Source organism: Rhynchophorus ferrugineus, unplaced genomic scaffold (genome assembly GCF_030347505.1).
Source record: "Rhynchophorus ferrugineus isolate W39M unplaced genomic scaffold, kcgeb_rfMv2 rfM11, whole genome shotgun sequence".
Lineage (NCBI taxonomy): Eukaryota > Metazoa > Arthropoda > Insecta > Coleoptera > Curculionidae > Rhynchophorus > Rhynchophorus ferrugineus.
Window position 1 is genome coordinate 32,808,618 of NW_027472590.1, and position 268,023 is coordinate 33,076,640.

At 33.1% G+C, this 268,023-nt stretch overlaps 24 protein-coding genes and 2 long non-coding RNA genes across 65 annotated transcripts; 15 read left to right on the top strand and 11 right to left on the bottom strand.

Annotated features, from left to right (window-relative positions):
* Positions 1-371: 371 nt before the first annotated feature.
* Positions 372-2,780, bottom strand: Tip60 (Histone acetyltransferase Tip60). Of its 2 annotated transcripts, none has more exons than XM_076417315.1 (8): positions 2,312-2,780; positions 2,188-2,245; positions 2,056-2,124; positions 1,759-1,996; positions 1,495-1,696; positions 1,031-1,439; positions 744-906; positions 372-683 (listed from the first exon to the last, which is right to left on the bottom strand). In XM_076417315.1, the coding sequence occupies exons 1-8, from the start codon at positions 2,360-2,362 to the stop codon at positions 467-469; spliced, it is 1,407 nt and encodes a 468-aa protein (XP_076273430.1). In that variant the 5' UTR covers positions 2,363-2,780; the 3' UTR covers positions 372-466. The 2 variants fall into 2 exon arrangements, with proteins under 2 accessions (XP_076273430.1, XP_076273429.1); XM_076417314.1 differs by having other exon boundaries at positions 1,495-1,714.
* On the top strand, positions 2,521-9,976 carry LOC143204633 (kelch domain-containing protein 3). Of its 5 annotated transcripts, none has more exons than XM_076417320.1 (8): positions 2,521-2,583; positions 3,282-3,392; positions 3,447-3,585; positions 3,636-3,922; positions 3,982-4,206; positions 6,429-6,624; positions 8,752-8,922; positions 8,980-9,976. In XM_076417320.1, the coding sequence occupies exons 2-8, from the start codon at positions 3,305-3,307 to the stop codon at positions 9,047-9,049; spliced, it is 1,176 nt and encodes a 391-aa protein (XP_076273435.1). In that variant the 5' UTR covers positions 2,521-2,583; positions 3,282-3,304; the 3' UTR covers positions 9,050-9,976. The 5 variants fall into 5 exon arrangements, with proteins under 5 accessions (XP_076273435.1, XP_076273434.1, XP_076273433.1 ...); XM_076417319.1 differs by lacking the exon at positions 2,521-2,583 and adding an exon at positions 2,873-2,941; XM_076417318.1 differs by lacking the exon at positions 2,521-2,583 and adding an exon at positions 2,890-2,996.
* Positions 9,977-11,490: 1,514 nt separating this feature from the next.
* LOC143204635 (neutral amino acid uniporter 4) lies at positions 11,491-25,134 on the top strand. Of its 3 annotated transcripts, XM_076417323.1 has the most exons (8): positions 11,491-11,605; positions 11,864-11,901; positions 22,326-22,577; positions 22,634-22,818; positions 22,884-23,006; positions 23,586-23,820; positions 23,881-24,062; positions 24,123-25,134. In XM_076417323.1, the coding sequence occupies exons 2-8, from the start codon at positions 11,875-11,877 to the stop codon at positions 24,541-24,543; spliced, it is 1,425 nt and encodes a 474-aa protein (XP_076273438.1). In that variant the 5' UTR covers positions 11,491-11,605; positions 11,864-11,874; the 3' UTR covers positions 24,544-25,134. The 3 variants fall into 3 exon arrangements, with proteins under 3 accessions (XP_076273438.1, XP_076273439.1, XP_076273437.1); XM_076417324.1 differs by lacking the exons at positions 11,491-11,605; positions 11,864-11,901 and adding an exon at positions 13,316-13,427; XM_076417322.1 differs by lacking the exons at positions 11,491-11,605; positions 11,864-11,901 and adding an exon at positions 13,797-13,951.
* On the top strand, positions 14,436-14,951 carry LOC143204638 (uncharacterized). Its single transcript, XR_013007649.1, has 2 exons — positions 14,436-14,581; positions 14,646-14,951. It is a non-coding gene; the product is annotated as an uncharacterized LOC143204638 (long non-coding RNA).
* LOC143204636 (transposable element P transposase) lies at positions 16,772-19,052 on the bottom strand. 4 transcript variants are annotated; one of them, XM_076417328.1, is made up of 5 exons: positions 18,654-19,052; positions 18,474-18,593; positions 18,356-18,397; positions 17,151-17,237; positions 16,777-17,091 (listed from the first exon to the last, which is right to left on the bottom strand). In XM_076417328.1, the coding sequence occupies exons 1-5, from the start codon at positions 18,913-18,915 to the stop codon at positions 16,886-16,888; spliced, it is 717 nt and encodes a 238-aa protein (XP_076273443.1). In that variant the 5' UTR covers positions 18,916-19,052; the 3' UTR covers positions 16,777-16,885. The 4 variants fall into 4 exon arrangements, with proteins under 4 accessions (XP_076273441.1, XP_076273443.1, XP_076273440.1 ...); XM_076417327.1 differs by lacking the exons at positions 16,777-17,091; positions 17,151-17,237 and adding an exon at positions 17,729-18,303; XM_076417326.1 differs by lacking the exons at positions 18,356-18,397; positions 18,474-18,593; positions 18,654-19,052 and having other exon boundaries at positions 16,772-17,088; positions 17,151-17,860.
* A 3,689-nt stretch (positions 25,135-28,823) lies between the features above and the next one.
* Patsas (palmitoyltransferase Patsas) lies at positions 28,824-39,608 on the top strand. The gene is made up of 7 exons (XM_076417356.1): positions 28,824-29,084; positions 29,140-29,348; positions 29,410-29,544; positions 32,211-32,407; positions 32,473-32,715; positions 33,927-34,418; positions 37,449-39,608. Exons 1-7 carry the CDS (start codon positions 28,972-28,974, stop codon positions 37,632-37,634), a joined length of 1,575 nt encoding a protein of 524 aa, XP_076273471.1. The 5' UTR covers positions 28,824-28,971; the 3' UTR covers positions 37,635-39,608.
* Positions 39,609-43,900: 4,292 nt separating this feature from the next.
* LOC143204502 (juvenile hormone acid O-methyltransferase) lies at positions 43,901-50,197 on the top strand. Its single transcript, XM_076417048.1, has 4 exons — positions 43,901-43,963; positions 48,185-48,652; positions 48,875-49,149; positions 49,225-50,197. The coding sequence occupies exons 2-4, from the start codon at positions 48,282-48,284 to the stop codon at positions 49,413-49,415; spliced, it is 837 nt and encodes a 278-aa protein (XP_076273163.1). The 5' UTR covers positions 43,901-43,963; positions 48,185-48,281; the 3' UTR covers positions 49,416-50,197.
* A 599-nt stretch (positions 50,198-50,796) lies between these two features.
* On the bottom strand, positions 50,797-54,920 carry LOC143204851 (transmembrane protein 62). Its single transcript, XM_076417722.1, has 12 exons — positions 54,551-54,920; positions 54,251-54,500; positions 54,038-54,190; positions 53,892-53,981; positions 53,463-53,835; positions 53,266-53,413; positions 53,088-53,210; positions 52,953-53,034; positions 51,950-52,197; positions 51,823-51,878; positions 51,541-51,768; positions 50,797-51,478 (listed from the first exon to the last, which is right to left on the bottom strand). Exons 1-12 carry the CDS (start codon positions 54,722-54,724, stop codon positions 51,373-51,375), a joined length of 2,031 nt encoding a protein of 676 aa, XP_076273837.1. The 5' UTR covers positions 54,725-54,920; the 3' UTR covers positions 50,797-51,372.
* Positions 54,921-55,069: 149 nt separating this feature from the next.
* On the top strand, positions 55,070-74,097 carry LOC143204850 (uncharacterized). Its single transcript, XM_076417721.1, has 11 exons — positions 55,070-55,201; positions 67,024-67,740; positions 67,790-68,040; positions 68,095-68,535; positions 68,689-68,813; positions 69,350-69,491; positions 69,643-70,394; positions 70,955-71,148; positions 71,208-71,445; positions 72,541-73,127; positions 73,185-74,097. Exons 2-11 carry the CDS (start codon positions 67,368-67,370, stop codon positions 73,505-73,507), a joined length of 3,426 nt encoding a protein of 1,141 aa, XP_076273836.1. The 5' UTR covers positions 55,070-55,201; positions 67,024-67,367; the 3' UTR covers positions 73,508-74,097.
* Positions 55,648-66,478, bottom strand: LOC143204852 (bestrophin-4). Of its 7 annotated transcripts, XM_076417726.1 has the most exons (14): positions 66,337-66,478; positions 66,131-66,241; positions 65,903-66,074; positions 65,648-65,850; positions 60,930-61,098; positions 60,651-60,872; positions 60,407-60,590; positions 59,584-59,607; positions 58,758-58,913; positions 58,371-58,564; positions 58,179-58,318; positions 57,957-58,118; positions 57,822-57,881; positions 55,648-56,514 (listed from the first exon to the last, which is right to left on the bottom strand). In XM_076417726.1, the coding sequence occupies exons 1-13, from the start codon at positions 66,405-66,407 to the stop codon at positions 57,833-57,835; spliced, it is 1,857 nt and encodes a 618-aa protein (XP_076273841.1). In that variant the 5' UTR covers positions 66,408-66,478; the 3' UTR covers positions 55,648-56,514; positions 57,822-57,832. The 7 variants fall into 7 exon arrangements, with proteins under 7 accessions (XP_076273841.1, XP_076273842.1, XP_076273839.1 ...); XM_076417727.1 differs by lacking the exon at positions 59,584-59,607; XM_076417724.1 differs by lacking the exon at positions 57,822-57,881 and having other exon boundaries at positions 59,584-59,604.
* Positions 74,098-74,309: 212 nt separating the features above from the next.
* Positions 74,310-75,233, bottom strand: Trs23 (trafficking protein particle complex subunit 4-like protein Trs23). Its single transcript, XM_076418577.1, has 2 exons — positions 74,909-75,233; positions 74,310-74,856 (listed from the first exon to the last, which is right to left on the bottom strand). Exons 1-2 carry the CDS (start codon positions 75,081-75,083, stop codon positions 74,378-74,380), a joined length of 654 nt encoding a protein of 217 aa, XP_076274692.1. The 5' UTR covers positions 75,084-75,233; the 3' UTR covers positions 74,310-74,377.
* Positions 75,234-75,599: 366 nt separating this feature from the next.
* On the top strand, positions 75,600-77,609 carry tank (EI24 domain-containing protein tank). The gene is made up of 6 exons (XM_076417553.1): positions 75,600-75,778; positions 75,832-75,998; positions 76,056-76,311; positions 76,374-76,717; positions 76,820-76,894; positions 76,952-77,609. The coding sequence occupies exons 1-6, from the start codon at positions 75,767-75,769 to the stop codon at positions 77,094-77,096; spliced, it is 999 nt and encodes a 332-aa protein (XP_076273668.1). The 5' UTR covers positions 75,600-75,766; the 3' UTR covers positions 77,097-77,609.
* Positions 77,610-77,845: 236 nt separating this feature from the next.
* On the bottom strand, positions 77,846-96,123 carry Ufd4 (Ubiquitin fusion-degradation 4-like). Of its 8 annotated transcripts, none has more exons than XM_076417542.1 (24): positions 95,983-96,121; positions 95,618-95,668; positions 93,570-93,785; positions 93,346-93,504; positions 92,595-92,786; positions 92,419-92,542; positions 92,159-92,358; positions 91,819-92,100; positions 90,369-90,965; positions 88,245-88,376; positions 87,697-87,868; positions 87,414-87,644; positions 86,319-86,354; positions 85,680-85,946; positions 85,260-85,591; positions 85,152-85,197; positions 84,263-85,099; positions 83,945-84,211; positions 82,852-83,886; positions 82,123-82,422; positions 81,262-81,874; positions 80,896-81,205; positions 79,472-80,835; positions 77,846-78,677 (listed from the first exon to the last, which is right to left on the bottom strand). In XM_076417542.1, exons 3-24 carry the CDS (start codon positions 93,783-93,785, stop codon positions 78,395-78,397), a joined length of 7,995 nt encoding a protein of 2,664 aa, XP_076273657.1. In that variant the 5' UTR covers positions 95,618-95,668; positions 95,983-96,121; the 3' UTR covers positions 77,846-78,394. The 8 variants fall into 8 exon arrangements, with proteins under 8 accessions (XP_076273657.1, XP_076273655.1, XP_076273656.1 ...); XM_076417540.1 differs by having other exon boundaries at positions 82,123-82,437; XM_076417541.1 differs by lacking the exon at positions 95,618-95,668 and having other exon boundaries at positions 82,123-82,437; positions 95,983-96,123.
* On the top strand, positions 95,332-96,288 carry LOC143204762 (uncharacterized). Of its 2 annotated transcripts, XR_013007670.1 has the most exons (3): positions 95,332-95,424; positions 95,485-95,687; positions 95,921-96,288. It is a non-coding gene; the product is annotated as an uncharacterized LOC143204762 (long non-coding RNA). The 2 variants fall into 2 exon arrangements; XR_013007671.1 differs by lacking the exons at positions 95,332-95,424; positions 95,485-95,687 and adding an exon at positions 95,712-95,851 and having other exon boundaries at positions 95,921-96,060.
* A 1,623-nt stretch (positions 96,289-97,911) lies between these two features.
* On the bottom strand, positions 97,912-99,974 carry RpS2 (Ribosomal protein S2). The gene is made up of 6 exons (XM_076417554.1): positions 99,844-99,974; positions 99,418-99,553; positions 99,201-99,353; positions 98,676-98,909; positions 98,341-98,482; positions 97,912-98,148 (listed from the first exon to the last, which is right to left on the bottom strand). Exons 2-6 carry the CDS (start codon positions 99,550-99,552, stop codon positions 97,970-97,972), a joined length of 843 nt encoding a protein of 280 aa, XP_076273669.1. The 5' UTR covers position 99,553; positions 99,844-99,974; the 3' UTR covers positions 97,912-97,969.
* Positions 99,975-100,308: 334 nt separating this feature from the next.
* Positions 100,309-102,751, top strand: LOC143204758 (coiled-coil domain-containing protein 22 homolog). Of its 3 annotated transcripts, XM_076417550.1 has the most exons (9): positions 100,350-100,368; positions 100,437-100,490; positions 100,546-100,771; positions 100,820-101,075; positions 101,126-101,454; positions 101,506-101,720; positions 101,776-101,934; positions 101,989-102,154; positions 102,473-102,751. In XM_076417550.1, exons 2-9 carry the CDS (start codon positions 100,441-100,443, stop codon positions 102,704-102,706), a joined length of 1,635 nt encoding a protein of 544 aa, XP_076273665.1. In that variant the 5' UTR covers positions 100,350-100,368; positions 100,437-100,440; the 3' UTR covers positions 102,707-102,751. The 3 variants fall into 3 exon arrangements, with proteins under 3 accessions (XP_076273664.1, XP_076273666.1, XP_076273665.1); XM_076417549.1 differs by having other exon boundaries at positions 100,309-100,490; XM_076417551.1 differs by having other exon boundaries at positions 100,310-100,490; positions 101,135-101,454.
* A 279-nt stretch (positions 102,752-103,030) lies between these two features.
* Positions 103,031-104,425, bottom strand: LOC143204759 (uncharacterized). The gene has a single exon (XM_076417552.1). It carries the CDS (start codon positions 104,374-104,376, stop codon positions 103,081-103,083), a length of 1,296 nt encoding a protein of 431 aa, XP_076273667.1. The 5' UTR covers positions 104,377-104,425; the 3' UTR covers positions 103,031-103,080.
* A 1,213-nt stretch (positions 104,426-105,638) lies between these two features.
* LOC143204640 (LIM domain only protein 3) lies at positions 105,639-169,510 on the bottom strand. 3 transcript variants are annotated; one of them, XM_076417332.1, is made up of 8 exons: positions 169,455-169,510; positions 169,359-169,383; positions 165,405-165,438; positions 127,327-127,403; positions 107,627-107,921; positions 107,446-107,571; positions 106,150-106,291; positions 105,639-106,001 (listed from the first exon to the last, which is right to left on the bottom strand). In XM_076417332.1, exons 4-8 carry the CDS (start codon positions 127,349-127,351, stop codon positions 105,786-105,788), a joined length of 804 nt encoding a protein of 267 aa, XP_076273447.1. In that variant the 5' UTR covers positions 127,352-127,403; positions 165,405-165,438; positions 169,359-169,383; positions 169,455-169,510; the 3' UTR covers positions 105,639-105,785. The 3 variants fall into 3 exon arrangements, with proteins under 3 accessions (XP_076273447.1, XP_076273446.1, XP_076273448.1); XM_076417331.1 differs by lacking the exons at positions 165,405-165,438; positions 169,359-169,383; positions 169,455-169,510 and adding an exon at positions 162,753-162,893; XM_076417333.1 differs by lacking the exons at positions 165,405-165,438; positions 169,359-169,383; positions 169,455-169,510 and adding an exon at positions 162,753-162,893 and having other exon boundaries at positions 105,709-105,888.
* LOC143204639 (maltase 1) lies at positions 138,074-141,802 on the top strand. The gene is made up of 6 exons (XM_076417329.1): positions 138,074-138,610; positions 139,051-139,176; positions 139,236-139,477; positions 139,535-139,736; positions 141,042-141,619; positions 141,681-141,802. The coding sequence occupies exons 1-6, from the start codon at positions 138,113-138,115 to the stop codon at positions 141,742-141,744; spliced, it is 1,710 nt and encodes a 569-aa protein (XP_076273444.1). The 5' UTR covers positions 138,074-138,112; the 3' UTR covers positions 141,745-141,802.
* Positions 168,572-174,113, top strand: LOC143204641 (lysoplasmalogenase TMEM86A). The gene is made up of 6 exons (XM_076417334.1): positions 168,572-168,729; positions 170,402-170,565; positions 171,100-171,293; positions 171,351-171,457; positions 171,521-171,631; positions 173,908-174,113. The coding sequence occupies exons 1-6, from the start codon at positions 168,703-168,705 to the stop codon at positions 173,971-173,973; spliced, it is 669 nt and encodes a 222-aa protein (XP_076273449.1). The 5' UTR covers positions 168,572-168,702; the 3' UTR covers positions 173,974-174,113.
* Positions 174,114-175,832: 1,719 nt separating this feature from the next.
* On the top strand, positions 175,833-180,946 carry LOC143204642 (lipase 1). 4 transcript variants are annotated; one of them, XM_076417335.1, is made up of 6 exons: positions 175,833-176,159; positions 177,538-177,854; positions 178,178-178,424; positions 178,823-178,963; positions 179,965-180,192; positions 180,741-180,946. In XM_076417335.1, the coding sequence occupies exons 1-6, from the start codon at positions 176,052-176,054 to the stop codon at positions 180,927-180,929; spliced, it is 1,230 nt and encodes a 409-aa protein (XP_076273450.1). In that variant the 5' UTR covers positions 175,833-176,051; the 3' UTR covers positions 180,930-180,946. The 4 variants fall into 4 exon arrangements, with proteins under 4 accessions (XP_076273450.1, XP_076273452.1, XP_076273451.1 ...); XM_076417338.1 differs by lacking the exon at positions 175,833-176,159 and adding an exon at positions 177,219-177,448; XM_076417337.1 differs by lacking the exon at positions 179,965-180,192.
* An 8,271-nt stretch (positions 180,947-189,217) lies between these two features.
* On the top strand, positions 189,218-215,906 carry LOC143204645 (1-acylglycerol-3-phosphate O-acyltransferase Pnpla3). Of its 6 annotated transcripts, none has more exons than XM_076417344.1 (11): positions 189,221-189,691; positions 209,504-209,686; positions 210,003-210,241; positions 210,310-210,570; positions 211,884-212,059; positions 213,864-214,058; positions 214,368-214,525; positions 214,592-214,664; positions 214,776-214,959; positions 215,022-215,166; positions 215,228-215,906. In XM_076417344.1, exons 1-11 carry the CDS (start codon positions 189,532-189,534, stop codon positions 215,455-215,457), a joined length of 2,004 nt encoding a protein of 667 aa, XP_076273459.1. In that variant the 5' UTR covers positions 189,221-189,531; the 3' UTR covers positions 215,458-215,906. The 6 variants fall into 6 exon arrangements, with proteins under 6 accessions (XP_076273462.1, XP_076273459.1, XP_076273463.1 ...); XM_076417345.1 differs by lacking the exon at positions 189,221-189,691 and adding an exon at positions 192,281-192,478; XM_076417342.1 differs by lacking the exon at positions 189,221-189,691 and adding an exon at positions 199,606-199,921.
* Positions 215,907-216,609: 703 nt separating this feature from the next.
* Pex16 (peroxisomal biogenesis factor 16) lies at positions 216,610-218,263 on the bottom strand. Its single transcript, XM_076417350.1, has 4 exons — positions 218,026-218,263; positions 217,729-217,966; positions 217,257-217,673; positions 216,610-217,203 (listed from the first exon to the last, which is right to left on the bottom strand). Exons 1-4 carry the CDS (start codon positions 218,147-218,149, stop codon positions 216,942-216,944), a joined length of 1,041 nt encoding a protein of 346 aa, XP_076273465.1. The 5' UTR covers positions 218,150-218,263; the 3' UTR covers positions 216,610-216,941.
* A 350-nt stretch (positions 218,264-218,613) lies between these two features.
* On the bottom strand, positions 218,614-220,130 carry AP-1mu (Adaptor Protein complex 1, mu subunit). Its single transcript, XM_076417349.1, has 2 exons — positions 218,964-220,130; positions 218,614-218,905 (listed from the first exon to the last, which is right to left on the bottom strand). Exons 1-2 carry the CDS (start codon positions 220,009-220,011, stop codon positions 218,685-218,687), a joined length of 1,269 nt encoding a protein of 422 aa, XP_076273464.1. The 5' UTR covers positions 220,012-220,130; the 3' UTR covers positions 218,614-218,684.
* A 42-nt stretch (positions 220,131-220,172) lies between these two features.
* Positions 220,173-239,900, top strand: LOC143204644 (integrator complex assembly factor Brat1). 3 transcript variants are annotated; one of them, XM_076417340.1, is made up of 14 exons: positions 224,556-224,680; positions 224,746-224,779; positions 224,846-224,950; positions 229,039-229,423; positions 231,484-231,733; positions 232,898-233,087; positions 233,164-233,424; positions 235,869-236,206; positions 236,263-236,461; positions 236,522-236,691; positions 237,326-237,551; positions 238,155-238,381; positions 239,439-239,594; positions 239,662-239,900. In XM_076417340.1, exons 2-14 carry the CDS (start codon positions 224,758-224,760, stop codon positions 239,860-239,862), a joined length of 2,730 nt encoding a protein of 909 aa, XP_076273455.1. In that variant the 5' UTR covers positions 224,556-224,680; positions 224,746-224,757; the 3' UTR covers positions 239,863-239,900. The 3 variants fall into 3 exon arrangements, with proteins under 3 accessions (XP_076273456.1, XP_076273454.1, XP_076273455.1); XM_076417341.1 differs by lacking the exons at positions 224,556-224,680; positions 224,746-224,779; positions 224,846-224,950 and adding exons at positions 220,173-220,304; positions 221,661-221,868; XM_076417339.1 differs by lacking the exons at positions 224,556-224,680; positions 224,746-224,779; positions 224,846-224,950 and adding an exon at positions 222,751-223,148.
* A 5,809-nt stretch (positions 239,901-245,709) lies between these two features.
* On the top strand, positions 245,710-263,628 carry LOC143204648 (uncharacterized). 2 transcript variants are annotated; one of them, XM_076417351.1, is made up of 13 exons: positions 245,710-246,159; positions 246,201-247,373; positions 252,727-253,111; positions 254,361-254,616; positions 257,730-257,919; positions 257,975-258,235; positions 258,398-258,735; positions 260,953-261,151; positions 261,209-261,378; positions 262,397-262,625; positions 262,684-262,910; positions 262,968-263,120; positions 263,359-263,628. In XM_076417351.1, the coding sequence occupies exons 2-13, from the start codon at positions 247,235-247,237 to the stop codon at positions 263,569-263,571; spliced, it is 2,760 nt and encodes a 919-aa protein (XP_076273466.1). In that variant the 5' UTR covers positions 245,710-246,159; positions 246,201-247,234; the 3' UTR covers positions 263,572-263,628. The 2 variants fall into 2 exon arrangements, with proteins under 2 accessions (XP_076273466.1, XP_076273467.1); XM_076417352.1 differs by lacking the exons at positions 245,710-246,159; positions 246,201-247,373; positions 252,727-253,111 and adding an exon at positions 253,171-253,317.
* Positions 263,629-268,023: the final 4,395 nt, after the last annotated feature.

A 268,023-nucleotide genomic window follows, 5' to 3' on the forward strand; every position in this document is an offset into this window, starting at 1 on the left:
TGAAATAGACACGATTAGGATATTGTTTGATACTGCATTAATTGCTGGAAGAGGGAATTGGTTTCATAATATACTTTATAGGATATATTATTGTCTGAGATGGCTGCTCTCGTATATATGCCTGAGCTTTCCTCGAAAATTATTAATAATATTTTTAAACAGCAAATGACAAATAAAAACAAATGACAATATTTATACACCTAAAGTGTCAATTCGCCTGGCTGCTTCTGTATTTCCAGAATTAGAGTTAGTGCCATTTTTCAGGAACAACATCACGCACTTTTAACAACATTCAAGGTTATTAAACGTTATATTATATCCCCTGTAGGTATCAGTGTGCCATAAAAATGTTTAAGAGAAAAAAACAACTATACAATATAATACATTTATTACTACAACAGTACATTAAAATCACAAAATATTACAAATTTATATTCAGTCATTTTAATTTAAAAAAAAAAACAGGTTACCATTTAGCCCTTTTGCCCCAGTCTTTTGGAGTCCAGTGTAGCGCTTTCGAATCGATACGTATCTGTCTCGTTTCCATTGCCTTGTAGTGTTGCTGTATAATCTCTTTGCTCAAGGTTATTATATACTGACCCTTATAATAGTTGATCAAATTCAGGTTCTGTAACGTTGATATCACATCTTCCTTCTTGATGCTAGTCAATTCGCATATTTCACTAAAAAAAATCAATTTTTAAGTGTTTTTTTTTTAAATTTGTGTTCATTTATTTGTTTACTTGATTGTTATCTGTGCTTTTTCGTTTTCGCCTATTGGTTTTGCAGAAAGTAGAATTTCCAAAATAGTTTGTGCCCAGTAACTCCTATATGATAAAAGACCTAAATCTGATAGAGGCTTTTCGGGAGAACCAGTCTTCCCCTCAAACTTTGATAGTTCATAACCTAAAATTACATTTAACTTTATGTTGTATTTATCAACTGGTTTTTTTTTGATAATCTATATAACGAACACTTCTTTTCATAAAAATGTGAAAAAAATAAGCCATGTTGAAAACTTATTACTTACTAAATTCAATAAGCAATTTTCCATATCCTTTTCTTTGATATGGAGGAAGAGTTAATATACAAGCAACGTTATAGTCCTCTGTTGATTCTTTTTCCTTAGAAAAATAGCCTACTATATGAAAACCTCTGTGATCAAAAACAGTCATTACATAAAAAAGAAAAGGATCCGTGTCATAATACAAAGTTTTATGGTCAAGGAACAGCTTGGCCAACAAACATAAGTTCTGAGCATAGACTTTGTTCTTTCTACCATCAATCTCAAAGAATGATATGTTATCTTTTCTATAAATTTCATTGCCTGGGGGGTGTCTTAAATTGCACTTTATTAAATGTCTTTCAAGGCACTTTCTACTTTTCCTATATTTTAAACAAAATTCACATATGTAGATGCAGGCAAGGTGTACCATTTCCTGCAAAAATATAATTATTTTATTTTCAGAGATAAATTTTTAAATCTAATTTAACCTGGGGGTATGGAGCAAAATACCACGGTCTTACTCGATGGGGGCCTATCTCAATCATCTCAATATTCTTCATTCTAGTCACTATATCATCATGATGTGATACCATACTACCAGATTGTCTAGGACCTCCAGTAGCAGCACTTTGCTGACTTGGAGGCCCATCCTGTGAATCTTCTCCTTCTAAAGATGGTCCTTTTCGTTTCCTATTTAATATTACACTTCTATCAACTTTCTCAAAGCAAAGAAAATGAATTACAAAATGTACCTATTAATTTTCTTTTGCAAAGCAGCAGCAAGCACTGCATTTCCATTTAATAATTCTGAATTGGTGGACACAGGACTGGCAGGTCTGGAAACCTGCCCACTATTGCTAATACCACTACCTATTTGAACTTTCTTTGGTGTAGATACACCTGTACCTGGGGCAGCATCCTTTCTAGGAAAATGGACTTTACGTGTGTCTAATGATTGTTCTGTTACCCATTCATCTAATCTTTTATTAACTGGAACATGAAATACAAGTAAAACTTGCCATTACCCTAAAAATAATGCATTTACTTACAATCTACATAATGTACATAGTAGACTTTTAGTCCATCCAAGTCTTTTATACTAACAATTTCAGCTAATGCTGTAAAGTTATTTAACAAAATTAATTGAGATAAAGAAAGCATTATGCTAAATAATAACTTACGCCAATCAGAGGTCCCTTTCATATGGACTGGCAGGCGACAACCCTCAACTAAGGAGGACTAAAATAAAATATAAAATTTATTTATAAAGATTAAAGTTATTAAAGTATTTTGAAAAAAACTTACAACAGAATCACATAATGTACTATCGTCGACATCTTCCATTTCCACTTTCATTTATAAATATATAAAAAAAATCTTTTCTGTAAAAAAATGAGTTAGTGATACCTTACTTTAAATATCGGTAAAAATCTGAAAACATTGAGGCTAAACACAAATTATATCAGCTGTTTATGACAGATATGACATAATTGACATGCGATATTTTTTATGGGGTGTTCAGATCTGAGCATTCGGTTTGAGAGGATTGCGACGAAATATTGACGAAAAAAGTCAAGGTGTGTATAAATTAGATCTAAAATCTTAATCTGTAAATAAAAATTATGCCAAGTACACGACGCACAAAATCTTTAATTTATATCAGAATTTGAAATTTAATTAGCTCAAAAAATCTGGACTGCAATGATCATCTGATTCAAATTGTTCTAGTGTAAACACCATATTAAAATCGATTCCAAACATCAATTGCCAGCATGGGAGCAATTGCGCATTGGCAGTTTAATTTTTTTGTGAATGGTTGAGTAGAAATACGCATGCGCCCGTCGAAATTATAATATACAGTAAACGAACCTATAAAGTGTAAATGATTTAGAAGATAGAATTTAGAAGAGTGAAATAGAACCACCGGGAGCATGTGTAATAGTTTTCCCTGCTTTAGATTTGCTACCTAAATGTCATTTGTTTAATAATTGTTCGTATTTTTATAAATCTCAAATAACGTTTTGCATATAAATTTTTCGAGCCTTTTGTTTAAAATTTTTTTTATTGGTATCTCATATATGAATATCACACTTTAGATACATTCATTTTATATTCATATTTATTAATGCGTTTAATACGGAAGGTTAAATATCAGTGAAGATTAGTTTTTTCTCAGTGTAAGTCAAGGCCGAAAAGGCATATACTAATTGTAACTTGTAAGCAACAGTGTTCGATGCTGTCGGATTTATTCAGTTTTATATGATTTTCCTGTTAGTGCCTGTTTAGTGGAGTGCCGAAATGAGGTGGATAGCTCACATTGAGGGGTGCCCAAAAAGAGTTAATCATGCTGCAGTCGCAGTTAACCATAAAGTTTATTCTTTTGGTGGTAAGAATACAAAATTCATTATAATTTAGAATTAATTAGTGTTCTTAAACTAAGGCTATTCAACTGGAGAAGATTGTAGAGGATACACCTCCATGGATGTACATGTCTTAAATACTCACACAAATAGATGGGTAAAACATCCTGTTAGTGATTTACCCTATTTTGAAAATGATGATATATTACCCTATAGAAGGTAATAATAACATAACACAATTAAAAAAAAAATCATTATCATAATTATAGATACGGCCACACAGCAGTAGTATACAAAGATAATATTTATATTTGGGGAGGCAGAAATGATAGATCATCATGTTCAATTCTTTTTAAATTTGATACTTTCTGGCATTGTTGGATGGCTCCACCAACAACTGGTTCAGTTCCACTAGCAAGAGATGGTCATACTGCATGTGTATGGAAAAATTACATGTTCATTTTTGGTGGCTATGAAGAGGAAACTGATTTGTTTGCGAAACAAGTCTTCTATTTGGACTTTGAGAAACTGCATTGGAGTTATATCGTATGTGGAGGTGAATATATTGTACCTGGAAGTTATTTATTTATTATAAGTGGTGTATGGAATTTTTAGGATATGAACCAACACTGAGAGATTTCCATACCACTGTTTGTATAAAAGATAGAATATATTTATTTGGAGGTAGAGGAACAATACTAACAACAAATTTACAAGGTGTCCAATCCCCATTAGAAACATACTGTAATAAAGTTTGGTATTTAGACATGAAGACTTTTAATTGGCATTGTTGTAAAGCAACTGGAGATATACCTGTGGGAAGAAGAAGCAATTCAGCATGTAAGTATTAAAATTAAATAAATTTAATATTTAAATGAACAAAAAATAAATATAGAATATATTTAAATAAACATACATTGATAATATTGTTCAAACAATAAGTGTGAATCATAAAAGAAATGGTGAAAGATGTTACTTAATATGTACATTAAGTAACAACTATTATTAATAGATGTAGCTACAGTGAAAGTGATCTCAAAGAAAATGAAAGTGGTTTTGTATAAGGAAATATCAAGTGTAAATTGTATTTATGGATTCCTGAGTAAATACCAAGCATGCAAAAAGGAATTGTGTAATCAATAATGTTGATCTTAAAATAGGCTTAGAAAGTTTTTCCTATAGGATGTTATATAATGGTGAGATAATAGTGAAATGATGTTGCAGTTTGTTTCCTCAATGTAGAATTGTGGTTTTCACCTATACACACAGGCTGGGTGTTCCCTGCACCCTACACTGTTTATGTAATTCAAGGATGACCAGACCACACTTTTTTATGTAAATGTATGCAAATTTAAAAAATATCTTTTGTTTTTTATCAACTGATTTTTTTGATCTTAACTGTTGATTAGTATCATTTTCTTCCATATTTTGGTCAGTGATAAAGGTCAGTAAAGTGTTGATGCATCTACCGTACGGTTTGAATATTGCCCTGACTATGATCTGTTTCATCTCTTAATGGTATAAAGCTGACTTTAAAAGAAGCTTGTGAAAGTTTCTTGGTTCACATTTTCGCCCAGAATTTCTATAGTGACGAATATCATTTTACCAGAAAAATGACAATAAGTCATCAAAAAAAAAACAACAAGAAATCAAGCTTATTTTTTCTTATCTTTAACTAAACGCGGTGGTTTTGACAAAATTGTGTTTTTAGTTTTATATCGATTATTTCAATTATTATTAATTGTTTCATAAATACAAAGTTTACTGGAACGCTAATTACAGTTTTCTTGGAATTGGCGGCTTCAGTCATTGCTTTTATATTAAATATACTCTAATCTTTTAAATATGGGTTTACAATTGCAACTTGCTATTAGTTTAGAGATCAATGTTCTTTGTGGCGTTCATATAACAGTTACAACAGTTCAAAAGTGTACAAAAAGGAAAAAAGGAATCATAGTTTTCTTAACCAGCGGAGTGTTTTCTGTACATAAGCCAGCCACAAAGAATCGTAGAAAAGGTCGGAACTAAAGGTGTACATTACACGCTTACACGAAAAAGAGTACCTGGTCGAAAATGAGACCCGAAGGACGTACTAATCTACAACAAAGTAGGAATATAAGTTTATTGTAATTTTACCAAAACGAGAGGTTTAACTTGATTTTAAATTACCGTCAGGGACAAAATGAAGCACGGATGAAGTGAAAATAACGTGCAGACTTTCCCTCTTATCAAGTAGATACTTAAAATAGGAAAAGTGCAAACTGTAAACTTATATTTTCATTATTTGCTGTTTGTGCCAATTGATTTCTATACTTATGAAATATATATCTTAAGTTGTATGAATTGATTCGTTTCAATCATCTGATTTCCTGCGCATTGTCCTGTAGTTGTATTGATTCCACGTTGCTGTGATTTAGTAACCGTGTTTCATGTTTCAAAATAATTGTGTAGTTTTTCGTTGCTTACGTAGCGATAAGTATTGGTAATTAATCGAAAAACTTTGTTTTGGCATCGTTGGATTGGGTTTGGTGGATTTGATGCTTTAGTGGTATCCCATGAGCTCAAATAGGCATTATAACAGACTAGGGATGTTGACCATTGAGAACAGTGTGGATATGAAAAATACTTTTAAAAAAACATTAATACTTTTTAGCCATATTGACATTTCTGTATAAAGGCGTAGTTTGTACGGTTTCAGCTACCATGAGCTGGTGTTAGATCTAAAATTGATAATGCAATAGTCTATTTTAAAAATATAACGGTATTTTGAAAGTATATCGTATGAGTGAGCAAAAATATCGATATTCTTTCGGCATCTCTATAATGGAATGATAATAAGTGGAATAATTGAAAAATGTTAATAAAAAATGCAGTATTTTTGTCTAGCAGTGTAAATATATTAAACACATGTCGCGGGCCTTGTTCTCGATTCGATTTAAAAGGTCAATGCCAGTAAATAAACGAATTGACCTGCAAAAACGTAAAAGTAATCGCAATTCTCCCGTTCCCCATGCCGGGGCCGTTAATTATTCGCCTTTAATTTACATGATGTCGTTTTGCAGTCGTTCACAACGGAAAAATGTACATATTCGGCGGCTACAATTCTGTCAAATCGAAGCACTACAACGATCTGTACGTTTTCGACCCAGAAACCTGCGTTTGGACCAAATTACATCCGCAGGGCACGAGTCCTTGCGCAAGAAGGCGGCAGGCGTGTGCCAAAGTAGGCGATAAGGTGTTCATTTTCGGCGGTACGAGGTAAGTTTCCGATTGGGTGTTGTTAATTAAGGAATGTTTTTCGATTCGAATTAAAATTTCCCATCAAAAATATTCCATCGTGGATCTAAAAGAACGTTGCTTAACATTGATGGAAAATTTTCTTCGTATGTAATACTATAGGACTTGGCACATTTAATGATTTGTTTTTATGTCTTGTTGCATTGCATTTAAAATAATGCGATTTATGATTAGAAAGTATGGAAAATTATGTTGATATAAAAGGACTATGAAATAATTTTGAGTTTTTTTTTAAATAAGTATGTATAAGGTGTGTTGGTAATTAAGGTTTTTTGGAAAAGAAAACACGTTATTTGGTCCACATTCAACTTCAATTTTTTTGCCAAATGTTTTTGAGTTTGTGGTGGGTCTTCATCCAATATTTTTTGCAATTCCGCATCTTCGAAAATTTTCGCCCTACCTTTTGTTCTTTGTATAAATCACTATATTTGTATTGTCGAAACCACATTTCAGGTATTCTTATTTATGGAACGTGTTCACCGTAAGTCTCTAGCAGCAAACGATGACTTTCGGCGGCTTTTTTCTTTCGTAAATGCGGCACAAGACATTTTAAAAAATTATAAATCTATTACTGCATATAAACCTAATAAAGGGAGTCTGATCCATAACTTGATTAATAAGATTCAAAGTCAGGTGAATAAAGGCTGATCTGTAGTAAGTTACAGAATTAGTTTGCCATTTTTCTATTAGTAAAATATTGTTTCTTTCAGCTTGATTTTTTTAAAATTTTCAAACGTTTTAAGTTATTAAGCTACAGTACAATATCCAGCCATACATTTTAATAGAGAACAGAATAGATATAATTATTTTTTAATATAATGTTTTTTTTAAATTATCCTTGGTGATTCAACAATGTCTCCATTGGGTAATAAGTATTAAGATAACTATTGTATAAGTTTGCCATAGTAACCATTGTTGTCCTTTATGAAATGCTCTAAAGAATCCACACGTGTGAGTTCCCCTATGTATAAGTAAACCTTTCATTGTGCAAGCTATTTTTTGCTTCTGTTTCTGGTTTCCCCAACACTACATAGTATAAAACAAAGTCGCCTTTTCTGTCCCTATATCCCTATGTGCGCTTAAATCTTTAAAACTACGCAACGGATTTTGATGCGGTTTTTTTCAATAGATAGAGTGATTCAAGAGGAAGGTTTATATGTATAATACATGCATAATATACTAAGGCAACATTGCTAATTTTAGAGGTTTCTAACGTGATGTCGTAAATTAACCTATTTTTTTAGGCTTATTTAGCAATTAGCAAAAACGCTGCCTAACCCTACGAGTTAGATCAAATTAATATACTACAGTATTGTATACCATAAAAAGGTCTACAAAAAAGTCCGCGATGGTATATGTTTATCTTTTAGGGATAACCCACATTAACCATTTTTATTGTTTACTTTTTACGTGAGAAAATGGCTTATTTACGAAGCTATTTTACCTTAAATAGTACCTTAAATACAGTGTGCGATTAATATAGATCAATATGGTTCCTTACAGCATGTAAATTAAACAAATATTTTCGGAGATATTACAAATTTAAAATTTGCGTTTAAAAATGTGTAATGTAATAAAAATTGTATGAATTTAGATATTCCAAAGATAGCAGGAAATCTTCATAGTAAGTATAGGGGAAGAGGAATTGTTTTACTCCAAATTTAATGCGTGCAGGCCAAGGGCAGTAATGAATGAACCAAAAATACTGGATCGATTTTAATCATGTTTTCATTGAGTGACATAGGCATATATATTTTATGCCCGTGCAAAGTCGGAGCGGGCCGCTATGTTTTTATATACAACGTTCATATTTTTTCTGTAGTGTATTTAATTTAGTATCAGCATTGCACCCGTGCGAAGCCGGGGCGGGTCGCTAGTAATATAATAAAAAGCAATAACTTTTAACTAGAATAAACAGAATGAAGAAGAATAATGTTTGAATAACTGTTACCTTTTAAACTCTGTATAGTATTGTTTTATTAAATAAGTAGTACTAGATATGCGACTTTAAAGCCTATCTATTAGGAAAAGGCGAAGTTACTTTTTGCACCACCTAATATGATTTTCTTTCTGTTTTGATTTTTATAGTCCTCATGTCGTCAATGATGTAGAGGAATTAAACGATGCTTCTGGATTAGATGGATTGGTAGACCACAGTGATATGTATATTTTAGATCTCAATCCATCACTAAAGACTTTATGCATGCTGACGGTGAGAGAATACAATTTAGACGAGTCCAGTCTACCCCAAAGTCTAAGGTATTGCATTAAGTTGTGTAGATCTAAGTTTAGATATACATTTCCATCGTTTTACAGAACGGAGTTGACAAACATGCATCTTCCGAACAAAATTACTCAGAACAGACCAAACAACGCTTCGGGCTAAGGAGACTCGGAGGATTTGAGGCCGACATACCCTGTACCTTGAGTGTGTTTTAGTCGAATCATTTCAGGTAGTGTTACAATAGCCCGGTCAACAAAAAACTTACTTAAAAATAATAATAAATCTACTGTAACAAATATATTACAATAGTCTCATCATTATCATATTATATTTATTCTTGTGTGAAAAAATATACACGATAAATAGGGAGGCGGAAAATTATATTATTTATTTGTTAAACGCTTTCATTTTGTGATATGATTTGAATAAACCGAGCTAGTCTACGATGTGATTATGTAAACTTGATAAACACATACAATTTTGTAATAGTATTACTTTTCTTTCGATTCTCATATCATTTATCGTGTATGTTTTGTTGGTTTTGCCTTTAAAACAGTAGCTTAAAAAACGAACAAATCTACCCAGCAGTGGAATGACTTACCATACCGAATGAATTCAAAAGCTTTGTAATGTGATTTTAGAATTTAGCTTTAATTTATGTTGAACGAGACGTTTCAGATCGGAAAGTTCGAAGTTTGATTGTTGTACATATGTTTTATCAAGACTATTCTGTATTATGAAATTAAGGAGTCAGATGATTGCAACCATACCTATTGATGTGTTTTTTTACTCATAAAAAGACATAATCGTATACTTACAGGTCTTTTGTAATGGGAACCTAATATAAGCAATCAAAGTAGGCTGCAAACACTGTTAGTATTATAACGATATTAATGCAAAAAGCACGGGTGCTTTTGCTCTATAGAGGCACTTTGTCTCTAATTTAACAGATTGAGATCCGGCTTAGACGCCGAAATAGCTGATTCTTTGTTTCGTACTACATACCTAGATTATGTCCAATATTTTCACCTTTGTTCATGTATATAAAAGCCTATATTTTTAATATATTAGTTATAGTTCCGTTTATAATGTTGTTTGATTCTTTATACCCCTAAAAATTCCTCTACAGTTAATATATAATACTGTGTAATCCATCACAGAATTCTAGCAAATACTTGAACATGATTGAACAATGTGTAATAAGTATTTAGCTTGAAGTAGATTTTTTGTTCCTATTTTATTCTAGTACCCTAAAGAGATACGATGCAACTTGGCTTATCGGTGTTCGAGTTGGTACTGATGGGCCATGTTGCCAAATGGCTGCAAAGTTCTTACAACATTAGTGGTAATCATTAGAGATTATAAACCAGAAGTCAAATAAGATGCAGTAACACTGCGACGTGTCAAGTTTTGATGACGTGCATTGACTGTTTTATTGGACGGTTTCTATTAACTCCTTTAACTATAGTCCTTCCAATAGCAGCGCAAAATATCAAAACACCAGTTTTTCATTGGTCTTTCTTGTTGTCCACGTTTGAATTTGAAATAATCTACTGCTGCTCCGTCAAATTCCAATGGCCAGTTTAGGTTTCAACGATTTAAAAGTTGTGATTTTGACGTCAATGACAAAATACGGCCTGGAAGAACAAAAACGTTGTAAGACAATAAATTGCAAGACTCATACGCTAAAATGTCCGAAGCAAGATATAGTCTATCCAATAAAACAGCCAATGCAGTCATCAAAATTTAAGACGTCGTAAAGCCGGTTTGTAATCTCTAATTATAAGCACTAATGTTTTGAAGAATTTTGTAGACATTTGACAACAGGGTCGACCATTACCTGTTAATTTATTTTTATTTTATGTAGAGAATGTCAAAATAATCAAGTTTAATAGTTATGTTAGGCCGTTTAACTTTAATAATTATCTACATCAATAATTGATACGTTTAATATATTTTTCAACAAATACTGAAATAAAACATTTAACGCATTTTTAGTCACAATAAAAAACAATTAATTTTAGTTAAAATTAAAATAAAGGAAATTTTTTATATTTTTTTTAATTATGTTGAAATAAAATGTTTAAGACATTTAAATTTTTTATAATAAATATTAAACGTTAATGGTGAAACATATCAAACAATTTATTGTATTGACACTATTTTGACTTTTGACAATATATAATAACTCGACTTTGTAATAAGATGTTATGATAAATGCCTTGAAATAAATGAAATCTCAATGAATGTTAATGGATGATTTACTTCCAATAATAAACGACAAGTAAAAGTCAGTTACATCTCAAACCCATCTTGTAAGAATACAAAGCAAACCTGAATTTTCTTCAAAATGATTATATCAGAAAGGTGATATAAAAGGGTAACATTAACATATTAACAAAATAAAAAGCAAAAAAACGTTTGTTCTGTTGATCTGGAAGTTGATAGAACAATCAATGAGTTTCCGTTAACGTCAAACTTTTTTTCTTTTTTTCAACATCATTTTCTATTTCCGCGCAATGTGGGAGACAGGGAGGCAGCCAGCGGGAGAAGGACAAGAGATGGAGATTCCACCTGGGGTTTCGGTTTTGCAATACGCAAACTCTGTATCGAAAACCAAATATCAGTAACATATTAAGTGATATATCGTATTTTATTACGTTTTATATTAAATTGCCATAGAGTATCGCCATTGTATGAGAATTCTCTCTTAAATAGGTAAGTAGGCGCGTGGATATAAAGTAACAAAAAAAAAAACGAACGATGTTTTATCGATTTTTGCTAGTTATTCTAATGAATGGAAGGCAATGTCTATTTTTTTGTATTTGTGAGAATGCATATGCATACGATGCGTTGATATAACATAAAATATTTTGATCGTAAAAAAATTAGATTAATTATACAAAATAAGTTAGTATTTTAGTTTTTTATATAATAAATGCAGTGATATTAGCAATTAAAAAAGTTCTCTTTCAGACGCCCACAAAATGAATACAGACAGCACCAATGATAATGTAAGTATTATTAATTACACTTAATTACGAACGGTCTGTTTAATCCCTTTTGGGAAAATTCCGCTATTTGTTTTGATTAATACCCTCTGTATATATTTAGTTCGGACGCTTCATAACAACACAAACAACGATAAGGGCCATCGGAAAAATTATGTTTTCAATTTAAAGTGTGTTTGTTTGAACGCTTCACTAATAGCAAACCAATCTCGCTGCTGAAAAAAACGATTATAAATTATCGGGCAATTAACGAAGACCTTTTGTTGACGTAGGAAAATTTCTTTCCGGGATCAAAACAATAGCAGATAAATATATAAAATAGTTTTAAACATCAAAATTTTTATTACATATTTTAATATCTAGTTAGCCTCGATATTGACAATTGACAAACGGTTCAGGTCGTGTAATAAATGTCTTATTTTATTGTTATTACATAGCATTCAGCAGCAAAAGTAGTAGTAGTAGTTTTTATTATATTACTTTTGAAAATCAATTTGATATAAAGTTTATTTAAATAATAACAATATTTTTGTTTATGCGAACATTTTACCGTTATCTAAGTTTTTTTGGAATATTGTTTATATTCATTATACTTATTGTTATCTTAAATTTCTTTATGTAAAAATTAATTTGGTGATAGAAGTTATTTATAGAAAGTTTATGTAAGACTTGAGGTGTCATGTCAATCATGTTATTTTGCATTAGGTGCATGTAGTAGAAGCATTGTGTTTACTGTACAATGTTCGATACTCTCGGAAATGACAGAAACTGAAATGGCTGTATTTCAGTTAATATTATTGTAAATATGAAAATATATACGCATAATATTCTACGCAAATACTTTTTTTAATATAATCGGAAATACATATTTGAGAACAAAATATTAAAATTATATTGTAGATAAAATAAATTCTGATTCGCCTCGATATTTTTTACAATTTATTCATCTATATTATTTATGTCATACCATTAATTATAATTTTGACAGCATGCATTTTGACGCTGTCACTTACCAGAAAATTATAGTAAGCACTTTATTACGATTGTCAAATGTTCTTGTATTGTTGGCATAATATATTCTCCAATTTTTTAAAATTAATTTTGTGCCGGATCTAAGGAACTAATATATTAGGTATTCCTTGATACATTAGAATTTAATTATTTTAGAATAAACCTAAATAAAACTGGGCTCCTAAATGAAATTAATTACTGTGTTTTTGTATTGTTGCATTTCATTGTAAGTCTTCAAATTTTAGGAAAAGCTATTTTTTCAATTTATTCGTTCTAATAACATGGAATCTTATATTGGACAATATTTTTTTTAAATTTTAAGCCGCAATATATGATATGGCACACACATAGTGTTAATATTAAATTTGCCATACTTATACCCTAACACTCGTAGTGTCAAAATATTCTGATAAAACAAAATTCTTTAAACTCTGCGATGAATCACTTCTCTGTGTATGGACCTATTAATAAACAATTGTATTTGGTTATTTTTTCCTATATTTGCATTACTCTAAAAGGTACGTACTCTTTCTAATAAACTATCTTATCTTTCTAACATTTTGTAACATACATTTTAATCTTTTCACTAGCAAAAATGTATAAGTAGAATGTGTCAACATCCACAAAACAATTTTAAATAAATAATTATGTCAGCCAACTAGATACCATGCGTTGTTTACTAATAATATTTGTGATTTTTTAAAATTATCAATTAACTAAAAACTCGTAACGTAATTATTTATATGTGGTCGCATTTTATCAGCGGATAATATAAAAACAAAATATTTGCCGAAATTACGTATTAAAATGTGTGTGTAACGATTTTTTTTTCGAAATTCTGCCGGTTAATGAAAAAAGGTGGGGGAATATAATTACCTCTATAGTGCCCTCTATATAGTCGGTAGCGCTTTCGTACGGTCATTAAAAGTACTGAAGTAGCCCGAAGTAACGGAGACTGTATAGTTTTTTGTGTACTACTCAAATAGTGCTTGGAAAGTTTACAAACGAGAGGATGGATTACGGAACTATTGAGTATAAAATAGTAAGTATTGTCATCAATTTAATTTACTATTATCAATGGCATTAGTTCGGATGTCAAAATAATCAATTCCTGTAAAAATCTAGAGTGGAACAAATGAAAAGCGATCGGTAAAATAATAACCGATGCTTTTTTGATTTCATAATAACATTTTCTTGTCATTTTGTTTCATATTATTTAAATAGTTATATTATGTTGAAATTATTGACATAATTAAATTATCTTCTTAATATCTACTACTAGCATACTAATAGGAAGTAGTAGAGAAGAAAGATATCACATTAAGTCAGCTAAGATATATCAGTCAGACCAAAAAAAGTAATTCTTTAAGTTTTGGTGGTCCTATTGAAATCGCGTGTCCACATCCGCAATATCATCGAATTTAAGCAGAAAGAACTTTCTTGCTATGTCGCGATATCAACACCAGTAAAGTGTAATAAATTCTGCAGCCCAAAATCTGACATTAAATAGCAATACCTTGTGAATTTATTGTTTTTGAACACCATTTAGACAATTAAAGAAGCTGTCAGGGTGAATTTGAATCATTTTTTCAATTGTCGTCTTCACAGTTGACAGAGCTACCGTAGATCAAACTGTTTTTCATGGACTGGCAACATGAACTGGCCAATGACGGTAAAAAAACTATATAAAATAATAGTTCTTCATTTTAATTTCATTTTTGTTGCTTGATTGGAAGAAATTTGCTGCTGAAGCTTATGAGACACTCCCAGAAACTTATGATGATATCGGTTTCGGTTTTGACGATTTGAAAGTGATGATTTTGATATCGAATGACAAAGAACGGCCTGGAGGACAAAAGTACTGGACACAAGGAATTGCTAGAGTTATTGTATGAGAATCCAGCTGAAGCTCGTAAAGAATTTTCGGATAGCTTACCAGTTAACTGCTTCAATATGTTTGAATACCGCTGAATTCAATATCGCGATTACATTCCTTGCCAGGCAAAAAAGGAAATGTGGCCTACAGTGATTGGCGATGAAAAGTGGATCTATTGCGACAATCCCCACCACAAAAAGTCACGGTGTAATTAAGCAGAACCGTCCACATGGACACCTAAATGGAATAAGCGGCCATAAAATCTTTCTGGGCATATATTTATCTAACATTTATCTATTCTATGCGAATTTTGGGTCGCCATTTGCGTGCTTCTTTTATTTTACCAATTTGGTCTGAAAAAAATATGTAAATGAAACGTATAAATTGTTTTTAAAAGGAGGAAATTGTATGACAATGCGAAGTTGAAAGATTAAACCAAAGTAATAAATCATTAAGCCAAGCGTTGAGTACAAATGTCGGTAAGGAAGCAAAAAATTGATTGTGTAATTCTGCAATATAAAAATATTTTGTCACAGTTTGCAAAAGTCACGAAAATCTACATGGAAATGGTTAAATGGGAAGCTCTGCCCTACCTGTCGTATTTACCAGACATTGCACCTTCCTAGGGATCTCGGTCTTAGAGAAAAATATCGATACACCGGATAATAAAAAATATCGAACAGCCAGAAAAAATATCGCTCTATTTTTTAAAATATTGGAAAATATGTAATATTTTTTAGACATTTTAAAAAGTATCTAGATTTTTAATAAACATTTTAAAGGATACAAAAAACCAGAAAACTTATTTATATATTATATATATCCTGTATAACAACAACCAAACAATCAAAACTTTCCGCTATACTCAATTCATGTAATTCGTGTTTACTCTCTCTAGTTACACTCGATAAAAATCCACATATTTCCACTGGCTCTTATCAGGGGTGTGCAACTACAATGCTAAGTGGTGGGGCAAAATCTTGTTTAGTCCAATCATTGGTGGCGCTGACAACGTGAATTTGATTGGTTAGTTTAAAAATATTATATAGAATCCTGTAAGGAAAATAATTTGCTTTGATTGGTCAGCCATTTCACGTGACTATTTTATGACGTCACATTTGCTGGCCAATAATATTTGAATGAAAATCGAATTTAATTTAAAAAACTAATTTATTAAAATAAAATCCTATACAAATATACATAAATGTAAATAATATAAATAATAATAAAAAACAACAGAAATATACATAATTGCAAAAAGCAAAAATAAATAAACTACAAAAATGTAAATAAAAAAAATTAAAAGCCCCATACTCCAGACAAAATAATTAAAATACTCTTCTATAATGCCTGCTCCCTTTTTCGTATTTGTTTAGTGCCATCAATTTTATAGGATCTATTAGAGTTCTATCTTGTATTTGTGCTATACTGAAGGTAAACTTTAAGTCCTTCCCTGTTAATATTGAATTAACTTGTTTAACCCAAAAATACAATGAACATTTGACAATAAGATTTAAAATGTGGTCTTCAAAATCGCTATGGACTGGGCAGTTGAAACTTTTAAAATTTATGTGTTTTTTTAAGACATCTCTCAGAATAACAGATATGCTGTTTTTATGACAAAATCTAGGTATCAAATAAAAGAGATAGCTTAAAGATATAACTTAAATATAGACTAACGTGCAACGTTCCACTCTTGTTTTCCTCAGAGCAAAGTTCTCTGGAACTGAAAATATAGACTCAACTGGTGATTCTACAACCTCTGGTGATGCTACATCTCCAGTTAAAAAATAATGTAAGTTATCTAAAGCGCCAACATGTTCATCTTCTTCACAATTTGCTCCGGGCGAATGATGTGAAAAAAATGAAGTGATGATAAGTGCTTTAAAAGATTTCTCAAACATACTAGGCGAAGGATGTATGTTTCTAACTCCATGACTTCTAATAGATCCAAAAAAAATTTCTAAGGAATCTTGGTTAAGATTCCTTAAACAAATGTGATTATTTTTAAATTTAGATAAAACTGATTTCTTTAAGGAAATAAATCCCCTTAAAGTAGCAATTAAGTTTTTGATTGATGGCACAGTAACAAATACTTTCTTAACAGGGCAATAAAATTTGGCACTGTTTAAACACATAAATAGCTCTACTCCAAAATTCCTCATGTGGTGAGCTTAAGGATAAGGCTTCAAGGAGAGGCTTGAATTCAGGCGCTGTTTTGCTGCTGGAATTGCAACTATCGAATAAACCATCCAAAAAGGCTATAACAGCACCTGTTTGTTCAGCATCGTTCGGAAGATTATCTTCTGAAAACAAGACAAAATTATAATTATTATTAATACATGATATATTTCAGCATACTTACTCCACTTTGAGAAAGTCACCAAATGTGAGGCCACTGTATAGCTGAACACTTGTGTACAAATCTTGACTTTCATCTTGTTTATTTTGCCTGGAATTACATGTTGTTCTGTTAATCTTGGGCATATCCTCATAGGCGCATCTCTATCGATGTAGTACAGATCTATAATATGCTCCCATTTTGCAATGTTTAGTTTGTTATCAAGTTTAATGTATAAATTTTTTTTTAACAAATTGTTCCGAATTCCTTTAAATAAATGAGGGATATCGTAAAGTGGAATTATCTTTTCCCCATTTACTTGAAATTCAGAACAACTTCTTGACTGGGACAGCAAACTATTAATGGCAGCCTGATTAGCAGACCCTTGGTCGCAAACTGTGCAAAGGACCTTTAAACCTATCTCCCGACATTTTCCAATAACTTTAACAATCAAATGTTTTAATAATGTCGATTTAATTGGTCCTTTTGAATATGTGAAGGAGATAGGTTGTTTCCATTTTCTAAATAATCCTTTCACCATAAACACATTTACATAGTCTGCTATGGCTGCCCTTTTATAGCTCCCTGTATTCTCCAAGCCATCGATACAGTCTTCTTTAATATTATATTGCAAATTGGGAGCCAGGCTCATCTCGTCAAACATCACAATACAGGATCTATCTGATATGCTCATATTTTGAACTGCGCTTTTCAGTGACAAAAATATTTGCTCATTTAGCATTGGCTTGTTTTAGCTTGTTTAGCATTGGGATTTGCCTAAGCAATGCTAAACAAGTACTCTTTGAGGGAAAAGCAAATATTTTTGACAATAATTTATAGGTCTTGCCGCTTGATTTTAAAAGAGCAATAGCAAAAACTTTTTCCTGAATTGTGAAACGTCTAGATTTAGGTGTCTTCGGTTGATTTGCCAATTGAGAAAAAAAGAAATCTACTGTTGGCTTATTAACATGTTCAAATAAGTTTTTTAGTAATTCTGCACGCAAACTTGAACTAATATTTGCAAATCTGCTTTTGAATGAGGCTACTAATCTCTTATTTCTTGTGATATGTTTATATGACGTTACTACTTTTTTATAAATATCTTTAACTTCATCTGACAAATATGTTTGACGAGAGGAACCAAATTTCCTTATAATGCCACTGTAGCTTTTACGTGCTAAAAAAAAGCCCTAGTATTAACTATACAAATTATGTATCAAAAGTATTACCTTTTCGTGGAGTTTCTTTTATTGAACATTGCGATTGTTGTTCTAAAAAGTTAAAGATATGTATAAGAACTACAAATATTTTAAAGATATTCTAAAATTAAATGGTTTTTATTAGTACCTTCTTGCAAGACTTCTTTATTTGGAGATATCACATTGACAGCACTCGAACAACTTGGAAGATTATTTAAATTAATGTTCTCATTGTTACCATTAACGTCTTTATAAATAAGTTGACTTTCTGTAAACAAACAATAAATAAACAAACATATAATAGATATATAGATAATTTTATATGTACCTGATAAAAACAATGTTGGATATGCATTTGCCCTAATACCTGTTCGTGAAGGAAGGGTTACCCTAAATTCTTCACTAAAATGTCTGTGACACACACGATGCCGGTGGTATATTTGCATTGTGGTTAATCCAGATAGTTTACTACTATTAACTTGATCGATCCATTTTTGGAAAAGAGCGGGATCATTCTTCGGGAACCGATGTCTGATTTCGGTAGTAGATTTACACCCAGGTACACTGCATCTTTTACTACACGGATGCATAGTAATAAATTTTTATATTACTCAATAACAATTAATGTAAAACAGAATATATAAACAACGTGAAACGAAGTTATCTTGACTTTAACAAACACCTAAACTTCAAACAACAATGGATGCCCGAAAATGATGGCCTCGCACAATTTGACCGAACCAATCACATTCCGTTTTAGTGGCGGCACCAGGAATTTAAACTAGCCAATCACAATTTGCGATCGCAGTTCTACCGTTGATTGAACTAAACTAAACATTTCCCCAAGGTCGCCTATACCGTGAAATTTCTATTTTTTCTATGGCTCTTATCATTCTTGATCCATTTAATAGCCGCGTCAGTTCACAGTTCGAACTGGTTTGGTCGACCTTATCTGGAAATATGTGGGTTGATATCGATGAATGTCGGTGCATTTTGATGCGGTTTGAATAAAATGATCCGAAACTATATGCTATCAAAAGTTTTATTTACCCCGTACATCATCAACGCTAGGGTGAATAATATGTTATTTCTGCAGCCCTATCGCGTTTGATTTGACAACTATTTTAACACTGACTACCGCTGTAAAAAGCTGATTTGGTTTATTCGTCGATTACGACGATTATAACGATGAATTTTTTTTCCAAAGTGAATGCTCTTTGGATAATACTCATTCTAAAATTTTCAATTAAACGAAATGGACTATCGCACTTTTCAAAGGCATTTATTGAGAAAAATTAGTACTGTATGTAACTATTAATAAAATATTTTCCATCATTGTAGAAAATTTTTTCCGTCTTTCTGATAATATGGCGATTGATTCGATTCATTCTCGCACTTCTCCAACATTTCCATACTTTGTATCTGCTAAGTCATGGAGTATCGATCCGAATAAGTGGTAATCAGAAGACGCTACGTCTGGTGATAATACTGGATGTGGTAAAACTCTCCATTAGAGTGCCTGTATACACTAAATGACTTAATAATACTAAATAAAAAACGAATCGAACTTAAGAGATAGGTTAGGTTTATGATATTTGGTATTTTTACTAATCGATATCGGTGTTCAAAATACGTGGAAGTACCTAACAATAAAAAGAAACTGATACAAAATAGTAATGGCAATAGAAAGTAATAGAAATTTGAACTAAACTAAAATTATATTGAATTGATGAAAAATCTGATATATTTCTAATGTCTCTAAAGATTTATAGAAGATTGAAAACTTCCAATCAAATAAAAATAATTTTCTATGTTGGTAAATCAATGAAGACCTCAAAACACCACATTAATATTAATTAAACATCATCGACGATAACGGACTCCAAAAAAACAAATATCTCTTGAGAATAATATTTTGAATGACGAAAAACAGTGAATGATTTCATCAGCTGACACGTGGAGTGACAAGGAACCTACAGTTATTCTGTTACTCAACGTTAAGCGGAGATAGCCGTGACTAGTGATTTGTTTTTTATCAGTTAAATGCGACCTTCCAAGTTAGCATGAGTTCCAAAATGTAACTGTCATGTCTTTCATTGATAATTATTAAATTAGTCGCATTAACCGGCCAAGCTCAAGTTCATCACGATTGTCTATTTATACAGGGAATGGATAAAATTATATGAACACCTGGCATATAACAAGTCAATTGAAAAGTCTCCGGCCTACCATAGTAAAATATAACTTTTCGATACCATTTTTGTAGTACGATTTGTCCTTTGCTTCAAAATAGGCCTCAGTTTTCACCTCTTCATTCGACGAAAATTTCTTCCCAGTGAGAACAGGAAATAGTCGCTGGGGGCCAGATTGGGAGAATACGGTGGATGAGGAAGCAATTCGAAGCCCAATTCATGGATTTTCGCCATCGTTTTCACTGACTTGTGACACGGTGCATTGTCTTAGTGAAGTAGCACTTTCTTTTTAGTCAAATGCGGCCGTTTTTCGGCGATTTCGTCCTTCAAACGGTCCAATAACGTTATGTAATAGTCGCTGTTGCTAGTCCTTCCATTTTCAAGGCAATCAATGAAAATTATTCCATGCGCATCCCAAAAATACAGACGCCATAACCTTACCAACCGACTGTTGCGTTTTCCCACGCTTTGGAGCGGGTTCATCGTGTGCAGTCCACTCGGATGACTGTCGATTGGACTTCGTGAATGATATGATGTACACGTTAAGTTGATATATTTAGAGTGAAAGTCTTTTAAATATTTTCGTCGGTAATAACCTCTTTTGGGCGTCCACTGCATTCACCGTCTTCGGTGCTCATTTCACCACGTCTAAACTTACCATACCAATCCTTGATGGTTGATTTTCCTGGGGCAGTGTCCGGAAACTCGACATCAAGCCAAGTTTTTCCTTCATTTAATTCTAGTACTTTTCAATTAACCTGTTGTTAACAAGGCGTTGAGCTACTACTTGCCTTTAAAACAACTACATTTCTTCGCGGAATAGTCGCCGATTTGTTCAGTTATGTTGAAGATGAAAATCTACTCCTCAGTATCTGCTGTAAAACTCCCTATAACACTTCAATTATGTTTTGAGGTCTATCGATTGTGTTGACCAAGGAAGATTTCTGATGCTCCTCAAACCAAAACTGTCTCGACTATGCGTATGGGCCAATCATATTCTTGGTATATGGCAGTGTTTGACAGCAATATGCTAATCATGGTTTACAGTAATCTGACGAAAATCGTAACGGAACCTTCCTCAAGCTTGACGGTAGGAAACAATCAGTCCGGATCATTGTCCTTTGGGTTTCTCCATACATAAACCTGACCGTTTGTACGAAACACTGTAGACGACGATTTATCAGACCATGCTACATTCTTCGAATTATCAAGTGTTCAGGTGTTATGATTGTTGAACCACTTCTTTGGCAGCTTTAACGTCGATTTATCTTATAAAAGGTTTCGCAATTCCAGCCTTTCAATTAATGTTAGCTTTGTGGAACACCCGCTCGACTGTCCTGTTGTTACTATTACAGGTCTACTATTCTTCTTCGCTGATTATGCTTTACCATATTTTGTATATGCTGTTGTTATTGTCTCTCGTGAAATGTTGAACATATGTTTCGTCACGGACGTTTTCACTAACCAACGATTTTTTCTCTTTCGAAATGTGAGAGCTCATACATTTCACAATCGCTGATTTTAACTGTTGCAGGAAAAAGCATATATGTTAATGACTTTCACAAACTGTAATTGGCAAAATATTCGATGTTATCTATGACGTACGTTAGCTGTTTTATTAAATGGATTATATATTGCATGCTGTTCATAATAGTTTGTCTATTCTCTGTATATAGTCGATACTGTTGTAAGTGTAGCTTACCCCATCTATTGTAGTTAAAAATTGAAAAATTGCCATGGCTGACGAACTGATTTTTTATATTGTATAAAATAACAACTCACATCTCATTATATTCTTCAATTTCTAGGGTCGAACAGCTATGAAGCCGCTCAAGGTGGCCACGAAGAACGAGGAGAAGCAGCACCTGTTGGATGCCGATTTTCAGGTGGGTGCTAGCTCCGTCGTCGACATGGAAAACATGCCCGAACCCGACAACCCGCTTTACAGAAGAAACGTCGAACACCCAACTTCGAACTTCGACACTATGGTACATCTGTTGAAGGGCAACATTGGCACTGGCATCCTAGCCATGCCAGATGCTTTTAGAAACGCTGGCTGGGTAAGTATCGAATTTTTCATCTTAAAAGGTCTCCGATTACATCATCGATTCGACAGGTGATAGGTCTGGTTGGTACGATGACCATGGGGATCATCTGCACCCATTGCATGCACATACTGCTACGCTGTTCCCGAGAGCTCAGCAGGAGAACACAAATGCCATCGCTGAACTTCTCAGAGGTAGTCGAGATGGCGTTCCGTACTGGCCCAGAGCCATTACAAAAGTATTCCGGAGTAGCCAAGTAAGTTCCATCTGTTATAATACTGTAAATCGAATTCCTCTTATTAATCATGTTTCTCTTGCCAGGCTACTGGTGAACATTTTCCTATTCATCACACAGATCGGTTTCTGCTGCGTTTATTTTGTCTTTGTCGCTGCCAATCTCCAAGAAGTTGTGAAGCATTATTTCGTGGACATCTCAGTACATTGGTACGTATAGTGTTAGATGTATGAAAAATAAATTCAGAGTTTTCAAAATTACTTTCTTAATTTAACAAAACATTTACTATTGAAAAATCACCGTTTACCAGAGAATGCTGAATGACATGAAATCCATGATAATGATAAAGAAACAAAAATAAAGTTCAATTTTATCAATATTCTTTAAAATTGAACCAAAACATAAAGTTAATGAATTAGATGGAAATAGATTTAATAAGAAAATTGAAATAAAAGTAAAAAGTGGCTGGTCATGTAATGAAAGACAGCCAGTGAAAAAATTCAAATATAATATATGTCAACCAGAAAAAGAAGAAACGAAAGACCAAGGTCGATATGGTTAGGTGACATTAAATATTATTTCCTAGAGACATGAATAGAAAAAGATTAAATAAGAAAGATAATTAAAGGAAAGATGAATAAAATAAAATAAAAATTTCCACTCATCCGTTCTGAAGAATATAGATAGCTTCTTTAGAAGTTCTTCGTTGAGTTTTAAGTTATAAGCTAGTGATTTTTTCTATTATAAAATTACCATAAAGAAACACCCAATCTATTTAAATATTTTAGGTACCTCCTGATGCTCCTGGTACCACTGATTTTACTGAACTGGGTCAAGAGTCTAAAATACCTCACCCCCGCCTCGCTATTTGCCTCGATAGTCACCTGCTCAGGGCTAGTGATAACCTTTTTCTATATGCTCCAAGGCCTTCCCAATGTGTCCACCGTTAATGCTTTTGCTTCTTGGGGCCAACTACCACTCTACTTTGGAACGGCAGTATATGCATTCGAGGGTATCGGCGTGGTAAGTTCACCTAACCAGTTTTTGACGAAGAGATAGTAATTTAATGATGTTTTGGCGAAGGTGCTACCGTTAGAAAATAACATGAAGAATCCCGAGGATTTCGGCGGTTGGAACGGCGTTCTGAACACTGGAATGGTCATTGTAGCATCTTTATACACGTCGGTAGGTTTCTTTGGATACCTGAAGTATGGGGATAAAGCTGTTTTAGGCAGTGTCACCTTGTTATTGCCCCCTAATGAAATGTATGTATATTCGTCTTAAACTGTAGACGTTTTTGATATTTATTTGCATTTATTTTACAGATTAGCTCAGTCAGTACGCTTAATGATGGCCATAGCGATTCTCCTGTCGTACAGCTTACAGTTCTACGTGCCCTTCAACATAATCTGGCCTACTATCAAAAGTTATTTCCCCCAAGAGAAATCTAGGAACTACGCCGAGTACATCACCCGTACTCTCATGGTATTCATCACTTTTGTTTTTGCCATCGCCATCCCTAACCTGGGTGCGGTCATATCGTTGGTAGGAGCATTCAGCAGCAGCGCCTTGGCCCTTATATTCCCCCCTCTGATCGAAATCGTGACTTTCTGGCCAGACAAACTGAATAGAAACTGGTGGATCCTAGGGAAGGACATCGCCATAGTACTTCTGGGATTCGCGGGATTCCTGATCGGTTCTTATGTCAGCATAATGAACATCCTTTATCCGGAAACCACTTCTTAAGAACCAGCGATTGAAGCTAAGCATAGGAATAGTAATTTCATCTTGTTTTTTCTGTGATAGAAGGAATCTATATGTGTATACATATATTATTGAGAGGAAATTGTTGCTATGTATGTGATTTATATTATCTAGTTGATTTTATCATTATTAATGGAGGTCTGAAGAGAAAACTGTTGAGACAATAATAGGTTCTAAATACTAATCGACTGTTCTGAAACATTATATATATGTAAAGCCCGAATAAGTCGAATTAAACATTACAACTGTATGTTTACCGAAAACCTAGGTGTATGTATTATTTTTATATTTATATTTATTATATATCACTAATATACAAGGTAATGATGTAAAACCATATGTTATCTAGTCAATGGAACTATCAATTACTTAATGTTGCGCGTTAGAGAGAATTATGCAATTATTTTATTGTAACCAAACAGAGATTAGGAATTTCTATGAGATGTTATACGTATATGTATATCAGGATATCGAATATCAGCATGTTTTTATCGATTTATAAGCTCTATAACAGTATTTATTAAGTTCTCTATGTATTGTATTTATTTTTATATATAAATATTTCTTATCAAAGTACGATTTCTTTTATTTGTCGTATCACCTAGATCTTTTTAGAGATAGAAAATCGAAAAAACTTTTTTTGCCAGCTGATCAATGTTATGATTAGTAGGTCTATATTTATTATATAAAGATAATTAAAGGATTCATATGGCACAACAGCAGGTGTGGTTAATTAAATTATTTTTATCGAGACATTAATTGTGTGATGTTTTGGTGAAGGTTTCTGTTAAAAAAGTGCTATGAAGAACACCCTGGCTTTTGATGGCAGTTATGTTTTTGAACAAGGGGATTATTAACATTCTTTTATAGGTCGTTTCGTTCTTTGAATGTTTGAAGTATGGGATTAAGAGTACGCAAAATTTATCTTATACTGTTTTACAGAGAAATGGTTAGTAGCAGTAACCGTACTATAATATTCCTCCTTTAACGGAAATAGTAACCTTCTGGCTAAACAAAAGCCGATGGATCCCATAAAGGGACATTAATAAAAAAATAATAATTATAAAGTAAATTAAATTTTGTTATTTCAGACATCACACATTTCATAATTGGCACAGGCGGTAGGATTTTAGAGGTATCCTGCGGGTGGGACATCGACAAGAAGACCTAACATTTCTGTAATATTTAAAGATGATGTTCCAGTATAAAAAAAAGTTAGGTGAGATGTTATAAAATTAAAAAGTGAAAAACCAAAGGGATGCTATTTTGTTGTAAAAACTGTTGAGACAATAATAGGTTCTAAATACTAATCGACTGTTCTGAAACATTATATATATGTAAAGCCCGAATAAGTCGAATTAAACATTACAACTGTATGTTTACCGAAAACCTAGATGTATGTATTATTTTTATATTTATATTTATTATATATCACTAATATACAAGGTAATGATGTAAAACCATATGTTATCTAGTCAATGGAACTATCAATTACTTAATGTTGGGCGTTAGAGAGAATTATGCAATTATTTTATTGTAACCAAACAGAGATTAGGAATTTCTATGAGATGTTATACGTATATGTATATCAGGATATCGAATATCAGCATGTTTTTATCGATTTATAAGCTCTATAACAGTATTTATTAAGTTCTGTAAGTATTGTATTTATTTTTATATATAAATATTTCTTATCAAAGTACGATTGCTTTTATTTGTCGTATCACCAAGATCTTTTTAGAGATAGAAAATCGAAAAAACTTTTTTTGTCAGCTAATCAATGTTATGATTAGTATGTCTATATTTATTATATAAAGATAATTAAAGGATTCATATGGCACAACAGCAGGTGTGGTTAATTAAATTATTTTTATCGAGACATTAATTGCGTGATGTTTTGGTGAAGGTTTTTGATGGTAGTTATGTTTTTGAACAAGGGAATTATTAACATTCTTTTATAGGTCGTTTCGTTTCTTTGAATGTTTGAAGTATGGGATTAAGAGTACGCAAAATTTATCTTATACTGTTTTACAGAGAAATGGTTAGTAGCAGTAACCGTGCTATAATATTCCTCCTTTAACGGAAATAGTAACTTTTTGGTTAAACAAAAACCGATGGATCCCATAAAGAGGACATTAATAAAAAAATAATAATTATAAAGTAAATTAAATTTTGTTATTTCAGACATCACACATTTCATAATTGGTACAGGCGGTAGGATTTTAGAGGTAACCTGCGGGTGGGACATCGACAAGAAGACCTAACATTTCTGTAATATTTAAAGATGAGGTTCCAGTATAAAAAAAGTTAGGTGAGATGTTATAAAATTAAAAAGTGAAAAACCAAAGGGATGCTATTTTAGCGTTTATTAACACTTAAAACGTAAAAATCAACATTTAATTTTTTGAAATTATACTGTAAAGATATACTCTAAATCGCCGGTAATATTCTTCTAACTAAACACTCCATAGAAGGCGTCAGACGCAATGGAAATCGCTACCATTTCAATTCAAACAGAGTTTTTAGATTATTATTCAAGACTCTAGTTGAGATATAAACAATCCATAACTAAAATGAAGAGGAGACGAAAAAGATTACGTAAAGGTGAAATAATTTACTCAAAACCCAATCTCATCCAATTATACAATCTCACCCTGTTGACGGATGTAATATCTTACCTGATTCAAATAAAGGGTATTTTGCCAAAAAAAGTGTTTTACTATAGTAGGCCGGTGACTTTTCAATTGACCTGTTAGTTATAATTGCGTGCTATATTTTTTTAAATAAAAAAAGGGAACCTAAAAGCTCCTATAACATTCGACTGTAAGGTTTCAACAACTAAAAGTGAAATTGGTGATGTACTATATCTTGAACATCTTTGAAAAAAAAAACGATAAAAAATCGTGGTAGTAAAGAGCTTAAAAACAACGAAAATCGATCGTAGTAAATACAATCCGCAAAATAAAGTCCAATGACACTCACTAATTAGCTTGGCGACATATTGACTCGATTAAGCAAATTTTCGAAACTCCCAGTTTCGCGATTTAAATAATTGATATTTTAATGTCACACGCGCGCACAATTAGCATGAATTAACGAAATTAATTGATCGAATATTGATGTGAACTTTAATAAAGTTCAATTAATTACACTACCACGCGTAACGACCTCATAAAAATCGTATTATATATTACTAGCGACCCGCCCCGGCTTCGCACGGGTGCAATGCTGATACTAAATTAAATACACTACAGAAAAAATATGAACGTTGTATATAAAAACATAGCGGCCCGCTCCGACTTTGCACGGGCATAAAATATATATGCCTATGTCACTCAATGAAAACATGATTAAAATCGATCCAGTATTTTTGGTTCATTCATTACTGCCCTTGGCCTGCACGCATTAAATTTGGAGTAAAACAATTCCTCTTCCCCTATACTTACTATGAAGATTTCCTGCTATCTTTGGAATATCTAAATTCATACAATTTTTATTACATTACACATTTTTAAACGCAAATTTTAAATTTGTAATATCTCCGAAAATATTTGTTTAATTTACATGCTGTAAGGAACCATATTGATCTATATTAATTGCACACTGTATTTAAGGTACTTAATTCGATAAGGATTAATGCCGTATTGCTTAAAATAGCTTCGTAAATAAGCCATTTTCTCACGTAAAAAGTAAACAATAAAAATGGTTAATGTGGGTTATCCCTAAAAGATAAACATATACCATCGCGGACTTTTTTGTAGACCTTTTTATAGTGTACAATACTGTAGTACATTAATTTGATCTAACTCGTAGGGTTAGGCAGTGTTTTTGCTAATTGCTAAATAAGCCTAAAAAAATAGGTTAATTTACGACATCACGTTAGAAACCTCTAAAATTAACAATGTTGCCTTAGTATATTATGCATGTATTATACATATAAACCTTCCTCTTGAATCACTCTATCTATTGAAAAAAAACCGCATCAAAATCCGTTGCGTAGTTTTAAAGATTTAAGCGCACATAGGGATATAGGGACAGAAAAGGCGACTTTGTTTTATACTATGTAGTGATTAAGGGCTCCTCCGCCATATCGTTGAAAATATTTATATATAAAAAAATAAATGCCGCAGCTTCGATGTTTTTAAAAGCACGAGCCGTGGTCGCTGATCGGGGACGCGAGGGAGCAAGCGCCCGATCCTGCCACATCTCTCTCAGGAATCAATACCGGACTCCCCGTCAACGGCCATCACAACAAAGAATTTTTGAGGTTAGCTCGGCGGATCGGTGGTCTGATATCGTTTTCCCGTTCGCTAGGCCTACGAAACAACCACTACGCTGCTGTATAAAGTGTATCCCAGTCCAGGCGTAGCTCGTAGCGTCTGGGCACTGCCGCAACAGACCTCTTGCAACATGGTAGCCGACGCGGAACATCCCGCGGCCTCGAGCCAGGATAAGGACGACGCGGATACCGCGGACATAGCGGAGCAGAGCCATCGGAACATATTCGATCTGGTTAAGAGCGGGTAAAACAACGCGGGACCCATCATCAACCGATCGTAATCCGTTCTCGTCTTTTAGGGATCTGACCGAAGTGGAGGAACACGTCGAGAAATTCGGCGTGGAACAGCTGAGGGACAGGGACGAGTGGGGTTACACGCCAGCCCACTGGGCCGCGCTGGACGGCAACGTGGAGATCATGAGGTTCTTCATCGACAAAGGGGCGCCTATCGACATGTCTTGCTTGGGAACGCAAGGTCCTAGGCCGATACACTGGGCTTGTCGGAAAGGTTACTCACGTAAACACCTAATCTAGACGAAAACTGAACCTCCGTATTCCCCGCGATATAGGTCACGCGGCCGTGGTCGAGATCCTCCTCCGTGCAGGTGTAAACGTGAATCGTCCAGATCTGAAGGGACTCACTCCATTGATGACGGCTTGTATGTTCGGGAGGGCCGCTACGGCAGCGTTTCTTTTAGGAATGGGTGAGTGTTAAAACGACAAAAGTAAATAAAGGGTCTCTTTTAGAGGCGTAAAATTCTTAAAATGACATAAAACACAAATAAATTAAATAAATTTGAATACAGTCGACTTGCTAATCAAGAAACCTACAATTTTCTATATTTTTTTCCAACACTTGAGGTTAAATATCGGTAATAACGCACCGAACTTTACAAATTCCAAGAGAAAATAGTCTATATGTGCCAAATCCCACGTTTTCCAAAAAAAATCGATTCATCAGTGCAATATATATTAATGAAAGTATTTTCCATAATGTTCTACAACGCTCTCTTCATCTCTCTGGCAGCATGATGATACAGTATCAAAAGAACGATGTTGGTTTAACAGCGAAGTAATCATCGATCCATTTTCACACTTCTTCAGCATTTCGAAAGCGTGTGCCATCCAAGCCACGCTGCCTCGATGTGAACAAGTGGTAATCAGAAGAAACTATGTCTGGTGAGTACGCTGGATGCGGCAGAACTTTATACTCGAGCTGCGTCAGTGTATCCTTCACAACTCTTGCAATGTGTGGCCTTGCGTCTGTTACTCGTTACTGCTGGTGTTTTTTTTCCAACAATATATCGTTCAGTTTAATGAAGTAATATCTATAGATATCCGTAGTAATAGTTTCATTCAGTTTTAGCAGTTCGTAATACACTAAACTTTTCTGGTTTGAATATTTCGTTTCAACTTTGATGTGAACGGCTTTCCTATATTAACATATCACTTTTTGTGCTTGAGATATTATAGTAAGGACAGCTAATTCATGTGATAGCTAATTTCCCTCTTGTTGATTCATCACATTGAACAGTTGATTCAACAATTGCTGAGCTTTCGGAAAGCCTTTTGGCAAAATCATCATTTTGATATAAATCAATTGATATGAAATGAGTTTCTAAATAACAGGTCAATTGAAAAGTCTCCGGCCTGACACATAGATGGCGCTACTAGAATTAAATACATATGTTTTTTAGTTAGCCCTAACCCTCAAAAGATGAATGTATAAATTTGACAGCTGTCGGATTATTATTTTTTGAATTATAGTGTTTTGAGTGAAGCAACTTTTGTTATTGTGAAAAAATGGATGAAAAGGAATTTCGCGTGTTGGTAAAATGTTGCTTTTTGAAGGGAAAAAATACAGTTGAAGCAAAAACTTGGCTTGATGCCAAGGTTCCGAACACTGCCCCAGGAAAATCAACCATCAATGATTGGTATGCTAAGATTAGACGTGGTGAAATGAGCACCGAAGACGGTTAACGCAGTGGACGCCCAAAAGAGGTTGTTACCGACGAAAACATTTAAAAAATCCACAAAATGATTTTGAATGACCGTAAATTGAAAGTGAATGAAATAGCAGACACTCTAAAGATATTAACTGAACGTGTACATCATATCATTTACGAATATTTGGGTATGAAAAAGCTCTGTGCAAAGTGGGTGCCGCGCGAGCTCACTTTTGATCAAAAACAACGACGAGTTGATGATTCGGAGCAGTGTTTGAAGATGATCAAGAGTATTAAACCCGAGTTTTTGCGTCGATATGTGACAATGGATGAAAAATGGCTCCATCATTTCACTCCGAAGTCCAATCGACAGTCATCCGAGTGGATTGCATACGATGAAACCGCTCCAAAGCGTGGGAAAACGCAACAGTCGGCTGGAAAGGTTATGGCCTGAAATGGTTACGGAATAATTTTCATTGACTACCTTGAAAAAAGAAGGACCATCGACAGCGACTATTACATAGCGTTATTGGACAGTTTGAAGGACACAATCGCCGAAAAACGGCCGCATTTGAAGAAAAAAGTGCTGCTTCACCAAGACACCGTGTCAAAAATCTATGAATTGGGCTTCGATTTGCTTCCTCATCCACCGTATTCTCCAGATCTGCTCCCCAGGGACTATTTCCTGTTCTCAGATCACAAAAGAATTCTCGCTGGGAAGAAATTTTCGTCAAATGAAGACTTGATCGACGAAACTGAGGCCTATTTTGAAGCAAAGGACAACTACGAAGCTGGTATCGAAAAGTTGGAGGGTTGCTATAATTAGTGTATCACCCTTGAAGGGAATTATGTTGAATAAAAAAAACTAATTTTGCCAAAAAAATGTGTTTTACTATGGTAGGCCAGGGACTTTTCAATTGACCTGTTATGTTAGATTAGTTGCGAATAGGTTATACTGTAAACGTGCTAGTGTCTGGATGATGATGGGATGATAATGTAAGGATGTTGGAAATATATTGTGTAGACACCTGTTGAAATTTCTCGCTGTTTGGCGACAGTGTAACAAGAAAATCAGGAATGGTCCTGGAGCGTTCTTTTACTAATGCATTCGCTACCATATATCTCTACGCGCTGAACCTGTCGTTTTTTTTGTATTTAAAAGCAAAAAGCAACATTTCCCGCATATGGCAAACGTAATGATGAGGATCCCGTTCGCCATTTTAATTCCTCGTTTTCCTCGGGCGTCTTGTTTTATGAATGGGCGGGTTTCAATTTGTATCCCTTATAATATAGCTATAGAGAAAGAGAGATACCGCCAACAATGGATAAATTCATTGAAAATGACGATTTACGCTATTTTATATAAGAAAACGATAATATGCATTCTTTATAACTATTAGTTATTTCAAACAACAATGTTACAGGGGCCATTAATCATTTGGCGGACGTAAACGGCGATACAGCGGTGCACTGGGCCGCGTATAAAGGTCATCCCGACCTGCTGAAGCTTCTCATGTACTCCGGCGCCAACTTACAGAATCCCGACCATTTTGGCTCGACACCCCTACATTTAGCTTGCCTATCAGGCAGTCTTAGTTGCGTGAAACTCTTATGCGAAAAAGTAAGACCTCTACAACCAACAATTGACATATTTCTTTATAAACTCGCTTGTTCTTCTTCTTCTAGAACGATATCGACCTCGAACCGAAAGACAAGAACGATAAGACCCCCTTAAATCTGGCTATAGGACATAGGCACATGGACATAATCGACGTGCTACACTCGGCAATCAAACGCAGATCCGGATGGTTTCCTCCAGTTAGCGAGATATGGGGATTACTATTCGGTAGAGCTGGAAATTCTAAGGCGCCTCTGGTTTTCTTCATGTCTTCAGTGTTGCTGTGGGGATATCCGATGTATGTTATACGAGTAAGTTGTTTTTAGCTACGTTATCTTGACTATTCGATATTCAGCACTTACTGAGTTCACAGTATGATTTCTCTCAACGTTTTTTATTAGTCTTACTGGTTAAACAACCTACCCAGTGGGCAATAAGTATTTATTATAATAATATATGGTTGCGATATGGTATCCAAACAAAATTTAAATAATAATCGCGAGTTCGAATTCTGCTGGGGTATGGCCGAAAATGTATGTTTGTGATTGTTTAACAGTTTTGATTTTCCTTAGCAACAGTGCAAAATCCGACAAGGAAAATAATCCCAGTCACGCTAGTAACCAGGCTGGGTAAGACCAGATGTCTTCTGGGATGATTTCTGAGTTGATCACTCGCTAGTCGTTAGGCTTAATGCCTAGAACCGTAGTTCGAAGCCCACGTTAAACTATAGGTCCAGGACAGTTAAAAACTAGTTGGTGAAAAGACTACTAGAAGGTTAAATAAATTTACAAAATATGTCTTACCATAAGCAGACACTACTTATTTAAACTCTAGTTGGTTGTAATTTCATTCATCATCTAATGACCAACTAGGAAAAGTGACTGAAGATGTAACTCCTGGATAGAGCTAACTTTAAGCTGGCTTGAAAAAAGAAAAAAAACAAGTACACTAACAGATACATTGAAAAAAAAAGGCTAATATAAATAGCAGAATAAGAACAACAAAAATCTAAAAAGGACTTGAGACAACTGACTAGTAATGCCACTGAAATAGAAAAAGGTTTTCTTACAGACACTTTTGAAGTTTTTTTAGTAATAGAAATAAGACGACAAGCATCAAGACTATCAAGCGAACGAATTCGTATTCATTCTTTGCGAAAGGTAATTAGGTATGCTGGGACCTAAGAACTTTCCATTCAAACTACTACAACGTATCTTTTACAACTCTTACACTTTGTGAACGAGCATTGTCACGCAAGATTAAAATTTCGTTCGGTTCTAACATCTAATAACGCACGACATCTTGCTGACCCTACCATATTCACAATAATATTTTATGATCATGAGTATCCCGCCTCGGTATCCATGTGAATCGCCCTCCTGCGCTAACTAGTCAATTATTTTTTCGTCAATTCGTTTCAACTTTTTTTACAAATATTTATGACAGAGAAAGATGCTTTTTTCACAGATTGTTAGTCTAATAATTTTACCAACGAAATAATAAATAAAGCCTTATTTTTTAGGTTATACCCATAACCTGGAACATATTGCGAGGTTCCCACTACTGCTTCATTTACTGGAACATTGTCATGTGGATCTGTTGGATAGTGGCGAACCGAAAGAACCCCGGCTACATCCCCATGAACACCGACTCCTACCACCGATGCATCAAACAGATACCGTTCTTCGACAAGTGGAAGAAGCGGAACGCCATGCTGAACCGGCTGTGTCACACCTGCATGACCTTGAAACCCGTTCGCGCCAAACACTGCCGAGTATGCAACCGGTGCGTGTCCTACTTCGACCACCACTGTCCGTTCATTTACAATTGCGTGGGATTGAAAAACAGGACCTGGTTCTTCATTTTCGTGATGAGCGTGGCCATCAACTGCTCCTTCACCATCTACTTCGCGACGTACTGCATTGCTATAGAAGGATTCAACATAATGTACATTCTGGGCTTAGTGGAGGCGTTCGTCTTTTCTGGACTAGGATGGATCCTCACTTGTACATCGGTTAGTATAAAATAATTTACCATACAATGGCGAAGGATCACATTTAAAATATATTGCTTGGAGCCTTCGCCTTTTTTTAAATATTGGATATGAAAGTACTAATCATTGTCGGATAAGCTTCAATTTGTTTTCACAATAATTTAAAACTAATGGCTTTTTACACTTCTCATAATTGATCCACTTTTCTTTGCAAGTTATATAAACCCCAGAATTTTTTTTTGCCTGGCAAGCAATAGACGACAAAAATAATGACTGTCGAAAACGCAATTTTCAGCATTCCATAATGGAGTACACTGAAGTCAATAATAATAAATGGAAAGCTGTTTTTTTATATATAAAAAAATATCTAAATCACCGAACTAAAGGTTAGGTCAGGTGGCTTAGCAGTAGTTTTATGTTGATACTTCGTATTTGCATCAATAACATCGCTGATCAAAATACATGGAAGCACCTAATATCTAGGATAACGTACCCTTACGTGGTATCCACAGTAATAATGTTCATGTATTAACTGACATGGCGAATGTAGCCATGGTGATTTTATCCATTCGTGATGTATCATGTGTGTAATGGTAAGGTAAGTAAAGAATTGGCTCCAACAGACTTTATTGTGGTACACGTGCTTTAATTTATGTTATTTGTATATCAAGCTTCCTCTTGATTGTCTCTAAAGATTTTGGCTGAGATGTAAGAGTTTAAAAGTTCAGCGTGTAACTAAATTGATGTGCTAGTAACAGGTTTTTTTCTTTATAATTCATTTTAGTCCTTGTAGTTTTTTCAGAATTTGGAATAAGTTCATCCATCTTCCAAACATCTGCATTAATCAAGTTCGTGAACTTCTTAATTTTCTCCCTTGGTAGATTTTGCCACACTGTCTTTGATATTGACATCAGTCTTATGTCCATTCAGAAAACAAAGTCAAAACCAGGAATTACAAACATGGTTTCTAGTGGATTTCTGCAGAGTATAGCCTCTTTCCTTGTCATCTGTTAATTATCGTAGATAGTTATTTAGGGATTCTTTTTGAAATTCAATATTCAATGAATTTAGTTAATTTCTTTGAGATATTCTAAAATATAAAGCGACATAGATATAGTGAAAATAACATCATCAATCATTGGCTAGCATCCAGAGAAAGTATCTATATCTTAAACAAAACATTGCCGTTGGTGTCCCAGAACTTTGCTTTTTCCACATATTTCAATTATTTCCCGTACGGGATGGTTAGGGATATTGATGTATTATCCAATTCTTCAATTTTATATCATTAAGTTCATAACTTTGAAATGTTTTTACACAGGGTTTTCCAATAAGAGCGAGTCAACACTGGAATATATTAAAACAAGCTTGTTGTAAGGTATTGTTGCTTTATCTTGATCTAACACTACTTTTTCTTCGTCAAATGCAGTCGATTTTGCAATGAGTATTAAACCTATCTAAAAGCACTGAATAATATTCGCCAGTGATCGTTTCACCCGTCCAAAAAAACGGCAGTCGACCGAGACCACGTCCACCAGGAAACACCCACTACTATGATTGTTCCTTGGTCTCTGGTGTTTTTCTGATGTATCATTGCTCCGAAATGGCGCAAAAACTTGTATGGATCGGTGCTGAACATCATCAAGCTTTCCTTTGAAGAGGACATGCTACTTATATTATGTCACTGTCGTTTCTCGCACGGTCACTTGATGATTTCGAGCCCGTCTGCTCACTGTGAGTTTTGTCACCTTGCCCTTACTTCAGTCTAACACACGACTACGACTCACATAAATTAGAGCTATGTATGGGCTAAAAAACTTTAGGAATTCCGTAACAGGAGAAAATACAGAACGGCTCCTAGGATTTCTACGAGAAATCGATTATCTTTATAGAGTCTAGCTTATTTTTTTTATTCAACATAATTCCCTTCAAGGGTGATACACTGATTATAGCGACCCTCCAACTTTTCGATACCATTTTTCTAGTACGATTTATCCTTTGCTTCAAAACAAGCCTCAGTTTCGGCGGTTCATTCGATGAAAATTTCTTCCCAGCGAGCATTCTTTTGAGATCTAAGAACAGGAAATAGTCACTGAGGGCCAGATCTGGAGTATACGGTAGATGAGAATGCAATTCGAAGTCCAATTCAAGGATTTTTGCCATCATTTTCACTGACTTGTGACACTGTACATTGTCTTGGTGAAGCAGCACTTTATTTTTCTTCAAATTCGGTCGTTCTTCGGCGATTTCGTCCTTCAAACGGTCCAATAATGCTCTGTAATAGTCGCTGTTGATAGTCCTTCCTTTTTCAGGGTAGTCAATGAAAATTATTCCATGCGAATCCCAAAATACAGACGCCATAAACTTTCCAGCCGACTATTCCGTTTTCCCACGCTTTGGAGCGGGTTCATCGTGTGCAGTCCACTCGGATAACTGTCTATTGGACTTCGGAGTGAAATGATAGAGATCAACGTAAAAACTCGGGTTTATTACGCTTGATCATTTTCAAACACTGCTCCGAATCATCAACTCGTTGTTTTTGGTCAAAAGTGAGCTCGCGTGGCACCCACTTTGCACAGAGCTTTCTCATACCCAAGTATCTTCTATTATCCACTAGTATATATCCGCTATTTCATTCAGTTTGAATTTACGGTCATTCAAAATCATTTTGTGGATTTTCGTCGGTAACAATCTCTTTTAGGCGTCCACTGCGTTCACCGTCTTCGGTGCTCATTTTACCACCACGTCTAAACTTAGCATACTAATCCTTGATGGTTGATTTTCCTGGGACAGTGTCCGGAAACTCGGCATCAATCCAACTTTTTGCTTCAACTGTATTTTTTCCCGTCAAAAAGCAATATTTCAGGCCGGGGACTTTTCAATTGATCTGTTATACTTTCAGTCCCTTCTGTTTGTGTTGGTAATTTTATTTTATTTATTATTTTATATATACTTTTTATATCTGCCCCGAACCATTATGGTATCCGTTCATAATGACAAAGAAAATAGATAACTATATAATTGATAATGCTAAATCCGTCTTCCTGTCAGATCCTCCACGCCTGCATGAACCTGACTACCAACGAAATGGTGAACTACAAGCGCTATCCGTACCTGAGGGACAAGCGCGGCCGGTACTACAACCCCTTCTCCAGGGGCCCCGTCCTCAACCTGATCGAGTTCTTCTTCTGCACGCCCGACGACCTCGAGGAGGAACCATTCTACGACTACATCTGATATAGAGGGAACGCGGATAGGAACCTCGGGGGTTGCGTGAGCGTCTGCGAGGTGAACAAACGGCCGTCCGGTGCGGGCGGCGTCAAGCGGCCGGAACCCACGGACCGCAAACGAGAGCTTTCGTGTCGTGCGAGTACACTCCTGCGAGTAAATCCTGCCATATAGATCGCTGCGTACGTTTTTTCGTTTTCGGCACTCGGTGCGAATCAAACTGACACCGACGCCGCGCTGGACTTGGTGGATTGGTCTTATATATGTGATAATGTAATTATTAGTGTTCTAGCTCGGTAATGATGAACGAGGTCAACGAAAGGGTGGGTAAAATACAACTTGGACGACAAATATTTGAGTCCAGGACACGTTACGGCCTCACCAGAAGCTTGGAGATTATTAAACAACAATCCCGTACTAATTAAATAAAAATTATCATAAATACAAGCTATTATAAAATTAAGTTCGATGAAGCCTTACATAAAACATTTGGTATATATCCTCGTAATTTTGCACTGATCGATTCAGTGGCGTAGCATGGGTATCAAGTATTTAGGAACCACTTTTAATTCGGCATGGGGTGAAATTAATAACAGCACTTTTGACTTTGGAACAAGAGAGAAACTTTTGCGAGGGTAGTTTTGCGGGTGACAGAGACCCAGGGTTACGACTGGGACTGTCGTAGTTTGTTTACTACCGGGGTTTGTGGACGGGTAGGGATTTTATGTGTCGTGTTCTAAGGTTGCTAATGCCTCCAAATTTTTGTTCTTCTTCTTTTCTATATACTAGGAATTGGATATTTCTATATATCTTGTATCGACATGAATCATATATTTAAAAAACTATATGTTTAATAATGCCATTTATTACAAAAAATCTTAAATATAGTCCTTCCAGTCTATTTTTTAAGCAAAATCTTTTATTACACTTTTAATTTGTATAGATCACGCACCTCTTACTCAATAGACAAAATAGTCAGATTAGTCAGCCTTGAAATCTTAAGATCTTGATCTTAAGTATCGTTTTGGCCAATTCAAACGACTTTCGTTGTCTGTGCTGTTGTCTGTTACCACAGGCTCAGGAAACAAAGGAAGGAAAATGGCTGCATCAGTGATAGTTACACTTCCTGCATTTGATCTTGTGTTTAATCTTTCACCTGTATCTGTCAGTTTTTCCAAAGTGACGAGAATCTTTCAAACCTCATTCATTCATAAAAAATCTTGTAATAATGCCATGTAATTTTTAAGGTATCGCCTCTTGCACTCTACCGTTTATTTTGTGAACCATTTTTAACCTTTGCCTATATTTATCAGAGCTTCCCAAAAATTTGTGGGCATGACCGAATAATAACATTCTAACCTAAGGAAAAAATTTGATTCACCTCAACAATTCCTAAATAGTTAGAAGGCAACCATAAATAGCAGTTTGATCTCTACAATTGCTTATATCGATGCCATTAGCTTCAAGCTTGTTCAAATTCATCTTCAAGATTCCAAATAAGGGAGATCTCCAGAATTTGGCAAATAACAAGTCCGTGTTGATTTCAATTGGTCCAAAACTTATTCACAATCCAAAAAATATTTATAAGATATTATTTATTGTGAAATTCGCCGCCCCTGTCATCTCCACTACGCTACGCCACTGGATGAATTAACAAACAACACACAAGTAAAGTTCATTAAACAAGAAAAATAATCTAGTCTCCTATGACAGCTTGCGCTTGTTAATTATGATAGGAAATAGAATACGACAAGAAACGATTTAACCTACCCTGTCGTTAAAAACAGTAGCTTTCTATACGATACAACAAGTATTACGACAAAATCTAGTTAACGAATGTTTTAGCTTTTGTTACAGGTTTGAAAATAAAACCTATTAAAACGAGGATGATTACCTGAACAATTGTCTCTTTTGCGATGCAAAATATGTTTGTTATATTAACTGTAAATATTTTTTAATCCGCAATAAAGGTAATTCACTGTATTATGTTTTATTTGTCTCATCAATTTCCCAGTGTAGTAACAAGAAACCCATTATTACTGCGAGAATTTCTAGGCTTTACTTAACAAAATTTCTAGAAAAATCCAATTTGGGTAAAATATGCACCATTTTATTCTTAAGGAACTCCGCGTCGCTCTTAGCTGGGATAACACTCTTCGTTCACATATTTACACACAGCTATCATGTAGTTCAGAAATTAATCGATTTCGTTACGAATCAGCACAGATTGAAACTCAATCCATGATATTTTTTGGTTTAACTCTTGTAAAAACTCATTCCCCAACATTCAATCTTTTCCAAATGGTTTCAAACAGTTTCTGTGCAATTATAAGCCCTTGGCCAATAGAAACAAAATGGTAGACCCCATGCTTTTATTAATATTTTCGACAATTGGCTGCCAGAGCGTGATGCATACTTGACATCGAAATTATTAAAACAAAATCCACGATTCCAAAACTACGTTTGATTTTTTTATGGAAGAAAAATTGAAAATATAATATATAAAAATATAACTATAATCTAAACATAGATTTCAATATATATAGTTGCCTGCCGCAATTTATAAATTCGTTTCAGAATCAGAAAATATTTTCCTTCTCATTTTATTCTAGTTAAAAAGAGATACAATGCTGTCTGATTAGTTTGAACATGTAAACTAATGAGCCTATCAAAGTCATCCGGTTGTCAGGCGTATGCAAAATTCTTGAAAGCAATAGTGATAAGAGGTTATAATTCTAACCTATAAACTATTGTGGCTGTATTATTAACTGTAGTTTTTAAATGTATTGTAATGTAAAAATAAATTATGTTTGATAACAGTTTTGTTCAATTGTTTTATTAAGATTAGAATTTTGTTGTATATCAAAGTCCAGCAGAACTAAAACCCTAAAGAGTTGATGCGGCAACATTGCGACGTTTTGGCGTCACAAATTTAGATGACGTATGTGTAATATAACTTTTTCACTAGACTATATATAAGTTTTCTTTTTGCAAAACTCTCACAAAACTGTCAATAAGTTTTTTTAGTATGAAATGTCAACTTCTTAGTGCCATCTAGTGTTAACCCAAAACACTTTAACAGCACGATATACGATTTATTAGAGCCATCTATTGGTACAATAATAGATTTCTCTTCATTGGAGCTAATATTAACTCAACGCCTTCTCTCAAAACTTTGATCAAGTTCAGGGCTGGCGCGCACCAGAAGGCGTGAATGAATCCAGAATACCAATAAAAATAATTTATATCAAAAAATTATATTTTGTGCATATACGTAAATAATGAATTTCACTTGTTTTATACTTAATAAATTTAAATCATTATAAAAACCAACATCAGATGCAAGACATTTAACCGATACTTAAAGATCCGTAGACAAATATTCATTCACTCCATTCTCCATTTGACTATTTGAAATATACATATGATGTTAAACGACTGAAATAAGAGCAACACTATTTAATATAAGATATCTCTCTAGGCTAGAGTTGGGAGAACAATGTATTCAATTAGAAGCTTCGTAGACCACAATACAACAAAGTTGTAATATTTTTGATACGCATTTTAAATTAAGTACCAATTTTAAAGGTTTATTAAAAATTATATAAAAAATTATATAATATTTCGCATCCTAGGGATTCGAACATATTTTGAGGGCCTTGATAAAACCTATTATTTGGAAGGAATTAAAAAATTGGGAAAACACTATACTAAATTTGTCGAATTAAAAAAAAAACGAGATTATGTTGAGAATTAAAACACTTTTTGGTCGAAAAAATTAATTTCATTGAAAAGAACAACCATCTATCGGAAAAAAAAACTTTTTCCTCGACCTTATTTTCTCGTTATTCCCTATCAAATCGACGGTGGAGCATTAAATACTGGATCCGAACAAGAAAAAAAATTTAAACAGACGGGCCTGACAAAATGCATTTTTAATTTGTAACACATGGGTCATTTTCTCGGTCCTATTACTCTTTCCCGATTCGAATAGGAAACTAAGCGACTATAAACAAACAGGTTCGATAAGGGGTCATCGAACTACAGTTTCAAACATTTGGGCTCCACTGAATATTTTTTAATTATACGTATACATTTTTATTCTTAACGTCGTCAAGACATTAAAGGTTCGAAAAAAAGTTCTAAGAATCAAACATAGATTGAAAATCTCATAATATGAAGTGAGTGGTGCAGAAGAAAGTTGACAAAACCTTGACAGATTAACTTTTTTTAATTCTTCTTCTGAGTGGACTAAAAGTTTAGCTAAAAGTAAAAGGTAAGGTTAAAAGTCGTTTAAAAAATTTAATGTTCGTAAAACAACAATAATGAAAACGACTCTAAAAAACATAACAGCTTATTCCGAATAACTTTATTTGGTGCAAATTGGGTTAGATTTGGTTGTTTCATCATTGTTCAACATTGTGCCATCAATCTTGCAGCTAGCAAGAAATCATTATACAATTGCAACAATTCAAAACCGTCAGAAGATGCGTGTATAAATTTGACAGCTGTCGGATCATTAGTTTGTGAATATAGTATTTTGAGTGAAGCAACTTTTGTTACTGTAAAAAAATGGATAAAAAAGAATTTCGCGTGTTGATAAAATATTGCTTTTTGAAGGGAAGAAATACAGCTGAAGCAAAAACTTGACTTGATGCAGAGTTTCCGCACACTATCCTAGGAAAATCAACCATCAAGGATTGATATGCTAAGTTTAGAGGCAGTAAAATGAGTACTGAAGACGGTGAACTCAGTGGACGTACAAAAGAGGTTGTTACCGACGAAAACATTAAAACAATTGACAATACGATTTTGAATGACCGTAAATTGAAAATGAATGAAATAGTAGACACTCTAAAGATATTAACTGAACGTGTAAACCATATCATTCACGAATATTTGGGTATGAGAAAGCTCTGTGCAAAGTGGGAGACGCGCGAGCTCACTTTTGACCAAAAATAACGACGAGTTGATGATTCGGAGCAGTGTTTGAAAATGATCAAGCATAATAAACTCGAGTTTTGCGTCGATATGTGACAATGGAAGAAACATGGCTCCATCATTTCACTCCGAAGTCTAATCGACAGTCATCCGAGTGGAATGCACGTGATGAACCTGCTCCAAAGCGTAGGAAAACGCAACAGTAGGCTGGCAAGGTTATGACATCTGTATTTTAGGATGCGAATGGAATAATTTTAATTGACTACCTTGAAAAAGGAAGGACCATTAACAGCGACTATTACATAGAGTTATTGGGCTGTTTGAAGAACGAAATCGCCGAAAAACGGCCGCATTTGAAGAAAAAGAAAGTGCTGCGTCACCAAGACAATACACCGTGTCACTAGTCAGTGAAAACGATGGAAAAAAATCCATGAATTGGGCTTCAAATTGATTCCTCATCCACCGTATTCTCCAGATCTGACCCCGAGTGACTATTTCCTGTTCTTAGATCTCAAAAGAATGCTCGCTGGGAAGAAATGTTCGTCGAATGAAGAGGTGATCGTCGAAACTGAGACCTATTTTGAAGCAAAGTACCGTAATCGTACCACAAAAATGTTATCGAAAACTGGGTGGGTCGCTATAATCAGTTTATCACCCTTTGAGGGAATTATGTTGAATAAAAAAAACTAATTTTGATTAAAAAAATTTGTTTTTCTAGGAGAATAAGAGAGACGCTTCACTGTACCAAGGTTAAACGAAGTTCCCATTGTGGTCGTTGAAAGGAATATGGAGTTTCAAAGATTAAAAATATTTTACACTATAAAGCAATGGACTAAATTAAGTACGTACGTATCATAAAATTTTTAGATTTCGTGTTTAATATTTCATAAAATTATAACACTATTAACAGGACAATTTTTATCATAGTTTTCATTAGCAGTACCAAAGTACGCATGGCAAAATAATGATGAATATATAAAATATTAGCCTACAATAAACCAGTCATAATCACCATCACTGACCCACGGCAACTTTTTTGGCTTAAAGGAGTCCTAAGAGTAATGTCAGTTTAAAATACGCCGAGCTGCTAGAGACAGGTGGAGAAAAACCCGAATGATATTCCGTACCGCTGATGACTTGATTGTCGTATTATCACGCTATTTAAATAAAAACAATCGTTGAAGCTTTTATCGCTAGCGTTGCATTGGAAACCCGAATAAATCTGAAGAATAAACGAAGTATAGTAAACGGACTCCATTTATCAAAACTCCGTGGCTTTTTCTTGAGTTTTCCTTCTTTTTTTCGGCAAATTTGGTGGGTCCTTACACTCGTACATATTAAACTGGTCAGTGCAGCCGAGTGCTTGACAATTGAAGATTGTGTACGGAACAAAACAGGTAGGATATGTCTAATATTTATTTCAGAAAAAGGAAAATACTTCTCTTGATCGTCCCGTATAAAAAATGTTATATACCAAATAAAGTATTTCGTTATTTTATATTAAAATTTAACTTTTTCAATAAAGTAATCGGGTAATTTGATCCAGAAAAGCTTAATTTCAAATTTACCTTTTAATAGCCGCAAAATTACATTCTGTTGAAAAAGTATCAGTAATTGGTCAATAAAACGCAACATGATTTAATATTTATCTCAATGTATTGAATAGACTTTAAAATAGGCAAAATAATCAACTAATCCTATTGTCGAAACATTTTTTTAAACATAGCCAACTTTAGTTCTCGTCGTGAGTTCTCATGTGTGCCTTACATCGAATGAAAACGGATAATAAGTTTAGGAAAAAGAAATAAATCGACCTGAGCCATATCGGGTTAATACGGTGGTTCTTTAGATTCTTTAGTTTTTTTTATTCTCCATGCCGTCAATTGGGATAGGATATGCTCGATGTGTTTCGGCAATACTAAAATAAGGCTTCAATTATTTTATATGGGAAACTGTTACTTTATGTAGATAAATGTCAGAACTATCGAACTTAACAGTTAAGTTAGGTTGTTGTTTAAATATATGCAATTCAATTCAGGAGTGTCAACATTATCATCCTTTAAAAAATAAATAACAATTGCTATCAGACTTTATCAGCTTCAAGTTCTTTTCGTATTCCATATAAACGGAGATATTTTAACACTGCCACCACATTTTTATAATTAGAACACACCTGTTTCATTTAAAACTAACGTAAAATGCCTAATCCAGAACCTGAACAAAACTGTCATTGTCATATATGTGAAATGTTTTAGAATTAATCCTGGAAAATTTATTTTTTGACATTCCTCTAAAAGCACCTTGAGATCAGTGCCTCTAGTGGACGGAAATAATAACACAGAGAAATATCGCAACTATATGGTCGTCATACAAATTTATTTCCACAGAATATAATTAAAGGCGAATTACATTTTCTTATTATTAAAATGTATTTATTAAAAATTATATTTAACCTTTGACATACATATAAATATAAATAAATGAATAATGATAATGACATCTGACAGTGACAGCTATTTCAGTATCTCTAAATAAGAAGGCAAAATTATATTCAAATCGTCATAGATCCTAGGATATTATAAATCTTGCGTAATATGCGTCCGCTTAAGTTTTCACGTGCTACAACGTCATCCCATAGGCTACGATGCGTTTCGAAATCGAAATTGATGGTAACATTCCTAACGGTAAAACAGGAACCTTTTTATTCAAGATATCTGATAAAAATTACACAGTAACCGTTTAAAAAATATGTACATAATAATATGCTTTTATATGGTTTGACGTTTAGGATGTACAAATATATTTCGAGGGTTTTTGTTAGGCTTTTAAGTGTTATTGAGAAAAAAAATTAGAAATAGTCCACGAGTTGCCTTTTAAGGTATTTTATAAAGAGAAATAGAGTGTTGACCGGAAGAGGTGGTAGTCAGAAGGGCAATGACTTCTCTAGTTGAAAAATCACTTGATCACATTTTTTTCCGTAACAACAATTTATATTCAGTGTTTCGCTCAAACGTATGAACTGTTTGAACTTTATGTTCTGCATCTTCAAACATGTTAAACCATTAAGTTCTTTTAAAACTCAATCTCATATTTCTGGCAACATGGCAACATAGCATATTGAAAGAACAATGTTAATTTGACAGTTGATTGAATTGATTCATCGATTAATTTTCATAGTTTTTCTATGCTGTATCGATCTGAATAAGTGATAATCAAACAGCGCCATTGCTGGTGTATACGCTGAATTTAACAATTAGGTTAATTTATTCGCACTATTAACAATATTAAATTATGGGGTTTTAAACGCAAGAGAATTATTTCTACATCTAGTACTTCCTAATTTTAATATTGATAAAATTTGGTGTAAAAAATCATCTAATTATATCGGCTATTGGCGCTATCGAATGTTAGTTTATTTAACAATGAAAAGATATTTTATGAATAGATAGCACCGAGAATAAATAAATAATCATTACTTAAAAAATCAAGCGTTTAGTTTAAATCTACAAGTGTTAAAAATACACAACTTCTTTAAAGAAAAAATGTTATGCTCTCTAGTGATAAACCCAAAAATAAACTGTTATGAATTACAAATGTATCCAGCAAGATTATTGTTGTTCTGGCCGATTCATTTTTACCGGTCAGAGGTTACAGTTTCTCGACGACGTCACTTTTTAAGTATCAGGCTAAATACTCTTGTTATATTCAAGTAAAAAAAGAATATCAATGTGGAAATACGTGTGCAGAATTTCAGAATAGCAACGTTATTTAATATTAAACTACGCTAAAAGCGATGAACCAAGTTATAAAGGATAAAATGGGAACTTGAACGATATGGATATAATAAAAACGCATTTTACAAACACCCACGTACCTTGCTACCTCTTCTAAGAACCCGATAACTGATTGGACTACGAATTATTGTCATTAAAAACAAATATTCAAATAAACCATTAATAACCACAAAAAAAGTTTTGTAACAAAAAAGAAACAGATATATAAAAAATAATCTTAAACAATTCAACTCTTTGTCACTGACAGCCATACTAACCTATTTGTCAAAAAATAAGCTTATAAACTTTTTTTATTATTGTTTCAAATTTTACAGAGGTATGAAGAAGAGTTTAACATTTTTTCTAAAATAAATCGAACATATTCAGTATCATCATTCAGAACATCAGATTTTAAAATAAAAAAAATCCGCCAGGTTATACCGCTCCAAAAAACATTAGCCAATACAACAACGAGAACTGCTATGTCTCTGTAATCCTTTGTATTTAAGACGAAAAAAGTGAATCTAGAAAGGTGACATTCTTATGTCCATACCGTTTTGAATTTACTTAAAATTGCTCAATTAATTAGCTTTTCTTTATACGAGAATATCAACAATTCTGTCATTAGTGTGTCACTTTAATGTTTGTATTATAGTATTAATGTGACATTGTCATGTCATTCCGTGTCATTGTCATTTTCAATATGGGCATTATTATAATATTTATGTTAATAGACCATTAAAACATCTTGTTAGGGCACTTTATATATCTTGAAATAGTTTTTTTTACGTTTGTAGGTTTATAACCTCTAATTGTCAAATATTTTGAAAAATTTTGCAGACATTCGGCAACTCATACACCAGTGCCAACTCAAATCGAATTCTAAAGAATAATTCGAATAATCGTTTACACGTTCCGACGCATCAGAGAGCAGTCTATCTCTCTTTTGAACTAGAATAAAAAGGAAATGAGAATTCCCCTCCAGATTTAAAACGAATTTTACAATTTTACAAACTGTAATTAGCAGTATATTCGCCTACACCTATTGCTTCTATTGTTTTGACATTTATTTGCTGTTATATTGGATGGGCTATAAGTTTTATTTTCAGCAATATTCAGTTATATTAGTTATATGTCAGTTAGTAAAAGATTTCATGTCATTATTTTATAGCCATGCCCTTTAATGTAATTGTCATATTAAATTTGGAAATTGTTTATGTGTTATATTATTAAAGGAATTTTATCAGAACTTTTTGCATTAAACTTATTTTTTTGTATCAATTCCTAAAAATATTTTCAGTTCTTATTTTGTACTGATCTAGTGTAAATTAATTAGAGAAACAGCACAATTAAAACAATACATATTTTTGCTTGATAACATATAAAATATATAAATAAGAGTTATTACATTTATATTAATGTATACAATAGTAGAAATTGTGTTTAACTGTTTTAAAAACATTAATTATATAGAGCTCAATTTATTAGTAAGCTTGCTGTATAATGTAGTACTATGAAAAATCGGTAACATAGTTTTTGCTCTGCAAAATAAATTACAATTATTGGTGTAACATTATTAAATACGTCCTTTTTATATAAGAAAATGTTTATAACATCAATTATAGTTATTAACAGCAATTGAATAGTTGAGTATGTTAATTATAAATCAGGATAAATTAAAACAGTTTAACATTATAATAATTTTAGCATATATATAAATATAGATAAATATAGATATATATATATATATATATATATATATATATATATATATATATATATATATATATATGTATAATGAATAAATTATCTGTAAATGTACCGTAGTCCCTTGATGCGTTGTAGTGTCTATATATATGAAGCGATGTCGACCACGAGTACAACCAAACAGCACCGAAACCTCAGTTCGAGATAGGTCGCCCATCAGTGAGAACATATCAAGATGGATCAACCCAAACTCTACTCTAAGAACAAACAAATGCAGACCGTCGATAACGTGTTCGTCATTGAAAAGTACGCGAAGCTGATCCAATGGAAGGCTGACGATGCGATGGTACTGGATATAGGATGTGGCGACGGTTACACCACTTATAACGTCCTGAGACCCGAGTTGCCGAAAAACTTCAAGAAACTGGTCGGCTGGGACCTCAGTGAGAAGATGATCCGTTTCGCCAAGGAGTCCTATCAAGAACAAGAGCCCCGAATCGAATTTGGCCTGATGGATATCAGCAAAGACGGACAGGAGGACGATTTTTGCGCACAATACGACCACGTAGTTTCTTTTTACTGTTTACACTGGGTCCCCGAACAGAGGTGAGTTTTTATGTACGTTTATCTTGTTTCGTATCGGATATTTTCATTGCGCTTCGCCGGTAAATAAATTAAATCAATCCCGTCTTAATCCTTCCGTGATAATAAACAGTTTTATTTCGAATTAATAAACATTTAATGAAAAAACGTCGAGGGCAATCGTTCTTAGTCCGGACCTGTCACGCGTAAACTATACTGCACAGAATCGTCTCTAATTACTTTCAGGCAAGCTTTCAAAAATATCTACAAAACCCTCAAGCCCGGTGGTGATATGCTCATCAGCTTGGTGGTGACAGCGCCCATATTCAGCGTCTACGAGAATATGGCCAAGAATATCCGATGGTCCAGTTATTTTCGTAAAGAAACGGTGTCACCTTACCACAACAGCCAGAATCCTGCGGCGGAATTGCAGAGCATATTAGAAGAAATTGGATTCCAGAACTGCTCCTGTACAGTAGAAAATCGTCATTATACGTTTAGCAGTTGGCAAATTTTACAAAGTACGTACAAAATTTTATAAATTTCGTTATGCAACCGAACATACAACCTGCAATACTATTCTATGTAATTTTCAGGTGGTATAATTGCAGTTAACCCTACTATTCCTACGCTAACTGATACGGACAAAGCCGCCTACATAAGTGATTTTATGGAAGAAGTTCGTAAGATATACGGTTTTAGTAAGGAAATGACTGACAGCGGAGTTTCAGTTCCTGTCGACTACAAATTACTAATTGCCTATGCTCGAAGACCGGAAAATTCATAAATTTTTAATTTCGGATATAATTATTTTTATAATTATTGAAATTGACATTTTACATAGTTATACAATAATTCCATTTTACGTACCTCTATTCAAATTATAAATACTATATATTACAACAAAAAGTTATATAAGTTTTGCTTTTTAATATTTTGTACTATTTTATAATTTTTTTATTGTATAGTAACACAAAAGTATTTTCTGTTTTTCTGAAAAATGATACTCTAAACTACAGATATTTATTATATATAGGTAATTGGAAGAATATTATATACGTGGGAAGCCGGAAATATTTTTGTCAACCTAATAGTAAAGACGTTGGTGGTGTTTTTATATTAATAATACTAGATATTTCAGTAAGCCATCGAATTCATAGAATTATCACCTTTGTTAATATATTTCGGTAGTGCGATATAAAATTATTTCTGCACCTAACCTAAATATAATTATCATAAAATGTCAAAAAATCAGCTAATGACAACTATCTAAATATTGACATATGTAAGACAGAAGTTGACATATAACATTTATTTTAACTTAATTCCTACATATGAGGGTACTATGATTATATTTATTTATTAAGTCAATTTTGCATTGCGGTACAAAATAATCTAGTTGTAATTTTTCAATATTGTTCCTCGTTTTAATTAAGTTACGTTTAATCTTTTGCTTATTTGTTTTCAATGGAAACAGATCTGGTAAACTATTATTTTTTATGACTAATAAGGTAAATTCCTTATACTAAATAGAGAGGTGAATCAAATATATTTTTTATTATATACTTATGTTTTGTATTTTTTCACAATGAAAGGTTTTAGTTGACCTCATCGTTAGAATCGAACGAGTTTTACATCTAAAGGAATTGTTTGATTAATTGTCAAATTGGCGAAAACAGAATGAAAAACCTGTGAACTATTATGCTTCACATTACATATGTTGAATTTAAACATTTGTTATTATAATAGTGATTCAAAATGAACAACTATGTTCATGGTACTTCTCACATCATGTTTGAATTTCTTCTAAAATCTTCTCTCCTATCCTATTTTTGTCTGAGCGCTCAATCAGAAGTATCTTAAAAACACTTATGATCGTTTACGTTACGATAAATTCCGAAGCTTAACGATTTCGAATATTGTGATCAGCTCAGAGAGTTCAGTAACGACCAGTAAAGAGAATTAAAATAGGAATAAGAAACAATAAAGGAGCTAATCGCATAATACAGTGCTAAATCAAGTAACGGTGTGTGAAAACATTTCCTTGTGGCAACCCGGAAACCTTCACGACATGTACGTTAGAAATTATTAAAATGTATTATTACATTCAATCATATTTGACCTTCTTAGGCAAAATTAAGCAACCCTGATTTAAAAAAACAATTGCATTATCTTAGTAGTCATTTATTTTTGTTCTAAACATTATAATTTTCACAAATATATATATATATATATATATATATATATATATATATATATATATATATATATATATATTTATATATGGAACCATTGGTAAATACCATTTACAGTTCAAATTCAACTACTATCTCTAGTTTCAATACACATATCATGTACTTATTCTAGTATTTAATAATTCTTCGAGATCTCTGTGCAAAAAATATAGGTATATCTACAATAAATAGATATAATACTATTTGTTCTATACATTTATAGTCTAGAGTTGTGATGAGAGTACTACGATCTAAAAAGATACCAAAAACGACACATTAAAATGGAAAACATTGATGGAATTGCCGAAATTTGGCACAGCTTCGAAACAGTCACAAACGTTTCAACCGATACATATTCCCTAAATATCACTGGTTATTTGGTTTAATTTTCAACACTCCCCCGATCGATATCCAATCCCTACTACAACAATAACAAAATTGGAACTAAATCATAAATAAAATATCACATTTATCAAGAATATTTAATTAAATCGAGAACATCATCGTGTTTTAGTTAGCTTTGCCCACCTTGCCAGCGGACTTATCTGAGGCCACGCGCGATGAGCTCGAGTCGATGCTTGGTTCCGATTTCGTAAAACAAATATCTTTGGCTTTCCTGAAAAAAAAAACATCAAGCTAGTTGATTGATTATGTTACGCATCGCCGGTGAGTACTTACTTGAAACACTTCTCCGGAAGATTTAGAGCCATGTAATACAACACCGCAGCCAGTACAAACGACCACGTCCTCAATGGTCCAAGTATGAAGGCCAACGTTCCGTAGGCCAACCAGAAAAGGTAGGCCATGATTACCTGTATCGTGAACACTAAACAAAATGGTAAATGGAGAAATAGTTTTTGTTTCAAGCTCAATCTTTTCCTCTCGTGGGCGCTCAACGAGGACAACCTTAAAAACATACCTCAAAATATTTTGGTGTTCGTTTACGGCACGAATTATTACCTATATTTGACGGTGTTGATGAGAATGACGCTTAGTGGTATTTGAAACGTGATGAGCTGAAACATTCACGCAGGTAACATTTCTATGTTTGATTTTTCTAAACCATCGTATCGAAACAAAAACTTACTTGTATGAAACCATAAACATAAGTGAATGCACCTGGTAAGAAGGAACCATTGATTAAAATACCCCAAGAGAAAATTATGCCCACGTAATCCTCGATGATGTAACCGATAGTCCACGGACCAAACACCAGATACATGGGATATAAAACTATAGGCCAAAATATCCTGTCCACTGTAGTCAATATCCAAGTTCTTCTAACAAAATTTTTCAGGAAATTACCTCTTAGTTTTGGTTGATCAGCATAGCCAGCTTAAAAATGTTTTTGTCACTACCTATTGCATCGACGTGGTAGGTGAAAAAGTAATTCACCTTTTTTTTTTAATGTATATCGTTGAATTAAAGGTATTGGGAATTTTTCTCCCATTATAGTCCAGAAAATTTGTTTTGTTATTTTTAAAGTAAGAAAAAATAGCAATCAATAAAAAAATCACTATATTTTGGTGTATTCGGCGAATATATAAACATCCAGCAACTTCAATGAAAACATAAAAAACACTAGGACATCTATTTAGGAAGCTTAGAAGTTGCACCACTCTCCACCAACGTTCAAAGTCATAAATATTAATCCTATTTTATTTTCAAACAATAACGCTACAAAAAAAATGGATGGTACCAATGAGTTTCCCCATCTCCAACGATAGCATTCTACAAATTCTGGGCCTAGACGTGAAAGCAATAAATACAGGAAGTCACGATTCAGCCATATGGCCCAAATACTAAGAGGATACGTTTGTTATATGGACGCATGGAGAATTCACATGGAACATATAAAACAAATAATTTAATAAATATGAAAAAAACATAGAAATAAAATAACTCGCACTCGCACCGCAGTCAGTGGTAAAAGCACTAATTAGGCATTAATATATTAAATCTGACCTTTGACCTTTATAAGCAACACACCTGGCTCTTGAGAAAATAATATCTTGAAATATTTAAGTAATGTTTAATTTTAAATTAAAAATGTGGATTACTTTTTCACCTTCTGTTATAATAATACTAACCTTCAACCATCTTGTGAAAATATTTTAAAACAAACAAAGGAATAAGGTATGCAACCAAGGTGCAGATAAAGACGGACCAGAACTGGAAAAAGTCAATTAAGTTAACTCCAACGAACAATTTCAGGGCAGCCTTACTATGCAACTTAAATTAGACATTAGTAACAATCTCGGTAAAACGCCAAACGACACTTTGGATCCATCCAAAGAAAAAGGTACCCTATCTGTTTTCTCTCTGCCCTCAATGTCTTTTGCATAAACCTACACAGATAACTTGCAACAGTTCAACATTTAAATGTGCATGAATATAATTTACTTCTATATTGTGGAGGCCGTGAAGGTATCTTTGTGGATCCCAATTTACCACATATAGCGGGCCCTTAATATGCTTTAAATCAGTCCATGGTTCATTATTGATCCTTATTCTAACAACCTTAATCCTTGATAGACTAAATGCCAATACTCTGAAAGTAACATATAAAATATTTTGAATATATCGGAATAAATATCTACCTTATATGAGTTGATTCTCTAATATTTATAACATTTTCTTTTAAAGGATTTATAAAAAGGGTATGCTTAGGATTTGTAAGAAGAACCACTGGCCAATCTCTGTGCTTGATATCAATAAAAGAGAACATACCATGGTCAATGGCCATCAACCTATATAATCTATTATCTTTCCAATCTCCTAACTCAAGTTCTAAGTGTCCCTCTTTCTGCATGGTATACATATTTTTTACAGCACCCCCTAATGTGTGTAGATGACCACAAACATACACCAAACTATTCTCATCTTTTTTTATTAAATCCCTCACATTCTCTCCTGCTGATGATAAAATACACGATGTAGGAAAATGACCAAACCATATTGTATAATTGCTCCCTTGAAACAAACTAATAAATAATGAAAATTATTCTAAAAAAACTACTATTATTCACCAGTCTCCTTAATCTTTTTTATTAACTGATTTATTTCTGTGACTTCAGATTCATCGACAATACCAACAAAATTAAATGGCCTTCTTGGACCTGCAGTTATTAAAACCACTATTTTAAAGAAAAAAGAAATATTGTATGATATACACCTGGCTCCAAACAAGCATCGACTCCTAAAAATGAATAAAGACTATTTCCTTTTCTGGTCTGAACTAAATAAGACCTAGGGTGAGCTCTTCCCTGAATTGAATAATTAGTAAAGTAATTATGCTTTGAATTTATACTAATTACATTAAAATTATCTAAAACATAAAAATTGGGGAATTGGTTGATTGCCTATGTAGATAAATAAAACTGTTTACCATGATTCCCCCTAATATCAAGCCAAAGAGTTTTATTTCCAATATCATGTTCCTTTAAAATATCTCTATAATGTCTCCATTCTGATTCATACTGTTGTGATCCAATGGAATCCTTTGTTTTTGCATCAGTTAAATCTCCTGATGCCAATACCACTGACGGCTTTATTCTATCAATGGTATAATCACAAAACTCTTTGAATTCGGTAATACGCGATGGATCTCGAAATATACTTATATGTATATCAGAGATCTACAAAAAATAGTTCAAGTATGGAATTAATGCCAAATTATTTCACTTACCTGTATGAACCAAATCAAGTTATCAAATTTATCGGCAATTTTAAATATTTTTTCTTTGGGATAGTCATCTGGATGAACGGTACTGGTCGTTATAAAACTTATAAAACTGCCTAGAATAACGGATATAAAAATCATGGAGAAAAAAGCACAAGCAGCTACAGTCACGATCTTCATTGTCTGTTAAGTTCTCTTTTTAAAAACCATAGTAAATTAATGGGCCTTTTTTATTAGGTAATCACTTATCAATTTGTTCACGGTTTCAACACAACAAACTCAAATTTCTTTTCTGTTTTCATACTTTTTCGTATAATTGTGACATGTCAAAAATACAGCTGTGTTTAACAAACTTGGTTAACTTTTGACAATTGAGACCAGTGGTGTACGAAACGTACGATTTTTGCGAAAAATAATTATTAATTTTTGTACAGAAAAAATCGCATTAATGTTAGTTGCCATCATTATTAATTCAATAAGAAATATTTATGAACAATTATATTGCAAACACTAAAACTGAGATTCAATCGATATAACTTTTAAAAAGTAAAGATCTGTATGGAATTTTAATGATTTAAAAGTTTATGTATTGAACGTAAAGTGGAATTATTAAGTGAGCTATTTACTTTGCGCGTTTAACCCATCAAAATATTAAAGGTAAGTAAAACAATATTGTTACAAGCTATATTTGTTATGACACTTGATTAAGAAGTAGATAACGGTATTTTAACGTGTTTAATAAAAAATTTAACTGTCCTATTTGTTAAATAAAGTTTCCGCTTCAGTAGCTATTCGTAAACAAATTGGAAACAATTTTTTCTGTTTTATTTACGTATATTAGTTGCCCATTTTATATCATTTTTTTTAAATTCATCTTATCTAAACAATGACGTTTTGTTTACCCTTTTACATTTTGATTAAATTATAAAAGTTCAGAAAATAGTTTAATAATGCGATAAAGTTATACAAGTCATTCGTGATTAGTCATTCACTCTTCGGTTTGAATGTATATCAAAAATAATTTATTTTTATAACTTTTACTGTTTTTGCGCAGATAGTTTTAGATATCACTAAGCTTTCTGGGGACCAATAAAAAACAGATATGATCATAAATAATTTATTAGTCAAAAACAAAATAGTTTAGTAGTGTTTGTACCTTACAGAATACAGATCATTGCAATTAAAAATTATTGACGAAAACGTATATATAATATATAATACCTATGTAAAAAATCTACACCATCACCTTAAATTTTTCTAATACTTACATTATATCACATTTTGAATTATTGTTGAAACGTTATTTACATTGCATTATTATTTTATTCTTATTGATTATTGAATGTCTTAGTATGCGTAATAAAATAAATTGTATGGATTCATAAAATGTTTTCCTGCTGGAAAACATTTGGGTAAATCATTAAATTATTTTTGTATAACAGAACGGTAAACTCTCAACAAATATTAATAAAACAATCAGCAAACAGGTGATGCAGGTAAATAAGTACTATCTGTATATAATAAATTAAAAATTTGAGGATACTAGGTTGAAATCATCTCGATGAACACATGTTCCCATTAAGATGGAAGACGAGTTTCGTAATTATTAAAGATAATGAGATAATTTCCCGTTATCAAATCGGTTATACATCTAAATATAAGTAAAATTAATTTAAAAGTACGAATTTTCAATACTGAGTCACGTATTCGTTTTAAAGCTAAAGCACCTTTGTTTTTTTTTAAGTATTTAGAAGCCTGGCTCTACAAGCTTAAAGAAGACAAGGATATAAAAATATATTATCTAATATTCCATCTAATATCATAGTATGCGTTGTGTGGGAGTGTCCTATTGGGGCGAGCGTGGTGGTGACGACGAGACGACTGCGATTTGACGTTTGAGTAGTAATTCGTTTTCTGGCAGGGTTTCGTCCTTGTTAATGCTCAGCGATCTGGCGATGTTGTGTTTTAGTCTATTTAGGAAAATAGAGATTAAGAGTATTGTTACGTTCAAAACGCTATTATCGTCGATAATGATAGCATCATGAGTCGTTCCATATACTAAACAAATTTCCAATCAGTAAGATATACATTTTTTCACCGTTATATATGGAATGACTCTCGTATAAGCAAAATGATACACTGAAACTACTGGAAAGTATATACAGTACCATAAAACCATCAAAGCATACTAATAATACAAATTATTTTGGAATATATTCAGCACTTCACTAAAATACAAGGTGTCTCAAAAGTTAGTTCATGGTAAGTGGATTGATTTTCAAAATGGCGTCAACCGAATCGGTAAAGGAGCTCATAAGATTCGTTGCATTCGCAAAGCAAGCTAGATAAATACATACTTGTTGGTAAACCCAAGTCTTATCCCATAATAGTGAAACAACGCACACAATAAAAGGCCCATTTCTTATAAAATGTGTTTTGACGTAGAGTGTTATTGTCCGTTTTATGAGTTGGTGACTGTTGTGGCGGAGGAGAAACCACGGGAAAAATGTTAAAGGCAATGTGAATTAAAAAAAGTTCACTTCGAAACGTCTCTTCGCATATTTAGCAATAATGGCAACTTGAACAAACTTACCCGAGAAAAATATTATTCATGAATTCATCTATCATCACCAAAAAATCAGTAAAAGCGGCTACGCTATTTCATGCATTCATTAGTTATTATTTTAGTAAATCTGAGTACAATTAAAACCAAAATCTATATAAATTCATGTTAGTGAAGCATAAGTGTTAGGTGTATGACTTAATTTTTATGAATTAAGTGTTCTGAAAAATCTGTAAAAATTAAGTAATACACCCAATACACTGATATTAGTTATAATTATCTTTCAAGAAATGTACTAGCATAAGCATTAATCAATTACTTAAAACTACATACTTCAATACCAGTCTTCAAATTCATTTAAAATACTTAAACAAAAAAGATCTACTTTATCACAGACAATACTATGTCAAGTGACCAGGGGAAGCCTTTAATTGTTTTGAGCACTTTCAACACTACAGTAACTTGTTGATGATACCTACTCAAAAGCCGCGTCAGTTGGTTTTTGTCGTCCTTAATTTGCATGCTGATTATTTATGTGTAAATAAGTTCCTCATTACCTTAAATTTATGGTATATGCAAATCTGGATATATAAATAATTCATGCGTTAATTAGTACTGTTATTATTTGGCGATAGTGAACCGGAGAACAACAAAATCCAACTTCGACTTACTCAGCTAGAAATAGTTTTAATATATGTTTAATTATAGTTTTACCCAAATTAGAACTATCCTTCATCAAATGCACTAGGAGTAGGAATTATGAGGAGGTTAACTCTTCGAACAGAACAAACACAAAATTAGACCGTAATCACACTACACGTGTACAAATTATCAACGCCGAATGTTTACCTAGTGAATCTTTCTTCGTCTCTCTTCTTCTTCAACAACTCGAAATCGTCTTCTTCCTCGTCGGTTTGCGATCCAATACTAACTTTATCAATGCCGTCACCTCCATCTCCCGCTGGAGCTGACCTTGAAAGTGGTGGGTATGGATCGTATACCTCCGTGTTGCTATTGAACACGTTCGTACATCAAATCCCCTCAATAACTAGACATTATTCAAATACTCACTGGTTTGCGATTGAGTAACTACTAGAATAAGGAACATCGATAGGTTTGGATGGAGCAGGAGGTCCAAAAATCTCCATCACAGTCGGGCGCACCTCCTTATCGTCTGGCCGTTGAGACGTGATAGTATTTTGTTCGTCGACCTGCAGAATACATTTTGATGGAAAAAACATCGAGTGATACCTGAATGATTACCTCCTCAATAACTTCATCCGTAATTTTTTTCGTAGTGGTGCCGAACTTTTTATCGTCCGGTATGAGAGTGTTCATCTCCTGACCCAGCTCGATGTTGCTCTCGCCACGCGAATCGCTCTTGCTCTCGTCGCGACTAAAGAACCGCTTCAGCTTGTTGGTCATCGAAACGACAGATGCGACTCTTTGCATGGAATCTGCAAATAGGATTCAGTAAAAACACTGGGTCTCCACCGACTGATTTTTTTTAACGAAAGAGTCTACAAGCCAACAGAATCGATTATTTTAAAATTGTAACTCTAACTAGAACAATTGTAGATTTCTTTGTATTCATAATGACTTGTAGACCCAGTAAAAAACAACTTGTTAAATGCAATGTAAGTAGCAGACCAGGTACAGACGAGTCCATGGCTAGGCTGGTGGAGGAATTCTTTCTGCTTTTCATGCTTGGCTGCCTAGCTGAAAATATTATAGGACCACTTTGCATGTTTTCGGCCGCCAACGCTTGCATTTGATCCAGTTTCAACGACGAGGCGGTGGTTAACTCTAAAAAAGCACACATATCAGAATATAAATGAACATAACTTGATATTTTAAGGAGAAAAGATAAAAAGGTGCGGTGAGCTCCGATTGAGGATTTTCTATTGCAATCCGATATACCAGGTTGTTTAATAAGATTTGTTGCAGGATAATAACATTATCGTTTGAAGTGGAATTTATTTATTTTTAATTTAATATTCAACAACTTGCATCCATCCAAGTGCTGCAGTACAAAATACAAGTTTCAAGTAAAATATATACATACACTGGTGTACAGACTTTTTTTTTTTATTTTTAACTTCTCCATGTAAGTTGTTTTCTGTAGGGTATCTCTTAACATTTTGTTTCCTGTTCCTTGTATGCGTTGCAATGTCACGTGACCTAGCGCCTCTTAAAATTCCTTTCTATTTTTGGGTTACAAAAGTTCCATCCTTGACCCCTCGTTTTGTTATAACAACGAACATTTTTTATTGGATGACGAAACTTATTAAACAACCTTTTATTTGGTAGATAGATTAACTTAGAAGTTCTGCCATTCATGTATCCGTTAAAACTTCAAAATATTATTCTTGTTAAAGAGCAAAACATCAAAAAAACCACAAATCAAGCCACACATATTAAATTGTTAGAAAATCCACATTAATAACTTTACCGCCGGCGGATCTTATAGGTTTACCTATTTTAATCTGGGGAGTCCCTGCTGATAAAATCAATATTTTAATGTTTTTCGCGGTATATGTATACAAAAGGTCTGTGAATTCATTTTGACGGATTTTTAGAGCGAAATATTATGTAGGGTATTATTTTTCAAAATATTACACATATTCCCTATTTTTTTGACAAACTTTGAATTTCATGTCGCAGAAACGACACGTGTCTCAACAATGAATGAGATCGATATCTAATGAACAGAGCTAAGATATTCCTAATAATGAATGGATAGTGGATATTAATTTTATACCTTTAGTTTTGTTAAAAAACGTTATATATTAATGGAAACCTGTGCTACCTATATAATTAATATGTAGAACAGTGTGAAAAAAGAACTTAACAAGACTAGAAAATCTGATGATTTGACACAGACAGATTTATTTCTCAAGGTCCATAAATAATAATTTTTGTTGAACATCATGATACCAGACATTTTCTAAAGATATGTGCCAACACACTCCGCCAACAAGTTCTATATTCCTGTTACTTTTTGACAACATCTCGTAAATTATTTCATCAATCGTGAAAAAGCATCAATTTGCTTTATGGGTTAGAAAATCAAATGGAAGCAACGGAAGTAACCAATCAAACTTGAAACGGATTTGACGACGTTGGCTCCGTCGACGCCTGGTTTTTCAATCGGATGGCAAAAAGTTGTTCTTTTCTGTGATAATCACTTACTTGAATAAAAACTATTGTGAGGAAATTTACAATGAAGAAATCCTACAAAATTACTTCACAGTCCTATTTTCTTCATAGGTGCTAACAATAGACTAAAAAATAAATACCTTGCTCTTCAGGCCTAACTGCTATGTTGGCAGTTGATGGTAACGGATGGGTATTCCTCATAGATTCTGCAGCTGCTGCAGCAGGAGTGTAGGGCAACCCTTGAGGGAATATCTCATCCCAATACTGATCCCTCACCAGTTCCGGATGTTCGTGATGCATTTCATCAACGATTAAGTACGATATCTGTTGAGCGACAAAGTATCCCGATACTTAATAGGTTTCGAGAACGACAATGATGCTCACCTGAAGATTCCTGTCGACCATCCAGTTCACCTCGAAGTCGTCGTCGTCGTCCCCGAACGGGTTGATCAGACTCTCGGCCACCTTCAGCCAACCGACGTAGAAGAAGAACTGGAGAGTGGTAAACACCGGGAAGTACAGGTCGAACTTGTAGTGGCTGTTCTCGACCCATTGGTGCCCCATGAGCGTGGTCAGAAAGTAGCTGTATACAGCCAAAGTTACCACCTGCGCGCCAAGTGAAACGTTACCGTTAGGTGCTAAAGTTAATATCAACAAACGAACCTGGGTATAAACTAGTGGAACACTAATGGTGTCGTAACTGAGCAGCAACCCGCACTGTCCCCGGAACTTGTTCAGTTCATCGATTAGAGTTTTCACAGCAAAGTCGTCCCTTATTCGCCCCTCCTTCCTTGCTCTGGTTATTATACTAGAAGCCCATACTATCGGTAGCCTAAAATCAACAATAATCCTTCAAAATTTATAGAAACTCTAATGTTTTCATCCCTTTAAAATTAATACAATACATATTAGTCAAAAACATGTTTCGAACATTCCCTACAATTTTTTCTTATCTTTCTAGCAACATTTTTTTTTTTGGTTTGGATTGGCAGCAAACCATTTTCGCATTATTTCAATATTTTGAAACCGTGCGCAAGCCAAGCCACGCGTATCGATCTAAACAAGTAGTAATGAGAAGACGCTGCTAGTTAGTAAGTATGCTGTTTGCAGCAGAACTTTCAATTCGAGCTGCAACAGTATTGACATATATAACTAGAACCATCCTTCACCACTCTTGCAACATGTGTCGTACAAGAGTATGACCTTGGATCTGCTACTCGCTATTTCAATTTTTTGCATCAATCCGTGATTCGGTTTGTTCAATTTGTTTTGGCAAACATCTGCAGTAATAGCTTCATTTAGTTTTAGCAGATGCTGACAAACTACACCTTGGTGATTCCACCATATGCACAGCAAGACTTTGTCCATATTCCAAAAGTAATAAATGTTGAAACTGATCCGGGTATGACTTGTGTTGCAAGGAGTGATTCCGTTTAATTGGTAAATATTACTTTACCACTTTAGGAAACCCCACAAGAAAAAAAATCCAATTTAATCTAGTCTCGTTGCTCGCCATGTTGAATTTGATTGAAAATTAGAGTAGAAATACTGGGTAAGGAAGCAAACAGGTCGTACTAACATGACAATACCACCTATGGCTTGCCGTTTTGAACTTGAAATGGAATGTTCTCCCGCATATTCCTTTGACTTGTTCTTTTAAAGAATTTACGATTTTGCTACATTGAATGGTACTACTTTTCGATTTCCTATAAATTAAGCGTTCTTTCTTAGAAAAATTTGTAATTATTGCAATACCTAACCCAATAAATTATGGGATTTTCAAATATTTGCATTGTAAAACATTGTTTATTTTCGATATGACGAAATAATCAATATTGGAAGTTATCATACGATATAAAAATTCCAGTTAATATAAATCCTACGTAATTTTAGTTGACCTATTTTGTAACATGATAGAATACGGGCAAATAAATCTGGTTTTCATATAATCTCTATATAAACGTAATCTATTAACTATACTACTCATATTTGGATAATTTGGCTACTGCAAATACGTATAAATAATCAAACATAGTTTGATAAATACAGTTGATCTTAAGATAATCAATTTGCTTTAGGATACCAATCGATATGTATAGATATATCGTCATTATCATTATGGTATAGGGATGCCGAAAAAATATCGATAACTTTAAAATAGAGTATCGAACTTTTAAATTTCGAATTTGTCCGCCGTTGTATTTTTTTTAAAACAAAATTTGGAATATCTAAGGTTTTAAAAGGACCGTATTGAACTTCCCCGGTTATCAAAAAGTTTTTGGATGAAAAATAAGATTAGAGCGGAAAAAGTTAGATATTAAAACCTTGGATTTTTGAAGGACCATCGAACTTTTTTAGAAGGACCAAAATCACCAAAAAAGCCTTACATTGCGAACTACTAGTTTATAATAATAAAGGTATCCATATTCTTTAAAAAAATATTGACATAAAATGTTTAAAAATAGGAAAAATATTGATCAACAAAGATTTCTCAAAGATTTAAAAAAACCTTCAAAAATCTTACTGAATTATATATATAGACTTGGATTTTCCAGTTACAATAAAAACGGAGACAATCTATAAATATAATACGAACATGAAACTGAGGGATTATTTATTTTCGGGACGTTTCATTTATATTTCCACATTATTACCGATTCAAATCGTGTTTAAAAAATCCTGCTTTATAAATTGTTGTAATAAAATTCTATAATGCCTTCAATTAATCATTTATAAATTTAAACAACCTTGGACCCTAATAATAGTTTTTCGTGGAAATAAATTTTTGTTTATCCAGAAATGAAACATAAATAACACAGGATACCTTTATTTCGTTAAATGAATAAAAACATAATAATGTCCATAAGCAACTATGATATATAAAACCAGCTATAAAAAAAACTACAAATAAAAACTTAATGATAATTTACTGTTTCATAGAAAATAATCCTGAAATCTTCCTGAATAAGAATGGGGAATAAAAAAAATTTCTAAAATAATCAAAATACCTTGGAATATCTTCTCTACTGTAATAGTAAAAAACAATGAACTTTTTTACATCAAAATAACCTATTCTTATATATTTTATCCGCTGAATTCAAAACTCACTATAAAAGTGCCTATTAATACTAATTTTCAAGATTCAAGTGATTTTTTGCATATGCATTTGCAGTTTCCGGGAAATTCGTTAAAATACAAAAAAAAACACAAAAACATAAGAACGTTATATAAAAAATGGACTATTACTGTAAAGGCGAATTTCGTAACAAAATAGTTATAATTGATACCGAATATCTTGTTTTAGAGTATTTTAAATGTAAGGTTTGTTAAATCGACATCCCACGGAAATTAAGTCATCTATTTTTAATACAGTTGTGGTAATAACATTTACATTATTACAGATTCAAATATGTTTTTAAAAATGTCCTAATAAATTGTTATAATAATATTCAATCTAATATGAATTAATTATTTAGGAAAATTCCTATTAGGAAAAGAAAACAATAAACATAATAATTTTCTTGCCGTGCTGTGTACTTAACATACACGTAAAAATTTTGATCGTTTTTGTATGTCCTTCCTAACTGAAAATTGGCTGCATGTATTTATTTTCTGTGATATTAGTGTTGAGTCACAACCCATTACGAAGAAAAAAATCATTTCAGATCATAACAATATAAATAAGCTCGAATTTTTCAATTATAAAGAAAAAAATGTAAATATAATGAAGAAATAAAATTGATGTATCATATATATGGTTTTTACAGATACAAAATTTGTTCAATATAAAAACGCTCAATAACTGGTACAGAAATGTGTATACTGAATTCAGCGACGTTGAACCTTAATAACAGCCTTTAGCTGGAAAAAGCTTTTTACGTATCCAGACACAATACCTAGTTCGTTAAATAAATGAAAGGCGGAGATGGGGTTGTCGACCAAAAGCGCGCCACTGTGAGGTCTCGGGCCACTACGAAATGTGGAAAATGCTAAGGCCGCAATTTACAATAAAAATAATTTGACAAATTAAAATACTAGATCGAAATAACCTTGAATATATTTGACATTCAGCGACTGTAGCCCGTAAAAGATTGTGCTAAAGAAAGAAGAATGTAAAATAATCAATATATCCATTGCGTATGTGTATCAGTCACGTGGATCTCCACTCTAAATAATTTGCAATATGCAAAACTAAATTTGCTAATGATATTGGTATGTTGTTATAACTGTAAATTGACTGGATATATTTATTTTTTATATTACTGTATTAGACTTATTTTTGAAAGTAATTTTAATTTTAATAAATCAGATCAGTATGCCTAACTGTTTGCCTACTACGGCGCGCTGTATGAACCGGAACAAATGGTAGTCAGATGAGGTTAAGTCTGGTTAATATGCTGTGTGTAAAAGCGCTTCTCAATACAAATTCAAGGCTTTCTGAGTTCCTCGAAAACACGAGCTGATTCAAAAACACATTTTTTCTTTGTAAAGTTAATGCAGTTGAAGCCCGAATGTGATATTCTAAAAAATTATATAACTCCTCTCTGTTACGGCATGTAATTCTAAGCTCGAATAAAATCTATAATAATTAACTCAAACCACTTAACCAATAAAGATTCTGACGGAAGTAAAGCCTTTAAAAAATATTAATGAGCAGTTGCCAGAACTATAAATATATAGCGGCTAGGTTGTTTACTTTATGTGTTGTATTAGATTAAAAAAGAGAATCTCAAGAAAAAATCTGAATAAAGTTTGATCTCGTTGTAGCCGTCCATAGTGAACAAAAACCAAAAATATAAATATTCCGGCTTATATAGAATCCATCATATATAGATTTTCCAATTAACAAAAAATAAAATAAAATAAAATCCAACGGTAATTTAAGTTATATAATCGATGGATTATATTATTTCTAAACAATTACTTATATTGTAATGTTCGCAACAAACTGGGTTTAAAAAACGAACATCACGCTCAATAATTGGCACAATAAAATTGTATATTGCATCCAATTAATCACGTAGAAATTAATATGACCCAATACACGGTAAATGCCCTTGAACCTCAATAATTTATTAAAATGAAAAAGTTTTTATCCAGAAATATACCATAACACAAAATACTTTTCATTAGTTAAATAAATTACTATCTTTATAAAAATATCTAAATATTATTTGTGTAAAAAAATGAAGCAATAAAAGACTGTCAATAGAAAATTATGCAAGAGTAATTACTAGATCTATGAATATAAAGCAAACAGCTGTAGATATATACAGTTACCACTATTAGGCAAATATTCTGCGTCATAATTTAAAATAAAAATATATACACCAATAGATAACATACACATGATAATTTATAAGCTTTTTACTAGTACTCACCAATGTTTTGAATATTTGGGGAACTTGTTATTTAAATCCACCATGATTTCCTTTTCACTCTGATGTAACAAACCAGCTTCAACAAAATGATCCAATGTTGGGAATCTCTTCTTTACTCTTGGAGATATCATGGTGAATGTCATTGTAACACAAAGGCAAACATACCGCATTATTGTTCTTCTCATAACTCTCCCCCTTTCATCCTTAAAATGATTTAAATATAGTTACAGATTTAAAATATATAGTTCCTAGTACTTGTCCATGTACTGTAGCACTGACAAAAACAGCCAATGGATCTGGAAAAGGTATGGTGGTGTATTGATTCCACCACCTTGTCATTACAACTGATACATAAAAACCAAGAACAAAAGAGAGCGGTATTAAACTACCATAATCATAACAGTAATTTACAATTGCTTCAAAAAGGCTAAAAATGATATATTTAGATATTTACAATTCAAAAGAAAAGAAGAAATAACATACGCCTTTCCTGGAGCATCTAATAATAGCCTGTAAGTTAAGTTTAAGCCATAATAAATTAGTAAAAATACTATGAGATCTAACCATACTAATTTGTATATACTTCCTTTCCATCTACAATTAAAGAACAAGTTAAGGCTCTATTGACTTAAAAAATAAATCTGTCTAAAACTGAAATTCAATAAAATGATACTTTAAACATCACTTACCTTGTTAATAGTTTTAAAAAACATCCTAATCCTCTGCATGTAGCAACTTCTCCAGTATAAGTCACAGTCATATTTTTTCTTGTGTATATTAATTAGTTACCATAGGACAATTAGTTATAAATTTTCTAATGATTATCAGAACGAATGCGCTTCATAATTTATGCTAAAGTGATGACTGCGAAGTAATGTTAAAGTGTTCAATGCTGTTGTTACTTGGCAAATGACTAGACCACTGGTTTCCGTAAAATAATGATTCATAGTTTTAAGTTTATATTTTCTTATATCTCTTTGCCTATGACATAATCACACTTTATAGATACAGCACCAAGTCAAGGAATATTTGTCGTCTTATCCTACGAATAATTTTGAATACCTGTTATTGCTGCTATTTTATGAAATCTCCCATTCGTAAATATCACAAAGCACTTTAAATTTTTTGTCACGCTTATTGGTTAGCTTTTTGGCATTCACTTTTGCAGCATTGAACTGTATTTGATAATTGCTCACTTGTACAATATCCTTCTTTGTTTGATTATGTTTTAATCATGTAAAAGAGAGATGAAACATGTAACTTAGTAAACCTTATTTGTCATTTTCAAGATGCAATAGATTAAATATAAATGCTACAAAATTAAACTTATACAGAGTAATTATAGATAAAAATTGTACTTGGATATTTTATTTTAGATAAATAGAGTAATAATTGCAGTGTTTTCAAAATCCCGCCATAAGAAGTCGCCATATTTGAGACACATGTGGCGTCCTCTTTGCATGCTTGTGTCTACGACGAAGCGTTTCATATTTATAAATTACAAGTGAACCTATTCTTTTACATTTGATGAATTTTACATAATTTATACATATATATTAGAAGTGCTAAAGACTAGTTTGCTAAGAAAGTATAATTTATAAAGAAAAATCATGGTTTTGTAATGACGCGTCAAAATCGTAACATTAGGTTGTAAACTGAAATGCTATATTTAAGAAGTAAAGTGTAGTTATTGTTCTTCTGTGGTGTGATTGATACTAAAATGGATAATATAACTCCAAAACAAGAAATTGAAATCCACGACACCCCTGTGAAATTGGAAGAATTGGAAACCTCTAGTTTTGACGACACTAAAACAGACGCCAAAGATAATGATAAAAGTGAACCCAGCCAAAATGGTGATTCAAATGAAAAAAGTGCGGAATCGGAAGAATCTAATGACAAAACTGAAAATGCGGCTAAAACACAAGTTCCAGAAGCCATTGACAAACCTGAAAGGGTTACTCGAGGCCTTAAAAGGAAAGCGTCCCATGTAGAACCAACAAATTCTGTTCAAAAAGCTGAAACAACTGAACAAAAGGAAAATGTTGATTCAAAAAATAGTGAAAATGTTCAAGATGACAGTCCCTCTAAAGGTTTGTTACTTAGTATATAAGAATAATGCTTTAATATTCAATTTTACAGATAGTTCTATAAAGTCTCTTTCGGATACAGATTCAATGGGTAAAGGTAAAAGGGCTAGAATACCAAACAAGAGATATAGTGATATAGCAATAACACCCAATCGGAAGAGTACAAGTAATCAAAAGCAGTCTGATGGTTCTGATCAAGAAACACCTTTAAAAGAAGATTCTGTAGAACCCCCTGTCTCTATAACTAGTCCCCCTTTACCCTACAAAAAACAAAGATTTTCAGGTGTGAAAGAAAATTTACAGGTTAGTTTTGCAATTTAATGCCATGAGTTGTAACATATACAGTTTTTATTCTAGGATTCAAAGTTCTTAAAACCTTTTAAATTTGGCTGGAAAAGGGAGCTAGTGTGGAGGTCAACAAGCACAACCCTAAAACCAATTGGTGACATTTATTATTATACACCTCATGGCAAGAAGATTCGATCTTTTAGAGAATTAGCAGACCACTTAAATGGAAATAGCAAGAATCTTACAATAGAAAATTTCTCATTTACCAAAGAGCCACTAGGTTTAGATGATCCTGAAAAAGAAATAATTCGAGATGCAAAAGTCAAAACTGTGGAAACTGCTTCTGAAAGTTCGGCAGCAAAAAAAGTTGAGTCATTGAAAAAGCCAAAAAGAATTTTAAGCCCAAAAGTTGTCGCTACAGAGAGTCCTAAGGTGGAGACGCCTCCTGTTAAAAACAAAGGAGTAGATACAACAGCTGTATCTAAGAACACACCAAGTGCAAGTAAAAAAGTAAGTGATTTCTATTATACTCTACTTAAGTATAATATAAATTGTTGTGACTATTTTACTTAACTATTAAATTTGTTAAGGTGGTTATGGAATAATTGTTTATTGTTTGACATATTTGTCAAAAAGATGTTGCTTCTAAAATTCTGTTTTTAGACAAAAATGCCGGTTAAAAAGAATAAATCTACCCCTGCAAAAAAGGCAAAAACTGCAATCCCCAAAACAGATGAGTTAATGGAAGTTGACCCTGTACCTGTTAGATCAACTACATCGAAAACAAGGTTAGTTGTTTTAGAATAGGGTTTCACGATCAGCTTCAGCTATTGGTATAGGTTATGGTCTATAATTAGCAAAAATGATGGTTTCCGAACGATGTATCTTCATTTTATGTTATGTTAAACATTACAAGCTTGGAAATCACTATTAATAACTAATGTTGCTTAAGATATATCTTATGGTAGTTCAGAAATATTTTTAGTGCATATTAGAATGAGAACAGAATGCGATTCTCATTTGATGTATTGGATTTTAAAGATTACGCAAAGTATCAGTTTTTAAACCCATCCCTTTTCATTCATCCTTTCATCGTCATCTTAGTTTTTTTTTAATATTCCTTCCCTTGTCCCATTTGCTTTAATTTTCTTAACAGTTATTTTAACTTAATATTGTTGTCATTTAACGTAAGTATTAAATATTGCGTAAGTATCTTGGTAGGAGGTTTAATATAGTTTTAACGTATCCTCTTTTAAATGTATGTGTTCGGATGGATTTTACTGACGAAATGTAGGTGAAAAAATTATCCTTGAAAACGTTACAGCAAACCGTGTCAACCTTGCTCCATCAGGTGCGAAGGATTGCAAGGCATCATTCCGACCCTTCAGTGTAGTTTGTGTTTATGCTTGTATCACCACGAGTGCGTCGGAGTGACCGAAAATTTACCATATCCGTACGTGTGCAAGGTAAGACCAACATAATTAAATTAACTGGAATTTAATGCAGGTTTCTGATTTCGAATTTGTTTTTATTAACCGGAAAACGATTTAACTTGCATTATTTCCAATGTTCCCAGGGTTTCTTTTCCGTTTACTCTATGTTTTTGCCTTCTAACAGAATTGTCATAGCGAACACGGCGAGAATAACGAAGACACCGGTGCTATAGTCGCTCCTCCTCCCCTCACTCCCATCAACACCCTTAAATCCGCACCCGCCGGCCTCTCCACGGCTTTACCAAAACTCCAGCGGATTCCCCGTTCGGACCCCACCGATCTTATACCCGTATTACCGCCGATACCGAAATGCGTGTCGCCATCACCAACACCACCACCACCAATGAGTTCCGCTTCGCCACTCACTAAAAACGAGATGGCGAAGACGTCGCAAGACAACACCGCGGAGGGTAGTAAGTCTCTGGTGGGATCGGTGACCACGTGGTTACCGCATAACGTCAAATTGATCAACAGCGAAGAGCCGACGGAAGCCCCCAGACCGCAGTACCTAGAGTACTTGGGCGGTAGAAAGTTTTTGGTGATCCCTAAGCACAATTTTATGTCGGTCAGTTCGACCAGTTCCGCGCCTCGATCGGAAGAAACAGCAGCCACTCCTAGCAATCCCTCCATCCCACCAGCGTTACAACCGACAGAGATCCCGGCCTCGTCCGCCAGCTTAGGCCCGGATGTTCCTGTTAACACGCCGAATTCTGACGATATCCACTCGGTTAAGGATGAACCTATATCGCCAACCCGCCCTGCGAAACCGGGAGAATCGCCATCGTCAGATAATACAATGGATATTGATATTAATGACAACGGTGGCGCGGAAAGCGACCCTGCTAGAATTAACGAAGATGATGTGAAGGACGATGTGTGAGTTTTGATCCTTATTTTGAATCAGAATTTTGTGATTAATTGCGTGATTAAGGCCAAAGACGTGGTTTCGAAACACAAGCGATTAGTCATTGAAGTTCTGAGTAGCATTTGCTCCGTGCCAAAGAACCGTTATTGTTTCAAGATATTCGAAATATAATTTTGTTTCAATTTTCAGGCTTTTATTATTGATTTCCCTCTCCCCCTCTTTATTTGACCACGTCATTCCCGTTTTCTTTGCGTAATCTTGCCCAGGTTCCGATATTTTGTCATTTTTTTTCTTTTGCAGGTTTTGGAATTTTTCCAGGTTTTTGGAAGTTTTTGTAATGGTTTCTACTAGATTCCGAATTGTTTTTGTTGTTGGCATACACCCGTTGTTCCTAATAAATATATTCCACAGTATCCTTTTGATAGGCCACCACTGTATGCCGCTCGTAAGCCTGAAAATTCTAACAAACTTATATCTTTCATATATCTAGTAGGAACCATAGAAGCTTGTTTTACGTTTAAGCTCAGAAAAAACATTTTTTAATTGACGATACTCTTCTGCTTCTTTCCAGGAACAATCAGAATTCGGTTACGAAATCGACCAAGCAACGAAACTTGAAACTTCGCAGCATAACCAACTCCAACACGAACAACGAGGACGAAGAGAACAAGTTCATGGAGAACTATTTCCAGAACTTGTCCTTTGGATACAACACCTTACTCTATGTATTCCAGTATCTCAAGGTCCAAGATCTTTTAAGATCGGGTATGGCTCGTAGTTTTTTCGTCAGATTTCACTCATAACACCTGATTTTTTCTGAATAGGTTGTGTTTGCACTATGTGGAGAGATATCGCCAGCCATCCGAGCCTTTGGCGGACGGTAAGGATGAAGAATTCCCAAATCCACAGTTTCGAGGGATTGGCCAACACGCTTAAGAAACACGGCACGGTCCATCTGGATCTCCGAAAAATGTTATTGCCCAGCAACGGAGACGAGATCTGGCCCCAGTTTTCGAGAGCTATAGCCCGAGTAACGACTCTGAAGAAAATCGAATTATGCAGGTAAAATTTGATTCTCCGACAAAAGTTCTAATACACCATTGAGGGTTTGAAATACTTTAGATACATTTTGTTATTGAATATGAAGTGAGAATCCACAAGATTGGTTCAAAATGTTGCAATATTAATCAGAATTTATTGTTTTACCCGTTAAAAGGAATAATTCGTGGACAAAAATGGTTTTGTTTTCTACTACGCCCCGAAAAATAATGTATAAGTCATGCTCGAATGTGTTTTTGCTCCTACCTCCTGTTTGATGAGATATATAGGGCTTCTGTTAAATCGTTAATTGAAGACCTTTCAAATATGAGTAATAGTAATTCTAGTAATTCAAAATATGATGAGGAAATCAGCGTGCATAGTGGGTTTTTATAACGTCTACTACCATAAACGTCAACTAGAACTTCTGTCGACAAAGAAACTTCAATTAGTACAATTTTGTATTATTAAGCTGTTTAGGTATTATCGAAATTTTTGCTCGAAGTCTCTTTCGGCTAAAATTCAGTTACCGCCAACATGATCCATGGGAAACAATCGTCTAATAGATAATATTCTGTTCCTTTACACTTTTTGTTCGTGGCGCATTTGTAGCTATTATTAACTTATTGTTGCTGTTAGTATACATTATATATTGTATATACTGTGCTTGGTTTAATCGCAAATTTTTCTTGGCACCACAGATATCCACAGTTGTATATTTGGTATACGATCAAGTTGATGTTGCCAAAATGTAAATTCGTCACATACTTTCGTACAAAGAGTGAAATACTGAAAAAAAATTAATGGAATAAACATATATGCGTCCGAGTGATTCCCGAGTCCGATGATTAAAACGGGAAGAAACGGTTATAAAACTTATGTTGTCATAACTGACAGAAATTCTGGAGACCTATAATTAATCATTACTCTGTAGGAATGTTGACTATCATTATGTTGCATGTTTATTTACTCCTTTTTTAAATTTGATGTCTGATTTTGTTTACTTTAACATTATACATTCTCACCTAAAACATGATAGGATATCAGTATGACAAATTAAGTATATTTGTCTGTCATTTACTATAAATTATCTTCATTTTACTTTAAAACTTTTTACAGATGTCCTGCTAGTGTAGTGGAAAAGTTAGCCGTTACTAATCCGGACTTGGAAGTGATCAATGCCGTCACGATCAAGTGCGACAAAATGAACTTAAACCCGTTGAACTCGCTGAAATGCATCAAGGAACTGCGACTGAAGTCGACCTCGGGATTGACCATCACCTCATTAGATTCACTGAAAGAACTGAAAACGCTCACGCACCTGTCGCTGACGTCCGTCAACGAACTTCACAGCCTGAACTTGAGAGTGATAGCGGAACTGAAGAACCTGGAATCCTTGGATTTGGGCGAGTGTACTGATTTCTCTATGGATTTTGGGCGGACCGTTTTATGTCGGCTGGACAGCTTGGAAAAGCTACGACTGGAGAAGGGTCAGGGGAACTGTTGCATATTCGAGATTTTGGAAGCGGTTAGGCACATGAAAAGTTTGGAGCAGCTGGAATTGGTGAACTTTGACGTCAAAGCTGGCTTTGATAAGGCTTTAGGCGCTTGTACGAACATTAAGAAGCTGATGATCATACCTACGTACATATCGCAGAGTGCTACTACGAACAACATGGTGCTAGCTGGGGTTTTGAGGTTAAAACGTTAGTCAGTCTTATGATGTTCGAGATTTTATTCTAAAAATCATATGTTTATTTTAGGAAGTCTAACTCATTTTGTGTGGGGTGTGACGTTGGAGCTACTTCGAGTCACCGAATTATTCGTAGACCAGTGCGAGGAACCCAAAGATAAAAAGGATAAGAAACCGGCCGGTAACGGAGATAGCATACCCGTTCTCAAACCGGTACCTGATCTCTCTCACGACGAGGTCATTCAGACAGCTAGCAATCCTCCACAAGTGGAAATTTTACCATTGCCAAATCTTCAGAAGTTGCTGTTGAACAGTCTGCCAACGACCAGAGTGAAAATACTGAAAATACCATTCCACGCGACTTGGAGACAAACTTTGACCGATTCTGTATAAGAAATAGAACCCTATAGAATTTATTAATTTGATGTTAAGTTTATATTGACGGTATTCATCACCATGTTCTTTTCTAGAATACGAGGAATACTATTTGTTTTTTCTTGCAATTTGCCTATGCAGTTGCATAGATGTGTACATGGCTTTTGTATTTTGAACTAGAGTCATTTTTTAGATATCTGTATATAAAGAAAAATATATCGAACATCCGTTGATGTATTATGTTTCATATATGCATATAATAAACATTTTTCGTTTATAACGAGCATGATATAGAATTTAAACTTTTATTAATGCCCATCTCTGCTATATATACACTGAGTTTTAATATATTGCACTGTATATGATTCCAACTCGTTTATACATATATTTTTAAAATGTTTAATGGTGATAGATATTTCTAGAGGACACTGTGTACTCGATAACTTGTATAATAACAGTATAAGGCATACATTTGCTGAAACCAATTACATTTTAACTTTGTAAATAACATAGTTAAGGACCTTAATTTCTCTCCGTTGGTAAACTAACAGTTTTTCATTTTATGTTAAATGTAATAGATTTAGGCAATAAGAAAATGTTTCAGTAAACATCAGTATTTTATTTGTTATTAATATATTAAAAAATACCAACCCAGTCCAACCAAATACCCCCATGTGAGTTTATAAAAATTCCGTAGGGGGGACCGGTGGATTGTATTATGTAAGGTGTATTTATTTTTGAATTATCGATTAGCCTTTTGCAATTACTCAAAAGTCTTATTTTTTAATAAGCATTTGTTTTAATCCAAAAATGAAAATACTTTAATATAAATAATAAATTTTATTTAGATAAATTAAGACTTACATAACAAAAAGTTGTTACAACAAACTATATACTAGCAATACCATTTTTATCCACCTGTTCCAGCATAGCCTTCAGGTTTGTATCAAATAACTCACATCTGATTGGCATTTCTAGGGAGTAGAAAGGGTTTTTTAAGGCGTAGTCAGCATAGAGTTCATAAACCTTTTTAAGGAATACTTCAGCACCAATTTGATGCCGATCCACGATAACAATTATTTTAACACCTGTAAGAGTTTGGAAACAATGCAGCCTAAATGTATCAGCTTCAAGGAATTCAATGCCTGAACTTTTTGGTTCTGGACTTAACTGACTAGCTATTGCAAAGAGTGGATAGAACATGCTAGCTAAAAATATTTTTTCATTTGTGGTCATTTTTGGTCGCCCAAATTTTAGTGTTAGGGGATAACTCTCTTTGTTTTCTATTATATCTAAGACATCTCTACCATCATCCAATTGTCTACCAGTAACTGGCAATCCATTAACAGCATACAATACGTGACCAACTAAAAACCTAAAGGATAGGTTTACAACTTATCATTATCGAAGTTACCTTACCATGTAATCCTTCTCTCTGTCCAAACTCAACAGAAACCTTTTTATTTTCAAAGTTCAGTTTGATATCTAATGGATACGTGAATCTTTTCTCAGTTTCAATTTTTGGTACGTTATGATCATAATTGAAAATTAATCCACCTGATTTTGAAACTATATAAATTCCATGAATAACCATTTTCTAACAAATTTTTAAATATAAAGTTACTTTACTCAGCCATCAACAAAGTGTACTGGTATCGTACAAATGATTTGGATTTGATCTGGAAGTTTTCAGTAGTTATTAAAATTTTAGTTTGAGTTTTGAGTACTATATGTCACAAAATATAGAGAATCTTTATCTAATATATAATCTCTGTTTTGTGCTATGTATTTACTACTCTGATTAAAATTCGATTATATTCGATCGATTCGATTCGAATAAAATATATCCATAGAAATATATTATATATATCGTTATACATATATATTATATATCATATTTTTTCTCTCGAATCGATTCTAAATAGTGATGCCGAAAAATTATCGATATAAAGTTTTATCGATAGTTTTTCTTTCGATATATCTTAAATAAAAAATAAATAATATCGATATATCCGAAAAAAAGATCGTGATATCGAAACTTGATGTATTGATCGAATTTTCCCAACCCAACACTAAAATGTATGGTTAAGAAAGACATTTCAAGAAGGACAGAGTGAAGTTAGCATAATAACATTTCAAGTTTTTGATAATAATATGAACAAAATACAGAATTCACAGAAAGTACAAAGCCTTAAAAGTTCCATTTAAATCTGGAATAGCAGTGTCTTTCAATACTAGTTTTAAGTAGTTATTCGACTGATTAAATTAAACTCAAGAATGGGTATAAAGGTAATAGTTAACGTCTATTATTTAATAATTCTGAAACAAGGATCGTTCTTTAGGGTATTTTGGCTGCCTTTTTAAAGGGTTTTTATCATAGTTTTAAAGGAATGTTAGTAATTACTCGTTTGGATAAAGAAAGTAATGAAAGGAGAAGTAGGCATAGTCCAACAATAAGACAAAAGCACATAGATGGAGAAGATTCTCCTAATACCCCCAGAAAAAAAGAGTAAGTGATATATTTTGTAGTAATATTATCATAATATAGATAAATGATGTGTTTTAGAAATTCTAAAGTAATTATCAAAGTAATGCAATGTGCTATGTTAAATGGAGGAATATTTTTACTCAGTGTTCTTATATTTGAGTATGTGCTCCTTCCTGGTCTAGACAAATTATTCGTTTTTTTGTTTGGTGATGAAACTTTCCTTAACAAGGTTATATGGTGTTGGATAAAGTATATTCTTTTATTGATATATAAAACACTGTGGCTAGTGCCTATGTTTATTATCAGTAAAATTATTAATGCATTCTGGTTTCAGGTAATATTCAAACATTTAAATTTTTAAAAAACTTATTTTATTACATGAAAACTTAATTTTAGGATATAGCAGATTCTGCTTATAGATACAGTAGAGGAAGGCCAGTCTCTTTTCCTAGTATCAGTGAACTATTTGCAGATTCCATATTTAGCATATTTGTACAGATTTTATTCACAATTCAGGCAAATTTAATAAATTATATCTTACTACATCCAGTAGGGTATATCTTATATATGGTGCAGTTAACCTTACTCCACTCACTATATTGTTTTGAATACAAATGGTTTAATATGGGATGGAAGTTACATGAGAGATTAGCTTTTATTGAAGCCCATTGGGCTTACTTTATAGGATTTGGATTACCATTAACTATACTTACACAACTATCAGATTCATTGGTGATAAGGTAAGATCCATTAATATGTTATTAGATATTTAATATATACATTTTAATATCAATCAAGTGGTTTTGGTACATAATCTAATTAAAAGATGTCTTTTGTTTTAGTGGTTGTGTTTTCTCTATTTTATTCCCCTTCTTTATCATAAGTGGAAATGAAGCTAGTCCAGTAATGGATGCTAGGTGAGTTCTTGAATATCTTATAATATTACAACACTAGCTGTGCTTCTCATGTTTCAGTGATGTTCAGTTGCAGTTTTTCTCGCTAGTTATAGCTTTCGCTAATACTTTTTTTAGCAATGTAATTGGAAGTAGACAGAGACATCAATCTACTTCATTATCTAGTGCAATGGTATATCAAACTGCCAGAGTGCAGAGAAGATGAAACGAAATGATGTACCAAAGTAATATTGTGGTGACTATGTTAAATTTTATATTCTAAATTTAATAAACATTTATATAAGGTTAATAGTTAATAAGGTAAATAGTTTGTATTTATATATTTGATACTAGTAATATAGACAAAAATAAGTTTTATTTCATTGATATTTTTTTATATAGTTAAAAAAGATACCTGGTATTTTAAAACTTTCATTAGCATGTGATATATTTGTGTTCTATAATAATAACTTATATTCTATAATAATCTACCGGTTATTTTTTTTGGATGTATTAACTTGTCTTACGTTTTCTCATTCCTATTTATTGCATACTAGGATTGTGCTTTCTCAAATTTCTTTGATGTTCAGTGACTTAAGGCAGCTAATATATCTACTTGATTTTAGTTGATATTAAATTTATATTTAATTTTTATATATATTAGGTTTATATCATTTACGAGTTGTAAATATGTTTAAGTGGAGTATTTTTATTAATAAACTGGTTTCTTCAAATATAACATTGGGTAATTACTAAAGTCAAATTGGATATTATATAACCACGATATTCCATATTTCTCATCTTCGAACTTCAAGGGATTCTATACTTTTCGCAAAATGTATACTTCTTGATGTAATCTAACACTTTAGAGTAAGAATAACAGCAAGCAAGAAAATTTAAAAAAAAAATAGTTTGGTTTGCCGACTTAGTTGACTTAACAAAATGTATTATTATGTGAAATAAAACTACTAGTGGTATTTTTAAAATCATCTAGTTTTATTAACATCTGATAAACACATATTTTAATATATATATAATAGCTTGAAAAAATTAAAGCGAAATTAAGACTAAACCCTTTACATACCCACCTGTCTAGTTCGCAATACTAGTCAATGAACATGTTATATCTAGTAGTAATAATAATAATAACACTATATTGCAAAAAGTAAATCACATTCATTACATCACTTTTTTTCTTTTTGTTTTTTACTGCTGGCGATCTAAAAGTTCGGTCAAATATTTATACACGCTAGGTTGGCTAAACTGGATAGCTCACTATCTCTCTCTCGCTCTCACTTCTTCCGCACTTAACAGATCTAGTAAAAATGTTGTAGTGTACATAGATTAAATTTATCATCTAAAAAAATTAGCTAATAAATAAATATGACAAAATTCAGTACATCTGCATTATTAAACACTCTAAATTAAAAAAAAACTATATATATTTACAAGAGATACTTGAGCAGATTAGCTGCCCAACAATGATACAATCTTAAGAAAAATAGTTACAAGGAAAAGGTCGCTCTAATTTAAGTGGAATCCTTTTTCTTTAGTGGCCGCCAGCAAGCGTTCTTTAAGGATCTCTTCGGTGGGATAATCAGGTAACTTCAGGTAGTGGACGCAGGTGTTAACCGATGGGTACGAACCTTCGCCAGCGTCCACTTTGCGGACGATGGTCAGGCGGGGATATAGGTTAGCCAGCCCACCGGGTGGCAACGAACTGCATCCGGTGGTGAACTGGAGAAATGCTTTACGTTCTCCCGGGGTCATTTCAACTAGAACGTTGACGAACCTTTGGAAACCCGGACTGTAACATAAAAAAGGTCATTTAGTAACATTATTCCAACATAAGTTTTTTTTATATAAAGCGTCCGCATTACACCTAAGTAATAATGCATTAGGCATAAAGTCATTTCGGGTTGGTTATGTCTTTTCAACGAGAATTTGGTTGGAATCAACATTTTCAAAGCACAATACTTTTGACTGAGTAAACGAATAAAGATACCATTATATTAGAATGTTTACTGCACTGTTGTCTTTTAAACGTGCCATAGTATGGCTTCAATAAGTAAGTATTACTAAAGATACGCGCCTTTGTCATCTATATACTAGACTTTTTGAACAAACGAAAACTAATGGAATTGAATAAGGAAGACGTACGTACAGCTCAAAATAGTATTTTAGAGAAAAAGATTTGGCTCAAATAAAGAAAGGATTCCTAAAGTTACGGCTTGGAAATTCGACGTGCGCTGATTGGAGGACGCGTTTTAGGCGTTAAATTAAAAGTAATTAACTCACTGCATGATTCAATTCATTCAGTTTTCACGAAACAAACATAAAAAATTGAGAAACAAACAGATTTTCATGGTATCCTTTGTAACCATCGCATTAATTTATTGAATTAGAGCACCACATATATGTTGATGGTATTGTACCCCAAAGTTGACGATAATGTTTATAAAAATCTAATATAATTTATATGCGGACGTAAGTCTTTTGCTCAATAAACTCAGAAAAATTGCTAATTTATTATAAAAAAACTAAGTCTAGTGGTGGTATTGTTTGGAATACGACATATTTCCACTTAACAATATAACTAACCTGTCTTTTGTATATCCCAGCTTGGGCTCAGTATAGTTCAGTAAATCCTCTCTGGTCCATTCCGGATTCTGATTTCCGCAAAGCATGACAGCCACCTCGTCGGGGCTGAAGGCGGCCAGCTTCTCCATGGGAAACACTTCACAAAATCCTTTATGGAAAGCTTCCAGTTGTCGGGCGATACCCCGATCCAAGCAAAATGATGTAGTGAGCTCAGCATACTCTTCGATGTTGTCGATAGAAACCTCAATGTCCGCACCGTTCGGTACCAGATTGACGCTCTGATAACCATACACTTCTGAACTGGGTAAATAGGTGAAGCTCAAGGCCAGATCCTCCAAAGAGACAGGTCCGCTTGAATGTTGCAGAGAGAGGTTTTGAATTTGATGAGCTCTAGCTTCGGGGGAAAGGGCATGTTCCTGTAAAATTTTCTGTTTTTGCTTGACGAGGTCGCGAACTTGTTTGAGAAAAGTCGCTCGAACCGGATCGATTTCGTACAGGTCTTCTTCGTTCAATATATTTGTGTACCACGGTTTTTTCTCTTCGATCGCCATTTTGGGTGGGTCAAGCTCCAGTTCTTTCTCGCTCTCCTCGGAAATGTAGCTGGATGTCATCACGTCTTCTTCGTTGGCCTTCTTTGATCCCGAAAGGCCAATGCGTTCGTTGACGGTATTCTGTATTTCACCGTGGCACATCAGTTTCAGGAAACTCTTACTAAGGGGCAAGTCGACTAAACGGTTGTCTTGGAGTACTTTGGCGAGGAACACGCCCAAAAACTTGAAGTATTTCACAGCATTATCACAAATACTAGAATTCTGAGGCAAGGGCGCGGGGAACAGACCGGCAGCTCTTCTCACGTAATAACCGGGAGGCTTCATACCCTCCCCCAAGTCTACAGACTCGTTGCTGAATTCATCATCACAGATCCACATGCCTAGTTCGCGCTTCTGTATTTCGGCAGCGACTAGAGCATAAAATTCGAGAGTCGGTCCCAGGCCGGTGCCTTCTTCGCCAGCGAATTCCACTTCCAAAATAGATTTCCTGCTGGCGTGCACCTTCATCACTTGCACGGCCCACTCTAGAAGATCATCGCTTCTTGGAACTTTCACCCTCTCATGCTTCAGTCTTCCAACTCTAAATTCGTGAGGGTCGTCCCGTCTGGGAGACAGGCCGGGCGTTCGTTGTCTTTCTACGGTGACATCACGCTGAGTCTGTAGCCATACGATACTTCTAGACGCTCCAAAGGCTGTACAATTGAAGTACAACTGTCGGGTTTCGAATGGGAATAAGAATGGGCAAGAATGGTTTAATTCTTCACACCAAGCTGGTAGACTTGAACTAGAAAGCACGAGCGGGTCTTGAATTTGCTAAAATAAACAATAAATAATTATTATGGCAGCACTTCAAACGTAAGATTACTGCTTTACCTGTAGCAATTTATTGGTAATTTTCTTGCTAGAGTATAATTCAGATGCAATTTCCGAATGATCCAATGATTTCAGATCTATAGTTTTTGACTTTGAAGTTGTTATTACAAACAGATGCCTGAGTAATTGTAGGACGTCTTCTACTGTGCAACTAGACACTGAAGGAGTACCCGGAACGGGAGTAGAGGGTGATAATGAATTTCCAGCCACAGAGCTAGCTCCGCTTCGAGAAAACTGACTAGGAATAGGTGTTGCTCGTCCCTCTTCTATGTCGTATGTATAATCTTCTTTAACCTCCTTATAAATGATCCTGAAAATATTGTTATATTACCTTATCGTACATATTTATCGTTTTATCAAACATACATGTAAGTGGGTTCCCATAATCGTCTTAGCTTCTCTTGTTTAGATGGGAAGTCAGCCAGCTGCATCAGTTCTTGTACAGCTCTAAAGATGGTCCAAGAAGGATCGTTCAGTTCGATTTCAACATCATTGATACCGGGCATATTGGGGCCCTTCAGGATCAATTGTAGCTTAGGCTGCGGCATAAGATCGTGATCAGACGTAGTAGGTACATCTTCTTGCCCGGGTGCTGGTATTTCGAGATCGCTTGTCTGATTAATATTGGTCCTTCCGGGCCTTGGATCGAAAGCAGGAATCAAGGCGCTAAACTGACGTTTCAAAACGTACTCGTCATCCCACGACCGTCTCTTGGTGTTCTGTAACGGATCAAATCCTTCTTCTTCCATGAAGCTAAGCAGATTACGAGAAACCATCACTTCATCGTAATCTGCGTCATCTTCGTTCTCGTCGTCATTGTCGTCTTCGTTCTCCCCCATTTCTTCATCATCATCTAATTCGGCTAACAGATTTGGTGCTCGACACGATTCCAAAAAGTCTTCCAATGATACCTGTTCGCTATCACTGCTCGTCGATGTTAAACTCATGGTCAGTGCTTGACTAAGTCCTTGTACAGCTCCTAAATGTACAGACAAATGCATTAATTTTTGTTGGAGAACCAATTATTTAGCTTGCCGAACATCGAACAGAAATAGCTCCAAAGAAATACAGATACCAGAGCAAACATATTCAAACAGATACTCATTGTTTCCCAAAATATTGATGATTCTATATCATTACAGAAGCAATTTAAGAGACATGAAACATTGTTCCTTTATTTCAATTAATTAGTTTGATACTAATGTATACAAATATATAAAAAATTACCTGCAGCTGTGGATATTCCTACTTGGGCATTGCCAGCATTGTTACTTGAAGACAAACTGGGATAGCTTTGCGCTGTGCTCAGCAAGCCGCTAGGAAAATTGCTGGACAATGCCATTCGGACCAGACTGGAGACAGAACTCGGAGCTCTGGGGAACAATGAGTTGCTGTTCTGGTTGTTTTGGGCGTTGGTGTTGGCAACCTGAGCATTGTTCGATGAGGCGTTCAAGGCTGAATTGGGAGCGGCTGTTGACGAGCCAGACTGTCTCCTGCGTGCTAAGGCTGCAAATGTCTCTAACAATCCTGCGAAGTTCAGTACTATAATTTAGTTGGTATGGCTGAGCATTGAACGGGAAAAGGTTCTTTTGTGAATAACCATTGTTTGAAAGAAAAATAAGTATTTTAATATTGTTATGTAAAATAGATTGCTTCATTCATTACAAATTGGTTAGAAGTTTTGGGTATATTAAAAATATTGTTTTTAAATATAATACCAAATATCATGTAGCTCGCCCAACAATACAATTTCAAAGACAGAATGTGATTCTATCTTGCATTGGTAGAGTTGTAGAGAGACTGTTCTGGCTGTCATTAAATCGGTAAGGATTGATATCAAGCAAGCATGATCAATGAAGTTTAAATGTTTTACTGTTATTGTTAGTAACTTAATACAAACCAAAAAGATACAACTGTTAGGAAAAAATAAGGGTTCTTTCAATGATTCAAAAATACCTGCTGTTGTTGTGGTTTCTATTTGACTGTTAGCTTCGGTGCTAGTTAAATTGGGGACGCTGACACTCATGGGATTGGTGACAACTATGGAACTGTTCTTTGCGTTATTCGAATTGTTAACGGCTTCGTCATTATCGCTACTGACAAACGGATCCTTGCTGCTACTACCCTCTCCGCCGTCTTCCTTCCTTCTCGCCACCTTAACATCGTCTGCCTCGGAATTGGAGGATACCGAGATCCGAACAGTGTTACCCGTCAGACTCGACAAGTTATTGATGGTGTGGTTTGACTGTATATTCAGTGCGGATTGCAGGAGTTCGGCCGAAAGGAAATTGTTTGTGTTATTCCTCAACATATCAGAACCTTCGCGTATTTTATCTAAAGCCTCGACGGCTTCAACGAAGCTCTGCGCCGCGGCTGCGCTGACATTACTTATTCTGGTCATTCTGTTAGACTTGGCGTTGGATGGTTTCGGAACGTCGGGCGTTTCGTCGCTACTCTGTCTCTTGGTCGATGTCGGTTTGGCTTCTGAGAGCGTTAAACTCTCCACGATTGTGGCCAAATCGCTGCTGTTGTTAATCGTGGACAGGTCGGGATGAGGATCTCTTAGTGGGTGTACGACTACGGATAATTCGCTGTCAGTGCTGGCAGCTTGAGACTCGGAAGTAACGGCTACCAAAGCTTCATTCCTCGCAACAGATAATACACTTTCTGCGATTGTTTCGGCAGCCTGTTTGGCGGCTAAATTATCAGCTGATGCGGCCTGTTCGGTAGAAGCAACGGACGATTTAACATCGGTTGCTTCTGGCAGACTTGGAGTAGAACTACTTTTCCTGCTGGTTAGGACGCTCTGTTTGTCGTCTTTTGACTTGTGCTTGCTGGTTGATGTGGATTTTGATGACGCGGTCTCTACGTCATAGCTTGGGGACAATTTTAAGTCGAACTTGCCTTCAGCGCCCATACGATAAGAATTCGAACCTCCGTGATCCCAAGTAACATCTATCCAACCTGAGTGAAGTTCTCCAGTGACAGTACCTAAAAAAATGACGGTAGCGTAAAATACAAATAGATTATATAACCGCATCATAAGCACCTTCACTAGGAGGATTTCCATCCTGATCTCTCCACTTCCAATCAACGCCCCTAACTACTCTAGCGCCAACAGTCATATACTTGAGTAACTGTGTTTTCACTAATCTACGCTGCTTCCTCAGCTGAGCTTCTTGCTCTTTGTGTGCTTTGCCCATATCATCACACACTCCGGTTACTTGTCCATATATTTCAAATCCCGACAGGCTTAAGTAGTGCGTTTGGCCAGAGGCATTCTTCCCTGCTTGTTGTATACGAACATTTCTCCAACCTGTGTGAAAATAAACGTAAGTGATATACCCAGATATGTCAAATAAAGTACCTTGAGTTTCGTCTGAGGGAACTTCTATGGGCCACGTGGCAGTTGAGCCTGGTTCATTCAAGGATGTGTCGTGTGTATGCGTGCTTAAAGTAGTCCATATAACGCCATCCTTAGACATCTGGAAGTTCCAGTTTCTTAAAGCGGACCGACCATATCCTCTAGCGTGTCGCAGGGTATAAGCTGTGGGGATGATGAACAAACCGAGGTCTATACTAAACCAGGCCTTTTTATCATCGTTTGTATGACAGTTCAACGCTGAATTATCACGGGATAAGATATCCTCCAATCGACCGTAGGGTAAATTTCGCCCGTCCGAACTAGTGACATTTACAAGTCCATATTGCGCGGGATTGACCCACTCCCCGCTGGTTTTCCCGTTGGAACCGATAAAATAGATAACACCATTTTCATCAAAGTCATGGCTATGCTTAAAAATCTGATATTTCGGATCTTTCAACTTTCTCAAAAACTGATATGTTGGTCTCTCAAAGTCATACCACTGTTTCGCCACCATCTTAAGCAAGTACCGTTCTAATTGCGCCACCGTAGCCAGCGGCTCCATTTTTAAACCTCTTCCTGTCCTATCAATGAGAGCGCTATCGCTCGGGGCTTTCTCCAAACGGAATCTCAACCTTCTGGTCAGTACTTGTAAACCATAGCCCGATCCCGGAGTATCATAGAGGTAGACGGGTAATTTTTCTATGCTTTCCAAGACCGCAATCAATTTCTGGATGAGGATGGTCATTGAATTGCTTTCTTCAGTTTTGCATTTGAAACTCTCCTTGAATACTTGAATTCTTTGTTTCTGGTATTTACTGATTTTACTGGACTTGAGTCCTATTATGCATTTGAAATTAGATTCTGGAGGTGTACATTTTATATCACTTACCTTGTTCCCAATAACTCGTTGATAAGAGGTTTAACAAAGCTTGAACCTAAAAAAAATAGAAACAAATATCATCAATAAAACTATTTCAAATAGAAATATTTTACGAACCAATCCAGAACTGTGTAGCTCATAAGCACTGACAACTCCGTCTTCCTTTAATATTTGCGTCAGGTCGTCCAAAGCTTTCAGTAGGATTTCCTTCCAAGAATTACCACCTTCTCTGTTGTTGCCATAAGAATACTGTTTTTGACAAGCGCGCTCGATTTGCGCAACGATATTTCCCAACTTAGCCACCACGCCTCTAGGTTGGGCCTGAGCTGCTCTGAAATACTGCTCGTAGATCTGATGAGCCAGATATTTAACTTTCATTTTGGTGGCTTCGGTTTTGGAACGCATTCTCTTGCCTCGCTTCACTGACCATCCAACAGTAAATTCAGATCCTGAAAATATTGCAGTTTTATAATGAAATTTTATCAAATTACAAACAACCAATGTCCCGAAGCAAACTATTGTGCATTAGTTGCTCACCTAAACTCGTTTCTGCGATGAACGAATGTTTGGTGCCCCTGTTCGATTCGAAAATAAATCCGGGTAGATCGTCGCGCAAAATAGTCGTCTGCTGTTGCCCGTCCGAGTTATGAATGTGGATCTCCGCTTCTTTCTTCGACGTGAGAGACCAGTTCCCTACCACCAATCTGGTGTGACCAGGCTTCGATAATATGGGAATAGACATGTGCGTTACGCGAACAGCTGCCCTAGCTCTGAGCAGTTTCTCCAAAAACTCTCCTCTATTTTCTGAAGGTATAAGAGAAACATATAAAACTGAATATCAAACGAAATCCACTGTCGATATTATTATGTGAGGCGCATTGTTATCGCTACATCATCAATAAAGAGTTAGGAGACACTTCCATATGTTTTCGAGATTGTATTAACAGAATCAATCAATAAACATTGAGAAATGTCTCAAAAAATATGCATGCCTCATAAGCAAATCAATCAATAATTACATCAACTTGTGATAAAGTGAACAGTTAGTAAGTAAAAGCCGAGCAAACAATAGAGAACATAAAATCGGAAAATAGAATGATTAGTGACTAGGTAACTGATGAAGTAACTGAAATGAAATTCAAAATGAGGAGAAAATAAAATCTAAGCGACACTTACCTTCAGTGGTGAGGGAATCGGATGTGCGTCCTTTGCCTATACCAAACAAAAATTAACATCACTTTGGTTACATCACACAAGGAAAAAAAAATTACTTAATTCATATATCGACATTAGTGATGGAGAATACAAAACATAGGTTTTGATGTTAGTAACCATAAGTGTACAGATACATATATCAATCTAGTTATTGTACAGTACAGTACATTAAAGTTTTTTCTGGATATGCTTATTGAATGAATGATTTATTGCTGCTTGTCTACTCTGCAATATTGCAAGCGTCCATTTTATGATTGAACATTAACCTAAATTCAAGTGAATTGCCCAGAATGATTTTTAGTGGTTCGACAAGAAAGTAGTTTATTTTTTATTGCTTGGAAAATGATTTTTTTCTATAGGATAATTGGAAGTATATTAAAATCAACAGCCCCTTTACAGTCACTTGCTTTTCTTTTAGTGGGTTTGGTCTATCAGAATAATGTTTTCACTCAGATCTTCTAACGAGTCTCCGCAATGTTTATTTTGATTATACAAGAACGTTTTTTTAATGTTTCACGTTACAATTCAAACTGGAGAACCTACTAGGAAAAATATAGTTAAGAAAAAATGTTAAAAACGTGATAATACTTGCTCGTTGATTAAGAATAAATGTTCCGAAAGTATATTCAAATGTAAATGAAAATTAAAATAGTCTGGGCAATACAACTTGAATGAATAAAATCAGGTACATATATTTTTATTCATGGGCGAATGAACAAATACGAAACTTACCACATCTACGCTTGTTATAACGTTTATGTATAAATATTTCGAAAAGTTCTTCGTTTAATGACGCTAGCCCCAAAAAATAAACAAATCAACAAAAAAAAACGGAACAAGTACAGACCGATGGGTTGTTAAAGAAGCATCATTTCATCATACAAAAAATAAAGAAAAGCAAGCACACAGAAGCCAGGGGGAATATCGACGAGAGGGGAAGTGGGGAGCGCATGCAGAATCGCTCATGTGGCTTCCTAAGGTACCATTCTTCGGTCGTTAATTAAATATAATGGATATGTACTAAAAATGAGTGTTTATTGTCTGTTAAGCAAATACCTGAGGTGTCAGCTCCACCTTCTGGTGAACCGCTTGAGTACATTGTAGCCAGTTTACCATCGAGAATGAATCGGAACCAACCATTGGAACCGTTTGATAGTTCTAGAGCAGCCGCGTCACTCCATAAATACAAACAGTCGCGGCCTCTGCATATCGACCAGTCGCGCCAATGATACGCCCTACTAGGCAAAATCTCTTTGGCGTCTTCCAGTTGTTGTTGCTCTACGGGTTCTGCAACATTCACAATATTCAACTCAAATTTAATTTAATTTCATACACTTACCTTCTCTAGAGGTCTCGCCGTCTTCGTTGTCCTGCGGTTCTGGTGGTGCAGCCAGGGCTTGCACCTTACTGAATATGCCCAGTCTGGCGAAGTGGTCCAGGAATATTTTTTGTGCTTTAGTCATCAAATCCTGAATGATCGCCAGCACTACCGAATGTCCCTCTTCATCCTCCTACAAAAAAAAAAACAGTCACCGATAGCATAAATTTTCTCGACGCGTTACATAGGTCAACGAACGACAACGCAAACTCGGACGGGACGTCGTTACGGGTGGGCGGGATGCAAGGGGTCGTCAATGAAGGGGTAAAAACACTGAACAACAACAAGAACAACGAAAAATAGGACTAAAATGCTGCCATTCCTTAAGTCATTCATAATAACAGATTAGTGCATCGTCCCACTATTCGGGGGGCAATAGAAAATCGTTATCACTCAGTAGACTTAACCCTTCAGCAAACAATGCGACAAAAGCGGCGTGTTTTGGCAAAAAATAAATAAATAAAATTAAACGACTAAAAAAATAAAAATCAACGAAAATAAAAACTGACCAGAGAGGCATAGGGGATGACCGACCGACGGTCATGGAGGTATGCACGCATGGTTCGAACAAATAAGCTGAGTGGTGTTGAAGACATAGTAGGGGCGCTGCGAGAGGTGCTGGACGGCCAGCAATAGCTTATCTGTAACGATAATATGTAGTGTTTTTTTTAGAAGAAATGAAAACTTTGTAACTGTGATAATTTTATGTTTACTGTTGCTTTCATTGAACTTTCCAAATTTAATTGCGTTTATTGTTGTTTATATATTATCATTATATAGTTGGAATTAAAACATCCTCAGCAAAATATTAGCACTAGGGCATTCAATAAATTTGCGAAAAAACATCTATTAGTCAACAGTAGAACTAAATAGTCGACGTCATTTGAATAAGGAGCAGTATGAACACACATCTTCGACTCTGAAGCGAGCTCGTCGATTACCTCTAAAACTGCAAAACGATAGTCAGATTATTATTGTATTATTTAGGATGGATATTATTTATATTATTTAGCAGAATATCACGAGCAAGATCATACTTAGGGAAAAAACAAATTATTTTCCTGTTCACACTGTTCAAAAAACCATCATCCAAATCGGTGAACTAGTACAGCTCACAAATTATTAAATTATTATAAGCATAATAAACAGAAATATGTGTATTAAAACGATATATGAAAAGCAGAATCTCCCAGAAATTTTCGAATTTTGATCACCACAGAAAACAAAATCTTAATAAATTACTTGGTTGAATAAATTTACTGACGACGTAATATAGAACATTAATAAAGACGTAGACTTCAACGAACTATTCAACAGCAACGAGTTACTTTACATAGTAAATAATGTTCTATACAGCTTAAATGAAATATTTGCAACCCCTCCGTGTTAAAAGTATTAAATTATATTTCAAATTTAGACCCATATCCGTTTGGTCCGAGGAACTGACACTATTTTTTACGATAAAATTTTTTACGATAAACATCGCTATAACACGATTGTCAAACTGCAATTATTCAGAATAGAAATAATTTTCATAATGTTCATTTTCGGATAATCGGCCTCTGGCATTAGGAAGGAATAATGTAAAAATGAGATTTAACAGTGATCTCGATGTTTTCTTTTGAAAGATTAAATTATCGCCAATGCTTTTTGAGATCAGAAAATACTCGTTACCAAAATCTAGTGGGTAACGAAAATATCATAGAAGAGCTAAGAATGCTAAAGATTTATAAATTCTGATAATTTCTTACTTTCAAAAACTATTTATTGAAAAAATTGGTATATAATAAATCAAAGGTTTTTCACGCGTGTCAGGCAAGCCGCGCTACGTCAATCTGAAACTTCTCTCTTTTTGCTTGGACGTTGAAACAGTTCGAAATGCCATTTTAAGTTAATTATTATGGATTCCATTGCATATAAATGCCTGGAAACTTTTTTGAAAGTTTAGCTGGGCTTTTGTTCAATAGATATACAATGAATAACTTAATATTAAATGGAAAATCATGGTAATTAACAGTTAAGTTCTTTACGATGTTACTTCATATTTTCATTAATGGCTATCGTTGATTAAAACACACGTAAGCATCCAATACAAAACCTAGCCAATGATGGCGTGGCAATTATAATTATTTGGTTACTGACGTTTGTTCAGTGAGAAATTTCACAAATTATACTGGAATTGAGTGATAATTAATAATTAACTAGGTTTTTCTGTCCTCAATAATTGCGATCTGACTCTCCTAACACACTAAAATTAAATATATCCTCCTAGCCATTAAAATTATATCAATCTATATTTATATTGTGTCAAATTCATGTAAATGTATCGTGAATCGAACAACAGCATTTTAGTCAAAAAAATGCTATAACATACTCGGTCCTGTACGCAGTTTTAATAGGAAATCTAATTTAACGTCAACAACAAAAAATATATATGTATGTAACGAAATAAAGGAAAGCTTCAGCCGTATTGTGAAAGCCAAAAAAAAATCGTTCCACACAAAAGCATTCGATTTCTGAACGAAAAATAGAAACGCTAAACTACTATAAAATAATCGTGTCTGGCTACAACGACGAAGGCGATACAGGATTGATACGTTATCGATTCAATAGAGCAGAAAAAACGAACTAACCTCGTTGTCTAACACGGTGGCGATAACTTCCACCAGCTGAGTGCCGAAGTTTGGGGTGATCTCCCAGGCGCACAGTTCCTCTAACAGATTGGGTTGGATGTAGTGGATCATCTTCTTGATGAGACCTAAGCTGGCCTTGCGTACGCTTGCTAACATGGTGGACTGAAATGTGGTGCAAAACACAGGCAACAGCCTTTGCAGGTATACAGGAGCCATCTCGGGGTCGCCTTTGGGTTCTATGTTGTCCTCCGTGTCCGATTCTGACTTTCTCCCGCGGTCTTTCTCCATAGAAACCATGAATTCTCCAGGCGACTGCAAAATGGCCGCCACTTCGCGATGGCCCTCGTCCGCACGTTCTCTCGCTTTATCCAGGGGCGTTTTACCATCTTCGTCTCGTAAATCTGGGTTGGCGCCGTGCCTGAGTAGCACCTTGGCGATAGTAGGTCGACCGAAACAAGCGGCATAATGAAGTGATGACGATCGTTGACCTTTATTGACGTCCGCTCCCTTTTCGCATAAGTACTCGACCATTTCCTGAGTGCCGAAAGCTGATGCCCAGTTCAGTAAAGTTTGTCCGACATCATCAGTAAAATTAACCTAAACCAAAAATTACAATTAATACATGAAACATCGTAAGTTTATTTAAAGTAACTTTTGATCCATGATAATACAATATTTGGGTGTTGGATATCTCAATTTTCTGTTATTCTCTCTTATAGAAAATATACAAAGATAGCAAATAATATGTGGGTGGGAAAATGAGGTAAAACTTCCCATTCGACGCTTTCTATTAATTAACGTGATGTGGCGAGAGCTTTATTATGAAGCAGCTAAAAGTATTTTCAGTTTGCTATAGATGTGACGGTAAATAAAATTCGTGGAAACAAACAGATTCTACACAAAATATGGTCTACTGGCAAAAATAAATAGATGAAAAAACTTGTTGAATTTGTTCAAAATAAACATGAAATGAAAATAGGAGCAATACAAGGATGTGGAGAAAGGTGTAAAAAATTGAAGAGCTGGACAGAGATGGTCACTTTAATGGAACTAGAAAGCTTCTTTAAAAGTGGTAAAAACCCTCCATTAACCCATTCACCATAGCACATTGCTATAACATTTTGTATTAACTTTACATCCTTCTTGTTTTGTAAATAAATGGAGGTCACCATAAACTTGTGAGTAAAGACTTAAATACAAAAAATCAAAGTTGAAGGTACCATATACCATGATCTTACTTAGTAGCAACGATTTTTAGTAAATTTATGGTTAACTAGATCAATTTAGTCACATCATATTTGAGACATCTATATGCAACATATGAAAGACAAAAATTGTTCAAATTCACAATAAATCAATCTTTCATGGAAGTTTGTAGAGATGTTAGAGATGTACTTCCGCCAAATACAATTAAAAAAACATGGACCCTACAACTTCATGTCAGACTCACTTCGACTCCGCCGCTCTCAATCGCTTCAATCAGCGCGTCCGTGTCCTTGGACCTTATACAGTCGATCAACTGCCTGTGTGATTTCTCGGCGGCGGAATCCATACGTCGGATACGAGGCATCAGCTGACCGGAAGAACAAGAGCCGGGTTTTCCCAAAGCCCGACGTCCCTCGAAGAGCAGGACCAGCAGCAAATCTACCAGACGCATGGAATCCAGCGCGCACCTCTCGTCACCCTTCAGAGATTTCTCGATCGCGTCCAGTAATTCAGAGCGTAGGAGATCCTAAGGATAGCTATGTTTAAACATTGTTCTTTCGAAAAAAAGCTTGATAGTCACTTACGTGTGTGATAGTAGGGGAGCCCCGGCATAGTGTGGACAGGAGACTGATAATGGTTGAAACTGAAGCTGTGGACTTGGAATCGGGTACTGCAGCGGCTGCATTGCCCGCTGCTGTGGATTTTCCTGGGGTGTTCTGAGTGCCACTGGCACTGGCTGGCCCAGCAGCGCTTGATAGCCTGCTGAGTAGTTCATTTACTAGACCTACAAAGAACGGGCAAAATAGTATATTTGAAAATATAGTAGGGCGTTTTTATTCAATACCATGTTGGGCCAATGGAGCTGGATCAACGCCCCTTCGGGTAAAACGATCAGCGACGGATGCGAAACATCTCAAAGCGCCGTCGGCCACGTGGGGATCATCATGTTGGAGTAATGAGCTCAAGGCCTGCGATTCAAGGTTCTTATCATGAAACATAACACGGAAAATGGTATCTTACTTGGACACATCCGGGTAATTGAACATCTGCTGGCTCCATTTTAGTACACAACCGAGAGACCACGGCCATAGCTGAATGTAAGGTATCTTTATGTACTGATTGTCCATTATCACGGATAAACGGCAATATACAACTCAAACCGCCTGCATCGAAGACTGCGCCTGCTTCTCTAGTACAGATCAATTCTAAAACCTACAAATGACAAAAATATTTGAATTCACGGGGAGATAAACTATTAATAGTTTTTTATATTGTACGTATTATGTTCAAAAATCAATTCTTATCATTCCGTCGCATTAACAGGCTTTATTAAGAGAAAATGGTACAAGTTACTGCTTTCCTTTATATATATATATATATATATATATATATATACGACAACATATCGGGACCGTGTAGATAAAACGATATTGCGCTGTGAAAAAACGCGCTTCACAATGAATAAATGTAAATAAAAAAGCGCGTTGAGTATGCCTTTGCAAACTTCCTATTAAAATTGCATTAGTAAAGAGCTAATTCCGTTTTAGCACCTCATGGTATACCACTTGGTAGATTTAAGAGATCGAAATATAGATCCACCCTAGGTGTACAATTTCCCAAAGGGCTTTGCCAACTCAATCATATTTTTTCCCTTTTTTTAAACTAAGCTATAATTTCGTGAGGACATCTCAAATTGCTCGTGTTATGGCTACTTGGTCATAATCGACACAACTGATAATTGAACAACGCTACTATCAAAAATATACTATACCTTGACGCACTGCTCAGCCAAATCTTTGCTGGTCCTACTGGACAACTCTACCACGACCAGTCGATTGCAAATGGCCTTGATAGCTCCATCAATAGCTACGATGCGTCTAGTGCATTCGGCTGATACATCTAAGTAATAAGTAATAGCACGAGCCGTGACCTGAAAACCACACGGAGTTTTTGAGACGAGAACCACGAAAAACGAGCAACGAAAGGGGGTCATACTTCTAAGACATTTTCCGGGGCTTGTTCATCCAAAAATATACGGCAAAGTGCTGGTAAGAATGTTCGAGGTGGGCAGCTTTCGAAACATCGGTCTACATTGTCGGACATGAGCAGCAACATGCACAGTTGCTCAAGAGCAATTAGCTGCATGTCGCGCTCATCTCCTAATCCGCTATTTAACCATTCCAGAAGGGTTTCTGGATCGGGGTCCGCCATCTAGGAATTTAGAGAAAATAGCATCAAGGCATCGTATGCTATTAGCATTTTCACTTAAATACATTTAAAAAATAGGGTATTAAATTAAATCTGAATCGCCGAAGTAATTGTAGAGATAACACTTGACATGATAATTAATATTTACGATGTATCAATACGTACAAAAAATCTATCTCTATTAAATATAAACAAACCTTATTATAAAATATTTTTAGGAATTACATGGATATTGTAAAATCTAACAAAGCTAAATGAGATGAAAGAGTTAAATACATATGACCTTCGCGATTACGGGTGTGTATTAGTGGAATGCCATTACAGGTTATTGGCGGTTGGGACAAAAGCTACCGATCAATTTGATAAAAGTTATCTTCATACGGAATAAATGTTTATGTTGATAAATAAAGTAAATACACTTTTACATACATGTATCATACGAGATATTCGCATACAACCTATTTAGTTAATTTTAAAAGGAAAGTATTTTACAATATTTTGGGCATATTCTTAATAAGCCGTACAACTACATTTCATTATCATTTACTAAAATTAGCTAGAATCACATATTAGGTAATTTAGCTTGAATTATAAATATATAAAACAAAGAGAAAGTTTAAGAAGAAACTTTATGTTAAAAAATTAGTAATGTTTGCTTCTAATTAATTATTTCCGACTATTGAACAAATCAGACTTCAAAAAAGCATACCGTTGATATACCCGGTAAAAATATATGTTGGTTCAAACAACAGTTGGCAGATAAATAGGAATATTCTCAAGTCTTTTAGCCTGTCATATCACACATACATACATTGTGTAAATTTTAAAATTGAATGGTAATTAAGTCTCGCCAACAAATATATATCAGCCTAAGAGAAAGTCGAATAAGTAACGTCATGATATAAAAGCGCTGTTTGGATTTTTTAAGTATACATAGAATTATAAATTATATTATAAATGTGTTCGATGAAGATGTGTCATACAGCTGATAACAAATATATGAAAATAAAGAAAATATTGACAATATTGATGGCATACTTTTTGTATTTCAACAACTATAATAATATAGGAATGATACCAATGATTTGTTTCAAATAATAAAAATATGTTGATTCCCTTATATCAGTTAAAACTTAAGCATTAAAATGACCAATGCTACCTACTATCAAGTATTGTACATAAATATAAAGAAATTTGTGCATAAAAAAACAAATAGAAAAAAAAGGACATTATAAACATTATTGTAAAAAGAAGCAATCAACAACATCTTTCTGTTCAATAGCAGTTTTAATTATTCTTATATATGTAATAGCTTTTCGGGAACAACCTTGTAAAACAAATATATTTGAACCATTGTGTACAATCCTTTAATGGCATTAACAATGACATGGAATTACCTTATACGAAATAAATTTTCCTACAATGGTTATAGGAGAAACTGAAATGGTTTATGAAAATCCTGCCAGATTATACAATACGAGTAATTAACGCCAATGTTTTTTGGCAAGAAACGCGAAAACACTCTTCCTTTATTTATAATGGGGGGTCATTGTATTGTCTAAATAAATGTTTTAAAAAACTGCTTCGCACCTGTCTAAGTGCATCATTGTTAAAGCGGAAACAAGCTACTTATCGCACAATCGTGAGAATCGAGACTTTCTGGCAAATTCTATGATTTCAAAGGCATCGTTTTTTTTTGTAGTTTCGTGTTAAAACATACGGCGATCCAAATTTGATTATAATCCTGCGCAGCATAAACAAATAACCACAACACATGGTAAGCCTACGGTACTGCCCGATGTTACCATTATAAATTATCAAATGCATATGCTTACCTTTAATCGATGTGTGGCCCTCGAGTATCTTCTCAACGAGCCAAGAACGTCCTGCAAGGAATTTTTAAGTGTAAGTCCAACCGAAAGCACACGAGATCATAAAGCATAAAATCGCGACCATTCGAACCTACCATAACACACAAATACCCGAAATCGATAATAACGGTGTTTTTCCTACCACTCCTATTTTACAATGTAAAATACGCAAAAAACTAATCGAAGAAGTCAATACAGGTTGAGAGATAAGTTATCAATGTTTGGTAGTAATGACATTCTTGGGGTGACAAAGAATTTATATTTTAGACATAAATCACGAGAAAACTGATGAAAGAACAGACACCAGTATGTGTAATAGGGTACATTACCTGGACAAATCCGTTTCACATATCAAAACATTACGACGCCATTAACACGCAGAAAAATATGGAATTTTGGAATCGATGGAGAATTTTTCTATTGGATAATCTATTTATTTCACACATTCACCTACGCAAAGATTACTTGCAAAATGTCAACTATCTTTGTGACTGCAGCGACATCTGTCGAGGTCGACGCGATGAATTCTTCTTTTTTTTCGGGCTATTATCCGTGAAACATTCATATAAATTAGGAATGCCCAAATATTTAGATATTTTTTGAAAAACTTTTTAATAATAAAATTTTAATAAACCTTTTAATTATTTCGAATACACCTTCAAAATTGGTATTTAATATTAAATGTTTATTTAAAATATGGCTTTTAAAATGTTCATAGAATATCGATATCATTTAAAACCGATATCAATATTTTTATTTTTTCTTAAAATATGAGTATATCTTTTGCAAAATATCGATATTTTTCTTGGCAGAATAGGAAGCGAAGTACATTTTATTCATAGAGTATCTATGATTTTATTCTATCAAATACATGTATGAATATTTTCTAAAAAGCTGATCCTTTGAACAGAAATCATATAATTTTACAAAACAGGTTTAAAAAAGTTGTGCCAACTCAAGTAATGAAAAGTACTAACGTTAAGATATTTAAAATAATGGATCATATCTCATGTAATCAAGCTCTTGATTACTATTAAAATTAAGTTTAACATTTTAATAGCACATTCATTGAAGTAAAATGAGCATTTCGATAGAAAATAAAAATAATGGAAAACATCGAATGAAGTGGACTTTGTTTATTTGAATAGTTGTTAGTTATTGTTTTGAATTTTTAAATTTTAATCTTTTATTTACTTATATTTAGTTTTATTTCTTGTTTAAAATACAGTTTATCTTTACCTGGATGTATAACTTTTTAACTAACATTTTTGTTACTTTAAAATAGTCAAATTCTATAGAAAGATTATATCATTCCAGTTTGCAATACCAAAGCAACATTTATCGAATTTTGATTTCATTGTTTAAATTCATATTTACCATCCAAAATATATATATTTAAAATTTAGTATTTTCAAATGTATAAGGAAGTAAATAATTATTTCTTACCTTGTTTCTTTCAAAATGAACGTCAAAGAAAATATATAACCCCTGCCATATTTAAGTGGTTGGGTTACCATAGTTTACAAAAAGAACTAAACAAAATAATAACTGATTATGATCCAACATATTAAACAAAATTGTTCATTACCATTTACAACTTTTTTCAAAATATTCGAATTTTAGGCGATTGTTAAATGAATCAATAGTTTTCGTTACAACTCTCAGGCTAGAAGAGAATAGAAATATTAATACAAAGTTGGATAATTTAAATTTCAAATAGGTTCAAGGTATATGAATACTTGATTCTCTTCGCCCATAACACTGTTTCATAGAATGTTTGTGGCGATTTCAAGCTTAGTCACAGTAAATTATTATAAGAATGATAACACTTATTGAATTAGGCAAATGTCTCAAACTAAATTGACAATGACATATAAGACGGCACGGCATTTGTTTTGCATGGTTAACTAAATTTTCCTACTCTTAACATAAGCCCATTTTATTTAAAAAGCACACGCTACACATCAACAGCTTTCCACTATAGTAATTTTTCTTATTACTGTTTTCCAAGTAAAAATCTAGCTTGAGACCAGAATAATAGCAACTTATCTTTCTTAAAATAAATATTCTCAAAATGTAAGTATGCTTCTGTCCCTATAAATTGCATCACATGTGGAGTTATCAAACAGCTAAAAATAAATTTGAGGATAGACTGCAAAAATCATTAACGTTAACACAACGCGACCAAGGTTTTTTTTAGATTAAATCTATGCATTTTTGTTAATAAAATTTGAAGAAACAGCAAATGAAAGATAAAATAGTAAATAATCTTTATTGATGTTTGTTTAAATGAAGATGTCAAATTAAGTATCATTCTTAAACTGCTTCTGGCCTGACAGCACTGTTGGCCACACGGTGGTTCTTGGCCAAATAATCTGCATATTCTTGGTATGGAGTGCGGACCAGGTGAGTCTCCTTCCATAAGTCGGGTGTGAGGTATGCATAAGTCTTGGCAATGGCAGCATAAGTTGCTTTGGCAAAGTTGCCCAAAGTACCTTGAAAAACAAACATAAATTAATAACAAACAAATGAACACCTAATGCACGTGAACTGAATGAATGTTGAATCAGACATCTTAGGCCTTCACAGATGGTTATCTCTGGTGGAAACCGCGAAAGAATAAAACATATTCATCATTTCACGCGTATGAAACTTTTTTTTTTATATAACCTCATTATCGCCCTCACCTGTGGATCCTCTAGCAGATGTATAACAATCTTCAATACCAGCCATCTGAAGTAATTTCTTGGGAACTGGGGCTGATACAATACCAGTACCACGAGGAGCAGGAATCAATCGGACAGTTACAGAACCACACTTTCCAGTTACCTTAAAAAATAGATATATTGAGCTAATATTCTCCACACCTCATCAAAATTCAAACTATCTTTTATTCAGTCAGTTAAATTAGGCCTTCATCAACCAAATAGTCTTAGGTGGAAACCGCGAAAGTATAAATACATTCATCATTAATTTTTTAATAATTAAAACAAAAAACATTTATATATAATACGAAACTCACCTTGCATGGTACAGTATGGGGTTGACCAATTTTGTTACCCCAGTATCCTCTACGTACTGGGACAACAGATAGTTTAGCCAGGATAATCGCTCCGCGAATAGCAGTCGCAACTTCCTTGCTACATTTTACACCTAAGCCAATGTGACCTTTGCTGTCACCAATAGCGACAAAAGCCTTGAATCGTGTACGTTGACCAGCACGAGTCTGTTTCTGTACTGGCATAATTTTCAAAACCTAAAACCAACAAGAAATGTATTGTGCTGTCATTGTCAAATTCCAAGTAAAATATCCATATAAAATATTGAATGTCAGAAAAAATTGGCCATCATCGACAAAAAAGCCTCCAGTGGAAACCGCGAAAGAATAAATCTTATTCATCATATAAAATACTAAGGTCATAAGTTAGTGTGATAGTTTTCCAACAGATTAAACATTATTAAAAAACTTGACAACAAAGTATTGCTGTGTCAAGCTAAATTGTACCACCTGCTTAAGTAGCAGCTGTGTACAGTTAATTATACTCACTTCATCATTCAGGTCACTACCAATAAAGTGATCGATGATTTCATATTCCTTGATGGGTAAGGAGAAGAGATAAATCTCCTCCAAACTGCGGATCTTACCATCTCGAACTAGACGACCAAGTTTGGTTACTGGAATCCATTCCTTAGAGTCTTCCTATAAACAAAGATAATCATAAAATAACTTAAATCTTCAAATATCACTTTGGGGTATGACTTACCTTTCCGCGACCACGACCACGACCTCTACCTCTACCGCGACCACGGCCTCCTCTTCCACCTCTACCGCCACCTGGGGCGCCTCCGAAACCCCCTCTGAAACCGCCACGACCGCCGGCTGGAGCTGCGTCCGCCATTCTGCATAAAAAGCACTATTAGAACAACACTTATTTAAAATAATGAATATCAATAATAAGTAAATCAAACTCAGAAAAATCTAGGCCTTCATCGACTAGGTCTCTGGTGGAAACCGCGAAAGAATAAAATTAATCATCATACAAACACGTGGTCGTTAAAAATAATCAATTTTTTATAAAAAATAGTTAATAATCACTATGTAAGTATCGTAAACACTAATACCAATATATTTTGAAAAGATTACATGAGAAATAAGACGAATTAACTATATAAAATTATAAAAAACTTACTTATAGATCCTTCTTCAAACGCCGTCAACGAAAGAAAGAAACTTAATAGGATTTTATTGTAGAAATACGATACTAGTTGGCGCTGAAGTTCATCAAGGAGGGGAAAAGTATGTTCAGAAATTAAGTTATGATTAAAACATGGTGATTTAAGCCATGTTCATATATATTTGATCTTTTTATAATTTATAAAACTAAATCTAATTTGTTAATTATATTTATGTTGAATAAAATAATTTGCTCGGACATGCACTATTGACAAATAATAGATCTTCCGTTCGATTTAACATTTATACATAATCTAAATATTTAGGGCTACAAAAATTTAAATTGTCATGCAACGTTATTACTTTTTATTTGATATCGCATTATTTTCTATTTTAAAATAATTTTCATTGTCATTATAAGATACCAGCATTAGTAAAATAGTTATAAATTATAACTTCAAGTAGTCGAAACAGTTGATAGTAAAAAGTAGTTAATTACTAAATAGTGTATACTTGTTTTCGTCGATAGGTCCCAATGCTAGTAAAAAACTCTATATTTAAAGATATATTATTTATGTTAATTAAATGTGTTGTTTGATTTGAGAATAGCAGAATGGAGGAAGTAGATCGAATTATTATTGATTCCCTTAATAACATACAATGGTTAGTTATAATGCTTCAAGCTGCTTTACATTTAATTATACTGAATATTTTTCAGTAAAATAAGTGATGAAATTTCTAATCTAAAGCAATTCAATCCGAATCTTGTTCTGACTTCGATATCAACTTGTCTAGAAATAATAAACCCAGAACTTATTTTACCAAAGGAATTGCCTGGATCAATGAGTGCGAAAATTAAGGTTGCCTCTAGTATTGCTGAACATATTAGAGAAATGGGTTTTAAAGGAGATATGGGCTACCAAACCATTTTATATAGTAATGAGGTAGATTTTGTATTACTTTTTTTCTTAATCACTTATTAGTGCATTTAGATTGAAGTACGTAGAGTTTTGATGTTCCTTATTGAGAGACTTCCAAAAGAGGCTAGTCCTATTGTTACTCTAGAGCCAACAGGATATGCTTCCAGATCTCTAAAGGAAATACAGACTAGTTTACGGAATTATTTTAGTAGTATGTGGTTGCCCACAGCTCTGTTGCAAAATGGTACTAGAGAATATACAGATGAGATATTAGTAAATAGTTTTGGTGGCAGTTGTCCTGTGGAATCTATAAATTTACTAAGTTCAAGTGAATATTACATATTTTGTTATTTATTTACAAAACCAGCTTAATTACAGATTTTTTAGACATTCCAATAGTTACAACACATTGTACTAAAAAACAACTGATCAGTTCATTATTGTACAAACCAGCTGATTTTTCATCTTGCTGTAACTGGAAAGATCATTTAAGGACTGAGCCAATTGATAAAAATATTACTTCACAAATACTAGAAAATGTGCCTCAATTAGATTTAAAAAAAAATAGTGCTAGTACTACAAAAGGTGACAAGGAGAATACTGAAAAAAATAGCACAGACTTAATCTTACTTAATTGGTCACTTAAGAAAGAAGAATTATTGTCATTGCAGGATTCAGTAACTAAGTTGGAAGAAGAACTAAATAAAGTAATTGAATAGGTCAAAATTGTTACTAATTTTACTAATTATGTTACATAGATTATAGAGCAAAATGAAGTAGAAAAAGAGCAGTTGAATCAGTCTTTATCGAAACTGAAGATAGTCAATACAACTCTGGCGGTACTACATAATGATGACAATAAAAATAAATTGAGACATGCTATAGAAAAAGCTCAACATCGTTCGGTTGAACTAGCAAATCAATGGAATGAGATTCAGGCACCTTTATTGGAAGAACACAGAAGTCTGAAAAGGTTGGGTTTATTGTATGGTAATTTTTACCTTTACAAATAATTATTTATTTTGTAGCTCATTGAGTTCTGAAAACTTAAAGCATCATAGCGATGAATATAAGTACCGGAGCCTCAAAAATGTTCACAAGAATTTGATGATAGACTTTAAAGAGAAATCATCTCTCGAGCAGGTACTCATACAAAAGTGCAAGGAACTAAATAATAAAAATAACAGGTAAGCATTTGATTTGGTGGATATACCAAATGTATACAAACCAAACTATTACAGAGCGTCGTACACCGAACGGATTTTAGAAATAGTGGCTAATATCAAAAAGCAAGATTTGGAGATACAGAAAATTTTGTCGGACACTAGGAATGTGCAAAAAGATATAAATAATTTAACTGGCCAGGTGGATAGGTCGTTTACACTTAGTGACGAACTGATATTTTTCGTAAGTAATTTTGAAAGCTATTTTTGATTATTATACAATATATATTGTCACATTTACTAACATTAAAAACACATTAATCGTAAGTGATAACTCTGAGCATAAATTTTGTATAATTTTTTACATGAATGTTTCCCTTTTAATACATTTTGTCTATATAAGATTTTAATTCTGCTGTATATTTTAGGCTTGTTTCATACATTGCTGCAATTTTATTTTTTCCTTTTACCTACAATATTTTTGTTTGATTTATCCAGAGGGTTATGATGATAATAGTATGTTCGCAAATTCTATCAACTAATTTTATTTATTATCTTAAAGGACTGTAAGCAGAATGAAACTGCTAGAAAGGCTTATAAATTATTAGCTGCTTTAAGAGAAGAATGTAACGGCATCCTGCAGGCTGTGATAGATGTGGGTCAAGCCGAGAGGGAGTTCAGAAACCTGGAAGAGCAAGTTGAGACTGAATGCAACAAAGAAGTTAAAGATAAACTAGAAAAGGCTCAGAGCGATTTGAAAGAGATACAGAATGAAATTAAACTATTAACTAAATGATTATATTGTAACAGTTATTTATAAATAAAGTGTATGAAGTGTGAACTTTTTATATTCAATTTTTTTAAATAATCAAACTACAACCAATTAAGTTTGTTCGAAGAAAGAAGAAATTAAGTTTTATTTCACTACCAATTCTTTATTAGTAGACAAACAATTCAGCATAAAAATTTTGTAAACTGAATGGAGATTTTCAAGTCCAAGTTTGGTGTAACAAGTCACTAAAATGCTATAAAAGAAACATAAAGACAGAAGTAATTTTATATTATTGAGTGAATTAGCAATAAGCAATAAAGTAAAGGGAATTTCAGATGAGACAAAATATTCATTTTAAATATTTATTTTAGTAACCTATTACAAAACTTTAGTATCAACTACGACAAATGACTCCCATCAATTTGTTTAGATTGAACCTCAGGGGGGATATATGTTTCATCAATTTTCCTGGGTGATTTCTTATGACCAAACCATCTCTTTGGGTAGAACTTTTTCTTTTTGGCAATCTTCAAGTCAATTTGATCTTCATTGTCGAAGAACCATAATTTTTCCTCTTTTTCTTGCATAGCTTTTTTTAAGTCTTCTATGTCCTGCAATCTCTTGGCATTACTCAACCTTACTTTTTGTTCTTCAAAGGCTTGGAGTCGTTCCTCCTCCCATTTCTTGAAAGTTTCACATTGATCATAAATATCTTTTTCTGAAGTTTGTTGGTAGACCTTTTCCACATTTTCCATTAAAAATTTATTTATGTCAACTGATTGATTGGGCAACTGGTTGGTAGCATTTTTAATTTCACTATCTTCTGGTATTAAGTCAAGGACCTCTTTGAACAAAGGTTGTTTGATATTAGAAAAAATCTTTTTCAAAGCTTCTGTTTGGCCAAATAATGCCATACCCAATATCGAAAAACTCTGATGCAAAGGGTCATTCTTATTTTTACAAAACATCATCAAAGTTTTACCTGCCACTTTATTTGCATCTTTCAAATCAAAATGTTGATCATCATAGTGATTTCTTAAGAACTTGACTCTAATTTTTACTTCATCTTCAGAATCTTCTAGGATTTCTTCCTGTGGCCAACCTTTTGGATTTTGTAAATAATTAAAGCAGTGTAACAAACTAAACGCACAAGATAATGGATGTTCAACTTCCTCTTGTAACATTAACATACTGGCTATTTTAACTCCTTTAGCAAAATCTTTGGATTTCCAAAATGTATCCATTAAAATATTTGCCGTGTAGTAATCAATAAACAATCCATAATTTAATCGATCATCTAAAGCATCCATAAGATCTTCAATTTTTCCAAATTTTAAAAGAGCTCTAACTACAGCATGACTTGTTGCATTTAATGTGTTACTTGTATCTGCCGTAAGTCTCAACTTATGAACCAGATCTAGAAGTTCTTCAGAAAAATGCGAGTCAGTAATCGTATTAACAAAAATATCCACATCTATAGCACTTAAATGCTTAGTTTTTTGATAACGTTGCTCTAAATCATGATATAAATCCTCAGGTACCACTTTTTTGAAAACCGGACTCGATAATCTCTCGTTCCAAATTTCATTGCAATAATAAGCCTGTGAGAGAAAAGTTCTGATATATGTTTGTTTGGAAAACTCAATGGTTTTCAAGAACTGTTTCTTAGAAACAATTCTTACTGCCTTAAACATTTTTCAAACTTAATAAATCATTAGTTCGGAATTGAGGTTACGTTCACAAACTTCAAAATAGGAATGTGGAAAAATATTTTGTGGTAAAATATCGGTATTTTTCGCTGATATTTTTTCGAAAAAGTATCGATACTGTGAATTCCAAATTAGGGTTGCCGAAGAAATATCGATAGGTAATTATATCAATATATAGATATTTTTCATAAAATATCGACATTTTTAGATGTTCAAAGAAAAATTTAAAATATTTCTTAAATTCCTTTAAAACTTTAAAATTGGTAGTTAATTTTAAAGTTTATGGGCATTTTAATACTACATTTTATAGGTTTATTACCAATATCGTTGTTTTTAAAAATATTTAGAGAATATTGATTTTTAATGGGTCTATATATATGAATATTTTAGTATTTTTTTTTATTTTTCCAAAAAAACATATCGATAATTTTTTCGACATTATTAATTTAAATTAATGTATGGATATCGAGAGTGCATTCGTTTATATTTAAAATAGGGTTTAATTTCGTTTTTAGTACATTTTAGGAAATATTACAATAAGGAAATGAAACACTTATTAAATTTAACATTACATTTTATTATGTACAATTTCAAAATACCATAAAAAAAGTGATAATCCTGGTATATTACATAAATTAAAATAAAAGAAGATAGAAAATATACATAACGCAACTCTAGCATAAAACGCTTTTTACATTTTCAGACAAGTTTATTATTCTTATTCAAATACAATAGAAACACTATTATATATATATTTAGAAAAATACTTTTAACAGGAACGACTCAAGTAGCACAGATATGTATAAAAAGCTATATATATCTCGTATGAAATGAATGAGATAACAACGTAAATTGTAACATGAATGGAATAGGGCTCTCGATTTGGCGAATGAAAGGAGGAACTGAGGAAGCCCGTAATGTTCCCAAAACGTTATTTGGGATTAAAATGGATCTTATTTTTAATGTACCTTGAGTTAGGTTAGGAACCGATCACATTAATGGCATTTTTGACATTTTATTAAACCTATCGCGTCTCCATAGTCTCGATATACTGTGCATTAATATACTTTATAGGTTGACACATGTCATTTGTTTTTATCGGTGGCATTTGTTTTCGATTATAAACAAAATAAAGGTTTGTTTTGTGTTTTTTTAAACAGATATTGACAATTTAAATATTTCTTTTGTGAGAAATAAATAGTATGATGTTTAATATGGTGGTTATGGATAATATATCTATCGGAAAGGAGTATTTTAATGCACATATATAAAATAATAACAGAAGAAGCAAAAATCACATAAAACATCGTTATGTACACGTCGGTTTCTTGTCTCTCGTTTAAGATTTGGTCGAAATGGACTAAAAAGAACAATGGTTGGTGGAAGCCTTCGTGTCAGTGCAGATCGAAGTTCTCAGAGTCGGGGCTGCCGTAGCCACTACTGCCGTCGTCTCGAATGTTAGTGCGCGGCCGCAGTCGCTCTTCCGAAGTCTTCCCGCTGCAAAACGAAGGCGAGCTTAGCAGATCAGCACAGTGTGACAGATGAGGATAAGATCGATCAGTAATCGTCATCCTCGGCCTTTTAGGGCCTCTTGGACACTGCGCTACTGGCTGAAAGAGATTAGTCTCAGGCTGTTAAAACTAGTTCGAACATTTCAAGTGATTAGTTTGAGATTAGTGTGTTACGCCAATAAAGAAGATTGAAAATTTGGAAAATTTGATTGTGGATTTATCGTTGTTTATGGTGATGTGGTCGTACCTGAAGGTTACTGACTTGTCTTCGTATATGTGCCAAGCTACTGGGATTATAAGCCATATTGGCGAACACCAATCGTTCTTCGTAATCGTATTCGCACAGGATTTTGTTTTCGCAGAGATAGAAACGGTCGCCTACGCAGAATCTGTAACAGAAAATCTGTAAAGTGAGCGCAAGTAGAAATAATATATGTCATTGTTAACAAATCAGTTACCATTGGGGAAATGATTATCGCTTGTTAATATTGTAAGTACTGGGTGAATGTAGTGTCGCTGGAAAGGTATAATTGCCACCTTTGGTGCCACTATTACGCTCATTTGTTTTTAGGATGGGAAATGATTCTAACCACTAAATAATGTGTAGGACAATGCTCACTTTCAAGGTTTTATACCATGAAAGTTTTTCGGTAATATTAAAATTTGAATCAGAAATAAGTTAACAAGATTTGAAACAATTGCAGATACAAGGATATATGTATCACTTACTAGGAGCGCAACACCAGATGCGGATCATAAATACTTAGAAAAATTATGTTAATGGGGATGTGGATATTAGGTGCTTGCATATATTTTGATCAGCGGTATCTATCGGCGACAATGTGAATCTACTACCGTCTGCCTTATTCTGCTACCATTTGATCTAGTCTCTGCAAAACTCTCTTAATAAAGCTGGCTTCAAAAGAGTTCGCAAAAATCACTTGGATCCATTTTTCGCTTAGAAATCCATAGAAGATCACAAAAGCGTGATATTGGCAATATATTAGCCTTCAACTATGACGTGTATCGGCTGTTTTGAATTCCGGAATCAAAAAAATTATCAAGAAAAGAAAACAGGTTGACGTTCAAGCATTCGTTAACATAGTTTAATGGTGCTTGGTCAAAGTACGTCCAGTTTAGACCTACGCGTTGCAGTTCAATAGCTATCGCCATTTAGTTACTCGAAGTATCTTTAGCCGAGGAACTATCGAAATTTGTGAATCTCGAAGCAATGAAAATCGCTGCATATTTTGCATACCGTAGACGTTTTAGTATAAAAAATTGATGTTTAGAAAATTATCAAAGCTAAACTGTCGTTTTACACAAGAAATTTTATTACAACTGAAAGCTCTCCAGACCGAATAACGACGACGTATAGCCGGAAAGTCGGAAGTCGTTACCTCGGAAAGGTATTACATCGCGTGACTATTATACTACGGGTTATTAAAAAAATTATACACTAGTGTAGTTAGGCAACAGGTCCAGTCCAAATAAACCCCAGATGGAAGAAAGGAGACTAGAAGAAAAAAGATGTAAAAAATACCTGTGATTGCACTGTTGACACGCGAAACACTCCAAATGATAAACGTTGTTTTTCGCTCTCATGACCATCTCGAAGGCCGGTATCACCTTGGTGCAGGCGGAGCAGTATCCGGTCGTGCCAAATAATCTGGAATAAAAAGAACGTGAAAACGGCAATTGGGAGTAGAGTACAGCGTACCTACCGGAGATAGTCCCTCTTGCACAGGATCAGATTGGCTTTGGTGTAGAGCGTGGAACCGACTTCGCCAAGGCGACAGTCGCAACAGCCGCATTTAAGGCAGTCCTCGTGCCAGAACAGGTCGATGGCCTTGAGCAGGAACCGTTCGGTGATTCGTTTGCCGCAGGAAGCGCAGTCCTTGACACCTGTTCCCGTAGCGCAGGAGTTATTGGTAGCAGTTGACACTGGCACGGGAGATGGACCCGATACTGTTAGACCTGCAGTTCTGACGGTGACTCCCGGGTGATCCACTCTGGATTCTGGAATACAATTACCATTAGATCATTGATAATTAATAATAATTTGTGTTGGGAACTATCGAGTCAAATTGACTATCGACTGTTTAGCAATTGACTACTTTTTCTATTGTGTTTCTATAGTTTTTATAGTTCTATGGTGTATTTTTATTATAACACATCAATTGAAAAGTCCCCGGTCTAACACAAAGATGGCGCTACTGGAATTAAATCCACATGTTTTTTAGTTAGCCCTAACCTTCAAAAGATGCGTGTATAAATTTGACAGCTGCCGGATCATTAGTTTGTGAATTATTGAAATAAATATTTTGTTTTATAATAATACATACCAAAAGAGGTTGTTATCGACGAAAACATTTAAAAAATTCACAAAATGATTTTGAATGACCGTAAATTGAAATTGAATGAAATAGCAGACACTCTAAAGATATTAACTGAACGTGTACATCATATCATTCACGAATATTTGGGTATGAGAAAGCTCTGTGCAAAGTGGGTGCGGCGCGAGCTGACTTTTGACCAAAAACAACGACGAGCTGGTGATTCGGAGCAGTGTTTGTAGATGATTAAGCGTAATAAACACAAGTTTTGCGTCGATATGTGACAATAGATGAAACATGACTCTATCATTTCACTCCGAAATCCAATCGACAGTTATCCGAGTGGACTGCACACGATGAACCCCCACCAAAGCGTGCGAAATCGCAACGGTCGGCTGGCAAGGTTATGGTGTCTGTATTTTGGGATGCGCATGGAATAATTTTTAATGACTACCTTGAAAAAGGAAGAACCATCAATAGCGACTATTACATAGCGTTATTGGACCGTTTGAAGGAGGAAATCGCCGATAAACGGCCGCATTTGAAGAAATAGAAAATGCTGCTTCACCAAGACAATGCGCCATGTCACAAGTCAACGAAAAAAATCCATGAATTGGGCTTCTAGTTGCTTCCTCAACCACCGTATTCTTGAGATCTGGCCCCCAGCGACTAGTTTCAGTTCTCAGATCTCAAAAGAATGCTCGCTGTGAAGAAATTTTCATCGAATGAAGAGGTGATCGCCGAAACTGAGGTCTATTTTGAAGCAAAGGACAAATCGTACTGCAAAAATCACTCTTGAAGAGAATTATGTTGAATAAAAAAACTAATTTTGCCAAAAAAATGTGTTTTACTATGGTAGGCCGGGGACTTTTCAACTGACTTGTTATGTATTTCCCAAATTAAAATAAAACAAGTTCGCGTGGTTTGGTTCGCTTCAGTCTTCTGATTTCCTGCCTGTTGTCCAGTAGATGTATTGCTTCCACATTGCTGTGATTTAGCAACATTATTTCATGTTTTAAGGCCAAATCTTGAATCACTTCGTATATCCATTTGATTCCAAGGTCATCGTGCAGCTCTTCATTGGTTACGTAGTGATAAGCATTGGTAAAAATACCGTAGAACTTTGTTCTGGACGTGTTGGATTATTAGTTGGTTTGATGTTTTAGTCAACCCCATATTTGCACGTCATAAGTCCAAATTGGCTTTATAATTGACTGATTATAAATTATAAATGCCTGGAGCATTTTAAATATTACTTACATATTCCTATTAATGAATGGGTATACATATTAGTACATATTCATATTCAATACATATCGCCAACAAATATTGCTCTTTTTTGGTATTACGATTAATTGTGTACAACTGCCAAAAAATGGTGTTGCTTGTTCCAGCGGATAAAAAAAATAAATAAGATTGCAAAGATAAAAAATAAATGCAATTAATTCATTTTTAGTTTATAATATTTAAGACAATAACAATGTAGAACTAGAATGAATGTAATAAATATTGCCGCTTCTCTCGCCCTTATTTTATATATGGGAAATCGTATCTTATGTCTTTTTATTTTATGATTATCATTTTTAGTAATTCACCATTTGATTTTTGATGTCAAAGTCAGGCACGAATAAATCATGGTTAAATCCAAACAGCTCATCATCTCCATCAGCCTAAAAGGAGCTGCCAAGTAATCCAACTAATCTCTTCAACGGTATACCGGATCTAGACGAGGTCCGAGTTTTCTCCTCCCATCGCCATCCCCCAACCGCTGAAAATCCTCCCGTTCCATCTATCCCCCCCTACACCCGTCGCCTCCCTTTCGATTCAATCGTTCGACATTCGCCGCTCAAAAGAAAATTGGATCCCTAACCGTCTCTAGGTCCATTATGACGACTCAATTCCTTAAACTGCCACCGTAATGTCATCAATTCAGTTTGGATCTATTTCCGCGGCACACGAGCTTGATACCGGGGACGTGCATTGGTTCGGGCCACATTAAGATCGGTCAGATGACGATACTGAGTTTAAATTTTAGGTTATGAACTTTTGGTTATGTTTTTTTTCTGGAGACAAAAAGATAAAATTATGTCGTCGCGCTTTTTAACTCTAATGTCGACCAATAGATGATGAACCTCGATATAATTGAACTACCTGGTGGTTAGTAATAGCGCTTATTCAGTTCATTTCCAACTTCAATAAATTTGTGTTATTAACAGGTCAATTGAAAAGTCCCCGGCCTACCATAGTAAAACACATTTTTTGCCAAAATTATTATTTTTTTATTCAACATAATTCCCTTCAAGGGTGATACACTGATTATAGCGACCCTCCAACTTTTCGATACCATTTTTGTAGTACGATTTGTCCTTTGCTTCAAAATAGGCCTCAGTTTCGTCGATCACGTCTTCATTCGACGAACATTTCTTTCCAGCGAGCATTTTTTTGAGATCTGTCCACTGCGTTCACCGTCTTCGGTGCTCATTTCACCACGTGTAAACTTAGCATACTAATCATTGATGGTTGGTTTTCCTAGGATAGTGTCCGGAAACTCGGCATCAAGCCAAATTTTTGCTTCAACTGTATTTTTTCCCTTCAAAAAGCAATATTTTATCAACACCTGAAATTCCTTTTTATCCATTTTTTTCACAGTAATAAAAGTTGCTTAACTCAAAATACTATACAAAATGCTAAGACAAATGTATTTATATTTTATATTAACATCGAACCGAATACTCATTAATTAAAATATGCGGACGTTCGAGTTATAATCAATTAACTTACCACGCGAAATGTAAACAGGTCGAAAAATAAGCCAATGTCAGATAAATAACAACTTAACCTTATGGCGACTTTGACGAATATTCGCACTTATTTTCAAGTTGGACGCGTGACGTTTCTATTCGCACGAGCCAACTACGTTCTCTTCAAGGCATATCCTCCCAGCCAGCGCCACCGTATCCCCATCCCCCTAATCCTAAAAGCTCTTCCGGCGACCGTCAAAGTCGATCTGGCCGACGCGTAAAAAGCACTTGGGCCAAATTGGCTGCAGATGTCATGACTGTGTAATGGCGCCCGCCGCTCGCCTGCCTCCGGCCCATTAAATCTCCGGAGTTAATACAAAATGCATTTGTTGTTATTCCATTATGTAAATGAAAAGTCGGACCGCGTCGATGGAAAAAGGCGTTGCGAGGAAGGGGGGTGGGGACTGATTTGGCGAAGGCGAAGGGGCACGAAGCGCATTTCCGTCTTTGGTCGAAATGCGTTTTGTAAAGTGATTTTGAATAGTAATTTCATTTCAAACCGGGATTAGAACGAAAAATACATCAATTGAGTGTTTTCAGGCTATATTCTAGATTCTAGGCTAGATATCGGTACTATTTTCGTTTTTATTATCTCGCTTGTGTACGAATAATAATTAGACCAAAAATAATTCTCCGAAACGGAAATTATTCTAGACAGACTACCAGAGACCGCATAATGGAGCCGAGAGCCCTCCGTCTCCCGTTTCCTCGCCCGTCCCGTAGCGCTTGTTTGCGCTCCGTTCTCCGACCGCCCGAGCCTTAACTATTTTAATTAAGGCGACGGCTAATTTCGCCACGAAGAAACCGTTGCAGATGGCGCTGCCGTCTGTTCACGGACGCGCGGCTATTGTTTTCCGACCGCGTTCCTCTTTTGTTCCGTTAACCATTCGATATTTGTTTTTTATTTCAGAGGGAATCTGCATTGTGAGTCTTCGCGAGCTTTTAGGCTTATTATATTAGTATTTATAGCTTTTTCGTTAGGCGCTTGAACATTTTAGTTTACCCAATTCACTACCGTGTCCCACATTTAGCTGATTATCAAGTACATTGAGGTGTACTAACATTCTTTCGAAGTTCTTAATACAAACACTCTGAATTACACTCTTTGTGATTTCTCTATCCCTCGCGCAGTATTACTTCATTAGAAGCCTAGCACGGAGCATCATCAATGACACTCAACACTTTATTTTGGAACCGTTGGATGATGGCTACATTAGATTTGCTAAGAGTACCCCATGATTGGATTCCATATGACCAGATATGTCAAAGTATAGTTTATAAAAAATAGTTAATGATGATTTGGATTTGCGTCCGATGAGCCAATACATTTGATATAGTTTAAGTATAAGTAGTTTTCGTTTTGCAAGTATGTGCTTTTTCCAAGTTAGACGTCCCGTCTAGATACATGCTAAGGTCTTTGTAGCCAAGCATCCTGAGAGAGTATTTATATTCAGTGGTAATCATGTTATCCTATGCTGAGTAAAAGTTACACGAGTAGATTCTGTTTCATTTGCTTTGACCCGTCATGTTTTCAGCCACAGTTGTGTTTTACTGAGATGTGGTTGGTTGCTGTTTGATGTAATTAGACGCAAATGATATTTTGTTTTGTGAGAGCTCTTACTTCAATTAATATCTTTTTGAAGGAACACACTCTGGTTTCATTTGTTTCCTATAATTGATCATTGAAGATGAAATTGATACATGAAATCTAACCTCAAAAAATATGTAAGAAATACCAAATACCAAAAGACCAGCAATAAGGAATAACAGATGCAAAGTTACCCTCTTACATGAAAAAACTCGGCCACGTATTGCAGAAGTAGTAAAGTAAGTTCCAATTGCATTTCGAATGAGAAATTCCGCCGCGCTTATCGTACTCACCAGATGGTTGGTTGGCACAAGGTTTCGAAATGTCGAACAAGTGCAAAGATGGATGGATGATCGGATAGTTGCCAAATCAGCATCGCTCTTTCGACTCGATATCATCATATTGACAGGAAGATGCGAAAGAATTGGGAAAATGTGAGGAATATTTTGATTATTATGTACTGTATCGAGTTTTAACAATAAATGCCTTTACGAATATACATAATATACACCTTATACCATATATCTCCCCCGTTGCATCGCCGCGATTATAATCAGAAAATTAAGAAGATATGGTCTGCCTTAAGGTGACTAAAACAAACAAACAACATAACTTTCTTTTAAATTATTCCGGACGGATCTCATGATAATAAAAAGGCAGAAACAATGACTGTTTACTTTTTTCGTGCCTGCGCAAATAATCGCCAAGACGCCAAAACGACGACTATTCGTTTTGATGTCGGGGTCCGGGGGGTGGCGCGCTCTCCCCGCTAATTAAAAAAACTCGGAGGGGTAGGACCAATTTAATTATTAAAAAATTCAATTGCGTACGCGGAGCAGGAGACGAAGGAGGCTAATGAAATGTCGAGAACGGGCGGTCTGCCGGCTTGATTAATTAGTAGATTAGAATTCGCTAAGAGCGCTCGGATAGGGCGCAATTATATTGAGCTTTATGCTGCAGTCTCGCATTAAACTTTCAGAAAATACTGTGCAGCTTGATAAATTAATGGATATGTGTGTTGGGGCTTTATGGTTGTTTACGCGAGATGACGCGGTTATGGCGCTTGTGTTTATTACGCCTTTAACGCAAAAACGACCCTTGCCAAGAAAGCCTTGTTATCTCGGAAAAATACGTGAGTATATATAAAATATTTTGGTGGAGGTGCGGTGATTTTTGGCTAACATGGTAATCCATGGTGGGTCCTATCACTTTAAGAACTTTATAATAATGTGGTTTCTGTTAGTTATCGGTTAGATAATAAATAATTAAGTGTTTGGCATGTATTCCGATCATTTTTTCATTTCACTTTACCAGATATTTATTAAGAACAATTGGCACATTATAGAATAATCAAAGTATTGTTCATAATATTCTACAATTGGAAGTTAAAGGGATAAAAAAAACGACGATTTTTTTCGCGAAAACGCCAATTTCCTACCTCTTATAGTTTCTGTGCAAATGTTGAAAATTCTTGTCTATTTAATAAAATTATCAAATTTCTATGTGTTGTATCTTGGAAACTACAAAATGATAAAATGAACCTATATTGTATACGTAAAACTTCTTTCCTTTTTATATTGACATTTTTTAAACAAGCGAACGTGGGTGATTTAAACACATAGGCTCTACCAGTATTCTCCTCTAGTGGTCGAAAAATGTGAGTGCCCTCGAGATCAAAATCAGGAATCCTGGTCTAAACAACACACTCCACTGCAGATTTATGATTTCTTCAACTGAAAGATTTACGAGTGGACGAGTGGGCTGTATGGAGTTTCTGTCGTTTTCGAAGTGAAGGGCGACGTGGAAGTTGTCCGGATATATTGTAGTTGACAAAGCATACAAAAAATTGAAAATATATAAAGCTCTATTTACAAAAATCCAGGTTGTTCAAATTTTAGTCGGAATTGCGTTGCCGTTTGTGTTTTGTTATAGTTGTATTTTCGAATTGTTCGGTTCGAGAAAGGTCTGGCTCATTCGTCTATATTTTAGTATTGGTTTGTTCTTGTAAAATTTTAATATTTATTTAATTTAGACTGTTATCTAACTTTAGAAAGTCTGTGGCGTTGCGCGTAAATATAGTACGTTTGTCGATACCTCAGTGAATAAGAATGTTAAAAAATTAATATATTAAGTAAAACAATATTTTATACAAGTTATATATTGTATATTGTTATCAATGTAATGTTATCTTCCACGAGTAGCTTTTGGCGTCTGACGATCGAGAATACCCCAATTCAACGGCTGCAAAGGGCCGTCGATCTAGGTCTACTCTTCATCCGAAGATTTAGGTAGATCCTTCAGAATGAAAAATCCATTCAAAAAAACCAAGGCATATCGAACATGTTATTCCCACTCATCAACACGGTCTCTTCAACAACTGTCTCATCTCATCAAATGTCTTCTGTAGAATTACTGGTAATGTACTTTTACTGTAATGTAATGTACTGGTTGGATCCATTATTATATGGGTCAAGCGTTTATTGTCAGTAAGTGCCTTATTAGCTGAAACGTTTTTAGGTGTTTCAAAAAAAAAACAGTCAGAAGAATCCTTAATGGGCTCTGGTTCGTGAGGAATTCCCAGAACCACAGGAAAAGCGACGTTCTCCAAGTTCAAGATTTGTTTTCTGAGACGTCTTTAAAGGTACCTTTTAAGATCGGCTTTCAGACTCTCCGCAAACAAATTGAACTGACCATTAACGCATCCTCGCGGCCACTCCACCATCCAGCTCGAAAGCCTGAGCCCTGTCCTTCTGTGAAAATGCCTTTTTATGAGTGAAATTTACATATGTTGATTTCATGGCATTTAATTTCGTCAATTGTGGGCCGATTTTCAAAACTCTTTTTTTATTCGAAAGAGTGCACTTCCGAGGTAGTCCCATCGGAACCAAATTAGGATATGTTGAGGGAAGAGGGGGAAATCGAGGGAAACGCTCAAAATTCAAAGACACGCACAAAGTTTTCACATATTTTTTACCTCAAATAATCAGATATTTGTGTATAATGTTATTGCTGAGCTGGATGTGACGGAAATTCGGAAGTCGTTCAGTGCAAAAGCCATTCAGTTTGCTTGTTAAGCACTCGGTACTGTCGGAGAAATATTGTAGACAACTGCTTCTATGGTGTAGTGGTTAAAGCGTTTAGCTCCCAAACGGAGGTCACGGGTTCGATTCTCTGCGGCGAGGATAACTTTTTGTTGTTTAGCTAGAACATTTGTCAAATCACCTGGGTTAGGTGGCGGACCCCGGGACCTGAAGCGTTCCTTATTGAATCCTTTCCATCATTGTTTCTTTATTTCTATTTTTCATACGGTCTGCAGCTTTACTTGGCCTTTCCATTGTAATGAAATATGTACATAATAATCGTTGTAATAACTAAATAGAAATAAACAAAAGCCTTATTTGACTTATCTGCTACACGTATTTTATATTTTACTACTAGCGACCCGCCCCGGCTTCGCACGGGTGCAATGCTGATACTAAATTAAATACACTACAGAAAAAATATGAACGTTGTATATAAAAACATAGCGGCCCGCTCCGACTTTGCACGGGCATAAAATATATATGCCTATGTCACTCAATGAAAACATGATTAAAATCGATCCAGTATTTTTGGTTCATTCATTACTGCCCTTGGCCTGCACGCATTAAATTTGGAGTAAAACAATTCCTCTTCCCCTATACTTACTATGAAGATTTCCTGCTATCTTTGGAATATCTAAATTCATACAATTTTTATTACATTACACATTTTTAAACGCAAATTTTAAATTTGTAATATCTCCGAAAATATTTGTTTAATTTACATGCTGTAAGGAACCATATTGATCTATATTAATTGCACACTATATTTAAGGTACTTAATTCGATAAGGATTAATGCCGTACTGCTTAAAATAGCTTCGTAAATAAGCCATTTTCTCACGTAAAAAGTAAACAATAAAAATGGTTAATGTGGGTTATCCCTAAAAGATAAACATATACCATCGCGGACTTTTTTGTAGACCTTTTTATGGTGTACAATACTGTAGTACATTAATTTGATCTAACTCGTAGGGTTAGGCAGCGTTTTTGCTAATTGCTAAATAAGCCTAAAAAAATAGGTTAATTTACGACATCACGTTAGAAACCTCTAAAATTAGCAATGTTGCCTTAGTATATTATGCATATATTATACATATAAACCTTCCTCTTGAATCACTCTATCTATTGAAAAAAACCGCATCAAAATCCGTTGCGTAGTTTTAAAGATTTAAGCGCACATAGGGATATAGGGACAGAAAAGGCGACTTTGTTTTATACTATGTAGTGATATACACACAATATAGCCTTATACCTACCTAAACCTATTCATCTATTTATAATATTATTTTAACTACTACCAGCTGACCAGTTTGAAGTCGGTGCCGAGCCCAAAGAAATATAAAACAACTATAACACTGATTATTTAAAATTTGTTTTTTTAACCGTACATATTTTATAATTTTCCCGTATCTCCAACTCTGTCGACATATGAATGATTATTTGTAAAATTAATTGGTCTAATTTTCTTCCCATTGAACGAGGCGCGTTTCAAGTTCAAAATGTAATCTCTCGCAAAGCCGCCGCCCACCCCTCCCCGTCCATACATTTGATTAAACTCCGATGTAGTTTAATGAGGTTTCCCCCGGTAACTCCTCCAAAAAGCATTAGTGTCTACCTTCAGGAAATTAACACTAACAATTAAGCTAACTATCTAACAGCTTAAGTTTGGCGAAAGCGCTTCCCCATATTATATTTATCAAGTCATTATCAAGACTTACTTGATTAACTCCGCCTCCCTTTATGTTTACCGAATCAGACTGGAGTTAATTTCAGTTGCGAGATGGTCGCGAAAAAGTCTGGATTATGTAGTATGCGGCACTCGCTAGGAATAAAATTGGTTGAACGTAATGCCGGGGGTGTGATTGGTTATGTCAAGTAAAAACGTTACTGATGATAATTAGAAAAACTAATGTAACTTAAGCAGTTTCTTAACTGCTTAAGTTACAGAGTAACAGGTCAATTGAAAAGTCCCCGGCCTACTATAGTAAAACACATTTTTTTGGCAAAATTAGTTTTTTTTTCAACATAATTCCCTTCAAGGGCGATTCACCGATTATAGCGACCCTCCAACTTTTCAATATCATTTTTGAAGTACGATTTGTCCTTTGTCTCAAAATAGGCCTCAGTTTCGGCGATCACCTCTTCATTCGACGAAAATTTCTTCCCAGCGAGCATTCTTTTGAGATCTGAGAATAGGAATTAGTCGCTGCGGGCCAGATCTGGAGAATACGGTTGATGAGGAAGCAATTCGAAGCCCAATTCATGGATTTTTGCCATCGTTTTCACTGATTTGTGACACGGTGCATTGTCTTGATGAAGCAGCACTTTCTTTTTCTTCATATACTGCCCTTTTTCGGCGATTTCGGTCGAATAACTCTATGTAATAGTCGCTGTTGATGGTCTTTTCTTTTTCAAAGTAGTGAATGAAAATTATTCTACGCGCATCCCAAAATACAGACGCCATAACTTGACTGTTGCGTTTTCCCACGCTTTGGAGCGGGTTTATCATGTGCAGTCCACTCGGATGACCGTCGATTGGATTTTGGAGTGAAATGATGGAGCCATGTTTCATCCATTGTCACATACCGAGGCAAAAACTTGGGTTTATTACGCTTGATCATCTTCAAACACTGCTCCGAATCATCAAATCGTCCTTGTTTTTGGTCAAAAGTGAGCTCGCGCGGCACCCACTTTGCACAGAGCTTTCCCATACCTAAATATTCGTGAATGATATGATGTACACGTTCAGTTGATACCTTTAGAGTGTCTTTTATTTCCTTAAATTTCAATTTACGGTCGTTCAAAATCATTTTGTGGATTTTTTAAAATGTTTTCGTCGGTAACAACCTCTGTTGGGCGTCCACTGCGTTCACCGTCTTCGGTGTTTATTTCACCACGTCTATACTTAGCATACCAATCCTTGATGGTTGATTTTCCTGGGACAGTGTCCGGAAACTCGGCATCAAGCCAAGATTTTGCTTCAACTGTATTTTTCCCTTCAAAAAGCAATATTTTATCAACATACGACATTCTATTTATCCATTTTTTTAATACACAATAACAAAATTTGCTTCACTCAAAATGTTATAATTCACAAAGTAATGATCCGACAGCTGTCAAATTTATACACGCATCTTTTGAGGGTTAGGGCTAACTAAAAAACATGTGGATTTAATTCTAGTAGCGCCATCTATGTGTCAGGTTGGGGACTTTTCTATTGAACTGTTACTGGTTAAGATATTTTGAAAAATGCTGTAAACAAAATTAATTATCAGAATTGCTTTCTTGTGGGAGAGACCACACTAATTTCGTTAATATTAACCGAAGGCGGAACACGCTGTATACGAAAAAAGAAGCATCACCGCAGGATGGCGTTGCCGTACGGAAACGCAAGCATCCGGCGCTGATGGTAATTACGGAGCGTCTGTGGCGTTTCGGTCGCTCTTCTAAAAGCGTCAATTAGCAAAAGTCGAAAAATGTTTTTGTTGCATTAGAAACGACGGCAGTGAGAGCGCGCGGTTATTTCCTCGCGCCTTGGATGCCCCATTAAGGGTCCATTAGCTGTTGGCGAAAATGAAATGGCGGGCCCGGATGGATGGGAGCTCGGCCGCGCCATAAGACGCAATTAGGCCAGACAGTCGATGAAATGCACACAGCGAGACCCGAAAAGATAATGGCTCAATTTGGACGACGTCAAATCGAAAACAAACTAAGAAGCTGATTTTTCACTTAAACAAACGAACTCGTTTTATTTCTATCAGAAACAATATGTGTGAAATGAAATCAAAAGACGTGTGTTACGTTATTTGGGTTTTCCTAGTAGATAATTCTAAAGTCGTGTAATTTTATTAATATTTATTCAACGAAGCCATATTGCAGCCCTCTTGAAAGGCAACAGTCCATAGGACATTCTAAATACACATACAATATTTTCTTAAGAAAATTGAGAGCTTCGGATCACCACTCTGTATGTGCTCTACACTGCTAATATCTCAAAAATAAAAGAAACACTAATAGGGACATTTGCGGACGACATAATCATTATAGCAAAAGACATATCTCTGTCTAGAGCTACAGAAAAATTACCAATGGCAGTCAACAAGATCTACATATATACTAGAGGCTGGAAAATATATTAGTAAAAATCTTATTAGTTCGAAAATTCTCGATGTCAATTTTACATTGCGACGAAAACCTAATTATATTATTTGAGGGCTGCCCAATTCCTCAAGCAGTATCAGCGAGATACCTCAACGGATCCATGGTAGGTTAAATTTGAAATATCACCTTAGATAAAAAGTAGAGCAGATAATACTTAACATCACAGAAGTGTACCAATTTGTGAGAAGATACTAACAACTTGACTTAAGAGCGAAGAGATTAATTTATCCATAAAACAGTTTTTATCGCTTTTGTATAAAATTATATTTCGACCATTGAGCTATTATTAGATAAAATAAATATACGATACGATTTAAATTTTTTAGATTATTTTGTACTTCTTAATTATTTATTTAGTTCTTTAAAGAATATTTTTAAACTATAATTTTGTTGGAACAATACATAAAAAAGAAATATCTGAAAAAATTACATTGCGCATTATTTATCGCATATACATTCTGTCAAAAAGTGCCAGTTATTGGGTAATAAAACACAGCATGCTTATTATTTATCCAAATTTATTGTATCGCCATTAAAGTGGCCACCTTCTGAAAAAAATACACTTATAGCAACTTAAACAAATTATCAAAGCATTTTTGAAACTCATTCTCTTCGATTGTCTTCAATTTTCACCCGTTCAAATTCTCTTTATATCTCAGTCGATTGCAAACAGGTACCTTGAAATAGAAAATTTTGTTTTGGTGATATCTATACCTTGTCACGCAAGATCCAAGAGTTTGTTTAATGAGCTGTTTTAAACGAATTTGTTTTATAATGGATAGATTAAGTAAAAAAATAAATTTATATGTTATGTAGTGGTTATTTGGTGCGTTTATGTCTGATTGTGAGATGCGGATGTGATGAGTTAAATAAAAGTAAGTAATATTTTGTAAAGTTTTTGTTTTTAAACCTTACACATTTTATAACTGGCATAGTCGGTAGAATTTCGATGCCATTATAAAGTTGTCCTCTTTAAATCAATTTAATTAACCGCAATCAAATTAATTAGCATGAAAAGAAGACAAGCTGATTGATTCGTAGTCATTTCGCAATTACTTAAAGAGTTTCTTGACATAGTTAATTATGGGCAAAATTGTCGGAGCTGTAAAATACACAATGCACAACAGTTGGATTAAAGTCTTCTGTATAAAAACTGTTAAAATTCAGGGTATTACGACATCAAAAGCAGACTGAAGTTGCTGTGCACTAACAGCTGAAATTTAGAGAGAAGCTTTTATTTTAGGATGTATGGCTACTAAAGGTAGATTGAAAAATTTGTCAATTTTTTTTAAATATAAATAAAAAATCTATGTTATTACATTATAAATAATTATAAAGTAATTTAATAATTTACTTACGTTAATCTAGATGTTATTTTAAATAAGAAGCATTTCGGCGATGTCAGTGATTATGTTTAGTTTGTTGGGGTATTTAATTTTTCGAGATGGTTATAATTCACATCGAAAAATAGAATTAGGACTTGTCAAGACACAATAGAAAAGTCGATTCGAACAAGAATAATTCCCGAGACGAACCGCCGCCGACGAGAACTAAAAGCAGAATCCAATTAAAGATTTAAAAGGAACGGGGCTTACATCGAACGGCTTTCTGCCGAATGTAACGCTATTTTGTCGGAAATGAAAATAAATCCCTCTTGTTAATAGACTGATACAAGGGTTTGCTATTATTTCCACGGGAACAATGATGTATAGGTGTATGGAAAGCACTATCAGAAAATGCACTTCCGAAACTACAACGGATCTTACTTTCGCCCGAACGATAGCAGGACGATTAAAATATATCGGCCGAGTTTGGAACAAAACAGGCCGCCCTTTCGAACCCCGCCCCCCTCCTCGTCAGAAGTCTCGACGGCTTACTCAACACTTCAATAGGATCCATTAACCGTTGAAATATATAATGGATTAAAATAAATGCGAATTTACTAGTGTTGCTCTTTTTTATGATTCTAAATTTATTAAGGTTACATTATATCTGTATATTTTTATATTAAAATATCGAGAAAATTTTCTCGAAATACTGAATGTTTTAAGTGAACTGCTATATTGTTTAATTAAGAAAGATTAATACAGTGTATACTAATTAGTACAATATATATTAATCCACAATATTTAGTTTCATTTTCCACAGCTTCTACCCTTTCGAGATTTGCGCATTCCATGAAATTTCAAAACAGTAATACCTTCTGAGAATCACAAAAAGACATGAGGTCTAACATGATGATGATGATGATGGTATTAACATGAGACCCCACTCTCATGTTAATAAAAAAGTATTGCAACTCTTCAATAACACTCATATACAATCAAATAAATCAAACCATTTGATCTTGAAGTTCTGCGAAGTGTGTTTAACAGAAAAAATAGCATTAATTAATGTATGTAACATTATTATTATGGAAACTAAGTAAGAATCGATTATCCTAGATATATATCTAATTTTGAAGTTATTGCGAAAAAAATTGTGGGTTAGCTGGTAACGATTGATAACAATGAATAAAAAAAGTAAAATATTTTCATATCTTGTTCAGTAGTATTTGTATTAAATGTAACTACATAAGTAACATACATTTTTCATTGTCTTCACAAATCAGACAATAGCTTAACATATAACATTTTGTTAATAATTTATACCTTGCAGCTTTTAACGTATTTTCATATTGTCTTCATTGATTCATTTATAAGTTGGCTACTCACTAGTCGATAGTAAATAAGCTAATAATCTCAGAAATAAATGAGATTCTAAAAAAGTCCCCGACCTACCATAGTAAAAAACATTTTTTTGGCAAAATTAGGTTTTTTTGTTCAACATAATTCCCTTCAAGTGTGATACACTGATTATAGTGACCCTCCAACTTTTTGATACCACTTTTGTTATACGATTTATCCTTTGCTTCAAAACAGGCCTCAGTTTCAGCGATCAGTTCTTCATTCGACGAAAATTTCTTCCAAACGAGCATTCTTTTCACTGACTTGTGACACGGTGCATTGTCTTGGTGAAGCAGCACTTTTTCTTCTTTTTCTTCAAATGCGGCCGTTTTTCGGCGATTTCGTCCTTCAAACGGTCCAATAACGCTATGTAATAGTCACTGTTGATGGTCCTTCCTTTTTCAAGGTAGTGCATGAAAATTTATTCCATGTGCATCCCAAAATACAGACGTAATAACCTTGCCACCCGATTGTTTCCCGATTTCCCCACGCTTTGGAGCGGGTTCATCGTGTACAGTCCACTTGGATGACGGTCGATTGGACATCGGAGTTAATAATGGAGCCCTGTTTCATCCATTGTCACATATCGATGCTAAAACTCAGGTTTATTACGGTTGATTATCTTCAAACACTGTTCCGAATCATCAACTGGTCGTTGTTTTTAGTCAAAAGTGAGCTGGCGCTGCACCCACTTTACACAGAGCTTTCTCATACCGAAATATTCGTGAATGATATGATGTACACGTTCAGTTGATATCTTTAGAGTGTCTGCTATTTCATTCAATTTGAATTTACGGTCATTCAAAATTATTTTGTGAATTTTTTAAATGTTTTCGTCGGTAACAACGTCTTTTTTGCGTCCACTGCTTTCACCGTTTTCGGTGTTCATTTCACCACGTCTAAACTTAGCATACCAATCCTTGATGGTCGATTTTCCTGGGGCGGAAACTCGGCATCAAGACAAGTCTTTGCTTCAACTGTATTTTTTCCTTTCAAGAAGCAATATTTTATCAATACGCGAAATTCCTTCTTATCCATTTTTGCACAATAACAAAAGTTGTTTAACTCAAATTGCTATAATTCAGAAACTAATGATCCGACACCTGTCAAATTTATACACGCATCTTTTGAGGGTTAGTGTTAACTAAAAAACATATGGATTTAAATTTAGTAGCGCCATCTATGTGTTAGGCCGGGGAATTTTCAATTGACCTGTTATATAAAATTTGTTTAATATAGTTTTACATAACATAAAATATTTGGAACTCTTGTTAGCGACGAGTGATAACAAAAGGCGTTTGTGGGTGGAGGAGGGTGGTTTTATGGCAAAATTACCATTTGTATTTACTGCGTGCACCTGTTTATAGGATCGTGCATCTCTGTAATAAATACCTATAAAATCGTTATATATTCGCCATTGGACGACAGCTCGTTGGCCTTTAACGTAAAATTAACAGCGTGGTCTGCGCTAATTGGATTTGGATTAATTACTCGCATTATCTACGGTCGCCGTCATGAAACACGGGCTCGCCATCGACGACCAGTCAGATTAGAGGGATTGACACTAATTGAATTTGCCGCTGCAGAGTTAAAATTTACATTGCGATAGATGACTATTTGACTTATGGCCGTATTGCGGACGATAGTTTGCCCTCCTGATTGTTACTTTGTTGTGTTAGGGCCTTTGCTAGGAATTAAATCCGTGACAAAAAATCGTTTAACGTTAAAGCGGGTCAACATTCACTAATTACTCTCAATAATACACATTTAATTGGAACTAGTTATATTATAGAATTTTGTACTTACACAGATTTGATTTTTCGTAACTCCTTCATCAACAATGAATAACGAAAAATGATTTTTTAACTTACTTCACTGACTTTCAATGACTTATTTTAGCAAATTGTTACACTTTTAAACCATAAATCTATTTTAATAGACATAATTTTTCTTATTTATAAAAAAAATACAAATAAATTTCCTTAAAATCTAGTGATATTTAATTTTTGGTATTAAATATTATATATTTCTTTGAATGCAAGATGAAGAAATATATTTCAAAAGAAAATTTACTTCATATAAATCTGTATAAAGGGCATACATTTGGTATAAATGGTTAAACAAAGGAATTTGCAGAAATCAAAAAAATATTTGTAAAAACAGTGTCAAGCCTAAATCTTCTGTATTGGTGAGTACCGAAATCTTGTTATCACTTTTGCTCATTATCCACCATTCTCCTACAATATGACATCAGTTCATACCTTAAAAATAAGGAAAATTGCTATTAAATTTGTAAAATGTGAATATTGGGTGCATATTTTTGTATTTGTTTTCCATAACCTTTATTAAATTTCTTGCATAGTTTTTGTTGTGCTCTGTAAAGTAACCAATAGTAATCACCTATCAAGTTGATATTACATCGTCTCTGGTATCGTGTTTTTTTCATTCTTTTATATCTTGAAAAAACCATTCTTCTTGCTATTTGCTTATATCTCCTACGAAAATTATTAACATACGAATTGACTGAAAGTATCATTACGAACTGTATCAATATTGGTTTCATTGCTTGGCAGTAAAAAAGCTTGACAGATTTTTCAGTAGGGTTTTGTGAGTGGCAATAAAAAGTAGGAGCTATCCACATCGACACTGAAGTATAATACTCATGCCCATAAGTAGTAAAGTAAGCAAAGTTATATCAACACCTATGTTGAAAATTAAAAGGTTGTATTTACAACGTTTGTTGTTGTATTACTTTTCATTAACATATGATTCTCTTCACTTTCAAGTGCTCTAAAAGCTTTTAAAGTATCACTGTCTCAGGCATAGCATACTAAAAGCCTTCACTATTGCTGACAGATGTCGGAGACTCTACCAAAGAAGCAAAAAACAGTTAAAATGCCATTTAACAAGTGATTTACTAAAAAAAAGTGTTCAGTAAAGCCGAAATAGCAAAGATTTCGTCTTTTGTAGGCCACAGAAAATATATTTAGATTACGGCCGATTTAAATAAATTCCATTACTTTTGTCTACATTGAAAAGTGCCATTTTTAAAGTATTCCAGTCGCGAGTATGCCATTCCGCCGCCAAATTATCATTTTAACTATTGCCTGCTTAAAAAAGCTCTCAGAAAGACTGCTCTCCGAAACAAAAACACGCTAAAAGCTCCTTCCAATCGACAATATGGGCGTCGGGGGATTCGGGAGCCATTTTATGGCCGTTCCTTCTTTCGCCCGTCCGCTTCTACTAGACCGGTTCGAAGCTTAGGCGTTATTCAATTATTCGTCTCGGAAAAACAGCAATAATTCTTCCGCTGCGAATGACCGCTTCGAGTGGCCTCTTTCGCGCTGCTTTTATGCAGGTTATAGATCATCAACGGCATATTATTACATTGTACTTAGTTACATAGTATAACTCGGTTATTTTTCGATATATCGTACTATCGATAATTATAACATCGCTATTTTCTTGCAGCATTATTGAAAAGTATATGTTATAATTATTAGGTGCTTGCATGTATTTTATTCAGCGATATCTTTATTGCGATTGGTGCAAATGCGATATATCAATCCCATCGAAGCCCATCAAATGCATTTACAAACTTATGGTGATACTGTATCGTCATATCGACTAGTTTTTGTTCCAATGAAAATAGAACGACATCCAGCTGAAATTCTCAAAAAAGCAGCTTGCAGTCTAGCAGTTGATAAATAAACCGTTTCCATAGTTTAACAAGAAAGTGGGAAGATTGATATATTGACATAAATTGACTGAAAATGCCATTTTGAACCCTTTCGAATCATTTCAACATTGAGATTCCATTGCTTGCCGGGCGAAAAAGAAAAGTTTTTAGTGGCGTATTGTGGCGGACGATGAAATTTGAATGTGCTTCAATAATATTAAGTGCAAAAGTTTATATAGTCTTGTGCATATATGGGATTCATAAGGGGTAGTGTATTAAGAGCTATTTTATCCGAATGAAGCTGTTACTGCCGATGTCAGTTAAACAAACTGAGTGACATATTTATCTAAAAAAAGCCTGGCAACAGCTAACAAAAGACACAGTGTCATCCTCACATATGAACGTTCGGTTACACGTGGCAACAGATCTCAAGGACACATTATTGCAGACCAAATGGGCGGCTTTACGGCATTCAATTTACTTTCCACGGCCACAACAGAACGATGTATATGGTTTGGCTGGCATACAGTTTCGAAATACTGAAAACTTGCGAAAATTGATCGATGATTGAATCGCTGCCAAACCAACATTGTTCTTTCAACACAGTATCGCCATATCGCCAGAGAAATGGAAAAATTGAAATTTGATGATATTTTGGTTAATATACAATAATACTACAATATGTAGCAAGATTTATTAATAAAGGCTTCTAATATACCCATTCTAGTATCACAATTTGATGTTAAATAGTCAGATATTTGTTTTAAGAAATTCTTTGTTGTTTCTAATGCTGCGTACAGACCGGACCAACGAAAGCCAACGAATGGGTTCGTTCGGATATTTCTAGTTCTGGTTGGACGGTTTGGACGGTGTATACACTATAATCGCCGTCGTTATTGAAAAACATGAATTCACGCCCCAACAACAAATGCTATTTGTATGTTTCATGGAAGGCCAACGAATGTTCGGTATCTAACGCCGAATCTCATTCCTTAGCCTTCGTTGGCTCGGCCTGTACGCAGCATTAAATATATAAGCACTATACACTCACCTGATCCATTGTCTGTACTGTGCATAGTAGTCGCTAAGGCGCGAAATCAAATGACCAGTCTGGACCCGTCACATTTTCTGGAACAAAAAAGAGACGATTAATTATTTATTAAAAAAAATGGTGTCCATCGTGAGTCCAGAGATATCCTATATGTTGGCTACTTCTTTCACAGCCCCTCGGCCTCAAAGGCGAGCCTAATTGGACACAGGTCTGGATGCAAAAAGGATCCCTAAAGGCGGAATCAGGATATATTCGTTACAATAACGAACAAGGGCTATCGCGCCGGCAGAAGTCTCCCACGACACCAGGTGTCAATTTGTTCTAATGGATGGTTACGTGGCGCCTCCTAACGAGCTCTCATTAAAACGCGCTCGCTAATAGGGTGTTTTGGAATTGTTATCGACTGTGGTAATTTGCCATTTATTTTCTTACATGTCATAATCTATATGTCTTCAAAAATATCTATAAGAGGGCCAAATTAAACTAAGGCAGTTTTTAAGAATGGCAAGAATATTGTCAAACAAGCAAAAAAATACTTTCGTGTAGTTTACTGTGTCTGTGACTTGAACACTTCATTTAATTACAATGCCTGCTTTGCTTTTACGATCATTATTGAAAACTAAAGACGCCATCATGACATTCACACTTTATAAGCTAACGCTTTCCGGACTGTCACATTGCAATATTTTTTTACAATAGAACGTAGGTCGGATTAGCTAGTTATTAATAATAAAAAAGAAAAACCATTAATTATATCAACTTTTTAGTAAAATATATCTATACAGATATTTTCATTGTGATTCTATCAAGTTACTATTAAACATATGACTCAATTGGCTGGGATGGGATGGGAAACATGTCACCATGAAATCTTCACGAAGTGTAGTCAAGGTAATTTTAACATTGTTCATAATTGTTATTAATAGTAATTTAACAATATTAATTTATATTTAGTTAAATACAGTAAAATTATATTTTCAAATAGTTATCTGTTTTGTGTCAGTATTTATATATATTTTTATTTATTTACGTGGTATTTAGGCAGCGAATATCGAAAATTTGCCTATCCCCAGGTGTAAATAATGGCGATGATGATGAAGGGACGAAGACCTTCGTTGAGTAGAAATAAACATTGTTTGCCATCAGAAGGTAAATCTTCGTTAGCGGAGCGGTAAACAGGGTGACACGAAATGTGCATAAATCCTACTTATTATTCTAATTAGCATCGCTGATTAATAGAACGCTAGTGTCCTTGCAAAATGTATCTACTACCAATGTTTGATATTTATTTAGACTTAGTATAGTGTATAGCATAGAGAAATTGAGATTTAACTTTATAGGAAATTTTGGAGAAATGTTTCGCGACGTCCAACCAGAGGTCGCTACTTTTAACTTATTACTTGTTTTAATCGCTACACGACGGAGTCTGATTGCTCACTTCGTTTCTATGGTACGTTTGTTGTTTATTTATTTTTTAGCACCATTTTTAATATAGCTGATATAACGAATAGTGCATTTAGAGATTAAATTATCAATTCATTAGTACATATAAGTCGGTATTACAAAAAGTAAAGTGATCTAGGAAGTGTTGTGTACCCGAATGCACAGATAGCAAAGAAATGCAGAATCGTTTTCACTCGAAGAAGTATTTGGCTGTCATTAAGAAATGGTTGATAATGTTAAAAATCCCAGATCGATTAGATTAAGTATGAATGAAATTTATGATCGTTACATTACAGCATGTTTTGTTGTCATAAGTTGGGGTAAGTTTATTCATATATACAAATATCAAATATTTTTTTCTTAAATTTTAGAAATTAATCCCCTTCCGAAAGAAGCTATGCAAATGGTGTATAGGTATCATAATTAAATTAGGCTAAATGATTATTTCTTAGACTATGATTAAATTCTTCCTAATAGAAGGTTTTAAATATTATCAATACTTATTCAATGAAGTTAAATTAAATTAAAAAAAAATTAAAGCTGATAGCTATTTTGGTTTATCATTAAAATCACGTCCCATCTAGTATATTACAGATGTAGTGGTCGATTATATATATTTATTTTCTTTGTTTCATTAAGTGAGAAAAAATTAGCAGTTTATTCTTTTGCTAGTGCGGACAGTCCGGTCCTAGTCGGTCAACGAAATTCTCTTCGACGGATACTCGTTGAGTCCATTAGACGGTAAGTGTATTTTAAAAGCTCCTGCGACATCTTGACCTGAGCGGATGCTAAGAGACACGAAACGGCTTTCACGCGATGTCTTGCCGCTCGTCCTTGTCGCCGAACTTTTTAAGTGACGGCCCGTCCTGCAATATTTAAAAGCTTTGACTAGCTACACGATTTCGATCTTTCGATGGTGCCGCTTCCATATACTCCTAGGAGGATTTTTCCAAATAAATATACCGATTATGGTAAAATGGCGAAGGCGCGGAATTTCTTTTTCTTTTGTATTACATACATGGTAAAATTATTATTTTTACGATATTTTCTGGTTTCATTCAAAATTATTTCTAAACCCCAACCAACTTAATTATTTTTTCGCGAGGTACGACAATTATGTTGAAATGGTGCGGGATCTGACTAATAATTAAAAGGTGTTAAATTATATATTGCGAGAGGTCAAGGAAGAATAAAGCAAACAACTGCTTCAAAAAAAAACACACGAAGCAAAAAAGAACCGTTTCCTTTCATCTCCGGGGAGACCGGGACGAGAACGCGGCGGCAAATGGAATTCTCTTCGACGGATATTCGTCGAGTCCATTAGGCACTAAGTGCGTTTCGGAGCTCCTGCGACATCTTGACCTAAGCGGGCGGCGAGGGACATGAAACACTCATTTGGTACGAATTCGTCTTGACGAAAGTTTCTTAAAAGCCCTGCTGCAAAATTTAGAAATATCCACCAGTGACATGGTTTCGATCTTAAGATACTGATATTATCTTAATTATTTCATACAGTTCTCATTGCTCTGTAATCTACAGTGTGATTGAAAATGATAATGTTGGCGATTATGAAGAAATGGTGAAGGATATCATTTTTCTGTTGAGAGTGTTGCAAAAGCGATAGATTCTTCATTTAGTTAAGGATATATAAGTGTCACTTATATATACATTTTTGATAATGGGACTTATCAGAAATATCTTGTGTCAAGTGGGCCATGATAAATATTTTTTGAAAGTACACGTAATCGTATGACGAATTGCATAAATAAATATCGTTGATAAAAACTTGGCGTTAAGAAGTGTTTTGATTCAAAATCTCGAGTGTCTTGTTATTGAAAAAAACGTCTACCGGTATGTTTTAATTAATTATAGTCACATCTGGATCACACTATTAGTTCATGCGTTCTTTACACCTTTTTTGTGGATTCTTATAATATAGGGTGGATCCATATATATATATATATATATATATATATATATATATATATATAAATATTGAATAATTTCTTTGAAAATGCGCCTGCAAATTTGTCTGAATGATTATTGTTAAATTATTCAGGATGGTGATTTTAGATAATCATTTCAACTTTTATATAATTTACTACAGGAAATCTTGTTGGAATTTCCAAATAAATTGAAAAAGCTATACTGCTTTTTCGACAATAAATACAGGATGACAATAGAAAATGAATGCGGCAATTTTAACGATTAGCGAAATTACCAAGGTTTAGTTAGAAAATGAGTAACATCATAATCCTTTTGTTTATATTTAATGTTGTATTCAACGTTTTTCATTGTCACAACCAGGCTTAAGATATCAATTGGAGTCTTTAAGGATTAATAAATATATAATAAATTGGATACCTATATATTTAGCGAGTATATGCTGTACTAAGAATCTGTAGTAATTTTTAAATTTTGCTCACGACGACGAATTAATATTTTCATCAATATTTTTACGTATTATCTCATTGTTAGCATTCGAACGGTTTGTAAATACACCGGCAGTGGCTATAGCATCCCCAACGGAATTAGTTTTGTAATTTTGTTCATTTACTTTTTTCACCGTTAACTAAGTTAAATTAATACCATAACCATATGTACTGTGGATGCCAAACTTTCAACTAAACTAACACCAAAACTGTCAACTGTAGAACTGTATTTCCGTATTTTTTCATATATTGTCAATATCTAAGGGTAAAAGCCGGCAAATTAAAAAAAAATGCGTAAATTTTGGGACACCTTTTATAACATTGGATAATTGTTAACACAAATAAATTGAATTGAAGATGTTTTAGGTGTTACGTAGAAATTAAATGAAGCACACGGCAATTAAAAACGCTTAAGATATTTTAATAAAGCCGACAGTAATTCAACGCCATAACACAAGAGAATCATTGTGTTATAAAAATATTCGAAAAAATGCAGAGAGTAACCAAAAAAAATTGTGTTCTTCCATTGTAGATTGTTTATTACCTTTCAATCGAATTGTTTTTAATATTATCTTATACAGATACTAAGACCCTGGTCCCCGTTTTGATGGTAATAGTTCCATTTCTCAAAATGAGTTGTGTTAAAGGAACAAATACTCCTGAAGTAGTCAGCTTATTAACCCATCAACGTTATATTTTTTTCCTAATTGATGATATTAAACATTTCGAAACTTGTACTTGTTGTATCTGCTTCCGTTATAATTGCTGGCTTTACAGCTAGGAATTGTTGGTTATATTGTGAAGTGTTGTATAAGTTAAGAAGTTCGTATTATGTATTATGTCAGTTATAAATAGATGCTATTATTATCCGATAGGATGCCGAAGAGATATCTCGGCAAACTACTGCTTGTATCATAAATGAATTTGATATTTAATTTTGCATTCTTTATCATATCCAAGAGGTCGTGGGGAATTAACCAGATAGATCCTCAATCACCGCTAAGAACCCGATCTTCGTATTTGTTCTAAATGTACATAGAATAAGCAATGATATATTTGCATCTAGAGGGTCAATACTATTCCAATCCTTTCTTCTTCGATCCTTAGCAAATCATATCAAGTGATATATCCACACAAACCGAAGTTAATCGCTTTATCATGATCACTTTAAATCACTTATAATTATTGAGAAAAATTGGTACAAGATAAATATTTGTCGTAATTTTCTAGAACTACGTTTCATCTTTCTGGTAACATAGCGATACTCTGTCAAAAGAACCATGTTGGTTTAGCAGCGATCTTTACATATATCCATTTGGGAACTTCTTCAGCATTTTAAAACCAATTGTTGGTAAAAAATTATTTGTACTTCCAATAATATATAATAAATATAGGATCTCTCCAATAATATAGAAGTTCGTTGCTTGGGTATATAATTTTAGCTTTTTGGACATGAGAATATCCGCCCATATTCAGCACCAAATTTTCACCAACATTCTTCGACGTCTTCCTGATGATGAATCGTCGAACTTTCAAACGAAACTTTTCACCGTCTGACGTACAGACACGATTCCGCACTTAGCTCACTCGAGAAGCGGTCTATCGGGCTTCGCATCAGACCGACGAAGGGCCTCACCATCGCTCGTTACTGATGAATCATTTCGCTTTTACTTTTAATCAAATCGAGTGGTGAAAAGCTTTTTATCGAAGACCCGAGTCTAAATATCAGCCGAGATTAGCCGAAGTGGCAAGTCCAATGGGGTTGCTAGGGATTCTGACCCGAAAAGTGTGTTTTCTGATTTTGCGCCCGGTTCCTCCCCCCTCTCATCCATCGGCCGCTGCTTTTCGATTAACGCGCCGGGGTTGCGGAGAGTTTCTGGAATTGAATGAAACGCGCTCGCGTCATGAGTGGACAGTAGATGGATTAAAAGGAGAAGATAAAGGAATCCGTTCGACTTATTTCCCGTTCGATATGTCAAGATGTTTTTATCGGGAAGTTGGCGTCGAGTCGATTGCTTAACAACCATTTTTCTCTCGATGAATGATCGGTTGGAAAGTAATTAAATTCGGTTGTGTCGTATGAGGAATGCTTGAACTATATTGATATTTTAGATACGATTCCATATTTGTCTGATTGTCTTTTGTATCTTTATACCGATATTAGTTACAATGTAAGTTACTTATTAGTAAAAAACTGACTGATAAGAGTTTTGGGTCATGAAAATAAATTAGAATATTACAATATTAGAAATTCATAGTCTTGCGTGGACATGGCGCTTTATTTTCAATCAAGATTCAAAATTTTCGCCAAAGATTACAAAACATATAAAAATTTGTATTGTTATATATTTTCTCTGCATTTTGTTAATTCCCATCGAATTTCGTCATCGAGTATTGCTGTTGACAGTTCATGGCCTAGTTTGCTAAAAACTTCTCATGTATTAGGTTTGCTATTTTGATCAGTGATATCTATTGTTGAAAATACGAACTATCAATAGTTATATATTTTGCCTGGGGGATTAAAAAGGTTCTTTGACAAGGAATTACTAGCCTTATTGAATGACCAAACCAAACCCGGCTTTTTGATTATTGATTGTTCAGATCGATCTAGCATCTATTGACTGGCACACTACGATTTCTAAATGCCGAAAAACTGTAAAAATTTATTGATGATTGGATTGCTTCTATTCAGGCTGAAGACAAGGCTAAACGATGCTGAATTTTTCTGAATTACTTGCATGATTCTCAGCTAAAATGTTTTTATTATGTTCTCAGTGTTTAAAAAACTCAAATATTATCTGTAATTATTGATTTATTAGAATGTAACCAATAACTTATTTAACCAATTTTAATATACCAATTAAAACATTTGTTTGATTTTACTTTTATTCTAAGTGACTAGTCATAATTTAACGACTTATAGCACACTTTAACGTAATTTCGATTGTATTTACCAATTTTTTAAAAGAATTGTTAACGTTATCTATTAGAAATCATTTATGAGCACGTAATTCGCTTAATACATCAGCAGTTAGACATTATAACAGCTAGAAAAAGAGAAAAAGTTTTCTTGTACCTGAAGAATGAATCGAATAAGAATTAATGAGTATCTATACAAAAATACATCCAAATATCATCTTATCTATAAAGTATACTATCCAAAATATCAAATGAATTGTTATAACAAATACATCGTAGACACTTCTGACAGCAGAAACACTGAATATTATGTATGCCTAATCATGGTCCTATATATATATATATATATATATATATATATGTCTATTTTGATGCTGCTCGCTGTGTCTTCTACTCTCTACGCTGAAATTCCTGTCCTGTCAAAAGCATTAGAATATGTGCCTCCAGATGTGTCCCTTAATTGTGCAAACATGTACATTTGCACTCTTCAAGCTTATCAAACACTAACAATATCGGAGCCATGATGAAGGACTGTTTAAATAATCATCTTAATCATGACTGTAATATTTCCTTTCTTCCATATGCATCATCTCTAATCATCATCTAAACTAGAGACCTTTTTGAGTCAGCGTTGTGGTAGTGTACATATTGAGGTAAGACTCTGTTTTTTAAGCAAACTCGGTAACTTCTTCTGTGTTAAATTTATGGTTTTTAGAACTACTTCATGAATATTTACTTTTGGAGCATTTAGCATTATTGGTTTTTATAGGTTTGCATTTAAATTCAGCTTACCGTTTTTTGTTTATTGATTCCCAGGTAGAAAGTCTCCATATTTTTCATTAAAACCACTGTATCCTATGAACTGATTGTTGAAACTGATGGTAGAGAAATGTTGATGCATATCCTTTAAAGTTTTGAATCACATGAAATTCTCAACTGTGATACCATCTATGCGTCAAATTATAAATGTATTATGTGATGTGCCTTTTAATAAAGTTCATAACATTTAAATAATTTGAAATATCGACGCATAGTTATTATTATTTATATATCGGTTATTTATATATCGATTATAACATTGACAAAAATTAATTTCTCCTTTATTTGGGTAAGAAATTTTAAATCCATAAATACTCAATGATAAACATCAATGACCTTCACGGATATCTTTATTATTATAAAGTACGCACTCAAGAAAACATATTTTGACACATTCGAGTGCCGGTTATTCGGTAATTAATTATAAATAAATACCAAAGTGAAAAATACTTAAAAACCGCCTTATCGATAGAAACGTCAATGTACTGTAGGTTGCGAATGCAAACCTACCGTCCAATATTTTTAGTGATTGTAGTGGATCCTTTTCAATAGGCCTCATCACGTTAAAGAGCATCCTTATGTCTGATTGGTTGACAAGCGTAAACATCACGAATGAATTGCAAATATTATTGATTATGTATGGTAATATTTCTGAAAACGGGGGTAAACAGATAAGTTAGTTATTTAATTAGAATTGATATGGTTTATCAGGTTTTCGTCCGTAAGACAGGTAATTTATGATATGTGTGAGTGTTTTTGGAAATTTTGGGTTAATTGGTCAAGTTATATCTTGATTTAATTGTACAGAAAGTAACTTCTTGTTTTGTTTTTTAGTCATTTTGAATAAACATCAAAATTAAACGGTTAAAACCGTAGAAATAAGTACCGGATGTGTCTTGGTCTACTATTAAAAATATAAGAGAAATTTATGACTCGTTATATTGCTATGGATAGGATTTGGGTCCACCACCATTATTTTCAGAAAAAATAAAAAACTGTATTTCAATTTGGTTGGGATGTAAAAGCAGTTCTCTTAATTGATCTGTTGTATTATTTATTTTAGAACTTCGTTATCGAATCGTTATTAATATCTATTAAAAATATTTTCATAGAAATTCTTTTTTATATTTAAACAGCTTTTTTCCTTTCCAAAGTTATTACCCATAATACAGCAATACTGTATTCTAAATATATTATATAACGCAACTAATACGGCAGTGGATGTTCCAAGATATCGGTGTAATGTCTAGTGCAATGATGTGACATGTGATCTGCTAAGACATAAGAGTCTTATCTTTTGTTTTAAAGACTACACGTTTCATAATCGGCGCAATCCGTAGATGTCTAGGAAGATCATAAAGCTGTAATATTATATTTTAACTAAGAATCAACTTACTTAGCAAGAAAATAAGATAAATAGACTTTGGATTGGCAATCCTTTCGCGCTTCCTAGAAGCACTATTAGACATATTTTTGTTTAATGGAGTTCTGGCAAAAAGAAAGAAGGACTGATGTTGTTCAAAATCTTCTAACTGTGAACTATTGGAATTGGGAAATAGTCATGCTCTGAAAAATACCTCTAGTTTATGAATTCCCGGCACAACTATCAGAGTTTGGGATGGACTGAAGTTGCTGCAAACTACCCTAGCCTAGTGTAGTTTGGGCAGAAGCTTTTAGTTCATAGTATACGACCACCAAAGCTACATACATGCTATATCATGGAATTTTGGATAATACCTGTTACAGTTTCGCTATTTAAACCTGCACGTTTCATAACTAATAACATATATTAGTTACAGGAGTGCAACTTTTAACATAACCCCTGTTTAGGTATAAATAATTACGAATTATTGTACAATCATCCATTATGTTTATTTCCGTCACAATGTTTACTCATGCTCATTTTCCGTATAAAATATATCTAAATATAGTCAAATGGCAATTGTGAAAAAAATGCGAACTACTCGACTCGCCGAATCCGAAGTGGACGATATAGCATTGATGTTTTTATTTTGTCCAATTAGAGCTGCAATAAATGGATCAATAAACATGACTTTATCACTATGCGGTATTAGTAAATAAGCGTATGTCGAATAGAAAATCTAGTCAAAAGTCATATTATTGTAAAATAATTTAGGGGTTATGAATACAAATACGTTTCGTAGTAATACAAACAAGACATACCATTGTGGTTGTGATTGTTTTGATATGCGTTTAGCTGAAACAAAATGTACCTACTAAGCCTTGGATGTCTTTAGTCGCACGGTTTTATCGAATATTAATGGTAAATGTAAATTTTCAGCAGTATTCGAAGACCTTTCTTTCTGAGTTGTTATAAGTTCTGTAGGCTTGACTACTGCGCTACCATGCAAGAGTTTTCAGAGGTGAAAATTCTCCTAGAATCTTTCTCAGCTTTTGCTGAATCATTAAAGACATATATGTCATGTGTTCTACAGTAACGAAAATATGGTTATACCAGAAAAGTGGAAAAACTCATTGATTAATGATCGAAATGTATATGAATAAATTCGTCATAAGTCACGTTTAAATTATATCACCAAGATATTTTACATTGGTTAAAAGTATTTTATACAAAGTATTGTCCATCTTATAGTGCGGCTTTTAGTTAGTTGAAAAAGAGCTGCAGAACAATATCTGACTTATATTTCAACAGTTTTGTCCTTTTAATACAAATAGTTAATGCCAAAATTACAATAATATTATAGTTTTTAAAACAATTCTTCACTACACTGTCACTTAAGCCAATTTTACCATGTGTTTCTAAAAACAATCGATGTGCCTCATCTGCAGTTGTTTTCAAATTAACTGTAAATTAAAATCTCCCTTAACACTTTTAACAGACAATTTTATAATACTTAAGTGACTTGTTTTTTTTGTTGAACGAAATAGGTTCATTTCTATAGCTAATACAAAATCATAAAAATATAAAAGTTATGATTCTTAATTTAGATTCTCTACTGTTATACACTTGTATTTTTTTCCGAACTATTTCAGAAATTAAATCGGAAAAATTACACGGGTACGGACAGTCTATACAAAATCGAAATTTCGTTCTTGTCAGTACAATATTTCAGAAGGTGGCGTGATATAATCGCTGTTATATAAACGTGAGCGTGACTATTCGGCTATTAGTCAGTTCACAGCGGAAAACGATGAATGTGGTCGCGCTAGCAGTTATCGCGGTTGCGCTTCTGGCGGTCTCCAACAGGGCCACCAAAACTGGTCCGGACTGGTGGAAATCCTCCGTCATTTACCAGATCTACCCCCGCTCGTTCAAGGACAGCGACAATGATGGAATCGGTGATTTGCAGGGCATCATATCGAAGATGGACTATTTCGTCGATCTGGGCGTCGACGCCATCTGGTTGTCCCCGATTTATCAGTCGCCCATGGTCGATGCCGGATACGACATCAGCGACTATCGGACCATAGCTACCGAGTACGGAACCTTAGATGATTTCAAGCAGTTACTGGACGAGGCTCATAACAGAGGTATCAAGGTCATTCTGGACTTCGTTCCTAATCACACCAGTAATTTGCACGAGTGGTTCAACAAGTCTGCAGCTAGAGTACCTGGCTACGAAGATTATTACTTATGGAGCGACGGAATCCTTGACGATGATGGAAATAGGCAACCACCAAATAACTGGGTAAGTTTTAAAACAAAATATTATTATCACACAATTATATTTATCCCTCCAAATGGTTTGTATTTGTCATTATTCTTGGACCAAGTCACGGAGTGAGATTACCATCTCTTCCTGTCGGTGGTGAATTATTTTGCTGCTAAAAAAATTGCCTCAAGAGAGGCTTGTGAAGATAATTTGTCAATGACTTCTATGATAGGGTTACAATGAAATTACCTTCAAAATGCTAATAAGTTATCGAACAACAGTACTAAATTTGATCTAAATCGGTTCTTTGTATGAATGTTAAATAAAATCTTCAATTTTATGAAGAAATCTGTGGATAAAATGTTTTTTAAAAACTTTTAACCTTACAATTTTAATATTATACTGCTCGTCGTGTTGATGCTGTATTTTTTAACGTTTAATGAATTCTAATGTTTAAAATAATTTTTTTGTATTAGCTTAGTTTATGGTCATTTTCCGGATGGGAATGGAACGAAGAACGACAACAGTATTACTTTCATCAGTTTTCTATTCAACAACCTGATCTGAACTATCGTAGTGAGAGCGTTAGACAAGAAATGAAGGCGAGTTTATCATTTTTTTAGTATTATATGACAATATCATCTAAACATCTAGTTTTTAGGATGTCATGACTTACTGGTTAGACATAGGCATTGACGGATTCAGAGTGGATGCCGTACCACATATTTATGAGGACGAACAACTAAGGGACGAACCAATTAATCCAGATTCCGGTGTGGATTCAACCAACTGGAATTACCTGGAGCATATTTATACCAAAGACCAACCGGAGACCTTTGAACTGGTTTACAGCTGGAGAGCTCACTTGGACAACTACACTAATACTGTTGGTGGAGATACAAGGTAATTGTTATAGTTTTAAATTTTTTTATAGGAAAATATTTAAAGATTTTATTTTAGGATGTTTATGACCGAATGTTCCAGTGATATGGATAAACTGGTGCGCTATTACGGCAATGAATACGGTACAGTCTTAGGGGCTCATTTCACCTTTAACTTTTATTTCCTCGATATTTCTGAATCAACAACCGCTGCTGATTTGATAGCAGACATTGTTGCTTGGTATGATAATCTTAACTCCATATATACCTTTAATTGGTTGGTAAGTATTATTAGAATATATATTAGATTTGGGAAATAATTGGTGATGTTGTATACCTAGATTTAAGTTGTCATAAAGACAAATTGTAGGTTATATATATATATATATATATATATATATATATATATATATATATATATATATATATATATATATATATATATATATATATATATATATATATATATATATACTTTATTATTATTTAATTATTACATTGTTACCAGTCGTTTCCGACTAATCTACAATTTGTATTTATGATAACTTAAATCTAGGTATATAACTAGGAGGACCCATCGGCCCTATCTCAGTCTATGGTGAAATAATGTTTATACATGTCACTACTGTATGTTTTGTTACATGCATTTCACTACACAACACTACACAATATCAGATGGTTTGATTCTTTTGAGTCTGTCTCCCGCTCTGGTAGTATCCAGATGTTGCAATACTTCAATATTCTCATGAGAATGGAGCCTTTCCTCATGCTCCCTTGCAATTCTACTGATTTCTTGACTGACTGTGGGTATCTGAAAATTATATATAAAAATATTTAATTTTCATCACTTCTACAGCTTTTTCCTGTCTTTCTGGTAATATGGTCATATTGTATCGAGAGAGCCATATGATCTGGCGCCTTCTCTTGAATATAGCGCTTTCTTCCGGATCTCTTCTATCATCTATATCTAAACGTTTGGAAGCAAACTAATTAGTTGCTACGCTTTCAGGAAGTTTGTAAGTTTCCAAAGAATAAATATTAAATTCATTGTTTTAGCATTTTCCTTTTTTTATGATTGATATCAAATCCTGACTTCTACTTCTACTATAATAATATATACCAGGGGAATAAATAACACCATGTAAAATGAATAGCTGAAAATGCAATTTTAGCTTACCTTAGCTGAATGGGTTAAGATTTTCATTTGTTATTTTTAAGCTTCTTTCTCCACGAATGTCCTATTTTCTCCTCTTGCTTGTCTACTTTCTTTTTCTTTACTTATTCATTATTTTCCTAAATTTATCATATTTGGCTACACCACGTATTCCCACCAGATAATTATTAGTATTCAAAATTGGATTCTATATGATATATGATTTACATAAGAGATGGCTTTAGACCCGCATATCTCTGGTAATATTGATTCATTATACATGTATTACTGGTATAAAGTTGGCTTCAGAAGAATTCATTATACTATTATAATGTGCCTATTCACAAACCATTTCAAAGTTTGAGAACTTTAATAAGCGAAATAGTTATTAAAAGTTATTATAAAATATTCGGAATTATTATTATTATTTTAGACCGGAAATCACGATAATCATCGTGTAGCTTCCAAAGTTGGCGCGAAACGAGTTGACGCCTATAACCTGCTGATATTATTTTTGGATGGTGTCAGTATCAGTTACATGGCCGAGGAAATCGGACAGGAAAATGGAGAAGTAACTTGCGCCCAGGGACAAGACCCGAGCGCCATCGGCAATTGTACCACCTACAACGAGACCACCAGAGATTTTGAACGGACACCATTCCAGTGGGATAGCAGTGTCAATGCGGGCTTCAATGAAGGTGCCGAAACCTGGTTGCCCGTCAGCCCGAAATACGAGGAACTCAATTTAGAGCTGGAGAAAAGTGCAGACTGGAGCCATTATTACGTTTACCTGGCGGCAGTTCAACTGAAATCGGTATTAAGTCAATACAGCTCTGTCTATCAGTTCAACAGTTTGAACGATGGTGCCGTGTTGGAGGTTGTGAGGGTACTTAGTGATGGCAGAAGTGAATATAAATTACTGTTTAATACCGGTGATAGCGAAGCGACCGTAGATTTGCAGGGCAATTACACTGTTGTAATACCGAGCGTCAATCTGGGCTACAGTAAAGGGTAATTGCAGCAGTAAAAGGTCATGTTATAATTAGAGTATAATATTTTTCAATTATTTCAGGGACGTTACCGGTTCATTAGTATTGCCATCTGGAGGCAGTGTGATAATACAGAATAATAACTGAATTGTAAATAAATTATATTTAAAAATAAACTTCTAAATAAATCGTTAATACAACTCAATCTGACCGCGTTTTTACTTTACTGTAATTTCGCGATAATGTTTTTAACACTCCCAAATTAATGACTAACTTACTATATATTTTCTAAACAACAAAAAACTACATCATAATACATTAGTAAGTAGAAATATTAGGTGTATAAAAGTAAATATCACAAAATTTCATATTTGTCCTGCAAGAACTTCTATATATCTTGAAAATCCCTCCAACTGCCGTCCAACCAATCTTCTGACCTTATCAAAAGAGGTTGTCATAGATTATCAAAAATCATTGAGAGAATTATTCTATATGCTCTTTTTGATGGTGTGAATAAATAAAACTTCATTCAAGATCATGCATCACGTCGATACATCAAGCTGCGATGTTAGTTAACTTAGATGTTAGTTAGTTAGCCAAAGTAAAGTTCATAAGAAATTAATTTTTTTGGACTTCACTAGTGTCTTTGACAAAATGTAGCATAATTTATCACCACTCACATTCACGAAATAAAACATGACTGAAGTAAGATCTCGCTACGCCGCTACGAACAGAAACCTGCTAATAACATTTCGGGAAAATTGCTGCCTAATCCATTAAATTCTAGCTTTTAAAAGTAGACCGACGGCAATGGGGGCAGGAACGCCCGGCCACGATAACGCAATTGAATTTTCTAATTAAAACAGAAATCGAGACCCCCCGGAACAAAGGAAACTAATCTCCACATCTGTAATTACCAGCTACACCCGCGCCATTTCAATTACAACTTCGGATTACTTTCCGTATTCTTTAATAGGTAATCGCGGAAAGGATATTTCTCATCACCGAATGATCCGCCAATTGAACAAGGGAAAAACATTTTAGTGTTGTTATCGATTAACTTAAACGAATATTTATAATTTTTTCTCCTTGATATATGTTTTTGAAGAATTGCTTAAAGTTACTTATAACGAAATACTTCTTCAAGAGTAATCTTAAAATAAAGTTCATATTTGCTTTAGAATGAGTGGTCAGATCTATAAAATGTAATCAAATCAGATCAAATAATTTACTTTGACCATTACTTTCCTCGACTTTTTAAACGAATTAAATATATTTAGTTATAGGTTAAGCAACTACACTTAAATACACTTGACATAGCGAAATTTTTAGAATACACTAAATAATGGGTTGTTTACCAGCACATTATTATCAATTTATATCACAGATTACACTTATGATTATACTTCTTCGCAGATGATTATTCCATCTTGTCAACTTTTTTGCTGATATTACTTTTAATTTAATCCGTTTCTTATTTTGATTCAGAATCATAACAGTAAACTTTTTCCATCATTGTGAATACAACTTACGGAAACCAAACTATAGGCCAAATATTACTGCTTATACTACTTAACAAGATGCCTAGACAAAATGATTTAACACCTCATGAAAGGTTAATACACTGGGCTGGATCAGTCCTATTTAATTTTTATTTCTTAGTTCTTATAACTCTGGTTCTTGTATCCTTAAATCTAGGCTTTCTAGTGTTAACTTCATATCTAGTATTTCATTGTTTTATTTTCTCATGAATGAAATTGAATTTTTGTCATCATTTTCGTCAACTTGTTACACGAATTAATTATATTTAGTTATAAGTTAAACAAAAAAACGATCTACAAAATCTCCCTTTGTTTTCTTTCTTAACATTAAATTTAGAAAAATTTATTAGCTATTTGTAGAAAATTCTACACTGTTAACATAGAATAAAGTGCTGCTGTATAAACAAGTCCATAAGGACATACGACAGCTGGATCTAGGATTTGTTAAGACGAGTAATCTGGATTTAATTCAATGCTTTCAGTACAAGATATTGAGCAGTTTTATATTAGTGATTTCCATAGACATTTGGGAATGGATATCATTAAACAGGTCACTGAAAAACTTATCTAGATTCGTGAACAAAGACTTATTCACCAACTTAAGTTTGGGCCTTTGAACGGCGCAGATCGATCAAGAGGACCCAAGAAGACTAAACCTTTTCAGCTGGTGTAGTGCAAAAGCAGAGCACAATGCTAAACATTAATGCTGGTGTTAACAATTTGATAGAATTTTAATATTTTTAGCAATTTAGTATTGCATCTAATATTATTTAATAATAAATGGTGGTTTCCTTTAGCATTTTAAAATATCAGATAGTCCACTCCATCATGTTGTTGTGTTGTTAGATGTTTGGTTTTATTATAAATTCCGATCGATTCGTTCATTTTTAAAGCGCGCAATTACCAACAACTCCGAATCCGAGTTTAAAATGGTTATTTTCGAATCGCCGAGCCGACGGTCAGGCCGCCGAGAGGGGTGGGAAGGCAGACGGCAGGTCGCGCCCGCCCCTATTAAAGAACCCGGAAAGTAATCCGAAGTTGTAATTGAAATGGCGCGGGTGTAGTGGTAATTGCAGATGTGGAGATTAGTTTCCTTTGTTCGCGGCCCTCGATTTTTGCCTTAATTGGAATATTTAATCGCGGACTCTCGTGGACGAACCAACGCCTCTCGCAGTTGCGTCTTCTTACAATTTCCAGATTTCCATTTATAAACTTAACGTTTCCGACGACTGCGGAACTTGAAAGTCTCGAATTTTAATGGGTATTGAAGCGGAGCTTCTTAACGTAGGGGTTCGGAATGTGGGGTTTCATATTTTAATTTATAAAAACTAACAGTTCAGGAATATAAGAAATCAATTACTTTAAACTATATATTAATGCTGATAAATGAATTGTCGTTTTTGAGGGATATGATTCAAATTCATTTCAAGGACTATTTATGAAGTTCTGAGCAATCTGTAGTCAGCTTCATATTATTATGCGAAAATGTAGATTCGAATAAACAATCGATATATGTTTTGTGCAGAGATAATTGATAATGTTTAAAGGCTGGTTACCTCAGTGAAATTTCAAATTTAGTTGTTGATATTAAGACTTCGCCAATACAAGAATATCAATTTAAGTATATCTTAGGATATATTTTATTGTTTATATATTTATTGCCTAGATGTTCAGAAGCTAAATATAAATTTAAAAATAAATAAATAAATAAAAACTCAATTTCAAAAGAAGGAAAAATAAAATGAATATAGAACTCATAAATTGTGTTACGCTATTGGCGCTTCAAATTAATCTCCATTCTGAAAGAAGAATTTTTAATGTAATTAATAAGTTGTAATTAACAGTGTACAATAGTTTGAATAAATTACATTGTTGAACATAGTCACACAGTAAACCAAATCTAATTTGTGTACCCTATATACAGATCTTACTTATTTACCTTTCAATATCACTTGGTTGGATGAACGGAAAGATAGGTCTTGTTTAATTAGGTTCTAGGATACCATGTCTATAACTTATCAGAAACTTTGTTTAGTAAAACACTTATAACACGCATTTGTCGAGGACGAGGTGGGTTCACCAAGCTACACGATGAATCGTCACCACGCCGCTAATATCCGTTCAATTGAGAATTACGCGATTTTTCATTGCGAATTTAATAACACCGAGGCAGCGCTTCTCCCGTACGTACCGTTTGCAAACCGACCAGTTATGGGGCATTCTACGAGATCGCCGATAAAACTTTATGATTGAGTTTCGACGCTGATGATGTAATGGCGCCCTGAATAAAAGATGGTTCCAATTCCAAGAATTAAATTAAAGATCAGCTTGCCAGATGGGTTTTACCGATTCGAGATGGAAATTGAACTTCAAACATAAAAATATATATATTTTATATTAGTATTTGCATTAATCTAACTGTTTTATCGTAATTTTCTATTATATGGTGACTACAACACTGCGGATTTTCAAACTCAAAAATTAAATTGAAAACCATCTTCATAATTTGCATTACTAAGATTACTAATACACGAGGATCCAATATCAGCCACAAGACACCTCCAACTTCATCTTAACAAAGTCGAACTGTGCTTGAAAACGTAACATATCAAAGCAAATGAAACAAAATCCACCCATGTGAGATTCATCCTTTGTAAAAGAACATGTCCCTCAGTAAAATTGTATAATCATGAACTTAACGCAACAGACAACGTTAAATATCTGGAAATGTATTTCGATCGACGTTTGACATGGAAAAAACATATAGTGACAAAACGCAAACAACTTGCGGTTAAACTAAACCAAATGTACTGTCGTAAATCTACATTATCATTAGATAGCAAGGTTTTACTCTACTACATAGGCCCATTTACTACATAGGCCCATTTGGACCTATGGTATAGAACTGTGGAGTACTATTAGAAAATCTAACATAGATATCCTCCAGAGGTTCCAGAATAAAGTGTTGCGAGTCATCGTCGATGCCCCATATTACGTGCCCAACAAACTGATTAAGCGCGATATCCCCTAAGAACCCATAACAAGTGTGATTCGAAGTATTAGCGTGAAATGCTCTAAAAGACTATTAGTGCATCCCAATGCACTCGCCAAAGAGTTAAATGTGTGCGATGACAGTGAAGTGCGTAGGCTCAAACGCAAACTACCATACGAACTGATTAATATATACATAGAGTGAGATTTAATAATCTCTAGAATAAGCTAGAATGGTTTTTAGAACAAGTTGGGATATACTTTAAAATAAGTTAGAATAGTATCTAGAATAAAATTTAGATATTTTTCTAGAAGTTGTACAGTAGATCACTTAGTGATCTTCTACATGTCAGGATGGTTATATTATATAACTGCATAAATCATATAACAATACGTACTTATTGCCCACGGGCAGATTGTTAATGTTCTAGATTAATAAAAAAAGAGGATTACTAATGTTACAGCTCTAAGATATGACCTAATTACTTGCTAATTTTATTCTGCTTACTAGATGTATATGCAAAGGCATCATGAAAATGTTGATTGATGACATGATGTAACGAAGAAACACTTGAACACTTGTGAACGAGCAATTATAAATCATATTATTCAACATTTCATTTCATTCCATTTCATTAAGATACCATTCATACCAGCTAGATGATGAAAATAAGGGTCCCTCACGTTGCCAATTTTATTATGCGATCCGTATAATACAGTCCTTCAAATATAGTGAAATAGAGAATTAATTATCCAACAATAGTCTGTAGTGCGATCATCTCTATACGCTGTATATTAATTAAGCTACCGGATCTTCAAGTTTTGAGAAATTTTTCCATCATGTGATGTCGCACTTAAAATAATTTTTAATTAATTGCAGCATAAAAAATCAACTCATTCTAGTAAGAGGCGCTAATGATAATTTGGTCACAATATTATTTAAGTTTGAGATAATATTGATAAAATTAGTGAAAGCTCAAATATAAAAATGTTACTTAAGAAGTGCGAATCATGTTACTATAAATTATGAAAAAGATCGATTTTATTTTAAAGATGACAGTCATATTTTTATTAGCAAGCAAGTGTAACGATGATGGAGATTAAAAAATTAAAAATTAAAAATCTATATTTTTGTGGTAGTAGTGGTAGTAAAGTATATGAGTTATGATCTTGAAAACGTAAAATATAAAATATTTTAGTTTTCTTGTATTCTAATCCACACGAAAGCTTTTAATAATATAACTTGTCAACGTTATTTGAAAGATCCTCTTTATTACTCTTTATTTCTCTTTTGAACTATCCTCTTATAGGTGAATTAACCAGTGGCGTATCAATCCCATGACGAAATGAATTGTGAAGGATAAGCTATCGCAGTTCAGATAAAAAGTTTTGACAGACCCAGCGTCCTCGTAAGACGTAGTTGAATTGCCACTTTGATGAAGTATTGCTTTGTTGGTACGCATTTTCCAAATGTTGAATAATTTTCTCAATATTAGAAAGAAGTAGAAAGTTTCCGAAAATGATGGATTACGATATATATTTGTATATAGCGAAATATAAAAAAGTGCCGCTGCCGATTTTGTAAGCAAGACAGTTCTTGTACGCCCATTTTGCCGCAAAGCGAAGCCATTCAAATTGAATCCATCCAATTTTTCATTACCGTTTTAATAATGTTAACGCCGCGTCTTGCCCGTCCTTCAGGCCGACCGTTCGTCGGTCACGAGCTCAATATCAGCGAAATTGATTCCGCCCCGCTTCCATCGGATATGTTAGATAAAACTTTATGATTGCTTCGTTGCCAGGGGCATTATGGGGGATCGCAAATAATGGATAATATCCCATTTTGTATAACGCAGTACCGAGTTTAAGTTTTAACATTATAAAGATCAAACTAATATAATAAGCGTTAACATCGATTTAAATATGTACGTAATTATTTTATTCATGTTTGTTCGTGTTTTTTGGTTGCATTTATTTGTTAAATAAAACATTCATTGAATATCTCTTCATATATCTCGTTCAGTATAAGTCAACATATATAATTATGTTATCGAACAAAAAAGACGAACTATTATGGTTAGTTTTGTTAGTTTTTGTTAGTCTAAAAATTCAATTTGTGCATACATTTATTTGCTGCTTTTTGTAAAACATTATTTTATGTGAAGAAAAGTCAAAACAACGGAATATAAGTGTTATTTATACTTACATTTAGCATTTTGATCTACCAGGCCAACAAATTGTAGATTTATTTTCCTTTGATTTGAAATTTTGTGGAACATCTTAGATTATTTTTGTTTGTTTACTATTTCTGAATATAGTTTTAAGGAAATTTATCGCTTCGACCTCATTTTTATAGTATTTGAGGTAAAAATGATTTGTTTAAATACGGAAACAGGATAAAATGTTGTTTTCCAGGATGTGAAGAAAGTAAATTGACAGGTTTGAAAACTGAAAATTTTAATATGATTAATTGATTAGTTGTGTACAATAAGAAAAGTAATAATTAGGTATGGCTTATTTTGGTGGAGGAAAAAAATCAGTAGGATTTCAAGAAATATATAAGTACGAAAAGAACGTTTAGAAATTAAAATTGAAATGTGAAATTAAGTTCGACATATTTAAACCTTGTATTTTTAAATATATTTTTAATGTTTAAATAAAATGTATTTTGTATTAACATTTAAGGTATTAACAATGTATCATCAGAATATTTTACAATCCACTATTAGTACGAATTGACACATACAGTCCCTGAATCCCTGCAATTATTTAAATATTATAGTTGTATGTTCAACAAATACATCATCACCGCTCCAAAAGTATCTAAGCAAAATCGAAAATAATATACCGGACTGACCGCCGCCGCCATCGACTCCCCGGAGTAGTAAAGCGTCGTTCGATTTAATTTACAAAATGGAATAATATCCATTATTCCGGGACGCCCCCGCCTCGCCTCCGGGAACGTAGCAATCATAAAGTTTTATCTAACATCTTCGACGGGCGCACGGGGCCGGGGTGGAATCAATTTCGTTGATATTGAGCTCGTGACCGGCGGCGAAGGCGAACGGTCGGCCTGAAGGACGACCGAGACGCCGCGCTAACGTTATTAAATCCAAAATGAAAAATTGGATAGTTTAAAATTGAACGGAGGGCTCGGTATCGCCGCGTTCACCGTATCTGCGAATCGGTCGTTATCGTTTCGTTCGCATTTGTTGATTTCGTGTTGCAAAACTTTGCACGAATACGTAATATACGAATTTTTTGTTTTAATGATATATACAACACGCAAATTATATACTGTATAACATGTATAATATTTTGTGCACAAAGAGAAGACACCATCGCTTAAACAATATATTAAGTGTTTTAATGCATTTTGATCTGTCGAACTTGTCTGGAACTTGTCGAAGTGTAAGAGAGTTTTTATTTTAAAACGGTAAATTATGAATAACTTAAATTGCAATTAAAAACTTAACATAAATGGAGAATATAGAATGAAAATATATAAGTTACAGATACAAAATAAGATTTAATATAAGATTGATAAGGTAAACATAGTTATGAATGTTATAAAATGATAAAAAAGACGGAAAATATTAGATTTGTGTTTAGGACCAACTTACGATAGTGAATTCAGATGAGAATCTGCTACTCTGAACTTGATAAAGCTTACCAAACCTACGAGAATCGATTTGATTGATTTTAACGGAAATTCTGCTTTGTTATAAGTGGTTGCATGTTTCTTCGTGAGGCAGACTGCGATAGGAATCTTTTAACGCGTTGCTAATATATAATTTGTTTTGTTTCAATGACTTTGATGAATAATCTGCGTTTAATACTATTCTTCCTTGTATATTCACTGTTAGAACCGAGACAATGTCGAATTTAAATAATACATCGTGTTTTATCTGATGCTCTACCCTCAGTTTCTCGTGATGACTCCACACCCCTTTCTATAACGGAGTCAATCATGATTTTTTGTCTTGTTAAATAACGTATGTTTTTAAATACCAAGGGATATACATTCTCAGGCTTTCCAAGATCCACGTAGTTCTCGATGTTTGTATGGTTTATGTCACAATCGGAGATCTTCCATCGGGTTAAAATCTTCACTCCAATCCATACTCCATCTGTTTCGTTGCGCCTTTAGTTCATATAGTAGACCCATTTAAATATAAATAATAATAGATCAGCAAATGCAGACTGGGAAATAAAGGTGGGGCGGTATAAGATCACGGACAGAAGCTTTGGTCATTTTCTTCAAGAGTAAGGTGCTACTTCGTTACTCTACGTTTGGTAAGCCACTGTTAAGCCACTTGCATTTAAATTTAAAGTGAATTAGGCTGTATAATTAGAACATTGACGTATTAAACAAATTGTATTTTCTTTTTCTGGTATCAAATATTTTAAATAACTAAATGTATTTTTACACCTTTACAAATAAAAGTCTCTTAAGAAAAACAAAATTTCGAAAAATCGAATAAAAACGTATAGATACGTAGAAACTATATAAAGAAAAATATTATGTTTGTAATAAAATATTTTATTATGTTTAATCATTTGACTTTAAAAAGTCAATTTAAATTTCATTCTAATTTCGATTAACTTGTATTACCCTTAAAAGACACACATTATTGCTTTGGCAACAACTCCATTTTCCATCTCTCGCTAAATTGTTATATATATGGATAAAGTTTCAGAGTCGTGTGAAATATTCTGATAGGTAAATAATAAAAAATCCTATTTACTGTAGACGAAATTCGAAGTCGGGACGCTTGACGTCGTCAGCGGGGACCGACGCACCGTATCCGGATTTCAATTTAAAGCGAGATCCCGAAAAAATTGGCCCCGTAATCCCGCCAGTCCGTCGGCGAAGGTGTGAGCGAGAGGGGTGGGCCGCGGTGAGGCGGGGGGACGAGCGGCGGTCCGAGGACCCGGGGAGCGAGGCGGCGATACTTCCGGTTTTATCAGCCCTATTATTTCCGCGTCTGCTTCTGCGACGTTCGGAAACCGAATTGACAATTTTCCGGATCGTTTCCTGGCTGTACGGTCGGAAAATGGAGAGAGATGGAAGAAGCGAGTGGGTTGATGCGACTGAGGATGGACGGGGGTCGACGCTGACGTCTCTCTGATAAGCGCAGAGTGGCGATACTCGCGTCTCGGAAGCGAATTGAAAAGTTGACACGTACGGGGGAAAGGCGGTGATTTTGATTTGTTTTTTGCCAAAAAATAAAACTAACTGCTTCCAAAAATATCCTAATTTTAAACACGATCTTCTTTCATGTAAAAAGTCATGTGTTAGCCGAGGAAAGTCATCCACATTGACACAGAAGAAGAATATTACCGACAAATCTGCCCGGAATGATTGTGGAAAACCGAATTATTGAACAAGTTCAACGACGTATTATGTACACTAACCCGCAATAGTGAGTAACAGGCATTAAGTAATCTTTCTGCAATGACAAAGCTCGACTATACATTACAAAAGTTAGGAAGCCTACTAACCAGATATAGTGCCTTCTGATTACTATTCGTTCAGATTGATACAGCACTGTTTAACTAAACCGACATTGTTCTTTGAACACGGTATCGCCATGTAAAGAGGATCAAGTAATGGTATTGCAAGAATAATTGAATAAATATACAGGACAAATACCAATGCTGTTGTTACAAATAACATAAAATCATGCCCTTCAAAACTCAAGCAGAACTAAGACAAAGTGAAAGTTTAAGCCCGATGATGTTTATAAACTGTTTACAATAATATTATAATATCAATATTAAATATACAAATGCCGGTTAGAGTTTTAGAGGATGATATAATAACTGATAGACCAGATATCCGACTGTTGGAATTAAGTGAAGAATTTATTTAAACTTGAGTACCTTTAACGAGTACCTTTAATGAGAAATTACTTGAAATAAAGATGTATTCTAATAATTTGATAAAGTCACAGCTAATGAAGCAGAATCTTAAGAATGAAATAGAATCGATTTCTTCACAGTAAGCATCATAAAACATTTAAACGTAAATTTGATAGTTCTCTTTTTTTCTATTGCCAATAATATATTTATTTTTGTTGTTCATTATAAGAATAACAAACCATTATTTATCGAGTCAGTGACGACTTTAAAAATCAGTTTTATATCGTTTTTATTAATTCGTAATGTTTCCGCTCATAGTCGTGGTATTCCCGTCGTTTCATTCCCACCCACCGCTACTCATCTTACCGTCAAACTCACTCTCAATTTTCCCATTCTGCACCCGAGGAAACCGTGCAGAAAATTGCCAATTCGGTTTCTGAACGTTTGTGAGGCGAAGGCAGAAATAGTAACGGCGATAGTATCGGTTTCTTTCGTCTAATACCCTGCATGCATTGATCGACGATCGAAAATTTTTAATTAATTCGTTTTCGGAGAGTAATCACGTTCCTATTTTTGATTTTTTTTTAATATTCTTCAAGGCATATTTATTATATATACATTTTAATCACTAGTAAATGATGAATTATTAAGAGAGTTTTTCAGGTAATGGAACAAATAGCCAGTAATTATAAAATTACGTATCTTGATTTCTAAGATGGTGCAAGTATTTGTCAGAACAAGTGAACTGAACAACATCCTATACGAGCAAAAATATGACTTTAAGTCTGATACACGCTATTGCTCATCTTTTTGCAATAACATATCGTTCAATTTATTTAATGGACATCGGTAGTACTGCAGTAATAATTCTACTCGGCTTTGACAGCTCGTAATATACATTAAACACAGTAAACTTAACTGGTACTAACTAATTATGGTAATGAATGTTCGTGGATATGGTGACGATTGCTTCGGTATCGATGTGGAAGGCTCTACTAGACTAGCCTATGACTCTCTGCACTTTGGATAATGGCAGAACGGCATTTTTAATCATTTGATAATTATTTTTGCTCCTCTTGGATCCTTCCCATCGAATGCAAACATTTGGAAACAGCTGACCATCATCATCAACTGCTAAGCTATTGGCAAATTCGTTTAGAAAAGTTTTAGAAACCGTTACTTTATCTAAAGGAAACCTAAGTAACCTCAAAGGTTCCTGAAACACTTTTACTAATAACTAACACGTTTCACAAGATAGAGCATTATGTCAAGAACACTACAATTTTTTTGGATTTCAAATTATTTTCCCTATTGCATTAGCATAGAATGCAGTACCAAATATGTCAGTTAACCGATATTTTTGAAATCATAAAATAGTGCTGAAACATTTCTTACATTAAACATAAATTTAAGCTCCAAGAAAATATTGGTTAGAATAAAATTATGCATCTAAACGTTTTTAAATAAAGATTCTACGAATTAGTTCAAACAACTAATAGATATCTGGATTAATATCCTTTTAGCAATGTAGAATATAGATGCGAGAAATACCCTACATAGAATAATAGGTAACGCCTCCAGAAAACTGCATAAATGTTAAAAAATCTAGTAATCTATTTTCAGAAATTAACAAATAAAAATTTACAGGACCGACGCGAGGCCCCGCGAGAAACAAATGTTTTAAACGCCGGTCCAATAACGCTAAAAGCTCCAGTTGACGTGACGTAGCGTCCTCGCGATCCGTCGATAGCGCGCTGATACCCATCCATTCAATTTTAAATTACACAATTTTTCATAGGGAATTTAATATCGTTAGTGTGGCGCGCCGCTCGTTCTTCAAACCCCTCCCCCCGCTATTACCGATACTGTATAAAACTTTATGATTAAATGTGTTTTGTTAGATCCGGGAGACTTGATTTATTTTATTAGTAAGCGCGTCAACTGTTTGATTTACCTAGTTTTATTTTTTTTAACCAATATATAAATCGTTTACTTTTTTAACAACCACGTCGAGTTTGAAATATAATCCTAAACTCACTGCAGCTTTCTGGATCATTTAGAGTGGATCAATATCCGCCCAATTCTTGTTTCATGTCTTCCTCCTTATAGACTTATTATCCTTTGTTTCGCGTTTGTCGTTATCGTTCATCAATAATTTGTTCCAATTTTTTCCTCTAGACTTTCTTCTTGAGTTTAAAAATCTTTACTTTCGATTTTCTCTTAGTTCCTGGTTTATTTACTGTATTTTAGTTTTCTTTTCTGAGGAGAGATTTTTGTTATTTCGTTTGTTTTTCTAGATCTTTGGATCTTTCGTTCATCTTATATCTATGAAAGCATCTAACTATAAGTCTGTATGTTTGTCTGTAAGTCTGATGACTTTAAGGCTCAACACTTTTTATAGCCATTTTGAAACTTTCTCCGCGACAATTATGTCATGTTAGTGTATGTAAGAGTATGAAGGAGGAATTCCATCAGGTCACAAAATAATTGCATTTGTTTTTTTTGGCTAATACCAAAGTGTAGGTTATAAAAGATATGGAGAAACGTTATCTGGTACGATGGAATATGAATGTGGTTGGTGATTGCTTTTGGTCATATTACCAAGAAGAATAAATTGCATATAGAGACAAAAGGAATATAAAGAAAAAAACATATAATATTGGTATATTATTTACTTAATTGAAAAAACCTATGTTTTTTAAATTTTAGATATAATATTCCTTATAAATATTTTAAGATATAAAATGGGTATCATAGTTGAGAGAATTATGAGTGATAAAAATCTGATATTATATATGAATCCTCAGATATATTTGTTTGTAAATTATTCATTCTATGCAGCAGTATCTTTCGCAACAGTATTGTAGTAAATATTGGTATATTATCTTTTGTTGTTCGAAAAACATAATTATTACAACCGAGTCAGCAATTTAGTTGTTCCTCGCTGTTTTTCGTGGGTGTAGTAGTAGCATTTAAAAAAGAAACCCGATGATTTATTCGGCCTAGGGCGAGCCATAATTAGTAGGGTCGGCGTTTTTCAGCCGGTGACTGTCTCGCCGACTCTGGAGCAGCATAAGCTGACGGCTTTTAACGGCTTTATTTAAATTATTTCTCTGCGGAATTGCCGCGGAGTAATAGCGCCAGTTGTTGCGTATTTTAACGAATTTAACGCCTCTGTTGTGCGCCTATTTTAGTCGGTTCCCGTAAATTTCGGATTGTTGGAGAGGTAGGCCGAGTTTGCGGTCGCTACGCACTATACCACAATACCATTTTCTCCAGCAGGAACATTGGTATCAGTAGACATTTTCAGCAATTAGTAAAGATTACATTGTATTCCCTAAGTAGACATGATTTGAAGAAGCGATAATAATTTCCTACAATAACAATGATTACATTTGTATTGATTAACCTTGTTTAAGAAAAACATACAATATTTACCCTTCTTCATTTCAATGGTATGTAATTAAAAAATCAGAAGACTGGCGGGCCAGATGGGGTTAGTATTATAATCCTTGTCTTTATTGAAATTGTTTTGATGTATATACATATCAAACTTGCTATAATAATCTGATTAGAGGAACCTTAATATCAAAATCCTCAGAACCTTAGTCGACAAAAGCGACATCAATCGTGCTATGAAACATGAATATATATTGAAAAATAACTTGATATTTCTTGCTGATTAAACTGGTCCTATTTTGCTCGGTGAATTATTTTCTATTATTCCTTGATATTACGCCATTCACTTACTTCTTTATTGAAAATTCCCTTAACATCCCACCGAGCCCCCTCGCCGCCCTCCTCCCACCGGTCTGTTTCACGTCCACACGGCGAATAGCTTTCGACCGTACCATAATTCCGAGGAGGAAATTGAGAAAATCTTTTATATTTCCCTTTTTCATTCTCTTTAGGCCCGATCATTTTTCATGCCATCTCCACCCGATCGCGGTCGGTCGGCCAGTCAACCGTCGGTTTCTTCAATTAAGATGGCGCTGTCCTCCGAGACTTCGGACACCACACGAATCGGCTTCAGGAGCACCACCACCCACTCTCATCCCCGCGATCGCTGGCTCGACATTCATACTCGTTCTCTCTTTCTGAGACACGGGCCAGTACACTGTGGTCCGTTCGGTCTCGGTCGCACCGCCAGAGGAAAGATCAGTTGCGTGGAGACGGAGAACGAAATTGCCTAATCCTTAATTGATTCTGGAATGGGCAATTCGGATCGCAGAAATGAGGTTTTTTGTTCACCGGAACTGGATGGCTACGATGACGTCGAGAGTTCGGAGACAAAAAATCTCAGAATATATAACCAATATATTGTATGTCCTCGAATGGGATAAAATAAGTTAGTTTGTTAAATATATGAGATAAGTACCAGAATAGAATATATATACATTTCATATAGAAACTGAAACTTGACTGGTAAATCGAATATCGGCTATAAGTACTTTATGATTCAATTAATTGTAGACATTCTTTAAACAGCTGAGTTTTTTAATTAAAATTTTGTATAAACTTTAGAAAAGCCTGATTAACCACATATTAAATTGTCCAATAAATTTTCCTGTTTAACGATTTTATGGTTTCAACCGCACTTTCTTGGCTCAATTCTAGACCATAGATTTCTTCAGAGCCGCTTCACACCACTCTTTTTGTTATTAGTTTTGAGTCAATAGTATGTTTGTACAGCGAATAAACAATTCATTGAATGTTGAAACACAATATTCTTTCAACCCCTTTTAAAGATCACCCTCTTTCTAAAAGTGCACATAGCCTTCCAAAATCCGAAACTTCAGCTACAGTATTGGCCAGACTAAGTAATGATATATTTGGGACTACATATTTATATTAATTTTAGTGATTGCACTTGCTACTTATCGGGGGTTTCGAATGATGGTCCTCGTTTAACTGGCAAGTGAGAAACTTAGACATCATCTGCGAAGATTTACAGTGGTGATTACTGCGGTCACCAAGTTAATTGTTCTTTGTCAGATTTTACATTCTTGCCTGTGAATTGCCTCCATGCTCCGATAGGATTCGAACTCGCAACTATCATAATAGTACAAGTGGCATAACAATCGTATACGTATTCATAAAGAATCAAAATAATAAATTTTATATTAGTATATTCTTATAGTAATACTTGTAAGCGTGCATTAGATACATGTTATAACTAACACTCACATCCAAACCCACTATGTAAATTTATTCGTAAATATATAAATCAGTATCAATTTTCTTACGTATTCGAAAAAGCGAGCATACCCAAGTAAATATGCATTACTTCAACATTGGTAGTGCGAATGAGTTACATATATTTAACATTACCGTACTCTTAATCAGCTAAATTATTATTTGAAACGCGTGATTCGACTTAGCCTCCTTCAGACGAAACCCAACTGTCTAATCTCGCGTTATATTGCACTTTTCCATTAGCTTCTGGTAGGTGCTTTAATTCAATTGGTCTTTGAGATCCGAGATTACTCCAGAAATATCCGGCCTAGATTGTACTCGAATAGTCGTTCGGTTCGGTGATACTCCGTCTCCCTCTTGCACCCGGTTCGGTTGGCATTTCCTCTCTGTTTCTTGAAGCGAAGTTGATTTTTCGCCTCATTTATGGAGGCTCCCGATTAATCTAATCGAGACGGGCTTTTCCGAAGGTTTCCACAGTTTGGAGGAAAACTTGTTTTTATCGCCAGCTTCTTATTACTCGCAATTGATATTTATTTATTGTTTACATGTTTTTATCAACTAATTGATACATACAATTAAATAACAAATGCGACTGTAGATCGAATGGACATACATTTTTCTAAGTAACTCAGATTTATTTAATATCTACTGGCGTATCGTAGCAAGATGAATTATGAAAAATTTTAAAATCATAGTAAAAAATAAATTATTTGCAAATGAAATACTAACTTTTTGGACAAGTTATATATATTGATTATATTTAGAGAATAGTAAAAATACACGGTCTGTCATGGGTGATAGCAAGCCAAGAAAGGTTTTCTCTCCTTATGATAATGCACATGTAATATACACCTGTTTGAGAAAGCTATGAGAATGAAAAACTTTTAAAAGTATGTTACTATTTTATCGATAATCAGGTTATACTAAATATATATTCATATTAAAAAATATATATCTATATAAAAGTCAAATAACATATAATAGTATATATAATAGCAATGGTAGATGGAACAATTACATTAAAACAATTGCAGATTGCTCGAGATTAGAAATAAATACATTTAACAGATGATATGATGCAGTTTTAATTTTCAAGATCCCATAAATAAATTTTTTTTTATTTTTCCACATATATGTATATATTGACTTTAGAATATATACACATAAGAAATACTTAATGCCTATAGGACAGATTGTGGAAGAGTAAAAAAAATATGTCTATGTATATATATATATATATATATATATATATATATATATATATATATATAAATATATATACATTCAACAGTCATTCAAATTGAATATCTACGATAAACGAAAAATAAAGAGGATAAACTGGCTTTGGTCGAAAAAATATGATATGAATAGATGTGGTGGAAATGATGGAAATTGTGCAGTTACGAAATTAAAGTCGTAAATTTGCCAGTCAGTTTAGCGGAGTAAATTCGACCTGTCACGAATGGTAATATTATTTCAATTAGTGCCAGAGAGTGTAGTCTGTTGTATGCAGTGCGCTAATTAAAGTTAAGGCGGCTCGAATAAATGTCAGATATTTAATGGTTCCAGAGCGTTGGATCTTATGTACACGCCCACAACTTTGCCGCAAACCTTTTTACGGAGAATAGTTTTGACGATAGGGTACAAGTATCTTTTTCAATGTCAATAAAACGACCCAGTGCTATATCAGCGTGAAATAGTCAAGCTTTCACAAAAATTTGAATGTTGATAGTCAGCTATTCATTTATTTGCAAATTGCATTCGTAATTTAATAAAGCTAAAGAAAATTTATAAAACCGCAGCCGGCTCATTGCATTGTAGGTCATCATCATTGCATCATCAAGGTCGAAAAAGAGTTCATCAAAGAAAATAAACTAGACGCGGTGTTTACAGAAGTTTTCTAGAATTTCCATCTCATATTAGAAAAGTGTTACAACCGATACGAATATCAGCTTGATGATTTTACTTTCAAATAATATAATGTCGTTTAATTCACTTTGACTCTAACAAATAAAAACTCCTAAATATACCTTTTTCTTCGATTTACAAAAACGAATTTTTATGTGTATATCGACATAATTCTGAAACGCAAAATGAATTATGAACTAGACTAAGATCACGAATTTTTAAGGCATTTGTTTGATGAAGAAAATTATATAATTTAATAAAAAATGATACAATTTTTGGGAAAATTTTATCTCCTTTAATCCCGGTAGAAATTATGCATAACAAAATCATATCCGCGATAGAATCCACACTACGGGGCGACGGGGTGCCCGGGGGACATCGACGTTAATCGAGCGAGAACGAAAAAAAGTCTAGTTATAAATCCCGAACCGCTTTCTGCGCCGACAATTTTCAATTTAAGGATGTAAATTAGTACAAATTAAATCGAAAATATGGACACTTTTCATTCAACTTCCGATCTTATTTAGATAAGACGTCGGTTGTTGAAGGAGCGCATGGGGTTGTTCAGGAGTAGAAAGGGAGGGTTAGAAAAGAGGCAGAATAAGGCTCAGAGAAGAGGGGATCGGCCACATTCTCAATTATGAAACCAATCTTATATCTTTTTAGGAGTATATAAAAATTTTGTGTCAAAATATTTACTAATATGGTTGGAGTAGTTTGAACTCAAGAATAATCCATTACCATTCAGCTGTTGAATTCAAAAGTCACCATAGAAATTAGCTCTAGATTTAGAGGTGCATCTTATACCGTCTATATTCTATGTTTCTATGTATATGAGAAATTCAGTTTTTGATGTTGATAACACCGATAATATCGGTGATATGATAAAGGATGATATTAATGGTGTAATGGTCATTTTCCTATTATTTTTTATTCTTATTGTGTATAATATATTGTTTTCGAATATTTTTGAACACTGTTTATTGTTATTATTTGGTATGTAGGTATTGGATGGAAGATCAAGACACTGGTTTGGAAATTTCTACACATTTAGTCAGTTTATTAGTCTTATACTCCTCCTGAAATTTAAGAGTTGTAAGTAAAAATTAAGACAAACAACAAAAAATAAGAAAACTAAAATTAAAGATTATTTTGATTTTTCACAGCAGACATCGAAAATTCAAAGTTACATCATTAGAATCAATGTGAGAATCTCTAAGTACAGACAACCCCCGCTGCTTTTTAGAAGAAACCCAAAGAACAAAACACTGCGCAAACTAATGTATTGTGTATAATTTTTAAATGCTAATGTAAATCTAATCCAATTCTTGTAAAATTCAAATACAGATCCATTAGTGACGACACAACATTTTAAAATATTCTCAATTATTGTGTATTTTAACTATCTACAACCGATCAAGTATTTTGGTTTTATTAAATTATGACTATGAGTCTTTTCTCTAATTTCTCTAAACACTTTTTCTCCAACACAATTCTTCAGATATCGCTTTCACTATCACAACTTTATTATTTACGGGGACTAAATTCGCGTAGTTTTAAGAGTGACAATCTTCACATATCATCTACAAAAGTACCGCAATAACAAAGTGACAAGGAATAACGAACCAATAACAATACAACAAGCAATCCCTAATGACTTGTCACTTCACTTTTACAACCAACTATTCCCCATCGTTATACTCATTATCGAGGCCCCTTAGCGTGGACAGTCGAAACCACAAGCTCTCTCGTCTCCGTCTTTATTAAAGATAACAAGCGAGATCACTTTACGAACTCTGAGAAGGCTAATATAACGACATCAGAATATGTTCAGGACTCCAGTCAGTAACTGTTCATTTTAAACTAATCATTTTTGTACATTAAGCAAATAAAGAAATACTATTTTATGTTTTATATTTTAGTATATCTCCTTTATTTTAACATTAAAAGATTTATTGAAATCGTTAATGCCAACGATAACATGAGTGATGTAGAAGCAGTTTCGAACAATATAGCAGTCAAAATAATCATACACAGGAAACATTAATTTATAGAAATAATAAATATAATTAATTCTCCATCATTAGAAGCTATTTTTAATTGATTTATAGTGATCGGTAGTTTTATAGTTTACGGTATGTTAACTTTACTGCTTAGATTTTTTATGATGTCCTAGAGTAAGAAGTTACTTTATACTTATTTTATGCATTACCTTTTACGTTTGATTCGAAGAAATCTGATGTCAAAGCTCATTAAACACTTTTAAAAACTTATAGCATTTCTTGATTAATATTCCTACATACATTGTATGTATGGAACTTATAAGATGTATTAATAAAATGTGTGCATATTCTGGAAAAGTTACGAACACAAGCCACCATTATTTTTTAGTATCATATTATTACTTCTTAAAAAATAATTAAAAATAATAAAAAAACTTTACGTTATCCACGACTTAATATTATTCTTATATTATTTGTTATCGAATACTCTTTTGACCATCAGATGAGCCTTCTTGTGGCAACTAGTGGCTAATAAAGGTATTACTACTGCATACATTTTAAGTAAAAACAATTAAAAAAGGTATAATACAAAAAATGTTAAAATTGTCTGTTCTTATAAAATTTCAAAATGTTACAATTAATATTAATCAATAACGCCCGTCTAGTTATTGTTTTAAATGCTCAATTGATATAAACAGAGTTTATATAAGCATGCAATAAACAACATGATGATTCACAAAGTAACAATGCAGAGGTGAAAATTAATAACAATTCTACAAGAATAATAAAATACGCAGAACTGTTAGAAATTTGATTAGAAATAAACACTGAAAAAATAAACTAATAATATTATACAAACCGGTATTAAAAGTTGGAAATACTAAAACATTAACGACGAAATGTGTTTATTTTAAAAACTTTGGTCATAAATTATCCAAATGATTAAAAATATTAACAAGATATAAACTTAAATATCAATGAAGTTGTCTCAAAGAATGGTATGCAAAGTATGCAAATACCAACATGATTATTGATAAACAATGCAGAAAAGAAAGGGTTCAAACCTATTAAATACTGTTTATTAGAGTTTTATAGAGGTTCTATAACAAATACAATATCACTATCATTAGATTTTACGAGGAAACAGAAAGAGAAACATTGGAGCAAAATAAAATAATAAAAAATCTAAAAAGATGTTATTTAACAAATAATATTAAAATAAAGATACTTAAAATTACGAAGCTGAAAATTTGTCGATTGTATAGTCGAAAACGAAAGAGTATTGTATTATAATTTAGAAAAATGTTATTCGATATTTACTAATTTACATTAACAGAAATATTTAAGTAAAAGTATCAGTTTGTTAACTTGGGTTTGTTATTTTAGAAATGACTGGTCCTGCTAGGTTAGAGAAAGTTGGTTTTATTGTGACAGATATGTCATGGAAGTACTACTATCCATTAAGTTTTAGATAGCTAGTTTAATATACAGCAATCTATAAGAATTGTTTTTAGGTTCACACGGTAAAGAACTTCTTAATGAGCAAATGATCCAGCTGGTGGCCCTGTTTTTGTAAAAACATGAATGCGATCAGATATATCAAGGCGAAACAAAACATTCGAGCTTTCTACTCAACAATAGGGAGACTTACCCACTGTATCCCCATATTCGTCAAGTCTCTCTAATTACCATCCCCTCTCTTGTACAGAAAATTTCAAAAAACACCCTCACTCGTGTCGACTGCGGCGGCACGTTGTCTTTTGTTTTCGCGGCCTGTCCGAACGCGTCCTGGTCAACCGTGGATCCGGACGCTGCGGCGAAACTGAAACGCCGAGACGCTCGACCAGTTCGAGGCGTCGCGACGCCAACCATGCGCGGTCCGACGCCGACGGCTCGTTAACGGTGTCCCGATGCGGTCGACGGCTTTTCGATTGTTTGCGATTAATATTCGCGTACGCGCCATACCGTACATCGAAAAAAAGGTGGCTCTGGATCAGAACGATAACGCAACTGGTCGTCGACGGGGTTGTCGTCACGATGTCCGACACTCGGTCCGACTCATAAATTGAACACCAGCGATAAATTATTATTATTAATTATTAATTAAACATCAGTATAATATGCAAGTGGCCTTTCGTAAGTTTCGAACATTTTGAATTTGCCTTGAATAGTACTAAAGATTCATATTCATATAAAAAAATTGCTACCAAGAAAGATGACATATCGTGGTTCTATTCCTTAGACGAGGACAAGAATGATATTTTCTCATTAGTGTCGCTGAAAATAAAATTAGAAATAGTACTTGAAACGTACTTCATTCGAAATAGAAATGGGTTTTTTACGGAAACGGTGGTTCTAAAGGAAAATAAAGTTAACATTTCAAAAGTATTTTTCTAACTAGTATGAAATAAAAGTACATTTTCTGTCAATAGGTTTACTTATGTAATAATTTTCCATTAATATTGGTGACAACAGTTTAGAAAGGTTTTTCTTCGATCTCATACCCTCACTCAATCATATATAATATCTTCAATGACATATTTATAGTAGAATATTAGTTTATATCTATATCACCTTAAACAATCCTAGTTATATAAAATAATAATAGCTCGAAGAAAAAACGTCCACAACGGAACTAGTCTTCGGCGAAAAAGAACCAAAAAAAAACAGCAGCGCACAAAGAACAATCAATCTGCCATAAAAGCCGTAACAGTAAAACCGCATTTACCCCACCACCGTATTAAAAGCCCCCGTGTTAATATGAAATAATGGAGTCTAAGACTTATCCAGCACCAGCCAAGGATGGTTTTCTTTTTTCATACTTCTGCTACCTAATTAAACTACGAGGGTGATGAAATACGGTGAATAAGATGTCCAGATAGTATAAATCAAGAAAATATGCTATGAAAGCAAAGAGGAAAGTGTCTTGTTTCTAATATATAATATCAAATATTTAAAAAAGTCGATCATTAGAAATTTGGACACATAGTGTCAAATATAAAGGGTTGACAAAGGATTATTTATTGTAACAGAAACAATTGGTGACATGAACGCGCACTTTTACAATTTTGAAACCAAGCAGCAGCACTATAAGTTTTTAAAATTGGTTGATGAGCCTTGAGAACAGATTTCTTCAAACTAAGGAATGTAAAAAATGTAACTGTTAGCGTTCAATCGTTAGCGTCTGCGTATACAGAATAATTCAATAATATTACATGAAAACCTGATATTTTATATAGGGTAATGTCAAAATTATTAACTTTAAAGTTGCTTAACAGTTGTCTTTGTTGATACTTCGCATTTCGCCAATATATATCTCTAATCAAAAACAAAAGTACATTTACTCAAGTGAATAATAACAAGTAAGCTGTGTGACAATAATATTAATAATTCCCTACGGAATGAAACCAATTTTATGTCGATGTTTTGGACTAAGGAATTGCTTATCCGCAACTACGTCCATTACCGAAATTAAAGAAGGGTTCCATCCTCATCCGGTTAGGTGGACGTAGAGAGTAAGAGAAAAAAAACTGACAGCCTAAGAAGGAAAATGGCCACATTAAACATTCAGACGCTTTTGAAAACCTCCATCGTAAATAAGGTAAAATTCCCGAGACCTTGGAGTACGTTCGGGCGACGGGGGTAATGGGGCGGGTTAGACGTGAGGGGCGGCGGGGGTGAGGAACCGACAACAATGCGGCACATGTCGTTGAGGACGACGCGACTACGTGAATTATTCACGGAATCGCTTTAATATCGCGCGGCCAATTTGTAGATAGGTTTTAAAGTTTAAAATGGCGCACGCCGACATAGTGCCGCGTTGCCAAGTCATCACACCTTTCTTGACATCAATAGAAGTTTATATTTTCTTACGATTCATATGAGACCGAGACGATTGAGAAGTTATTGATCTTTTTTATTTGGTTAAATTTTACAAGATATTTTGGTACAATTCTCAACTATGTAAAATTAAACTTTTGATAGCCCTGTCAATAAAATTCGTATCTGTATTTTAATATTATGATCGTAAAATTTTTCAGTGGGTTTTCCAATACAATAGATACAATTTGGATATATCTTAACAATTGTGCGATACCTGATCTCGATAATACTATTCTTACAGTTCTCAACTGGAGATCGTTCTATCCGAGTTTACTTTTTAGACAGTATAAGCTTTCACCTATTAATTTTTTAATTTTTATACTTCATTTTCTTCAATATCTTACCATGTTTCATGTACAGTATATAACACTCTCTTCCATAATAGTTCCACATACTATTTCTGAAAATATAATTTACTAACCTTAACTAAATTGTGACCATATGGCTGTGAAGATCTGAAATAAACAAAAGTCGTCATTTCTCTCATTGTATATTATAGGCTTAGGTATAACAGTTTAATACAGATTAGATACGTATATTAATCATATATTGAGTCTTAAAAGTTCCAAAAAGTTACACATATGCATATACGCTACAGTGACTTAGCTATATATTTTAGCTGCTTCATTTTAGTTATACTTTTTTGAGATAATTAAAATTGCTACAAAGAAATGGAACAAAGTAAAGACTAACGATGAACAGTGCAATAAAATATAAATACTAAAGTTTTTTACAGTAAATCCTTGTATTCGCAAAAATTACTTAATCCTTTTACACACGGACCTTGTGGGGGTTGGGGTTTTAGAAATCATCATCATCTCCAAAGACCAAGCATCGAGAAAATACAATATTAATCAGACAGTCTGAGGGAGCGGAACTGTGCATTACTGTAATGGACAGTGTTTTTCGCCTGCGACGCCGGAGCGGGCGACCGACGGCCGCCCTTTGCCGTCAAAGATCACCGATGCATTATTCACCCGATGGCCCGCATTTACAAGGGCGTCTCTTCAAAGAGCCTCCCATCAATATTTCAGCGCGGAACTTTTATGCATTTTTAATCTGGGAAAGGACAAACAAAGAAGGTCGCAGATAGAAAAAACAGCGGATCCTTTTTTTTATATAAGCATGGCCATTACTGGGTCTTGTTTTGATGTTAGCATCCCGGAAATATTCGAAAATATGGATGTTTATGTTATAACGGCACGAATTCCTGAGGAAATAAAAGCGTTCTGGCATAAGCTAGTTTAGTTTAAGTAAAATACCATTGACAACAATTAGTGATATTAATTATCAATACATATTCAAGGAGAAAATGAAAAATCACTTATATTTAAAAGAGCTACTTAAACCGAATCAAATCCTCCTGAATTTAACATAGGCAGCCAGAAAAACACAACGAGTGTAACTATATATGTAATATTAAAATAATTTAATGTTATTTTATGTTGTTGTGTTGTTGTAATGTTGTTTAATAAATATTTTAATGCATACCTGTTAGTAACAAATCATTAATAACGATCAAATAAAACAAAGCCTTATTCAGATATTTATGAATTGCCTTTCTATTAACAAAAATATATTGCAACTGAGACAAACTTCGTGGTTTTTTAAACGAGTTCAGCTAATTTCATTATAATGTGAAAATTTATACACTGGGTATTATATCCATTTTGATCAGCGATATCTGTTGATGAAAAAGCGAAGTATCAATGTAAAGAACCTAACCTAACTGTCGAACTTATAGTTTTGACATAGTTTTGACAGACTGCATAAAATAATAGTTTTCAATTTAGTATTATTGAGTTATTTACTGTATACACATGCAAATCATTAAAAGCTCAAAACTGCATTTTCGAATAACGAGTGACAAAAACATGTTAAACTACATAATAATCTCATTAATATAATACGATTACTTAAGACCTTTGTATTTATCATATAGAAATTTGTTCTAATTCATATATTTACAATATAGTATAAATATATACTATATATAATACAGATTTAGATAACTTTAGGTCTTTTTACATTAATATTCTTCCTTGCATTATCATTATCAATTCTAATACTGCCATATTAAAATAGAAAATATTAAATAGTTTTGCGTGTATTAAATAATCGAGTTTTTGAATCAATATCCTGTCTACACTACAATTATTTAGATTAATAATTTATATAATTGTGGAATAAATTATTAATATTAATATACGAGAGCTGCATAAAAATTACCGGACCAAATAATACTAGTGTCATGAAAATGCTGATTTCAATTCTAATTTTCATTATATACCTTATATAATCGACTAGATTTTATTATTTTAAAAAGTTCTGATTATATTGGCTAAACAAGTTATGTAAAGTGTTTAAAGCAACAGAAACTGTGATTTTATTTTAAAACAATTTTATTTTTCGGAAAGATGTGGTGACTATTGAACAGTGAATACAAAACGATACTGCTACTGAAATATATTCTATTATAAACCAAGCACCTATATCTAGGAATTAGACTCGTCATAGCACTCATACTCACGGGACTGTATCAGGTTGGGAAGAAAATAGAGAAGAATGTAAAAACAGTTGAAAATGGAGATTTCAGACTGCATGCTATTTTCGTCAAATGCTGTAATTTATCGTGAAGTGAAAGTCAATGATAGAATTGACTTCAAATATTAAGACCATTGCATTTTGGCGACATCTAGTTAAACCATGGCCAGAAAACAGTTTTGAATAGTTTACCTAATAACCGATAAAATCTACGCCATTTAAGCGATGGGAAAAATAACCTCATCTGCTGAAAGAAAAAAATTTTGTTTCATTAAGGCAATTCACGGGTGCAGACGTGTGTAGTCTTCATTCGCCTACGAAGTGATGCCTCATCCAGCATATTCTCCAGATTTAGCCCCCTGCGTTTGTTTCCTGTTTCTAAACTGAATAAATGGCTGGGTGGTAAGAGATTTGGATCGAATGAGGAATAAAGGCCACCACTGAAACAATTGTCTATTTTAAGGGCCTGGACCTATCATTTCAAAGGCAATAGAAATGAGAAAACACTGGATTAAATGTATTGAGTAAAAAGGTGGTTGTTCAGAAATAAAACGCTTTTTTGGCGAACAATTATCTTTCGTTCAAGAAGTCTGTGACTTATCGAACTGCTGTCGTAAGTTGGTCAAGTATCTCGGAAGTTCTACAGTCACTGACTTATGGTTTTAATATAACAAGTGCCAAGATCTCGGAAATATTTCATTGATTACTAGTAGTTAAATAAGATAATTTTTCTTTTTGTTCATTGTCTGTTAATTTACTGCTATGATTGTTTTGTGATAGGCCGCAGGTGATTTAAAAGAACGATTCCCTTTTATGTTTTCTTTATTTTGATATTTAAATCAGCCGCCTCATTTATCTATGTTTACATACAGAGTACATAATGGATCTGGATCGCACCAGTTTGGAATAAATCGCGCGCAACAACGACATTACGCCGAAACAAAAGCGACTTTTTTCGTTCGGCAATTTCGCTGAAGCAAGCCGCCACTGGACCGATATCCATCGAGAGTCGGTCGCTCAAAATGCATCGACCTTGGCGGCGCAGGCGCACCGCAGCCCCACGGTCCGCACGCTCCTCCGCGGCGCTCGATCGTGATTGTCGTTTGACATAGGGGCCGCGGACAGCCGTCTCACCCGGGAAGTGTCCGTCGCCGCCTCCACAGTGCATCGCGGCCATGACGACGCCGGACGCCGCCAGACAGGTGAGTGACAAACAATTCTTCGTCGTCTTCTCGCCTTTTGTTTGCGTATCATTCGATTCGGCTTTGTTCCTCGTCCAAATATTCATATCGCGTTCGCGTCAACAAAACCAGATCGTTTTCGTTTTTAATCTGCCTACTACACATTGCATTATAGTGAGCAAAAATGACCGATCGATAATGTGAGTAACGTTGGTTTGTTTACATACACAATTATCAAGCGGAAAGGGTAACACATGCGAAGGAACTAGTAAACAAAACAGAAGCTGCATTTTTAATTTTTGTTATGTCCGCAAAAATCCTATAACATGTCACTCAATAGTATTCTAAGATTTTGAAATTTCCTTGTTGATTTCTGTTGTTTTAATTATCTTTTAGATTATTTTTGTCAGTACGCCATTGATTTGGGACTAAGATAACTATACAAACGCCAGATAGAAAATAACAAAAGAAGCGACGAAAATCGACATCGTTTTATTTCCATCATTTATTACATGCCATCAAATACACTGGTCATTGTCGCGCGATAAACCCATTATCCCATGGAATGTAACGAACAATTTCCTTTCATTCGACCGTTGCACTTTGATTTTTCTAGATAATGTATCAATGACTGTTATTAAAATACTTACAAGGCAATCTGGCTCGATGATAGAGCTGAAATGATATTAAAACACCTTACTTTACTTCTCCATGATTCTTTATAAACAATATTTATTGATATTTACCCATAACAAAACAAGTTTTACTACAACTGATTGATATACTGACCGTACTGGCCCCAAGATGCATTAAATATTGTCAAAAACAGTATATAAGATGAGTCAATATTTTACAGTATATAAGAATATTTTATCAAAAAATTAAATATGACGAAGGAGACAAGTTTATCAAAATATAATCCAACACCGCTCAATAAATGTTTTTTACATTATGCCATGTTAGTTGATGCTTTGGAGGGTATTGGAATACAGTATTACTTACCACAATGTTACATTAAATAAGCAAATGACAATACACGTAAACTATTAACATACAATAACAGAAACTGCAAGTATACATTTGGCCAATTCTAAAGCGATAGTTCCGTCTATCAAACAGACATTTCAATATATTATATTTTTGTGTTTTTTGGTAGTAGTCAATTTCTCAGCAGCATCCTGACTCTCTCTAGTCCTATTTTCCCTGGACCCTTTTAAAATATAGTGCGTAAATTAACTGAATTTGTTAGAATTTGAATACACCAAAAGTTTTAAAGGTAAACGATTCCATATAGATTACATCATGAAAGTGATCGTAAAACGGCGCAACTCAGATGATCATCAAAGGCAAATTGAGGACGAAGATACATGCGATACAATTAAATTATTTAGAAAACTGTAAAGTATCATTTCTTTCGTTTCGTCAGGAGAAAGTTATTATATAGCTCAATGGACACGATCCTTTTGGTTGTTGGGAAAAATGGACTGCCTTTATACCTGACTGTTAGATGTAATCAGTGAAATGTTTACATTTCATGTCCAACTCAACAAGCCTCCGCTTATTTCCATTAAAATGAAATAATTTAAAAAATGTATATGATTATAGATATGATTATTCGACTATAGATAACTCATGAGAATTGTTCAATAAAAATACCGATGAAGTCGACATTAATTTTTTTATCATTTTTCAGGTTGAAGGCAGCGTGGTTCACCTGATACCATTTTTTATCAGCGTATCCGTGTACTTCAGAGCCCTCCAATCCTACGACACGCATACCATCCCCGTCGTCTTATTAAAATGCGCCCCCATCATCAGTTTAATGTATTTCGTCGTAACAGTCGGGTACAAGAAGCGGTGAGTTTTCCTTCGATCTATTTACAAAAATAATCCGTTCAATTTTCCCGTTTATATTGAATGTTTGGCTTAAATTCACTACCGATGAACATATAGTCTGTTCAAAGTGGTTTTGTACATACGTCATTTAAATTTGTGACATTAAAGCGTCGCAATGTTGCCGCATCAACTCTGAGTTTTAGTTCAGTTTGGCATACAACAAAATTCTAATCTAAATAAAATAATTGAACAAAAATGTTATCAAATATAATTTATTTTAACATTATAGTATATCTAAATACTACAGTTAATTATATAGCAACAATAGTTTATAGGTTAGAGTTATAACCTCTTATCACTATTGCTTTCAAGAATTTTGCATACGTCTGACAACCGGAGGACTTTGACAGGCTGATTCCTTTACGTGTTCGAACTAATCAGACAGCATTGTGTCTCTTTTAAACTAGAATAAAAAGAGAACGAAATATTGTCTGATTCTTAAACGGCAATCAATACATTAAACATCTTGATAGACTATAGTTATTAATTTTGTAGGTTTGTGTATTCAAGAAGGATATTAATGGGATTAATAGCTGGATGTGTAGGTGATGTATTGATAATATGGAACAAGCTATTTATCTTCGCCATGCTTGCATTTTCCGTGGGACACATTAATTATATATCGGCGTTTGGGTTCCAACCATTAAAACTCCAAAGAGGACTGTATACGTTGATGTTGGGAATCCTGGGCAAGTAAACATTATCAAGCAGTGAGTGTTGATGTTTATGATATAGTTCTATTTCAGCCACACTGAGTCTATATAGTGGATTGACACACGTATATCTAATTGGCGTACCTCTCTATATATTTCTACTTACTCTCTTATGTTGGAGGTCAGCAGCAAAGATCCAGGTAGATTCAATGTTTTACTCACACATAATGATGAGATAATTCAATTGAATATTTTTGTTTTAGAACAACTGGACTTGGATTCAGATTTTAACATGTGTTGGCAGTTTTTCGTTCGGTATATCGGATTTTCTAATCGGTATTGATAAGTTCTTACATCCCGTACCATATGCTAAGGTAAATAAATGTATTAAACACATTCAACGATGACTACTGACATTAAAAAACCATTATAGTTAATGAATTATTTTTCCGAATCATTAACAAGTAGTCACTAATGACCCAAATCCAAAAACAAGTTATATTATGTTGTACATGAAATTACCCATTTTTTTATTAGACAACTTAAGGACAATAAAACGTCATTACAAAATAATACTACAATACTTTTCAGCACACACAAACAAACAATATGTTCCCCTTAAATTATTAAATAACCTCTGTTGTACACTGGCAAAATTGTATCATGAACTGTGGTATATCTAATCAACAGCAATAAAATGAAATTGTTTTGAATGATACAGTATGTAAAAACGATTTCTAATTTTAAACCATACGCACTTAATTCGAAACTATAGCATTCGATGCGTCTAGTAGTTTTTTATTATTTAGTTTTTGGCGAATGCGCTTGTTCTATTTTATAAGTTTTATTGAAGTATTTTCATATCCACCAGTTAATAAATTAAAACCTATATTGATTGATGTGATATTGTTATCAAATCAGTTTCCTTTCCGATTACATTCTGATTATTTCCTCTGTTACATTATAGTGAAGTATTCCAATACACATCAGTTACTAAATTTAAATGGAAACTGGTTGATATAATATTACAATCATATAATATTTTATTTTTCAACTGTTTGTCAAATATTTCGTTATTATTATGTTTTTGGTTGATGTAATATTATTATCACATCACTTTTGTCTCCGATTAACCATCGAACTATCAAGTGTTTCGTTATTATTCTATTTTGGCGAAGAAACTTATTCTGTCATAAATTTTAGTATATTTCTATATAAATGTTAATTCAATTAATATCATTAATTAATTAATTAATCATATATAAGTCAATATATAAATTCAATTAGTAAATATAAAGTTATGTTTATTAGTAAAATGTGATTACTATATAATCATAATGGTAATTTATAAAATTGTCAATGCTTCGTTATTATTATATTTTGGCAATGGTACTAATTCTGTGTAATTTTAATGAAGTACTTCTCATCAGTTAGATAATTAACTATACTGACATACCATTTCTCACTTCGAATTATTTATTGAAATGTCAATATTTCGTTTTTTTATGTTATGGTGAGGGTTTTTAAAGTTTTTAAATATTACACCACTAATTTTAATTAGTTGTTTTTAGTAATTAGTAATCAAGTTGCGTTTGATAATAATAATTTATGTATATCTCTTTAATATAATTGTAGTACTACAACAATTGTATCTAATCAAAAGTGATATAATCAAATTGTTAAAATGTATAAAAACTACAATCCTGTGATAATTGATTATTAACTTACTATCAAAGCATTATTATATTGTTAGTACTAATCTTGTTAACATTTACTTTGACCAGTTAAATGCCTCTCTATTAGTAACTAAATATAAATCAATATACAACACTAGTGAGTCCTCTTAATTCTTTTTTCGTTTTGAATTTTAACTTTTCATTAACGATTCATTGTTGTTATATTATGTTTTCTTGATCTTACATAATTTTTGTGGTGAAAACTTCCGTGGTTCTCTTTTATATCCACAGCCTTATTAAATTAAAACTATTTCTTACATAGTACAATAATTGTAGTACTATAGTTCTAGCTAATCAAATATGAATAAAATTAAATTGTATAGCAGCGACGTCGTGTAAAAATTGTTTCTAACTTGTAACACAATATTATGATCTTTTATTCATGTAGCATTGTTTTGATATTGTTGTGTGTTGATCAACTTGTTTTCTTATTCTAATTGTATTCTGTGAACTTTGAGATTTACTAGCCTTCTACTTTTAATATATAACTTTACGTACTATTGCAATTATGTGAAATTACTTTAGAGTATAAAAACATATTAATATAGCTGTTAAATTGATTTCAAAGTACTCGGCAATTATTAAGTGTTTCCATGAATTCCAATAATATTTTAATTTCAAAAAGACATCCACTAAGAAAAATTGGTACAATATATAATAATAAAAATATTTTCCATCGTTTTCTACAACTTATTCTCATCAATCTGGTAACATGATGATACCGTCACGAAATAATTATGTTGGTTTGGTACTATTGGGCATTTTAGTCAATTATATATGGTAGTAATTTTTTAATCTTTTTTTATCTTTCTCATCGTATGTAAGTGTCTGGAAACAGTATCACTAAGTTTTATCGTTTTGAAGAGACATTTGATACTCTAACATATTTGATTGTATTTTTATTTCTTTTTCAGATACTAATAATGACAACATATTACGCTGCCCAATTAGGAATATCCTTAAGCATTCTAGAACCGTAATGTTAATGAAAATGTTCAAAAGGTTTTCCTGTTTCCACGATTGTATAAACAAAATTACCTATCATAAAGCTGCCATTCTGTTTTTGTATGAATGTAAAAAGAGAGAGATTATTGAATGTGATATTATTTTATATATTGGGTTACACAGGGTGTTAGTCGATAATAACCACACATATTGCATTGGGATAGGAGGGAACATACCTTCTCATCCGCCAGAGTTCAATGTACGTAGCGATTTAGATGAGGTTTTTTATTTAAGCTCAACTTATTCATTCTTCAACGGGCATTTCAGTTAGACCAAAATATTGAGATTGCCAGCGGTCTTCCAATTCTATTTCAATCCCAAAAGAATTTCGTAGACTGCACGAATTATCTGTGATTTTTATACAAAAGAACATATTTTGTGTAGGATACATGTATATAATCGTATTATTTATATTGTAAATGTTAGGTTTAAAAGTATTTGAAAATAAATATTTATGCATTTATTTAGTTTTATTTATGTACTGGCTAGCTCCATAGACGTCTGTCAAAAGCTATTGGAATTTAGAAGGTCTGATAAACTTATTTATTGTTGTGTTTGTTATATATTATCTTGTAAATTGATATGAAATTATTCCAAACTAACCAATTGGTATAATGGCTTTGGTGGCGGAACCAATGGCGTTTCACTTTGCGTTTTGCTGAGTTCATTGATCAATTAGCGCTAATAGAAGCGTTCGCTCAGTATTAATGCTTATGCTTATGTGCTTTTAACAGGATGGCTATGTGGACAAAAAACTGCGGAGACAATGCCCTATGTTTTGGTTTTATGGAGGTAGTTTAAAATTTCTGGGTTCCATCTTTTCATGATGATTAATTGTTTCTATAATTATTACGACACTGCCATATAGTTTGGAATCCTTAAATTTAATAAATAACACATTAGTAAAATGAGTCGCAGAAATGAAGCATATATATTAGTGTCGTCTATTAGTAGAAAGTAGTGAAATAAAAAATTCGATAACAAATCAACCTAAAATTTACCTATTATAACTGTTGGAAACAATAATTATCCGATGCTTTTTAATTAACATAAATAAAATAATTCCGGTGAAGTTATTCACCTATTAAAAAGCCTGACTATAAATGATTTTAGAAACAGTTCTTTGGAAAACAAAGAGTACTAATGGTGCTACCCGATAAATATTTTATTTTAGGAGTTATATAGATATAAATTATATTATAAGTAGACTATCAGTAGTAGTTTTCAAGTTATCTGATATCCCTGAAAGAGATGATTCATCTTCGTTTTTAACATCTGCTGCTCACCATATTTACTCAGTCAGAAGTTGAACTATTTGGGATATAATGTAGTTGTTAAGGAGTACAATATACTCTTTTGATTATATTCTCGATTTCCCTCTGTACGAAGGGTTGGTCACATTTCGAGTCTTCAGGTCCTATAAACTTAAAAGGTAACGTAGATTCTGCACTTATTAAATTAGCGTCTACGAACAGTTTCATACGGATCTTTAATCTTTAATTTTTAAAATAAAAAGAATACATAGACAATACAAAACAAACATATAGAAATAAATAGATAATAAATAAAAATTAGAATAAAACGATAGCTTTTTAATAGCAAACACAATAATTTTTATGAATCTTAATAATTAAATGGACTAATAGATTTTACGTCAAACATTTGAAAATGATGCATGCAGTTTTTCACACACTATTGGTAATATTTTGAAAAATAATTTATGGCAAATGAGAATATAATTATCCACAACCTACATTTATTTTATTCATTTATTCATTTATAGAAAATTTGTTTAGAATCTGACTAAAGCTGTTATTTAGTTACCTATGTGAACCAGTATGTAAAGTCATGCTATTCTTACATTTATATTCCATAACTGTGTGTTAATTTTCGTAATATCACATTGCGCCAGGTTCGAACACACCAACATTCCGTCAAAGCAGGCTCTGTCTTAGAATAGAACCTGAGTAATAAGGTTATTCGGTTCTTCGTAAACATATTTTGTTTTAAATAGTTCGGCTAAAGTATTCGGGAATTGTATAAATTATACAACATGAAAAAATTAGTGATAGCCTCTGTGATAACACTGATATTCCTCTCTATATTACATAAAACATTCGACTCCGATTCTTTATTGTTTGGAAGCAAAATCGGTAACATGGTAAGTTAAGTTTCTTTTGGTATATGTTATATACTATAACGAGCGAAAAATGAGTAAGGTGTAACTCGTAAATATTTTCTAAACTGGAAAATTGTTCCAAGAACATTCTGTTCAATAGATAGAGGAAGAAGCCGTTGTCGACTAACCTGCAATTTGTACAATAACTTAAAAAGACGATATATTTAAGAAGATATATATCTAAGAAAATATATCTATATCTTGATATCTATCCCTAGGTCCGTTCTTAGTCTCTACATTAATATATCTACATGTATTAGTTAATACTGCTTACTATACTCCGTCAGACATCTTACGATACTTTCATTAGCTGTCTACGAGTGTCAAATAATTTTCAAATTCAATTGAAATCCCACCCGATGTTAGACAAGGGGTTTCTCCACTGCTTTTCAGCATAGTGGTCGAAGCAATTATACGAAAAGTATTTAAAATGAGACCTGGCGTCCAGAAAGGTGATACAAACATCCTGGGCGATCTTATGTTCATTTAGGATATGCGCTGATACAAACATTAAGACTTCGGGCATTCTTCATGATTTAATTTGCATTGGATAGCAATTTGGCCTAAGAACAATTGAACAACATACGAAAATATTGACAACTTACGGATTTCCTGCTATTGCATATCTCAACGGTATTCAGTTAAAGTAAGTACAGGAACACTAGTAATGAAGGGGAAGAAGAGATATGCAAGCTTAACAAGTTTATGGTATATTTTTCGTACATTATGTGTAATCATGTTTTTATATCAAATAAGTTAAATTTGAAATGTTACAATAACAATAATGAGTTGTACTTATCAAGAAACATGCCAAAACAATTCTTCCAAACCTATTAATTTATCTGGTAGTGTATGTTTATGTTATGTTTATATAATATAAGAAATAAAATATTTTATTACAGACTAACATTAGGAGACTGAAACAAGTATATACATTCTACTAAGCTTACTGATGTTATTATTATCACGATTTAAATATAACATGTTTTAATATGTTTATATATATAATATGTTTTAGGGATTACGCCATTGACAAAAACACGTTTGTTTTATTATCTGTATTGTTATTACGCCTTAGACATAAGTATGCTACTTTTATAGATCAAGTTTTAAAAATATCATTTTTTTTAGTTGTCGGAAAATTAAAGTTAAGAGAGCAAAGATCTACTAAATATATAACACATCTCTCGCAGAGTAAAAAGACCTGGAACTCGTGTAGCTATGCCCAAGTGAAGCGGCAATAAACTGAGAGAACATAATTAAAATTTATCGTAGGATAAACTATATGAACTCATAAATGTTTGAAATAAATTAATCGTTCATCTTTAAAAACGTTTATTCTTTTAAATTTTTATTTTAGACCGAATACGTTCCGCGGTTGGGTTATCCGTTGGAAAACCATTATGTTGAAACTGAAGATGGATATATCCTCAATCTGCATAGAATACCGCACGGTATTAACACCAGTGACAGTAGCAGACCTCCAGTACTCTTAATGCATGGTTTATTGTCAAGCTCGATGGATTGGATCATGCCTGGTCCTAATAAATCGTTAGGTTTAATTTTGGCGGATGCAGGCTATGATGTATGGTTGGGGAATAACAGAGGAAACACTTATAGCAGAAATCATACAGCATGGGACGCAGATCGAGACAAAGAAAGGTTTTTCAACTACAGGTATTGATAGTATTAAGCGAGAGATTCGATTATTCTTATTTGGTTATTATTGAGATCTTCACCCGCCAACTATTATATTGTTTTAATATATATTTTCCATAATGCCAAATCAATACACTATCAATTACCAATAAAAAATTTAAAAATAGTATGACTGCTTAATCGTGGCTAAGATTTTAGGTTTATTAATGTTAAAAGATGGAATTGCTCATAAATATATTGTTCGAGAATGAGCAAGTTGTGACAACTTGTTGCGAAATAAAAAATTGTTTCTCGATAATAAACATAACAATTAATATTTAATACAATTATTTGCTATTTAGTTATCACGAAATTGGTGTATACGACCTACCAGCAATGATAGACGAAGTCCTATCTGTAACTGGACATAGTAAACTCACCTATATAGGATTTTCGGAAGGATTTACCTCGTTTTTGGTGATGGGATCGATCAAACCCCAATACAACAACAAAATTTTATTAATGAACGCCTTGGCACCAGTCACCAACATGTTTGATGTTACTAGTATACCAATAAACTTAACAGCTCGATATTCCTTAGTACTACAGGTGAGTATGAATAACAACCATGTTCAAGGGTGGTACATATTGTTAGAGTATATTCAATGAACATTATTTATACTCTTTCTTGCAAAACAGCTTGTACAGAAAATAATTCCTAAGTAATTTAAATTCTATAAAAAACTGATTTTTAAATAACAAACATAATTGCAATCCTGAAATTTGATCATGTTAGGCTTATTTGTATTTCTAGTGCATATTTTATTTATTTGAAGCCTAGTTGACAAATTATGGGATTATAAATAATTGATGATGGAGAAGATATTTTTGATTCAAAAGTAAAAAGGCCCAAATGTGAAAATTATAAAAATAAACAAGTAATCGAAGAAAATAAATTACCTAAATTTTAGTTTCTTCTATTTTCCATATTCGTCATCTATTTCCAGATCGCTAAAAAGTTGAAATGGTTTGAAATGTTTACACCTCGAGGATTCGGCAACTTTTTCCGATTTATCTGTAGGAATCAAGTGTTTTGCGATTATTTCTTTAAGATGCTTGGCAGTTCGAACCAAATCTTAGGTGATAAGGTATATTTAATTTTAATAATTAAACTAATCTTTGGTTGAGGATAATAACAATAACTAACATGGGAAATGAACTGGCATCTACGGCTGGAATAATAACATTACTTGGTCAAACTGCAGGAAATTTCTTCATTAATTTATTCATTCACGTGGTGCGTGTAGAAGAACGGAATAAATGGAACTTGTATATTTTGAAATGTTGTCCTACACTGATCAAGTCAAATGATTACAAACTCCAACAAGAAAAATTAAATGACATTAAATGTTTCCTTTATGCGTCAACTCCTTTAGTTTTGGGCTAGAAAAGAAGGTTCTAGTGTTTGCTCTTTGTTTTCTTCTATTTATTATAGATTTGATCGATTTTTATATTTCAGTCAGTTTAGTAATATAAATGAACCCAACTCCATAACTTATCTCTGTAGGTAGCCACCACAAAAGGCGTTGGTCAAAAAAAAACGTTGTTCCATCATAAATGTAACAAGTTTTACAATAACAAGTGTAATAATGTTTTACTGTTTAAACCCATCTAAAACAAGATACTCTACTGCAATAAATCCAGTGTAATAAAAACTGCTTGCATGTAATCTCCTCATACTTCCAGTTTGAAAAGGCAAATATTAAGAATAGTTGGTACAATATATATTAATCAAAATATCATGTAATTTTCTATAACTATTTTCCATCTTTCCGACACTGTGCTGAAAGAACTATATTAGTTTGGATGCGATCCAACCATTGATCCATTTTTAAGATTATTTTTTCATTTCTTTCAGCATTTTGAAACTATGTGACAGCTAAACCATGTTATATCGATCTGAACAACTGTTACTCGGCATTGCAGATTAACATTGCTTAATACTGGTACAATAATGTATGGCTATGAATATTCTGCTTCAGTGTCCATATGATTGACTTTTCTATTGTATTGTTTTCTATTGTCTTGCGATTAGTAGTAGTTAGACATTAAGTATAATATATATTAGTGAAACACATATATGTTTTAGGATTATCAGCTATCCATTCTTAGTAATTTTCCAGCTGGGATGTCATTGAAACAGATCATCCATTATATTCAGGGTTCGCTACAAGGAACATTTGCTGCCTTTGACTATGGGCCTAATGGCAATTTGGCACAATATGGTCAAATTACACCGCCATCATACAATTTATCTGAGGTATCCAGTCCTATGGCTATTTACTATTCTGAGTCAGACAATCTGGTTAATAGCCGAGTAAGTAATAGACTGTTTGCGTAGCAAGAAAATAATCGCAGTATTGAATAAAATAAATGTGATTATACAAAAGCACTATGAGTTATAAAATACTTACTTAATAATTTACAGTTACGTAGCTTCCCAAGTAATGGCAATCACTAGCAACTCAAAATTAAATCATAGTTTTAATATACTTTAAATGTTATGTAATGATCATTATACTACTCAAAATAAAAAATGTATAGAGAGCAATATACAGTACTAGTAATATATGAAGAAAAGGCAAAAATTTAGGCTATATTTAAAGTTGCCATAAGTGAAGCAGAAAATAGCTAAAATGTATAACTGATAGTTTAGATAACAACTTGTTTTCATCTTTGAACAATATTGCAGAAATCATGAAAGTTTGATAGTAATTAAAAATTTCTGAAAGACTGAATCAAGTCATTTACACAACTTATAACTATGACTATTTAGTACAGAACTGTAAATACTGAAAATGTGTTCTTGTCAATCTATTAATTAGTTAATAGATGAATGTCATAGTCGGTGTATTTGTTTTTAAGACTTTATTGGAGACTGTTGTACCTCAACTTCCCAACATGCTGGAGATTTTTCACGTCCCATACCCCAACTTTAACCACTTGGATTATCTTTGGGCAAGAAACATGACGATTTTGTTACAAAAAGTTATTAAAAATGTCAACAAGGCAAACAAACGATTCCCAAAAACTATGTCTTCCTTGAAAAAATAAAAATTGTTTCCTATCTGATTTGTAATTATTTGAGTATTATTATCCCTCTTTTTTATAATTTTATATTATTATGTTATTATTTTTTATCTAAAATAATATAGTAATAACAGTAATATTTTCAAATCAATTCTACAGATTTATGAACGATCAACATCAATATATTTTTTCATTTGCTACGTAGCAAATAGTTCATTACTTTATTTAGATTAATATAACTATAAATAAGATTATGAATGGAATTATGACGCTCTAAATATATGCTCGTTCATTGATGTTGCAGGAAAATATTGCACAAAGAAAAAGGAAATGAAAAATCTATAATTTATAGTTATAGAAATCATTTTATTTATCCGAGAGTCCATACATTTTTCTCTTCATTTGATGAAAATAATGTCATTCAGAGAGTGAATTAGATATTTAAACAATTTATACTTTTCACATTTGTACAGTTAACTACCTTGGCAATCTATAATTTAATGGTTTATGTGAGTGACTAAAATTATATTGATGGTTCATCATTGTTCTCTTTCCATTAATGAATCACAAAATCACAAAGTTGACAAATATATGTTATGAAGCTACAAACTCCTCGATCGATCTGATATTCGCTGATGATAATGCTATATTCACTGATACAGCTGTTGAGTATATGGATTGAGAATTAATATAGAAAAGACCAAAGTATTGATATTATCTAGATCACTAGAAAATGCCTTCTTACCTCACAATTTGGTTAAAAAATTGTTCATTAAAAATTTAACAATTTTTAAGAAATCAGTCAACACTTTATTTTATATTGTACATACATTTTTTATTTTTAAATTATGTTTTGTCAAGTTTGTCTCTTTTTTAAAATTGTTTGTGCATATACTTTTGCAGTAACGTTTTTGTTTTCATCTAGAATGCGAGAAATCTACTAATTCAGATTTATTTATTTTTCTTAAAATTCAATAATAAATACTCTTGGAGATATGTTAAGGAAATTGTAAAGCTTAATAGTCAATATACCAATATTTCAAGCAACCTACTACCTATTTACCACTTGCCTACCTACTTTTTTATATTCTTTCAATAATTGCCTATATACATAAATATTATAATAATATTTAAGAATAAAAATAACGTAGAATTAAAAATGATTTGATGTTTCCAGATAACACAATAAATTGTATCACAAGTGTTATTTACTGGGATTTATCAAAACTAGGAAAAACGTTCTCGTCACCTTGACCCAAAACAACTACGTAACAATCTGGGCCATCGGTACGGCAATGACCCTTCGTTGGCTTTTCTGCGCTTCACAATAACTGCAGAACCGAAAATAAAGTTATGTAATCGCGAGAAACGTATGAATCGACGTCAGATTATCCGTTATCGGGGTTTTGTTTATTTCCTCTTTTGATATCGATAACTTTTTTCGACATCCTCAAATTAGTACACGAGATTTAATTTTTCAAAAACAGTAGGAAAAAAAAACAAAAACCTCGACTAATCTGAATCTATATATTAATAGGCTAAAGCATTTAGAGGTATGGGTAGTTGCATACCTGTTAATTTGGGTCCCGACCTCCGTCTATTATAGCAAGACTTTACTGGTAGATTCATTGTTTCTAAAAGATTTATATGGAGTTTGCTTGTCTAGTGAAAAATTCTGGAAGACCGAACCAAGTCATTCACACGCTTTATAACTATAATTATTTAATACCGAATTGTAAATACCTACCTCGAAAGCGAAAAAACATAAGAAAATAACAATTCCTTATCATTTAAGAATATGGTTAAATAAGTTATTCTTTTGTCAAAAAGGATATTAGCCTTTTAAATTTTTTCTATGTTGAGTATATTAGGTGGAATTTTTTTTAGGTTGAATTGATGGAATTTATAAGCAATAAAATAAATAATTTGAGAATAATTTTAAACTTAAATTTAGAACTTAAGTTTTATAGTATTTATTAATTAATTCAATAAAATGTGCTCTATCCGATTATCAGTTCTTCTCAATGTATGTAAAAGTTTTACAAAGTGCGCATTCACCATTTTCTGTAAAACTCATTAATAATGTCTTCATACCGTTAATATTTGTTTCAATAATGTCAACAATGTTCGACTATATTAGTTAAATTATAAAAATTAATTATTTTAAATACCCCACATTATTTTTGAGAATACGAATCGTGTTTATGTTTCTTATACAAAACAATAATAAACAAAAACAAAACAGTCACATAGGGTTGATATTAACAGTGCGACTTATAAAACGAGCATCATAGAAATGAATATTTTCTACTTTTAATGATTTCTGCCCATGAATGGTATGAAACATAACTAACTTGAATGAACTACATTAGAATTTCGACCAATGTTTCGACCTCTAACAATACATCTTTCAGTTATATAATATGTTACTATTAAATATGCATCAAATGGTGGTTTGGATATTGATGTAAATACAAATTAATTTTGTGTTGAAAGACCGAAAATCGATTAATTTTAATCACTTAGCTATGTAGTTTGAATTTTGTGTGATGGCCTTTTGATAGTTTCATTATTTTTCATACAAAATTACCGAAATATTTGTTATTCAAGAGAGCTCGCAAAATTTTCGAAATAGATGGTTATTTATGGTAATTGAGATGAATTGGTGGTTCATGAAAAATACAAAATTTTACTCATTGTGCATTTGGTTGTGAGTAATTTTTAACATAACAAAGACTACTTTTCCGGATAATGAAAGGGGTCAGTCATTTTATTGGACAATGAGTCATATACAGATAAATCAAACGGAAAGGCCTCAAATACGTTATTTATATAATCAGAGAAAATGTCACTATTTTCTTTATTGTCCTTAGCCCAATTATTGTCCCAATTATTTTTAACTGGTAGATGATGCTTTTGTTCCTTTTTGTTGTTATCTATAATGATAGTTGGTGTCAGATTTTCTCAAAAATATTCGAAGCCCTTGGTATTTTTTTCATTTTGGATCAGCCTGTTCAGCTTTTTTATTGCTCTATTAATTAGTATCTTGTTTCTAAATCTAACATGCAATGGAATTTTAAATATTTTTTAAGAGCAAATTCTTAAAAAATATATGAAAATATGAAAAAAAAAGATATTTTCACTTTTCTGGACTAAATATCTCCTTAAAATTGAATTAAAAAACAATGTTAAAAATATCGCTTCAATTTAATTTTAATCTCAATTTTGGATCATTCTATATAAATGAATTCTTATTGGTTATTTATGTTTAAAAAAGAAGACTGACGAACTAAACTAGCTATTGCTGGTCGATAAATGCATCTTTCCTTATTATTAACATGAAAATAAAGTTATTCAAACAAAACGCGTTAGTCTATCAATTCCAATACAGAGCACTCGTTTTAATCTTCATGCCATGTGGTCTCTTCCGGTTTTCACTGTTTTGCTAACGACCTTCGGATCAATTAATCATTCGTGTCGGGCATATTTTGCTCGACTAATTAAAGCTGATAGGGATATCTGGTTTGTTTTGGCTAATTCCATTACCTTTTTTTAGAACCAGACTTGTTTGTGTTATGCCGCTCCATTAAATTTAAAAAATAGCTAATCTATGCGAATATGTATTTTGATCGTTTTTCACTATATATATTTTTTCAATATATATATATACTTCTCTTCAGCAACTCTAGCAACGTGTGGCCGAATCTTCTTATGCAAAAGGATGACATTACTTCTTTTGGTCGCTATAACTGGCCTTGTTTGCAACAACACGTCGTTTAACTTCTGGAACTAACATCGGTAGCAGCTTTCAAAACACTATACCTTTCTGATCACATAATATACAGAATTCCGCTTCAATGTTTTTGTCTTTTTGTGCTTGGGCTTGTTGTAGTAAATCCATTTTTATCGTCAGTCACGAAACGCCACACAAATGTAGAAAATTACCAAATCCATCGAATTTAACAATAAAGTTTATGACATGACATGACAGTACGTTGTATTTTACTAATGCAATATAATGGATATCGCTGAATAAATTAAATGCAACTGTCTAACATTGTCATTTTAAATTATTTGTATAAGTTCATGGCTTGATTTTTATAGATGTTTTATAGGAATGTAAATATTGTATATAAAAGTAAAATATCGGCGCGATGATTACTGTTTTGAGAGGATTGGAAGTTTTGCAAGATCAAACGATAAAATTGCTTGACTTTCATAACCACTAACAGCAAGGTAGTATGGAAAGTGTTGGAAATTTACACCAGCAAACAAAATGCGTCACATCAAAGGTAAAAAAATGCATTAAACATTACGGACTTACCAACTCAAATTGTTTATTTGATATGTAAAAGACGGTATGAAAGAGTAAAATTCATTGACTCATTTATTTAGGAGTTAAGAACTAGTTTTGGTTTATTCCGATATAACTGTTGAGAAAATAATTTTGTTTTAACGCAATATCGAAGACCAGCAATATTCACTGCCCTCCGGCACCCACATCCACGCATGTGAAAATATGCCTCATAGCTTAGAATGATTTTGTTCATTCAAAAAATCATAATTTTTCAAATATTTGAATAATTATAATTCAAATTTTAGATGCCTTGAGGTAAATAAGTAAAGAGCAGCGGAAACATTTTAACCATAATTATGTTGAGAACAAAAGTGGGTGCTGGGCCCGAAAATTAATTCTTTGATTTTATTATATACACACTATTTAAGTTCGGTACTCATCTGTATACATGTGTAGAAATTATATCAAAAGAGTTATCACTACAACTGACCCTAAAATTATTTATGTTACAAACGCAGACCACCATTCTGACGTATTTGTTTACAGTAAATGTTTAAAAAACTTATTTTTTTCTCATAAACACGAACGAGTTTTTCTACTAGTTTCGTGAATGGAAGATTGGGAAACTACAAAAAAATATTGCACAATATTGGTTTAATTGTAGTTATTCATCAGCCAGAGACTATATTCTTCTTCTTATATCATTATGCATTATTATCATCAATCGGTTATCATATTTAATATCCGAACTTGTTCCCACGAATTGTTATTTTAGTAAACAATCAGTTCATTGTAAATTGTGCCCAATAAATCAGGAGGAGTAAATATTTGAAACCACTTAACAATATTTGCTTTGGACATTATTAGTTCATATATCTGTTGCCAGTATTCGTCCTTCAGTCTAATCAATAAACAATTATCGAACATTGGATGCTTTTTATGATGTAATTATTATCTATGGCAAGAGAAGAAATAGAGTATGAAATATTCTACTAGACATCTTGTTAAATGTCAACAGTAATATATAATTTTTTGCTGTTTTTCAATTAGTTCTGGATCTACTTAATTAAATTAATATATTTAATTAAATATCGTAAATAATTATTTGTTTATTTATCAATACTAAAATCAGTTAAATTTCTGAAAATATATTATCTGAGTTACCACGTGTTTATACTATAAAAATTAAAAAACAATATTTTGTTTTTATAATCAAGAATTTCTGATTCTGTCAATGACGACAATTGAAATAAACAATTGAATTGATTTCTTAATTTTACACAATGATGACTTAATTGTTTACTCAATATTTTAATTATAATTAGTTTTCTGATACATAAAAGGTTGTAAATACATTCTTAATGGTTGATCACCCTTTATGGTGTCCCAAATTACACAAGATCTGTATTTCTGCAAGTAGTATACTTGAAAATGTTGGTAAACTTAAAGCAAAACAATTTGATAAGTGACAGTTTCAGTCTATTCAAAATTGAATACTATAAAACAAAGTACTACAAATGGCTGTAATATTTAAAAACTTCGATTCACATTAGATTTGCAACAATGTATCCTTCAAAACTCCTGTAACATGTCACTAAGACGTTGCCATGTAAGTGTAGTAACTTTATATTTGTTGTCGATGTTCTTTTTTGCAACAATACGTATTTCAATTTATTCAACTGGTGTCGGTCGGTTGTCTACAGTAAGTTTCATTTGATTTTAACGACTCTTACTACACTACGTAGTGCTGATGCCATCGTAGGTATAAAAATGCTTTATGACTATGGATATTCCAATTCGGTGTAATTTTGGAAAAGCAATGAAACCGGGATGAAATGAAGTAAATGAAACAGCTTTTCCTTCCTATTGAATTTTTCTCATCGCACGTAAATGTCTAGAAACATATTGTTTCATCAGCTGCAAAATCTGCAGTCACAAAGGTTCAGACTTGTTTTAAGGAACATCAAAATATCATCAAGAATCATTCCTGGTTAGCCCAATCGCCAGATCTTACAATGATTGAATCGTTATGGGGAGTTTTAGATCAGAGTGTGAGAAGAAGAATTACAACTGATTGCAGATTGTGGCTCGTTTAGGTCAATTAAAATTACTTTTGAGAAATCCGAGGACGTCTTTATAAAGAAAAATGTAAAACATTTAAAAAACAATATTATCAAGATTCGTCTTCCCACGACCAAAAATGTCCATTAAGATAAGCTATCAAAGTTACCCAAGGACAATGCATGAGTGGTTTTCATTAAAATATGTTTTCTAGCTAAAAGCTTAAGGAACTAGGTTGGTATAGGTTGTTATAAATTTAAAAATATTTTTTCTATTACATAATAGCTTAAAATATTAACAAAAGGACAGTATATTTCGGCGCTACTTTCATTCCCTGAAACATTTTTAAATTATTAATTAAAGAAATTATCTTATCTAATTTTTATAAAAAAGAAAAAGCCGCTAGCAATGCCAGCAGCCAACAACAACAGTTTGGTAAAAAAAACCAACAACCTGCTATAGCAGAAAATGTATAGATAGTTTCTAGACATGTCAAAACAACATAAAAACTGTGCCAATCAAATGAAGACAGCACCAATCTTGATCACATTTTGTATACTATATCATGATTGATCCTTTAGTACGTTTAATATGGCTCTAGCTACGAATACTGTAATTCTTGACAGACTAGAATAGTGTAATGGGCGAAACGTCTAGAGGTAGGGGCTTGGTTTATGTTAGAATAGGTTTAAATCCGTTAATCTCCGTTCAACACATCGCCATTTCTTTCTGTGAAATCAAATAATAAAAGTTTTGAATCTTTCACATATCATGAGTAATATATCTATATATCGATATTTTTGTCAAGTTTGTTCCGACATCACTTCTTTCTCGAATATCCCCAGCTTTATAAATGGAGACTAAGTTCTTTTTAAATTCCTTTCCATTCCTATCTTCTCAACATTTCTTTATCTTCTCGACATTCTCTCTCTCTCTCTCTCTTATTTAGATTATCTTAAACAATGTTGGGATATATATATATATATATATATATATATATATATATATATATATATATATATATATATATATATATATATTTATAACATTTATTATTAAGCTTGTTATAAATAGTGACAGTTTGGCAAATATTGGTATTATATAATAGATCCATTTTTCATTTAAAATGAAAATAACAATAATGGGAAAAATTCAATACAAAGACTTGAATGCAAAGGAAATAGGAATCATTTTATTTGAAAGGTATTAACCCTTTTTTCGAATTACACTTATCTAATTTAATTTAAATAACTATGTTTCCTAATATACATAATAATTTTTTCAGTAATAATATACTATAAAATACTGGCACAAAGATCTAGAAAATTTCGTTTATAAATCTTTTTTTCAATATAATTAAACCTGTGAATTGGTCATGCTTATATATAGAATTTTTTCTTTTAAATAAATTTGAATGATTATAGTATAAAATAAGCACATTCTGTAATATATGCGATAAAACAAAGAGTATTTTTCCACGTTTACAGAAATATCTACCAAAAAAATCCAATTAAAATTAATAACATGATAAATATATTATATAAAGATATTTGCGCAAACATATAAAACAAAACGACAATTTAATTATATCATCTATTTACATACAGTGACATATTTTTCATCCATTTTTCTCTTTGTACGTAAGGTTTGCAGATTTTATCCCAAAAAAAACCGAAAAAAATTACCTAAAGGTTCTAACTTACATCCGACTATTCACAATTATTAAACATATATTTTTCACGCATGAGGTCAACAAACGAAAGTAAATTATTTTTGAAAGGTATCTTGAACAGTATACCTGTCATTTTTCGAAGTTTCGCTGAAAATAGAGATAGGACAATTCGAGAAACCACACCACCGAAACAGGCCAATCGCCTGGTAGAACGGTTCAGGCGCCAGAGTTTCGTGGGGGAAACCATTCGTCTATAATTATTTCTGGGTTATTCAGTGAGACGCAGAAGGTTAAAAGAATTAGCCGCGTTGCCAGATTTCCCTCTTTGTCCTACTGGTTGGTTAAATAGCGTGCAATAATCACGGTAAAACTAAAATAATATTGATCAGTTTGGCAACGCCGCCTATAGTGAAACATCTGTTTCGGTCTGCGTCATAGTTTGAATTCGCCAAGATTTCAGTTTTCGAATAGCGGGCTGTTGGGAGGTGTTGTTTAACGACAAATAATATAACCTAGCACGTTGAGTTTAATATATTAATACATTTTAATTTTTTTTTGTTTTATATCTGTAATATCGGAAATAAATCGGGTTTAAGATGAATCTGTCATTCGCAGGATGTGGTTTTTTGGGTATCTATCACGTTGGAGTGGCTTGTTGTTTCCGCAAATATGCACCGCATTTGTTGTTAAACAAAATATCAGGAGCGTCAGCTGGTGCCATGGCTGCCTGTTGTTTATTGCTGGATTTGCCTTTGGGTAAGTTATTAAATAATCGTAAACCTTAATTCCCCATTTAACTCATTGTCGAATAATTTGCGAATCGTTGAAAGGTTGTCGAATGTTTAACGCCTGACTTGTTTTCAATTGTTTATTTGCAACATATCGTTTTTGTTTGAATTCTATGTCAAGACAATTTATTCCGAATTAAAGGCCTCGCAATGATGAATTCTTTAAACGTTCGCAGGTCAACCGTTGCAAACAATCGGAATTCTGTTATTGTTTTCGGGTTCGTTGGTATAAAATTTCATATTTAAATGGAGGATTATTTAATTATTTTTCGCTAACAATAACCTTGTTTTTATTAGAACATTATGCTATGAGTCGATTTTAAATTATTTTGTAATGTTGGTTGGTAAAATGCTTAAAACAGTGGTCATTAATTGGGTTGAAAGACAAAATAAGTTGGTAACATTTTTATTTGTTAAATTTTATTATTAAATTTCGTATGCTATCTAACATTGGCTTCATAAAGGATAATCATTAAAATTACATAGAATGTAATATATACGTTGGCTTAGAAATAATAATATATAATAATTAGAAAAATTAATCCACGATTTTAATCTTCAAAACCTTTGTTCAACAATTGTGATTGACTTGAACTAATGACTTTATACAGTAACTAAAATAATATTGCTTTGCGAAATCAAAGAAAACATCGCTATCAGTTTGACCTTTTTTTCAGAAATGTAGTGCGTATTCGCCAAAATGTTAGACAAAGACAATCACATGGGTCAATGTATGGCTCATATATCTTTCATTGACAGTTTTCAATTTTTACGCTCCTACAATTTTGTCATAACATTTACTATCACTCCAATTATTAAATTTATTAGAGATTTTTAGGTTACTCTTAGGTGTTTTCTTCATATAATTTAGAGTTGATTACATTAGCGTCGTTATTGTTTTTATGAATAAAATTATTAAAGAGGTCAGTATTAGAATTTTCTTGTTATATATCACAGTAATAGTAATAAATGGGGTAGAAACAAAGTTATCAAACATACATAGTTATCATTGAATTGGAAATATTTTTTACTGGACTAGCGTCTTTTTCTCATTATTGATGCTAGCTAATAAATATATAATTTCTTCTGTATATTAAATAATCATTCCGTCTGTAAACAGTCTTTTTAGGTTAATCATATGGTTTTGAAATATAAGTGTAAACATTGATAATATCCAATACATAGGTCATAGTTGTAAAGAATAAAAAAAATACGTTAAATTTTTAAAACCGATATTCACGCCGCGTGTTTGGTTCATTTGTCAGTTAATTGTTGGTATGACTACATTTAACAACTAGTAATTGTTTTGAATAACATAGTATTTAATGTGACATTTAAGTCATAAGTCCGATCTTTTTTTCATGAATGTTTGTATTCATTTGGTCCAAAAGGTTACAAGTTTTTTGTTAACAGTCAGCCTTAACTCAGCTTTAATATTTTGTGGTCCTGATTTAGTATTTTATGAATATATATTGTCTTTGGAGTCGAAAATTTGCATATTCTAAAACAATATGTTATTGTGAAAAAATATAATTCTATACTTTCTTGAATTTATTAATAAAACTTAGTTAACCGCTAGTTTTTCGTGCTAGAGTTTGGTTCTCTTCAGTCTGTATACAATGTGTTATCTAGTTGCTGCCTAGCCTCTGGTTTTTCGTGGAACTGCAGCCTAGCTTCATGTTTCTCGGGGAGCTTTGGATTTCTTCTTTAACTGAAGAGATTTCTAGGTATCGATGCAAGTCTTCATTGCGTTTTTTGTTCTGAAATATTTGTAGATCCTTATATTGTTGACCTGGGTGAAATCCCACAGTTGTATACCATATAGCCAAATTGGTTTTAGCACTTGAGTGTAAATCGTAATCTTATTATGGATCGATATTTTAGTTTTCCTTCTAAGAAGCCACTATAGCTGTTTATATTGTGTTTTTAGCTAGGCTAATTTCATTTCAACATGCTTTTTATATTCCAATTTGATAAGGCATAATTAAATAATACCTATATATTTGGCACTATTCTCATGTGGTACGTAGTGCCATTTAAGTCCAGTATCCGCCCCATATGGTCCAGTCTATTATTCTATCTCTGGCTTCCACATTACTTTTATAGATGCTTCTTGGTACAATGCTAATAATGCTGTATTATCCGCAAATATCCCGATCACAATGTTATTACTGCTATGGAGCAGTAAAAGGAATAGGGCAGATAAACGATAGGTCCCGGGATACTGCTCTACATATAAATAAGAAGTCCTTGCAAATCGCGAAATTTTAAATATGGCTTCTTTTTTCGAACTTCGGAGACTTGTTTGTATTTCTTTTTTCTTATTTGTGCGGCTTTTAATATGATGTAGAAAATAATATTGTTTGATTTTGCTTAATCTCCGAATTTCTAAGAAATGAAGGACAAATTTAACGAAATATTCGTACAGTAACAAAACGATGACCTTTGTTATAACTATTCCGCATAATAGACCGCGTTTTTGCTATTGTGTCGTAATTTATCGGACGCACAAAAATAGTATAATTAGTAATTGAGCCAACGCATGCATTTTCAGTATCAAATTGAAAGTGAATAGTGCTTGTTGTATTTATCATAGTCATGAATTTGTCGTTTTCCGGCTGCGGATTTCTGGGAGTTTACCATATGGGCGTGAGCTGTTGTTTTCGAATGTTTGCTCCCCATCTGGTCCAGGATATATCAGGAGCATCCGCTGGTGCTATTGTAGGCTGCTGGACACTGCTGGACTTGCCACTAAGTATAACTCATTAAATTGGCTGAAAAGCGTGATAATTTTTTCTTGTTAAAATGTATTTATTGAGAAAAATTCGTATAATATGTATTAATAGAAATATTCTCATGGTTTTCTACATCTATCTTGCAAAATAGAGATACCGTGTTGAAAAAAACGATGTTGGTTTGACAGTTGTCCGATTATTGATGCATTTTCACACTTCTTGAGTGGTAGTCAGGAGCCGCTATGTTTGGTATTCGAACTGCCATAGTGCATCCTTCACAACTCTCATAATGCATGTCCGGATGTTGTCATACAAGACTATTATTTTGTATCTGTTACAATTTGTTCAATTGACGTTGACAGAGGTAACAGTTACATTCGGTTTTAGCAGTTCGTAATACACTACAGCTTATCATCTCTATATACACTAAATAACCCGTAAATAAAATAGTAACACTAAACACAAAAATGAATGAATTTTACAGTTGAATTTATTAAAAGCATTAAATATGACGTCACCGGCCTGTGACTCTTTTTGACAACAGTAAATGTCTTAAAATCAACAATTGTTTATGATTATATTAAAATTAATGTATGTTTAATGGACCGGACCATTATTTCGCAAGTTTATTGTTTTAAGAATTTACTTTTTTAATGCTTTTTATCAACTTGGGCTTATTTGTATATAAATCGACCAACTTTAGGGATCATAGTAATTTCAGTAACCAGCGATATAGTTTCTAGCCGCCATGCTTTTAAATTGTGTGTATGTGCGTATCAAAAGAAATTGTTATTGATGTTTAATATGAGTATATTTATTTAATCTACGTTGCATCTATAGTATTAAGTTTAAATTCGGCACCAAACATGTTTGTAAATATACGTAGAATAAACTAATCATTTTGTTTGACATATCACTATGTTGCTATACTATAACCATAGAGATGTATAAACATATGGTGAAGGTGTTGGGTTACTTCAATTGATGGTGCAATTGCTGTTCATTTCTTATTTTCAATAGGCCAGGTCAATAGAAATGTATTGCCTATTGTTTTTGGTTATTTCATTTAGAAATTTCATATAAAATTACTTTTATTAAATACAACAATCAGTTTACAATTACAATTCTAATTGTTATTAATAAATCTAATCCATAGTTTCAGAAATACTACATCTTGTTCATTCTAGTCTATTTATATGTACTATAATATTTTATATACACTCATGAATTTAAATCTTTACCATGTAGCCAATGTATTTTGTTATATTGTTCTAACGAGGTTGGTTATAATCTATGTTGACTAATATTATTTTAGTTTGTAAAATTGCTATGGGTATGTTTATTTACAGTTTAATTCATTCAATTAAATGAAAATCCTAAGTAAAACTGAATTGTTATATATTGTGATCCAAAAATACAATTCAAACACATCATGGACCAAAGTAATAACAAAGAAACCTATTTTGGTAAGACCAATTGCTAGGTATGGCTCGTTCGATTCTTCAGCACCGATATAGCTCGTTCTTCAGCTCGTTGGATGGACTGATCTTGTAATTTTGGCAAGTCGCTAGCAGGGCCACAGTTTATTTTATGTCGATATTTTTTTACATATTATCGCCTGGTTTAAAGTTCACATTTCTATCATTCTTTTTTAACAATAAGTTTTTAAAAATTTAGTTTCCATATTATAAATAGAATAGAGGCTGGCATTTTCAGTAACTACCCGAGCAGTTGCCGCAGATAATTTATGTCACTTATTAATCGTTGAGTATTTTTAGTCGCTAATTAAAAAAAACGAATATATTAAAATAAGTTTTTTTTTTGAAATTTTGATCATAATAATAATGCCGCGAAGGCAATTAGCAGCCCAGTAATGTGTATATTTTGTGAATATCCACAATGAGTGTGTCTTTTGCTGGTTGCGGCTTCTTGGGCGCATATTACGTTGGTGTTGCTACTTGTTTCCAACAATTTGCACCTCATCTGATGAGCAGTGTTTGTGGTGCTTCAGCTGGCTCCTTTATAGCAGCTTGGATTGCATTGGGCTTGAATATATGTAAGATATTAGTATTAATTTCAATAATTCGGTATTGATTAGGCCGGGTAATTACTTAAATTAGTGTTATTTTGTACAATGGTCACTATATTCCAGTCAATTTACGATTGGTACAGTTGTTATTTTAGCATTTTGAGCAATCAAATAATGCTATTATTTTTGAATGCTGCCTTTACTTCACTATTTACATGTATTTCTCGTCTCTTCTGACCTTTGTTCCAAGTTTTTAAACTTATTTTCAACAATGATAGATACCTTTAAATTCCGCATTTGGCCACCTGGGTTGGTGGAACGTCTGAATACCTCGATTTATATCTCTAGATGATATTACTATATATGTTTCAGAAAGAAATAATTGTGGTGTGTATCAATTGTTCTATTTTGGTGTCAGTAGTATAAGTCCAAAATATATGTTAAATGGGTTATGTATAGTAATTTCTCGTCAAAATAAGAAAAAACCTGTGAAAGATGATGAATACCCTGATCGGTTAAACTATATCGGTGCTGAAGAATCGAACGAGCCATACCTAGCAATTGGTCTTACCAAAATAGGTTTCTTTGTTATTACTTTGGTCCATGATGTGTTTGAATTGTATTTTTGGATCACAATATATAACAATTCAGTTTTACTTAGGATTTTCAACCCCATTTGATTCTTCCCCGTTCTTTCTAAATACACTTTTTACCACTCTACCCAGCGCGGCACATTTTTCTTTTAATTTGACATATTTTTCATTTTTAAATTAATAAAAATACCATTTTTAAATTAGTATTCAATGTTTTTTATACCTTGAATAATATATTGAAATAATTAACTTATTATATATTAATAATTTTTATAGCTCGCCTTTGTTTGGAATTGCTTATTTGTTGATTTGGTACACTAGTTTCTATTAGTCACGATTAATTATTATATACATCCTTTAAAAATTGTAATATTCAAAGGAAATGTTCACATAACAACATGATAATTACGTTCTATATTTTCGTAGTTATATTTCGTATTTTTCTACAATTAACTACAATTTCTACAAGTGATATATAATTTTATAATAACTTAATTGTACTTAATTTACCTTCTAAGCCTTTAATTTTTATCGTAATATTTGATATATAGCATGCTATTCAATAATTATTAATAGCTGTAATAGCAATAGACTTTGTACTAGATGAACTTTGATTTATTTCAATTATTTATACGAGGTTATATTAATATCATAATTTTTCGCTTTACTCCTTGATGTTGACAAACCGAGAAACCATCTTGCAAGGTTTGAATGATACATTTTCAAGCCTAAATCATGTTTTTATATATAAAATATACAATATCTTTCAACATATTAATGTTTTGGTTGAGTTTCTCTCTCTCTCTCTCTCTCTCTCGCTCTCTCTCTCTCTCTCTCTCTACATACAAACATACATTCAATGTAGAAAATTGTCCAATTTCATGTCATTGGCGATTACAGATCACTTGCAAATATTTTTTTTTGATTTAAACGAGTCATTATTTATTCATATGCTGCCTCCGTTTAGCCTTTCAAATATTTATCATTAAAACCTCGTATATTATTCACCAATACCACTTTATTCTTACGTCAACAATGACCAGCACTTGAATTGTAGCACTTACTCAACCAAAACCAGGATTCGGTAGATATTTGTATTTACAAAATCCTCAAATCCCACTAAAATTAATCAAAAATGAAAGATAGTTTGTTTGTTATTTGTTGACTCAATTTTCTAGAGCAAGCTTTAAAAAGGCATTTATTGAGAAAAATTGATACAGTATGTATTAGTCCATCATCTTCCATCATCTGCTACAACTTTTTTCTATATTTTTGACAACATGGCGACACCGTGACGAAAGAACTATGTTAATTTGGTTTTATTGTCAGGTTGCATCGGTCTGAATAAGTGGTAATTACTGTCTGATGGGTATACTGAGTACGGCAGTACCAGGTAGCCATTTTTTAAACGTCTGGAGCTATGTTCTTTGAAAATTTGAGCATGGTTTTCATCCAGTAAGTAATTCATTGTTTTTGAACTATTTTGGTCGTCCAGGCCATTGTTGGCCATTGCCATAAATTCTTGAATAAGTTATTAATTTATGTTACAAGTTACGTAGGAGAGTCTAGCACCATCTATTATTAAAAAATATATATTTTCTCTAATCACTACTTTTTACAATTACTTATTTTAATAAGTCCACTAGATATATACGTCCTTTTTAGATACTTCGTAGATAACAAGGTAATTTTACATCATGACAACGTTCAGCGTGACGTACAAACATTTTCATGATGCCTGTTTAATAACTGCTTGCACTTATCATTGCAGAACCATGTTTAAATCGAATAAAAGGCCAGAGAAATATTTAACCACCATGTTACAAATAAATACAACATTCGCAATTACAATCAAATAACAACAAACGATTTAAGTATGAAAATGTCATTGTGTTGATAAATATTAAACTCTGATCTGCTATTGTTTTATTATGGTTTTGTTGTTATTTGGGTGATTTGTTTTTGCAAGACCTTGATAAAGACACAAAGATGGAACGTATTATTTTGGACGACACCAACATGATTGCACTGAGTCACCTAAGTAGTTTTTTTAGAGATTAAAATGTTGTTTTACTTAGAAGATAAAGCATCGTTATCAGAAACTTTAGTTCTTTAATATTTTCTATACATTTAATGTTATTTAATTCTAATAAAGGTTTATTAAAAATATTTTTTCTTAATAGTCTCCTATTTTTCATCCATGCATTTTTTTGGTTACATAATGCGCCTTCCATCCAAAAGATCGATTTCGCCACAAATCACACACACTATATACTGAATGTTTATTTCATTCACATAATTCTAAAAAAATTATACATATGTTTCCCTCCTCGATTAGACCTAGATATCTTTTTTAAAATTAAATTGATTATTTATGAGTTCAATGAATCCTTTTTCCAATATATATATATATATATATATATATATATATATATATATATATATATATATATAAAGCTGCTCTGAGTAGTAACATCTCATTTTCACTGGATAACCCAATGTTTTTTAATGTTCTCCACTTATTTTTTATCTTGTCACTATACCTGGACCCATAATCTGTTGTAATCAGTGACATGGTCGAAGCCTGGAAAAGCTTTATAAACAGTTGCAAACTAAACAGTGACACCAAAGAGTAATTTGTGGAATTAGAACGGAATTGTCCATTATTAGCTGCTTGATCCTGACCTGACCAAACCAAACCAAACCTTTAATTTGATTCTGTATTGTTTACTGTTAATGATTAGTACAATTGACTATTAAAAAACGCCAAAATTAATCAATAAGAAAGGAGTTATAACCCATCACTGCAAAGCTACATACACATATATTTAGTGACTCGGCGAAAATTAAGAGAGATTGATAGGGAAGTTTTGATGCATCTACCATATAATCCGGATCTTGTCACGTCCGATTACAATTTGTCGTGGTGTCCGCAAAACCTTGTTAATGGTGTAAAGCTTGCTTTAGAAAAGGCTTGTGAAAATTACTTGCTTTAGTTTGTCAGAAATCTCAAAAATTCTAATTGAATGAAAAGATCATCAATCAAAACGTGAGACTGGAATAAAAAACTAAATATTTTCCCCATCCCATTCTATACTGAATAAAAGCGGTATATTAGGCCATCAAGTCAACCATTAACATTGTTTTGTTTTTGGCAAATTCGTTGACCCCCGACCGACTTGATGTGGCCGATAAAATAAAAATAAATTTTCAATTAGTAAGAGGTCCACTGTGTCAAACTCAATTACTGGTTTAATCGTGTTGCCATTTCACAAAGAGAGTTTTTTGCAGTTTATTACTGAATCGAGAAATTGAAGAAAATACATTATTAGACTTAAAAGTAGGAGCATTAACAATGAATTGTCGTTTGTTTAATTTCTTGACGTCAACCATAAGAAAAGACATATTTAAGCAGAAGGTACCCATGCACTTTAATATTCTATACATCTATATTTTATATTCTAATATCCTCGTGATATAAAAAGACAGACCGGTAATATAAGTATCGTTAGTATATGTTACCACTGTAGTGTAAGTTGAGATCGGTAAATCAGCTTCATACAAGAGGTATAATAATGCGCCAAAGATACCGGCCAGGGGAACACCCGAATATATTGGATATAGTTCAGTATATTCATCAGTCATCCTGTTTCACAATAAACTGTCATCTGTGAGATACGATTTTATAGGCAAGAAGTGCAGGTGGAACAGAAGATATTGTAATTTAACTTGTAAGTCATAATGAGTGTGAGTTTTTGTTTCAAAAATTATCTTTGCCGACAAAATATACAGTAATGTAGAGGCGGCGATAAAGATGTCATGAATAAATTACAAGACTATCACTACAAGGCAAATCGTAAAATCATGGTTTATTGTAACTATTAAATATATTTGTCATATTATATCATTAAATATGTCTGTCAATATTAATAGTTATTATGTGCTTACATGTATTTTGATTAGCGATATCTATTGCTGAAGATGTGAAGCATTAATGTAAACTTTTAAAGTGGTGATTTTGATGAGACAAAACGACCTGGAGGGCTAAAACATGTTGACAATAAATTGCCAGGCTTATTTGGCGAAAACCCAGCTTAAACTCTGTGTGAACTTTCAGGCATAATAAAATAATAATTGTTTCCAGGTGTTTACATGTAATGGAAAAGATCCAAGAGAAGGGAAAATGGGTTTTACACGAATTAACTGAAAATGACATTTCGGCCGCTTTAACGTCGCAGTTTCATTGCTTCCTAAAAAGTTTCTATGGTGTTGAAACACCACAAAATCGAAATTACTCTTTTAACAACATAATAATAATAATACAGACGGAATAACGAATTATACAATTAATCTAAATTTGCTATAGTTATTAATTCGCAAAATCGTATCTGAAACAGATGAGAAAAAAAAAACAAAACAACATTAAACATAGCCAACCTCTCCACCTCCTCCTTCATTACGTATCGAGTTTTGCGTATGACAACTAGGCCGCGATAAAAGTTGCGATCTCGTAGATTTTGACGTCACCGAACGTTTTAAGTTGGCTCAGTCTCCCGGTGATCGCGACAGTCGCAGAAAGTGTTTTATAGAGATAGCTTGGGTGCTAATTGTTTCACTCTGGACGCGTACCGCTCATTCACACGACGAATAAATCGCGATCCTGTCTCTCTGGAGAAGCACGATGAATCTCTCGTTTGCTGGTTGCGGTTTCTTGGGCATGTACCATGTCGGGGTGGCCTGTTGTTTCCGGAAGTATACGCCCCATTTGTTGTTGGATAAAATATCGGGAGCCTCCTTCGGAGCCATTGCAGCCTGTTGTCTTCTATTGGACTTACCATTGGGTAATGTTACTTACTATTTATCAATTAAGTTTTAGATTGATTAACAAACAGTCCAGGTCCAAATCAAAATTTTATTATATATTGTGATTTTATAATTGTTACAGCTTTATAAGGTCAATTATTTCGACATCTATTCCACTAATACTATTGGTAAAATTCGCTTGTTACCGTTTATACGCGGAAGTGTCTTGGTGTTTATTGTATTTTAATGTTATGCCAATAAATGCTTAATCATTAGTCGCAACTTTGATCATTTACGTAATTTAAATGGTTGTAAATAATGTTAATAATTATTAAGAAACTGTTTGGGAATATTTTAATAACCAGTAAGTTATAAACTTTTACAGAAAAAATAACGCTTTAAGTCAATTTTGTTGAATCCACGTCATAAAATAAGCATTATGTTTTGTTTCAATATTTGTAGGTGTATGATTAATTCGAGTTTAGAATATTAATTAAAATATTTAGGAAATGAAACCTAGAATTTCGTTTTTTTTCTCGAAATTTCTTTTTTAAAATGTAGGTTGTTCAAACCCATTTTCGCAATGCACTTAAACAGATTACTGGATCGTTTCCAATATTTTTAGATATAATGCAATCATCTCGGGGTGCATAGATTTTTCCTGGTTATATTTGTTTACTATTTGACATATATCTATTAATTTTAATAATGTAGCTTCTTTATTATATTCTTCTTAATTTGTTATACAAAAAAATCCATAGCAGTTTTTTACCTATAAACGCCTTTAGGAGGTTTATAGAGCGGTTTATTTGGACTGGACCTACAGTTTAACATGGGCTCCTCGGTATTACGCCTACCGACTGGCGAGTGACCAACTTAGAAATCATCCCAGAAGGCATCCGGTCTTACCCAGCCTGGTTACTGGCGTGACTAGGATAATTTTCTTTGTCGGATTTTGCACTGTTGCCTAGGAGAATCACAAATCTTTAATTTAATTTAATGTTTTAAGATATTTTTTATTTGAAAAAGTTTATCAAGGCATTGGTTACCGGTAGCAGTCAAATAGGTCTTTAGAATTTTATTTTATTTGGTTGTTTTTCAGGTTTTTATATTATAATAACCTCCCAAATAATTGAAACACGTTTTGGATAACAATACTGATTTAAGTTAAATCATATTAGTACAAATTACTCAGTTTGATAATTCCATTTTTTGGTAGATTTTGCACCACTTGTCCTGTTATTAAATTATAACCTTTTCTTGGAATTGATTTTAATAGATCGATGATATTTTTAACAGTGCAGATAGCTCCGTTACCTTCTACAAATCTGTCATATTATTGGTGTAATATAGGCTGCTCAATAAGTTCGCAGGTCATCATGTATTTTCCAACTGTGTTGTGTACAAATGTGTAATGTTATTTTATATAATTTTGCAAATTAATTTTTATCTTTAACAGCTATTCATATTTTCCAACTTTAGAAATATTATTCTCGAAATTTAATATATTTGGTAGCAGTTTGCCCTTTTTAGATTTATTTTATCCTTGTAATTTATCGCAATATTTATACTTCTGATATATTTCTATTAAATTGTTATTGGGATAACCGTACACATAATATAACAGTTTATTTTTGAATGTCTATGTTTTTTTGTTTTTTAAAGCGATTTTCAATAGCTATATGAATAATATAGCTATTCTCATTCAAATAGCTATATTATTTATATAACCAATTCTGAATGTTATTTTCTGACTAAAACTCGGATGATTCGCGTTATAAATTGGAACCGGTTTGACAAAAATCATCTTTTGAAGGTTGTCTATTACGAAATAAGCTAATGCAGGCGATGATTCGTGATGTTTCAACTATGTTACGTTACTTTTTATAAATATTCTTGTTTAAATAATAAACAGCAAATTCTATGTTCTCAAAGCCATACGGTTATTGACAAACTATCAAACAGTTCAAACTGCACATTGATGTAAAGCATTTATTTATGGCATTATTCGATAATCGATATTTACAAGTCACTGCGCAAAATAAATGTGATTTATCTGAGGTCAGTGTATGTGAAAATTAGATGTATACAACCCGTCATTTTGTAATGATAGCCCCACAAAGAAATTATGTTCGGACATATACTCTCGGTATATCTGTTTATTTATCGGAAGAAAAAACAGCAGGATTATTATAAGCCGTGACGCGAACAAGACTTGACTACGGTTGAAAAAAATGTTTTTTGTCCTTGTTTTTTTACTTATAACAGTAAATAATTTTTTATATATCAATAGATACATCATACGCATCATTACCTTATCTCAAAACTCTATTCAATAACAGAACAATATAAATACATAACAGTAACGTTATTGAAGGCCAAGTGTCACGTATAAATAAGTTTATTAAATCAATAAGTGGTGAAAATGCGATGTATCAATTCAAACAACTTAACAGTTAAATTTGATGATTTTGACATTTCTCATAATTTGATATATATATATATATATATATATATATATATATATATATATATATATATATATATATATATATATATATATATACAGCATTCCATTTAATAGCATTAAGCTATTCAGAATATATACGTTACGCTGCCTGTATACATAAGCTAATCATGGAATTGCATTTTAGATATTCATTGGTTTCAAACAAAATAGGGAAAAATGGCTACCACAATAATTGACTAAAAATACTATTTCAAGCCCTTTCAACATCGCAGTTTCATTGCTTACCAGATACCAAAAAAGAGTTTTAAGTGGTATATTGTGACTGACAATAAAAATGTATCTTCTACGACAATTTATAGTCATACGGTCTTGCTGTGATGTAGGGTATTACCAACTGCTAAAATCGAATGAAATCATTACTTATTAAACAAATTGAACGACGTATTATTACATAAAAGACCAGCAATAGGGAGTAATAGACGGTCAGGCATCCTTTTGTATAACAATGTTACAGCTCGAATTGGAAGTTTTGCTACATTCAGGGTACTTACCAGCCACGGTGCTAATTACCACTTGTTTAGATCGATTGATGGGCACATGATATGTCTATATTGTTAGAAACATTTATATACAATAATGGTACAATTTTTTTTGTTGCTTTAACGGGTGTCGACATTTCGCGACTGTACAATAGTATGGTTATAATCTAAAGGACACGGAGACAGACTATTTCAATATTTTAAATTTTTCTGATATTCTGGATTTTTTTTAATCTAATATTTAATTTCTAATATTTAATATCTGTTTGTCATGTTAACTTCCATATATTTTTTTATTTTATGATATGTTTTATTGTAGTTATCGTTGCAATGATTATTTTTAAATGTTGAATGTGATGTTTTGATAATAAATAGAAATTTTTAAATTATTTTAATATTTATTCTGTATAAATAATAACAAATTAGCTAAATATTTGCTATCTTTAGAGCATACGCCATTCCAGTGTAATAATGTGTAAAACTGATGTTTAGTAGAGACGAGAGTAAGAAAACGAGAAGCTTGTAAAATGATGTATCTAGTATACATGTAGTGTTCTACTTTTTCTATGAGTTTCCTATCACGTTGTTTAGTGACTGAACCTCTTTGTTATTGTAACAATAGGACTCTCAAAATGGATTCAATTGAATAATCACTGCATTATAGATGCAGGAATAATTTAATTTTCGTTTTTTTCCGGAATAGTTTTTTTTTATAAAGAATAAGTCACTTTTACAAATATTCTATGTAGTATGTGATGTAATTTATATCTTACAGGGTTATCAACAGTTTTAAGATTAGGATGATTCATCGTTAATTTTAGTTGTTTTTACTAGAGCAAATTTTAATCTAGATATATTTGTATTATGTATTTGTGTTATTCTTTTTTTTAACCAATAGTGAAGGCACATTCCTCAGTTCTGTTTATTTATACAGCACACGTGTTAACGCGTATTTAACAAAATAAAAATAGGAGTTGCGTATATTATGACCAGTAGTTTCGCGTAGTATCAGAGAGATAAAAGTAAACAAGAGTTTAGCCACTTCTACGTTAGCGAATTTTATCTTGATTGTTTTTAAACTTTAAAGGCACATTTTTGTTTAAATATCTTTACTTTTTAGATCTATTAGGCGGTGGTGCTATTTACAGACCTTATATTTTATTTACTTATCTATCTTTACAATAAATAGAATTGGTGATTTTCTGTCTTAATATTTATGAAAATAAAAGCAATAACAAATATATATATATATATATATATATATATATATATATATATATATATATATTGTATTAAATAAGATTTAGTGATAGGATATGTAGTTGATGTTAATTTTGAATTGTTGTAGTTATTATTGTGTCAATCAACGGAATCCAGTAGCAAATGCAGGAGTTCAGATACTAACTTGTACAAAATGTAATGTAATTTCATATTTCTCTACATAGTTATAAACGTTTAGTAGTAATTGCAGAATACATATATATATTATTGGTTTTTCCCAATGTTAGTTCTACTCTATAGACATTAGGCAACGACATTAGACAATGTGTGTAAATTAGCAGTAATCATTGAGCACTCCAGACTTTTCAGTATACGTAAAATATATTTGTATTGTTCAGAGCCTGCTAGGTTGATCAATATGTAGCGATTTTTTTTATTTGAGTTATTGTTATCGTTAAAGGTTACACAAGAAAACTGGTTACTTTTTCTTATTTAATAACAATCATTATAAATAGGAAATAATCAACAACGATTTGTTAAAAATCAACTTGCTTTAGAGATATGGTGCGCTGAATGGAGGTAGATTTATATAAGACAGTGATGCTACATTGTGTGGCAATTTTTTTTTGTTGGTATGAAAAATTACAAAACGTACACATAAAATAAAGAGAGATATGACAGGGGCAGTGTTACCTTAGAAGTGATGGTCAGTGACTGTTGGCTGTTAAAGACGTAAAATTAGCTTATCCCAAGATCAAGAGATTCATCAGTTTCTTTGCGCGTTCAAATAGTATGAAGCACCGTGTAGCATGACTATAGTCTACCACGGTGTGTAGTAGCAGATTTCTTCAAAGCAAATGGAAAAAGTAACGAATATATGATATATCACAAATAAGAGTATGTTGATCATATAATCAGTTCATATATATAAAAATATCTTGATGATAACAACTTATTAATCTATTGTCGGTTCGTTAACTGAATGATAAGGCGCAATCAGCATACGAAAGAATACCCTTTGCGAACCATAAATAGACCATCCTCGTTGTATACGTTCGCTCTGTTTGTTGTAATTGTGATAACGCTTCCGATTCTAGGGTGAGTATGAGATTCCGACTTTCACGGTCCCCAGATATCTCGACGGATTTATCCATAATATAAATAAAATTAAACAGGCCCTGTGTTGAAATAATCGATAATCTTGAGACTAACATTTTATTTATTTATGGTTACTAATTAAACACCTATTACCATCAGCATTTGATCGCTGTGTGAAATATTGCAGTTTTAAATATAGTATAACAGTATAACAAAGACTTAATATATTTTAGAATTATTTTATTTAAACGGAACATATCACCTTGTCACCAAATACCAGATCGAGTTCCTAGAATATGTATGTATGTATATACGTCCGTATATGTACCGTTTGAAGAGTTCACTATTATAGTTAAATTATTTTTGAGTATCACTTGTACCTTCGTCTGCCAATTTGCCTTGCTGAATAAATTACACATTGTTTACCAAATTTCATGAAAATTCATTCATTATTCAGTGCTCATTTAGGTTTAGCATTAGCTATTGATTCGGCCTATCTGAATGTTTTGTTCTTTTTACAGTGGACGAATTTAGATTAATATTTGAGTCTCTTAATCTTAATACTCTTGCTAAACTAACTGATTATAAATTAGTTTTATAAACAGTCCAAGTTTCACAAGTTTTAAACATTTTGTTTATTTGTTGTATTTTGTATTAAATAATCTTGTGAATTACAATAATTTTTTTTTATTACTCTTCGTGAGTCCACAATCTGCCCTATTGGCAATAAGTATTTCTTCTGTTTATATTATATATACATGGCATGTAGAAAATCACTTCATTAAGCAATCTTCTGTATAAAATATTATCTTAATTAATTAGTCTTATTCTAATGCTTATTCTAAACTCTACATATGTCCAGTAATCAGATTAGGTGGTGTTAAACGTTTTAGTCTACGCACTTCACTATCCAGTCGCATATTTAGCTGATTAGCGAGTACATTGGGATGCACTGACACTCTTTCGAAGTACTTCACACAAACACGTTGGATTACACTCGTTATAGGTTCTAGAGGAATATCGCGTTGTATCACTTTATTTGAAATATAGTACGGAGCATCAACAATGGCACGCAACACCTTATTTTGGAACCGTTGAATGATGGATATATTAGATTTGCTAGCGGTACCCCATAGTTGAATTCCATATGTCCAAATGGGCTTGAGTATAGACTCATACAGCAATACCTTGTTATCTAATGATAACTTGGATTTGTGCCCAATGAGCCAATACATTTGATATAATTTTAGTCCCAGTTGTTTCCGTTTAGAGAGTATGTGCTTCTTCCAGGTTAGGCGTCGATCTAAATGCATACCAAGATATTTAACATGCTCTGCTTGGGGGAGTTGACGATGATTGATATTCACTGGAGGACATGTTCTTCTACGCAGGGTAAACGTTATATGCGTGGATTTTGATTCATTGGCTTTAATGCGCCATGTCTTCAACCATAATTGTATTTGCTCCAGGTGGGTTTGTAGGTTTATTGATGCTGTGACTGGATCTTCATGGGATGCTAAGATTGCTGTATCGTCTGCATATGTTGCCACAGTAGTTATTTTTGTGGTGGGCAGATCAGCCGTATACAGAAGATACAGTACTGGACCCAGTACACTACCTTGCGGAACTCCTGAATATATGGGATTTAATTCGATATGTTCATCGCCTTGATTTACAATAAAATGTCTGTCAGTGAGATACGATTTTAGTAGCTGATAGTCCGGATGAGGGAGAAGTTTCTTTAGTTTAACCTGCAAGCCCGTATGCCATACTTTGTCAAAAGCCTGAGATATGTCTAGGAAAGCAGCCGAACAATATCTTTTGGCATTTAGGTCAGCGTTTATTTGGTTTACAAGTCTATGCACTTGTTCTATAGTCCCATGCTTATTGCGAAAGCCAAACTGATGTTCTGGAATAATTTTTCTTTTTTCTATTATATAGTTTAGTTTTTTTATGTATAATTTCTCGAAAACTTTCGAGATTATTGGTAATAAACTTATAGGTCGGTAGGAGGTCACATCTTCTGGTATTTTTCCTGGTTTAAGTATCATTAATATTTTAGCTACTTTCCAGATACTAGGGAAGTAATTAATTCGTAGCATAGCATTAAATATATATGTTAATAGTTTTATAGCCTTTTCTGATAGTTCTTTTAAAATTTTGCCAGTAATTAAGTCATAACCAGGAGCTTTTTTAATATTAATCTCTCTCATTATTGTATGTTTAACTTTTTTGACCGTTAATTTCTCGTGCGGTAAATCCATTTGAAATGGCGAATCTAGAAAGCTAGTAATTTTATTTTCGTCATCTTTATGTAGCTGAGACTGGAAAGGTTTAAAAACATTTTTTAAGTGTTTTGAGAAAATGTCGGCCTTCTCTTTATTGCTTCTCGCCCAATTATTTTCGCTTGTTTTAATAGGTGGGTTATGCTGCTGGGATCTCCTAAGCTTTTTTCTTGCTTTCCACAACGAATAGTCTGTAGCCTCAGTTGATGTCAAGTTTTCTAGGTATTCTTGAATGCCTTGGTTTTGTTCAATTTGGATTAGATCTCTCAGCTCTTTTATGGCCCTATTAAATTTTCTTTTATTCTCTTCAGTCCTTTGCTGTTGCCAATTTCGTCGTAACTTTCTTTTTTCTGCTATCTTTTTCTGTATTGTACATGATATATGTGTATTTTTTCTTGGAAATGTTTCACTGTTGGGAGTCGCGGAATGTGCTGCCTCCTGTATATTTTTTGTAAGATTTATTGCTGCTATTTCTATATCCATTTCAGTTTGTAACGGTAAGTTTAGAGAGATATTTTGGTCTAAGTTTTCTCTAAATGAGGGCCAGTTAGTTCTATTATTGCACAGAGAAGGGGGTTTATCTTTGATGGTTATTTTTGAAGAAATTGTTACTATTATTGGTGAATGATCAGAAGACAGGTCGAAACATGATTCTGCCTGACACTTTTTTGGATCAATATTTTTTGTAATACAGAAATCTATTGTATCTGGTTTTTTATCTCTGTCTGAAGGCCAATATGTTGGTTCACCAGTAGAGATATGTTGTAAGTTATCTATTCTTATGGCTTTGAGCAGTTCTCTACCTTTTGAGGTTATTATTCTTGAACCCCACATTAAATGTTTTGCATTATAATCTCCTCCTGCTATAAATCTATTACCTAGCGTACTGAAGAATTCTTGAAATTGTTCTGCCTTGTTATGTTTGGGTGGGCAATAAATCGCAGAAATTGTTAATGGTCCATGGGCTTCCTCTATAGTTATACTGGTGGCTTGCAGGTAGTCTTTGCGGAATTTTTCTTTTTCGAAATGCTTTATATCATCTCGAATTATTATGGCTGTAACAATAAAATTGTTCGGTCATTGACCGATAACCTGTTTGGTTCCCAACCCACGCTTTCGCATCCACAAGTGCTAACATATGATATATTTGCCAAAATTAAACCTTCACAAATAAAGAATAATACAATGGCAATTTTTTCCAAAACAATTGAACTTGAACATGAACATTTTTTAGATAATTATATTAGCAGATAAGATATATGTATTTTTCATTGCGATAAGTTTAGATGACAAAGATTTATTATCAAGGTGTATTTTTACGTTTTTGTTATATAATTAGTAATTGAAATAATAAGAAGTAAACGCTTCCTAAGAATATGACTAAATTTCATAATTATACTTAATCAGAACATTCCTCGAGAGCATGTTCTAAAATTTTTTTCAGGTTGTAATACGTGGTGGTTTTTATATATTTATTTTTGGGTCAGCTTGAACTTTATTGTTCTTGGCGAGGCTTAAGTTAAGAACTCTCGTTGTCTTGATTTAATGACTACATTGGAAAATATATTTCATTCAAAAAGTCACTGACTATGAAACTGAGCTCGTATTTGCAAGCACTTAATATATTTACAAACAAGTACGTTGTTCATATAACCAGTTCATATAAAAATATCTTGATGATAACAGTTTAATTGTCGCAATTGTAATAATAACTATTGTCGGTTAATTAACTGTATGATAATACCCCATCATAAAACAAAAGAAGGCCCCTTACGAACAACAAACGTCGTATACGTTCGCGGGTATTGTGATAACGGTTTCGATTGTTTGGTCAAGATGAGATTCTGACTTTTACAGCGCACCGATATCTCTATGGATTTATTGATAATAAATAAAATCAAACAGGCACTGTGTTGAAATCGTAATAACCTTTTGAATTTGAACGGTCGGTTTTAGCGAACATATAACCATATTACGTAGATATAACATCGGTTATCTATTTTCCAGGTGAGACAACGAGCGACGTTCTGCGAGTGGCTACGGAGGCTCGAAAAAAATCACTGGGTCCGTTTAATCCATCGTTCAATATCCACCAGCTTCTCCTTGAAGGATTGGAGAGGTTTCTGCCCGATGATGCACATATCAGGGTCAGTGGAAAATTACACATTTCACTCACCAGAGTGCGTGACGGTAAGTCACTGTTAGATAATTGATGAAATTGTTAATTTATTTTTTATCTAAAATAATTCTTATTCAACCGAATCACGAATTCACCAGACATTGCTCTTTTTGATTATCATTTGATCCTGTCGATATCCATAGGGCATAACTGTATAGTACTTTTATTATTATGACAAAGCTGTAAAAGCACGATCTACGAGACATCTACTCAAACAGGCATGCTTTTTTCGAAGATATGGTTTAAAGAAATAATTTTCATAAAACAGCGATAATGTATTAAAAATTGATTTTTTTACCATTAAAAATGGTTTTATTTTGTTTACAGGAAAAAATGTCATTGTTTCCCAATTTGACTCTAGAGAAGAGCTGATTCAAGCCCTTTTGGCATCTGCCTTCATCCCAGTGTTCTCTGGTTTATTCCCACCAAAATTCAAGGGAGTCCGATATATGGACGGAGGATACAGCGATAACCTGCCAACCTTGGATGAACACACCATCACAGTCAGTCCATTTTGTGGTGAGAGTGATATTTGCCCGAGAGATGACAGCTCCCAGCTATTTCATGTATGTATGGTCAAACGTAAGTTTTAACTACTGATATATAACGAAAACTTCCTTTTTATTTATTACAGATTAATATAGCAAATACTAGCATAGAATTATCTAAACACAATATCTACAGAATGGTGAGAATATTGTTTCCGCCACCGCCAGAGACCTTAGCCAATATGTGCAAGCAGGGTTTCGATGACGCACTTAGGTTTCTTCACAAAAATAATTTGATCAATTGTACCAAATGTTTAGCGGTACAGTCCACTTTCGTCGTGTCAGATACATTAGAAGAAAACCTTATTTATGACCCTCAATGTACAGATTGTAAAATTCATAGACAGGTAATTATGTAGTTCTAATATTATGTTACTGTATTATCTTAATATATCTGTTTATAAGAGTATATCATTAATATAAAATTTATATAAATATATATCATATATACCCTTGTCATGACAAAAGACAACTCTCCACCTAAGGTATAGAAAAACTAGAGGTGGAATTCAATAAGATTCACAAATCAACTGTTAATTATATCACTTGAAGGATGCCCAATTACTTAAGAATAATGAGCGAAATACCACGGCATCCTTCTCGATTGTAAATTGCAACAAAAAGTCGAGCAAATCAGACAGAAAATTAAACAACTTGTGTTGATTAGTTGGAAAATACTCCCAACATGACATTAAATGAACTAATAACCCAACGCTGCCGAAACAAAGTACTTGGATTTACTACCAATGCTTATTGCTACGTAACCAATTGAATCGTGAATTGATCTGAATACAAAAGAAAAGTGTTTAAAAGCAAAGTGTAATAAATTAATTCATAAATTAAGATTGTACTAAGCTTATCTAATAAAAGATGATAATAGTAAAGGCAAAGGGCAGCAGAGGAAATAATAATGAGTCTATTATAATTATGGTGGGATGAGAAAGGAGCAGTAACTAAATCTTAATATAAAGTACCCTTGAAATCTATAATTTTTTAATATTATCCATTTCTTGTTTACAATGGCTTGAACAAAAACCAAGCAGATGGTATCTCGAGTTCTTTATTCCCTGTGCTGGAGGATTACAATTATGAACAAATTTGTATAACTGCTATGTCGTTTCTCGATATATCAATATAAATTATCCGTACAATTTATTATTGTGTATTAGATCATACCGCGCCAAGTAAAAAAGCTGGATTAACAAAGGCCGGCGAAATAAGATATCATTGCAAAATATAAGTCTAACGGTTAAGGTCCACTTCAGAAACGACAGGTTTCGAGATAATTGGAGATATGATTTGTTGCCAGGCGCTTAATTAAACAAATTGCTCGATTTTCTCGGTCTTTATGCACGATTGATTCATGCTAATTGCTGCAATATCGTCAGATTAATGTATTCTACAGCAAAAATAACTAAAGCTATCGTTTTGTCTGGCTTTCGGAAAATACTTTTTGGTCTCTCTTCAGATAGCCGGAATACGTTGGAATTCCTTTATTAATCTATAAATATAATAATTATCGTTCAATGTATTTGTACAAACGAATCTGTTTTAAAAAAATGTTATGTAAACTTGGTGATGGCGTGGGACATTCCCAAATTAATTTCGTTGTTTGTTAAACTTTTGATTAATATATACCTTTTTAACCTTCTTATTACAGGAAGCTTTAGTGTCAAATGTACCTGATACTGTATTGAACGTTTTCCAAGAAGTAATAGAATCAGCTAATAAAGGTGTTTCCAATTGGCTCTTCAAGCATAGGGGTATGAAATTATTATCAGTTCTGAGCTTACCATATACTTTGCCCGCTGATATAATATACGCTACATTCACCAAGTAAGTATCACATCATATTTGGAATATTTGCAATATTTGCGCTTCTATTAACTATAGCTGCAGTAGTAATTGGCATAATTTTATTTGCTGGTTGTTCAATTAATTTAGAGATGTTTTTACCCTATAACGATTAACAATATTTGCCAGTCATAATTAAGAGTTATGAAGCCTATAAAAACATAAAAACAAAGACATACCATTGTTTTTTTTTTCGTGAACAAAAATAATAGCTATCTACAAAAGACTTGTTGATAAATAGAAATTAATTAATTTAGAAAAAATGTTCATTTTTATCTACATTATTTCAGTATTACTTTTCAATATAAGTGTCTCAATATTTATGCGTATCTAAGTATAATTTGTTGGTAGTTTTTGTTTTATTCGAGTTTTTCAACTATGTCTACATGTGAATTACATGCAAATTATTGGTATTTAGTTAAAATCAATATTTTCATATTTAGTATATTATATTATTATAACTAATCTGACTGATTTAGTAACACAATGCCACTACACAGAATTTTATTGTGGATAAATCCAAGTCTTGAAAATATTGTATCTCGAACAAAATAAATTTTTAGATCTATAAACATTATTACATTCTCTGAATTAGAAATAATTTCAAGTACTCCTATAAGCAAACTATTTTTTTTACCTATTTGTTGCTTTCATAAAGCTAAAGTTGTGTAGTTATTAGGTTGTGTGTTATTGACCAAAACAAGTGATGGTTGAAAATTACTGATTCCTGATGAACACAGAGTCTGAGGTATGATATTCTAATCTTTAATGGTCAGAGCTAGTTCACCATGGTTTTGGTATATACACACCATTCGTGTTCAACCAAATTCCTGTTGATCCTTATTGTTAGTATTTGTTGTTCGTAACTATTTGTACAAATAAATAGACATTATTTTATTTTTGCTATATTTTTTTCTGTCAAATCATGCGTCATTGTTCCTTTTTCCGAATTGTTTCCATGGCCCTTAAAAGTTGCTTCTGTGCCTTTACTAATAAGCTTTTGTAGCAAGTCCTTTTTGTTGATATAATTCTCTCTATTAAGTTTCAACAAGAAAGCGGGAATATATTGGTAATTTAAATTGAGTAATAAATTCCATAAATGGTTATCAGAGTGTGGTTTCAGTGATAAGGCTAAAAGAGTCAAGTTTAAAATTCAATGTTTGGGATTCCTCCTAATTGTAGACAATTTTTCAAAACATGTTGAGATTCATAACAAGAAAGGAGGTTTGTATATAATTTATGTTATTTATTTATTTAAAAAAAGAACTGAATGAAAAAGAGCAGTAATTAGAAGTAGTTTATTATGAGCTGTTCAAAATAGAAGAAAGACATCACCAACATTCTCCACAAATGGGACATCATGCTATATTCTCCGTGTTCATCAGGCATAAATCTTTTCAATCACTTGTTTCGATCGATCGATGACAGGTTCAAGTTGAGTAACCCTTAAGAAAATACGTATATTATTGGATGGCTATGAAATTACAGCTACCGATAAGAATAATGTATCAATTTGTATACCATTACTTTGTTGTAGTTTTTGTTTTGTTGAATATTCGGATTAAAATTTAATACATGGATTTGGCAATAAATTTAACATATTTCTCTTTTATTCTCACCATAATTAATATGACCTTTTAACCGCCACGGTTGATTAAAATAGAAATTTGTTTAACCGGCGCGATTCGTAACCAAATATAATGTATGCCTTCGCAAAGATGCTTATGCTAAGGCTATACACATACTCATACACATTTTATCATATCATATCGTATGTTCCTTTTAGGTTGCATCTCTTAAAACCTGTCGTTCCTCAATTAAAACGTAGATTAGTTTCACATAACGCCACCAGCTTCCAATTGCTCACGTCAATCGGAAACCAATTCGAAACATTCTCGTTTGATTACAAACCCTGCCAAGCCCTCTTACCCCACAACCGTAATGCATGTATTAAGGACCCATCTCTTAGTGTGCATGAAAGGTGATAATTTTTTTTATACTGATCCCCGAAATATTTTAGTTGCTTGCATTGGCTTGGTTTGATTGTACCTTCAATGTGCCTTTAATACGCTATATATAAAAGCATATTTTTTTCTTTATTGCGCAGTATTTTTAGAACACCTTTTATAAGTCATGGAAAAAGTAATAGATTTGTTTTGTTTATTAAATTTGTTAGAACATATACAAAATTACAAGCTTAAGTATGTTTGAATAATCCCAATACTTTTTCCTAAACATATAAATAACTAAACACATAATGTTTGTGCATTATTATGATATTTTTTTCTAGATTTATGGCTACTGCTCCACAAGTGGGAAATACTCTATGGGATGTCAGTAAAGTAGTACTGGATCAAATGTCTAATGTTTTGACCAGAGTCAATAGGAAGAGGCAGCAAATCAGCGCCAAAATAACCTGTCAACTAGCGATAACAGAATACAGTGGTGGTGAGTGAATTTGGCCGTTTTAAATTTGTGTACTCGTTCATGATGAGTCATTCAATCTCGTTACAGGTAAAGAACCACCAGTTGATGATCTCGTCGAAAACAAAGTCAACCTTAATTTCACCCTGGACCTGGACGATTGGTAAGTGGCACTAGATTAAGTCTGAAAGATGTCAATGCACAGGCGTCGCCGATGAACCTTAATGCCGCTATCGACTTACGGTTATCTGTAGCTTGTATTATTTGTTTTTAGCGATTTACCTTTGGAACAAAGTCCAGAGCGAAAATTCAATACCAGACAAATCTTGCAGCGTAAACCCAGCTTTACGATAAACAAGAGTGATACAATGGACGACGATACATTTGACCATATCCTACAGGTTACGTCACATCACGAGGCTATCATGGCTTACTATTACTTAGATGAAAATAACAAGGTACTAATTTTTGGAGCCCTATAAATGTGTATATAAATGTGCTCTATAAATAACGTTTTCAGGTTAAAGTCACCGAGATATTTGATGTGACTGAGGACGAGTCTCCTCTTCTACAGACGCCTTGTGAGAAGGACGTGAACACGAATTTAGAATTCGATGATAGTTGGACTGATTATAATCAAGTCGATGAACTAGCGCAGGACGACTGTAAGTTACTCACACCAACACTTTTTTGACGTAGTTTTACATAGCAACGTTTCTTTTGCAGTGCATTCTGAATATTCGCTCGAAGATCTCTTAGACAGCGACAAGAACGTATTTTCAGATCCAGAGAGCGAATGGGTAGGGACCTGTAAAGTGGAAGAACCTGAAGATGATCTTAGGTATTCTTCCAACGATGCCAGGCCGGAGTCGGACCGAGTAACGCTTAAGAATGAGGATAATACCAAAGAGAAATTACTAATTCATTCCCATGATTTTGAATATAAAAATTGTTAAGGGTATTAACTATAGTTTGCCGAGATAATTAAATTTTCACTGAATGGAATAAAATAGATTAGATAGAATAACAAATTCCATTTTAAATTATTTAAATATTGTATGTGGTTTATTTTTAAATGATGTACATTCCTTTTTTATATCTATATCCTAGGTACTTATGAGAAGCATCTGACTGTTTTTGAAGTAATAGTACCAAGTCTTGTACCTTTGAAAATATTGCCTTATATATACATATAAAAAAAACAAAGTTGTGAACTGATTGTGATACAGTTAGCCCCCATTTATATGACAAACGTTTGTCATCTGAATAGGGGTTTACATAAAATATTTATAGTTTTATATTGTAAGAAAAAGTCAATAATGTTATTTATGTTTTAAGGTAAATTTTTTAACGTAGCCTTATTTATATTTTTGTTGCTACTGGAATAAATTTTATGATATTAAAATATTTGTTTCACTAACATACCATACATAAAAATATATAACTTTCTATATAGTAGTAGGTTTTTACGAAATAAATTAAATTTTAGAGATTTGTTTTTACTTCTACCGTAGAGCCGAGATGACGTAGATGCTAAAGTAGAAATTAATCTACTGCAACTAAATATAAATTATGCATTGATTGGAATTAGGTGACGAAGAGAATTGAATAATGTTCACGATGATACACTTGTCGTGTATTGACAAGTACAGTGAAACGGTGTATTTATATATCCGGCTGTGACATGTGAACTATTTAGAATTAAGGGTTTTGGCGGTATCATTTGTGCAATAGATTCAAAAGGTCGCCACTTCTTTTCGTTAAAAACCCAACTGGTGTCATTAATATGACATTCGATTCCGTACAGATAATCAAATTGGATATAGAAAAAGAAAGACAAGTTGGCGTTGGATTGCCAGTTGTTACGCAATTGCTCGGAACATTCCTTAATATTATTCAGTGATGTTAAGGCAAAAACATCGCAGTATAGGTTGTAACACTACCAAAGAAGGTTTGAAATTGTACCCCTAGCCATGAACAGTCTGTAGGATTAGGAAATGTTATTGCTTATTACACTAACCAAAAACTATCCATGTAATTTTATTTATGTCAAGAGTTATTTTCATTATTTATTTTACTAAGCCTTCTAGATAAATTAAATAAAAATAATTAATAAAATATATTTTATTTAACGTTTTACACAAATATTATTTAAAATAACGCAATTAAAAATATATAAATGTATGTTCCAAACAATTAATTGATTGATTTGATACTGGAAATAATTCTAAGTCTTAATAAATCAGCCCTAAGTTTCACACTGGTTTAGTGATAATTAACATACCATTACATTTTTTTTATTTTATAATTTGTTCAATACATTAAACAAAATGTAATTTGTTTCACACTAAGAATATATAGTCCCTTTTTAATTCACCTAATATTTAAAATCAACCATTCATTCTTCAACTAATACCCCAATTTTTGCCATTTAATTATATTATGTTGACCACATATGAAAATAATTTCCTTGCCAAAATGGCAAATATTCACCTAAAGGATTACATATCAACCTAATTAAAGGCACATTATTACTTAATGCATTCAAAAATGCATTAATCTTGTTTTTACTGTGTTTTTCATAAACAGGAGAACGAATAAGATATAGTACCAAAAGGACAATCCTTTTTGATAATTGGAGCTTTTGTGATTTTGTTAAACTGCTTACAGACATGTTTTGAGTCGATTTATATAATTGTAAACTGAAAAAACAGGATTATAGCTGTAAATAAACTAATATAAATACGCTACTGACCTGCTAACATCTAATGCAAGTGATAGCATCCAGGGCTTCCATGATTTTGGTCCATACATTCCGTATGATATTAGGTGCAAAATTGGTTTTGCAATATAAATATACTCAGCAATAAGCTGTCTTGTCATAATTAATTGCTGTACTTTCTTATCTTCTATATGATGAATTATTTCAGGTTCTAATGGTTTCCAGGTTCTTAGGCCTAATGGTGGTGATGACTCAATTTTCCTGATAATACGGCCTGAATGCTTCAATGTGAAAGAAGTTGCTGCTGATTCACTACTTTCTAAATTTAAAAGATTTTTGTTGTTTGAATTTCCATCAGTTTGTAGTTTTGCTCTATCTAATTGTGGTATCGGTGGATTTTCTATTATTCTCTCTTTGTGCACATGTATAAGAACACACCTTGCAATACATCTAGGAAAGTATTAAATATTATATTATGAATAAGTGTATAGTGTAATATATTTACTTAAAAACTTGTATCACCACCACTATAAACCATTTTCCAGTTTTTCCCCATAATTTCTGAACTGATAATTCGCAAAATACCTCTGAATATTCAACAACTGTTAACCATAGTTTGATCTTCTCTACTACCGAGTCACCCTCACCAAATGATCTTCTAATAATACAATCATTGAACAAAACAAGTAACTTTGATAAACAGTAAATTAACTCGGACAGAACATGTGAGTTGTGTATTCGTCCTAAAAAACAACTTAATGGTTCTTAATCTTGTATTTCACTATCATTATACGCAATATACCTGCTAGAAAATACGATAACCACTTTGCACTAGATTCATAGTCCCCTGCCAGTTGAGGGTTCTTTTTTACCCAAGATTTATATGAATTATATAAGTCAGGTAAAGATAACAATAAAGCACTCATAGTAACTGATGACCAATTAACTGACAATCACAAATTCAAATGTTTTAAACAAGTTTTTATTGATGCCGACCTTTAATACAGTATAAGAATTTGACAAGCTCTTCAAATTGACAAATAATAATAAACGTATTTGTAGGTTATACCTTTTCATTTTTGGAATTTATGAATATTTTTATATTAATATTACAATTTAGTATTAGAAATTCAACTATATGTTTAAAAAAAAAATATTTTAATAAATAACATAGTTAACCTTAAAGTTGACGTCACATAATGTATTTATTCCAATGAAAATCTCATTAATTAAATATACCACTTATAAAACAAAAGAGAAGTTTAAAAAACGATATATTTTATATCATTTATTAGCTACCATATTACAATACTGTTACATAAAATACATGGGTGATTTAGATGGAAAAATCGAGTTTATTAACAAATGGTGAAGATAACGATAAGACAAATATATTTGAAAAGCATAACTTTATTACCTAAATTAATACTCTAACAAAATATGTTTAAAATAAGAAAAAAATTAGTTAGTACGAAGTTGGTAGTCACCATTCTGTGTGATGTACCTAACCCAGGGAAGGGCTTGATATCCACTCTTTTCGATGATCTTTAAATAACGGACTTGAATGCCTGACGTAGTAAAATAAGGGATTTCAAATTTCACCTGAATTGGAGGTTTGCCTTCAGTGTCTTCACATTCAACACTAGGAAGACCAAAGTGGGCCCTCATTAAGTATTCTTTACCTGGAAATAACAGATTATTAAATACCCTACTTCAAGGTAAGAATAAACTTAAATATACCTCCTGGAAATGATTTAATGGTCCACGTTATTGCATTTTGTTCTGGGGCATACTTGACACTACCAATGGTTGTTTTAAATTTTGGGGAGTCGGCATCATGGGGTACTGGAATGACTATTTCCACATTATTAGCAGTGGATCTTCTTTTAAATTGAGACTTTGCTTTTATCATGTATTCAACACGACTATGAGCATGTCTCTCTATAACAGATTCAATCCAAATCAAAGGTTTGACATGAGTGTTTAATCTATATGACATCAATTCAAATTCACCATCAGGTGGTATGAACGATATTGTCCTGTCAATTTCAAAGCGTGAAAGTCTTACACACTGATGAAACTTAACATCTTCCAATTCCACAGACTTTGATTTACCACGCCCTGTACTTTCAAATAACACTTTATCATTGAGGCCTAGTCTTAGCTCAGGCATTCCAGATAGATACACTCGCATTTTTATTGCACCAACAATTTCACTTCTCAATACATTTCCATTTGCATTGGCCAAAAGATTAACTGATTCTATAACATCAAGGAATACTTCATTTTTTCTGTACTTAATACCCTCAGATCTCCAAGATACTGCATTAGTTACAGCGACGGGAATACGTGGTTGAATCTCCAATTTGTGACCCTCCTGTGTTATATACTCTTGCAATATTTTACTGTCAGTGGTTTGTGGATATCCAAAGTCCAACAGTTCATCCAATAATTCATAAATAACAACAAAATTATCTCTAATACTCTCCTCTTCGAGTTCTTTAAAATATTCAGTCATTACTTGAACTATCTTATGAAGAAATACAAATACAAGGGCGATATTTGCATTTTTCTTTGTGGTACTCACAATGTATAAGTTATTGGTTTTAATATATGCAAATGTACATTCGGTAGTTTGTAGAATTGGAGTTAGCAAGCCCTCTTCTTCCTTTTCCATTAACAAGGGCATGAATTTTTCTATAACACCCAAATCTATGTCGCCACGGTAATTTCTGGATATCAAGACTTTCCCCTTGATGTCCAGAATATAAATGGCAGACGAAGACATTATGTTGATGTTTTTGTCAACTGTATTACTGAAATTTCGAACAAAAATTTACATGTTTCAAATACATTAAATCGAAGAATATTAAATACAAGTTTATCTTACACGTCAGCCTGTCAATAACGTCAAAATTATAAACATATGTTTTATGTCATTTTTCTAACATATGATTAACATATATGATTTATATAATATGAAGTAATATTGATAGTAGAGCAGCAAAAAAGTGACACTGTTATTATTTTATAGGAATAACCAAAATGCTAAACAGTATAGGCATTTTTCTATGAGTACAGGTATCGATATTTATTCGAAACATTCATATCGACGTTGATATTACATATAGGATACGATTTTTAAATTTAATATATTTAGCATAATCTAACTTAATCATCTCACATTTTTAAATAAATACCAATCAAAGGCTAATAAAAGTAATAATAATATGAAGTCGATAACGATTTAGAACTTTTAAATATTTATCTGGCAAAGAAAAGGATCAAATTGGTTTAAATTGGTATCAAATATTTGTTTTTGAGATGAAGTGAAATAGTGACAATTAAAACAATTTTTTGTTAGATTTTTCTTCGATCGAATATTACGATTTGGTTTAGATGTTGGTTCATTGGTTTAGTTTTATATTAAATTAGAATTTTCTGAAGCTAAAGTTGCAGTTAAAGTAATAAAATCAGTATTACCAAATTAAAAAGTAGAAAATTGACCAGTAACAAGAAAGTTCAATTTGATAAAAACAACTTGGATGTCTCAAAAGTATTTGATGTAAAGATTTTTAATCACAATGGTATCTTAATTTGTTGATGTGAAAAACTAGTGGTTTTACACGCATTCGATATTGAAATGGAATATACCGATAGATTAATAGATATTTTAAATAGTTTAGGATTTCAAATTTACTCTGCTATTAAATTGTTTTAATTTGAAACACTGTTGAATGATAGCACTGTGGTGAAGGCCTCGGGCTACGCCGATAATGCTTGTCGCATCGATATTATCAATTAAAATAATGTAAAAATGGCTGGCAAATGTACTTGTTTACTTTCATCTAAGAGTGTAGCTATATCGATATTTAGTATAAAATTATAAATGCCAGATGTTTCATATAAAACGTAATATTATCATAAAAATGTTATAAATTTACTAGAACATTTTACTAATTAAAATAATGAATAGTAAATTTATCTCAGGAGGTAATTAGCAAATTGTAAAGCAAACATCTCATATCACAAATTAACAACGACAAATGCAAAAATAATAATTAGTGAAATAGTATTAAATTTTCTATGATTTTATGACGTGACTATTTAATAATTATATATTTAGCCTTGAATTCATTGCGCAATAATGATAGCAAGTAATGTATAATTTTTCCGATTTTCTGATGATTATTTCGGATGATTATACTGTTCTTGTTATAAGTTACAGATTTTTTTATAACATAATACTACAAAATATTGAATTCACTTGGTTTTGTTCTTTTTCATTACCATAAAATAGTAGTTATTTGCTGCTTTATTATTATTTTTTTTATTTACGTGTTTGCTTTTACTTAATTTTATTTAAATTTATTCTAAACCCACGTAAAATATTGAAGTTATCTAGAAGCTAATATAATAAGTTACCCTTCATTCTAGAGTTCCTATTCTTATTTGTGGCTTTGGCAGCACCAAGTGTTGTTTGACTCCCTGTGGCGTTTTTAGCGGTAACTTGGAATTGTTGAGCATAATATAGTAGTGACAATTCGATCGTAGTCGATGCTCGCTCCAGGACGAATTTCAAGAAACCCGGAAAACTGGATGTTATGCCAGAAAATATTGATGCTCTACTAGGTGACCTTATAAGGTAAGATAGTCATATGAAATACCGTGAAATTAGATATTCTTGGGCAATGTTAAAAAGTATGTTCAAAAGCTGTATAAGATCAAAGCCCTTGAAAAATCATGGAATGTACGAAATGTGAAAAATAATTGAATAAAAAATATATTTCGGGAAGAACAGGTGACTTGTTAAACAGCGATTCAAATCAATACTGGGAACTCAAATCCATCAGAGAATAAAACAAACCCTTCTTCTGTAACTAGGGGATGGGGTCCTTGTCGATGGTAAGTCTTTGATTTGAGTGCTATCAAATACTATTACTTTAATTTTTTCAGAATTAACTTACAAGCTTCTGATTGATTTTATTCGATTAAATCAATTATGCTATTTCCTTTCTAATACACGACTTTGTATAAAGCAAAATAATAAGTGGCGACATCTGTCTTCCATAACATTTTATTAAAATTATACACTAAAATTGAAGTAAAAACAAATATAACCTAAGATGCCCTGCAAAATTTTAGACTAAAGAATATTCATTTGTCATTGTTGATGTTTACGTATGTGTATGTGTTCACTATGTTTCGCAACACATGTCAAAACTAACCATTTAAATGGCTATTAATATTCTATATATTGTAAAAATCAAGTCTTAAATTGCCATTTGCTAATTAAATTATCTAAGCGAAAACCGTTTAAGAACAAAGTTAATCTCTTATATCATCTGGCCAATGCCGAAAAGTCAAATCGCAGATATTTTAAAATAATTCTACAGGTACGAAATAAAACGTTTCTAAATTACGGATACGGCGCTCTTTCTATAAACTGTGTTATGGGTTTTTCGCCTAATAGCTATTGGCTCTTATAATGGTTTCAAATAACCCCACCATTACCGTTTATCAAATCAGTTTATTATCCTTGTTGACTTGGCCAATTATAGGTTTGCCGATAGTCTGCGTACTTAAAAAATAAAATCGCTATTATCAGAACAGCTATCTATCATAAAACCGTCTGAAGAAATCTAGTTGCGGACGTACCGCCGAGTGGGCTGTGAGTGTGTGAGCGCTTGAAATATTTTTTGTTTTCGTTGTTTTAATTCGTGCGGGGAATCTGTATAAATGAGAAATTGCACGTTAAATGCGGAAAGTTATCACCAGCCACAATTATGGATTATGGCCGCTTCTATGAAGAGTTTGAAAAACAGTGGAATAATATTCTGCAGAAATATGTTGAGGGATTTTCGTTCTATAGTAGAGACAGACAACTGTCGTTTGAAGAGGCCGTGAAACACATCTTTAGTTCCGGTAAAGTAATATTATTTATTTAATATCATTATTATATCAATCAATTTTACCTTTTTTTGGATGAAAACTTTATTGGTTCGTAACAATCTACGATAATTTCTATATTCAATATATTATGCATTTGGCATGGATTATTTAGGAGAAATAAATTTTAAAAACAAAACGGGTTTAACGGAATGAAATTTTGATAAGCACTAACAATAGTGGCATAATCTTGACGTCTGATAGCATTCTTATCAATTATTTTATTATTTATTAACGCTACAGCTAGAATAATTGTCTAGTTGTTATAAGAAAACATAAATTTATGAATTAATGTTTTCATTCGATAAGTTTTAGGTTTGACACATGGATAGCACCACTGTTTACACATGATTTTGCATGCTATTTATTTTTAAACTATACCTTTCGGAATATCCAGCCACTTTACCGGTTTTCAAATATATTTTACGAGGAAAAATAGTGTTGTCTCATTACGAATGAATACAAATACAATGAGTATAAAGCAGTACAAATTATATTCTAACTGTACACATTGAACAAATTTTCTGATTTCAGATATTTAATGTTAGTAGATGCTTACATATAATCTGATCATTTTTATCACCATCATCATATATATTAGTCAAAATCATTTCCGTTTCTTTCGCAGAGATCCAATCCTCGACCGATTGCTGCACTTCTTCACTATTTCGAAATCGCGTGACAAACAATCCATGCTGCATAGATATGAAAAAGTGGTAATAAGAAGGCACTAAGAGGATACATTTACGAATATTACCATTAATATTAATAATTCCTTTCAATTAAATCTTAACAGTTTGTAATACATTTCCCGTTACTGATCTCTCCACATGCACAACAAGACTATGAACATTCCGCTTCGATTTCGATGTGGATGATATGGTGATGTGAACTCATAATTTAAATTGCATTATTGCGATTTTATTTATCCTCGATTTATCCTCTATTAGTTTTTATCCTCGATTCAGCTTGGGTGAAATATATGTGTTTCTTGGTCGGTTTTCCTACGATTCCGATTTAATTGAGTGATTCCAATTTATTGTGAAATGATTTATATTTATTTCAGAGAATCATCTTCTTTTTATTAATTGGTTGGATAATTGTGATGTCATATGATCACGGTGTGATCGATGTCATATTATTTGGCTACTCAGATCATAAATGTTTACAAATAATTTTGGCATCAGCTTTTATAAAGCTTCTTAGTGTTGTTGATAAATATTATCGATCGACTGCTCTACTACGGGCTGGCGAGTAACCCACTTAGAAACCTTATTACTGGCGTGTCTCGAATGCTTTTCATTTCAATGATTTTATATAATTTTTTTATAAAATTATTATAATTGGTCAAAAATTCATCTAAATTATATAAGAAAACTAAAGAAAAGGATACTGGCAACGACAATACATAAAGAGGGAGGCAAAAATGAGTGAAAAGACGAATTACTCTGCTGTACACAGCCGTTAATTTCTATGAATAATAGAAAACGGACTAAAGTCAGCCATAGGTAAGGCACTTAAAAAGGCATCTGGCAAAGCAAGAAAAGACAATATTATATTATGAGTTATATAGGAACAAGGCGGAATGGGTGATAAAACGGTAAGAGTGATATAACCATGAGAGTCAAATATAAATACTGTAATTGCAAACAATACAAAGTCAAGAACCTTCAGAAATCAAGGAGGCTCAAGGAAGGCTAGCTTTTTTGTAACATTTTTGGATGAAATAGTTTGGAATCAGGAACGGAAAGAAGAGCTCAAGACGGCTAGGGACGAAGGTATCAAGGACATATGTAGTACATGTAGTACAATTGTTAACATTCATACTTCGTATTCTCACTGATAGCTTTTCTCTAATAAAAATATACCTAAGAAATCTATTTAATTGACCCAAATGAATGAGGTGATGTTAACAAGGCTCTAAATTGTTATCTGACGTTTTTCAATTACAAAATCCTTGAGATACTTAATGTTTTCGTCGATAGGTACAGAAGGACGATCATTGTGCTCCACCTCTCCAAATTATACTAAGGTACTGTGGATAGAGCATTATGCATTTTTTAAAACAATATTTAAGGAAATCTATTTGCTTAATTTTCAATAATATTAAAAGTAGAAAAACAGTCAAAGTTAAATTAATACCAATCCAGAGATAAAAAATCTATTTTGGAAATTTCTGGGCGGCTTAAATTTAAAATTATTATTAGTTTTTAATAACAGGAAATAATATGGTAGGAAATAATAGTTTTACACAACATTACATCGAAAAAACATCTTAAAACTAATCTATAATAAAATTATAATATTAATTCACAGTTCTTTGTGAAACTTAGATAAAAGGTCACGGGGTGGTTATTGAAGGATATCTATTAAATGTTTGCAGCATTACAAGTGGTTTATATAAACAAACAAAAAAGATTGCTTGGAAATTATGAAATTCGTTCTGATAGTAACGAATTTTTGTTGGTTGTTTCAATTTTATTCACTTTCTACCGGCGCTTCTTTCAATATTTATTTTATGACCCGAATTCCAATCAAGGATCCACAGGTTTCTCGAGATGAATGTATAATTTAACATTGGCTACAGGTATTGTGTATTTATACAATATTTTTTCGGATGTTATATTAATATCTCCAAGAAATCGAGTTTAAGCGTCCTAATGCTAACAGCAACAAATAAAATTAACGTGGATTTTAAATATTTAATTTGTAATATTATTTATATTCTATGCAAAAATTGTAACTTGACTAAAAATAGAAATGCAGTAACGTCAAAGACATTGTAAAACGTTTAAAAAAATTTGCGAGTAGTTAATTTGTTTTACGTTATTATATAGGAGTTTTCAATAAATACACCGTAACAGATTTTTATTCAAAATGTTATGTTGATGTATAGGCAGTGATGCATTCTAAAGTAAATTCTAGTAGTTCTTATTACGGGTCATTTTTTGGGTTCCGCAAAATGTTAAATACATGCCCTTACAGTAAAAAATTCATTTTGCTTGCAGTGTTGTTGATTTCTGGTATTTTATGATTTATGATAGTTATATTTTTCATTTTGTATTGTTATAATATTAAGTGACTTGTATTTTTATTAGCGATGTCTATCGGTGAAAATATGAAATGTGAACAATTGCTAAATAATCTAACTTAACTGTTTAATTGGACGATTTTGACATTCCTCTATATTAAATAACGATTTTCTATTCAGTATGATTGAGTTGTTCAGCATATATATACGCTAATCATGCTCATTTACTGTGTGATTTGAAGGGTTCTGTTTCCAAAGCGCATAAAACATTATTACCTGCTATTATCTCATATCTCAATTGTAGGTTTTGAATTTTAACGTTTTCTGTGGCATATTGAGATTTGCTATGATGAGAAAAGGATCCGCTGCGACATATCGCGATGCATATCGATACTGAAGCACCATGCCCATAAAGTTTGGCGCATATGGTGGGATCAGTAAGGTGTAGTATATGACGAGCTGATAAAATTTAAAATGTTACTGCAGATATCTACTGACTTCAAGTAAAATGCTCGAACGACGTTTTATTGCAAAAATAGCAATAGCGAGTAATAGACACAAGGTGCACAACTCTTGCATGTTAACGCTCGACTTGAATGGGAAGTTCTGTTCATTCAGTATACTCACCAAATATAGCGCCTTCTGATCAACATTTGTTCAGATCGACGCCGCATGGCTTGTCTAGCACATGGTTTCGAAATGTTAACTACGTTTGAAAATAGACGGATGATTGGATCGCTGGCAAACAATCATCGTTCTTTCGACACGGTACCGCCAAACATTTGCAAGTATTGTGTACAAAAAATACTCGTTATTCTGAACAATTTTCGAAGCAATGCAAATGTTTTTCATCAATTCCTAGGTCCTCCACAAGTCCTTTGTAATCTGGAACTCTTCCCCAAATTTATAAACTGTTACAGAAGCATCAAAATTCGTTCATATTAAACCATCTCAATATTAAAATTACTAATATTATGTTTATAAACTGTTTTTTATTTAATTATAGAAGGGCTAGGATAAAACTGCTTGTGATAAAAGCGTGTGCGATAAACCACTTGTACAATTTAAAATGGTAGTACGACTTAAAATAAAAAAAATATTTCAAGATTATTATCTAAGCTTGTAAGTTTCCGAAAATGTGAGATAAAATTTATAATATACTTGTGGAATTAAAAGTTATAACATGTAATAATGAATTAAAAGTTTTAGATTAGGTCGTGATAATATTATTATTACTTTGATATTATTTAATTAACAGGATTTGATGACAATTTAATAACGGATTAACAGGTTAACAATATAGCAGTACTTCCTTCAAAACTTCAAAAAAAAAATGCGAAAATATATCTGATAAGTATAATTTTTAGCTTGAACTTATAATCTATTGAAACTGAAGTATATACTAAGTATAAAAGCATCTCTTCCTTTACAGACATAAATATAACCAGTTCTATATTTACATTTTCAAACTGTAGTGCTAATGATAAATGAGTATATTATTTATTAAAAAGAACTAAAAATTAAATGAATATTACTACTCAAGAAAATATGTTTTTACAAAATAAGGCTTGTTATTGCGATAAAACTGATAATTAATTTCAAAATAGAATAAAATAAAACGTATATGATAATAATAGTTCAACATACTTTAATGAAGTGAACTGAATAGGCAAATTTATTTAGTTTTATTTATGTTCAAAATTTAATTTAAACGAAATAGTTACTCGTATATTGTTGATAACATTAAGATTTATCTTAAAAGTGTATATTTTGATAGGGAGCATAATTAATTTGTTTAATAATTTTGAAGCCTTCTCAGAGAAACTAGTATTATTAACTATTTTATTAAAATTGTTGTACATCATAACCTACGATTTTTCCACATTATTTTAAGCAGTGCGCATTACGTTGATAAAAAAGATGATTGCTGAATCAATTAAACTTTTTCAAAATTTTCTGCGATTCAATCATCGATCCGTATTCATACTTTGAATAAGCGTTAACCAGAAAGCACTATGTCTGGTAAGTAGGACGGCGGATGTGGACAGAACTTCTCATTTGAGTTCTACTTTACAACTTTTGCAATGGGTGACCGTGCGTTGTCACGTAAGAAGATGACTGTGTCCGTTACTCGCTATTGCAACAATTAATCATTCCATTTAATCAATATAACTTCGATAAACTGTGCTAATAGTTTCATTCGGGTTTGGCAGCTCGTAATATTACTACACCTTGCGAATTCCAATGTATCCACAGCAAGCCTTTATGGCTATGAATATTCTGCTTCAATGTGGATGTAGATAGCTCTCTTGACTAACCTAATACATCAAACAAAGTATTGCCATGTTGCCAGAAAGGTAGGAAAATGTTCTAGAAAATGATTTTGATTCCAATGTGTTGTAGCAAATTTTCTCAATAAAGGCCTTTTTAAAGTGAAAAAATTCATCTAAGTTTTCTTATGTAGTTAGTATTATTTATTGTATATTGTTAGTGCAAGAATTTTCAAAAGCATAAAAAAAATTCATCTGAAGGTGACTGTTAACAAGCATAGCAGCTGAATTTAACAAAGGTCGCATATTCCTCGAAGATGACCTGTGTTAAGGACGACTGGAAATAGGAAACTATCGAAAAAGAAACATTCCAGATGATATCAGTGAAGATGGGTGAGATAGCTGAAGCTGTAGAGATTTCAGAAGAAATGCCGCCAAAAATATTGCACAAACAATTAGAGATGCAAAAGTTTACTTTACTGTTTAAGTTACTGCATACTTAGCGATTAAGATTTTCTTGTTTTCAGCCTTTACTGAAGACAAATAAAAATATTTCTTGTTTTAGATCAGTACGAGTCCGATATCAATAACGAAGACAAGGAACTCTGTGAAAGATGCATGCTGGAGATTGTTACTCTTATGGCCACCAACCAAATACACCCAACGTCGGACAAACTCTGGTTTCTCCTGAATACGATAAAATATATGTCACGTGATGAGACTTGTTTTATTAATTTGAATATGAATGGCATCTTAAACAACGTCTTCTATTTGACGCAACCGACGCATAGTGACGCTGACAAATTATTTAAATTGACCTTTTCCGAGTGGTTTTGCTCCAGTCTGACACATCAGACTGGGGTGCAATGGATCGTTAACTCCCAGTATTGGCTGAACGAATATCACTTGATTCTACAACATCAAGAAGATTCGGAAATATTAAATGTAGGGTGAGTATTTCTTGAAATATATCAGCAGTGAATGTGGAGTGAAAATATAATTTACGATTTTAACGTGTTTTTATGTAAAAATATAATTTTAATGTAATGTAATGTAAAATGTAAAAATATAAGTGTTACTAATAAAGCAATAACTATTCGACAGGATTTAGCGCTATTCATCAAGATACTCTTCTTCAAAAGATAAACTTGTTAGTACTACTCTTGTTGATACAGATTTTATAGAACGATGTGTCTGTTCAAAATATGCATGCTCGGCTACTGTGCGTTCCGGTCTCTATAAAATAATCTAATGCGTACATGTATTCCCTTATATTCACATTACATGCCTTTACATGAGTTTGACTTTGAAAAACATAAAACGCCTGTTTTTCTCCAACTCCAATTTAAAACACAATTAAAGACTAGTTAATTATAACTTTTACGGTTATTACAAGAATTGTATTGATTACTTTTTCATAGCCTAATATTTGAAGTACTGGCTGGCGTCACCAATTAACATTAGCGATATTTAATTATTATTAAATAGCTACTAATATATAAAAACCTATATAAGTTAATATGTTTAATGGCTCGGTATTAGGTTGGCTGCTAAGTATTTAACTAAACCTTCTGTAAACGGTATTTTGAAATACTGGTTATTGTTATATTTGTTTTATTTCAGTTTGCTATGAGTGATATTTACTAGTACAAGATGTACCCGGCATAGCACGGAAACGAAAAGGTTTTGGACTTTATTATCAGCTGCTGAATTAAAATAAAATGAATAACCATACAAATTAGCTGGAGTTTTAAAGATACAATTGATACTTTCCAATATTCTGCATTTTTATTTTATAGGAAATTCTTTTTTTACTGTCTGAAGTAACAGTATATGTTGTAGTTTTTTTTCGAAAATATTTACTGTAATAGCCAATCAGTTGCTGTTTTGGGTTCTGCTTTGGAAGGCAGTGTCGAAAAAATGAATGCCTATAAAAGTTGATGTTAAAGCAGCATGCTTCCACTAATATTTATTCAAGTAACAGTCTATGGAATGTTCTAGTTAGTGTGATACTGTTTTCTATACAAAACTACGTCTAAGTAGTAACTACAATTAATATTTTAACTAAAGAGGGGACCTAGTGAAAAATTGCACACCTGCTAAAAATATCAGACGATAGTCAAGCAGTAACATCATATCAGGAAGCAGCAATGGCTGTAAAGTAGAATAATCATTACTTACTCGTTCACTCTGAAATCATGTATTTGGATATCAGCTTTCGAAAAAAGATATTTTGTCAAGTTAATATTAAATGAAAGCAGTGAGAAAATTTTTAAGGATGTGATTTTAAATCCAAAATAAAATGTTGTAAATTAAACAAACACGACTAAGTTAATATAAAACTACAATGTTTTATTTGTCATTATATATGTTTCTAAGCAATCCTTCCTCTAAAGGAGTAAACATTTACAATGAACAATATAAGCAGTATTAATATCCACATGTTATCTCATGAGCTTTGATGATAATGAAGGTACTCAAACACAAAAAATGTTTTACCATTCGGAGACTTTGTTAAAATATAATTATTTTAATTCACAATGAACATGTTACCGAAAGAAAAAAGTAGTCTAGGGTCTCTTCTCTAACTATGCTTAATTTTTAATTTAAATCTCATTGAACATATGCGAGATAATCGAAAACATAATATATTGATGCTCTAAGCTACTATAATCAATACCATAATAAATACTATAATTAATGCATTGCTTACAAATAGCTTGCGGTGGTAGCATTACCTAAAACCTATGTTTTATATTAGCCAAGAAATAATGTTAAATGGCCATTTTTTTTTTGAATTAAATATTGTAACAAAAATATATTCTGTATCGCTTCATACGAGTTTTATTTCCTCTTTTCTTATTGTTGTTAGTTTAATTACTGTCACTTTTATTATGCTTCGTTAATATTTTAAAGTTCGCGTTTGAGGAAAATACATGAGAGTATATGTTATATTATAAAATTGTTTTAACGTTTTTTTTTAATTTCATTACATTTTCATTTATTTCAGTTATGATAATTTAACAAAATTACTGGAAAAGATTGCCTCAATCGATTACAAACTATTTCAACAAATCATACAAACGATGACGAAACCTTTAACAGAAACCTCATTAAAGATGGAGAGGCATGCGAAGACGATATTATCATCTGGCCAAGTGAGTGGATTAAAAGCCACTATGAAATGCCTGTTGGAGATACTGGAACGATTGTTGAAAAACTATAGTAAATATGTGTTGAACGAATTGATCAATTGTAAGGTAGGACCTTTTTTTTAATGAAATTAAAATTGTTAGGTGCTTGCATCTATTTCAATTCACAACACATTTATTGAGAATGGTCTAATATATATTAATGAAAATATTTTTCATGTCAAAAGAACATTGTTGGTTTGGCAGCGATTCAATCATCGATCTATTTTCGCACTTCTTTGGAATTTTGAAACTATAGCCAAGTTATTTTGTATTGATCCGAACAGCTGGTACTCAGAATCTGGTAATCTGGTGTATACGCAAGGCGTGGCCGAACTTCGAGTTCGAGTACTCATTCGAGCTGTAACAGTCTTTCTTCACAACTCTTAAAACATATGGCCGAGCAGTGGCATGTTTGATTAATGTAAGAGTGAAGCGTTTGCTAGTCGCTATTGGTGGACTTTTTATAGCAATACGTCATTCAATTTTTTTAATTTACATCGGTAGATGTCTGCAGTTTTAGAAGTTACTAATACACTAGAGCTCATTGATCCCGCCAGTATGTAGTAATACTTTACGGTCATTAATATTCCGTTTCAGTGTAGATGTAGATGGTTCCTTTGGTCTAACCCGTTATTTTTCCCACAATTTTCATCGCTAATTACAATTCGCCACAGAAAAATTTCCGTCTTTCCCTGTTAAGCTATGAAGCAGTGATGTTGGGACAGTTCGAAATCACATTTCAGTCTAGGTAATTTCTTTCCTTTTAGATCTTTCACATCACATGTAAATGTTTAGTAACGGTTCGAACTGTGTTTTGCCATGGACAACAAATTAAATCATTGAAATCAAAATCAATAATAGAGATATGACATAGCAGCATCATTATATATATTATATATAAATATTATATATATAAATATAAATATATATATATATATATATATATATATATATATATATATATATATATATATATATATATATATATATATAAATATTGATGGACTTCGGCAAAATATTTCAGATTAAACAAAAAATGAAATGAATGTCAAAAATGCAATTTTGAGTGTTCCAAGACAATATTATAGTAAAAGTTAGGTTGTTGAACAGTTTTTAAACAGAACAGTTCAAATTGGTACTTCGAATCTTTATCAATCGCTGACCAAGATACACGCAAGCACCTAACAGTATCTAATTTTTGTGTAGATTGCATTTTGTATTCTGTTTTAGATAGGTATTATTAGTGATAAAATTGCTAGGAATGTTGAAGATGCTGGACTGGGCTTGATCTTGGAAAGGATATCGATCCTTCTCTCTTTTTTTAGCCTAACGGAAATTTTTGATGGTATCCATGTTATTAAGCAAGACCCACTGGTAGTAAGTGGGTTTTTTAATATCGTGGAATATTATATAAAAAAAGGTTAGACAAATATTTCAAATAGATATGTTGTAGTTATATTGGATTCATATGAAATTTGACCATTTTAATTTTTCAGGTGATTTGACGCAAGTATTGGAACTATATCATTACGGCATTAAGTATTCGAAAGATATCAGTAATAAGTTACCCAAATATGACATGAAGGGTAAACTGTTGGATATTGAGAGCGAAATTGTAACGTTGCAGCTGGAACCCGTTATATTGGTGTCGCAAAAAGTGAATAACTATTTTTATGCTCCACAAAACGACCAGTCCATCAGGATGTCACACCTGGCACATATTATTAAATCACTCAGCTTGGAGTCACTACAGATTGGTATGTATGGCTTAAGTGGGTGATACTTTTTCGGTGTGCGGATTTTTAGTCGTTTTTTTTTAATTTTTCGTTAGCGAACAGTAACAACATAGAAGTCTGAAGCTTTTAGTGTATAATTATTATCTCAACATTAAAAATATCTTAATAGTAAGTCAATATTTTGAGACTAAAATTTCTGAAAATAACCACGTCGAAATATATTTGCAGACAGTTTTTTGTCTATTGTTGGCTCCTCATTAAAAATGCACAGATTCTAATACTTTAAAAAAATCTATCGCAACAGAGTATTTTACAAGCCTTCTGTAAATCAGTTGCATGATGCGATCAATAGTTTGAAAGATAGAAAAATAACGTCATTTTCGTCATTTCCGAGAAAACTGGAAACTCCAACGAACTTATTGAACATCCTAGTATACCATACTTATTCAAATTCGAAGGTTCAGATATGGCGCCTTTTGATTATTACTTGTTTATATATAAAACCATCAAATCATGATCCTAAAATCGATATCATTTTATTGATACTAGTGTTATTATCACGAACATAGAAAATATTTCTATCACAGATTTTTTTATGTAAAAAAACTCTTTTTACAATTTTTCTGTAAATTTACGTAATTCTATATTATTCTCGTACATTTAGCGAAATATATATAAAAATTCATATTAAATGATTGAAGTGGGTTTTTGGATTTGAAGTGGTTATGTTTAACTATTTGGTAAACATTGTGCTAGGCAAATTATATATTTATCAATTATAAATAAGCGAAAACTCTATTTTAAATAACAGAAGCATTAATCATTTTGATAAACACAGATATGAATGGGGAGATGAAAAATAAAATGATGAATGGCGTTAAGAACAAGAAGACGTGACCGGCTTATTGAATGAATAATACGTGATCACAAAGTGATAATAGGAGAATGTAGAGTTTTGTTACTTTACAAAACGTAAATTATTTATTTGATTTGTGATTAGTAATCTTGCAAGTAAGAAGAAATACATCATCTTCACGAAAATAACGCTCGACGCTCCACTAGGGATTAATGAGCAATGATAGTATTGAAATAATGATAATATTTGATCCACGGAAACGTACTATTTTTATTATTTCAGATGATTTAATAACATTTCACTTTAACTGATCACCTTATATTATGTTGGCGACAATACTATATTAGTTTAAAATTTTGGAGGTCTTTGATAAGAAATTTATTAATCTATTAATTAATTAATATATTGGTTGGTTAGTTGAATAGTTGACTTGAAAAACAAGCGGAAAATATTGGACCATTTTTGTTACAAATCATATGTTTATTTTACGTTGTAATTAGATGTTAACGATAATAAAATACACATATATTTTTGAAGAGGCTCGTTTTTAGAAAAGGAAAAACACCTCTTGCAATATTGGCTCTGCTTCTAACTTGGGCCAGAATTGTAAAATGGTCTTATGAATTAGCGATTTCGTTGTAATTCACATTCCAAGTAATATTCGGCATGCTAATTACGTTGCCGATTGCCAAATTGCATTATCTCTTATAGATTCTGAGATATGGACTATCGACATCTTGCAATATTGGCTCTGCTTCTAACTTGGGCCAGAATTGTAAAATGGTCTTATGAATTAGCGATTTCGTTGTAATTCACAGGTTGATGAAGGTTGGAACTGAATTCCCATTATATATGGAAAATAACGTTGTTAAAATATTCGCAGTTGCTTTGGTGAATACGGATCGGTGTTGATTAACTTTTAACGGTTCAGTCGCATAGATCGAACTGAATTTTAGTGATGGATATATTATGTTAACTTTCACGGTCAGTTCGAGTCAAATTCCACATTCTTGATGGCCAGATCAAGTTGAGGCCAAAATATATTGATCGCTGTGATTCTGTAACACTTGCCGCTATATGGTGAAAGTACAGTATAATAATCTACCTGCCCAAAATCCACGCCAAACGGTAATTTTTTTAGGTTAGTTGTGACCTGCTGAGCCTGGTATGGGTGTGGGTTTGAAGTGATAAAAAAATATGTCTTATTGCTAAAAAGAAGCAAAATTTGGGCCCTAAAAAGACAATCATTTGATAATAAACTCTTATTATTTAAACGATTTTTTAACCATGTCATATAACAAACAACAGATGAAGATGTCGCCATATCACTTCAGTTACAGACTGCCAATATCGACCGATCCATTTCGAAAGTTATTTTACTATCGACTGCGCCAGTTATAAAATTTTGTCATATAATTATTATATTTCACGGAAGGCTTATTGGAACGACTGAACAAACAATACTGCCAGCTCAATCCTACTATAACAAAAACCAAATCTATACCTCTAGACATCTCACTCATCACATCATTCTGTCTATTTGTTTTGTTTTTTTGAACAACCAGGGCCGTATCAGTCATGCGATATAAAATATTTTTATAATTTTAAGGTTTTAAGGTAAAAGAACTGCTGTCAGATTTACCTGTCGAGGTTTACACTTTCTCATTGGAATCCATTATAAAATCCAAGGAACTATATTCGGATGATAATCTCGGTGGAATTTTCGAGAGTCTGATTTACTCGTTCGAAGATCTTTTAAATTTTCTTAAAGTTGCCAAAGAACCTCCCTTGTTTACCACAGCTCATGTGAATTATATCCACGCCCTATTCAAGGCCGTATTTACATACATTCATGATTTCTCACCTAGTTGGGGTGATCGAATTAAGGCCGTAGATTTACCACAAATGATGTTCGAGTTGTTATCGAATGCCGACTGGAGTGACAGGGTTAGTTAGTGCCTACTTAATAACTGTGTGCCTTGTTATTGGTGTTATTCTTATAGATCACCGTGGAAGCTTTAAGGCTGATGAAAATTGCCATTTCCAAACGTTTGTCTCCTTGTATGAGCTTGTTGATTGACATCCCAGATAGTATCAAAGATTTGGGTCCTCTCTTGTACCGAAAGTGTTTCAACAGCGAATGGGAAATAAGAAATGCTGTTTTGGAAGTGGTTTGTACAATTGCAAATAATGCCAATAAAAGTAAAATGAACATGTTATATATTAGGTGTGAATTAGTCCATTAAAATATTATGTTTGTAGGTTTCGCGTCATTTAAAGGAATTTTGGAAGCTTCATCTTTACCTAATTTGGTTTCAACTATGGCACTTAATGATGAAAGTCCTATGGTCAAAGCGACAGCTTTCAAGTGTTTACAGGAATTTGTTATAATGGACGATATCAAATACATGTTAAGGTCAAAGCATTTTATTGTAAGTATATTTTCGCATCTGTTACATGTAAAATATTATAGTATCTATTTTCTTGAATTCTACGATGAATTAATTCAAAACACGTTTTCAATCCCTTCCAAAAGCTTGGTGTAGACCTGCTAATGCAAGAACAATGTAAACCCTTCGAGGGATTATTCTAGAGTTGATATGTTTAGTTTTAATGGGTTAAAAGTAATAATTTTGGTATCATGACAACCTTTTGTACTTAAAAATTGTTCAAGAATAAACAGCTAGAAGACGTCTCAGAGATTGGGAAAATATTTATAATTTAAAGAAATATGTTACAAATATGTGTTTGTTGTCGGATCTGACTTATTTACCTATCTATGTATTAGCGATATATATTGGTGAAAGTACAAATGTAATATAATAGTCCAATCATAGAAAGCTCAAAATTGTGTTTTCCACATGATTACTTTAGTTATTTGATTTGATAATTTTTTTTTTGGTTGGAAGACTTTTAGGCATGTAGAGTATCTTATTCAAGTACTTGCAAAATATTTTGTCAATAAATTACTTTTTAGAGTGACAAAAATTAAGTTTACTATGAAATAGAGAGAATAAACTAATTATACTATAATATATTTATAATAATTTTAACGTTTTGTTACAGAATAAAGTTCTAGACATGGTCATGACTGAAAAAAACTTTCAGCTACAAAGCGAAATCATAATGTTCATTCAGAATGTATATGGCGATGAAAATCTTCCTACGGATATGGAACAAGTTATATACAAATGTTTGGAACACCAGGCCATATACAACAGGGATCCAGAAGTACGCAAAGCTGTCGTACAGTTTTGGATGAACGTCGCTCGAAAGATATTTACGAACCATGGTAACAGTTCTTATTCTTTGAAGATCTAACTTTCCAGTTAAATAGTTATATATAAACTATAATATTATATTCTATTAGGTGCTTGCATGTAATTCTGCCAATATAGTGATACCATGTGGAAAGAAAGATGTCACAAACGTCTGAAAATATTTTGTTCATTTGGTCAATTGTTAAGCTCTCTGATAGTTCTTATGGATAGTTAGAGAGTATTAGCTGGGTTTCGCGCAATAAGTTTTGTAATTAATGCAACTTTCAACTACTTAGTCCTCTAGTCTGTTTTTTCTCATTTACATCAAAATCATCACTTTTAAGTCGTTGAAACAGTTAGTTTAGGTTAGGTTACATTGATACTGCGAATTTTCATCAAAAGATCGTTGATCAGAATACATGTGAGCACTTAATAATACAGAATTTGTCGATTTCTATTATCTATTTTTTTTAATCAATTTATCAAATATAAACTTTCTTTTGAAATTATTTAATGTAGATAGTTAGTTTCTTTATTTTTGTTTCACGAAATATCCATTTTATTTCCTCGAACAAAATATTATTTCGTAATTAATTTCATAAAATAATTTATAGTACATATGTCTATTTTTTTAGGGTGTATTGACTGTAAATTTCCGCCGGTTTTATTTTCAAAGCGCATTGTGATGATGACGAAAAAAGAAATACGCATTAGGATATATAAGATTTTGACTGACCTTTGTCAGAATGGCTGTTTAAGGGTGTTCCAACATCTTTTTGACAATGTCGAGAAACACGAAGAAGTATGGAAAATAGTTCGACTGTTTTTCAAACGGATGCACTCGATATTTGTCAAATATGAGGTGGGTTGAGGAAATTAATAAATATAACTAAAGGGAAGTAAAATACATTGGCCTACTACTGTGACCAGTAAATACGACAAGTCCTTTAAAATACTGTAATGACCTTTAAAATTTGTTTTTCCAATTTTTTTCCTGTCCCGTTTAAAGTAATCCTTTGCGGCTTTCAAAATAGTTCTTCAATTCTATTTCTGGAATGGCCCTTAAAATATTCTCCCATTCGGTCTTAACCTTCTTAGTCGGCAGATATACCAGCTTATGTTTTTTGAGTTGATCCAGTGTTAGAAGTACTGTAAACCTACATCAGTTGAATAGGGCGATTGTGGAATGAGATAAGTTGAATTCTTCATGGAAACATCGTAAAGATAATGAATACTGCAGGAGAAGAGGTTTAGTAATAATGAAAATGAATTTTGAGAGTATTATTTTAAAATTCATAATAAACCACACGATTTTTACGTTTTATTGTTTTTTGATCACAGTAACATGGTATAGTATGTGGTATAGTGATTTTATTTATTAGGGCTACTAATTAATTACTGCCGTTTATAGACTGTACTTATCGTAACACTATAAGACTCTTCATACATGCCAACAGAGACAGACATTCATACAGTAATACTTACAGCCTCTAGACACATACGGCGTTTTTTTTACCGCTAACAGAAGCTATGTATCACTGTGATCGCATTTTTTTTCTATCGATAATTATTCTGGCGACAGAATGTGTTTACTTGTGAAATGACTTATTGTTTAGAATCATAAGATATCAGCAAAAACAGACAAGTTATTTCGTTAATACATATAATCATACACAATCTACTAGATAATAACTAAAAACGTCCCGATTGGTTGCTGGTTTATTGTCGACCCCTTTTTCGTGTCGGAGGGTTTTCCGTTTTCGGGTTGTCGACGTGCTCGTGCCTTTGAATACCGGTCCTTAACATATTTTCTGCATACACACACAAGTAATTGAAATAAATGAAGAAAAACTGTTAGAACATGACATCGTTACATGACGTCAAAGTAAATAAAAATCACCTATAGATAATTTTTTTAGATAACTGCTGATACGCTTTTAATAAGTCCCCAGTCACCCTCCAACCATCTTTTTTCTCAGAAAAATGCTGTTAGCTCTGACGAATTTATTCAAGAAATATTTGATGAAGCTGCTCTTACAATGCCCGATGATTTAAAAAACTTTTGTTCGGATGAGGTAAGTCCTGAAATGCTTTTGGTAGGTTAGGCTAATGATATACAATCAGAACACACAATTTTCTCAGGATCTACTATCCGTATTCGATAATCAGATGCTACATCAACCTCGAAGCAGTCTGGAACCGAAAAGCAAAGTATTGACGCCGTCAGAGTTTATTACGTTTGTGTATAATAAAATGGCTGACGGTGTGGAAGAAATAAATAACAATGCATGTAAAAATAGATCTTTAAATAATCATGATGTGTATAATATCATAGATTACTGAGTATTTAAGTTGTTTTTTATTAAATGTTGTTATTTTTAGTCTTGTTTCTTTAACTTTGGCCTAATATTTCAAATGATCAGGCGTTCGAATTTTCAAAATGGTACTTTTGGAAAGGTGGAAAGTTTAAACGATAAAAGTAAATATAATTATGATTACATGTAAAAAGTTTCAAGTTTCACCCTTTCAAACGACTTTGGCATAACTCGACCCTCGGTATTTACTATTACGGTAATAACATCTTATTTATAGTTCCATTCATCGTGTGATATATAACATTTGCAGGATGAAAAGGTAGTTAACATATCATTAGAAAATACTTAAAATCGATCAGTTAAGAAAGAATGTTGAAAAATTAGCTGATATCAAAACATGGAATACGCAATATCATCAAAATTATAATTTTCAAAGCTCATGCAATGGATAATAATTAAACAGAATGTTTAAGTATGCCAATTTGATAAGAATTTATTAAGAATGCATAGGTTCTGGTTCGAAGACAATTGATTCCAAAACTTGTTGGATCTCAGTTGCAATTTTTAAAGAACCTTCAGACAGCTTATCAGTCGATGAACTATGTTCAGACGTTTACATGCGATTGGAAAGAACTATTAGGCGGAAAAATAATTCCCATATGAATTAACTGAAATGTATTACAGTTTTATTGCTTGTCTAGAAAAAAGAAGAGTTTTCTTGTCGTATTGTTTCCACAGATAAAAAGTGGATATACTGCGACAATATCAGGTGCAAAAGATCCTGGGTTAGGCCAGGAGAGTCATCCACACCCGCGCTGAAACATCATTTTTACATGGTATCGCCATATTACCAGAAATATGGAAAATAGTTGTGGAAATTACTATTTTTATTACTATATATTGCAGCATTTTTTCTTATAAAATTCCTTTTTAAAGTGAAAGCGCGGCCATAACATCCAAAAGCATTAAATATTATTCCATAACATTAAATTTTTTAAATTAATTATCCCTCAAACCATTCAAGATGTGTAATTTTCGATCCAACGTTCAAAACAATCAAGATCAAGTGCAATTTTATTTAAAAGTCTAAAAATAATTGTAAAAATTATATATGGATATTTAAGCTATTTTAACGCTTCTTTTGCTCTCAAATTTGATATCAGTTTTAATTTAGTCAATTATAAATAGCCAACATTGATTCAGTTCGATTGGGTCTATTTAATTGAACCTTGTTACTTAAATAGGGTTATGTTCATATTCAAAATGTATGTCGTACAAAATGACGTATGAGAATCACTTTAATAGAAAATTAATAGAATATAGATATTGTTTTATTATTTAAATCATCAGCTTTTTATTTTTATTGTATTTAATAAAATTCTTGGAAATTACAATATAAAAGAAAAAAATTAATATTTCATGATAATTATTAAATTATTCGCATTCTGGGATAAATTAAAACAGTTCCTTTTCACAGTTGTTATAACTCTTAAGAGCGGCAATAGCCAACCTCGACTTAATAGGGTTCAATATTATGGACCCCATATTCAAATGTGCGTTATTAAAACATATATCAGCGCTATGTCACATTTTGCTAAAAAAGAAATAATCAAATATGGATATTGTATTATTATTTAAAATAAATGCATTTAATTTTTTAAGGTTATAAATGAATTCTTAGGAATTCAACAAAAATTATAATTTAAAGAAGACGCTAAATTATACCATTGTTTTTTTAATTGCCATAGCTAATGTCAACAGTAGCGTCTCGACTTAATAGGGTCCAAAAATGCGAACCTTATATTCAAATGAGGTTGTATTCGTTATCGAAACGTATGCCGTTGCTATGACATGCGTGATTCAGATTAGCGGAAGATTTAGGTATTGTTTTATTATGGTAATTTTGTGCATATTTATTATAGTTTTGCAAATGTCGCGTGCCAAATATTTTAAAATTATGAATAATATTTAGAGTATTTTAAATGGCCACTAGTAGTTATGTCACTAAAACATATACAATGATATTATATATTCAATATACTGTCGGATTCTTAATTTTGAGGTGGCATTTATTTTTCTTATCATTGAAATTAATGACTGTTTAGTCTCCAAACAATGTAGATAAAATAATTATGATTAAAATTTATACGCAAAATGTTATCGCTATTATTTGATTGAATGAAAGAAAAACATAGTTGTTTAAAAAGTGAGGGAATTAAGAAAAACTATGGGTTTTTTTGGGACTAAGCAAGGGACCTGAGAAGGTCAATATTGACGTCAGCTTTATTATAAAATTGTGTAAATTTTACCCAAAATAAATGATGGTCTGGTGTCATCAACTTCTTATGTTGTCATTTTCATTTTTCTTAGAAGTTCTTAAAATTTCTTAGAAAACTTTTAAGCGACATGTCGATTGTACAGAATAAATTTATATATAGTTTTACATCCAATTATTAGGCGCTAAACTTTTTCACTTTAAAAGGGAAAATAAAAAATACAATATATATTAATTAAAATACAAAAAAAAACCATATTGTATATTAACTAAAACATATAAACTTTTTTACATCCTTCTCGCAACAGGACCATACCGTGACCAAAAAACGATGTTGGTTTGGCAGCGTTCTAATCATAAACCCATTTTGTTCTGTTAGTTGTTAATACTTTGATATTTTCTTCATTCATTCTCAACCCATATGGCTCTGCAGTACATAGTTCGCACTGCATGAAGAATGCTAGATACCTCAACGTTTATATCAACGAATCCCTCCCATCAGCAAGCGTCAGATGAATCAATCAGTTCGTAGTATCATTTGAACGCAGAATTGTATCCATCATAATGTTGAAAAGTAGTGAAAAAGGTGGAAAAGTGAAAAAGTGTTCTAGACTGGTTCGGATCGTTAGAGTCTGTGCCTTTTACAAATAATTTCACTCACACACAGCTAATGGGACCTTCGCGAGCTAAGTTCTCCGAAGCCTTATTTGCATGATTTTCATAAATACTTTTCCGACTCTTGATAGGAGGCATATACCTCAATAGTTTTTAAAATAATATCAGTTGAGTCCTTGAGGCCGTTGAACGATATATAGGCTATTATTTTTAAATTTTGTTGACCTAGAAAAGGTGATCATTATTGTCGTGACCTGGAACAAACTAATATTTTTTTAAAGTGTGGTGTAATAAATACTTTGGTGTCATCGTCAATGAGTTATTATGTAACTAGTGGAAATACTTATTTTCACTCTTGGTATAAAAACGAATTTATTAATAGCAGAAATTTTAAATTATTGCAATTATTCATATTTAGCTTAGATGGCATACATCTGAATACACATATACTCTTATTAACGAGATATATTCAGAATGATAGAAGGTTACATTTCTTGATTAGAGCTTAACTTCAATTAATTAACTTGTTCTCTGATTAGTGTGATAACCTTTGGCAACATTTATTATCATTGTGTGATGAACAAAATTGTTCTAATTTAATTTATCACAATAAGATTTTTTAATTTGTTATTTACCACTCTTTATTATCATAGCTATGTTTTGAACTGATATTTGACACCTCATAGTTGTTTTTCCTAATGAATCCTTTATATTATTATTCTTCTTCATACAATCCACAACTGTTATCTTACTCATATTATTCGGAATCTTTAGAAATTTGGTTAGTTATTTTTTAAATTATTTAAATTTGTTAATTCCATTCAGCTATATGTGTTAAGGATGACAAAAACAGAGACAAAATATAAAATTATACCCTACACTAGTTATAAACGTGATTAACACCATTCACTTGAAGTACATTTTCAAGAAAAGTTTAAAAATACTTACATGTTCGGTAATTGAAATTAAATGTTCAAAAATGAAGTTCAAAAATATGTTTTTTAGCTTGACTGCGATCTGCGATTTGATATTTAGATATGCGATATATTATCAGCTTATTTTAGCAAGAGTCATATTTTCTTTATATTGTCCGTTTGTTTGCACAATCAATTAATACTTTCAAAATTATAATAATAGACATAAATAATTTAAGAGTCTAGCATTCATTAGTTTAGTTCCAACATATCGAACATCAATTACAACGTTCCTCATTGCACATTTATATAGGATTTTAGTACTTATTTATGTAATATGTTCAGTTATACATGGTTGACGGAATGATGGACAGGATAATTAGGTTAAGGTTAGAGTAATTCTTGAACCAGTACAGGGAGAGAAATGGTATTGCTGGTGATTGTGTCTGTTACCTAATGGGTCGTAACTGCCGCGACACATATTGAAGCGACTATTACATCTCTTTAGGCCACCACAAATACACCTATGCTGAGTTCAAAAGATGGAAACTCTAGAGGATACCATGCGGTTCTGAGTAAAAAAGACAAGCATGACGACGTCTCTTTCTCTCTCTTTCCTCTTTATTATTTCATTTCCTTAACATTTTCCGTATAAGCTTGACCTAACTTAATATCCCATCTATCTTCCCATCGATCACATGTAGTATCTAACATCGGAATAAACACATTTTATATCAATCAGTGTTTTCAGTTCTCGTGCAAATTCTTTCCACAGAAAGAGTAGTGAGTGTTCAAACAAACAAAGTCAATACACATCAGTAACAAACGAACAGTCATAAAACTGTAGGAATGTTCGTCGGGTCGGTCAATCGGTCGAAATGTGTGACTGCCGCTGCGATTATTTGTCAGAACACTCACTACTATTTTTGGAAGGAATTTGCACGGGAACTAAAAACACTGGTTGAATCAAAGTTGTTTATTTCAACTTGCGATTGATACATGTGGTCGATGGGAGAATGGACAGGATATTAGGTTAAGGTGAAGGAAGTACGGTAGCGCTGTGGAAGTGGTACTGTTACAGGGGGACGGTGATAAGAAAAGAGCGAGACGTCGTCGTGACGGCCTTTTATACTCCAGAACTGCATGGTACCAATCCACCGGCGTTGCCAACCTTTGTAGTTATTGATGGTGAATTGGTGGTGGCCTAAAGGGTCGTGGCGGTCGCCACATAACTCCCCTCCTAGTGGAACAGCCGTGGAACGTACCTATACGTGGTGCAAGTTCCGGAATGCACCCGCAATCACGCAAACACACGCCCGGGGACTGCTGATGAGATGGGGATCCCAACCTGAGCGAGGAGTTTTACGGGATCAGCTGCCATCGGAGTTGTAGCAGGACGTCGTTCGTCTTGGGACGTTTAGCTTTGTTTGAGGGTACCTGTAAATGTGTTACGTGTCCCGTTTCGTGATGCGAGGGTGCTCATGTGTTGCTGGTATACATGATGGGCTTCTGTGGTTTTCGTCCATCAGGCTAGTCTCGTGGGATGTCGTCGACCACGTGGTGTTGATGAGTTCCGTTCCTCGTGCTATCCTTCCATGCACGTGTCAAGCACCTGTCGAGTGGCTTATGTTGAGTTGATTTACCTGTTAGGCACTTTGATCACGTCGGGGTCACCAATTGTAGGAATGTTCGTCGGGTCGGTCAATCGGTCGAAATGTGTGACTGCCGCTGCGATTATTTGTCAGAACACTCACTACTATTTTTGGAAGGAATTTGCACGGGAACTAAAAACACTGGTTGAATCAAAGTTGTTTATTTCAACTTGCGATTGATACATGTGGTCGATGGGAGAATGGACAGGATATTAGGTTAAGGTGAAGGAAGTACGGTAGCGCTGTGGAAGTGGTACTGTTACAGGGGGACGGTGATAAGAAAAGAGCGAGACGCCGTCGTGATGGCCTTTTATACTCCAGAACTGCATGGTACCAATCCACCGGCGTTGCCAACCTTTGTAGTTATTGATGGTGAATTGGTGGTGGCCTAAAGGGTCGTGGCGGTCGCCACAAAACAATTTTTATCAGCGATATCTATTGGTGAAAAAGCGAGGCGTCATTGTAAACAACTGTTAAACAACCTAACCTTACTGTTAGATTTAAGAATTTTGACATTACTGTAAACAAAATATCGATTTTCCAGTTAGTATCATTGAATTATTCGGTGTGTACGGACATTTTCAAATATCTTCAAATAATAAAAAAGAAAATATTGTGATAATGCTCCGTTATATCCCAATTGTCAGTTTTAGTTTGAAGTGGTGAATTTGACATGTGACAAAATACTACAGTTATGATAAAATGGTGTTAATAACGAATAATAATCACAATATACATGTAATTATGCCCATTGTTTTTACGATAGCGTGATGTCACTATATGGAACATATATTATACAAAATGTCAATTTTTTCGCCCAAAGCCTTTCTATATTGCAGGAACAATTTTTATTTTAAGGGCAGAATTAAGTAATAACATCCATATCAAATTTGTTAGAGAATGAACTCAGGTGTGTCTTTTTTCAGAATCAATATAGTAAGTAATACAATAAGGCTTGGATGGTACAGTAGATGCATAAAAATTTCTCACCCAATATTTCTCAAATTTTTGCGGAATTATTAAAGATGTGCGATGTCTAATATTGTACACAATGGTTTTCCTATTGATTAAATTTAGGCATTATTTCAAATCACAGACAGTAGAGTGTCGAATGCATTTTTATGAGCATGTTTTGTGCAGCTCATAATAACTAATTGTTTTCCAATCCCACTAATCACTTAGTTTCATCTCTGTGGCGGCTTCGACCACAGTCTCTTTCTTATTGCCGTATGTGATCTATTTTTCATCGCCCGTAGAAATTCCTTTCAAGAACATCTTGATTTTAATTCAAACTCGGCCAATTCTATGTTTCACTGTAAATTCATGCGGGAAAAACACTAGAAATAAATCGAGATATTATTTACATCCCCTCAGAATGTAACAAAAGGAATGTAAATTATTCATTTAAATTGAGAAATGTATTCATTTTTGTTCATAAACATGCAAGTATTGATAAGATCATTAATAATGTATGTATTGACATTATCAAGTCTTGACACGTGTTGCGCATTACAACTGATAATCGGATATAAAACTCGAGCCGTCCGAACGCAAAATTGTCTTATAATTTTCTTCTAAAAATTAAATTATTCTCAAGCGTGTCAGTGGCGTTGAGAGGAGCCTTTCGACGTTAATGAAACTCGTTATCTAAAACAAACAAATCGAAACAGTCCGTTTTATGCTTGTCACGGGTACGGTGTTGTAGTGGAACGCGCACTTATTCAAAATCTGATGAGATCCACCGTTCCGTGTTCGTCTTTTTGATCCTTCGGAAACAATGTCTTATTAGGATTACGTAACTGATGTAAATTAAGTTGATTATTTTACTAGTTTGGTCGGGTCGTGATAGTTTCGTTCGACTAGTTGTTCGTGGTGATTCCTCACGAGTATAAACTACAAGCGGAGAGCGACGGACGGCAGTGTCCCAGCCATTGCTGGATCGTCATGGATTTCAACTACTTCTCCGAAGGTTTGGAGTTGCAATGGAAGAGCATCTTCGAGAAACAGTTACCACAGTTTTCCTGTCAAAACGAAGACAAAAGTTTAACGTTTGAGGATATCCTGAAACGAATTTTTGATTCAGGTAAGTTTAATTTATTTGTTATCGAAGTTATACATTTCCAGCAGAACTTTTTAAGTTTATGTAAACGTCGTTTTTAAACGAAACTGTTTATTTTGTTCTGTTCCATTGAACATATGATAACAGTCCTCTTAATGTTAAGTGTTGCGTAGTTTTATTTACGACTAGGACAATTAATTATATAAAATTAAATATATTATCAATGCGCATAACTTTCCGATTATTCCAAGGTAATGAACACTGTTTTACACTACCTTAATATTTACACACTCTCAAAGAAGCAGATACAATAAATTCGGGTAATAAAAGGTTTTCTGCCTGGCTGCATTTCTAAAAAATATATTATCCAAATATTGGCTATTTATCTATTGAGCCATAATGGTCTCATAAATGCATTTAACAATATTTTTTAACTATTGTAAAAATTGGCGAATAATATGCTGAAAAACTGTCTCCACACAAAAGTTTTCAAAAAAGATATCGCTGATCTTTTGATCGAATTATCAATATAAATGACTGTTAAACGACCTAACCTAGTTTCTTTACAGAAAACTAGAGTTTTATATTTAAAATTATTGAATGTTTCAGCATACATGGACACTAATTATGGCGCTCAAAATTACATTTTCTATATTTATTACTTTCCTTGTCAAAATGAGAAAATGGATCAATTGATCAATAGACTAGATCGCTTTCAAATGTACATTGTCATAAATGGATTTTAATGTGAAAAAGTGATTAGAATGCATGCAGACTGCTAACAAGATCAAAAACTTGATAGTTGCATCTATTGGGAACGAGTGCTCAACAAATACAAATAACATATTAATCACGATCACACATTATTCACGTACAAATTGATAGATGCGGAAGGATGAAGAATTATGATCAAGATGCACATTTACTACAAGTGATTTTTCATTTCGGAGAAATAACTGTACGTTTTTGTTCTCCTGCAATTGAAGAACCTATTCGATAGCTCCATAGTGACAGCTGCGCTCGTAATATATTTATTTGTATATAAGAACACCTGATTCACTGTATAGCTTGGTTGTGCACAACCGACTACTTCAGTTGGACTTTTTATAAAGAAATAACACAATAACTGTATTTTATTTAATTTATTTGCAACTATGTTAAGTGTTAAGTGTAAGACTTTGAAGTATCTTCGGCTTTAATTTTTTCTAATTTCGAATGTGAACTCGAATGTGAATAAATTCCCATATATTTTAGGTGGCGCAACTGCATCGTTCGCCTAAGAACATATAACACATACATCATTACGTATCACCGTTAAACCGTTAAAAAGTCTCAAATAATAACTGTAAGCAATTTCGGTCGACTATATAATACTACTTGAAATTAATCTACAATTAAGTAAAATTAAGTTATAATATCTATAAATAAAATAGATTACATAATTAAAAAGCAAAAATTATAGAAATTACTTTAATAATATTTAGATTTCTCTGAGATCTGTTGTCTATTGAATAAATTTGTAATACAGGCTATTATCAATACGTGACATTAATTAAAACACCTGGTTTTCGTTTGCTTATTTATTTAGATAATAATAGGCAACCTTGTAATTATCATTCATACTATATAAAGATATGATATCCAAAGACGAATGGAACTAAAAATTAAATTTTACTACATGTTACTATTCTATGCATACTGAATATAGAATTTTTTCTTTGGATTCTATATTTTAGATTCTTCGATACAGTTGACTGCTTAATTGAACAAAAAAAAAAAGATTTTACTGATTATTTGCTTTGTGTAATATTTGTCATATAATTTTATGTTATTGATATTACTTTATATAATTTTAAATTGTATAATTATAGGTTTTTCAATAATTTCCCAATAATAGCACCAACATATTATTTATTTGAATCGGTTAGTGCAGTATACTAATCCATTTAAATTTGAGGTGTTTTAAACTACCTAAATAATAAACTATTGATTTTAATGTGATTTTGGAAAGGTACATGTACAATTTGTCTGAAGCATCGCATTTTAAAAACCTCAACTTTACATCTCAGGGTGTAACAGTGTCAAAGTATTCTGTAAGTACCAGGCATTTAAAAGAGGCGGAGTTTAATCCTCGTATCTTCAACAAATACCTTCTTGAAGAAGCAAAAGTTCCTACAGAATCAATTATATCATCAATAGTATCGGAAGCTTCAACATCTATATCAACGAATATAGCGCTATCATGGGCGAACATTAGATCGGCCAAGCTGTTTATAGCATCATATTGTACCATGTTCGTATATGTTTTTAAAAACTTTTCGCGTAATTCCATCCAATTATTTGTCGAAAAGCAGTGGAGAGGCGACATCTCCTTGCTTTTCAAAATTGCTCAAAGTGATTAAAGTAGACTCTGATTATAACGTGACTAAAAGTCATAGTTAACAATAATAATAATAATATAATATTTTATAAAATAATGCTTTTTTTTGCTTATGTTTTTGACACTCAAGTGTTACCGTACGAAATCCGCCATCGATTGAACAAGTGATAATTAGAAAGTGCAATATGTGGTGAATACGATAAATAGCATTTCTCTTTTAGATTTATTATATTTTATAATTTTTAGATTTAGGCATAAAAAATTACTCCCAGCGGATTTTTGCAACAGTTTTCTCTATCTACAAGATTTTAACAATGTGTCTATTAGAAGGTTATAATTAATTATTAAAGAAATACAAATCTTCCTAAAAAACATTTTTTTACATAATTATACACGTGTAATCCTTAAACTATTAAAAGTCCCAATAAAATCGATTGAATTTTTCATAGTATAAAAAATAAGTCAATATTTTACAAAAATATCTAAATCACTTCCATGCCACTTCACTGTTCTTTTAGTGTTTATAACTATCACCATTAACTTAATGATAAGTTAAAGTTAATGACCAAATAACATTCGAAACCAGTGTTGTTATATTTCCAATCAGAATAATTGTTAAAATATATTTATGATTAAATATTTGATGTCTGTCATTACAAACAGGTTCAATACACGAAAAAATGAATAAACGCTATTTTGTGGTAACATTCGACGTACTATAAACCAATTACTTATTATGAGATATATAAAGGATGCTTAGAACTATAAACTATAAAATATTTGTTAGATAACTTAATTATGGTTTAAATTATCAAAGAATGTGAACTTTCGTAATAGATGTTTATAAAAACAAATGTTTTGGTATCAGTTAATGTCATTGAAACTACTTAAAAACACCCATAGTTGCGTATTTCTGTATAAATATCGAATTTGGAATAATAAAATTTATGTGTATAATAAATATGAATATATAACATATTTTATCAATGACATCTGTTAAAGTATCAGCATGTTATTGTAGAAACACGTAGGGTATTTATATAGAAATCTTATTTACATACATTTTTACTGCTTTACTATATTGAAAAAAACTACAGTTAAGTTAGTGCTAATTTAACTGTTCATTGACAATTCGACTTGCTTATCCAGACTAATATATTTGTCGAACTTCCATTTTAAGAAATGTATTGCTTTTTTGTAGGGCTTCATTGTTGTTACAACGTATTTTCTGTTATTCTAAATTTTTCAATTTATAAAGAGACTTATTGAGAAATAGTGGAAAATATTGAAAGTGGGCGAGTATTGTCTATTACTCCTAATTACTTGACTTTTTGCAATAACACGTCCTTCATTTTATTTCTTGAATTAGCATCAGAGAGCATCACATAGAGCATAAACATTTTTTGCAATAATGTTCACCATAATTTATTTCCATGACGATTGCTTTTTTTGAGATGATAACGAGGCATTATATTTTAGTTTTTCTTTTTTACTTATAGAACATATTTTATATAAATTGTGCCGGATTACTAGATTTTTTAAATTTATTTTTCAATAATAATGACAACCATGGAAGTAGATATAGATAATGATTACTCTCCTGTATGATTTCGACAATGCTTGGTGTTCTGTACTACTATATTGGTACTGTACTGTACAAAAGAACATAAGAAACTGTCATCGCATATTTTTGCATGTAACCATTACATATAATTTACAGAAGTTGTAACAGCATGTCTTTTATGATATGAAGTGTATTTTGGACATATTATAAATGAAATTTATTATTTAAAATACAAAACATATAGAGTGAACGAGAATACAAAAATGAATGAATATACATCATCATGCTAATTACCTATTGAATAGAAATGTAATTATATTTAAGGAATGCCGTCATCAACGTTGAATAATACAATAGTTAATGAATGGCGCCATATGTTTGAACCTTGCAAGGACAAATATCAGATCTATCGATTGTTTTACTGTTAATAGTACAACGTTAAGCAACTTTTCCTTATTAGCATATGGCATAGTCAACATATTCCAAATTAAGCATAGTCGAAAACTATGGAATCATTCTAACAACAGCAATTCAGGAAGTTTTACATGTTTAACAGTATTAGTTTAGTAAAAAAGTAATCCATATATTTTAAATTATATAATATTTTATTTCTTTCTAACTAAAATATGTTTATAATGATGATTTTAATTTTCAATTATGAAATGTAGATTACTTCCTCATTCACTTAACATAACAGAAATATGCTAAATACAATGATGACCCGAAATACTACAAAATACTCAATTAATTTTTCATATCTTCATTTTCTTGTAAAGCGCGATATTGAACGAATGATGTTGGTTTTGCAGCGACTCAATCATAGATTCATTTTCGCACTTCAGAACCGTGTGCAGGCCAGCCAGTAAAAAGTTGTGCTGCGTCGATATGAACAAGTGGTAATTGGTTACTTACTAGTGACCTACATACAACTTATCTAAAGATTCGCATTGGGACAAAAAAAATGCTAGAAATATTCGCATATTTTGGTGGTCTATGATATACTGCAGTAGTATTTTTCCATCATATTAATTTTCTTTTCGTGCGCAAAATCATATTAATATAAGAATATTATCGTGATCTTGTTTATAAATATTGTTTTTATTAATTTGTTGTTTTGAAAGGACCAGTCGGCGAAATTCAGAATAACAAATGACAAGTTTACATTAATTACATCCATCTCTTTTGTTTGCAGTATAATAACGCATTATTCGTAATTTGTGGATGATTATTAAGTATTTCGCGTTTTGACGTGTAATTCTTATCTGGTTTCGGTAGATTACAATTTGTTTCTAACATAATTGTTTTTTGAATAACATTTTTTGGTTAGGTTTATTTTATGCTTAGAGTAAACACAAAGGTTACAGATCTTGTAAAAATTTGATCAAAGCTAAAATTTAATTTTCACAAAATAAATCAGCAATTGTCTTCTTTAGATCAACCAGATTATGATATAAAATACGAGGACAAAGAGAGATGCCAAAGAAGTGTCATCGAGGGTCTACACTTTATAACAGTGACGCCTTTATCCGCAAGGCAAAGCAAATGGAACTATCTTTTAAACATCATGAGTTACGTTCTCCGAGACGAGACATGTTTCATAGATCTGGACATGAACGGCGTGCTCAAGAACGTGTTCTTTATGATGCAGTCGACGCAGATGGGCGCTGATAAATCATCGAAGTTGATGTTCGCACATTTGGTTCGTTCGTGTTTGGAACATGAGACCGGTGTCAAATGGGTGGTGAACTCCCAGAATTGGATTTATCATTACAACGTAGTTTTGGAATATCAGGATGATCGAGAGGTGACAGACGTTGGGTAAGTGACCGATAGTTAAGCTTGAAATATTACCTACCATCTATAAGATCATTTTTAAGATGAATGTCGCTTTGGCCGCCATCTTTTTGGGGTTAGAAAGCGACGCATTGTGGCGACAGATTTTTTAGTTTTTCTTAGCGTCCTTGCATGGAATATGGATTAAAATTTCACATAAAATGTCGAGTGAAGTAATATTTTTAAAAAAGGTATGATACATAAAGCTACAGTATCTCATTTCAAACTTAGCCCAATGTGTTCCCCTGCTTTTAAATATATGATAACGATATGGTTTAATAACCTATGTGAAGTATTGAATCTAGGAAAAAGTATTATGACTTTAACCAATAAGTTTATATCATACCAGCTAAATTACGGGACATTATTCATTATGGTTATCACTTACTCAGATATCATTTAACTGTGTGGCACTTCTATTTTATGAAGGTGTTTATATACGAACTCTTTTTTGGATATTTTTAAGACCTTAAAATGTTATGTCTTAATGTCAGGATAATGGAAATAAATATAAATTGCTTACATAAGTTTTAATCTAGTATCGGTATAAATGGTAGCAACAAGTGTTGTAACAGTTTTTCATTTATTATTATTATTGGATGACGAACAGAATATTTCAAAAACAAAGACGACAGTACTTTTTTGGATAAATTTTAAAGAATGGGGTTGCTATTATTTTCTAACATAGTATTTTTTATTAAATTTAGCCGAGATAGGGGTTTGGTTTGTTTCTCTAATGCGTAAAAATATGCAGTATCCTTTTGTATCGCTGTTCAACAAGTCGCCTTTTCTTTCTTTAAAATAAAATAGGATTGCAAAGTATATTAATATTTTTTTTATTTTAAACTTTTCACATTTCATTAATTGCATCTTTCTCTATCCATTCAAAATGTTGCTGGTAAAGTAACAATTGAATGTAACTTTATTACATCGTTTATTCTTAAATTGTTATTATCATTTTTTATTCAGATATAATATTAAATTTCACAACTTTTTGTAGTGTTTTTACTTTGATTGAGCTATCATATTTTTAAATAAAATAAGTCATTAAAATCGATCATATATGCAAGTTTTGTGAATGAGTTTCTGAGTTCTGATAAATTTTGGAATCTTTTTGAAAGGTTTCGAATTTTTTGAAAGATAACACTGTATATTATATAGAAAATACTTCAATGCTTTTTCCTGGACTCAATATAAAACCCCGTATGATTAACTTTTTGCTAATCTCTTCTAGGTATGACCTGCTGATGATGCTCTTGGAGAAAGTCATTAAAATCGATCAGAAAATGTTTCAAGACATAATATATTATTTAAGTAAGCCGATGGAGGATACGGTGATGCAATGCAACGCCATAAACCCAAATTCCATCATGTCTCTCGACTACGCTGATGGTTCTCTGTCGTTATGTTTGATTAGTTTAGTAGAGATTTTGGAGAGACTGTTAAAAAATAACAGTGAACGGGTTTTAAATGGAATAATACATTGCAAGGTAACATGCTAGATGTAATTTTAAAACAAACATATATATGTAAATAGTAAAGCGACTTGGATAAATAGATGAAGGTGATATAAAATAGAAATGCATCCATTTGTTATCTTTCACGTGTCACATTTCTTTAATAAATACGATATTATAATTACGATAACATCTTGCTTTGATTTTGTATATATATATATCAGGGGTTTGATGATTTTATATAGACCATTAGATTGTATCAAAAATAGTGTTATATTTGCAATATCCATATGACAATCAATATATTTTTATCAATATGGAACTTTGCTTGCTTCGTACTCTGAGTACTTCGATGATATCGCTGAAGAAATGTCTAGAAATTGAATTCCAATTTCTTCAACTGAATAATTTAACATAACTTAGATACCGTTAAAATGAGTTTTGCAGTTGCTTTTTAAAATATATTAAGTAGGTGCGTGTATTTTGATAAGATATCTATTAGTGACGATGTTATTTATACATTTAAACACTTATTAAACTTAACGTAACTGTAAAATTCGAATCTTTTGATATTTCTTGACTTAAAATAACAGTTTATCCTTTAATATTGTAGACTCATTTATTGTATATAGACACTAATCATGGAACGTTCAAAATTGTATTTTCGATATTCACTGTTTTTATTACTTGATTTAAAGAAATCCAGAGTCCATCATGTGCTTAATTATTCAAATAAATTAGAATTTTAGTAGAGCATTTGATAGAACTATCTTACATGACAATGCACTGCCATACGCTGCAAAAGTTGTGCAGGATTTACACTGCTGCAGAGCGAATTTGCAGTTCTGCCTCATCCAGCATACTCACTTTCTGATTACAACTTGCTCAGGCTTATCTAGCATGGCTTGACAGTTTAACAATACTAAGACGTCGATCCTATAATATCGTGTAGAAAATTACGCGTCAAACAAGGCGTATTTGGGATCGAACAAGATATTTGAGATAAGGGGAGTGCAGACACCAAGAGCCACGTTGACCTTCGAAACTCGTGGGAATGGTGAATCTCAGGGTATTTATAGGAATTTATTGGAGAAAATTATAAAAACATTACAAAAAATCATCATTATAGAGGTCTTTCTTTCCCTAGAGATAATCAGGTTGCGAGAAGTTGACGGCGTGAAGATTGTCGTTACTAATCATTTACACCTGTCAAATCTTTATAATTTAAATTTTAGTGTAAATAAAATCGTTTTAACTCTGCCAGTTTTTCTCTTGAAATCGTGAGGAAAGACTCGCAACACAGATCTTATTAGGATATTCAGGAATCTATTTCTCCCGTTTCCCTGAAGATCCCCTTTCCTTTTCACTCGGTCCAAAGTAATATATTGTACCGAGGCAAACCCCTTAGTACTTGAAGGTTATGTTGCTGATAGATTCGAAACAATTATAACATAAAGCTTAGTTATTACAGTATAAACTCTAAAATGCTTTTTATATTTTTATACAACGTTTGTTTTTACTAATCAAAATACCTTGTTTGGCGTCTATTTCTTATGCCATGTTTTACATTATTTGAGAATTATACAATTCTTACTACACTTGATTTTTTTCATCTCCAGCATATTCAGACTTCCATATTTTTGAGTTCTTCGATGTAAATTTCGGAAGTAGCTTTCAAAAGCTAGTAGTTTCTGGCTTTACCTGCAGTGTAGACGCTACCAGATTTCGATGCAAATATTTGCAGTTATATCTTGTATTCTTACAGGCGATAATTTGGTTTTCAAACAGAAAAATTTTAAATATAACGGTTGTTATCATAATTTTTAATCAGGCGAAGGCCAATGACCCGTTTTAACTCCTCATTGTGCTTTAAATGCTTTATTAGGAACATTAATTATGTTTAACAGATTTTTTAGTAAATATAATTTTTGTGTTTTGTTGATTATTTTTTATATGGGAATATAAATATGATATCGTATAACATTTTTTAATGAATGACCATCTAATTTTAGATTGTAAGAAGTGTGTTAGATTTTAATACAGTTCTTTCCAATAAGGGTTAGTTGGTGTTGAAGCCCAGAGGAACATGTTGTGTATGAGACATTAACGATTTTATTTTGTGTATTTAAGGTGTATTAAAAGCTTACGTATGCGATTAAATTGGAGATATAATAATTTTCAATGACTCTGATGGATAGATACGGCTGAATTTGGGAGATTGTCTGAAGGTCACCGCTTGATTGCAGCTTTGTCATAGAACCAAAACAAAATGTTGCTGAATTGTACCCTGGTGAACGTCGTATGACGTCGTAACTATCATTGCCAACGACATTGTTAGTAACAGGATCATAAAAGTGCAGTGTATTACATGTTGCTAAAGTGTTACATAAAACTGTACATATGTCCATTAACATCAATTTAATAAATTGAACTATGTATTGTTGCAAAAAGACCTCTAAAATCGAGCATTAACAGATACAAAGTAATCTTCTTATATGCCAACACGCAGCCAAACGTTGATGAGTTATGACATGTACACTATTGCAGCTGGAATTGCCAATTCTGTTGCGCCCAGCGCTAGTCGTAGCTCTTTCTGACCACCACTTTTTGAAATCTATACCGCATGGTTTGACTGGTGTATACGATTTTGAAATACTGAAGAAATGCGAAAATTGATTAGATCGCTACCAAACCAATAACGTTCTTTTGACATAGAATCTCCATGTTGCCAGAAAGATGGAAAATGTTGTAGAAAATGATGGAAACGCCTTTTAAAAAAATATCAGAATACATGCGAGTACCTAATATAATGAAATATTGTCGGATATGTTTTGATGGTTAGTTGGTCTAAAGAAAATTGTTTTCAAATAAACGTTTAATTTGTAGGTGGAACTGGAGAGCTAGTTCTGCTAATACGATATTTTATTTTTTCATTCATATATAGATAATTTGCGGATATTAACTATTTGCTGACTAATTAACAAAAACTGTTAGGAATGAAATAAAAACAAGTCACATATCAAATTCACATAAAATACATGTACAATTCTAATAGAAACATGTTTGTCTCGCACTTAATCTCATAGTACTATAATTTAATACGGCATATGTGATTTTATTACTAACTAAACAATTTATATTTTCAGATCGGAGCGATAAGCGAAAGATTACTTCAAATAGTTAAAAATAAAGATATATGCTTACTTTTAGAACGCATTAGAATTATTTTGTCCTTTTACGGATTATCGGAGATATTTGACGGTATCAAATCCATCAATCAGGATCCCTTATTACTCAGTGGTTTTCTCAAAACAATAGAGAGGAAGGTTGACGAAGGTTAATACTGTGATTATGTTATTTTTGATCAAATTTAACGAACATTTTATTTAAGGGGAACTTACTCAAGTTCTTGATCTCTATTACTATGGGCTCAAGTATGCCAAATATATAAGCGACAAGTTGCCCAACTACAATATGAATGGGAAGCCACTGAACACCGAATGCGAGCTATTGGGTTTACAGCTCGAACCTATTATATTAGTAGCCGCCAAATTGGAAAATGTCTTCTGGGCACCTGAAAAAGTTGAGAGTATCCGAATGTCGCACTTAATACAAATTTTGAAGAAGCTCAGTTTGGAATGTCTACAGCTAGGTAATAATTTACACAATAAATCATTTTTTACATTTAAATCATTTTTAATGCATTTTTTACGTTTATTTATTATTCCGAAAAAATAATTTTTAATATCTAACAACAGGACGTTCATATATTTTTAAGCTTCTAAATACACCATTAATTTTTTTTATTTTCTAGTTTATAAAATTAAGAAAATAATGCCTAGACATCCGTCCAAGATCTTCATTATGGCACTAGAAAATCTGATCAAAGCCAAGCATCTGTACTCTCCCGATAATTTAGGTGCTATATTTGAATGTTTGATGTACTCTTTCGAGGATTTGCTGAATCACGTGAGAACTAATTGCAAATTTCCGAAAATCACCCCGGGCCAGCAGGTTTATGTTCGAACACTGTTCACTGCCGTGCTGACGTACATCGAGAATTTTAGCTTCAGTTGGGGAGATGGCGTCAAGGCTCTCGATCTACCGCAGATAATGTTTGATTTCTTGTCAAGTTTCGATTGGTCCAAAGAGGTATGTACGATTTCATTATTGTCGAAAAGTGTATAACATATATATAGTGGTATGTTAAGTGGCAGCATTACATGGCATAATTAATGTTAAAATGTGTCCTGACAGTTATTTGTATAGGGATTTTCAGTACGGCTCCTTGTTGACAGCTTGTAGAGGCCATATTGTTTTGGTTATCGTTTATTTTTTAATTTACTGATGTCAAATTATCATGACAAGTTACAGGAAGGCAGTAGGTTGAAATATAAAAAAATTAAAGCAAAGTGAGTGTTCGCTGAGTCCCCAATGTTGCAGCTTGAATGGGAAGTTTTGCTGCACCCAGCGTATTCACCAGAGATAGTGCTTTCTGATTACCACCTGTTCAAATTTATTCAGCATGGCTTGGGTGGCACACGTTTTAGAAATGCTGAAGAAGTGCAAAAATGGATCCATGATTGGATTATTGGCAAACCAATATCGTTTTTTTTGGACACGCTATCGCCATGTTAAAAGAAATATGGGGAGAGTCTTAGAAAATGATGTTTTTCATCATTTTTTTTGGTTAATATATATTGTATATATTGTCCCAATAGATTCCTTTTTAAATAACATGTAAGCACCTACTATATGAATGTAAAATTATATATTGGATTCAGATACCATTATTTTCGGTGCTTAGAAAGGATCTGTGTGCTAGTGGTTGGGTTGTAAAAGGTTATAACAAAAAAAAATTAGTGATATTTACAAATTTCTTAAGTGATTTTGTTCTTCAATTACGGCAAGAGATGTGTCATTAACAATAGTAGGTCTTTATAACATTCGGGTAGAGCAAATATAAGCGTTGTGTAGTTAAAGTATTGAGTCGAATTGGCAATGTAACAGGAGTGCTTAGTTCTTAGTTCTTCGCTTTCTTCGTTTGCCTTATATGATATATAGAGAAAGATGTAAACAATACAACCAATATACAGACAATAATCCAATCCAGATGCCATTGATGATCAATTTAAAAAATATCCAAATTTCTGCTTCTTTAAAAGTCAGTCAAAGTGTCGAATTATTACGAAATATAAAAACATAATTGAAAAAATAATAAATTATAATTGTGAGTAATGAAAAGTTAATAAAATATAAAAGTATATAAAATTCAAGCAAGCAAAATGAGTTTAGATAAACTAATGTAATATCTACTTTATATATAAAATGAAAATGCACAAAAAGTTATAGGGTATCTGGAGTTATAGTGTTGGTTTTTGTTTTTTTTTCTTTGCTTATCAAATTCGACGCGACCAATATAAAGAAGACTGCGATTTTCATGAATTTGAAGGCCAACTTGGATTATCAACAACTAAGATCATTGAAAAAAGGTACTGTGAAAAACAACAATAAGTTCTCACATCACCAGATTATCATGGATTAAATGTATAACAAAACTCATCATAATAATATCTTATCTGTAATATTTTAAGTAAAATAAAAAAAACGGGCGTGTCACTGTCTAGACCTACGACAAAAGTAAAGTTTTTTTACTTGAACGTTTTTTATAATTGTGATGGTATTGCTCATTTGCGTCAAGCAATTTTAATAGAAAGAATATAATAAAATATTTAAGCGTATATACCAGTATTATCACAAAATAGAGACACAAATATAGTGAGTTGTTTATAATGATTTGCTTCATTTCATATTAATATGCGTCGTTTGTACGAATTAATTTGACGTCTTTTTACACAATGTTTATCTATAGTGGGATACTAATATACTTATAGTGGATTCAGTACATTGAAGCAAATGAAATAAATCTGAAAATATAAATTGCTTGTTTGCGTGTTACCTTAAAAGTTTACTAGCAGAAAATACGGTTAAAGGACATTTAATATTTTTATTATACGGAACCGAAAAAACCAATCAATGTGGAAAAATCCGAAAAGCTAACATCAGTTCGGTTTAAGGAATTCGTATCATTATATTGTCTGTTCTTTACTTATATACTTTTCTCATAATTGACACCACTATTATGTTGAAAAGCAGGGCAGAGACGATCATCAATATCAATATCTGTAATTTATTTTTTGTTTCAATTCGAAACTCCTTCTGTTGTTCCGGATAGATTCCGGAAGTAGCTCCAGTCGTGATTGATTTTATGAGTCATTTGACACCTTGCCGCATGGAGTAGTAGACATCATTAATTTTTAATGCTATTTTTGTTGTTTTAATTTGAATATAATGTAATAAATATTTTAGATTGTTGTCAAGGGATTGGTGTTAATAAACCAGGCGATTTCCAAACGTTTGTCGCCATGTATGTCATTACTGATAGATACTCCAGATAGTATAAAAGATCTGGGCCCCATGCTCTACAAAGAATGTTATAACACCGAGTGGGAAATTAGAAAAGAAGCCTTGGAGGTCATACGTACCATAGCAATAAACGCCAATAAAAGTAAGACGAAATTAGTTATAAATAATTATATTGTATTTACTTAAATCAATGTTTTAGGCTTTTCATCATTTAAAGAGATTTTGGTCAAGGCTTCACTTATCGATGTGGTCGCAAGGATGGCACTAACTGATTCGAGCCCAGTAGTGCGAGCCACTTCTTTTAAATGTCTCAAAGAATTTATAATCATGGAAGACGTAGAGCACTCATTAACTTGTCCAATTTACATAGTAAGTGAATTGTATTGTAAATTATATTAATGGTGACTTTGATGCTTGTAATTTTATCAATGGTATGCATTAAAATTGTTTATTTAGTTCTGTGAAAGTATTCTTAAGTATATAATAATTCTACAAATTTGGAAATATTTCCCTGTTAACTTACTGAAATAACAGGTTGTTCAGTAATATGTATAACCCAATAAGAAAAAAAGCACGTATTAGTATAATAGAGTGTTATATTGATAAAAAAATAATTTTTGTTTTTTTTTAAACTAATATCTAAACTAAAACTAATATCTCATGGGCATTTTACATTTAGTTGGTTATACAAGTTAGGATAAAAATTCTAGTTTCTGAAATTCCAAGAATTTTTGAAAGAGGAATGAAAAATAACTATATAGTAAGTAATTGTTATAAAAGCTTTATTCTTCAGTATAATGTTGTTCAACTTCATTATATTTTTTCAGCGATATGTAAATTCACTTCAGCATGTACGCATGAATTTGTAAATAGGACATTTTTATATTCTGTGAGAGTAAAGCTTTGATTGAAATAGTTATTCAAGAAATTCATAAGTGACGTTACTTCGGGAGTAAATATCGATTATAATAAAGTGTTTATATATTTACATAAAGTTGAATACCAAAAGAATATTTAAGTTCCAGAAGAATTAATACTGAAGAATTTAGTAGATGAAAAGGTTTCACAAACGGTTGCAAAGCACTGCAATCAGCGAAGATAGAATTAAATGTTTGGTGGGATCGGAAAGAATTGCTCTTCAAGGGTTGTTTGGACCTGACCAGACCTATTAACTAAGCTCTAAAACTATTTATCGGATGATCCTTTTGGGAGAAAAACGGCTAATGGACATCCTTTAAAACAGCCGTATTTCGTTTATTAGGGTTTGAAATGTATATGAATAAAACGATTTTGAATAACACGATAAAAGCTGAAATTACTTTTTCCCCAATAAATTATTCGCTTGAATGTTCTTTCAACCATTTCTCAGCTGTCTTTTTCTATCTAGAATAGCGTGCTGGAGATTATTCGGGTCGATAGTGATACTACAACCAAAAGCGAGGCAATTAATTTCATAACTTATATCTATGCTAATGAGGAAGACCTACCTATGGACATATTAGCCGATATATACAAACACTTGGAATCTCAGGCGTTGCTTAACAGTAACTTGGAAGTCAGGAAAGCATCTGTTGAGTTCTGGAAAATGGTTACCAAAAAATTTTTCATGGATCAAGGTGTTATATTAGCTAAGTTTATTGTTACTAGTGTATATTTATTTCATAAATATTGGAGGTTATCTAGACAGAAAATTCCCACCTATCGTATTCAGTAAGAGGATAATTACCATGACAAAAAAAGAAATTAAAAGCCGAATGTATAAAATCTTGACCGAATTGAGCCGGAATGGTTGTCTGGATATATTCCTAAATTTATTTGGTAGTCACACCTTACATCCGGAAGTTGCGGAGATTATACAGGAGTTCCTAGGTAGATTCTACAGAGTGTTCCAGGAATACGAGGTAAATTATTCTTATACTCATTAATGAAGATTGCTCATCGTTTAAAATGTGTTCTAGATCACTCCGGAATCAATGTTGAATAACAATGGACTTAACCTGAACAATAGTTCTGTAATGTCACCTAAATCGAATAATGATACCATCATTCAAGAATTATTAAATGAGCCAGTAGTGATGCTATCAGATGAACTAAATTTTTATTCCGATGAGGTAAGTATACTTTCATGTAGAAAAATTAGTTATCAACTGAAATAACTTACTATACCTTTGTATTATTGCTAAACTATGTATAAAAACAATGATCTCTTATTCGTTAACAAAACTTTTTACATGTTTCAAAACTACATATTACTAAAGTAGTATATATGCTACGAACTAATTTAGAATAAACTTATAAATAATTTTTTTTTAGCTGAAAAATAATATTTAATAATTTAATTACTTTCAGGATATGCTATCCGTGTTAGACAATCCTGCATCGCTGGTAGTGCGCCCATTAACTGAGCACAACCAACGGGAAAACCAAAAAGTCAGAAATACCACACCAGCTGAGTTCGTGGCATTTATTTTTAGGAAAATGAGCAATACAACTGAGGACAGTGGCACGATGCTTAATGAAAATCAACCGATTTGCGATGTATATAATATAATAGATTACTAAGGTCTCTTATTGTTAAATGATGTTTGTGTTCCAAATAAAAGTCTTTATACAGTTGAAGTTATAGTTAATACTATTGATCCATTATTGAATAATGAAATCCCTTTATTCATAATGTCGCAATGGTCCGTTGAAAAAAGTAAATATTCTATGATACTCAAGTTGGCGAACGGTTTTGTAATCAGTGTTACCGAAAGGTACCTAGTTTTATATTTTCAATGTAGATTAATATTTTCAAAAAAAAAAATTCTTAAACATTCTAATTATTTGTAATAAACCTTTGTTATTTAAAAGGCTTAGTATATATTTAAAAAAATATTGGTCGATATACATATTTTCTAAATATATAAAGTATAAGGTATTACACCTCTAAAATGTATCTATCCGATAAGGGGGGTTCGAAGGGGGGATCAAAGGGGGGTTCGAAGGGGGGTTCGAAGGGGGGTTCGAAGGGGGATTCGAAGGGGGGTTCGAAGGGGGGTTCGAAGGGGGGTTCGAAGGGGGGTTCGAAGGGGGGTTCGAAGGGGGGTTCGAAGGGGGGTTCGAAGGGGGTTCGAAGGGGGTTCGAAGGGGGTTCGAAGGGGGGTTCGAAGGGGGTTCGAAGGGGGTTCGAAGGGGGTTCGAAGGGGGTTCGAAGGGGGTTCGAAGGGGGTTCGAAGGGGGTTCGAAGGGGGTTCGAAGGGGGTTCGAAGGGGGTTCGAAGGGGGTTCGAAGGGGGTTCGAAGGGGGTTCGAAGGGGGTTCGAAGGGGGTTCGAAGGGGGTTCGAAGGGGGTTCGAAGGGGGTTCGAAGGGGGTTCGAAGGGGGTTCGAAGGGGGTTCGAAGGGGGTTCGAAGGGGGTTCGAAGGGGGTTCGAAGGGGGTTCGAAGGGGGTTCGAAGGGGGTTCGAAGGGGGTTCGAAGGGGGTTCGAAGGGGGTTCGAAGGGGGTTCGAAGGGGGTTCGAAGGGGGTTCGAAGGGGGTTCGAAGGGGGTTCGAAGGGGGTTCGAAGGGGGTTCGAAGGGGGTTCGAAGGGGGTTCGAAGGGGGTTCGAAGGGGGTTCGAAGGGGGTTCGAAGGGGGTTCGAAGGGGGTTCGAAGGGGGTTCGAAGGGGGTTCGAAGGGGGTTCGAAGGGGGTTCGAAGGGGGTTCGAAGGGGGTTCGAAGGGGGTTCGAAGGGGGTTCGAAGGGGGTTCGAAGGGGGTTCGAAGGGGGTTCGAAGGGGGTTCGAAGGGGGTTCGAAGGGGGTTCGAAGGGGGTTCGAAGGGGGTTCGAAGGGGGTTCGAAGGGGGTTCGAAGGGGGTTCGAAGGGGGTTCGAAGGGGGTTCGAAGGGGGTTCGAAGGGGGTTCGAAGGGGGTTGGGTTTGGTTGGGTTTGGTTTGGTTTGGTTTGGTTTGGTTTGGTTTGGTTTGGTTTGGTTTGGTTTGGTTTGGTTTGGTTTGGTTTGGTTTGGTTTGGTTTGGTTTGGTTTGGTTTGGTTTGGTTTGGTTTGGTTTGGTTTGGTTTGGTTTGGTTTGGTTTGGTTTGGTTTGGTTTGGTTTGGTTTGGTTTGGTTTGGTTTGGTTTGGTTTGGTTTGGTTTGGTTTGGTTTGGTTTGGTTTGGTTTGGTTTGGTTTGGTTTGGTTTGGTTTGGTTTGGTTTGGTTTGGTTTGGTTTGGTTTGGTTTGGTTTGGTTTGGTTTGGTTTGGTTTGGTTTGGTTTGGTTTGGTTTGGTTTGGTTTGGTTTGGTTTGGTTTGGTTTGGTTTGGTTTGGTTTGGTTTGGTTTGGTTTGGTTTGGTTTGGTTTGGTTTGGTTTGGTTTGGTTTGGTTTGGTTTGGTTTGGTTTGGTTTGGTTTTGGTTTGGTTTGGTTTGGTTTGGTTTGGTTTGGTTTGGTTTGGTTTGGTTTGGTTTGGTTTGGTTTGGTTTGGTTTGGTTTGGTTTGGTTTGGTTTGGTTTGGTTTGGTTTGGTTTGGTTTGGTTTGGTTTGGTTTGGTTTGGTTTGGTTTGGTTTGGTTTGGTTTGGTTTGGTTTGGTTTGGTTTGGTTTGGTTTGGTTTGGTTTGGTTTGGTTTGGTTTGGTTTGGTTTGGTTTGGTTTGGTTTGGTTTGGTTTGGTTTGGTTTGGTTTGGTTTGGTTTGGTTTGGTTTGGTTTGGTTTGGTTTGGTTTGGTTTGGTTTGGTTTGGTTTGGTTTGGTTTGGTTTGGTTTGGTTTGGTTTGGTTTGGTTTGGTTTGGTTTGGTTTGGTTTGGTTTGGTTTGGTTTGGTTTGGTTTGGTTTGGTTTGGTTTGGTTTGGTTTGGTTTGGTTTGGTTTGGTTTGGTTTGGTTTGGTTTGGTTTGGTTTGGTTTGGTTTGGTTTGGTTTGGTTTGGTTTGGTTTGGTTTGGTTTGGTTTGGTTTGGTTTGGTTTGGTTTGGTTTGGTTTGGTTTGGTTTGGTTTGGTTTGGTTTGGTTTGGTTTGGTTGGTTTGGTTTGGTTTGGTTTGGTTTGGTTTGGTTTGGTTTGGTTTGGTTTGGTTTGGTTTGGTTTGGTTTGGTTTGGTTTGGTTTGGTTTGGTTTGGTTTGGTTTGGTTTGGTTTGGTTTGGTTTGGTTTGGTTTGGTTTGGTTTGGTTTGGTTTGGTTTGGTTTGGTTTGGTTTGGTTTGTTTTGGTTTGGTTTGGTTTGGTTTGGTTTGGTTTGGTTTGGTTTGGTTTGGTTTGGTTTGGTTTGGTTTGGTTTGGTTTGGTTTGGTTTGGTTTGGTTTGGTTTGGTTTGGTTTGGTTTGGTTTGGTTTGGTTTGGTTTGGTTTGGTTTGGTTTGGTTTGGTTTGGTTTGGTTTGGTTTGGTTTGGTTTGGTTTGGTTTGGTTTGGTTTGGTTTGGTTTGGTTTGGTTTGGTTTGGTTTGGTTTGGTTTGGTTTGGTTTGGTTTGGTTTGGTTTGGTTTGGTTTGGTTTGGTTTGGTTTGGTTTGGTTTGGTTTGGTTTGGTTTGGTTTGGTTTGGTTTGGTTTGGTTTGGTTTGGTTTGGTTTGGTTTGGTTTGGTTTGGTTTGGTTTGGTTTGGTTTGGTTTGGTTTGGTTTGGTTTGGTTTGGTTTGGTTTGGTTTGGTTTGGTTTGGTTTGGTTTGGTTTGGTTTGGTTTGGTTTGGTTTGGTTTGGTTTGGTTTGGTTTGGTTTGGTTTGGTTTGGTTTGGTTTGGTTTGGTTTGGTTTGGTTTGGTTTGGTTTGGTTTGGTTTGGTTTGGTTTGGTTTGGTTTGGTTTGGTTTGGTTTGGTTTGGTTTGGTTTGGTTTGGTTTGGTTTGGTTTGGTTTGGTTTGGTTTGGTTTGGTTTGGTTTGGTTTGGTTTGGTTTGGTTTGGTTTGGTTTGGTTTGGTTTGGTTTGGTTTGGTTTGGTTTGGTTTGGTTTGGTTTGGTTTGGTTTGGTTTGGTTTGGTTTGGTTTGGTTTGGTTTGGTTTGGTTTGGTTTGGTTTGGTTTGGTTTGGTTTGGTTTGGTTTGGTTTGGTTTGGTTTGGTTTGGTTTGGTTTGGTTTGGTTTGGTTTGGTTTGGTTTGGTTTGGTTTGGTTTGGTTTGGTTTGGTTTGGTTTGGTTTGGTTTGGTTTGGTTTGGTTTGGTTTGGTTTGGTTTGGTTTGGTTTGGTTTGGTTTGGTTTGGTTTGGTTTGGTTTGGTTTGGTTTGGTTTGGTTTGGTTTGGTTTGGTTTGGTTTGGTTTGGTTTGGTTTGGTTTGGTTTGGTTTGGTTTGGTTTGGTTTGGTTTGGTTTGGTTTGGTTTGGTTTGGTTTGGTTTGGTTTGGTTTGGTTTGGTTTGGTTTGGTTTGGTTTGGTTTGGTTTGGTTTGGTTTGGTTTGGTTTGGTTTGGTTTGGTTTGGTTTGGTTTGGTTTGGTTTGGTTTGGTTTGGTTTGGTTTGGTTTGGTTTGGTTTGGTTTGGTTTGGTTTGGTTTGGTTTGGTTTGGTTTGGTTTGGTTTGGTTTGGTTTGGTTTGGTTTGGTTTGGTTTGGTTTGGTTTGGTTTGGTTTGGTTTGGTTTGGTTTGGTTTGGTTTGGTTTGGTTTGGTTTGGTTTGGTTTGGTTTGGTTTGGTTTGGTTTGGTTTGGTTTGGTTTGGTTTGGTTTGGTTTGGTTTGGTTTGGTTTGGTTTGGTTTGGTTTGGTTTGGTTTGGTTTGGTTTGGTTTGGTTTGGTTTGGTTTGGTTTGGTTTGGTTTGGTTTGGTTTGGTTTGGTTTGGTTTGGTTTGGTTTGGTTTGGTTTGGTTTGGTTTGGTTTGGTTTGGTTTGGTTTGGTTTGGTTTGGTTTGGTTTGGTTTGGTTTGGTTTGGTTTGGTTTGGTTTGGTTTGGTTTGGTTTGGTTTGGTTTGGTTTGGTTTGGTTTGGTTTGGTTTGGTTTGGTTTGGTTTGGTTTGGTTTGGTTTGGTTTGGTTTGGTTTGGTTTGGTTTGGTTTGGTTTGGTTTGGTTTGGTTTGGTTTGGTTTGGTTTGGTTTGGTTTGGTTTGGTTTGGTTTGGTTTGGTTTGGTTTGGTTTGGTTTGGT

Excerpts from the sequence above, each read along its gene's own strand:
- LOC143204639 (XM_076417329.1), top strand. The coding sequence starts at position 138,113 with ATGAATGTGGTCGCGCTAGCAGTTATCGCGGTTGCGCTTCTGGCGGTC. Across the intron at positions 139,478-139,534 it reads ACTGTTGGTGGAGATACAAG|GATGTTTATGACCGAATGTT; the intron begins GTAATTGTTATA and ends ATTTTATTTTAG. Across the intron at positions 141,620-141,680 it reads AATCTGGGCTACAGTAAAGG|GGACGTTACCGGTTCATTAG; the intron begins GTAATTGCAGCA and ends CAATTATTTCAG.
- Tip60 (XM_076417314.1), bottom strand. The coding sequence starts at position 2,362 with ATGAAAGTGGAAATGGAAGATGTCGACGATAGTACATTATGTGATTCT. Across the intron at positions 1,997-2,055 it reads CTATGTACATTATGTAGATT|TTAATAAAAGATTAGATGAA; the intron begins GTAAGTAAATGC and ends TTCATGTTCCAG. Across the intron at positions 1,715-1,758 it reads TTGCAAAAGAAAATTAATAG|AAGTGTAATATTAAATAGGA; the intron begins GTACATTTTGTA and ends GAAAGTTGATAG.
- Patsas (XM_076417356.1), top strand. The coding sequence starts at position 28,972 with ATGGTAGCCGACGCGGAACATCCCGCGGCCTCGAGCCAGGATAAGGAC. Across the intron at positions 29,085-29,139 it reads TTCGATCTGGTTAAGAGCGG|GGATCTGACCGAAGTGGAGG; the intron begins GTAAAACAACGC and ends CTCGTCTTTTAG. Across the intron at positions 32,408-32,472 it reads TGAAACTCTTATGCGAAAAA|AACGATATCGACCTCGAACC; the intron begins GTAAGACCTCTA and ends TTCTTCTTCTAG.
- LOC143204633 (XM_076417320.1), top strand. The coding sequence starts at position 3,305 with ATGAGGTGGATAGCTCACATTGAGGGGTGCCCAAAAAGAGTTAATCAT. Across the intron at positions 3,393-3,446 it reads TAAAGTTTATTCTTTTGGTG|GCTATTCAACTGGAGAAGAT; the intron begins GTAAGAATACAA and ends TCTTAAACTAAG. Across the intron at positions 3,586-3,635 it reads GATATATTACCCTATAGAAG|ATACGGCCACACAGCAGTAG; the intron begins GTAATAATAACA and ends TCATAATTATAG.
- LOC143204759 (XM_076417552.1), bottom strand. The coding sequence starts at position 104,376 with ATGTTTAAGGCAGTAAGAATTGTTTCTAAGAAACAGTTCTTGAAAACC.
- tank (XM_076417553.1), top strand. Across the intron at positions 75,999-76,055 it reads AATACCCCCAGAAAAAAAGA|AAATTCTAAAGTAATTATCA; the intron begins GTAAGTGATATA and ends GATGTGTTTTAG. Across the intron at positions 76,312-76,373 it reads TTAATGCATTCTGGTTTCAG|GATATAGCAGATTCTGCTTA; the intron begins GTAATATTCAAA and ends ACTTAATTTTAG.
- LOC143204502 (XM_076417048.1), top strand. The coding sequence starts at position 48,282 with ATGGATCAACCCAAACTCTACTCTAAGAACAAACAAATGCAGACCGTC. Across the intron at positions 48,653-48,874 it reads CACTGGGTCCCCGAACAGAG|GCAAGCTTTCAAAAATATCT; the intron begins GTGAGTTTTTAT and ends AATTACTTTCAG. Across the intron at positions 49,150-49,224 it reads CAGTTGGCAAATTTTACAAA|GTGGTATAATTGCAGTTAAC; the intron begins GTACGTACAAAA and ends TGTAATTTTCAG.
- LOC143204644 (XM_076417339.1), top strand. The coding sequence starts at position 223,010 with ATGGATTATGGCCGCTTCTATGAAGAGTTTGAAAAACAGTGGAATAAT. Across the intron at positions 233,425-235,868 it reads CTTGGAGTCACTACAGATTG|GTTTTAAGGTAAAAGAACTG; the intron begins GTATGTATGGCT and ends TATAATTTTAAG. Across the intron at positions 239,595-239,661 it reads AAAACTTTTGTTCGGATGAG|GATCTACTATCCGTATTCGA; the intron begins GTAAGTCCTGAA and ends CAATTTTCTCAG.
- LOC143204645 (XM_076417344.1), top strand. The coding sequence starts at position 189,532 with ATGAATCTGTCATTCGCAGGATGTGGTTTTTTGGGTATCTATCACGTT. Across the intron at positions 209,687-210,002 it reads ACTCACCAGAGTGCGTGACG|GAAAAAATGTCATTGTTTCC; the intron begins GTAAGTCACTGT and ends TTTTGTTTACAG. Across the intron at positions 210,242-210,309 it reads ACAGCTCCCAGCTATTTCAT|ATTAATATAGCAAATACTAG; the intron begins GTATGTATGGTC and ends TATTTATTACAG.
- LOC143204641 (XM_076417334.1), top strand. The coding sequence starts at position 168,703 with ATGACGACGCCGGACGCCGCCAGACAG. Across the intron at positions 168,730-170,401 it reads CGCCGGACGCCGCCAGACAG|GTTGAAGGCAGCGTGGTTCA; the intron begins GTGAGTGACAAA and ends ATCATTTTTCAG. Across the intron at positions 170,566-171,099 it reads ACAGTCGGGTACAAGAAGCG|GTTTGTGTATTCAAGAAGGA; the intron begins GTGAGTTTTCCT and ends TTAATTTTGTAG.
- RpS2 (XM_076417554.1), bottom strand. The coding sequence starts at position 99,552 with ATGGCGGACGCAGCTCCAGCCGGCGGTCGTGGCGGTTTCAGAGGGGGT. Across the intron at positions 98,910-99,200 it reads GTAGTGACCTGAATGATGAA|GTTTTGAAAATTATGCCAGT; the intron begins GTGAGTATAATT and ends TGTTGGTTTTAG. Across the intron at positions 98,483-98,675 it reads CCCATACTGTACCATGCAAG|GTAACTGGAAAGTGTGGTTC; the intron begins GTGAGTTTCGTA and ends CTATTTTTTAAG.
- LOC143204851 (XM_076417722.1), bottom strand. The coding sequence starts at position 54,724 with ATGAAGATCGTGACTGTAGCTGCTTGTGCTTTTTTCTCCATGATTTTT. Across the intron at positions 54,501-54,550 it reads ACTTGATTTGGTTCATACAG|ATCTCTGATATACATATAAG; the intron begins GTAAGTGAAATA and ends TATTTTTTGTAG. Across the intron at positions 53,035-53,087 it reads TGTCTAATTTAAGTTGCATA|TTCTGGTCCGTCTTTATCTG; the intron begins GTAAGGCTGCCC and ends GACTTTTTCCAG.
- LOC143204850 (XM_076417721.1), top strand. The coding sequence starts at position 67,368 with ATGGATAATATAACTCCAAAACAAGAAATTGAAATCCACGACACCCCT. Across the intron at positions 71,446-72,540 it reads AAGAAAATCGAATTATGCAG|ATGTCCTGCTAGTGTAGTGG; the intron begins GTAAAATTTGAT and ends AACTTTTTACAG. Across the intron at positions 73,128-73,184 it reads TGGGGTTTTGAGGTTAAAAC|GAAGTCTAACTCATTTTGTG; the intron begins GTTAGTCAGTCT and ends TGTTTATTTTAG.
- LOC143204636 (XM_076417325.1), bottom strand. The coding sequence starts at position 17,820 with ATGAGCATATCAGATAGATCCTGTATTGTGATGTTTGACGAGATGAGC. Across the intron at positions 17,092-17,150 it reads GGTGACTTTCTCAAAGTGGA|AAGATAATCTTCCGAACGAT; the intron begins GTAAGTATGCTG and ends TCTTGTTTTCAG.
- LOC143204640 (XM_076417332.1), bottom strand. The coding sequence starts at position 127,351 with ATGCACAGTACAGACAATGGATCAG. Across the intron at positions 107,572-107,626 it reads TGCAAGAGGGACTATCTCCG|ATTATTTGGCACGACCGGAT; the intron begins GTAGGTACGCTG and ends TTTTTATTCCAG. Across the intron at positions 106,002-106,149 it reads GACAAGTCAGTAACCTTCAG|CCAGTAGCGCAGTGTCCAAG; the intron begins GTACGACCACAT and ends AATCTCTTTCAG.
- LOC143204758 (XM_076417549.1), top strand. The coding sequence starts at position 100,441 with ATGGAGGAAGTAGATCGAATTATTATTGATTCCCTTAATAACATACAA. Across the intron at positions 101,076-101,125 it reads TATAAATTTACTAAGTTCAA|ATTTTTTAGACATTCCAATA; the intron begins GTGAATATTACA and ends GCTTAATTACAG. Across the intron at positions 101,721-101,775 it reads GAACACAGAAGTCTGAAAAG|CTCATTGAGTTCTGAAAACT; the intron begins GTTGGGTTTATT and ends TTTATTTTGTAG.
- Pex16 (XM_076417350.1), bottom strand. The coding sequence starts at position 218,149 with ATGAGTGCTTTATTGTTATCTTTACCTGACTTATATAATTCATATAAA. Across the intron at positions 217,967-218,025 it reads GTTATCGTATTTTCTAGCAG|GACGAATACACAACTCACAT; the intron begins GTATATTGCGTA and ends GTTGTTTTTTAG. Across the intron at positions 217,204-217,256 it reads CTTGCATTAGATGTTAGCAG|TTTACAATTATATAAATCGA; the intron begins GTCAGTAGCGTA and ends CTGTTTTTTCAG.
- LOC143204642 (XM_076417335.1), top strand. The coding sequence starts at position 176,052 with ATGAAAAAATTAGTGATAGCCTCTGTGATAACACTGATATTCCTCTCT. Across the intron at positions 176,160-177,537 it reads GAAGCAAAATCGGTAACATG|ACCGAATACGTTCCGCGGTT; the intron begins GTAAGTTAAGTT and ends TTTTTATTTTAG. Across the intron at positions 180,193-180,740 it reads ACAATCTGGTTAATAGCCGA|ACTTTATTGGAGACTGTTGT; the intron begins GTAAGTAATAGA and ends TTTGTTTTTAAG.
- AP-1mu (XM_076417349.1), bottom strand. The coding sequence starts at position 220,011 with ATGTCTTCGTCTGCCATTTATATTCTGGACATCAAGGGGAAAGTCTTG. Across the intron at positions 218,906-218,963 it reads CATTAAATCATTTCCAGGAG|GTAAAGAATACTTAATGAGG; the intron begins GTATATTTAAGT and ends TGTTATTTCCAG.
- LOC143204852 (XM_076417723.1), bottom strand. The coding sequence starts at position 66,407 with ATGACTGTGACTTATACTGGAGAAGTTGCTACATGCAGAGGATTAGGA. Across the intron at positions 65,851-65,902 it reads GTGCTACAGTACATGGACAA|GATGAAAGGGGGAGAGTTAT; the intron begins GTACTAGGAACT and ends AATCATTTTAAG. Across the intron at positions 59,608-60,406 it reads AGTTAGGCCTGAAGAGCAAG|CAGGGACTCCCCAGATTAAA; the intron begins GTATTTATTTTT and ends TGATTTTATCAG.
- Ufd4 (XM_076417541.1), bottom strand. The coding sequence starts at position 93,785 with ATGGCGGACCCCGATCCAGAAACCCTTCTGGAATGGTTAAATAGCGGA. Across the intron at positions 92,101-92,158 it reads GCTCCCCTACTATCACACAC|GATCTCCTACGCTCTGAATT; the intron begins GTAAGTGACTAT and ends AGCTATCCTTAG. Across the intron at positions 82,438-82,851 it reads AGAAACCACAACAACAGCAG|TACTGAACTTCGCAGGATTG; the intron begins GTATTTTTGAAT and ends ACTAAATTATAG.
- LOC143204635 (XM_076417322.1), top strand. The coding sequence starts at position 13,922 with ATGGATTACGGAACTATTGAGTATAAAATA. Across the intron at positions 22,578-22,633 it reads CTTTTAGAAACGCTGGCTGG|GTGATAGGTCTGGTTGGTAC; the intron begins GTAAGTATCGAA and ends TCGATTCGACAG. Across the intron at positions 24,063-24,122 it reads TTATTGCCCCCTAATGAAAT|ATTAGCTCAGTCAGTACGCT; the intron begins GTATGTATATTC and ends TTTATTTTACAG.
- Trs23 (XM_076418577.1), bottom strand. The coding sequence starts at position 75,083 with ATGGTTATTCATGGAATTTATATAGTTTCAAAATCAGGTGGATTAATT. Across the intron at positions 74,857-74,908 it reads ACAGAGAGAAGGATTACATG|TTGGTCACGTATTGTATGCT; the intron begins GTAAGGTAACTT and ends TTAGGTTTTTAG.
- LOC143204648 (XM_076417351.1), top strand. The coding sequence starts at position 247,235 with ATGGATTTCAACTACTTCTCCGAAGGTTTGGAGTTGCAATGGAAGAGC. Across the intron at positions 253,112-254,360 it reads CGAGAGGTGACAGACGTTGG|GTATGACCTGCTGATGATGC; the intron begins GTAAGTGACCGA and ends AATCTCTTCTAG. Across the intron at positions 262,626-262,683 it reads AAAATTTTTCATGGATCAAG|GTTATCTAGACAGAAAATTC; the intron begins GTGTTATATTAG and ends TAAATATTGGAG.